Here is a 243,793-nt window from a genome sequence, read left to right as displayed (position 1 = left end):
CATTAGGTTTCAGGTTAGAGGAAAGGAACTATGGCATCACCTGAATTTGAACCTTTCTAGGCTTTTCCTAATTACAAGTGGCTATATTTACATGCCATCACTCAAAGAATGTTAATCTTCATTAGGTCTCAATAGCTAAGACACACATTAATACTTCTGGAGATCTCAGATTTGCTGGGTGCAGAATACATTTCCTATTTGCTGTTTTCTTTTTAGTGGTTTATGGTTTTAATAGGTTTTGACTTTTTGATAGTTTCATTATATTTTTAACTTTTGTATGTTCTTAATTTTTAAGCCATGCTTATTTCAGCTATTGTAAGCTGCCCTGAGGCTCGAACTGGGGGAAAGGTGGGAAATAAATAAATAAAAATGAATTATTGGTGGCAATTTTTTTAAAAAGTGATGATTGAAGGGGAAAACACAACAAAATTCTTCACACAGTTCTCATTTCTGCCACTAGGTAGAAGCAAAGCCTTTTACAAAATGGCTTCACTGACTCGAATATTTGACAGACTCCCTTTACATATTTATGTTAATTGATTCAGATATGGAAATATCACTTGCATTCCTAGGCTGAAATCCTATTTACCTGTGAATAACTCCCACTAAAGTCCACGAGGCTTACTTTTGGGAAGACCTCTGCAGGGTTGCACTGTTAATCTTGCCATTTAATCAATTTGCTAACAAGAGAGTATTAGTGGGGCCTATAAATCAAGTTTCGGTTGTCTGGTTCTGCATCTAAGACATTAAAATAAAATGCTGTATTGATTTTGTTTACATACAGGTGGCAGCTGGAGACAAGTCTACACCATTGTCCTGCTGCGAAAGAAAATAGATAAAGTAATTACTTGGAAGTGAAAAGTATCCTAGGGCGCTCAGTACTGTGTAGCTTTAGTTAACTTGACCTGCTGGCTGGGGATGGTGTTAGCTCTGGTCCAGTAGTTCCCAACCTTTGGTCCTCAAGATGTTTGGACCTCAATTCCCATATTTCCTGACTGTTGGACAAGTTGGCTGGGGCTTCTGGGATCTGAAGCCCAAAACAAATAGAGGACCAAAGGTTTGGAACTACTACATCTGGAAGGCATTACATTTGGAAACTTAGAGCCGAGGTGATGAACTTCAGAGCTTGGGCCCAAATACAGCCTTTTTGGACACCCAATCTGGGCTTTTACAGTATCTAAATGGCCACGTACCCCCTCCACGGTACCATCTTTTGACAGCTTTGCAGGATTTGTAAACCCCCACCCCCCCCCCCCCCCCAATTGTAAAGCATTGAAATGTCTTTCCTCATGCTTAGTTACTGGCAGTGAGAGCTTTGAGTGAATATATGCTGGTGCTTTTGGTCCCACCTGTTTGCCTTTAGTCCCACTTGCGACTGGAATTTCTTAAACCTTGAAGCTGAAATGGGCCCTCAGGCAGAACGAGTTCCTTTCCCTTGTTTTAGAGAGTGTTCTCTGACCATAAGCAGTGGACCACTCAAGCTCAAATTATTCAGCCCTCAGTTTTGCAGACTACACCTAAATACCCTAAAGACATCTGATCCTGGAAGCTGAGCAGCCAAGACGACAAACACATAGGTCCTTGAACAGATCAGACCTGGGCTCTCCTTGGAAGCCAAGATGATCAAGTTAAGGCTACCATACTTTGGACACATAATGAGAAGTCGTGGATTGCTAGAAGAAACTATAATGCTTTATTTGCTATCCCCCCTCAGAAAGCTGGAGATGGCTTGTCCTTTGTTAAGCATACAGTATTTGGGAGTTTTGAAGAACAGCAGAAGAGAAATCCAGTGAGGGTCCTTACATCAACAGCCTAGGTCAGAGCTTGGCAAAGTTCTTTTTTAATTCTTTCTTTCTTTCTTTCTTTCTTTCTTTCTTTCTTTTTTGGACAATAACTTTCAGAATCTCCAGGCTGGTAATACCTTCATGCTATGGACTCTTGAGATTTGTAGTTTGAAGTACTCAGAATTCTCTGCTGGAGACCGGCTCTAAGGCATCCAGCCCTGACAGGAGTGATGGCAATCGCAAGCCTTGGGCCTCCCTTGGGGTTGAAAGACCTGGGAGGAAGGAAGAGAGGAGGGTGGCTCTGCAGAGTTCTGCTTCCTGGGGGAAGGTTCTGGGGCCTGGCCGGATGACCTTATGGTCCCTTGTGGCTCTGGCCCCTATGAGACTATGCTTTTGCTCTGCTTCCTGGCCCTCCAGACCTCACCATGCCCACCGGGCCACAAAAGGACAAGAACAGGTTGGGGGCCAAAATTATGGATTTTGATATGACCAATGGATAAGTCGAGGATAAAACTTAAGGGCATATAACAAAGGATCTAAAAGATGAAGCAAAGGAAAACAATGCTAAAGAACTTACTAAATCCCAGCAGGCATAATTGTCTGTGCTCACACTAAAGGCTGGATAGATGAGAGAGTAAAGGGAGGTCAGTGCTTCCAGGGCAGATTACGCTCTTGCCTTTCACCAGGGAAGAGTTCCTGTTTTTAATAAGAGTTAAGGTACAATACTTACATCGACCCATGGATAAGTCGACTAAGGTTTTTTGGGTCAGTTTTTGACTTAATTTTCTAGACTTATTCATGAGTATATGCAGTAGATTTTAAGATGTGCTATTTTACTTTTTGTTAATCCAGACTCCTGCAGATGAAAAATACAACAGGACTTCAAGCCCCATGGTTTTCAATGGCCATGCACTTGCATAATGGCAATGAGGCTTGCTGACCATGGATGCTTAAAACTGTGGATGGCAAGTCTGCAGTTGGGGAGAGTGGGCTGTAAAATAATCCATCCTTTCCTCCTATTTGCCGTATGGACAGGATGACAAGTAGACAAATTTCTTGAAGAGGAACAGCAAACATGGTGCTGCTCAATGTCATCTTAGTCATACTCAAAATAGAAAACATTTTGGAAATCCTCATGGACAAAAGGTTGAAATGTAGGCCATGTCCAGGAAAAGGAGGACATTTGTTCACCCTGCAAGAGACCTGCGGTGATGGCAGACATGCCAGGCAGCTCAGCAGAATGTCCATGCAGACAGTCACTGTGGCATGGGAGTGGATGGCCAGAAGGGAAGACGGGGGCAGCTATGGGGCAGGATACTCTGGACTGTTCCTGGAGTATCTTGGCCAATGCAGACAGGACCTCAGTTGTGTCTTCATTCAAAGTTCAGTTCTTTCACTCAGTTACCGGCACTGACCAAGGCATTTGCATGAAGATTCTCAGCCAGCTGCAAAAAGGAATGGAAATTCAGATCTGTGATTCCTATACCCAGGCAAGCACTTATGGCACTTCATTTCAGATGCATAAACATCTTTTTCAAAAAATGTCAGCAGTGGGCCTACAATCCAATGGTGATCCTCCAAAGTATATTATTATGTAGAAGTATAATTTTCCCAGGAGGGAAAAAAACAGGGGCAGTGTGGAAATGCCTTAATTAGCTGCTAAGTGGGTAAAATGCTCCGTAGAGCGATGGAATTATAATGCAGATTTCATCTCCTTTGGAACAGTTACTGGTAACTTCCCCTCCCCACTCTTTTTAATGGCATACTCTGCCACAGAGATATGAGGCGATCTGGTTACAGCCTTCTTGTCTGGCATTCTGCCCAGCAAACATTTTCAAAACTGCAAAGCTGTCCTGATCCTTAAGGCCACTGCACTTCCCTTCCCCCAGCCTGTTTGCTATGAAAAGGAGAGGTTCATTGCTTGGTGAACTCCTTCTCCGTTTCCCAGGAGTACAGCCTGAAAAACATTAGAAAGCCACTAAGGAAGCTGAAGGGGGAAAGCCCCAGCAGCACTGCAAAGTTGGTGCCAAAATTAATATTGACTCAGAGTTAATGTGGTGAAGGATCCCCAGGGAAGCAGGAAAGGGACAATGAATACTCCGGCCCTTTCCACTTGCTTGTGCATATGCATGTCCTATTTCCATCTGGATTTTGGCCAACATCTAAAGCACAATTATCCATGAAGTTGTATTTCCTCATCTCTGTCAGTTAAATCGGCTCCTGATCATGATTTTAGTGTTGAACGTGTTCTGGGCAAACTGTTGTATCTCCTATCTGCGGCCTTCCCAGATTGCCAAATACTGGCTGCACAATTAAGTGACTCACTAGCATGTGACATGATGGCTATTAGTTTAGTTAGAATCTTGAAAAGGATTGATAATTCCACAGAAGACTGTTTAATCAATACCTGTTAGTCTTGATAAATACCAGTCCCTAGAGAAGAACAGCTGGAGGAGGGTATGGTCCTCACACTCTGCTTGTGGGCTTCCTGGAGGCATCTGTTTGACCACAGGAGACTGATTTCGATAGGCCTTGATCTGATTCAGCAAGATTTTTCTTAATGCCAAGTTGAACATCCATTTATACAAGTGCTGTATTATTTAGTCCTTTTAAACATTTACAGTTGGACTCCCAATAAAATGATTCTTAATAACATTTACCAGCAAAATATTGTAATAATACAACCCTCCACCTCAAAACTCTTTTTCACACACATAGGCCAGCAGTCCTTATGGGGTGACAAGGGACGTTATCAGACAAGGGAAACTGGAAGTATAATCCAATGGCAATCTGAATGCAATCATGGGGTTTACTGTTATTGCATGATAGACTACCACATGCAATTTTGGGCAATGGGAAGTCAGTCCGAACACAATCATGGGGTTTCATGTTATTGCGTAAGAGGTCATCACACGCAATTTTGAGCAATGGGAAACTATTTTTGGGCAATGGGAAGTCAGTTTGAATTCACGTAAATTTGCAATTCGAATTCACGTAAATTTGCTGAACTAGTGAATTCATGTGAATGCGTTCTGGCCCCACTTTCTTTTCATTCGAAATTAAGAGAAATTCCTCCTGTGTGATAAACTCCAAGATCATGGCTTGAGCGAGATTGTTACAGACTGTGACCTACTGGGAAGCTTTAGTTTTGGCTTGGGTCCAGACTTTCTGAAAAAACATATCTCTCAAGATGAGCCTGCCCAAATTTTAAGCTCCTTATGGGAGGACTTCCTCTTGGTCTCACCACCATCACAGGTATGTTTGGTGAGGACAAAGGGGAGAGCCTTCTCAGCGGCTGCTCTATTTAATCTGGTCCTGCTGAGATCTACATTCCATGGTTTGGAAATCTAGTCATCTAATCCCAGATGTTTAGAAATTAATAGTTGGTAGCCAGTGATAAGGAAATGTCTATTGCAGCTTTACATGTTCCCAAGGCTGAGTAGTGTCAAGGAAAACATTTTCTAGGGATCTCAACACATGGAAAGTCAATTGTAAATATGTATGTTTGGAAAACGAAATTTGATGATTATTTTGTATGTCATTATTTTGTATATTACTTGCTGCAAAAAAAAATTCTAGGGATAACCTTTTAGCCTCTAACACTGTTCTGTCCCTGAGAGAAAACAGGAGAGAATGGAACAGCTTATCATTAAAAAAGGAGGGAGGGTCCAGCCCCTGGTTACAGTGCAGAATTCTTTTTGGAAACAAAAACTCTTGGTTTCCCCCTTTTTCTGCCAGCAAGAGACAACCTTGCTGTTTAGCCAGATCTTTGAGTGTTAATGGTCTGTTGCAGGTCTTTTAATTGGGGTGTGCTCCATTTGTATTTTTAACATGATTACTATATTTTAATGGCCCTTTAAAAACGATTTTGAATTAATATTTTAATACGATTCTTTCTTTCTTTCTTTAAAAAAACCTTTGTATTATTCATTGTTTTAACTATTTTATTTTCACTCAAATTGTAAGCTGCCTGGGATCCCATATTGGGAGAAAGGAGAGACATTTTAGTGGGTGCCCTTTCAGCTCTGCCTCATGCAGCAACATGTCATGTCGCCCTCTGCCCTCATGGGAATTTAGTGAAACTTTTGTATAGGTGAAAGAACTGGGGATTAATAACTCGTCCAAGGAATTTTATTGCTGAGATGGACTGGAACCTGGGTCAAGGGTGGGGAACCTCATTTAGCCTAAGAGCCAATTTTCAGATTCAGGGAGGTTCTTGAGGGACTGTATGCCAGATGCAGACAGAAGGCAGAAAAATGGGTGGGATCGAAATGCCAGAATTTTTAGCTGGAGGATCTAGCAGTCAGCAGTCATCTAAATCTTTTAGATGAGATACCCATTAAAAGGCATAATTGCAGGCTGTTATGTCTTTACGTTAAAATGGGGAAGACAGTGCAAAAGTGGGGGAATAATCGTATTGCAGAGAACCCTGAGAGCCAAATACATCCTCAGGGCAGAGGTTCCAGCTCCTGACCTAGACCTACCATTGGCAGGTTTCATTTTTATTGATTTTATTGTTTGTATGTACAGCGCTATGTAAATCTACAGTGCTATATAAATAAAGTATCATCATCATCATCATCATCATCATCATCATCATCATCATCATCATCATCATCATCATCCCAGATCTGGCTGCTTACACCTGAGTGGCAGATTTTTGCTAGAGTTCTTGGCTTGCTGGAGGCAAGAACTATTTCTGTCTGAAATACATTTGAAGTTCAATTTCTGCTTTCTGTATTGACAGGGATAATTTTGTGCTTATTAAAAAAAACCTCTGGAAGCTTTGTTTTGTTTTCACAATCTACATCTAGCTATAGATACATATAGGTATACCACAAAGGTATATTGAATTTATTCCTCTTTTGGCTCTGCCTTAAACAATCCTAAGAACTGCTGTGTGTGGTTAGTGAGGGTCCTAAGATTTCTATTACAGTTCTCACTAATCTATAGTTCCCAAGATTGCTTTAGGAGAAGAAATGGGTATTAAATCCATTTAAGTCAATACAGTTTGCATACCTTGTGTTGTCTGTTTGTGATATAGCACAGTGCGCCTTACTGTGGGGTGGGGATGAAGAGCAGTGGGGAGATTAGTGAATCCAGTGCATAAGCTACAGTTAGAGGAGTCAGCTTGGGAAACAAACCAGATTAATCCAGAGAGATGATGGAATTAAGTTGCAGAGCTGAAACAGTCACAGCCTGAGAGCAGGGTTCCCCTCTTATAATATCGAGTGTTGATAGCAAAAGGATCTGGAAAGGTCCCAAAGGTGGGTGGGGATGGGTGGGGTGAGAAATAACCTTCAGGAGTACAATAGTGAACCCAGAAACCATCCTGTAGGATGAATGCAGAACTAAAAATGTTTTAACTTGTGATATGTGTTTTATCCTTGGTATGATGTAATCCAGTGATTTCTCTAAAATGTTGACTTCAGGAAGTATTTTCTGCACATATACTTCTGTTGAGGAATTCCTGTACTCTGCCACATAACCTTGATGCACTGCAGGTTCACTTCATGGGAAGTATGTGAGCAAATCTGCTGGGTTTCACTTTTATTCTTATTGTTATTGTTGTCATCCAGCCTCGAGTTGATCTCAACCCATGGCAACACTGTAGATGACACCTATCCAAGACTCCCTGTCTTCCACTGCTTTGCTCTAGTCCTGCAAATTTATACCCATGACCTCCTTAATAGAGTCTATCCATCTAGCATGCGGCCTTCCTCTCTTTCTGTTTCCTTCCACCTTTAATAGCATTATTGTTTTTTTCCAGTGAGTCATTCCTTCTCACGATGTGGCCAAAGTACGACAGCCTCAGTCTAGTCATCTTGGCATCCAGAGAGATTTCTGGTTTGATCTGCTCTAGGACCCATTTGTTTGACTTCTTGGCTGTCCATGGTAATCTCAGCACTCTTCTCCAGCACCACATCTCAAATGAGTTAATTTTCTTTCTATCTGCTTTCTTAACTGTCCAGGTCTCACATCCATACATAGTAATAGAGAATACAATGGCTTGTATGATTCTAACTTTCATGCTCAGTTGTATGTCTTTATATTTTAGGATATTTTCTAGTTCTCTCATAGCTGTCCTCCCCATTCTTAGTCTTCTTATGATTTCTTGATTGCAGTCCCTGCTCTGATTGATATTTGATCCCAGGTACGAGAATTATTTTACTATTTCTATTCCCTCATTGTCTAGGTTGAATTTCTATAAACTCTCTGCGGTCATTATTATTGTTTTCTTTATGTTCAGCAATGAGCTTGACTTTGCACTTTCCTCCTTGATCTTCCTTAATAGTTGTTCCAAGTCTGTGATGTTTTCAGCTAGTAGTATGGTGTTGTCTGTGTATCTTAGATTGTTGATATTCCTAACTCCTAGTTTCATTCCTCCTGCTTTTCATATAATAAAGTATGTTCTCCATACAAGGTGAACAGATAGAGTAAGAGAATGCAGCCTTGGCTGTGCCCTTAACCAGTTGGGAACTAGAGCCCTCTCTCCTTGCCAACTGTCATCTTCTGGCCTGGAGGGAATGAAAAGACAGGCCCAACGCCATCGGGCACGGCCTCGATTAAGAAGCAGAGCCCTCCCTCCAGTCCATCTGCCTTGGTCCAGGTCTCAGAGGGAGAGAAGAAATGCTAAACCTGATCCTGTTCCCCACCACCATTCCCTTCTCCTTTTGTGTCATGTCTTTTTAGATTGTAAGTCTGAGGACAGGGAACTGTCTAATTAAAATAATAATTGTAAGACGCTCTGAGAGCCTTTAGGGCTGAAGGGCGGGGTACAAATACCGTGAACAAACAAACAAACAAACAAACATTCTGTTTCTTCATGTTCTGTCCTGACAGTAGCCTCCTCTCCTGAGTAAAGATTCCACATCAGGACTTTCAGATGTGTTAGCACTCCCATGTCTTTAAGGGTGTTCCATAGTCTTTCATGATCTATGCAGTCAAAGACCTTGCTATAGTCTATAAAGTGCATGCTGATTTTCTTTTGGAATTCCTTGGTGTGCTTCATTAGCCACCATATGCTTGCAATGGGTTTCATAACTTCCCTTTTAACTGACAATGCAACATAAAATATTTCAAATTATTGGCAATGGCAAGGAAAGGCCTAGCTAACTTTCCAAGGCAGTTTATTCATCACTATCTATACATGTGCCTTCAAGTTATCTGAAAACTTATGATGACTCCATGAATTTCATAGGGTTTTCTTTGGCAATGAATACTCAGAGGTGGTTTTCACTGCCTTCCTCCAAGATATAGCCTACAACACCTGGAATTTCTTGGTGGTCTCCCATCCAAATACTAATCAGGGCTGAACCCAGTTAGCTTCCAAAACCAAATAGGATCTGTTGCCTTCAGGGTACCAGTCTTTTAATTTACGATTTAAAGCTGTCAAACCACTGTGATAATCTATGGACTTCATCAGTGATCCACAATGTACTCTGATCAGCCCTTAAAATACACACATACACACTTTGCAAGAGACCTTTGACACGTCTGCACCAAGAAAAATCTAATAGAGTCTTTTCATGTTGTTATGTAACAAGCTATAAACTTCTTTCATTCTTTCCAAAACGAACAGTTCTTCTGGCTCCATTTCAGTTTTATATTAGCTCTTCAAACATGCTCAGTTTCCTTCAAATATTTGTTCAGATGTATCCAGATCTGTATTAAGTTTCAGACTATAGGGTCATCATCAGCAATTTTTTACTTTATGTTGTATCAACAAAGGCAACTTTATCAACAATTTTACACTTTAGTTCTCTTTGCCTCTTGGATTTACAATAAATCTTTCAATGTTCTTTGAAGCTTAGCTACGCTGTTTGGCAGACATCTCTGCTGCCCCTCCCCATGTGCTATTTTTGTCTTGATGCCTTGGAAAATTGAATCTTCTGCTAGCATTCTTGCACACTGGCAGTTGGTAGCATCCATGTGTGTCTGTATCTGCCTTCATGTCACCTGTGGATGTACGGGGACCCCATGCATTTCATAGGGTTTTCTTAGGCAAGGAATACTCACATCCCACAAACACTCTGGGAATGGTGTGTTACAACATTTGACTTGTAATAGCGCAGTGTTAATGTGATGACAACAAATACTATCACCACACCCTTTGCTATTCTAGAGGTAATGGTGCTCAGGTCATTCATAACGTGTCCTTTTTTGTGCATGTGTACTGTTGTGAGCATGCAACAGTACACATGGGAATTACAATTTATGAGTAATTTTAGTGAAAAAAGCATTACTAAGGATTCTGTATGGTGTGAAATAGGAGGAGGTCAATGGGGGGAACCTGACTTACCACATCAGGAGACACCAATCCTAGTGTCCCTGCTACACTGGAAATCTCACTGAGATTAGATAAGACCCCTCAATTCACTCATTATCATCCTAGTACATTACAAGATATCATCCTAGTGCATATAGTATAGAACCATGAGTCCAGCCACTTGCTGCCCCCCCCCACAAGTTTTTTTCCCCTCTCAGGCCCTTTGCTGCCACTGCCTTGCCAGAAAAGCACCTCCTGGCAGAGCCCTGATGTTGACAAACTGCTTGCCTGGTGTCAGAGCAAGGTGCCCAGCCATGTGATCAATGAGGGGGAGTGATTGATTTGACGCCCCAGCAAGCAATGTGTCAACAATAGGGATCTGGAGAGGTACATAGTCACTCTGATTCACTCAGAGATGCTTCACATGTGCATACAGCATATTTTCCTCTTCCCTAGGGTCCCTAGTACACCGGAGCACCCAAGAGCATTGACCAAAGTACATGTGATGCCTTTCTGAGTCAGTTCTCATCACCATTAACAGAAGTAAGGTTGACCTTTTCACATAATCTAGTAGTGAGGCCAGTGCATTGCTCAAGTTAAGAACTGTAATATGTGCCATGAGCAGAAGAAGAAAGTCAACCCTGGCATTAGAATTGACCCCACCAGTTCCTGATGAGACCAACAAATGGCCTAAGAGAATTCTGATTTTTAAACAGTTGATTTTTTGGTATCTTCCCTCTCCCGCAATTTTGGTATTTGAAATTGTAAACTGCCTTGGCCTAAATTCAGTGTCACCCCGGTGTCCGGCCACCAGTATGATGGAACATGCTCCTCTCCCTCCTGCAGCCCAATGTACCAAAGAGGGAGCAAGTTTGGGGTACATAGCGGTGCATGTCTGGTGACAGAAGGAGATCTGTTATTCAAAACACCATTTAGAGTCTGCCCTTGAATGCACTGGCGGAAATGTAGTAAGTACATGAAATCCTCTGAGCTGAAAAGTTTTTTTTAATCAGCATTTGCTAATAACTCTGATACAAGCCCTATTCTTCCTTGAAACCAGTAGGGGATGATATTATACATAACATGACATTGTGCTACAGCCATAATCTACTAAAGAACAGGGGTACAGAAACGTCTGGGTTGTGATCTTTATAATCACTCTGACAATTGGCCTTTTCTGAAGACGCTAGTCTAGTGTAAAGCTACACTGCAATGTCAAGTGTTCTTGTTACCTTTCCAATACTTTTAACAATGGTTATTTAATACCGCTCTTGCCTGCTTATTATTATTACTGGAGAGCTAGCCAGAAGGAAATACAGTAGTGCTCCTTTCCTTTGGTTCTGCTTCCACTGAGGGTGGGGGGCACTCCAGAAGATGTGAATGACAGGTAGTGATGTGTCAGCAGCTGTCACAAGCAAACACCATGTCAATGGGACAGAGGAGCTGATTGACTTGCAGGAGTCATCACCTTGGCAAACCTATGCAGCAAATGTTTTCTAACCATAGGAGCTTCATGTTAACCTCTACTCTGTAGCTGTTCAGAAACTGCAAGCAATCAGAGTTGGAAGAAACAGTCTAACCATTCAAATGCAAAAGAGGACAAGGGTTCCTGTGCCTTTAATCAAAGAATCAGAGAATATCTGACTGTATCCACTCTGCGAATATAATCCAGGTTGACACCACTTTAACTGCCATGGGTCAGTGTTATGGAATTTTAGTAACTCTAGTTTTGTGAGACATTTAGCTTTCACTGTCAGAGATCTCTGATGCCACAACAGCCTACAGTTTCCAGAATTCCATAGTTTTGAGCCATGGGCATTAAAGTGGTGTCAGCCTGGCTTATTTCTACAATGCAGATGCAGCCTTAGAGCTGGAAGGGATCACAAGGGCTGTTCAGGCCAACCTTTGCCATATAGGAATACACAGCTAAAGTACTCCTGAAAGTTTAAAAACTTTCAAAGATGGGAAGTCTACCAATAGTTAGGTATAAAAGGCATCTTCAGCAGATGTAGGTTGTATGTCATACCATGCCATGCCTGTTGACATTCTGTCTTCTGATCAGCTACAGAGGACACTGAAATTCTTGTCTTCCTTTGCATCTATTTGCCCTAATCAGAGACTGCAGTGCTGTATACATTTATTTTACAATAAGACTCACGAAGCTCAGTGGGACTTACTACAAAGTTTTTTAAAAATTCATAGGCATGCTGTGAAATATTGAAATATGAAAGATACAGAGAAAAGACAGTTGTTCAGAGTGGGGAAAAACAGGCAGGAGAAAAGAAAATTGAGTAAACTGACCGACCATTTTCTTTATTTTTCAAATAAATAACCCAGAACTACTACTCAAGAATGCATGTTGACACAATATTCAAACATTTCATTCCAAGCATCAGTTCCTTAGAAGAAACAACGGAAACAATTATGTTGGTTTTAAAATAATGTTTTAAACCAATTAAAAATATTGTTTCTTGAAAACACTACCAACTTCGAGAAACTTTAAAATGTATTTTACTCTCCATAGCAAATGATTCATAGATAGCTATGCCTTTGGCATGATTGTGACCTGAGGTTCTTTCATGACAGGTGTTATATGTTTACATCGTGCTCTCTCCTAAATTTCTTGTCAGAGATAGTTACTCCACATGACCAAGAGGAAAAGCTAGGCAATGTTGCTTAACCGGGAGGAAAGAGGGAGATATTTCATTGGAAAGAATTCCAGGGTTGTCAGGGCTGAGCCCTAGACAGCTGGTAGAGGCAAGCTAAGAGTTATATGAGGGATTTAGAGCTAGGGGACAATCATGGGGTGCCAGAAGCCTCAGAGAGATTGTGTTGCTCAGGCAAGTTCCTAGCTGAAACAATTAAAACAATAACAACAACAACACAACCCTTCCCTATCCTGGGCCCAGGACAGAAGGACCCTGAGAAAATTTCACTTTCAAGGAACATGAAAGCTGAGATCAGGGGTGTGGAACCTGTGGTCCTCCAGATGTTGTTGGACATAAACTGCTATCATCTCCAGCCAGATGAACAATAGTAAAAGATAATGGGTCCTTTACTGCAGCAACATCTGGAGGGCCACATGTTATTCATTCCTGACCTAGGTTGCAGGATCGCTATCCAGAACAGCCCAGTACATACAATTGGAGTTTTCCAGTTCTGACCACAGCAACTCTCGATAAGGTTTAAGGAAATCTAACAAGGAATGCATGGCCCCAATTTTTGTAGGTACTGTGATGGGAAGCAAGGGATCTTCATTTCAGTCTTAATTATGCAAACTGATATGTATTGTGCTTTGCACTGTGATTCTGTTGTTTTGTTGATTGGTCTATGACCATAATAATCAACATGTATATACCACAATGCAATAAAAAGGTAGACTGCCTGCTGATTTTATGCAAGGACATGCCTATTTAAATATTGACTTATATTTGGCATTACAGCTATACCTCACTTAACAAAGCCCCTGACAACGAAGCTTCTTTGTACACCCACATAACCTCAATGAGACATTTTGGCTATGGGACCCAAGTCTAAACATGAAATTCATGTATGTTTTGTCTACACTTTGTACACATAGGCTGAAGGTTGTTTTATACACAATATTTTAAATAATTTTGTGCATGAGACAAAGTTTGTGTACAACCTATACCAAGGAAAACTCATCAGATTTCTATTCATGTTTACTCATACACAAATCTCATTATATTCAGTGGGGCTTCTTCCCATATATACGTGAATAGGTTTATAGCCTAAGAAATGAAAGACAAGAGAAATACTGAATAAATCTTTATTTTTTACATTGGGATTTTTAAGAAATTGAAAAAAAGAATTTGGGGGAGTAGATGCACGTCTCCATTTCTCTCGCTGTTCATATACTTCAGGGAGGATCTGGGAAGATTATGTGAAACTCAGTTAATCTGTACAGCAGAGTCATCATCTCAAATTCTATTTATAGTCCTGTGAGTACTACAAGAACCTGCAGAGGTCACAGCCACATATGATTAATAGTCAGCATTTACTAATCTGTTATAACACAGGAGTACATGACCAGTTTTCCATATTTTCCAGTAAACACCTACAACCTGTTTAAGGCATCTTTTTCTTGGCTCTGTTCGATAACTGGCAACCTGGCTAACTTACTCATCATTAAAGTTACTCATTGTTACAACCACTGAACAGGGGGGCTATTTCTTATGTCACCAGTTACAGGTGTAACATAAACTTAAAAGTAACATCAGCTTTCCCAAACATGTATTTTAAAGCTATGTGTGATATTGGTATTAACCACACAAAACAAAAACCACACTCTAAACTATAATGAAAAAGACTAACAATGTGTAAAAATTGTAGTTCCACACTAAACAATAAAATCAACTGTTTATTTAAAAATATTTTTCAAAGTTGTTTTGATAAATATAGTGCGTATGCCTATGCTTCTTTACTCAGAAGTAAGTCCCACTGTATTCTATGAGGCCTGCTGGTAGATAGGTGTATATACAACTGAGCTCCATCTCATGAACCAACATCTGAAAAATTATGTTTCATATTCATTCAGTGATATTTCAAGAGTGAACATGACTAAAATTGCCAAACATTTTTCTGTTGGCATTTTCTTAAGTGGTTGTGGATTTAAAAGCCACAAAATCTGTACTAAAAATATCGTCTTCTAGTAATATTAAGAGCAGCATGCATGGAAAAACAACCGTTAAATGCTTGGCATGTGTCTTTAAATTAGAGATCTCAATTCTTAAAACAAAATGGTGTATACATGGTATTGAATCAAGCCTGACAATTTAAAATATGGAAAGCTTTAACATAGCTTCAACAGCCTTATAAACAACAAAGCTTCAACAGCCTTATAAAAGCCCTCTGAATGTATTATTTGCTTCCTGCTTACCCAAGAAGTGACAATTGTGAGCATCAGCCCCAAAGATTTATCCCCCCCTTGAATGCGTTCTAGAAATGCATGTACACACACACACACACGCACACACAATATTTATATATATTTATATATTGAAGTGACTAACAAACAGAACTAAAAAATATAACATCAGAAAAACATTTTGACTTCTGCCTTCTTCAGTTGCTAAGATGAAACTGATATACATACATGCATACATAGATGACGCACATGCATAAACCACAAGCAGAACAGAATGATGACAGACACATCTCCAAGAAAGTAGCATCAGATTCTACAGATTCACAGATACATTATGCAAAACTTGGGTGTTATGCAAAACCACAATATTAGGAGCTCACGTTAAATGCATCCCCCAGGTCTGGAAAGATGCCACCAAGGCCAGAAGGATATCGACGTAGTTAATGAGTAGCATCAAGGAATCAACTGGAATAAAAAAAGGCTTTCCTTCAGAAAAGAAGAAAAAAAAAGGAAGACAAACTTTGACAAAATAAATGAAGTCTGGCACTTTAGCGTATGGGGAAAAAAAGACTGAGCAACATATCTTGTTCAACTGAACCAAAGCTCTATCTTGTCCAGTATCCTCTACATTACCATGTCATTCTTTTATCATCCTTGTGGATTTCCTGTAGCCATCTAGTTAACCAGTGAAGGAAACAGGAAGCTGAACTAGATAGCAGGGGCATCACTACGGATGTGCATGGAGTAAAGACCACACTAGGTGACACCTCAAAGGGGAGTGTCACTCCATGCACTGATAGGAAGGAGCTTACTTGAGGCTCTGGATCCTTCCTTTCTCACCCAACCAGTAGTTCCATCACACCCAGAAAGGCTGTGGGGTGGCCACTGGTGGGAAGGGGCTGCCTTCTGGGTGGGGCAGCTCTGCTGGCCAGGTGGGAATATGAGCCTCATCCCTTGCTCACCTGGCCAGCAGCATTACCAGACCCAGAAAAGCCTGTTGAAGAGAAGAGGAGGGGTATTAGATATGATCTGCACCAGGTGTCAAATATACTAGGTATGTCACTGCTAGATAGGCCCTTAGCCCAATCTTGCAGGGCATTCCTTGTATTCAGAAAGCAACCTTTGTAGTTCCAAATATGAATCCCAATTTCAGCTGGCTGTAGTAAAATGTTTGTATACATGTTTTTCTATTCCCTAACTCAAATTACAAAATGGATCCCCAAGTGTTTCTTTGTCTTTCCCACTGGCTAAGATTGGAACAAAGATTGGGACAAAGGTAGGGGAGCAAGATTTCCAGTCATAAAGGGAAATGTTTCCTGTTGTGAAGGAAGATAAACATTCTATGGTCAAACCTGACAATTTAAAATATGGAAAGCTTTAACATAGCTTCAACAGCCTTATAAACAACAAAGCTTCAACAGCCTTATAAAAGCCCTCTGAATGTATTATTTGCTTCCTGCTTACCCAAGAAGTGACAATTGTGAGCATCAGCCCCAAGCTGTTGAGGAGGAATAATTTAAACACAGGTTAGTCAACAAACATCTTTAAATTGCTGTAAAAAAGAAAGAGAAGGAGAAGAAAAAGATGATAAACGTTAGTACTATGTAAATTGTGTTGCATTGAAATAATATTCAATAAGTGCTTTCATCTCTAGAATATTTGTTATACTAATCAAATATATGTCTATCAGTCCTCCATATGCTGTGCTTTTATCAGGCAGTATCCTGCCATGAAAAGATCTCATTCCTTAATCTTATTCAAATTACAAAATGGATGTTCTATCATGTTCTGTATGTTCTATTGCTCAGTTGCCTATTTTTCTGTAATAGAATTACAGTCTGTTGTCCTGCAGCTCCTGTTGCTGTGATCGTCACCAATAAGCATGTCACTTCATGTTTCTAAAAACTGCTTTCCCAGGGCTTAAAACAGCCAGGAGAACAGTATAAAAATTGTAAAATTCAAAAAATTATACCATTATAACAATCTAAATAGTCAATATGCAACTCCCCCCCCCCCCAAAAAAAAAAAAAACATTTCTGGGCATGCAATTTGCCAAAAGGGACAATTTTTTGTAGATGTGTTTGTATGCCATTTCCCCAAATCCAGGCATATAATTTGCATATTAAAGTCTGTCTTCTGTATCCACAGAATCCACATGCATCCACAGATTGAAAATATTTCTCCAAAATAAATAAATAAATAAATAAATCCAAAAAGCAAGCCTTGATTTTGCTATTTTATAGAATAGAGAGAGTTCTACTATGCCATTGTACATAATAGGACTTGAGCACCCACGGAGCCAAAACCCAGTGGATACTGAGGGCTTACTATCAAAATTATTCCAAAACCAAATTATTCTAACTATGTAAACATCCAAATTATTTTAATTATGCAGAACAGAACAATTAATGAGCTAAATGTATATAATTAAAATGCAAATCAGAGTAATTTGCATTCTAATTGTGCACACTCAGCTCATTGTTGCATTTTTTCTTCCACTATGTTTTATTTGCCATAACATTATTTCCCCAGTTATAACTTATATGAGAGGATGAGCAGGGAGTACTGTTTAAAATGCTAGACTTGGAACAAGGAAAGCCAAGTCTTTGCTTCAGGGCTGAAGAAGCTGCCCCTTTCAGCACTGCATCAGGGCTGTGGTAACTACATGTCACTGCCCTTATCTGGCCTTTCTGCTGCTGCAAAAAGAATCTCCTTTTTGTGCCATGGAAAGTGCACCATAGCCGCCAGTGCCGTGGCTTTTCAGTGCTCCTTTAATGCTGTGTCATCTGGATGCAGCGCCAGAGGAGTGCTGTGATGCTGCCCACCATGCGGTGGGGCACACAGCATCATGCCAGCATGGGGGCAGAGTCGGGATGTGCGTCGTGCAGATACCATGCCTCCACTCTGCCCTGATGCCAGCCTTTATTGCCAGTCTGTCAAGGTTGTTAGTCACAGAATTTATCATGTGACCTTGGACCACTACTGCCTTTCAACAACCCTACTAACAGGCTCCTCCTTTGCTAATTGCACTCTGTCACTCTTGTGTCTCATTCCCCTTTCTTTCCTTTTCTACCCCTTGCTTCTCCTTGCACCTTTGAAGTACATCCCAGCCTTGGTACCTGTACCCTGCTACTCATCCTTTTCCCTCCTTACCTGCACTCTTCCTACTACGAACTCCTTTGCCCTACCTCAAAACCTCACACTGCACCTCTCCCTTGCTTTTGACACTCTGTCACTCCCACTGCTCTTTCTCCCTTCCCTCCTACTCTACTATCTCCATGCATCCCTCCACCACATACAGCACTCTTCCTCCTCCCTTGTGCCTGAATGGCAAGAGTACATATCTTTCTGGAAGAACAATTTCACTGAAGGGTGTCTCATATTTTGATCCAAATTTCAGCTCCTACAAGAACTAGAAACTTTTAAAATATATATATTTAAAAATAAAGCCTGGAATCTGGTCCAGATGAAGGTCTATTTGGACATCAGGTGGCATGCCTAGAATCTGAGCAAAACCCAGCCAAACCAGAGGTATTGCAATCATAGTTTTGTGCATGCATGCAAGCAGGCCACAGTTCTCCTGCTGCATTCTGAGGAAGGGAATATAAATCTTACTTGCTTATATGCTGTAGATTTTGAAGAAGAGCGATATGAGTAAACAAGTTCTTATAGGCTTGTTTCTTTATCTAGAGAAAAGGGATTTTATAAATCAGATGTTGCTAGGAATCTCTGGCTACAATCCCATGTACAGACTGAAATCAAACAATTTAACTCTGAACAAAATAGCTGTAACAGTGCCATGTATATGACAGAAATCAGCTGGCCAAACATTTCCTAGAATGTTGTAAACAGTGACAGGAAAGGGTTGATTGCTTTATATTGACCTGTTGTGCAATTTTTAAGGGGACACAAACTCCGTCCTTGAAACTGAAGGCATCAGGAAAACACAGTAAGGTTCTTGGTGTATTTTATATGGATGAAACCATTAAAACCCCCATATTTTGGGTCTTAAAAATTTAAATAATGTGCAGGGACAGCCACTTTGATCAGCACTATAGTATAATGGGATGGGAAGTTTAAGTAAGGGACGTTTTTGCCTCAGTGCTGTTGGAAGTAGAATGGTAGTATTGTGTCTGGGGATAGAAAAGTTAAAGCACCCCCCTCCACATGGTGCAGTGCTGATCACCTATGAGTACATACACATATACTTGCATGTGTATTTAAAAAAAATCCACAATGGTCCTGTGTGCACTTGCCAAATAAAACATCCTCCCCCACATCTTCTTGGTAGGGAGACTGGATGATGTACAAACCTCAACCAGGTTTTGGTGCCCGTTCAGCACTAACTCTGACTGGTTCTGATACGTCTGTTTCCCCTCCTCCCACCAGAACAGCTGTATCCCACACCATCCCCATCACAATTGGACCCAGAGTCAAGCCTTGTCTTGTGTCAGTATTGCTGTTAGTTCAGCCTTCAACTATTCCAAAGCTAACACCTGATTTTCTTAGTCCTTGTATGTATGTGTGAGGGAATTGATTGTGGTGTGATTTCCCCCTTAATAAGAGAAACACTTCATTTAGAGAATTCTGCCTCTGTGAAATTCCTTTGGTCTCTTTTCTCTCAGTATACAAGTGGGAAATGATTCCAAAAGGGCTGCTTGTAGCACAACTCAGTAATTAACTGAGCTAATTAAAATTCCTCTAGAGAGATCCATTGCTACAGTCTGGCCTCAAAGAGAATGACTTGCAGTGATGGCTGCTACACCAGGTGGCACAGCAGGATTTGCGTGTGAATATTCACTTGGTGTTGCAACAGGAGTACCAGATAACATTAAACAAGGCTCTAGGGATTTCCAGTTGAACATCGGGAGGAAGGGTTGCATAATTCCCAACCCATTTCATGCTCTAGAAAATGCCATTGCATATGGCTTACAGCTGGTTCTCATGGGCTTTCCATCTTTTACAACCATACATAGAAATGTGTGTCTGTTATTGTTGTGTGCCTTCAAATCATTTCCAATTTATGGCGACCCCAAGGCGAATCTATAATGGGGTTTTCTTGAAAATATTTGTTCAGAGGTTTGGCATTGCCTTCCCCTGAGGCTGAGAGCATGTGACTTGCCCAAGGTCACTCGGTGGGTTATATCGCCAAGCAGGGAATCAAATCCTGGTCTCCAGAGTCATAGTGCATCACCCAAACCACTATGCCACACTGGCTACCTAGAAATGATTGCTTTAGCAAGGTCCAAGCTTCTAAGATTACCATTGCTTCTTAATTATGGCAACAGTAAATGAAATTTTCTGATGATCCACCCTGTGGGAAGTAAACAAAAAATAGAAATGGAGAATCTCTGGCTTTCAAAATTGTTTAGATTACTACTCCCTATATCCCTTACCATTGGTTATCTTGAGTGGGGCAGTGGGAGTTACAACATCTTGCAGGCAAAAGATTCATCATTCTTGCTGTACAGCTTTGTGACAGTCTGAAAAACCTAGCCTATTTCTAAAAAGAATTGTGATCGGTTGTTCAAAAATAGGTATCATAAAACAAAGATTATCATTGCCTTTTCTGGGATTAGTTGAAATAAGCATTGCTCTTTCCTTTGATTGAGCAATTAAAAGTCTCTTAATCTGGAAAGAAAGGGGATAAACATGCACGATATGGAAAGAATGAAATTTAAGAATGGAACAATGGATGGCATCATTTCAAAAGGGAGTGTGCCTGCTACCTGAGACGAGCAGAGTGGGAAGCATCACGCAGTCAGCATTGGCTCATTCTGAGTTGAATCATCCTCCTTACTCAACATTCACATTACATTGTAAGAATTTATGGAAATTATTGAAAGGGAAAACCAATGTAAGACATTCATTATTCATTGGTCATGAGACATCACAAAGGATAAAACATGGCTTTTATAGTAATCCATCCTAAAAAAGTCTCCATCATCAGGAATCAGCCCAAGTTTATGGTACAGATGACTGTTTGATTTGCAAAGGAGAGGACCACAGTATGAAGGCCAGGATTTACAAAGGAGAGAAATCTGCCTACCTGCAGCCTGGAACATCTTGGGTTCAGTTGGCTGGAGGTGGGGATGAAATGCCCAGGACTTGGAAAAGTTTGTTTTAAAGACTACAACTCCCAAGATCTTCTGAGCCGTGTGTTTATAAATGTGAAGCCAGGTACTTGGATTATGTGTGTGGGGGGGAGGGAGGAAAAAGGTGGCCATCCTTTGAACAAGTGTGTGTGTGTGGGGGGAGTAAAATAGATGTTCACATGCATGTGTACACAGATACAGAGGCAATTACTTTCAAAACTTGGATTAATACAGCAATAAAGCAATAATATAGAACATGATGCTTGTACCTCTGGTAAGCTGTTCAGAGGATAATACTTTAGTCGGCACTTCCTTTGCTCTGAAAGGAGACTTATTAAACTGTACTTGCAAATTAAATTAAATTAAATTAAATTAAACTAAATTAAATTCATTTGTAACACTTTCAATTCATCCGTCCTCCAAGGAGCTCAAGATGGTATATATGGGTTTTTCTTGCCTCCATTTCATTCACACAACAACCTTGTGGGGCAACTGAGGTTAATGGATCAGGTCTACAGCAAGATTTGCTTAATGAGCTTAATAGCTGAGTGTTGGATAACAACTCTGGAGACCAGGGTTTGAAGCCCTGCTCAGCCATGAAAATCCATTGGTTGACCGTGGGCAAGTCACACTCTCTCAGCCTCAAGAGAAAGGCAAACACCCTCTGAACAAATCTAGCCCCAAAACCCGTGATAGGATCACCTTCAAGTTGGAAATGGCTTGAAGGCACACAACAGCAACAGCAAGAGAAATATGAACCCATTTCTCCAAAGACATTCTAATCTATAAATGTTCTCTCCTACTTAACACAATCATTTATGATGAAAGACCCCTGTGGTCAATATTGATAATCTGGTTGTGCAGCTTGAAGCTACTCCAACTGTTACTAAGACTCCGAGGGGAAAATTAATTAGCTCTATAACTAGGCTGAGTTACAAGCCTCCCTGGAATCTTCCCACATTTTATGAAGGTGCTGGGATAAAGGATTACAGAGGCAGAATTCTTCAATCAAATGTATTTTGTTAAAGGGAACACATCAAACACACACACACACACACACACGAGCTAGGAAATAAAGAGGTGAAATCAGGAATAGATCAAGAGGCTTCACTAATGGTGATAACTACCGTCGATGGGGTCGCTCCTCGAAGATGTGGTCTGATGGTGGCGATGTGGGACCCAATTGCTCTGGGACACTCAGAGTGTGACACCAGTGGACCAGAACTAGCACAATTCAGAGTGACACGGAGTCAACCTAAAATCCAAACTAGCTTGGAAAACAAAGGAATTTTGGGATCTTATATAGAGCAAAACTAGCCTCAGGCAAAGACCAGGTCTTCTACATCAAAGGTCTGAATTTGCATAGAAATGGTCTCTCGAGATGGAGCTCTTTGAGGTGGGAACTGGGGTTGTAAATGGGCATTCTCCAGCAGGGATGCCAAACATCCTGAGATTAATTACCTAGCCTTCCTGAGAAATAGTGTGAATCTTCCCTTATCGCAACTTCTAAACTGCCTACGTGGTGTCACTCTAAGGATCATGGCAGGCATCTGTAGGGTACATTCAGGGTCAGAGAGGGACAACATTCACAACATTTTATATAAAAACCAAAGACTTCCAGTACTCGTAACACAACAATAGTTATAATACCATGAGATCAGTACATACTTAAATCATGTAGAAAAATTGCATTTTTCTAAAAAAAAAAAAAAAAAAAAAAAAAGGACACATTTGGTTTGGATAATACAAGAAAAGAAGATTCAGAAATAGCATCATAGAAACTAGCTGCTGAGTGGATCGTGTGATACTTGAGTGAGTACACCTTTACAGTAACAGAGGAAGAAATCTAGTGTGGGTTATTCTGTTCTTCCTGCAGGTAAACATTACCAGATTTTTCTTTTGCCATATCATGACTACTTTCAGGTATATCATGCCAGAATTGATTTTCTGTACTATCTTGTACTTAGGTAGGAATCATGTTTTCTTAGCTCACTCTCTCTCTCTTGCCTGAAACATTTACCATCACAGCTGGAGCACTTTTGAATCTGGCTTCAGGATACTGTGAACTGAACAAAGCGGTGCCCCTCTGGAGTCTTGGAATTTTTTTAATATACCATTCACTTCCAGATGTAAGTGAAGACTTTAGTCATAGAGTTTGAGAGAGAAAGAGAAAGTTAATATTTTCCAGGGGTATTTCAGGCAGCACCCTGGATGCCTGCCATTTTTTCCTGTGTGCAAGGCAGTCATCCACCGAGCTCTAAAAGATAAACAATAGTGCTGTTAAAAAGCACTAAGCAGTTCTTTGTAGTGTAACTTGCACTAATACATGTAACAGAGTACTGCTGCTTCAGATTATTGTTAAACATCTGACCAGGAAATCTCAAGGATGCATGAAGGATACAGCCTGACCAAGCACAGCCATTCAGCAGAATGTACTTTTATGAGTTTAGTTCTCTCAAACATTATTAGTCCATCAAAAAATGAATTCTAGGGGTAGTAAATGCCGTCAGAAATACAGAATGACATGGCAGTCTTAACGTGCTTGGGGGAATCCCAGGTTTGCAGAAGTATATTTAAGAGGGTCAATTTCCTTTCTCCCACACACATAATGTGGACTGAGCATATCCAGTAACCATGGAATTTCGAATCCCAAAAGAAAAAGAGAAAAAAGTATGGTTGGAATGGAGTATCGTACAATAGGATATGGCTGCCTGGAACCCTGAGCCTGCCAATGTTCCTCTGCTGAGGTGAAGATCCACTGCAACATTTTTGTTATAGGCTCCAGTTTTATTGCTTTCAGTTTGTTATTCATAAATACATAAGATTATAAGCCCAGAGAATGACTCTTTGCATTCACATCCACCAGAAGTGGAGGAAACAAGGTAGATGTGGCTTCTTCAGCCCATTTGCCTTTGCTTCAACTAGGCAGAGATCTTATATCAAACAAGTGGAGCATAATGCTCTGTCCACATAAATCCATGTACAGTCATCTTTCCACATTTGCAGCTTTGACTTTTGTAGCTTTATTCACGGATTTGATTAATACATTCTCTAGGGACCTTATCACACTAGCGAAATCCCACTGAGAAATGGGATTTAAAGTAGATTAAAATTAGAAAAAAAACCGCAAATGCGGGAAGTTTTTCACACGACGTTCCTACAATTTCACGTTTGTGAAATAACACAAATATAAAGCGAAGGCAAAAGGGACAAAAACAGCAGCTTTTTACTTTTGGAACTTCCAGAAAGTAAAAAGCTGCTGTTTTTGTCCCCTTTACATTTGCTTTATTTTCATGTTATTTCACTTTTGGAGAAATGCACGTGAAAAGCCTCCCATGTTTGTGGGTTTTTTTCTATGTTCAAAATCCCATTTCTGTTCGGGATTCCTCTAGTGTGATAAGATCCTAGGCCAGAGGCTGATCATAGTTGCAATCTAAGACCTAGATATTCCTAGCAAAAACACTTCTCTAGGCATTTGTTAGTCCTCCAGTGCAATTTTATTGTCAACCTCTGGTGAATATTGACCGTTGAGTTGCAGTAGAGGAGCTAGATATTCCTAGAGAGGTGTTCTCTCAGGTAAAAAAAGAATGTTTTTTTTAATTTACGATTTTTCCACTTTCATGTGAGTCCTGCACCCCTAACCCTGACAAATGTGAAGGGACTACTATATTCCCTCCCCCCAGCAGCTGTCAAGCCCCAGGAAATGCTGCTTACAGGTGAAGGGGACAGAATGGGTGGGGAAGACAATTCAGATGATTCAGCATGGAGGGGGGTAGATACAAACATATGTTTGTGGATGGAGAACAATCAACAACCAACTCTGGCAGGACAACAGTACCAAAAATGACACAAAACACCTTGAATTCAGAGTGGCAGGCCTGAGAGCAATACGCATGCAGACAACTAGCTCCACACAATATTATCTTGTGACTACACCCCTCTAAGGGAATGCAAGAATAGTGGAAAGGCGGGAGGATCCATCTGGAGCACTACAGTACTTGCATTTTTGGAGCAGGCATGGGAAGATGGATCATATTCTCTAGATGGGGAAGGGCATCCTGATTTATTAGGTGCTTGTGTTACCGATAAGCAGAAATAAGAATGAGTTCAAACTGCACACCTGGAACATTACCTGTTTTTCCTGGCTTCTGCAGACACGTCCAGGGAAACAAAGTAGCTGGTTTTTGCGAAGCCTTAAGGGCTGGCATTTCCACCCATATATCATTTCATTCCCCTGGCCAGAAATAAAATAATAATGTAATGCATCATTTACCTGAGCTGGGACTGGCATTGAAGCAGGGCTGTGGAGTCAGTACAGCAAATCTTCAGCTCCGACTCTGACTCCTCCGTTTTTCTACTGTCTGACTTTGATTCTGCCTCTTTCATAAATGGCAAATGTGTATTAATTAGTAATGACAACTGTACTGTAGTAAAATCATAGCACAAGACATCTCATAACCATGTGAATCACCAGGATACATAAAAGGTCTTTATTTGTTCAAAATTTTTGAACAAGAAAACTTTATAAAATTCTGATGAAAGTAAATATGCAACAAACTAGGCATTTAATATTATACATTTTTATTTTCAAGCCACAGTCAGAGGTGGTACATCTCTGATTCCACCCAAAATTGCTTCTGACTCTTAGTTGGACTCCACAACTCTGATTCTGCAGCCTTGCATTTAAATATTACAAAAGGGGGGTGGGGTAAAGCATTTGCATAACATTTCTAAGGGTATAAGTATAGCTTTACATTTAAGAATAATTACTATAATTTAAATAGAAATACTGTATAATATTCAGACACAATGAGAACGACTGTGACCCAATAACCAGTGCTCCTGCTCAGTGTGCTCTTCCAGTGTTAACTATTAACGGGTGATTTCAAGATTTTCTTCCTATGGGTCCTTATCTTGAAACTAGACTTAGACTGACCAGCCCCTCAAATAGATGATGTCTTCATAGGCTGCCCTATGTAAAGTCAGAGACATAGACGACACTGCTTGCACTACATATACATCTACTAAGCATACATGGAACAACTCTGCTTCAACTTCTTTAAAAACCACTGGGCCTGACACAGGAGAAAATAATAGCAGTTATTCATAGAAGCCTATGTTCCAACATTCTCACTTATAAAGAATTTTTAGCACCAGAAAAAATAAAACATTGTACTGTGTGTTTCCTGCACTCTGTAATCCTAAATTGGTATAGTCTTGTATCAGGGAAAAAAACAAAACCCTGGAGATGTATCACTCTCCAGAACAGACCCTGGGGAGGGAAAAACATTTACATGATGGAGGGATTCTTTCAGCAAAACATTTCAACATTTCGGATCCACCAAGGAAAATAGTGTGTGGTAAAACATTGAAAAGTTGACACTGTTCATTCCCTAAGGGGTGGTGGCTAGTGGTAAATCCTTTCCAAGATTTAAGCCAGGCTTTAAAATGAGGTCTCCAAGGTGCTCAGCCTCAGCCCTGAGCTTTAATACATTCAGCACCTGGGAGAGCACCTTCAGAGCCAAGCAACAATTGGAATGGATTCTCCATCCTGAAGCCAATGGAGCCACCAGCCACAGCTGATAAAGTACTTACTGGTTTTACCTTCAAGATTCAGATGAAATACCTTCATAAACTTCTAAATGTCTGTTGCTTCATAATCAGGCTGCTGTAGCTGTTGCTAAAACATTTCATTATGCAAAAAGTGAAGGCCTCCTTCAAATTACCGAAACTGATGAAAGATTAGCAGAAAATGCGCAATTCTCAGAAAGGTCAAGAATAACAGCCTGTTGCATTGCCAATTTAAAATGGTCCTGACTCACAGGTTCTTATTTTTAATTTTAAAAAAATCTAATAAGTAGAACTAAAAAAGGAACAAGCAGGAATAAACTGAATAACAAGTAGTGTTATGCACTGCTGGAAGCTAGAAGGACCAGGGGGTTATGGAGAACATACACTTTTAAAAGCCTATATGTGCTCATATTTAAATGCATAGACATATTCATGTGGTGCGAAATGTGTTGGACATATGTGGAGACACACAGGTTCTTTTAAGAAATTTAAAAAATTTAAAAATATGTCATTACTAGGACAGGAAAAAGACAGGTTGCTTGTCTGTGATTGTGTGGTCATCTCTGAACTCACACATTTGAGTTATTTTGCACCTTCACAGTTTCATGTTCAGAAACCTCTAAAGCTACACTTCCTCCTTGTTGCATCCAGGACTAGTAGTGCCTTCTCACCCAATCTTCATCTCAAGTCTGGGTGTATGAGTTCACAGATGACTACTACAAGATCACTGTTACTGGCAAGCAACTAGTCCTTCTTCACTAGAATGCATGTTCTTTTGTAAACATATTGACTTATTTGTGTGATGGGAAATTTATTTCACATATAAGCGTAGCTACACAGGTTCTCTTCAGAGATTGAAACAGGTGTTGTTTGGGGGCAGGAGAACATACTGTTGGAATGCTGCTTTCCTCCAAACATAGCTAGCTGTGAGTAGCGAAAACTACAGAATTCAGTGCACTGATCCAAATTAATGCTGATCCTTGGCACATGTACTAAGTGCCTCATCTTGTGGGAAGAGGGATCAGTTGCTGCTTGTTCTTGGACAAATTGTCTTTCCATCCCTGCCAGTAAAATGAACACTTACGTAACTTAACAATTTGCTGCCACTCTGCTTAATGGAGGGGTCAGCTCTGGCTGGTATGCCTTCTGCCACTACGTATGTTGATTCAACAGACATCAACCTGATAGGTATTATGCTTTGATGAGAACATAAATACCCTAAAGGCACTACATCCTTTCTGATCTTGGAAGTTAAGCAGGGCCAGCCCTGGTTAGTATTTGGAGGGGAGAACCTCAGTGAATATCAGGTGCTGCAACCTATATTTCAGAGGAAAAAACTGGCAACACCACTTCATATTCCTTGCTTAAGAAAACCTGTAAAATTCATGGGGTCACCATAAATTGACAGGTGACTTGAAGACAGACAGACACACAACACACAACCATGTTTCTCTCTCATATATATATATATATATATATATATATAGAGAGAGAGAGAGAGAGAGAGAGTGAGTATGGGAGAGATGTTCTAGAAGATAATAGTATGAATGTCAGATTTTATTTTATTTTAAAGAGGCTATTTTGAATGGCATTAAAATCTTGATCAACAAGGATCGATTAGAAATTTCCCCTTCTCTCTTGGTGACTCGGTGGAGGCCTAGAAAGTAAAAGCAGAAAGTGCTGGGAAGGAACTGTTTTGTTTCCATTGAAAAAAGGACACCTTAATTACAATGGCAATTCCTGATGGAAAGTAATTTGTCTCCCTTTCCTCTGCTTTTCAGCAATCAGCCTAACTAGTAATTTAAAGAAAGACAGTGTCTGCAAGAGACAATGTGACAAACCTCAGCAGCTCTTCCCAGTTGTTGCTGTCATCAAACTACAGGTGATGGGAACTGTAGTCCAACATCTGGAGGGCCTCTCCTTCTCCATCCCACATTTATGTGGAGAAAAGTAATTGGAATACCTGTCAATTTTTATTCATAAGATGCATAGCATTTGAAATTTTAAAATGCAGGGACAGTAGAAGGCAGCATTAAAAGATGAAGACCACATTACAGATGGATTGATTCGATTCAGATAGCGACTGCCCTGAGTTTGCAGGACCTGAGCAGGTCTGTTGATGACCAGGTCTCTGAGGTTTCTCATTTATAGGGTCACCTACACTGGAGCCGATTTGACAGAAAATAATAAGAAATATATCTTCTGAACATTTGGTTATTTCACTAACACTCTGGTTAAATAAAATATTTATGAATTAATTCTGTATAGATATTTTTTCAGGGATTTAAATATTTTTTATGTGCATGTTTCTGGGAAAACAAAACATTGGCATCATAGTTATGGCAGCTAATAAAGGAGCTTATTCTTCCCCCCCCCCCCCCTCTCTCTCTCTCTCTCTCTCTCTCTCTCTCTCTCTCATTTCCCCCAATGATTACAATTTTCAGCTAAACCTTAAAGTGGTTTTTAATGAAAACAATTACAGCGAGAGTGATTATTCCTTTCATTCTTTAGCTATTTCCTAACCATCCACTGACAATACAGTAAGTGCTGAAATGTAGAAAAATCTCTTGGTAATTCGGTGTACTACAAAGCATCATAATCAGTGGAATAAATATTGTATTTTATGAATGCGGAGAATAAAGGCAGCAAAATGATGATTACATGAAAGTTGGGCTTTTTAAAATCATTCTCATTCTACCAGATATGTTGATATAATAGCATAACATAATATCAAAAACAAATGTATAATAACATGCCAGGTTATTCAGAAAAGAAAAAAGGTGGGATGGAAGTTTTGAACTTAATACTATATTCTTATGGTTCCTTATTAACATTTTAAATCTTCACTCACTTTACAAGATTGTTATTAAATTAAGATAAATATTATCGTGGAGAATATAATACACTTGTTACAGGATGAGCAGAAAAGACAGATTTCAGTCCTAAGAGAAAAGATTTTAAATTTGGAATAAGGATGCATTATGTCCTAATATTTTAAGATTGATGTTATTTTTGTGTAGCTGACATTTCAGTCACCAAATGTGTAAAAACCTACTTACGATTAAGTCCTACTGAACTTTGAATAGACATAGATAGGACTGCACTGTCAACTGGTGAACTAGGCAATTTTCAGGTGTGCAAACATGGTTTGTGGAAGGTATGTGATTCAAAGGGGTAGTTTACGTTTGCTCTCAGTGATAACTATCCCATGCAAGTTATACATCCCACTATCATCTGTTTCTTCAGACAAAAGGTTTCTTAAAACAATACGGTATATTAAAACCTAATACTTTTCATTCATTTCCTAAATGTAGCACACTTAACTAAATTATTCTGTGCCCAAAGTTATTTGTAAAAGTGTCTAATACTATGTCGGAATTGGCAATAGGGTCTATTGAACAGTCACTCAATGAATGTTATAAATGTCTGAGACACCTGGGAAATCAGGTACTGGGGAAGATTTAGCCTTATTTCATCCAAAATGTCATAGAAATAAATACTCTGTTGCTAGTAATCTAAAAGAAAATCGTTACCAAACAATGTGTAAGTGGTAATGGGAAATAATGCAATTATATAGCATCAAACATATTGGGCTTCCTGTATTTATGTTCTGAGAGCCACCATGGTGAGGTGGTCTCAATGTTGGACTAAGACGCCAGGAGACCAGGCTTGAATCTCCCCTCAACTGTGGAAACCACTAGGTTATCTTGGGCAAATCACATACTCTCAGCCTAAAAGGAAACCAATGGCTAATCTCCTCTGAATAAATCTTACCAAGAAAATGTTAGGACTGGATTACCATAAATTGGGAGTTTACTAGAAGGCACATAACAACAAGAAATTTGTACTCTGTTCTGCAATAGTTTTTTGCCTGCCTCATGAATTGGTGACCGATTGATCATGCATTCAAAGTATCAGTGTGCATACGATTTCTTATGTATTTGGCATTTGATGCTCATGCTACAAAAACAGACTCTATCTCATGATTTGTCCCAAATTCGTAATAGCGATTAAAGAGGGATAAAATCCAGAGATATTCAATCAGGCAAAAGTCAGTTCATGCAACCTTCACTTCCCACTCTAGCCTTCTGGCATGAGTCCAGCTGACATGCCATCTAAATCTCATTGGTAAAGGGGAGGGAGGAAATCCCCAGTGCATTTATATAAACTAAACGTATCTGCAGAGTTAGGCAAATTAGCTGCCATTTCTCTGCATGCTAGATCATGGGAATAAAAGAAAGAAGTGTGGGAAATGCAAGCATATTACTAAGTTCTTACTGAAATAAGGAACAGCTTCTGTAAAATATGAGAACGGAGATACTGCCAGTCGAACAGCAGGTGAGAAACTCGACTATAGCCCTGGATCATTCAAACAAGCCCCTTAAAGTGGTACTATTTGAAGGAATGTATTATTAACAGCACAAGGAGAAAGAAGGTGTTTCTATATGAGATACAGAATCTGTCATATTCATTTCCAGTATTTATTTTTCCCCTGGTTGAATTTCCCCAGAAGGAATCCATGCCCAGTCATTTCTTGATTCATAACTTCTTCATGAATTTGCCGCACAGAGATTTTCTGTGAGCAAAGGGCATACGATGACAAAAAAAAAACAAAAAAAAACCCAGTAGTGTTTTCAAGGCCAGGAACATCTGACTCATCATCATGTGAACAACATTTTCCAAAAAATTAAAATCCCCCCCCCCCAATCATCACTAGAGCACAAAAATATAAAATGTGTGCCAGGACCACTTAGTCAATAGGAACAGAAGGATACATCGCTTCAGATAACAAGCAAGCAGAGGAGCTAAATCTTACAGCTTTTCCAGCCAAATGATGAGGTATGGCTTAGATTGTTTACTATCTTGTCTGTCTATCTATCTATGTACCAATATAGCAAACTAAGGCCACAGTCCTAAACCAAGTTATCTAGGTCTATGACATATTGAGCTCAATGCGATTCACTTCTGAGTAGCTATGTATAAGACTGTGCTGTTAAGGAATGATTTTTGGATGTAAAACTAACAAAATATTCATAGAGCCAAATAGAACATGCTGAGGCAAACAAAATAAATGCAACATATTTTATTAACTAGTAAATACTATATGAGAACTAACTGTACTATTTGGGAGCAAAATCAAATCAAGATTTTCTATATTTAATTTTATATTTAATTATATAAAATATAGATTATAGAACACAGTGTCTAGATTCACTTAGGCAATCTAAGAATGAAATCATACATTTGTTTATTCAGATGTAAGCTCCTCTGGGTTCAGCTAAACTCAGGTAAATGTATATATGTACTACTGTAGTCCAGCAGAAAGCAATGAAACTTAAATAAGCTAGGGCTACTTTTGTTCTTTTAGTTTCAATGGGATTTACAGCACAACTCTATTTAACTGAATGGAACTAAATCCTAGATCATGCTGCAGTCATGCTGGCTGGACACCATAATATAAAAAGATAACCTGTTCAGGTTCTTTGGATATAGGATTTCAGCACTAGTCATAACTAATTGGAGCCATCTGTGATATAATCTTGGTTGGTGGCTATTTTTTAGGTTTCTACATATAAATGCAATTTATTTATTGTATATATTTTGATCTCTACAAGGATTGCCAGGTTTTCAAATGGTTTGGAGAACCTCTTGCTTACACTTTGTCACAAGGGGAATGATTCCAAAAGCCAAAGTGTAAACAAACAGCTTCAAACCATCAAACCCCCCCACCACCACCATTTCAACACAGAGGCTCTGTTGACTCTGTGTGTCACTCTCATTTGATTGTGTTCTGGCTTGTTCACTGTGGAGGTACTTAGCAAAGGGGACAATTTAAACTGAGAAACAGAGGTACATAATATGGGGTGGGTGGGATATAGTGTACATCTGATGGGATGCCATTGAGGATTATTTTTTTGTAACAAGCAGTGGAGTAGATTGAGGTTGATTGACTCAGACTCAAATTGTTGCAATAACGCCATCCTCCCTGCGCACAGATACATCACCTCCTTTTCTTGTAATGAAGGATGTAAAAAACGAAGCAAAGGGAAATAATGCCAAAGAACTTGCAAAATTCCAGCAGGCGTAACTATTTGTGCTCATACTAAAGGCTGGATGGATAAGAGAGTAGAAGGGGGTTAGTGCTTCCAGAGTAGATTGAACTCTTGCCTTTCACCATATATATTAAAATACTGTACTTACATTGACCCAAGGATAAGTCGACTCAGTTGTTTGGGGTCAATTTTTCAACATAAATTTCTAGACTTATACATGAGTATATACGTAGTCTAGCATGTTCATTTAAAATCCCTGACTAAAACAGTCAGTTAGTTGATTAACGCTTGCCTGAACAGAAGGATTTTTGCCTGCAAGTAGAAGACTAGCCTATATTTCATTTGGAAGAAGATTCCATAATTTTGGGGAGGCCACTGAGAAAGTCTTCTCACACATCCTCACCAAATGTAGCTCTCAAATTGCTGGGACAAAGAGAAGAGTCTCTCCTGCGTATCCCGGAAGGCTTACATGAGAGCATATAGTCTTTCAGATAACCTGGACTCAAGTGATATTCATTTCTATTTCTTACAGAACAATCAGGCTTCAATACTTTGGACCAGATATGGCCCCAAGTAGAGCATATTCAGAAATTCAAATGGGAGGCAAGTAAGGTATGCATCACTGTGACCAGATCAGACATCTGTGAAAAAGGGTGCAACGGGCATACTAGTTTTCATTAGGCAAATGCATTCCTGGCCACCACTGAAACTGTGGAATTCAGCTTAAGAGTTAAATTGAGGATTATAATCAAACTGTGACTTTGTATCATCAGGGGGAGTATAACTCCAATCAGTGAGGGTTCAGTCTTATTCACTTTTGTCTGACCAGAAGCACTTCTGGATTAAACTTTTTATTAGATTGTCTCATCTAGTCCATTATTGACATCAGACAGTGGTTTAGAAAGAAAACAGCTTCCTCAGATTTTGATGGAAAAGATATACAGGGGTCCAAAACACACTGCAGACCCCTTTAGCTGTCCTGGTCCAATACCAGGGAATTCTATGAACTGTAGTTTAGTGAGACATTTAGCCTTCTCTGTCACAGAGTTCTGGTGTCACAATAAACTACAATTCCCAGGATTCCCTAGCACCGAGCCAGGGCAGTTAAAGTGGTGTCAAGATGGATTATTTCTACAGTGTGTTTTGGACTAGAATTGACATTGCAGGCTTTGAACACACACATTAATTAATGTTTTCAAAACCAAATAACCCCCAGGATCCCTATAGAATGCAAACCAGATTTTGGTATCTAGGTTTCATGGCCTTGGAGCTTTGCCTCTGATGACTAACACACATCCTCTTATATTATAGAAACATTTCCATGTCTGCTAATATTTGTGTATTTGATAAAAACAATAAGAACAGAACATTAGTGGGACAACTGCAGTATTGGCATATACCTGCAGACTTACTCAAGGAAAAACAATGAAGCACAATAGGCTTTTGAATTTATATTTAAAGCACAGAGCAGTATATATTAAAGAAGCTTTTTATGTATTAATTGCATGGGCAGACAAGTTGTGTAAGACAATAGTTGATGGCTGGTGTTCTGCTAAAATGAGGCTGTATTTACATCAGATATTACTATTAGAATTATCATTATTACTATTATTTATGCATCTACATAGCTCAAAGCAGCTAGAAACACATTTGAAATATTACAAATTAAAAATACAGAAGGATTAAAGGTATAAATGTAAGTTTTTAAAAGCAATTAAATAATTCATGGAGTTAATGCATTAAAAATATTAAAATACATTCAAAGACTGTATACCAACCTTAAAAACAAAGCCACATAGAATTAAAAGCCTAACTCTAGTCAGCTGGAAAAAGCCTGACAGCGCCGAAATGTTTTGATCTGCCATCCAAAGGAGAGCAAGGATGCAGCTACTCTGGCCTCTCTCTCTTTCTACTTCCAAAGTCTGGGAGCATCCACCAAGAAGGCTCTCTCCCTTGTACTAAACAAATCAAAGCAAGATAAATTAGATATTCTTAGAGTGCTCCATTCTGTGCTTTATATTCTTTACTGAATCATAATCATCATTCATTTTTTAAAAAATGTTTTAAAACTTGTCTCCCATTAAAGATAAGTGTTTTGCTCTTATACCCATACATCACTTAATTCTCTAGTGGGGGTGATTCATCAGCTTACATCACTCTTATGAATAAGCAGAATTCAAAGTAAAACCAAATTACACACTTGAATTGCTACCTGCTTTCTGGACCCAACTGATATATAAAAGAGAGAGAGGAGTTGGAGGAATTAAGATGACATCTACACAGATTAAAGCAGGGGTGAGCAGAACGTAGACTGGATTTACTGGTATGCAGTAGATAATATGCTGTGGATCATCAAGGATTTCTGATTCTAATTTGTTTACCAATAGCGATGACATTTGCCTCCAGATTAGTTTGCTGAGATGAAGAAACCTTGAGGAGAAAAGACAAGGAATGGATTTCTGTGTGTAACAGGATTACAATTTAATTCCAAAAACAAATACCTGGACTGAAAGGCACCCAAGACCTTCTATTCCTTAATTGTATACTTCTTCCACTTTCTCAGCAACCATTTTACCTTGGTTCCAATTGGGCAATCTTGGAGGTCTGAGAAAAAAGAATAAAGTAGACCACACAAAAAAGAAATGTATTCCTCCTGCCACTTTGACACATGGCCTGTCGGCTCACCAATGATACCAAAAAGTGAGCTAGTAAGGAGAAATGGCTTCAAGAAACAGCTTGGAGTGATGATAATGCTGCAGAAAAGACCCCTCATTGGGCAGAGTGAGGCAATCATGACATGCAGCAGTTCAAAGTGTGTATCTGCTCCTATTTCTAAGCAACTAGTTTGCACTTGACTCCATCAAATGGACTTTTGGTTTCAAGGGTGAAAAATAATTTGCACAGATTTGAAATCTGCTCACTCTTGGCCTAATGTCTCCAAATGTTCTTCATTTCTATTGTGTCATGCTTTGGAGACCAGGGTTGAAAACCAGGCTCAGCCACATAAACCCACTGGGTGACCCTGGGCTAGTCACACTCTCAAGCTCAGAGGATTGCAATGACAAACCTCCTCTGAGGAAATATGCCCAAAAAACCCCCCTGAGATAGATTCACCTTAGGTGTACCAAGTCAGAAATGACTTGAAGGTACACAACAACAATAGCATGCTTAGCATTGAAGACAACTTAAGAAATTCAGTGTTCTCTGCCTAACATAGGGGCTTGCAGCTTCACAAAAGAAGGAGGCAACCTGGATCTCAAGAGAAGTATCTTTTAGTGTTGCTAATAGAATTTAAATTTTATTTCCCAGAGTACCATACTACTAGCAGAAAATACTGCAGACCTGGAACAACTACTACGAAAGATCAAAGAAGAAAGTGCAAAGGCAGGCTTATTGCTCAACAAAAAGAAAACAAAAATAATGACCATGGAAGATCTACACAGATTCAACCTAGACAATGAGGAACTTGCAATAGTAACAGTTCCCGTATCTTAGGTCAAACATTAATGAGAATGGGGACTGCAGTCAAGAAAGAAGAAGAAGACTAGGAATGGGGAGGGTAGCTATGAAAGAATTAGAAAAGATCCTAAAATGTAAAGAAATCCAACTGAGCACAAATGTTAGAATTGTACTAGCCACTGTTTTCCCTATTACCATGTATGGTTGCAAGAAGTGGACAGTGAGGAAAGCAGATAGGAGGAAAATCAATTCATTTGAGATGTGGTGCTGGAGAAGGGTGCTGAAGACACTGTGGACAGCCCAAAAGACAAACAAATGGGTCCTAGAACAGAGCAAGCCTGAAATCTCCCTGGAAGTCAAGATGATAAAGCTGAGGTTGTCATACTTTGGTCACATCATGAGAAGGAATGATTCGCTGGAAAAGGCAATAATGCCTGGAAAGGTGGAGAAATGTAGAAAGAGAGAATGTAGAAAGAGGGAAACAGAAAGCGAGGAAGACTGCATGATAGATGGATGGACTCTATTAAGCACCTTAAGGACCTAAGCAGATCAGTGGAAAATAGGGAGTATTGGAAACGTCTCATCTATGGGGTTGCCATCAGTGGGGATTGATTTGAGGATGGTTAACAACAGCAACAAATTGATACTTGAATAATTTGTGGGATAACAGCAGGAATTGGGGCTAATTCAGATTGCCCTGCTGACAGGTTGCTTAGGAAACTAGGTTAGCTAGCTTTCTCAAAGCTGAATAGGCAAACACACATTACCTTATGCATCATTTTCTTTTCTGTATTAGAGGGGTGGGGGAAGAGAGAAAATTATGTGTCATATGTTTCCGTTGCTCTTTTTGTGAGCGAGCGAAAATGTTTGCAAGAAGGAATCACAAAACACCTGGAGCACTCTATGCCTCAGTGGGCCAGGCACAGGAAAACAGAATAGCTGGGTTTCGCAAAATCCTAAAAGTCAGCACCACTATCCTATCTATACAGTACATCATTTTCATGCTTCACATTCGGAACTGTAAACTGGCATACTGTGTGATTTGCATTGCCTTTTTCTTTGTAAGCAGAAATTGCACCCTGAGCATCATCCATCTCTCTGGGATGGCTGTAAATAAACAAACAAACAAACAAAAAGAAACAAGGAACTGCAAATGAGGGTCTTCAACTTTCTGACCCCAACCACTCTGGATGATTTTAGGAGTGCAGCGGAGCTGAGCCAAATAGTATGTTCGCTAAAACCCACTTTCCTTGACTGGAAAAAGGTTTGACTAGACCAGAGAGATCCAAACTTTTGATAGCTTTGTATACAAAAACCCTATTGGAAGCAGCATGTGTTAGTTACCCAAGAGCCCATTCCTATTGTTTTTCCATAGAGAAACAACTTCTTTTAGATACCTGCTGGTATCTAAAAGAGAAAAATAGGTAAATATAAATTGAGTCTCCCTTATCAGAAATGCTTGGGATCAGACGTGTTTGGGATGTTGGAATATTTTTCATATATAGAATGAGATATCTTGGAGATGATAAAAGATTGCATGTACAGCGCTGTGTAAATTTACAGCGCTTCATAAATAAAGGTTAATAATAATAATAATGATGATGGGACCAAACTCTAAACATGACAAAAAGAAAATAGGTTGGTCTTGGGGGTAGGGTTGCCATAATTCTCTACTATAAACCAGGACAAAATGTAGGACAAAATTTAGACCAAAATGTAGGACTATTGTAGGACAAAATTTAGCCCAAAATGTACGACATTTAAGGTCCTCCATTTTTCTTAAATATCCTACATTTTGGTCTAAATTTTATCCTACAATAGTCCCACATTTTGGTCTAAATTTTATCCTACAATAGTCTTACATTTTGGGCTAAATTTTATCCTACAATAGTCCTACATTTTGGTCTAAATTTTGTCCCGGTTTATAGTAGAGAATTATGGCAACCCTATGCAAGTCACACTCTCTCAGCCTCAGAGGACGGCCAAAGACACACACACAAAAAATACCACCCTCTGAAGAAACATTGCCAAGGAAATAGCAAATAATAGAAAATCATAAGTAAAGGTGTATGTATGATTGTAATTTTTTTAAAAAAGGAAATGAAAATAAATTGGCTTTATGTGTGAGTCACACTCTCTCAGCCCAGTCAGAGGATGGCCAAACATAAGAAAAACAAAAGCCACCCTCTGAAGAAACCTTGCCAAGAGAAAACAGTATATACATAATAAGTCTGAGGAAGGGAAGGCCCCCAGCAGCAGCAGCAGCAGCAGCAACGGCCACAACGGCCTCCCTGAGGCCTGGCTGAGGGAGGAGGGCTGCTCCTCCCGCTCTGGCTCTCTGTGGCGGCCTGCGAGGCTACTCCCACCCGAGGCTTCCCTTGCCAACGAGGCGGGACTAGGCCCGGCCCTCTTTGCGCGCCCAGGAAGGCTCATCATCATCATCATGCCCAGGAAGGCAGGGAGGGAGGAGGAGGAGAAGGGAAGGCAGGGAGGCAGGAGGAGAAGGAGGAGAAGGGGGCCAGTGTGAAGGGGAAGGGAGGCACTGGGGCTGCCCGCCTGAGAGGGCTGCAGGCAGCCTGAGAGAGTGAGGCCAGGCCCTCCTTCTTTTCCTCCTCCTTATTATTCTTTGGACATTATTCCAGCCCTGAGTCGAGCTTGGATGAAAGTTTGGTCCGAATTGCGCGCTGGGTAAGAGCCCTTCCTTCCCTCCTTCCCCCTAATGATTCCCTCCCCATCCCCAAAGCGTCCTCCATTTTGAGGATTAAGATAGAAGGAGCATAGGCACTTGCATGTCTCTATATTCGTGTTTTAGCTTTTATTCTGGCCCTGCTGCGTTGCTTTCTCTCTCTCTCTCTCTTGGACGTCCTCCATTTTGAGGAGGCAGGGCTGAGAAGGAGCCACTTGCTGTATTTATATGAGTGCTTTTAGCTTTTATTTGGTCATTTCTTGCTTTTCTTTCCTGGAACGTCCTCCATTTTGAGCAGGCAAGGCTAAGAAACAGGGCATTTGTATTTATATGAGTGTAGCTTTTATTCGGTTATGTCCTCCATTATGCCAGTGTCCTCCATTTTGAGCAGGGCTTAGAAGCATTGGTCCATAGTTATAGGAGTATTGTGTAGGTTTTAGTCGGCCATGTCCTCCATTTTTTCTTCCAACGTCCTCCATTTCGAGCAGGGCTAAAACCCAGGCATTTAAATTTGCGGCTTTTGTTTGGGCATGTCCTGAATTTTGTCAGTGTCCTCCATTTTGTGCAGGGCTAAAAAGCAGGCATTTACATTTCTAGGAGTGCTTGCAGCCTTTGTTTGGTCGTGTCCTCCATTTTGTCACTGTCCTCCACTTTGAGCAGGGCTTAGAAGCATCAATTCATAATTATAGCAGTATTTTGCAGGTCTGATTTGGTCATGCCCTCCATTTCTCCTGCAACGTCCTCCATTTTGAGAATGGCTTAAGCAGGCATTTACATTTCTAGGAATGTTTTGTCGCTTTTATTCTGTCATGTCCTCCATTTTGCCCCCTGCAACGTCCTCCATTTTGAGCAGGGCTTAAGAGGCAGGCATTGATACTTCTAGGAGTGTTTCTAGGTTTTCTTTGGTCATGCCTCCCTTTTTATGGTGAATGCCCCCCTCATTTTGAGCATGACTATGAACCATGAAAATATATATATATATATATATATATATATATATATATGAGAGTCTTTGGAGCTTTTATTCTGCCTTGTCCTCCATTTCCCCCCTCTCGCAACATCCTCCATTTTGCGGTGCCTTGTCCTCCTCGGCAGTGAGGACACTATGGCCATTCCCAGAATCCCACAGCCTTGAGCCAGAGCTGTTAAAAAAGTGGGATAAAACCATACTATTCCTACAGTGTGGATGGTCTCCCCTTGCAAACAGGATAACCAGACGTCCTCCTTTTTCCAGGACACATCCTTCATTTCAACCTCCTTCTATCTAGGAGGAATTCCACAGTATCCTCCATTACGAACATGACTATGAAGCATGGATTTACATTTATAAGAGTGTTTTTTTAGCTTTTGTTTGGCCATGCCCTACATTTTTCTTCAATGTCTTCCATTTTTTCTCTTTAGGAGCTACCAGAGATTGCTTGGAAACATGTTGCTTCCCAGCCTCCTTTCTTCTGACCCTTTGCACAGCTTGGTTACAACTCCTGTCACTCACTGTCACTTTCCTTCTCCCCAAAGGAAGAGAGATACCTGACCCCTTTGATGGAAAAAGGAGGGATTGGGGATACCTCATCTCTTTCCCCCAGGAATGCCACCTCTTTGGATGCCTTTGTCTGGTTGTTGTTCTTGTGTCTCTGGTGTTTTGTGTCTCTCATGCTTCCCTGCTTTAGATAACCTATATGGTTGCTGCCTTGGTGAGGACAACCAAATAGGCACCAGGTTCTCTCTTTCACAAAGGGAAATCTCAACCCTTTTGAACAGAAGGTTCAAAGATAGGACATGCCCTCAAAAAGGAGGACGTCCGGTCACCCTGTTTACAAAGGGAGACCAGCAGGGCTGTACCCACACTGCAGAAATAATCTGGTTTGACACCACTCTAGCTTAATATGGCCCGATAACAGCGGTAATATTATGGACTTTGGCATCATCCTTCCGATCAGCACAACTCTGCCTGCTTTTCTATCTCCCAGTTAGATAAAATGGGCTTTATTTATTTATAAATGTATATATTTATATAAATGACATAAGTAAATACAATTTATTCTGCTATGTGTTGTTGTTCTTACTCCATGTCACACTGTTCTGAAATTGCGTGACGGGCACAAGGGAGGCGGTGGAGGAAGACCCGGGTGTGTCTACACTGTAGAAGTAATGCAGTTTGACCCCACTTTTAACTGCCATGGCTCCATCCTGCAGAATCCTGGGATTTGTAGTTTGGTGCAGCACCAGCACTCTTGGGCAGAGAAAGCCTTGTAATCCCAAGATTCCATAGGATGGAGCCACGGCACTTAAAGTGGCATCAAACTGCTTTGGCCCCATAAAGACTGCCGAAATAAAGCTACTTTGGGTCACTTGGAGGTATGCTGTTTAAATGATGCATTCATCCTAAGAGTCTGGAAGCCCTGGACTGGATCCTTAGGACTGGATCGTGGCTTTGGCGCAGCTTCCGGACTCTTAGTATGCATGCAACATTTAAACAGCATACCTCCAAAGTGACCTGAAACAGCTTTATTTGGTCCTGTCTGTATGGGGCCTTAATTTCTACAGTGTAGATGCACTCTATGGGGAAGCTGAATTGTTCTGTTAGGAGCAAGATCTTGTGGTGGTTGCATGGGAACGCCGGGGAGTTTTACGTAAATACACAACAAGGCAACCTATGGAGTGTTGGTTTAGTTACTTTGATTTGGCAACTGGTGGAAGTAAATTTGTTCCTTGCATGTGTCAAGCCCAGTCCCCTCCCAGCACTAGTGCTTTGGCAGAAAGTTGTACTTTGCTTTGCTTTCCAGTTGGAGTGTGACCTCAGTGCTGTCCTCATGGAAAGCAAGCATTGCTGTGCTTTAGTGTCTGGTTTCAAAATCTTATTTGTGAGCCCATGGTTGTGTTGCTGTTACGCTCTGTAAACAGTCTTTTGAAATATAGGTGGATGTTATTGATTTCCAAAGAAGTAACTCTCTTGATCTCTGACAGCATAAAAAGGATGAAGGGAGAGGGGGAGGAAAAAAAGAATATAGCAGAACTTTTAAGACTTATTTTATTGCTTTTATTTTTGTGGATATAAGCCCATAAATAAACCCATGTCTTTGGAAGTTCACAGATATAAATTTTATATACAATTGTGGGAGTGGGATGTATTGCTTATCTCTTGTTCCTGAGACCTGTTGTCATAGGCACTGGTTGTAGGTACATATTTGGTGCCAGTGTCAGATCACTTGGAGCTTCCATCCGCCTGCCCCTGTCTACTTTGCAGGGCTATGCATATGCTTCTGTCCCATTGAAGAAAGGGTGGAATGCATGCAACAAAGTTTTGGCCAGCCTTAGTCTGTCTTAAACTTGCCAGATGTATTGACATTATTATAGAGAGGATGCTTAACGCCACTGGGGAGAATTTTTCTTTAACTTTGAGGTGACAGTGGAGGACAACTTTTGTAATGCTTTTTTTGCTGAAGTGCTTAACTGTTTTTAAAGTGCCTTCACAGCACAATCCAGTCGTCTGGCGATCTCCATTAAGATCAGACAGTGGATATAATTTCCATCATAAACATTGTCTGGAGAAAGTTTTCCTAAAACATGGGGTAACCCAGTTTTGTTTTGTGCCTAGCTTTTTCCTTTTTTTGAAAAAAACAAAACATTTCACTGGGTGAGTAGTTGCTTAAAAGTATTTCTGATATGTCTTTGGGAATGAAAGTATGTTCTTACTTCTTTCATCTCGTAGCTGGCATTCCTTTCTCACGTTCACAGGTTTATACTGGTTCAGATAAGGGTGAATTGAGGTTTGGTTAAATAGGATCTAGTAGGTTCTCTTTTTTTAATTTAATGAATACTTTGTCGACACCAATTATATCTTAATCTCAGATATGTCTTTTCCTGCAAGAGAGAGAAGCCTCTGATCTTGATCAGTAAGCAAGCAAAAGAACTGTGGGGTAGGATTCTGAAAGGCACACTTTACTCTCTGTTCTTGCACATTCTTATATGTCACACACAGCATGGGGATCTGTGAACTAAATGAAACAGTGATATGATTTGGTGTAGGATATGAGCAAAGAAACCTTGCTTCTCCAGAGGTTTCTATAATTCCTTCAAAACATCTCGAGAGCCCGAGGTTTCTCAGACCTTGTATAAAACAACTTCATGTTTTGTTTTGTTTTTGGATTGACTGGTACAGGACTCTCTGGATGTGTCCTCTGTTTGCACTTCTAGCAAAGTAGATTGGTTTAAGCCCAGACAGTTGAAATCATTGATGTGTATTTTATAGATATCAACTTCAAGAAAATGTATTTTTTGAAATATGCTCAGTTTATACCAGTGGGTTCACAAATGGTGTGGCGGGAACCTGGGGGGAGTGTAAGAGTTGCTCAAGGGGGACATGAGACTTGGAGGCCCTGGTCTCTCCTCCTCCACTTCCCAAACTTGCTTGAATTAACTAGCTTGAACAACATTGTTTCCTTAGAAAATGTTAAATATGTATAAAGATGTGAATGTAAATTCACACTAAACAAGCAAAATATTTTATTTATATACTACATCAAGTGGGATGGGATGCCACATCCACATGTAGATGTAAAGGGGGGGGGGTGTCCCATGGATAAGAAGTCTGAGTACCACTTGTTTATATGAATGTATATGGTCAGCCAATGTTTGTATTGAATTTACCCTTTTCCTTTCTTACTTGCTTTGTTACTATGCTCTAAAAATCCAACATAGCATTAAAACAACACACATTTCCCCTTATATTTCTTTGTAAAGTTTATAGCAATGGCCATCTGTTCACTTAAAGCGATCAACTCAGTAAAGCAGTTTAAAACATTTTGAGGATATAGTTTTGATTACTTTTTAAAGATAACATCCTTTTAATTAATTCAAAGAACAGAAATAGTTACTTGTGTGAAATTTTATATGCTATGTTATGAAGTTAGAGAGGATAAGAATATGTGTTACATTTACAGAAATGTCACACTGCTTAAATAGAAATTCATTCATTAGTCTTAAGTAGTCACACTGGATCAATGAAAACCTAGTAGGTTAATACTTAGGTAGGTTCCATTGATTCAGTGGTTTACTCTAGTTAGGACAAATTGAGTTAGGCTATGGATTATGATTATGATTATGATGGTTTGTTGTTGTTGTTATTGTTCTGCCTTCAAGTAGTTTGTGACTTAATGGTGACTCTATCATGGTTGTTGTTGTTGATTTTGCAAGATTTGTTCAGAACAAATCTTGCAAAAAAACCAAACCATCAACAACCATGAGTAATCATAATCCATGAGTAATCATAATCCATAGCCTGACAACAACAACAAAAACAACCATGAGTAATCATAATCCATAGCCTAACTCAAACCTCAGGGAGGTTTTGCCTTTGCCTTCCTCTGAGGCTAATTTGATGTGATTTGTCCAAGATCAATCATTGGGTTTCCATGGCTGAGTGGGGATTTGAACCCTGATCTCCAGAGCCATAATTCAACACTCAAACCACAGCACCATGCTATAGTTTATTATACTGAATCTTAAATGTTACATAAATGTTTTACATTTGCTATTGCAGCATTACCAACTAATGGCTGTCCTTAAAATATTTTTACATAGCACCCACTCGCCTATGCACAGACATCTTTATGCTTTACGTCAGTGTTATACTTGCAGCAGATCCACAGGAGAACAGAAAGACAGCAGTTACAGAAGGCACTAGGGAATCATATGGGTGCAAGTTGGACTATAGTTCCCGTTTTCCTAGCCAGCTGGTTGGGAATGATGGGAGCTATAAGTCAGCACATATGGAGGACCCTGGTTTGTTAAGGGCTGTTGTAGTCTTAATATAAAATGGGGGTTGTCTACAAAAAATCTGAACAATTTTATCAGGGATGGGAGAAGCTGGTGTTGGAATTTGTGTATTGCATTTTTGCTGATCTGCTTCTCCTAATTCTGCATTTCGCACATTGTTATCATGTGAGGTTTCCTGCTGTTGCCAGAATTTCTTTGAGCTCTTTCTGTGGAGCTTGTGTTCCTTTTAAAAATCAAGGGGAAATGGACACTTACATAACAGCTTGGTAGAAATAAATGTTGGCTTCATTGAACAAGAGATATAAAATGCAACTTGTTCCATTGAAAGAGGGATCAATTTGCACAAGACATATTCATCAGGTCAAAGTGCCTTTGAAATAGAGACATACTTTCTACTGTTTTTCATGCTTGTGTTTTGTGTATCACCTATCTCTACTAGTCAGCCTCGCCCTTAATCTTTTCTAAGAGGCAAAATGTGGGCCAACTAGGTGGTATGTTGCCTAGGTTGTTGTGTGCCTTCAAGTCGTTTCTGACTTATGGTGACCCTAAAGTAAACCTATAGGGCTGTGGTGGCACACGAAGCAATTTTTCAGTGTACACGGAAGGTGGGGAAGAGCAGGAACAGGTATGCACCTGTTTTTCCTCTTCCCGGCTGTCCTGGGCCATCAACTGTCTCTAGAGAGGCAGATGAAGGCCCAGGAAGGTGGAGGGAGGGGGAGAAGTCCCGTCCCAGGAAGATGGAAATCCTGTTCTGCCCCCGCCCCTGGGTTTAGTTTGGACACTTGGTCCCAAACAGGTTCGCCATCACTGCTATAAGGTTTTTTTTCTTTGTTCAGGGAGGTTTTGTGTTTGCCTTACTCTGAGGTTGAGAGAAACCTACCCAGTGGGTTTCCAGGGCCAGATGGGAATTTTAACACTGCTCTCCAGAGTCATAGTCCAACAGTCAAACTATTACACCATTCTGGCTCACTCTATTTGCTTTCTATTAAAAAAAACCTTTTTGGGAGACCGCAGTTGAAAGCACAGATGCCATGGAAGAGAAAGGGGTGCTGAATCTAATTTCCCAGCCTGCCTGTTCTCTCCTCCAGATATTGTACATACATTACCGCACAGTCTACTTTCGGAAGTAACTTTTAAAGAACAGATAGGACTGTTGGATTTCCATTGTATGCAATTATATAAAAAAAGAAAAAAACTCTTCGGATTTACGTTTCAGTAAATCAGCTTGATGTTGCGTTGCCCTTCTAAAGGGAAGTAAATGGAGAGACCTAAAGCTACTCCTCCCCAGCCAAAGTAGACCCATTGAATCAACTCCTGAATGGTCACTTAGCACTTTGGTAAATCCCATTGCTTCTGGGGCCTGCATCCTGTTGGTAATCCGAATTAGGGTAGACCTATTGAATGAGTGGGTTTTCCATAAGTGTTGGCTCACTATTTAAGAATTGATTGTCTGGATGTATCTAATTGGGACTGGCAATTAGATGGGACAAGCCGTTGGATTTAAGCTAAATGCAACATGAATAGTTTTGTTACTGATGTTGCACTGGCCAGTCTAATGAGGTGTAAATGTGTGGTCATGGCAGCTCATTTTACGTTAGCTTGGACAAGTTACCTTTTAGACAGTAACTCCCCATATCCCCTGGGTGAGGACTCTGGGTTTGGTAGTCCAGAAAGTAATTCCTCCCCTTCCACATAGCTCTACACTTGATCTTAGCAAAAAGGCTAATGAGTGAGGACATAGGCAGCTACGGGTTTATCACATTCCTATTAGGTTATTCGTGTGGCTTTTTGTGAAGCAGCCCATGTGGATTCCCGTCAGTAGGCTGAACTGCATTAAGATACAATAATCTGATTATTAAGGCACAAATCTGTGTTAATGTTGAGTTTTAAGGAGTGGGGGAGAGGTCTTCGTTTTCCACAAAAGACTGCTTGGGACAGCATGTTCTTAAAGCTGTCCTCTGGAGCTTCCCCAAACCAAACAATGAATGGCTTTCGTCTCCCAATGTGCATCTGAAATGAAGGGATTGTTAGTGAAAGTTCACTGTTGGTGCAGGCACAGGTCCAGGCTGATAAATAGGAAAGAAAGGAAATGAGCCTTTACCATCCCTTGTCACATTTTAAGAACTTCAAGAGTAAAGGCAACAGAAGTTGCATGTGTTCTGTCTTTGATGTCTCTTTTCACAAAGTCTGCGTATTGCAACTTCAAAACAATTCCAGACTCCTGCTTAATTTCTCTTTCTGGGCCTCCATGATTTGTGATTCCCCAGTCCAAATCCAGCCTCCTGCCATGTTTTCATGCCTTTCAAATCCTTTATGATCCCTCCAGGCATGCAGTAGAATAGGAATGTTATCGTGATGGGCTACATTCAGTTTAACAGACTAAATTTTTCAGGCTTGGGTTATGTACAGCATAGTCTGTTGTAAAGCTGGATTCCTTGTTCTTCTACAGAGGCCTCATAATGTGTCCTCCCATGTGTCTCGCTATTATTGTGTAGGCTTCAGCTTCAGCTGAAAACATTTATTTGTGTAAGCCTTTGGGGGATAGTCAAAGGTTATGTTTTGTTTTATTGTGTTTTATTACTCATTCCTCATCCTGGAATTATGATTCCAACCCTCATGTAATGCAACAGGACATTTTAGTCCCTCAGATTCATGTTTTATGGCAGAATCAACACAGAACTAGTTCTACTATGTAGGCTTTCTGAGGTATTGTCAGCTGCACAACTGTGAACACTTTCTCCAGATTTCAGTCACTTGGTATGTATATATTTTTTAATTTTGCCTTTGTTTTCAGTTGGATTTACTTACATTTCCTTGTTTTCATAATTGCAGTATAGGACAGCAGTCCTGTGCACTGAGCAAACCGCAACATGTTGAGCTTTGTGGCTGCAGTCTGATGCATGTGTATTTGTGAAGTGTTGTTGACTCACTCAGGGTGCATCTAAACTGTAGAAATAATGCAGTTTGACACCACTTTAAATGATGTAACTCCATCCTACACAATTCTGGGATTTGTAGTTTTGTGAGGCACTAGCACTTTTGATGTCAAACTGCATTAATTCTAACATGTAAATGCACCCTGAGCGAGTTCAACAGAACTTTGGGGCTGAACAGACCACCCCTAAGGGGTGGCCTGCAGCTGCCTTTTTCATCACTGGATCAGGGCCATAGCAACCACATGCCTATGGCCCCAAACTGGCCTTTCCAAGGAACAAAAAGGAGCTGCAAAAAGCAGCTCCTTTTTGCACAGCGGAAAGGTTGACATAGGCACCAGTGCCATGGCTTTACAACACTCCTTTTGGTGTGCATTATCTGGAAGCAGTGCCAAAGGAGTGCCATGGTGCCACCCACCATGTGGTCGAGTGCACAGCATGATGCCCATCTGTCGAGGCCCTTACTTCAGAAATACACATGCATCAGACTTCAGCCACAAAGCTCAACATATTCCAGTTCACTCAGGGCACAGGACTACAGTCCTAGGCAGCAATTATGAAAACAAGGAAATGAAAGTAAACCCAACTGCAATAAAAAGGCAAACAAACAAACAAAAATCTTATACACACAAGTGACTGATATCTGGAGAAAGTGTACCCGCAGTGCACCCTCAGACATATTTATAAATTATTATTCAGAGATGGGATTGAGAGACATACGTGTGTGTTTTCTGCCTATCCTTGAATCTGTCAGTGTATGACCCAATTTAATTTTTTTCCTGTGAAAATATATTTATTTATTTTGCACACCTGGTCTGGGCAGAAATCTTTCCATGACTATACAGTACCTCCTGAAACTGTCCAGCAAACTTTCAGTATTGGGTAGCATCATTTTTAAAATCATTATCAGACCTTTCTTTTCATTTTTTAAAAAAATCTTCATTCTTTTACTTCAGTGCCTGATTAATTCCAGCCATTTATTTCTTCTGGGAGGGAAATCTATTGTTCTACAGTTTTGGAGTATGGCTTAACTGCATTATGGTCCTGCTTCATTGATAGCCTTCTTGTCCTTCTGGTAAACTGTATGAGATTTACTGGTGCTAGGTGTTTGTCTCTTGGATAGCTGGAATTTCGGCATCCTGGATTCTGTCCCTTCCTTCCAACCTCCTGTTCTAAGATTAACTGCCTGTGCACTTGGAGAACAATATTTCAGAGAGGAATGTTCATACAAGGGGAATGATTATCTCTGAAGGATGGCAGGGGATCTGATTGCAGGACAAGGTCCAGTGGAAGGTCCCCTACAGTTACAGTCATGGGAATGCCTGAACAGTAATAAAAAATGCAAAGAAATATTATTAGAGTGTTAGCGTGGACACAGTTTGAAAGAGGGGAAAATGCTTGCTACCCCTCTTGGGCCTCATTATATCAAGAGCTGCAGGAAGACCCGTCCTAAAAGGACTGGTCGGCTATCATCATTTCTATCTGTCTCCATCTCTGTCTAAAGCCTATCCCTATGTTGAATTGAAAGCCAGGACGACTGGAGCCGGGGGCCAGGAGCACTTATCAGTACCTGAAAATATGGAGGGAACACCTGCTTTAAAGCCTTCTCCATAAAGGAAAGGTTGGAACTAGATGGATAACGGGCTGGGGAACTGGCATCCAGTTTTGAGCAGATTCCAAAATGACTGGAGATTAGTATCCATCTGGCGTTCTGCCTTCCCGGAGGGGACACATTGATTATCCCAGCTGGCAGAGGGCCCTATTCATCTAAACAGGCTTTGACTAGACAGGAGGGGCATGGGACTAACTTGAACCTGACTCCCTTTTGGCTCCAGGAATGCCTCCTGCATCGTTGGAAAGCTGTACTTTACCACTGGGGTGCGGGGAATAGTCTTGTCCTCAACTCTGAGCCCATATTCAACCCGTCAACTGTAGATTATTTTCATCTACTGTTTAGATGGGAAAGTTATTAGAGCAGGCAGTAGACAAACAGCCTGGATTAACTAGGCCACTGTTATTAGGGACAGCTCTTCTCTGCTTCACGGCACTTTGCAGATGTAATGGGAAAAGCGAAGAAACATTTCCTAATGTACTTTAAAAAAAAGATACATTTTTTTCTATGCAGATTGGATGCTATTTGTATTCTAGGACCTTCCCTTTTTGGTTCATTTATGTTGCATTCGCTAGAAAACCAGAGCAGAAACTGTTAGCATTGGGCTGTCTCACTTGTTGAAGAAAGTAGTTTTTATTACAATTTTGGTAGGCCATGCTTCCATTATAAGTTGTTGCCTAGTAGAATGTATGGTCATCTACTTTGAACCCCCAACACAGATATGGTGGTTAGAAAGATTCTTCAAAATATTAAGTGTGTGTATTGTGTGCCTTCAAGTTGTTTCTGACTATGGTGATCCTCATGGCTTTGGGACCCTGTCATGGGGTTTTCTTGGCAAGATTCAGAGGAGATTTGCCATTGCCTTCTCCTGAGGCTGAGAGCATGTGACTTGCCCAAGAATATTAAGTGCCAGCATCAAATGCTTGGAGACCAATGGATTTTTCCAGCTTATGTTCCTTACTCAGTGATCTCTTTGTATTTAGATAAATAATGCATGTTTTATATCTCTCAGCCAAGGACCAGGTTGTGTTTGAGGTCAGAAGGATCCATGTGGTTCTGATATTTCAGATGCAGCTGTGATGACAGCAGAATAGTTTGTTTCCAGCTTGCTTTCATATACAAGTCAGTTCAGCCTAGCCTTTCTCCATGCCACAGTATATTACATATATGTTGAGGAAACATTCCAAGAGCCATGGGAATTTTAAATACAATGATGACATTGAATTTGATTATTAAAAAAAGGTGGGAGAAGAGAGGAGGACAGCTGCGTTTCCCATCCTCTTTGTGGTATCTTCTGTCCATATGCATATATTTTGACAAGTTTGATTTTTCTAGTTTAATCAAGGTTCTTATTATAACTTACAGTTTGAATGTATTTGTCCATGCGGTACCAATGCAACTTTTGTGCATAAGAGTTTATTTTAATTTTGTTATGCCTTATGGTTAAGTTATTTTTACTGCTACCAATCTTCAAGTCATAATATATGCATAGTCTTCAATTATTTCCCCCTTTTTGGTCATTCCTCCATAGTTACCAGTCTTCTTGGAAATTTCCCCCCTCTAATAGTAATAGAGCTGGGCACTAATTCATTAAAAGTGGCATTGTTATTCATTGCTCTCTCTCTTTTTTTGGAACAGTGACAAACATGTTAATTTTGATTACTTATTTTGATTACTTATTAACTTATTTTTAAAGTAATAAATAATGTTTACTTACAGCCAGTGTGGTATAGTGGTTTGACATTGGACTAAGACTCTGGAGACCAATGTTCAAATACCTGCTCGGACATGGAAACACACTAGGTGACTTTGGACAAGTCACACCTTCTCAGCCACTGGAGAAGGCTAAGGCAAAGCCAACTACCTGAAAGGCACACAACAACAACAACATTTACTTGTTATTTCTATCTATTACTTGAAGTCATTTTGGCCATATTTTGTATTTTTAATTTAAAAAGCAATGCATTACTAATGGATGAGTAACATAATGTATCCACAGAATGCATAACAACAACAAATTACTTTTTCACAGAGCAATGCTAATACTATCATTAAATGTAATGGTTCCAAACTTTGTGTGTAGGAATCTCTGTAGGGATAAAATTAAGAATGACTGTCTTTGGAAGAGTTGGGCTGGAAAATGACTGATGAGATGTGGAGCTCAATATGCTATTTGTCCCGACAACCCAGCTGTCAAGAGGATTTGGCCTAATCTTTTCAAGTGAGCTTGTGTTTTCACTCAGTGGAGAACAAACAGTGTCATGGTCTTTCTCTCTCGCTATTTCTGTCTCTCTGTATGTGCCTTCAAGTCGCCTGTTGACTTATGGCTACCACATGAATTTCATAGGTTTTCTTAAGCAAGGAATACTCAGGTGCTTTTGCCAGTTAGTGTGGTGATAGGAGAGATGAATTTGGAAGCTATTAGATGCTCTGTGAATGTGTGCGCTTTCAAGTTGCCTGTTGACTTATGGTGACCTCATGAGTTTCATAGGATTTTCTTGGGCTAGGAATACTCAGAGGTAGTTTTGCCAGTTCCTTCCCCTGAAATACAGTATATCTGGCAGCACCTGCCATTTGTTAGTGGCCTTCCATCCAAGTACTAATCAGAGATGACCCTGCTTAGCTTCCAGGATCAGAGGGGGTCTGGTGCCTTTAAGGTATTTAGGTCTTCCACCCAGTAGCTGAAACATACTTCTAAACTTTTGATAACAGTTATTAAACAAATCTAATAATGCAAGCCAAAAACAAATAATTCAAATCCTAAACCACAGTTAATTACAAAAGACAGTATTGTTGTTCTGAGGCCAGCAACATTTTTTAAAACACTTCCTCAGTCTGTTTTTTTTTTTACCACTGCTCTTGGGTTTTTACTTTTCCTCATTGGCTTGAAGACTTCATTCTGAGTTTTTCTGCTGTGCTGCTTTCACTTGCTTTTCTCCTCAGTTGTCCTCCTTCATTCCTAGTCCTCCCATTGCCTTTCTCAACTATCCCCAACAGCCATTTTCCTTCTCTGTCTCCATATTCCATGCCTCTTCCTTCACCAGACCAGGGCAGGTAGATACTACCTCATAGTTTCTAAGGCACATCATTGACCTTAATTCTTTTCTGCTTCATTCCTGCTTCCCCACTTTTAATCCAATGGCTAGTGGTTTTTCTCACTTTCCTCCTTTAGTACATATCTGGTGTGCGTAGGGTGATCAAGGCTTTTACTAAACCACACAAACTGTTCACAAGGCCATGTTTTTCTTTCTAGTTAGTAGGCCTTCCCTCCATAGCTTTCCTCAGTTTTGGCTGATGGTTCATGATGGTCTTCGACTAACATAGGCACAACATTTAGGGAGTGTGTAAGATAAGACGAAACAAGGTTGTCAAAGATCTCCTGAAAACAGAAAGGAAATGGGTAAGTGTGAAAAGAGGCACTATCAAATCTGTCTCACGTAGTAGATGTGATTATGCACAGTGTGAGTGACAGAGTGAGCAGTGCAGTCATGAAGGTACCAGTATTACAGGTTACAAGAAGCCATGGGGAGAGGCGGGAAATATAAATAAAGATTTTATTATATTATTAAGTAGTAGGAATTGAGTTGAAAGATCTAACTGACGAAGAGTGCATAGCAGTTCACTTACATAAAAATATTGTCTTCTACATATGTCATAAGATGTAGCTAACAAAAACAAACACAAAAACAAGAAAAAGTCCCAAGTGAATCTTAATTAGGAGGAACATATCCTCTGCATAACAGTTGGAAAGAAGTCACATATAACCTCTAACTACTAATTCTTTTCTACACTACAGATAACCACCAGACTCACCCCAGTGCGATCTGTCCAGATGACGTGTGGCCACATCTGCAGCAAAACCACTATTTTAAGATGTTAATCCATTTTAAGAGCACCTGCTGTTTATTCTGGAGTTTCCAGGAAACTCCAGAGTGCCTCAGGTTCTCTTGGCTGACTGGACAGCTGGATTAGCTCCAATTCAATCTGATCCAGTTGTCCAGACAGCAAATGTGGCACAGGAAAGGTAGTTTATGCCACTGCCTCACCAGCCATTTCTGCTGAGGTAAGAACTGGGTGCCCATGTGATCAACAAGGAGGGGGTAGAGTGACCTGCTCCTTTTTGACCACATGTTTGGGTGGCCTGTTCTGATCTGAGCAGAAGTGATGGCGCTGGCCAGGCTCTTGCAGGAAGCTGCTTGGCTGGTGAGACAGTGGTGGTACCAGGGACAAGGGGACAGGCCAGTGGTGCTGATGCAGTATCAACCTGGCTGGTCCATGTGCACCAGGATATGACACCATACTGGATTTGGCCCAGTGTGTGTGGTTGCCATCATAGTTGGTCTGAGGCATAATCCTCCAGACTGGCCCTGGATTAATTGTCCAGTGTAGATACACCCTTCAATATTCTTTGCATTTGAATTAATTAAAGAAGCAAAACTTTGTTTTTGTAGCCTAATCTATGCAGGGGTTTCCATTTTGTATGAGTCTGTTTTCCTTTTGTTGATTTGTTGGGAGTCAGACTTGATCACCTAAGAAATCCTTGATCTTATTATCTATTTTTCTTTTCCTAAAAAGTGTGGTGAGTTTGTGTTGGTAATGTGGTGCTGCTGGTGGGTTTTCAAATCCTCGCCCTTCTACCTTTGCCCTGTCTTAAATTGGTCCTCTGAGCTACTGGTAGGAAAAACAGATATATGTACTCAAAAGCTGTTCCTGAGCAAAATTTCAAAAGACATGATACACAAGAAGAAAGAGGGCAAGAAAAAAATAGGGTTTTTGCAGGGTTCTGCAGGATTACTAGCTTGGCTGTTGATAAGCCGTATATAGGACTGTGGTGTATGTGAAATTTAATAATTCAGTAACTACCCAGTGGATAATAACCTAATGCCCTGCCTATTTGTTGCTCTGTCTGCATAATTTCGCACAAATTTATTTTTGGAATTCCAGAATTTACCATGCATTCATGGTCCAGGTTTTTAGCGCTTTAGTGGCCTTGTAAGTTATTTTTTTTTTTAAAAAAAAAACGAGATCTGCCACTAATTGGCTAGAAGGCTTCAGTCTTAGGAAATATTGTCTAGCTGTTGCCTTTGCGTATGCAGTCTCTCTGTGCATTTTTCGGTAAATATATCTCAGCGTTGGCATGCGTCAGTGCTGCACAGTGGTAGCAAAGAGGGGCACAGACATGTGATTCAATGATTCCATTATAAGCCTGTGCTTCCCACTGTTAACGTAGTGGAGCATGCTGCTGTCTACAAAATGTAAGTGATTTGCCTTGGCATGACTCAGCCAGCTTTGGTGGCAGCTATGAAATCCAAGAGCTGACTAGCAGCAGTGCCCTTCTAATTATGCAGTGTCAGCCAAGCATAGGCTTCTACAGATTGTCTGGCTAGGACCTTGCCCAAGGGAGGAGGGGTGAGCACAAATAGACACCCATCTGTTTTACAGCATACATGCTGACTTGGAAACACTAAGGGAGATGAGCCACCCTCTTTGGCCAGCAGTGCCCTACTCTCTGTAGCCAGTACTTCACCTTTTATTTTAGTGACAGCTGGGGCCATATACTTTCTTATAGACTCAGCTATATTGCTACATGTGGTTGGAATTTATATTGTGTCTAGAAAGGAGGAAAATACATCAGGGTTAGAATAGTTGTGCCCAAGCCCTGGTACATGCATGACGACTCTGATCTTTAGTTGGCAGGATAGCCATGCTGTTCAGAAATGGAATGGACTGCAGCTCATAAGCACTTGGAAATGTTATGTATGAAAATTCTGTATTGTTCCTTTTTGAGGTTAATAATGGCTGTGTCAGTTTAAGCTTCACTAGCTGGTAGGGTTGAAATTTGGATGGTTTTTTTAAAAAAATTGGATAGAAATGTCAAAATCAACTTTAATGCTAAGATGTCCATTTGTTATTATTAATTGCCTTCAAGTTGGCTTCAGTTTATGGGTGCCCTATGAATCAGAGACATCTATAAGCCCGTTGCCACCAACAGCCCTGTCCTGCTCTTGCAGACAGGGCCGTGGCTTCCTTGTTTGAGTCAGTCTGCCTGTAATGTACTCTTCCTCTTTTCCTGTTGCCTTTAATTCCTTGTTGTTGTGTGCCTTCAAGTTGTTTCCATCCGTAAGGTGACCTTATCATGACTTTTTTTGGCAAGTTTTGTCTAGAGGTGGTTTGGCATTGCCTTCCTCCAGTGGGTTTCATGGCTGAGTCACTCTACCAAGCATGATTTTCTTTTTCAGTGAGTCCTATTGGCTCATGATACGCTCAATGTACCATAATCTCTTTGGTCATTTTGGCATCTAATGAGACATCAGGCTTGGTTTACTCTAGGGCCCAAACAGTTGTCTTTTCAGCAGTCTGTGGTATCAGCAGAACCCTAAACCAGGACCACATTTTGAAATTGTTCTGTTCCTGTCAGCTTTCACAATTATACATAGGAATTGGACATACTGTACTATGGCATGGATGATTCTGACATTGGTATTTAATGACCTCTCTCAACACTTGGGGATCTTATTTAGTTCCTTCATACCATCCCCACCAAATCCTAGTCTCCTTTTCCTTTCTTGATTATAATTTCCATTTTGATCAGTGACAACCAATGAACCATAAACATTTTTATCCACTTCAGAAGGGATGGGAAAAGTGACCAAGCTAATAGATGAAAGGAAAGAGTCGTTTTAAGGAGACAAGATAAACTGAGAGAGCACTCTGGTCTAGTACAGATAGGGAACCTGCCTGCATGCACAACTCTGTAGTGTGAAAGTGTATGTCATAATAAAACGTTATACCATTATACATTTCTTTAAGGTACCACATGATACTGTTACTAGGTGAAGTGAGGCTGAATCCAAATACATGGGTGGCTTCCTGTGACTCTTTTACATAAGCTGAGATGACTAATGTTATTTCTATATGAAGAAAGTCTGTTTTTTGAACACCAAAATAGTCTTGGTGTAGGCTGGCAGTGGGAAGAGATGAAGGACTTTTTTTAAAACAAGCACTGATACACAACTGCTTCTGTTGCTCTCCTGCTGTTGCTGAACTGAGTCACATCCTCCTGCAGCTTCCCTGAAGGGCTTTCTCTTAATTATTGGGATACCCATTGCACCCTAAAAATAGAACAGGGAACTCTGGCATCAAGGCACAAATGTGCCCTTTCAGAGGCATGCTAGCATGGAAATGCTAACCTTGGTCCTTTTGATCTCAGGAGGCTGCCTTACTCAGGCTGTTCACTGGAAGTGGGAGAAACATGCTCTGTCTTATTTCACTTTTATTCATATAATTTCTACCTCTTGAATCTATATGGATCCGTAAGATAATTAGGGCTGCCCAGAAGGATGGGCTCAAGGTAACTGAAACAATTTGCCCTGATCCCTCAGAAAATGAGCCCCCTTTCTCCACTCCTGTTTGTATTGTTGATTATTTTCTTCCCTTTCTTCCTATAACACTCAGCACCAGAGCCTCCCACAGTTGCATGGGTTCTGTGGGGCCAGCAAAAGCAGCCCCAACTTCACATCTGCCCCAGGCCCAATAAACCTTCTGAGAGACCCTGAAGACAGCTAATGTGAAATAATAAATTAAATTATGTTCACATATAAATTTTAAATTAAATAAAGGGGTGCTTTTGCCCTCTGAAAGGCATAGCAATGCTATGGGGCAGCCAGTTCCTTTCTCCAGTATTCACAAAGAACCTATATGGTGATAAACAGCTGCCAGTAGAAGTTCCCTTCTTGCACACATGGCAAAATAGATATGGGATCTTTACGTGGCTTTCTTACTCTGCAGTAATACCCACATTTTTACCTTATGTAAATTAGCCTTTCATCTCCATCCTGGTTGTGTTTTGGCTTACGGTAGATCCAGTCTTCCTGCAAGAGCCTGCCCAGATGTTGATATTCTCAGGAGAGGCTCTTTTCCAGCTGTATCCACACTGCAGAAATAATCTGGTCTGACCCCACATTAACTGCCATGGCTCAATGCTGTGTAATTCTGGTAATTGTAGTTCATTGTGGCACTAGAGCATTGAGTCATGGTAGTTAAAGTGGGATCAAACAGGATTATTTCTGCAGTGTAGATAGACCGCAAGTTCTACCATGTTCACAGCCATAGCCTGGTGGAGACCAGAGATAGGGGCTTCTCAAGTGGCTGCCTCAGACCCTGGAATTTCTTTCCAAGGGAGATCGGAATGGTCCTTTCCTGCTGTTTTTCCATTGACAGGCAAATGCTTATTTTTCATTATTATTATTATGACAGACATTTAGAACTGAGAGTTTTGAAAGAAAGGGCTTTAATAGGGTGCTGTACTATTTTAATTATAATGTACAGTATTCAATTGCTTTTTAATTAGTTTAATTGTATACCTAAAATTGCATTATTATTCTGAAATGGGTTCTGAAATTATTATTATTATTATTATTATTATTATTATTAATTCTGAAATTATTATTATTATAAACAATTTTGTACTTGTTTTAATTTGAAACCTGTCTGTCCCAGGTTTTTTTTTTGGGGGGGGGGAGGAAGTGTGTATAAATTAAGGTGATGATAATACATTTTGACAAATTGACATTCTGTGTTTCCCCTTGTTTAGACTTTTTTGTTAGGAGCATTTAGCTAGGTGCAAAAAGCAAGCTCTAAAAGCACCGTGTTAGCCAAAGAGGGAAGGAGGAGCTTGTCTTCTTTGTAGGGTGCTGGGCTCATCCAGCATTCATACAGTAAGTGCAGCTTTCATGGAAAGGGGGCTTGTTAACTGAGAAAATGTGAAAGCGATGGGAAAAGGAACCAGTAGGCTGTTTAACTGAAAAGAATAATCCCGGAGAAAGGCTCTGTCTGGGTTTCACAATCAGAGAAGCTTTGTGGCATTGCTTGGAAGCTGTGTACATAAATATTGCAGAGGAGGCGGATGAAAATGAAATGACGAAGAAGGTTCTTTGTGTTTTTCAATTTTGAAGAATAAAGCAAACATACAAGCCTTTGCCTGCATTCATTGTGCTATTTTGTTTGGGGTTTTTTTGCACTCATGTTTGATGAGAGCGCTCCACCTTTTCTTATTTGCACAGGGCTGATTCATATGTGTATATATACACACATTGCTTGTTGCCACATTGCTTGGTGACTCTTAAGCCCAATGCATTTAAAAAGTGTAGGCTGAGGAGACATGAGTGTGATATTCAAGTTCTGTCTGCCTGTGGTATATTTTATTTCTCACTGCTGCCCCATCCTTTCCTGTCTTTTTGTCGTGAGATGGTGTATAAGGCTCAGAGCGCACAGCGACTGTTTTAAATCCAGATCTGTTCTAGTCATGTATGAAGCAGTGGATAGAGTAGTTAATAGAGTAGTTTATTTTTTACTATTTATTTATTTATATTGTTAGTACTATATTGTTTAGCATTTCTATTGTTTGTTCCACACTTTGCTGCTGGAGCAACTCTTGGATCATCTCACATGTCAAGGAAAGCATAGCCTCTAAAACCCCCTTTTTATTTTTGGAGAGGACAAACATTATCAATTTATAAATTTTATTAATTTAACAAATAATAAACAGAAGTGACACACTACAGAAGGGAGAGAAAATTGATGGAAGAAAGGAAAACAAGAAAATGTTAAGCACCCCTGTATATCCCGCATAATATTTTAGGGTCCTCATATTTCATATCTGGAGATAGCATATTTTTGAGAGATTGATGACCATTCGGAAACACTAGGTCAGGTTCCTAGGCAAAAAGGATCCTGTTGTGTCCCTGTTCAAACATCTCCAAACATGCATCCATCTCAAAGATATCCTGACCCAATCACTGTTTTTGTTATACTAAAGTTAAAACCATCAACTAGTCCAGAATCCCATTGTTGATTCCCAGGACAAGTCATTCAGCCTTTGTTACCTGGCCAGATAGCCCATCGCCTAGGACTAGTTTTAAAGTATAAACATGGTTTTAAAACCTAACCTCTACACACACAGCCCAGCCCACATACATGCCCACACTTTGTGTATGTTCTGTGTCACCCCTGGACTTTCCAGTCTGAGCCACTCCAGCTTTCCACGGTCTTCTCATTGGACAAGTAATTATAACACCACTGTAAACCCCTAAAACTCCACTATCCCTTTTCCATATTTCCATTTCGGTTAGCTCTGTATTCTGCGTTTGTTTGAATTGCTATCTTGCGTGAGTGGTTGCACTCTCCATTTTTCTAAATAAAACCTTCGTGATTCACCAAAGACTGGGCGTCCTCCCCAGTCAGTACTGGTATACACTGGTGCAAATGGTCCAACGGTTACCCAAGCCTCTTGCAAAGCTAATTTCCCCAGTATTCGAAGTAACATTGACAGTTGGTGGGGACTGCCCCCATTCCCCCCCCCCAACACACTGCTCCTTGGGTAACAAAAACTCAGGCCAAAATTCTTAACATTATGATGGTATTATATATTTATTTTATTTATACACTGGAGGACCAAAGCACTTGCATTAGTTAACAAATACCACTAAAATAATAAAGCGAAAGTTAGAAGACCATTAAACAAACAATCCTGTTAAAAGAGTAATTGTAAAAAGTTAAAACACATTCAGAGTACAGCAAATAAAATAAAATAAAAATGTTGCACACCCTATTAAAAAGTATTTTCTCCAACCATTTAAAAGCTCAAGGAATCCACAGGTCTGAGTTTGCAAGACCTTAGCAGGGTTGTTAATAACATTGTCTTTTTAATAGTGTGGCCATAAGTCAAAGGACATGTCTACATGGGCCAAATAAAATGACCCTACTGCACTTTCATAGCAAGCAGTGCAGAGGATGTATGGGACGATTTGGACCAAATTTGGGGCTTTCCAGCACCTCAGGGCTTTAATGCAGAGAACAAAAGTGGGAAATTACTCTGGATTTGAGTGGAAAATCAGATATTTATATATGTGTATAGCATTCAATGGCAACAGCAGTGTGGGGCTGGGAGGAGTTTTTGTGGCTGATACAGGCTGAGCCTGGCAAGCCTGGTGAGTATCACCACGTTTGTCTACTTCACCGTATGTTCAGCCATGAGATCAGCGATGAGGGGTGAGATTGGGCAAACCCCCTTCTTCTTCCTTTCCCACACCTGAGTGTTACATTGGTTTTTACTTTGTCTTCTCCCCCATGATCCTTCCCCCAATCAGTGTTGTGCCATCTTTGTTTTCAGTTCAGTGAATGAAGCATGCACATTTATGCTTCCCCCCCTCCAATCCTCCCCCTTATCATTCACTCATTCATTCATTCGTAGTGAGATCTCACACATTATATACATACATTGGAGAACTCGGTGTGAGTGAGTGAGCAAATGATGGGGTGAGTGAGATCTCTGTAGCGAGATGGGAATCAGAAAAATGCAAAGCGAGGCAGATATTTTTCCTTTGTCTGATGTGCCCAAAGATGATAAATAGAAATGGAGGGAGTTCTGTAGTTTAAGGTCAGCTGGCAAGAAGACTCTTTTGCTTTTCCTTACCAGACCAGCTTGTGAGGGTGGTGGGACTGTGAGGAAGCCCTCCCCTGAACATTGTAAGACTTGTTTGGGCTTATATGAGAAGCCAGAGTCTTTCAGATAGTCTGGACATAAGCTGAATGCGGTTCATATGAAGATCAAATTTGGTATGGCTATAGTGCTCTAATGCATCTGAATGTTGTTAGTCTTGCTATCATGACCACTCAGGACTAGAAATAGCTCAAAGAGAAGAGATCCAGCAGCTATCACCTCTTCTTCATAATGGTACATAATGGTAAAGTGGTTTCTGGATGATAGCTGGAAAAAAGGCAAAGCCCAGTGGAGCTGACTCCTCAGGAGGGCTGTTGATGGACCCTGTTTTCCTTTTCTGTTTCTTCCTTAGTCTGTTCTTATTCAATCCCCCTTGCCCCCATTTAATGACAGTTGGAGCGGTTTTCTGTTAGTGACAGTGTTGTTTTCCATTGTGCACATGCTGTGTTCTGTTTATACGCTGGTTTTGTGACCTTCAGACCTTCTCTGTTAAGTAGCTAAAGTTTGTAAGCACAGCACAGAGTTTCTGCGTATGATGGGATGTTGTAACTCTCTATGGCTTCCAACTCCAGAAAGAAAAATATAGAACACAGCTCATAAAATCTACTTCAAAACTAGCAGGCTTGCTGTTATATGTAGGATAAATTCTTCCATCTTTGTTTTTCGAAATTAAATATCTAAGGCCTGTTACAGACTGCCAAAATAAAGCTGCTTTGAGTCTCTTTGGAGGTATGCTATTTAAATGATGCATGTACCCTAAGAATCCGGAAGCTGCACCAAAGCTGCTCTCCAGTGCTTAGGAATGGTGTCTGGCTTTGGCGCGACCTCCGGACTCTTAGGACCCGTGCATCATTTAAATAGCATACCTCCAAAGAGACCCGAAGCAGCTTTATTTTGGCAGTCTGTAACAGGCCTAAGTTTTGATTTTGTATCAGTATTCAAAGACTCGCATTGAAGAATCTGTGAATACAGTTGGTGATCAGCACTAAATCACAGTTGGCTTGTGGAGTTTCATTGTTTTTTATTGCTCAAATTCTGACCTGACAGTATACAGTATATATACTGTATATATACTGTATTTCTTAAGTTCTTCAGGACACATTGTTTCTTGCTCTTCACAGTTTCTTCTCTTTTTCAGATTTGTGATACAGGCACAAAAATCTAGTTGTCCAGTAATAATTGAAACGTGCAAAATTGGGGTAGGAGATTGCTAAAAAAGACCAAAAGCAGGTTTTGCCTCTTCTTCCTGTGTGATGGAGTCTCCTTCTTTGGAGGTTTTGAAACAGAGCCTAGATGGACATCTGTTGGGAGTGCTTTGATTATATCATCCTTCATGGCAGAGGATTGGACTGGATGGTGCTTGTGGTCTTTCCAACTCTATGATTCCTCATACTGATATTGTTCTTTTGTGGATCTACCTTTGCCTCCTCTTAAGCTTTGTCTGCATGTGCCAAGAGGTCCATTTCTCTCCATTCTCTCAGTATCCTGTTTGGACGACGCACAGCCCAAACCCTGGCACTGGTGCAAATAGACTAGGTGATGTCTAGCATATTCAGCACCAGAACTGGACAATAACACTGTTAAAATCAGTTAAAATAATCTACCTCATACTATGGATCTTCCTGGAGGATCTGGAGTCCTCTGTTCCTGTACCCCAGTGACTGTCTCCACAGGCATCCTGGGCTGCCTAGTGAGTCCACCACAGTTGCCAGCCACTTGCTCTGAAGTCAGAGCGTGGTGCCCAGCCATGTGATAGTTGCTGGGCATCTTGTTCTGACCTCAGAAGCAAGTAACTCATGGTGGCATTGGGTGCACTGGGTGGCTGAGTGGGACATCTGTGCAGACAGCTGTCCCAGTGTGAGAAGTGAGGGCCAGGTAACAGGGCCGGGTTGGTGTGGCTATGGGGCAAGGATACAGGCTCTCCCTGGAGTATCCTGGTCTGTGCAGAAAGAGCCTTAGTCCTTCATTTCTTTTTCAGCTCCGTGAAGTTCATTTACTCCATAGCACTCTTTACCTGTAACAGGTTGTGGGATGGCAGCATCAGTGGGGAACTGGCTGCCGTTTTTTCTTTTTCCCTACCGGAATCTCGTAACTCAGCTTGTTCTCATGTGTTGGAATTCTTCTCCTCATCCTTTGAGTCATCACAGTGAGCAGCGGTTCACTAAAAGCGGAGAATCAAGGAGAGAGTAAGATTTCCAGGTAGGCTTAGGTCCTGGCACGTCTCAAAAAGCGCCAAGCTCAGCATTTGCCACAACAATTGCATCCTGAGTTCATATTAGGATTCATGCTTACTCACACAATAGTTTATCTTCTACAAGTGTTGCTAATAAAGATGTAGATCTATCAGCAAAACAGTTTCAGCTCTTCCATTCTACTGCTGGCGGTCGGTCGGTCGGTCGGTCGGTCGGTCCGTCCGTCCGTCCGTCCGTCCGTCCGTCCGTCTGTCTCTCTTTCGCTTTCACACACACATAGTGCTTTCATACCTGTCTGGCTAATGGTTCTATATAAGAGGGAACAAGTATAGACTGGGCATGTGACCCCCCCAAGATTATTTTTGTGCCCCCGATCCCTCTCCAAATCCCCCCTGACCATTATTTTTCTGGGCCAAAAGTGTGTCAGGAGGTGCATACACTTGAAAAGACATTCAGTCTGTGTGGAGTTCATCAGTTACTGGGAAAAGGGATTCCCCTCACACTTAAATGGTTAGAAATGGATAGTTTATTTGTAATGGCACAATTGTTAATACAATAGGGAATAACATCCTGATTTCTGTTGAAAGAGCTTCATTAGAATAAGTCAGCATGTCACCAAAATACACTTTCTTCGTTATACAGTACTGAACTGAACTTTATCATTGTGCACTGCTTATGAAACTAAGCAACACAAAACAACTTACAACACGCTCATCTATTGAATGAACTAACCTTTTTAGAAGCAAACCTGCCATACCAACATACCATACACTGTAATTTACTAAGCATGCCTTTGTGCACACAAGTGATTGGTAGCTGTGGTCCTCCAGATATTTTTGGATTGCAGTTCCTAGCAGCCCTTGCATAGCCAATAGTAAAGTAAAATGAGAACAGCAATCCAACAACATCTTGTTGGCTGCTATTACCCCTGTCAGCTTTGTACACTTACTTGGAAATTAATGTCATTAAAGTTAGTGGAGTTTTCTTCTGAGTAAACATGCAGATGATCTTTTCCCATTTTTTAGAATAAACTGATTAGTGGTTGTTTAATCTAAACTGCCATTGGTCAGCTTGGAAGAATGTGGAAATGTTCCCAAGTTAGAGCCTGTCGATAAAAACTTCTGTTAATGTTGCAGAAATGAGCCCATGTGTTAACTTGGCTGTTTTGCCAACTCTTAAATCAAGTAGATCTAACCCATGCTGCTTAAATACTGATGGCGTAAGAGTGCATTGTTTAGAGAATAATAGATTTATTTCAGAGTAGGGCAGGGCTAGGCACGTCAGTTTGCTGCAGCCAAACAGTGAAAAAATGTTTTGTGGCATTTTGCGTTCACTGTGAAACAAGTTTTGTGAGCAGGATCCAACTGTAGGATTCATTAACTTTTTTGTGTACATGCATATGTGCAGAGAGAAAGAGAAAGAGATTTTGGTTCAAGTGACTAAAGCTGTCTGCAGCTGGTGGCAAGTCTCCCTCCACCCATCTGAAGAGAGGGCAACCAACACATTTCTGAAAACTCTTTCCTGGATTTGAGCACTTAGGGGCTATACAGATGGGCAGCATCCAGCTGCCCCTTTTCACCCCAGATCAGTGCCGCAGTAAAATAACCCTACATTCATGTGAACAGGAATGTATAAGAATATGCAGACTGTTCCTTTGCTTAAAGCAGGGATAGGCAGCTGTGGAGACAACAGGCAGATTAGAATCTTGGCACTAAACAATGGGAGGGAAGCCAGGAAAAGGTTCTGCTCCCAGGAGTGAGCATATAAGAAGTAGGAGCAGGTTTGAAAGGGGGTTGGTGTTTAGTGTGTCCTGAGGGGTGAAGAGCCATTGAGGCTAGGATAAGCTGCTGTGAGGAACAGCTAGAAAGGGTTTAGGTACCCAAGAAAGGGATGAAGAGTGTCCTTAATTATATTGTTGTAGTGTCCTGTGGAGACATAGTTTTTGGTGACTAGTGGAGTTTCAGGTAACCAGAAGTGTTATAAGATACAAAAGTTTAATAAAGGTTCTGTGAGAACTTAGCCTGTAAGGGAACATACAGAAAGCCATAAAGAAACAATTACAAAGATAAGCTAAAGAAACTGTGAAATTGTGTGACTAATAAAGTATTTATACACTGTATCCATTGTGAACACCATCTGCTAAAAGAGATACTGTATTCAGTCTGATTTGTAAATAAATGTATTACTTTGTCTCAACAAGCAGCTGTCTGAAGTGATTTGAAAAACATATTAAAAATACTACCAGCATTGAGAAAAGTGTTTTAGGTTTGAGACACATTAAATAGTGGATGTGTGGCTGTCAAAGAATAGTTGGTACCAAGCTGTGGGAAAAAATTGAGATCCAGAGGGCTGGAATCAAAAGAGAGTTATAGTGCAGGAGATATGCAAGAGAGTCCTGAATTTGAGTTTCTCAGTAGAGAATTGATGGGGTAGTGGCCATCACTGCCACATAATTGGTGGAAGTGGTGGAATAAAAAAGACCCATTGTGCTGCCAACTGAGTGAAGACGTTGGGTGGGTGACTCTCACCTTCACAGCAACTGTGGGACTCCAGATGTTTTTGTTCCACAGCTCCTCTTAGCCACCTTACCCAGTGGAGTGATAAAGAGAAGTGCAGTTTGAAAACATTGGAAAAGCCCACCACTGTAGTTGGCCACTGTGGCAGAGAGTATGCATAGATATCAATTCCACCATTCCAAATCATTGCAGTATATGAGTCTTCCCTCCCTGCCACCAGTGAGGTTATAACAGTAATTCCCAAAGTGGACAGTACGCCCCCTTGGGGGCAATGGAAGGATCCATGAGGGTGGTGAGGCAGAAAGGGGACAGTAGTGGGGAGGTGAGGAAAAAAGGGGGCGGGGGGGGGGGGGGCTTCAGTCAAAGTATTGGTATGCAGGAAAGACAAGGGGAACCAGTGGTGTTTAGGACCATGGTGGGGATGATGAATACATTAAACATCTTTTCAGGGTCCCCAGAAAACAACCACACAGCCTCACTGATTATTTGTGCGGTGGTATCTCCTGCTCTTCCCTTAACAACATCTTTTGCTAGTACAGTGTGCCCATATCATATGCAGGCATGCCCTATAAGCAGCTTTAACCTTACGCAGAAGGTTAAGCCTCTGGAAGTATAATGGTCTGCACAGCGTGCTGCACGTGGGAACCTTCCTCCATTAAAACAAATGGGGTTTGAGCATATGTGTTTTTCCCAATACATGGGGGAGGGCAGAAGGGATCCCCCATGTATGGAAAGGGTTCACTGTAGTGGCAGTTAGGAAACCCACACAAGGCTTGGGCACAGGGTATTTCTTTTGCGATTCAGAGAGGCATCTTTTGGGGACATACTGGAGCAAAGGGTAGGAGCACATGGTGGCGAGGGAGAGGTGGTGGAAAAAATATGATTTCAAATTTGGGATCCTGCTTAAGCTTTGTGAGCTTTGCTGGGACTTGGCTAGCAGGTTTTAGTTGCACTGCTGCTCCTGCTTTCTTTCATCAAACAGGCTGAGAGAAGAGGTAGCAGAAAAAACTTTTTTTGGAGAGTGGACACTTGAAGCTGTGGGGGGAAGCCATGTCTCTGGGGAAGGAGTATCTGTATTTGATTCTTGGAAAGAGTCCATTGTCTTGGAGCGGGTCCTGTAGTTAAAATCTCTCCCTTTCTGGCCCGTAACAGTCTCCATTCCAGAGCATGTGGCCTCTGTAAATGCCCTACACACACACCAGCTGTGCCTTTCTCTGCCCCAGTGAAAGGCTGAGAGTCCCTCCTCTGGAGAGAAGCTTCTCCCTTGCACCTGGTCACCCTGGGAGCAGAAATTGGGTAGCTACCAGAGCAGCAACCCAGAGGCCTCTGTTCACACTGGCATTTGCTTCAAGGCTGGCACGGGTGAGAGGCTTCTCGGTTACTTCTCAGCCAGCTGCTCAGTTACTGCTCCCAGGATGACGTGGCACAAATGGCACAGCAACTGACCAGCCAGTCAAACAGCAACCAAGAAGCCTCTTACCTGTGCCGGCCTTAGCTGCAAGGCTGGCATAAGCAAGAAGCTTCTTTGTCGCTGCTCAGCCAGCTGTTTGGTTGCTGCTCCCAAGGTAACTGGCTGCAAAGGGAGCAGCAACTGAATTTGCAGAAGAAAAGGTAAAGGTTTTCCCTTGACAAGATTATCTAGTTATGTCTGACTGTAGAGGGTGGTGCTGATCTCCGTTACTAAGGCAAGGGATCCAGTATTGTCAAAGACGATTCTGTAGACATGTGGCCAGCATGACTACGTGGAGAACAGTAGACCTAATGCCAACAATATGTGAGTATGTGTGCTAAGGAAAGGAGCCGGTAGTTCCAAAAGGTTTGGGGAAAACTGGGTTATAATAATGCTTTTAACAAGTGCTTAAATACTTAAAACATCTTCTGGCACCCAAAATCTGAGGTAGATTTTATATGTAGTTGACTGGAAGCATTCAGGAGAGAGAAGAGGGAATGGGTAGCATTATCAACATGTCAGTCTACTGTTAGGCTTTTTGTGCGAATATTGTGTTTATGTGAATCATAAGTGTTTGAATCTGAATTTATGTGAATGCAGGAGTGTAGAAAGGTGAAAGAGAATGTATTCTTACTAATTACAAGAATGCAGATATATAGCATGGGCCCCCTTGATTTGTTCTCTGTACCTTAAGAATTTTGATCTGAGAAATTGTAGTTGTGAGCAAGCTGATGCCTGACCGACATCTCACCCTGGTTGTGTGTGTGTTCTGTTGCCTTGAGAACCTGTGTTTTGCTCCATGTGGAGCAACATTGAGGCCTAGCTGTCATGGCTACAGAATGCAGGTTAGACAAGAATCCAACCCAACTAGCACAAACCTCATAGCAAATGAGTACACAGTGGACTAGGAAACCAGCAATATACAGTTATCGTGAATTAGTTATAATCATAAATGGTGCCCCCCCCAAAGGGAACTATGCTTGAGGACCATCATCCAGAGTGTAGATACCCAGCAAATACATTGTATACCTTCAGGATTTTCTGCAATTGGCATGCCTGGAAGGTTTGATACTGAGAGAAGATTTTATCTTGATTTAACTAAAAATCTTTTGACCCCCCCCCCCCCCCATGGGTCATCTAGCTGTTGTTGTTTTTAACTGCCCTTGATTCAACCCCAACTCATGGTGACCCTGTGAATGAGAAATCCTGCACTGATTAGCTTAGGTCTTGCAAATTCATGCCAGTGATCTCCTTGATTATGGTCCAAAACACATTGCAGAAATAGTCCAGTTCGAGACCACTTTAACTGCCCTGGCTCAGTGCTAGGGAATCCTGGGAATTGTAGTTTATTGTAGCACCAGAGCTCTCTCTGATAGAGAAGGCTGAATGTCTCACAAAACTACAGTTTCCAGAATTCCCTAGCATTGAGCCAGGGTAAAGTGGTCTCAAACTGGATTATTTCTGCAAGGTGCTTTGGACCTGAGTCTGTCCATCTTGTGTGTGATCTTCCTCTTTTTCTGCTATCTACTACCTTTCCTAGCATTACTGTCTTTTCTAGTGAGCCATCCCTTCTCATGATATGTCCAAAATATGACAGGCTCAGTTTTGTCATCTTGGCTTCCAGGGAATGTTCAGGCCTGATCTGTTGTAGAACCCATTTGTTTGTCTTTTTGGCCACAGTATCCTCAGCACTCTTCCCTAGCACCACATCTCAAATAAGTTGATTTTATTCCTGTCTGCTTTCTTTACTGTCCAACTGTCATATCTGTACATGGTGATGGGAAATACAATGGCTTGGATGATTCTAATTTTAGTGCTCAATTGTACAGTGCGCCCTTGGCTTACGCAGGGGATCTGTTCTGGACCACCCCCCAATTAGCCAAAAAACGCGTATGCTCGAGCCCCATTCACTTGAATGGGCTCGTGTATGTAGCGACACGGCAGTGGCGTGGTGGTGTGGCGGCGCGCATGCACCGGGGGCGTAGCTGCCCTTTCCATTCCTAGTCTTATTCTGATTTCTTGACCGCAGTCTTTGTTTTAGCTAGTGTCCCTGATTTCTGTATATTTTGTCCATGACTTTGGTCCACCCAGACTGATCTCCCTCCCTCCTTCAGTTTAGCCTTAGTTTATACATTCTGGGTTTTGGCAGCCAGTTGTTCTTGTTGATCCTCATCTGATGTTGTTGGTTCCTGCTGAGACTCTGCTATTCTTGCTTTGGGCTCATCACTGTTCTTGCTTTCATACACGCTTTCATATACACTGCTAGAAATTATTTCCTTCACTTTAGTAAAACTGAAATCACTTTACCAAAAGGCCTTGGGGTTGACTGAAGTCTTATTAGCTGTCTCTTCTTCCTCTTTTTCATCTATATTCTGCTCTTTCTCCAATAATGGGACTCAAGGAATCTTACAAATTATTAAAAGCAGTACGGATTAAAAGCCACACAAACACTTCAGTAATCAATAAGTTACCGTATATACTCATGTGTAAGTCGAAAAATTTATGCCCAAAAATTGACCCCCAAAATCCCAGGTTGATTTATTTACGAGTCAGTATGGTAATGTGATAGCAGCTCTTTCAGATTTTCCCATGCGGTTGGGAGAGAAGTTTTTTTTCTCTTGAGCCAAGCAGAAAGAGTTCTGGGTGATTGGTTGCCATTACACAAACAAACAGAGTCTCTCTTCTGCTGCGCCGCTGTCTGGGGAGTTAAGGCTGAAACGCTGAAGCAAAAAGCCTCAATTAGAATCCTTCTTGCCGCGTGCACACATACACACACCGAAGGAGGCTCCAAATTTTACCCTTAACTTATCCATGGGTCATGGCAAAATCCATAATTTTGTCCCCAAAACCTCCCCTTGACTTATACATGAGGTCGACTTATAGTCGAGTATATATGGTATTTAAAAATTAATTAAACATTCTATAAAATTAAAACAATTAAAACAATTAAAAGACAATATTAAAAAACCAATAGATCAGCACAGCACACCATTAAAATCTCACCATAATGCATTCCTAAAAACCTGCTGGAGTAAGAAAGTTTTTACTGCTGGCAGAAGGAGAGCAAAGATGGAAACATACTAGCCTCCCTAGGGAGGGGGTTCCAAAGTAAGGGGGCAGCCACCGAGAAGGCGGTCTCTCTTGTTTCCAACAAACAAGGCTGAGAAGATACTGGGACAGGAATAAGGCCCTCTCCTGAAGATCTTACAGCTTGAGCAGGCTCATTTTGAGAGATGCAGTCCTTCAAATAACCTGGGCTTACTCTGTATAGGGCTTTATATGTCATAACCTCAGCACTTTGAATTATGCCCTGAGCTAAATGACAGCCAATGGTGCTGTTGCAAGAAGGCAGTTCTATGGTCCCTGTAGGCAACCTCAGTTAACTCTTTGGGCAAACAGAGCAAAGGCAGGCCCACATATAGTGCATAGCACTAATCTAAGTGGGTTCTATTAAAGCAGGTGTTACCATGGCCAGGTCAGACTTCTCCAGAAATAGGTCCAGTTGGCACATTATCTTTAACTGCACAAATACACTACAGACCTCAACATTAGGAAGAACTTCCTGACAGTAAGGGCTGTTCGACAGTGGAACACACTTCCTTGGAGTGTAGTGGAGTCTCATTCCTTGGAGGTCTTTAAGCAGAGGCTGGATGACCATCTGTCGGGTATGTTTTGATTGAGAGTACCTGCATGGCAGGGGGTTGGACTGGATGGCTCTTGTGGTCTCTTCCAACTCTACGATTCTTTGACTCTATGATTCTGTGCTGAATCCGAGAGTACACCAAAACTACAAACCTGTATCTTTGCGGGGACCGTAACCCCATCTAGTACAGACTTAATCCCTATTCTGAGATTTGCCTTTCAACTGACCAAGAGCTCTCAGTCTTGTCTAGATTAAGCTTCGTTTTATTCATCCTCAACCAGTACGTTACAGATGCCAGGCACCATTTTAGCACAGAAGTAGCTTCCTTGGAATTAGATGGAAAAGAATAACAGATCTAGTGATTATTAACATACTGGTGACACATGAGTTCAGCATTCCACACAACATCTCCCACTGGTTTCATTTGTATGTTAATATACATAATGCACTGGTTATATAATGTACATAGCACATCATAGTGCAGTGGTTCCAAACCTTTGGTCCTCCATTTTGTATTTCAGATCACAGAAGCCCCAGCCAACTTGGCCAACATTCAGGAATTATGGAAGTTGAAGTCCAAAACATCTGAAGGTCCAATGGCATATTGGACAAAACAGAACCCCAACGGACTCCATAGGCCAATGGCCAAGAGTCAAATAGGAATCCCCCAGCACCACCTTTTATGAGTGTCTCTCCAGGAAGGACTGGAACCATTGTAGAAAGTGTCTCCAAGGCCCATCCCAATGGGACACCGGGGTTGATGGTACTGAAAGCCACTGAGATGTCCATCAGAACAAACAGGCTCAGTCCCCTTTTCTGACAAAGATCATCCACTAAAAAGACCAAAGCTGTCTCCAATAATTGGGCCCGAAGCCAGACTGATATGGATCTAGATAAGGAGCCTTGGAGTTGAGAGACCAACACACACTCCATTACCTTACAGAAAAACAATTATTAGAGATTGGACAATAGTTGTCCTTATGCACCTGATTTTGGTCACTTGAGACATTTTCCTTCCAAAGTTAAGACCCTTGTATTGTCTTCAAACTTATTTCACCCATACAGCTTGTCTTAGCTTCATTCGCCATGAGCTCTTGAGCAAAGAAGGGAGGGGTAGCCCAACCAGGAGCTCCCAGCACCTGCACACTTCCCTTGTACTCCCCAGTGCCCTCTTCTCTCCAGTTTCTCCAGTGAGACAGAGACATATAAGTAACGCAAGGTAAACTCATTTTTCCTTTCCTTCTCTCTAGATAGAAATGTCCTGTATCCCAAGTACACACACACACACACACAAAGCTACCATTAGATGCAACGGAGAGTAAGGATACTGTTTTCTAAAGTAGGAAGGATTAAATCAAGTTTCTGGATATCATACTTGGAGCATCCTTCTCCAGGCAGTTTTCAAATAAGTATTTGTCTTAGTCTCTTACAGCTCAAAAGGGAGGAAGAAATGTGGCATCTCCTTTAATACTACTAGTAACTGGTTTTTGTTTTGTGTGTTATTTTTTGCTTGAGCTTTTGTGGATATAAACCCATTTTTTCCGATGCAGTACCAAGGGGCAGTGACTCCTCCGAGCACTGGCTTAAGAAGCCGAAATGTTACAAGATGCCAGTTACATTTGAAAACACCTTGGAACAAACAACCTGCTGGGAAAACACTAACCAAATCCCTGACACTCCCTAATTGAAATAGTCACTCGATACTTACAGAGAATTAGGTTTTTTGGTGTAAGGTTTTTTCCCATGTCTAGGGAAAAGGACATCTGATTCTTTTTGGGAACTAGTCTCTACCAGCCTGGCCACAATCTTTCTCTGTTTAGTCAATAGAGAGAATCATGGCTGGCCCCCCTTTTTATGTCCTCCCTCTCCCCATGTCAGTTCCATTTTGTCACAGCAGTCTTCTAAAACAAGCTGAGGAGGATATAATCCGAGTTGGAGGGTTGGAAGGAACTGGAACAGAAAGCCAGGAGAACCTACCATATATACTTGTCTATATGTCAAAAAATTATGTCAAAATATTGACCCCAAAATCCTGGGTCGACTTATATACGGGTCAGTATGGTAATCCTGCTCAGAAAGTTCCTAAAAGAAGTGCTGACTACCACCCCATTCTCCTTACTTTGGCAGCGCTGCCCAGGCAAGAAGACAAGCTGTGTGCGTGTTTGTTCCTGGTTTGCTAGGGAAATTAAAAAGTCCCGCTGGATTTGCAAGGAAAGGAGGTGCATATTTGTGTGTGTGTGTGTTTGTGCCTGGTTTGCTAGGGAGATTTCAAAGCCCTGCTGCATTTGCAAGGAAAAGAGATGCATTTTTCTTTCTCTGTGTGCATGTTTGTTCCTGGTTTGCTAGAGAGATTCTCAAAATCCACTACATTTGGAAGGAGAGAGTGTGTGTGTAGTGACTGGTGCTTTGTTGATTCCCTTGCTTTGTCCTTTACATCCTTTGTTATGTGCCCCTAAATTGCACCCTCGACTTTTTCATGGGTCATATCAAAATTTATCATTTTGGCCCCAAAACCTGACCCTCTACTTATACACAAGGTTGACTTATACACAAGTGTATATATGGTAGTAGTGTACCAAATACTGAGTATTATATGCATGTGTTGAACTCAGTAGTCACCCTTGTTCCATCAAATCTTCTTTTGATATTGTGACGCTATGCAGGAAATCATCTGCCATCCTGTGCTTGAGGTTAGGTAAACCGCTGCAAGTTCCTTCATTTTCTATATCCCTTTTTACTCCTACCCCAATCTTGGTCTTCATTTTACCCCAGTTTGCCTTGGTCTGCCTCTTGTAGCCTTCCAGAAACTAAAACTGTCCATTTCACTCAGTTTCAACCATGACTGACAACAGCTTAGTGTTTTAGGCCACACGGTTCTCACTGTGACTCGATCTTGGGAGTTACTTTTCTTATGGTAATGGAATTACCATTTTCTTATTGTAAAGATAATTTTCTTATGGTAATGTCTGATTTGTGTGTTTTTATTTTGCATGTTTAATTCTTATGTGCTTGGTAGGTATGACATCACATCATGAACTTATTAATTCCTTAATAGAATTCATATAGTTATAATATTAATTCCCTAACAGTAGCTGCTTATTTTTTTGAATCTTTCATTTAGCAGTCCCTGTACCTCAGGAAAAATAGCTCTGTTGGAGTGTGTTATAGGGAAAAATCTAAGATGCATTACTCTCAAGGTTCAGAGATCACTTTTATGTCAATATGTATGCAATTTCATATATGTATGTAAAGAAGAGATTGAGTGGCTACTGCAGTGAAAATGCTTTCTCCTGTTTCCTCTTCACTGATTTAACTTAATGTATATATTCCACCTTTCCCCCAAACCTGAAACTCAAGGAAGCATACAAATAAGAATAAATACAATAGAGTTAAAATATTTAAATATTAAAATATTAAAAATACTGTTAAACTAAAATAATTTACAACATTCAATTAAAAATGTTTCAAAAATTAAATAAACAGAAGGACAGCAAAGAAGGCATTGTAGCCTCCTTAGGAAGGGAGTTCAAAAGCCTATGGGCAGCCACAGATCTTAGACCCCCAACCAACTGTGCCTGTGAAGATGGTGAGTCTGAGGTCTAGTCTGTATTGTAGAAATAATACAGTTTGACACGATTTATCCATGGATTCAACTAAAATTCAGAAAAGCAAACCTTGATTTTGTCATTTTATATAAGGAACACCATTGTATTTAATGGGATTTGACCATCCATGGATTTTGGTATCCATGGGGGGCGGGGGTCCTGGAAACAAACCCCAGTGGATACCAAAGGCCCACTGTAATTATTATTAAGAGGGAAAAAAATAGTAAATACGTACAGCTTTTTGGAGTAATTAAATTGCTTCTCATTCATGATCCTGGTAGTGACATAAAGCATTATTTTTGTATTTAAATGTATTCAACTGAATGGCTTGATATTGAGTGTTGTTGTTTATTGTTAGTTGCCCTCAAGTAGTTTATTGTTAACCGCCCTCAAGCTGCTCATGATTTAGCCAAAGTATGACACCTTCACTTTAATTATCTTGGCTTCCAGGGAAAGCTTGGGCTTGATCTGTTCTAGGTCTCATTTGTTTGTCTTTTTGGCCATCCATGGTATCCTCAGCACTCTACTCCAGCACATTTCAAATGAGTTGATTTTCTTTTTATCTGCTTTCTTCACTGCCCAGCTCTCACATCCGTACATGGTGATGGGGAATACAGTGGCTTGGACTATTCTAACTTTTAATGTTTAGTTGCATATCTTTATTCTTTCATTGCTGCCCTTTCCATTATTGTTATTTCTTGACTGCGGCCTCTGTTCTTATCAATGTTTGATCTAAGGTACAATAAATGTTTAATTATTTTATTTCCACATTGTCTGGTTTGAATTTATGTAGATCCTCTGTGGTCATTATATTTGTTATCTTTATGTTCAGCAACAAGCCTGCCTTTCCAAGTCCATGATATTTTTCACTAGTAGTATACCTTAGATTATTGATGTTCCTTCTTCCTATCTTTACTCCTCCTAAGTCTAAACCTGTGTGTGATATTTTCTGCATAAAAGTTGAACAACTAGGGTGATAATATGGAGACTTGCCTGACCCCTTGCCAATTGGGAACCATTCTGGTTTTCCATATTCTGTTCTAGCAGTTGCCTCTTGTCCTAAGTACAGATTTCTTGTTAGGACTATCAGATGTATTGGCACTCCCATGTCTTTAAGAGCTTTAAGAGTTCCATAGCTTTTTGTGATCTGTGCAGTCAAAGGCTTTGCTATACTCTATAAAGCACATGCTTTTTTTTTGTTTGTTTGTTTGGAATTCCTTGGTGTGCTCCATTAGCCATTGTAGGTTTGCGATGTGGTCCCTAGTGTCTCTGCCTTTCCTGAACCTTGCCTGCACCTCTGGGATTTCTCTCTCCGTGTGTGATTGAAGTATTAAAAAAAAACCCTTATTGAGTGGTATCAAACTCTTCATGTCATAATCATGCTTCCTTTACATACAGTACCATCATGAGTAAACAGTTCATTTTTATATTATGTGGACTCCCTCTGAAATTTTTATTGTTGACATTATATATCTGAATGGATAACAGAGGCAAACAGTGTGGTTTTCCATCAGTGATAACATTCTTGATGGGTTGGGTTCATACAAGAATACACCCACTTAAATAGTCTGGACTTAGTCATGAATCAGTTGAGTCCCATATATTTCAGTGGGTCTGCTCTAAACATCTCTAAATGCATCTTGATGCATCCATGAACAAAAATAGCCATGCTTCTATAGACAGCCACTTTGCTAAAATAAATGGATTTTGAAATACATGCTTTAGTGTGCTTTTTCCTTTCTAAAACGAGATTATTATTTCTGCAGCAAGCATTCAATAAGTGATTATAAGAGCACTTTGCATAATTAGAATGTTTGTCATATCATGAATGTCCTGAAAATAATCTTCTACTTGCCTCTTCTGCTCCCCTTTGTGTTTTACAGGGACTCCAACCGTCATGTTAAGATAAAGCAGAAAGGCGCAGTGCTGAACATGCTAAAGAGGTTAGACAAAATAAGATTCAGAGGTCACAAGAGAGATGAGTTCCTTGATTTAGCAGAGTCTCCCAATGCTTCAGACACTGAATGTGGAGATGAAATCCCTGTGAAAATACCTCGTACGTCAGGCAAAGACAGCGATGAACTGAGAGACTCTGTAAGTATTTGAATTAACCATGTGCATATTATTGTCGTTTTTTCCTTCTCCAGAAACCAGGCAGAACAGTACAATGGGATGGGGCTGGGAGCAAAGTATCAATGACTGAAGGGTTTCCTGATAAAAAGTTCTCCTGGGCGCATCCAACAGGGAGAAAATTGAGCATTTCACCTTCTAGCATTGCTGGATGTTTCATCTTTTTGCTAGATTTTTTCCCTTCCCTTTCTCCCAATGGGAGATGGATTCATACGGCAGCCTCAGGGCTAGCAGTCTTCCCTTTCTTCTCCAGATACACTCAGAACACACTGTCAACTTGCTCTCGCTGACGTTGGAGCACCAGTAGATGAGCAATAGTAACAGAATTTTCTGTCAATCAAGGCTTCTGGGAATGGGTTTGCACCCTGTTAATTTTTTTTGCCCCCCCCCCCCACCCTGCAAAGGCAGGACAGCTAAAAATGTACACACAAACAAACATACATGCCTTGCCTGGTATACAAATGTAACATGGAATAGGAAAAGAAAACGTGTATTTTTAGGGGAACATATACACAAATTTAAAGAACATTTTAAAAATATATGTTATTTTAAAGAAAAAATATGTCTGCTTGGATAAAAAATGAAAATACATGCAAATGTGACTGAACATATTAAGAACATATGCTGTCAAAGAGCAAGAGTAATTATTGGTATAGTATTGGAGGTTCTTGCAAAGGCTTAGTTTATGGGACAGGTTTGCAAGCTGTTCAGAATTTTCTGCAAGCTGTTGTTCAAAATTGTCTGTGAAATATATGAAATACAGGTTGTCCCCAGAATTCCCAATTCCAAAATACTCCAAAATCTGACACTGTTTGAGTTATGTACTTGTAATGTATTTGTGAAGCCGGAGAGATGCGAGGATCTGTGGGTGGCGTGGATCTGTGCCAAGCACTGCACTTGGATTCCCACCATTTCACATATGCTCGGTCTGTCTCCAGCTTCATTATGTATATGCAAATACAGGTATTTTAAAATTGGAAAGAATGCAAAATATGGAACAAGCATTTCAGATAGGGGATACTCACCCTCTATATATTTTCAAAAAGAATTGTTAAAATGCAATTATATTCTGTTCTTAGCATGTAATTAATAGTTTTTTGGTTGATTGCGGTCTAAATTGGCCTACAACTACAAGATTTTTATTTATCATTATTTTCTTTGAAATTCACTTTATTTACCATGGGTTTCAGAAACAGTCTACAAATAGTGAATCAGCACATATCTAAGGTCCAAAACACACTGCAGAAATAATCCAGTTTGAGACTCCTTTAATTCCCAATCTGAGTGCTAGGGAATCCTGGGAATTATAGTTTATTGTGGCATCAGAGCTCTCAGAAAGAGAAGGCTAATTGTCTCAGAAAACTACTTCCCAAAATTCCCTAGCATTGAGGCAGGGCAGTTAAAGCAGTCTCAAAATTTCACTGATCCAATGGGTCTGCTCTAGTTGGGACAAACAATCGAATTTTGGCCTTTGTTTGGTGCTGTGTAGTAATTACTGTTTTTTAAATGTTGGTTTGTGACCTACATCTGTGTAATAACTTTATTTAATCTGGAATATGTTACTGCTGTGCTAAAAATCTGTTGAAAGGACACAGGAAAAAGTGAAGAAAAGACTAATGGAGAGAAACAGAGAAAGGAAGATTGTTTGGCGGGGGGCGGATGGCAGTTTCAGTCTGTTTCATTCTGTCCCGAGACGTCTGTGATCTCATATAGGTTTGCCTTTCCCAGCACTTAGAAATGATGTAACTTTGAAGGGGATATTGAACCTAGGAGTGCTTAATTCATGGCAGAGTTCATTACTGGAATATATCCAGTAAGAATAGATTAAAATGTTCCTGCTTGGCTGTAATGTGCATTTTCTTACCAATAGTCTGTTTCTTACCCAAACAGAGAAAACATGGACAGTCCATGGTCAGATATCATAATATTCCTAATTTTACCAAAAGCAAGTGAAATTCACAAGTATTTGACTTAGAACAGATCAAAGGCACTGAAGGGCACATTCAACTGCTCCATCTATTATATATATGATTTGACCCTCCCAGCTCTTTTTTTGTTGTGAGTTCCCATGTTTTCTCTTGTGTCTGTTTGTGTGTAGCAAGAGGATTAAACCTAGAGCCCCAAAAAGCCCCACCCCTTCCCAAGAATCCTACAGCCAGTATTGCCAATTCCCAGATCCAACAGAGTAGAAGGGTTCTGGCTAAAAGACTCCCCACCTTTTCCATGCTGTTGTTGTGAACAAATTTCTCAGAACGTTTTTTTTTTAGGTAGAAAAGAAAACTTCAGAAGGCTTTTTCTCTTTTTGGATCTTCTGTATCTCACCACTTTTGGACCTGAGACATCTTGGTTCTTGCCATCTTTTGCACTTGAGTTGTTGGCGAAGGCCAGACCTAGGCCTAAAACAGACAAGCCAGAAGGTCTGCTGTCGAGCTGTGTTGGGGGCATGGCGTTTAGACAATGCACATCCCCAAACTGTGTGGAAGCCGTACTGGGGCCGCTGAATGTGTCCCAAACCTGGCTGCAAAAGGATCAGAAAAAAACCACTCCTTTTGCCAGCCAGATTGAAAACCATGGCAGCAGCCTGGATTGGAGCTGGATGAGTGCAGTCGCCGTGGCCTTGGTGAGAATGGCACCGGAGCAGCTGCAGCTTGCTTTATCAGGCCTGTCTGCTTGAAGCCCTAGAAAAACATGTAGTAAAGGTAGAGCATAAAGCATAAATTTAGTAAATTTAAAGTGGATCCATTTTTTTGAGATCGGCCGTAAGTCTGGAAGGGCCAAAGGCTACTAAAGTAAATTGGTGCAAGAAAGTTAGATGCCTCAAAAAAACAACAAGGAAAGTATCAATGATATCTATAGAGGGTGTCACTCTGTTCTGAAACATTGTGGACTTGCCTGCTCCAGCTGCTTAAGTTAAAAATAACCTGCTCTATTCCATGCCATGGCAAGGTAATGGATAGATGAGCTCCTATATTGATTCTACAGCATGACCTTGATGTGTGTGAATTAGGATGCTGGTCAAGACGGCTGAGTCATAAGTATTTCAGTTCACCCACAGTGCACAGTTCGACCACAGAATGTGAGGGATTTAAAACACTTGCTTTCTATGTGCCTGAGCGTCAGATCAACTTACAACACAGGTTTGATAGTCCCTTGTGATTATTTAGTGTTTTCCATGGACTTCACATTTACTGATTTTTTTATTTGTGAGCTTTGGGTGAAATTACTACAATAAATCTGAGTACTTAGGGTGCTTCGTAAGGCCGTCACTGAGCCTTTTCTCAAATAGGGGTCTAGATGATGTCATTTTCAATTTGTTGGTCTCTCAGGCTTTATCATTGCATCTTCCATCTTTTTTCTTGCATATATTTCTATATATCGATAACTATTATGAAGGAAAAGACAGGATACAGTTTCTTTTGATGGGTACTGAGCAGGCTTGATAAAAATGATTTTTTAAAAAAAATATGCAAAATTTGGGTTTTTTAAATTTTCAGTTGGATTTTTAAATTTAAACCAGATTAAAATTATGATTAAATAGAATCTTCCCCACTAATATTTTTAATTGATTTAAATCACAAAAGTTGTGTCCTTTGAAGAAGACATTTAAATCAAAGTAACTCTAGTATTGAAAGAAGACATGTGGTTTGAAGCAACCTCAGAATGTTTTCTTTTCATGAGACACTCCTTAAGATATCTGGATTAACTGTACTAACCTTAAGGCAGGGGTGTAGTACTGCTTTGGAGTGCCTAACCATCAGGGCATATGGCTTTTCATACCCCTAACTCCCCAACCTGAACACCATCTGGATTTACAGTTGGTAGCCAAGAACCCTGTTTTCATTTCCTCCATAAAGGAGGGCAAGTACAAATCCAGATTCATACCCAGCCAGGTGCTACAAGAGTTGGCTGAATTTCAAGCCAGGACTCTGCTGACTTCCAAAACACCAGGCAATAAAAGCAACAAGGGAATTAACATCTTAGCCACAGAGGTGTCTGATTCTACCCCATCCTCCTCCTTCATGTGGCTATTCTAAGGAGGAAGAGCAAACAGGGGACCCTACCTCCATTCCATTGCCCTTGACATTATAGAATCATATAGTTGGAAGAGACCACAAGAACCATCCAGTCCAACCCCCAAATTTTGAACTTTCTTACTTTGCTAGGCACTCCTGGAATGTCAATAATTTTATAGATAATATAGAATTTATTAATGATCGGTTTTTATCATTATATGATTTATTAATGATAGGTTCATTAAGATTATTTGAAAATAGAAGTAAAGGCTTGTTGTATTGTTGTACATTACCTGCAGTTGGAATATATTCTAGGTCAGTGGTCCTCAAACTTTGGTCCTATAGGTGTTTTGGACTGCAATTCCCAGAAGCCCCAGCTACCTTGGCCTACTTTCAAGAATTCTGGGAATTGAAATCCAAAACACCCGGAGGACCAAAGTTTGGGGACCACTGTTCTAGGTCATCATACTCTCTTTTCTGAGCAAAGCTCCTCCACTGAGGTATTTTGCTTTTGGTTGTGGTCAGTCATAAACATACTCCAAAACATTCCCAGTTCTTTGTCCATAGCATTTTAGAAGCGGAACCTGCCACAAAACATTGCCTTGTGGAATGCTTTTGTTGTGAAACAGCCATCCAGGGACACTCCATTTCATTTCCCTCCTTCTCGTTTTCCCATCCTACTCCATTCCATTAGCATTCTGTGTCCACTTAATCCTCACTGGGCTTAATTTGCACCCCATCACTTGTAAGATTTTTCTTAAGGGATTTGGGTTTGTCAATTACCCAGAATTGCTGATATCTTTCTCTTGTGCATGGATAGTGTTCTTTTGGCTGCCAAGGGATTCATATTTGGAATATGAGTTTACTTGCTAGGATATAGAATATTGCTTCTGAGCATGGAAGCTCATGCAGCCATCCTGGATCACAGCCACTGATAACTCTATCCTCTTTGATGGTTTCTAATCCTTTTAAAAAGCTGCCTGAACTGTCATTGATATTTCCTCCAGTTACATGATTGGTGCTGTTCTGTGTCTTCTTCCATATAGTGCTGCAGGTAATCATATATACAGTTATATATAAAGATAATTATGCTCCCTGCCAACTGCCATGGGGCATAGATGCATTGTGCACTGGGTAGTGAGTGAAGGCAAGGATCTGTGTATGGAGAATGCCCCTTCTAGGAGGTTTGGCTGGTTGAAGGACTCTTTAATTTCACATGCCCTCTAGCATATTAATGAAACTGAGTTAATGGCTTTATTGGCTCTGGTTGGTTTTTATTCCTGTGATATTTTCCCATTGTATGCACCATAGGGTTTTTATCATTTTATTTTATTTTATTTTTGCTATCCTACCTTTGCTTTTTCTCTGCTCAGCTCTGAAACCCACTGGGTGACCGTGGGCAAGTCACAGGCTCTCAGCCTCAAGGGAAGTGGCAAACCTCCTCAGAATAAGTCTTACCAAGAAAACCCCATGATAGGTTTGCCTTAGGGTAGTCATAAATTGGAAATGACTTCAAGGCACATAACAACAACGACAACAACAACAACAACAACAACAACAATGCTTTCCTTTTAGTTAAAAGACAGAATATAAATATTTAATAAGTTCATTCCTATCTTAGCATTTGTACATGAATCATCATAAAACAGCATTCCTGTCCCATTTGTAACTCCAGATTATGCTTAAGAAAATATCGAAACTTTGAATTTCCAAGGGGCATTTACAGTTGGTGTTGTTCCCATATTTAAGGGCTGGTGAGCAGTGGTAAGCGAATCACAAAAAATATTATCTGTTCTTTGTAATAATATAAGATTTTATTAAATTGCTCTGACAAGGCTGGTCCTCGTTTGTCCAAGCATCAGTGTGCCTAGAAGAGGCTTGCAGTACAGTCATATCCCATGTACAATATAATCCTCTAACATCCAATAATTGTCCACCCCTGTTATGCATACTTATTGATAATAAATCCCACTGAGTTTAATATATTTTACTGCCAAGTAAGTCTTACTGAACTTATTTATACTTTTTGATGTTTCACCTTTTAGTTATTCCTTTTTGTGTCTACCTTTTAGGCATACCTTTTTATGTTTATCTCCCTACTCAGGTAGACTGACTTAAGGCAACCTACTAATTCAGGTAAACCTGCCTAGGGTTACATTATTAGTGTCCCTTTTCCTCAGGTGCTATTTAGAGTCATTGACTTCATTTATAATTCAAACCCATTTCTGCTTCATCTTTTAAGAGCTCTGCATTGCTGCAAGTAAAATATTACATGAATCCATCAACACTTCTTGGAAAAGGATATGTACAAAGCAAAGTGCATCAACATGCATTCCTGCCTCTGTTTGCCTTACTAATAAAATAATATGGATACATAGGGATACAGTACAAGAATCTAAACAAAAACCAAAATACATCATGGAAATTGACACATCTCACTTAATTGTTCTGGCATTGCTTCTCATAGTAGTTGATACAGGTGGAATCTGAGCAGGATACCTATATTGTGTCCAGTTTCTTGAATCTAGATTCTGCTTCAGTATTCTTTCTAGATGAAGAAAAGCAAGCAATTTTCTCAAAGTGGCCCTTCAACCCTGACTCTAGTGTTTGCTCTTGAAATGATACAATTATGAGACAGTTTTATGCATAATAGAGTATAGTAAAGCAATGAATGGGGGAACATATTTTCAGGCTTGTGAAATCTGCAACCCAGTTTGCCTACTCATTCTTGTATTACGGGTTCATGAAACACTGATATTATTTGCCACACGTGACTGTGCTTTTTAAAAAGCCTCTATTGCTTCCTACCTTAGCACTGGGAGTTTTGATTTACTGTTTAATAGGCAAAGAGAAAACAACACAGTTTCACTGGATCTTACAAATTCATTTTCAAGTACTCAAAAGCGGTGAATGATCTTTGAAACCTTCTAGGGTTGAAATTTTGCCAGTTTGTTCTGAATTTAACTTCACTATATTTAAGTGTCATAAAACTTTCCTGGATAAGTGAAATCACATTGCAAGTAAGATTTGTACTATTTAACAGTAAAACTCCCTTGTCTTTTATTGATTTGTGTAAATATACTGATAAAGGAAAGGTGCAAAAGAAAATGCCAGTAGAGACATTTGATTCTTCTGGATTTTTTTTTCAGGGGATGTGTTGTTATACTGACAGAAACAATTTTTTTCAGCTGATCTAGGCACTAACAAACGAGGACGATAGAAACTTCTGTAGTGATATCAGATGGGGGTCATTTCAATCAGGCCTGAAATCCAACCTCATGACATTGGGTGTAGTATAGTTTAAAAAATAACATTGTTTTGTTTGTTTGTGTTTTGTTTTGGGATATTAGACATGTTTGCTTGCTTATGCTTCATGCCGAATGCATAAATTTCATCCTATTTGTCAGTAGCGGAAATTGTACTTTTTAAGGGATTGCCTTGCTGAATAATTTATGTCTGGGTTATTGTGGTTCTGTATGCATGCAGAATAGTGCAGAATCAACTGCTAAATGAAGGAGATTAGGATTTCTGCCAGTTACATAGCTAAAAGTGTAAGGAATGCATTGTTGCTATCCAGAGACTTGGTTCAGAAGGTTAACACAGAGACTGACCATGAAAGTATACACCAGTGCGACAATTTATTTTATATTTATTGTGTTACACACCTTTCCTAACTTTCTCCTTTCATAGAACTAAAAACAGTAGTCATACATGGTCTTCCATTCAGGCACTGTAAGTTCATGACATTTTTAATTTCAGTAGTTTACTGCATCATATGCCTTCATTCAGTGCCCTCAGACCAAACATCAGGTTTAAGACAGAGCTTGAAACACTAGGTTTGGAATTATGGTAACCATTAGAAATTGGGAATATAATTCATTACCATCAACACTAGTAATTGAAATAGTTTAATCAGTTAAATACTTGTTAGCTCACTGTATAAAGTGTTAGTTTTGAGATATACCATGAAATTTACAGAAAGAGGCATGGGGATCGTAATTCTTAACCATAGGGAAACATTTTCTTATTTATTCCTTCAAGAGTGCTCTCTTTGTCCATTTGAAGTTGCCTTTCACCAACCTAGAATTTCCCCCCACATAGATTAGCAATCCCATTATGGTTGTTGTCTGGGAATGGTGCAATTCCAACATGGTTAGAAAGGGCTGTCTTAAGGCATGAGAATCTTATCTTACAAACTCTTCAAATGAACATGTCACACATCTGCATCTCTCTCTTCTTTCCATCCCTGACAACATGATGTTTCACTTACTCGTCAATTTTTTTTTTTGTTAATAAGGGGCGGTGTATTTCACTGATAAAAAAATTACCAAGTGCAAAAGCAGCAGTAAGTGGATAGCTACAAATTATCTGTCTGTGACTCAGAGATTGATAATTCTTAATAGGAAACATTTTGAGAACTTCTGAGCATATGCAGAACATTTTTCTCCACAAATGAATCATTGTATCCCTTCTGTTTCTACACTCCCAATCAAGATATATGATTGAGCACATGCTTTGTATGCATGAGCCAAGAATACCTAATTCAATCTGTAGCTTCTCTACTTTAAAAGATTACACATCTAACAACCCCCACTATTCTCTTCATCCATTTTTATTTTAAAATTTATTTGTTTAAACCTCAACCTTGTATTGTGAGGTTAATAAAATCAAGCAGTACAGTAATCCCTCCATATTTGCAGCTTTGATATTTGCGGATTTGATTATTCACGGATTTCATTAATATGATAGGAATATCTAGGTCCTCCAATGCAACTCTGTGGTTAACTTTAACTAAAAGTTGCACTGAAAGACCATTTGTAGCTACTCCAGTGCTATTCTATGGTCAGTGTATGTTGGACATTGACCACAGAGTTGCACTGGAGGACTTAGAGATTCCTAGAGAGGTGTTCTCTCAGGTAAAAACAGTGTTTTTGTTATTTGCGGTTTTTCCATATTCACGGGGGTCTTGTTCCCCTAACCCTAGCAAATATGGAAGGACAACTGTATTTTATTTTGTTGTCTGACTCTGTTTTTTGTAAGACATGGCCGGCAGCAAATTTTCAGGAAGGAATCAAAGCAGTCCAGCAAGTGGTATGAATAAATGTTGGTAAAAGAAATCCAAAATCTACTTTGGTCTGGACTGTAGTGGCTACCTCCTAAAAGAGCTGATTCCTATGCCCTGCCCCACTTCTTACCCCAATGATTTAGTCAACCTCACTACTGTTTGTCACGAGAAATCTATGGTAAAGCTCTCTTGCGCAAACAGAAGCTGCTGCATCAGTTGTGGGACCATTGTGGGAATTGCTGCTGGCTTCTGGAGCCATCCCTGAGTGACATGACTGGGGCTCCCAGATCTAGATTGCTAACCAGACTGCTAAAATGTGGGGAGGATTAAAGTACTGAAGGTGAGCCATCTAGTTGAAGGGACAGATGCTTTTTTTCTCTTTTATTTTTTTCTTTCACTTTTTGGTTAGCTTATGTGGGTAAGATTAATAAAGATTAAGGAATAAGTTGGATTCCCCCTCCTCTGTGTGTGTTGGACAGAAGATTAGGAAAACGAGTGGCTGGGGAAAGTGGGCTTAAATCTCCCCTACCCCACACATGGGAATCCCAACACATGCTTAACTTAGGGGAAGAGGATTGAGCTGCATGCTCTTGGCCATTTGGGGCAAATTCACCCCCTCAGAAAACCATGGACCTTTCCTTTCCACACTTCCATCAGAAAAAACAAATAAAACCACCCACATGGTCAGCTACTGAAACTAACAAGCCCTTTGCCAGGGCAATAATAAATCTGTTGAGCTACCGCTTGCTTGCCTGCTGGGATGACACAAGGACAGGTTTTATGGCTCACAATAGAGGACGTTTTGCAATTCCTCCCAGACCCTTGGACATAAGGTTGAAATGTAGGACATGTCTGGGAAAAGGAGGCTCTCGGGTCACCTTGGGGTAGGGGGAGGTACCCATGCTAGCAGATTCTATTGGCCAACTCACTAAAGCACATTTTAAAACTGGTAAAGGGCCCACTCTTATTATGGTGGGCAACTTGGAGAGTGAAGAAAATGTTCCTATTTGTCCACTCATTGTCTGCAACCGAGTTGCAAAACTTTTCAGTTATCTTATGTGGGAATGGCTTTTAAAGATTACGAGGCCAGCCAGAGGTGTGGATGCCTAGCAACTGTACAAACATAATTACTGCTAAACGAGAAGTTGTCAATAGTGCTGTGAGGACTTGTGAAAGAGGCATATAAAAGATATACATAGTACATTCATGCCACATACCTTGGTTCAAAGTGCAAATATTTTCAGTCAACAAAGTGGTAGATATAGTTTTTGTGGTTTTTATTATTATTGGAAAGTGACTTCCTTTATAAAAATCTGGATATTAGCAAAGAATTTGCCAAACTGTCATTGGATGCTATATTAATGTTGCAGGGCTGTATGGTATTACTGGGATAAGGGCCATGACATTGGGTAGCTAAGTATGCATAAGAGTCTAGCATTAGTTATGTTTGGAGGAGGGGAACAACTTGAGTGGTTAGAGAAGGGAAGCTGTCAGTACGGCATATTTTTGTCTCAGTTGTCTTTGCAACACAAAAAAATCTAACAGAAATAGTACACAATGCATTGGGTACTATATTTTATGCTGCTACCTTTCATTATTGATAGACTGGGGCAGGGAAATGCACAATGTAATGCCATGTCATGTGTTGTTTGAATTGCAAGGAAGAGACAAGTGGGAGGGAAACACAGCGAACCACTGATGTATCATCATAATATCTAGTTTGGCCCTCAGGCCAGGATTTAAATGAATCTGCATACTCTGCAGATGTTCAGAAAAATAACAATGCTGCACATTGAGAAAAGATCCCCTTTTAGTTCTCTGAAATGTCCAAAGACTTTCATCTAATAGGAAATAATGACCATTATAGCTCTGATTTACTGAAAAGAAAGCCGTCATATTCCAAGCAAACAAGCTTGGCCAAAACCTGGAAGTTCCTGAAGAGGTGGAAGATAGCTTGAAGGAAGCCTGTGAAAAGATTGAGGAAGGTTCTGCAAAGAAGTCTGCATGCCTTGTTTTGGTAATCGATCTTGACCCATGGCAACCTTGTGGACGAGACATCTCCAAACCCCCGTCTTTCATGATCTATGCAATCAAAGGCTTAGCTATAGTCTATAAAACACATGCTGATTTTCTTTTGAAATTCCTTTGTGTGCTCTATTAGCCATTGTATGTTTGCAATGTGGTCCCTAGTGTCTCTTCTTTTCCTGAACCCTGCTTGGACTTCTGAGATTTCTCTCTCCATGTATGGTTGGTGTTTGTGCAGAATCGAGAAATTTATGCTCAAAAATTGACCCCAAAATCCCAGGTTGAATTATTTACAGGTCGGTATGGTAATGTGATAGCAGCTCTTTCAGATTTCCCCATGCAGTAAGGAGAGCAGTTTCTTTCTCTTTTGAGCCAAGAAGAAAGAGTCCTGGGTGATTAATTGCTTTTAAACAAACAAACAGAGTCCCTCTCCTGCCTGTGCTGCTGCTGTCTGGAGAGTGAAGGATGAAACTAAAGTTGAACAAAAAGTCTCATTTTAAAAGCCTCTTACCACAGGAACACATACATACACTGAAGGAGCCTCCAAGTTTTATCCTTGACTTATCCATGGGTCATGGCAAAATCCATAATTTTGGCCCCAAAACCTGCCCGCAACTTATACATGAGTTAGACTTATGACTCTACCCACCGTTATTGTTTTAATTGTTCATGTAATTTTAACCTTAACCTGTTTAATTCTTTTTAAGGGGCGATATTTTGTATCTATGGTGTATTCTTTTAACATTGTAAACCGCTTTGATTGTTTTTACAAAAAGTGGGGTAGAAATAAAAGTTTTATTTATTATTTATTTATAGTCGAGGATATACAATAGTGCTATGGTCCTATAGTTGCTACAGTCTTTTTTGTCCCCTTTTTTGTGGATGGGGATGTGTATTGATTGTTTCCAGTGTTGGCCATCGTTTTGTTTTCCATATCTGTTGACATATGTTAGTTAGCACTGTAGTTGGCTCTGTCAGTGTGGATTGCAGCAGTTCGATTGGGGTATCATATGTTTTGGTGATTTGTTTTTCGCCATTTCCATTATTGCAGCTTCCACCTAATATTTTAGAATATGGGGTTCATCTTTGTTACCAGAACCGAAATCTGAATTTTGGTGTGTGCATGTTCTCCTTATGGCCCCAAACAGACTCTGCACTGTGGGCAATCATAGTCTGAGGCGAATAGTCATGTTCATACCACCCTATAAACACATTAAACAGAAGTGTTTGGAAGTTGCAAATGAGAAACTTTAACACCTCTAAAGTCAGGAAGATAGGTGATTTAGGCACGATGCTCTGCCAGACAACCACAATAAGGCTAATTTACAACTTTATTCTCACCCCAGACATTGCCAGACCAAGCAATCCTTTACAATGTAGATTTGATTTCTTTTGATGAAGGACAAACACCTTTGCCTTCAGGCTAGTTTTGGCCTATAAAAGATCCCCAAAATCCTTTGTTAGTGGGCTAGTTAGACGGCATGGGGACACTCTGTCACTGTCCGGTCTCAATACGTCTGTTCCCCCCTCTGCTCACTCAAACGACTGTATCGCACACATTTCCCTCACAGTCGGACCCGGAGTGAAGCCTCGTCTTGTGTAAATGTCGCCATTAGCTCAGCCTCCAACTATTCCCAAAACTTACTCCTGATTTCCTTAGTCCTTGTATATATGTGTGAGTGCACGTGGATTGTTGTGTGATTCCCTCCCCCCCCCCCCCTTTAATAAAAGAAACACTTCATTCAGAAAATTCTGCCTCTGCAAAATTCCTTTGGTCTCTTTTCTCTTGGTATACAGGTGGGAAACGGTTCCATAAAAGGTTGCTTATAGCACAACCTAATAATTAATTGAGCTAATTAAAAATTCCCCTAGAGAGATCCGTTGCTACATCTTCATATGGTTTTTCGTTCCACATCTCATTCTTTTTATCATCTCCTTTATATAACTCTTCTGTGTATTCTATCCAACATCTTTTTATTCCTTCTTGATCTTGAATTATGTTATTTTTATTGTCAAAGAGCGTCCCAGTGCTTGGTTTGAAATTTCATTTGATTTCCTGGATCTTGTGGAATAGGTCTCTTGTTCTTCCTGCATGCTTTAAAGTGATGGAAAGAGAACAACGTATTTTGCAGAACAATTTCTATTTTTTACCCACTGGCCTAGTTAAATAGCCTGAAGACAATCTTTCCATATGCACACATTCCTGATGCACGTTCAAATCTGGCATTGGAGGGCTGGAAACCCTCTGAGGCCTGCTTTCAAGTGGCAAGGAGGGCTGCAGGGAGGAAGAGATGGAAAGTAAGCTCTCTCACAGCCACCAGTGAAAAGATGGATTTAGCTCTAAGACATTTACAGTACTTGAATTAATTAGAACTTGGGGGCAGGCTGTGGCAGTTTCTGCAAGGACATGGTAACAAGTTACAAGGACTTAGTAGGGATTGCTGTGGTCTTTTTATTTCTTCTAGGTCCTGCTTCTTTCCTCTCAAAGCAAAATACTTGTGATTTTGTGGCCTAAATAGTATTGTTAGTCCTGACTAGAGTAGAACTGCTCAATCAGCTGGCTTTGATTCACTAGTCAACAATTGATTTAATGACTTCTACTCTATTTGAGACTAACCAACAGGTTTCTGGCTTGTCAATTATAAATAGCCTTCTTGAATTGTAACAAGTGCCCCCTTTCCCCCCCTCTCCCCCCATTCATCTTAAGACCAAGCTATGCATTAAATTCATCATTTGACTTCTTGCTTTTTTCTGTTTATACTGAAATGTGGTCATGATGACTCCCACCCCACCCACCCTGCATCTCCCGGTATGATTTTTCTAATCAAAACCACATATATTGGATACAGTTTGCTCCATAGGGGGAAATATAATAACTGGGGATGTTATCTTGACTTCCAAGCAATGTGTTACCTATAGTCTAGCACATGTAGGAATAGCCTTTGAAAGATGTGGTGCAAAATTTAGTACATTCTACTGTATAATATGAGATGCCACTTCAAAAGCAGTGTCTAATGAAAATCTGCAATCACCATATTTTGATAGTTGTTGCCTCATGTTGTGTTTTTATTATCCCCCTTGTTGATTCATTTCCTTTTTCAGGTGCTTGCACACATCTCTCTTTTTCTTTGTTGCTTTTAATGTAGCCTCTCACTTGCTTAGAAATGTCTTTTTTCCTTTAACAATTCATTGTTATTTATACCCAAATTTATATAATGTGATTTATGTAACAAACAATGCTTTACCTGTTCTGATCTTCATACCATTCCATTATCTTTGCTGTTCTATGCATTAATTTTTCATGGTTGGCAATTGATGGTATTATACCAGTTTCCATTTATGCAAAATAATAATACATGAACAGAAGAGTATAAGTAGTGCCACAAAGATCAGAATGGTCACAGCATGAATTCTTAAAAAGTGCTAGATACTAGGACTTTAAACTTCACAAGACTGTTCCCATCTGCTTTGAACACAGGTGCTCCCTTCTATTGTTTGCCTTGCATGAGGACTGCAGTCCCCTTTCTCTTCTTTGTTGCGCTCTACTGCAAAATATATTTGCATATGCATGAGAAGGGATTAATGCAGGGTTGGCCAGTGTTCGTTAAACTTGTTCTACTTTCGTAATAATTGCTTAAATGGTTACTTTGAAATAATTGGCTTTTATTGACTCGGAATCCCCATTATTTGAAGTGTGTTTCCAGCCAGTGGGAGGGAGTTCAGATGACGATTTTTGCTGCAGAACTCCAAATGCTTTCTCCTGATGACTCTCGGGGATCTGAGCAGGCGCAGTGCTCTGAGACGCCTAGGAATGCTATGCTCCTTTTCGTTACCTCCTATTGATTCATTTCAGTAAGCTAATGCAGAATAGGAGGTTTGTTGACTTGGCCTAGGCTTGGTTTTAGAAAATGCATCTTTGTCTTATGCATTGCATGTGTGTATCTGTGTGTAAATGACCCTCCTTGAGAGAGATTGATTTCTGAGCTACCAGTGTTTCTGTTCTCTCCTCTTTTCCCCTCGATAGGCTGGTCCTGGGACCATCAACATGGCTTCAGGAATCCCGGATTATAACAGAACAGAGTCTGATAGATTAAATGAGATCAAAGGCCATCTGGAAATTGCCTTGCTGGAGAAGCACTTTCTACGTAAGTACAAAGGAATGTTATAATGGCATGGCTGTGATACATTTAGCAATGATTTGGTGCACTGGGCTCTGTGTGTGTGTGTGTGTGTGTGTGCGCGCATGCGCATGCTCAAAATAATGAATTTCTAAAACAGGCTAATCTCATAATAAGGTTTTGTTTTTAAATGAAAAAAAATCAACTCAGCTTGTTTTGTTCTGAGAATGGTGACACAAAAAATTTCCCACTTTGTAGTTGATAATTGCAAAGCTGTTTAGAAATTGGCTGGGAAGAGGGAGAGAAGCTTTTGTATGAATGATATCTTTGTCTAGCCAAAGGATTATGGCAGTAACATAAAAGCTAGTTCATTTTCAATGTGTCAGTTGCTGTGTCATTCACAAGATTTTAACAATTGAATATGAGGTGGAGACATACTTTGGAAACCAGAACTATATTTCTTTTTCACTTGCAATCAAGGGTAAGATTCTATTTAGAATTGTAAGATATTTTGTCTAATATTATAGTGACCTAAGGCCATATTTATTGGCCTAGTTTTATTGATTTTATGTGTGTGCGCGTGCCTACAGTTATATGTAATGAATTTCTGTTCACACAGTAAAATGAATGTTTTGAACATATTTAGATATGCTGTTTTAAATATGTGAGTCATGAAACTAAAATACATACTTTTGAAAAAGCTTGGAAGCTGCTAGAGTCATTGTGATGTTTGAAAATGAGACTCAATAAAGTTTGAAGTTAATTAATATACACATTTAGAATATGTAACCTGTGGAAACTTCAGCATGTACCAACATTAGGTTGGTAACATGGTTTCTTAGGTAAAAGCATTTCTGGACTTTACATTCCCCTCAATTCTAGAGCTTTTGGAAATTATTGGCACTATTATACAGTCTGTTTGAATTTATTAGATGAGTAAGTGAAAGCATTGAAACTGTAGAGAACAACTGAAGATTACTACAGACTTAATTTTGTATAGTTATATCTTGACAGAAGAAAGCTGATATGAGTAGAAATAGCTGTACAGGGAAATGGAAAGTGTAAAGGTCCTTTGGGAGCTTGTTTACATGATTTTGGTATGGTAGACCCATTTACCTTTTATTTTTTTGTCAACATGAAAGATGCAAAGCCAGCATAGTGAGGTATATGTGAGGAAGTCTTCAATTTCTGATGGTAGAGTGCCAGCAACCTTTCTACTCAATAGAGAGGAAGTGCTGAGTGACTAGAAATTGCAATGCTGAGTGACTAGAAATGATATTCCTCTTTTATTTTTCAGTCACCCCAGAGAGTAAAGTGTAGTAAGAATTTAAGTATTTTTCCAGTTACCACAGAGTGTTTTGCCCTATATGCACTGCCTGGGTCACACTAGGACAGTAAAAAGCCAGGGTAGTGGGAGCGTGCAAGGGAATGAAGAGCCTTTGTGCCATCCCAGCCTTCGCATGTGTATCCTGTGCGGTACTGTTTACTGGACTAGTTCAAAAGGAGGAGCTGTGAGGAAAGGGCTGTTATTCAGTTTAATATCCCTTTCCTTTTATTCAGTCTCTACTGTGCCAAGTTTGACTGGGAGCCTTACATGGACATTTTTGCTTTGGGCTCCAATTCTGCAGAGCACATTGGAGAGCTGTGTACCAGTAGCATCACTGTGGGGTGAGGGGGTGTGGGCCACACCGAGTGACACCCCAGAAATCCATGCCCCCTGCAGGTGTTGTTTTGGCTCATAGGGGGCGCTCCCGCCCCCTGCTGGAACTCCCTCAGGGTGTGCCATGCTCCCCTGGTCTGTGCTAGCTCTCCCTGGGTCCGCACCAGCTCTCCCCAGGCCTCCTCAGCTCATGCTGGCACTCCCTGGACTGTGCTGGCTCTCCCCAGGCCCTCCCTGGGCTGCACTGGCTCCTCCCTGGGCCTGTGCTGGTGCTCTCCAGGCCTGTGCGGGCACCGATTGTGGCTGTGGCCCCCACGGACTTCCTTCCAACCCTGAATTCCCAGAAACCCTACTGGAAGTCCTGCCCACACTGGAAGTCCTACCCCCCACAGTGGGTGTCACCCACTGCAGGGATGCTACTGCTGTGTACACATGGCTTTTTCTTTAGAAAGCTAAAATGCTCTCCATCAGCAGCTTATAGAGAGATCTTGTAGTTCTGTGGGAGTTCTGTAGGAGCTCTACTGAAGTTCCATCAGCAGAACTCTTACACTATGCTCATACACTATGCTGAGCCAATGTGTGATGGCAGTACTGGTCTGAATTCAGTACCTCTATTGCTCCTCCTTCTCCAACTAAGCTGCTGATAGAATTCAAAGATATAGCCATGTTAGTCTGTAGAATTAGTATGTAGAAAGATCCTGTAGCAGCTTTGAGAGTAACTAAAGAAAGAAGTTGGCAGAAAGAAAGAAGTTGGTCTGAATGCATCTGAGGAAGTAGACTTAAGTCTATGAAAGCTGATACTGCCAACTTCTTTCTTTAGTTAGTCAACTAATCCAGACAAGTACTGCCATCACATATTAGCTCAGCATAGTGTATGAACATAACGTAAGAGTTCTGCTGATGGAACTTCAGTGGAGCTCCCACAGAACTCACAGTTTGCTGTGAGAGGCCCTCACTCCCACCCCAGACTGGCCATTGTGTGGCTGGTAGAGAGCAGGTGAAGATCAAAGAAGCATTTGACTATGTTTTGTAGCCAGATGCAGACTGATGGTGTCATCCAGCAGATCTCAGCAGAAGATGCCATTGATCTGCATCTGCCCCATAGCCAGTCTCTTCTCCATTTCCATGTACACCTGCCAGAGAATGGCCATTCAGCAGGGCTGTTTCAGGAAAACCATGCCAGCTAAAGGTGAGGAAGGATGGGGCCATCCTGGCCTCTCTAGGGAAGGACTTTGGTCATTGTGGAGGGTGGAAGAGAGTCCACCTAAAGCTTATGTGTGCCATTGTCTGGATGCTGGCTGTTATTGTTTGTTTGATGAGATTTTGGCTGTTTATAAAGCATGGCTGCAGATCTGGTCCAAAGTAGTATTTTGCATAGATTCTTGTCTTCCCATGTACACAATCTCTAGCTGAACTTCTTCACTTGGTGGTTGTTCAAAGCAGTCTTTGTGGGTGATTTGTTCATGCTGCTCCCTTAACAAGTAATAGGACGCTGAGAGCCTGAACAACTGGTACAATACGCTGGCTTGGGGATGGTGTGGGAGCGTAGTGTTTGGATGACGAATGCCCTGATGCCACCCCCAAGCCGGCATCACGCTACCTGTCTGACCAGATGGCAGGCAGTGTTGTGGCACTCTGACAGCATGGCGTTCATACGCTGCACACCGCAGGCGCGCCAAAACGCTGGTGCCATGGTGGGAAAGCTGCCCTTTTTCCACCCCCAAAAGGAGGAGCATTTTGCTGCTCCTTTTTGGGCCAGAAATATGCCAGATCGGGGCTGCGGAATGTGGTTGCTGCAGCCCAAATCAGGCGCTCAAAGGGGCACCACTGAGCTGCCCCTTTAATACTGTCTGTACTGGCCCTGAGTTGAAGTCCTGTTATTATTAGGGTAAGATAATGGTTAAACCCAATTGGGTTGGGTCCAGGTTATTTGCAGGACCTTATATCCCTCTTTGAGCCCACTAGAGTTTTGAGATCATTCAGAGAGGCTGTTGTCTCTGTCCCACCATCCTCTTAGGCTCATTTAGTAGGAACAAGAAAGAACATCTTTTTGGTGGCTGCTACCTGACTTTTGAACTCCCTCCTTAGAGAGGCCAGGATGGCCCCATCCTTGCTCTCCTTTTGGCAGCAGGTAAAAATATTTTTTGTGCTGTCAAGCTTTTTAAACTGGGAAAGGTTGGACTTTTAAATGCTGTACAAGTCATATCAAAGTTTGTATATCGTTTTTAACACATTTTTTATTTTTTTCAGTGTGTAATTGTGTTAACTTTTTAAATTGTTTAGTTATTTTTTAAACTTTTATATTTATACTTTTTGAATGCTTTTGTATTGTTTTTAAATTATACTCTTTTAAAATTTGCTGTTAGCCACCTTCGGTCCCTATATTGGGAGAAAGGCAGGATATAAGTAAACAACAATAGCAACAACTGTAGAATTACAATACTAGTTTAGCCGCATCAGTTGTCACTTCACTGCAAGTAGTTGGCTTGGTCTTGAATTAGAATGCTTCTAATCCAAACACTGAGGAAGGAACATTTTTCCCGGTGACCAGCAGGCCTTGCTGTCTGTGACTAAGTGGGCATGAAAATACTTGATGTGTTCTTTCAAGATTCCCATCTCCAGATGCCAGTTATGATGTGATACTTCAGCACAATTCTTCTCCACCCATTCTGAGCCAGTCAACCCCCCTCCCCGGTGTGTGTGTGTGTGTGTGTGTGTGTGTGTATACAATTGCTGGCCATTCAGTCTGCCTCTGAACTTCAGTTCTAGGTTCATGCTGTGGCAAATGGCTGAGAGATGCTATCAAAGCTATTGTGGGCTTTAACAAATGCATCTTGACAAGGTGAGAGGGTGCCATTATGGTTGTCTTAAATAGCAATCCCAAAATTGGTGGCAGCATGGAGCCTAAATCTGTCTTAAAAGAGGGCAAGAAAACAATTTCACTGCTAGATATTCATTTCTTTTTCTCCCCACCTCACTACAAGTTTACTTGTCTGCCCATACTCATCCTTTTGCCTTCGCTTGTCACTTTTTACTAGCATATGTCATTTGCCATCTGCCTCTTGTTTTTACATCTGGGTTCTGAGATTTGGTACTGGACACCTGTAGCTGTTAAATGTATTACTTCGGTTATGGAGCAAAAAGAGAAAGGAGCCAGAAAGCTGGAGTAATGTAATTAAAATGCTAATAAAACATTAATGCTTCAGATTACAGCAGGGAGACAGGTTTTTCTTGTTTTTGATATATTATACTTATATTTGGGGACATAAAGAGTTCTTCTTGTTAGGAAATGACTGTAGAATGATGTAAAACGACACATATTGGGGGCTGTGTTCTTTAAAATTGATGATAATATACAAGATTTTAATAAAGAAACTTATAAATTGCTCTGGTTAAGGAGTGTTAGGGAGTGCTGGCAAAATGTTTTTAAAATGGGGAAGCTGGTAGTATACACTGTGTGAAAACTGTTTTCTCACTGGTCTTATTTTCCTGACCAAGAAGAAAGAAACAGCATGTTTATAAGACGTGACCTCAATGTACTGCTTTGAAGAATTGTAACTCTTATGTCCCTTTTTTAGAAAACTGGAAACTTTATTGGCATGTAAGAATAATGTTTTATTTGGATATCTAACATATGTTATCTAACATATCTAAAATCTAGTGCAGAGGATGGAAAATGGTTTTTTTATGCAGAAAACTAACTGAAAGAAAAAAGAAAAAAAATAAGATGCATATCCATGATGTGCAACAATAGTTTTCTAAATGTTGTTGGATATATGTTGCCATATATCCAGAAAAGTTAAGAAAAAAAGAAAACAAAAACAAATGTAGTTGGATTGTAAATCCAATCAATGCAAACTAGCACAGCACAGCTAGTGGTGAGGGATTATGGGATTTGTAGTCTGAAAAACAATGGAGGGCCACTGCTTCCCACTCTGGCATAGAGATAACACAAAGGCAGAATTAGGTTTTAGAAACATTACATTGGTCTGCTAAGAGTAAAGAATAAATCAGACTGATAACAAAAAGTTGCAGCATGGAATGCTTTTGCTCAGCATTGATAGTTATTCAGCCAGCTATGTTGTCATCCACTAGAATTTATTCCATCACTCTCTTTGTCCTTCTAACATTCAGACAGCATTTTGTACCTGTTCAGTATGCTCAGTCCTCGTTGGGATGAAATGTTTTGGTCATTACCTATCCACCCTAGAGTCCCCCACCCCATACTTCTGCAAACGTTGGGTTTCTTCCAGGCCTGCTGGTGCCTCCCAGAGTATTATTCTTTAGGATTATCACTCCGAGAATACATTTGCTTTTAGTTTTACTCCTGTAACGTTCAAGTACAAAGGCTGTTACCAGACCTGCTACAAATAGGCTAGATCAGGGGTAGGCAGTCTTTTTGAGCCGGGGGCCGGGTTGCTGTCCCTCAGACAACTGGGGGGCCGAAGCCAAAAAATAAATAATTAAATAATTTTTTTAAAAAATTAAATATATAAATAAACCAGGACAAATGTAGGACAAAATTTTCAAATGGAAGACACTTTTTTAAAAAAAATGGAGGACACGCGAAAAAAATTGCTGATTTTTTAAAAAATGTTAATATAAATGCATGTTTCTGAGGCTTCTATAGACAATTGCCCCCCAAAGGCCCCAGTGGCAATCGGTGGCAGGACCGGGCTGGGGCCGGTCCCAAGGCCTCGCCGGGCCGCATCCGGCCCGCGGGCCGCAGGTTGCCTACCCCTGGGCTAGATACTATACCAGTAGGATTAGTATGGTTCCAGATTTAGATATTTTGTAGAAACAGTTGTAGGAGCCCTGGTGGCACAGTGGTTAAATACCTGCATTGCAGCCACCCACTCAAACAAAACAAACAAACAAACAAACAAAACAAACAAACAAACAAAAAACAATCCCCCCCCCCCCCAAAAAAACATAAGGTTGTGAGTTCAATACCAGCAAAAGGGCTGAAGCTTGACTCAGACTTGCATCCTTCCGAGGTCTCTAAAATTGCCCCAGATTGTTGGGGGCAATTAGCTTACAGTTGTAAACCGCTTAGACACTGCTAGTTCAGTATGAAGTGGTACTGTATATAAATGAAGCTGAGCCATTCATTTTGGAAGATGTGTCAGAATTTTTGCTGATCAAAAACTGTTTTCACTTAGTGTGCATGTTTTAAAGTGCATAACCCAGGCAAGTATAGCAAGGGAGAAGGAGAGGACATGGGAATCTGCCACACTAACCCCTTCATATATTTTGTAGCCCAGAGGATATAGGATAGAGAGTGACAGAACAACACGGCAGCAGAAGCCCTCAATGTCACTCTTAACTCCACACAGCTCATTCTCACATCAGAATGCTCCAGTGTATCTCCTATCTCTAGCCAGAGGAAGAAATGGAAGGCTTTTGCTATTTGTTCCATTCCTGCCAGAATCTGCTTAGCTCCACCCTGATACCAGAGTGTTTGGAATTACAGTAAATTCAGCTTGGCATGGTGTTTAACAGCAAGTTTGTAGAACTGGCTGTAAATGTAGGTCCTTCTTAAGGTTTATTGAGAAGTTGCCATCCACTGCCAGCTAATCCCAATATTGTGTGGAAAAGCTCTAAATCCGCTTTTCATCTAAAATGCACTGATATTTATTTTTTAATATATAGTATGGGTCACTCTTCAGTTTTATGGGGTATATGCCACATCCTGCTAGGTAAGACTCAACTTTGGTCTGTTATCCACTAATCCTTAAAAACAAGCAGAAACAAATTGCAAACGTTAAGAGAGCGATTCCCCGAGTGTGAATAATGACAACTGTCATACAGTGCTGTTAGCCAGTATTTTGAGCAATAAATTGGAATATGGATAGGACATTTGCTCCTCCCTTTTGAATAGTGCTCTGTTAAAGTAAACAATCTGCCACCCAATTCAGAAGAACAATACAATTTGCTCCATGGTGAAAACAGCCCCATGTGGGTTTACGAGTATTGTAGTCATAACAGTCTGCCTTTATATCACACAAAGGAAATAATGCAGGAATAATAAAAAAAATGTCTTTGTATTCAATTTCCTTCCTTAATTTATCTGACTGAAAATAAATCTGGCTTTACTCATCAAAAGATTCCCATCACTTACCCATGTTTAAGTTAATTCATTTTCCACATTTGTCTCTGGGACTACAAGTCTAGATTCTTGGCAGACAACAACTGGTCTTTCCAAACTTTCTTAAACCCTTAAACAGATGGGATTCTTGTTTAATATCTCCAGTGTATAAATTATATCAAACATGGAGAAGTTTCTAAAAATCTCTATGGTCAGTATTGTAAGAGTCCATGAGTAAAGGCATATCGGTAATGTAATCTATGAATGACAGTACAGTTGGCCCTAATTATACACAGATTTTTTATACACGGATTCAAGCATCTGCAGTTTGAAAATGTTAAAAAAAAAGTGTAAATTTCAAATATCAAACCTTGATATACAGGACACCATTTTGCTATGTCATTATATTCAACGCAACTTGAGCATACACAGATTTTGTTATACACGGGGGATCTTGGAACCAAACCTCAGTGTATAAAAAGGGTCTACTGTACTTCCAATGTGTTTGTCAATTAGAAATTTAAAAGTTTATGTCAACTCCAAATGAATTGTATCATAATACTTTATTTGTGATTTAGTAGTCTGGGTTAGAGAGCCAGTGGTTTGAGTGTTGAACTACAACTCTACAGTGAGAAGGAGTTTGAATTTCATGACTCCCGAGGCTTCTTCTGGGACATGCCATGCAAACAAATAAGCTTTTGAAATATTCCAATCTGGTTTTTCTTGGTAACCATGCTTCTTCAGACCTAGGCCATTTATGCTTTATATTTTGGCTGGTATTTCTGTGGCAGCTGAGTCTTGGCTAGCTTGGTAATTTCTACTGTGATGCTCTCCAATGGATGAGTTACCAGTAACAGTTAAGCACCAAGTCATAATGACACAGGCTATACTGACCTACATTACCTTTTTGGCTCTTTAATACTTGGCACCTCACCAGAGAGAGTCTTTTTAAAGAGGCATGGCACTTTCGTTGTTGTTTCATTAACATTTTCACTTGAGGATTAAAGAAAAACTGGTAGCAGTATAGTTTAATGCCATGTGTCATCTTCTACAAACCTAAGGCAAAACACCTCCACCCACACATCCTGACTGAAATAGGAACAGCAAATGCTAAATAAAACTCTTCACCATGCATTGGTAAGCTTCCTGGATTCCTCTGTGGATAAGCTGTAAACCCTTCATTGCTAGTTATTACCTTTAACGCCCTACATAGCCTTGGGCCCAAATACCTAGAGAGGTATGTCCACCTATATTATCCTGCCCAAGTGTTAAGCTCTTCAGAGAAAGCCTTTCTGTGTGTATTATAAATGGGGAAAATATGTTATGAAATTACAAAAGATGCGGCTTTCTCTATGGTGGCACTCCAACGTGGAAGATAAAATTGTTTCCAATTTCATTTTCATTTCAGTGCCAAATTAGAATATACCTGTTTGCCTGGGCATTTTCAATCTTAGATTATTTCGGTTTTCTTTCTTGGCTTGCTGATTATGCCTCTTACCTTATTGTAATTATATTGAGTTTTTTTATAATTTTATCTACACTGCTCTATTACTATTATTATTATTATTATTAGTAGTAGTAGTAGTAGTAGTAGTAGTATCCTGCTCTTTCCCCAGAACTGGGAATCTATGATCTCTTGAGGAAGGATGGCAGTTTATATATATGAAAAAATAAAATTAAAATTAAAATCTAGCTGCTACAGTGGCAACAACCTGTCTATCTATTTAATTACTATGGAGATCAACTAGTATGCCTGCCCACTGCCACACTTTTCCATGAAGGTCTAAAAGCGAAAGCAGAGTTAAATGTTTGATGAATGACACCATCAGCAGAACCAGAGCACACAAAAGTTCAATCAGATATGATTGACTGCTAAAAAATGCAGAGGCTTTTCAACAATGCAAGGCAATGGTGCATGTTTTGTTGGCTGAAGAACCCTATAACTGCCTCTGTTTTATAGCACCTTGATAATTTTATTTACTTAACCATTTAGGGTGAGGGAAGCAGAGGTTTTCCAGGCAACACAGAAGAAATGTAGATTTTTATAATAAGCCAGATTTATTTGCAAGAGCATTAATAAATAAAATGAAGACATTGTGCAAGAAATCTCATAAAGATATTGTGGCTATGTTAGGGATTTAAAGGTTAGTGCATTCAGTCAGTATTGATGGAGGTGGAATAGTGGTAAATAAAGAGTTCGGTGGACTGATCCCACTAATCATTATGATGAACAACTAGCTACACACTGTACTCTGAAATCATTCATACTATCTGTGTCAAACATGTGTGAGAATGCCAGAGATTTACTCCTGGGGCTTCTGTGAGAAAATGAACAGAAAACTGTCACTTCCTAAGTGTGAGTTTTATGGTAGTAAGAGGACATTTGGTGAAAAGGTCCCAGTGTGAATGTATGCTGTGTTTACAAGCCCATTCTCAGTGGATTTTTCCTGAAAGTGGTCAACCACTTCATTCTTTTTTTGGGAAACAAATTAGGTTTGTTCAAATTATTGAGAGAAAAAGTGAAATACAAATTGAGTGTCCCTTATCCGAAATTCTGAAACCTAATATCCACCAAAATCCATAACTTTTTGAGGGCTGACATGACACGGCAGCGGCAAAGGTGGTGGCATTTATTCTTAGGCTTCCCTGTTTCCAGGGAGAGGAGAGGAGTGGGAATTAGAAAGATGGTGTGGATGAGTTCACAGCCAAACTTTGTTATCGTTGGACCACAAGAAGAACAAAGGCAGCCATGTTGGCCATGAAAAAAAGTTAAAAATCCAACTGGGGAATACTTCCCCCCCCCAGCCAAAATCGATGCTGCTCCTACACCAAAGTGAAGTCTAGAGTGAGATGTGGCAGCGGCAGCTGCTTGTGACTGCCTTCAGCCTTGGCTCAGAGGAGAGCCCCACACCAAAATAATAATAATAATAATAATAATAATAATAATAATAATAAAATTAAATTTAAAAAAAACATCTCCCTTCTCCTTTCTCTCCCCTTCCACCTCTGGATTCCAGATCCCTACCTACCTTTCCTACCTAAAGACCTTTGTGGATGGGAACCCAATAATTGCTGCTAAGTCTGATGGTGGCAGGGGCCGCAGGGCTGCTTTTTCCTGTTTCCCTCCCCTCCACTGTATCTGGCCACCCAGTCCCTGGAGGATAAGCAGGTAGTTTTGAGGAGCATCCCATAGCCTTTGCCCCCTTCCAGGAGAGGACAATGACAATGATGCCTCCAGCTCTTCCTGAGAGCAGAATGAGTGAGTATCTAGATAGAGAGGCATCTGTATCCCACAAGCAATGACTCGTGACCTCTGTCACATCCAGAGTGGACAGGTGCACAGGAGCAGATGTGGTACAAGGGAGGGGAAGCAATGGTAGCAGTGGTACTACTGAGTCCCCAGCCACAGTCACTGCCTCCTTATCTGCTGGTATGGCATTTGGCTGCTTCATCTACAGTGGCTGGGTCAGGTGAAGAAGCTTAAGTCATGTCCCCCTACAGTAAGCAGCTTTTTTCCCTTGATGCTTACATCACACACTCTGGGCTCTGGCTCCTGGTTCTGCAGAAATGGGAAGGAGGGCTGCTTGTCATGGATGGACTTGATTTGCAGCTTCAGCTTTTTGCCCCGGTTGAACCTGCCGCCGCAGATGAAGCAGCAAAGCACCATGCTAGTGGATGAGGAACAGAAGGCTGTGGCCAGAGACTTGATAGTACAACTGTCATGACTGCTTCCTGCCTTCTCTGGTGCCACAGCTACTCTTGTGCACTCATCTGCACTAGACATGATGGCACCCATGAGCCTCTCCTTGCGCGAGATGGGCACCCTGTTTCCCAGGCATTCACTCGTTTTGATGAAGCTGGAAATAGCAGTGGTAGCACTTTGCTTGGGGGTGATGGGAGCAGGCTGTTTCCCAGAGGTAAACCTGCATTCACAAATCTGAAAAACTCCAAAAGGTGAAACATTTCTGACCTCAAGCATATCAGAGAGGAGATATTCAGCCTTTTCTTGTAGAAATTTTATGTGTTATGTAGATATTGAACGATCAGAGGGATTCTCTCCAGTGAAAAAGAAACAAAAATAATAGTTCTCATTTTTAATATCAAAATATTAAAAGGAATTTTAGCACTCTGTTGCAGCTTCAGCTTTTTGCTCCAGTTGAACCTGCCGCCATGAATCATGGTTTAGAGTTAAAATATTTAGCCTCCCCTCTTCCATTGTGGCCACCATGAGGAAATTATTTCTTTTAAAAATTAATCACTGTTTAGTGTGTTCGCTGAACCCTAAACTGTGGATTGTTTTAGATATGGTTAATTGAATGAAGCCCACCTTCATAAATTATACTTTCAAGGTAATGTTTCCATTATATGGAAATAATCTTGGCAGCAGTAGCAAGTGGTTGCTTGTTTGCAGATGAAGTCTCTGTCCATGAAGCTGACATGAACCAGTTTGACAGCATGTGACTTAAAGTTTGATCAGTCAGCTCAGCACCAATTATACAACACACTTGATTTAAAACACTATTTTGAAAAGAGGCTGTAAAGAGATTTGCCATAATTAACATGGCCTAAGTCAAGCTATATCAGCCTTGTGTTTACACACAAAAATAGCAGTTAGCCATATAACTCAGCTGATGGCATTAAACTTGCCAGTAAACTCATTAGTTAACTTGGCCTCTGCAAGCAATCACATACTCCATGTTCTGCTTTGGTAACTGTAGATTTAACCTTATGGGCTCAGTTCCAGCAGTTTGTTGAATTATCTTCTGTTCTGCTTGGGAAGAAGGCACATGTTTGCAAAAGTGCTTTAACTGCTGAAGGATGTAACATATGATCATATAGTTTCATTTTTGGGGTTGCTACTACGAAGCACTCTACTCATTCATTGCTTAGTTACTTGTTGTTTGAATAAAATGCAAAAATTACTTGGATTAGTTGTTAACCCCCCCCCCCCCCCGGCTCTGTAATAATGTCTACTTTTCTGCCACTGTAAAGTAGTTTTCTCTCTTCCTTAACTAATGGGGAGAAGCATGTGCAAGTAAGCCAAATAGCCTAGTTCTTGAGACATAACTGAGTCCTGCCAGGTATGGCCAGCTCCTCATTCATTTTCAACACACATCCAGTGAGATGTCTCTGTGCAGCTCACAAACCTTTCCTCCAGCATCTGGCATTGTGAAAAATGTTATCACTGGACCACAGGAAGAACAAAGGCAACGATGTTGGCCATGAAAAAAAGTTAAAAATCCGCACTGGGGAATACTTTTTTTTTTGTCAAAAAGAGTAGAAAAATGTGTGCACATTTTTGAGGTCTTCACTATGTAAGATGTTGCAAAAGTCTGCTGGACTTAATCCTCTCCCCCACTGCCATTCCCTTTTCCTTGTTTGTCGTGTCTTATTTAGATTGTAAGCCTGAGGGCAGTGAACTGTAATATTAACAATTTATAACTTGCTCTGAGAGAGTTTGGGGTTGTCTGCATGGGCCAAATAAAACGTCTTCCCTCCATCCTCTCGGTGGTGAGTCTGGATGACACAGGACTCAATCCCCGTTTCTGGGAAGCTGTTTGGACAATGTCCAGCCAGTTCAGCACTGAACCTGTCATATATCCCCCTTAGAATGATTTTTTAAAAATCTCACTGTTTGCTCTGGATCCTCTTGGAAGATATGGAGCCGTTTGTTATGAGGCCAGGCAGTTGTGCCACCTGAGGTTTCTGCTGCTGCAGTTACTCGCTCACTTTGAGGTCACAATGAGGGCCCCAGCCATGTGATTGAGGCTGGGCACCATGGCAGTGGCTGCACCAAGTGGCACAGCAGGATCCATGTGTGGATGGCTGGCTGGCATCATAACGGAGGACCCGCGGTAACAAGGGGACATTGAGGCAGGTCCAGGGCCAAAATACTCCAGGCTGCTCCCAGACTATTCTAACCCATGCAAACTTGACACTAACGGCTGAAGAGTGGGGTATAAATACACTAAACAAACAAACAAACAGATAAAAGCAAGGCCAGGGGAAAAGAGGGCCGAGGAAGGAGAAAAGATTTTTTAAAAGCCAAGAGACTAATTTAGCTATTCAGTAGCAAGAGTCAGAAGAAGGGGATTTTAAATCACTTCGGTTTATGGCAAATGGAGCAACTAAAGACACAGTGGGAATATGTCTCCTAATATTACCCAATATGGACTTTGGCTTATCTCTGGCAGTAGCCTGCAAATTTGTATTGAACCAGAAATCAAATACATATTGGAGGTTTTTGCAAGCCTCAGGTCTGCCTGGAAGTTGCTTGGAAGAAATGTTTATTTGGTGTCCCTGAACATCACTGATATCTGAAATGTTATGCATAGTGGTAGAATTTGGTTCGCAGCAGTACTTGAATGGTATATGCCTGAATTATCCCATAAGCCAGGTGACAAGGAAGTTGCTAATAGGAATCTCTTGCTGTTGTAAATGTGCTAATCTTTGAGAGCCATGCACAAGGTTCCCCCCCCCCCCCCAGAAACAGAATGTTTCTGACACTTGGGTGTTCACTCTACTTACTAATAATGCAGTGTTTTTAGTACCTTCAAGAGGTAATGAACTATAGTCCATAGATAGACATAGTGCAGTGCTTGTGTTTGGTTATGAAGGGCTTTTTGTCCTTTGTTTTCATTTTATCTTAATGACCTTTAAGAAATAATTGTTTGTACAGTCACTAAGCTTACAAAAGTGCCAGATAGAAATGCAGAATGATTTTGAGTCATCCTAAAGTTTGATGCACTAGATTTAAGGTAATTCGTCTGATGACATGCTTGAATCAAAAGCTTCATTCATTGTTCTGTGGAAGGAGGGAAAAAAGTTCTGTAGAGGTGAGAAGAAATGTCACATAATTTTTTATGTCTATCATGCATTATGACTATACCTGTTTAACAGGTCTTCTTGCTCTGTTCCAGTTACTTGTATGAATGTAATAATCCTAAACCCACATATGTGACCTTTATGGCTGGCAGCATGCCAGTTCTCCTTGCATGTGTCATGACTGCTGAATTGCACGTGTCATGACTGCTGACATTCAGAAGATAGATTGAAGTTAGATTAGTTGTGCCACCTAACTTTACAGATTTGAGACACTGACATATCTCTCTCTTATGCAGACAGAAGGTAAGGAATGTGTCCTTATATCTGTTCTTTGGAAGCAGATGACTCATATCCCTTACTCTTTGTTCTTTCTAAACTAAAACTGTACTTCTTGTCAGCCACTAAATAGTATGTGTGTGTGTGGGGGGGAGGGTATACAGTTGCCTACTCCTTACCTGGCATTTGATACATATCAGGACAACTGTGTCTTACTTAGACAAGTGATGCTTGAAGCAGAAGAGAGAAGGCATTGTCTTACTGATAGTGACCCACAGGCCTTTTGCTTCCTAAAGTGTTGCTGTATGCCCAAGAGAATGGGCTGAAGTTCTGCAGGACTTGCAGGACAGGTTCACATGGCAGTGCTATAAGTGACAGGAGTTGCAGTTGTGAATCATCTTTATCCTCACTTTTGTAACGCTGAAGTATCCCACCAGGTTCCCAACAAGCTAACTAGCCCTGCCGTACCTAAGCTCAGCTCTCACCCAGTTTTTTGTAATTGTTTCCACTTGTTCAAGTCAGTGTTTGGAAATCTTCATTAACTGTGATTAAGATTAGCTCCCATTTAAGACTTGGGAAGTGTTCTAAAGTTAATCTCAAATGGGAATGAAAACTTCTCATTACATGGCCATGCTTGATAAGAAAAGATGTATTTTTGGTTTGTTAATGCTAAACCACTGGAACACAATTCAGGTTTCTCTTTATCTGCTGTGGTTCAAGTTAGCTTCTAGTGGTCATGACTCTAATACGATTGAATGTTAAAATGTTCCACTGAAGAAATATACTTCCTTTGTGAACACAGTAAAATTTCCTTTGTGGTTTGAAGCCTTCAGGTTTGGGTTCTTGCATCTAAATGTGGATTTTGTATGTATATAGTCAAGTATTTCAGTTGCTTACTCTTGTCGGTTGAGATAATTACTGAGAGTGCTTAGAATCATGTAACATGCCATATTGGAGTGGCCGCAATTGGTATAAACTCAGTATGGTTTTTTTTTTTACATCTGAAATATCTGTGCTATAAACAATATTATCAGTAGTAGGAAATTGAAGACAGTTTATCAATTTATTATTATTATACAATGTCATTAGTGTATATGATGATTAGCATCAAGTTAGGGACTATACCTTTAACCTCACGAGACTTCAGTTTTATTGAACTTCTAAATAAGTTACAACTTTTTGACACACACCACAGTACCATTTTTCAGAAGTCATGTTGGTATATATCATGTTGGTAGCACCTGAATTAGATTCATCTAATCTATAAATTATCTTTGATGTGTCATGTATATTCTGCAGTTGCTTTGCTCTCCAAGTAAAATGCAGCCTCTTGACTCTTTGCACTGGCAACTGGGGTCTGGGGCAGAGAATCTAGGAAGTCACCTTATACCAACTCAGGTATTTGTACATCTCACCCTGTCCAGTAATTCTCTACTCTGACTGGCAGCAGCTTGCTAGGGCCTCAGGCATAGGGCTTCTGTGTTTTATGAATTTTTTTCTAGTTAGAGATGTTATGTATTGAACCTGGGACACTAGGCATGGAAAGCATGTGCTCTCTCCCTACCATTAGGTCAGGTTTCTGGGGGTCATCTGTTGCAGCTTGGATGTCATTTCAGTCACACTTTGGCATAATAGGACAAAAAATGGTGCAGAAAATGGGCAGGACCTTATTGATTATTGAGCATGGCTTCACTAAAGGTATATGTAGTGATAGCATCTCACTTGAAAATGCCACCCATACATCTGATCCCACTCTATCACTGATTCATCTTCATCTGATGGGGGAGTCAGACAATATTGCTGTGCATCCATAGGAGTGTAATGATTTAGGCAAAACTACTTGAGCATGCCACAAATCTGAATGTTAAAAGCACCAGTTCACTAGGATCAGTAGTGTGCCTGTGTTGCAATACTGGATCCATAAATTTAGTTGTTTCTTTGTCCCCTGCAGTTTACACTTGCAAGTACACAATCTATTCCTCTCCCCAGTCTGGGTGATAGATTTTGTTTATCAAGGTGGGTAAAAATCCCTGGTTTTTTTCTTTCTAAACAGAGGAGGAGCTCAGGAAGCTGAGAGAAGAAACAAATGCTGAAACCCTGAAACAAGAGCTAGAAAAAGAACGCCTGAGGAGGATAGAACTGGAACAAAAAGTCAATGAAATACTTAAAACAAGGTAAGGAAAATCTATCATTATACAAAACATGGTATGACTGACTCTACAAGAAAGCAGTTTAGGTGGTGATAGTGGGTTAATGCACAATGCATAATAATCATATGTTAGTCTGGTTTTGCTATTTCATGATGTGAAATGAAGAACTGGTGATTACATAATGGTTTTGAAGCAGTGAACTCCCCCCCCCCCCCAATCTTCTTGAATTCTGAGTGGCTCAGGAAGCTGTGGATCTCTAGTAAGAACCTATGTCAAAGTGGGATAATTGTCATACTTGTTGGGTCTGATGTGAATTTGAGTTCAGCAACATCTAAAGAGTCACAGATGCCTCTCTACTAGCAGTTTAGAAAAATAATACATACTAATGGCAATTGGAACCTGCTCGCTAAGTTTTCTGTTGGGGGCAGTTTTAGTTCTTTTTGTGCTACATTCTCAGAAGAATCTGCACACGTGTCCCCTGCAAGGCTGTATTGATTTCAAGCAAAACCTGACACACTGTGCATTAGGTGTAACATGTACTTTAGCCATCATTCTTTTATCAGAATGTCAGATGTCACAGAAATGGTTAATCAGCCAAATTAATCCCAAAAGTTCCTTTATGGTCAGTCCATTAAAGTGTTATGAATCTTCTCCTGAACTACTTGATTTATAACAACAGCATCTCCATTTTAGAAATGCTGAGCCTAAAAAACAACAACATTCGAATCATATTCAAGCAGAGAAGTGACACCATCCAAACTTGTAAAACAAGTTTCTCTGCTTCTCATGACAGAGTGACATCAGCACTTGATTCCCCTCTGTCCATTTTATAGACTGAGGGAAGAAAGTGCATCAGAACATACTGAACAGCATTGTTCAGCAAATGCTGAACATTGCTGACTCCTATTTATGTAATAAGGAGAAAAGATACCCAGTGATTTTTTACAAAGTAGTTCAATTATGAAACTCTTATCTTGCTGCTTTGCACTTTCAACCTTTGGACCAAACCTTTAAGAATGCTTCATTTGTGCTGGTTTTTCAACAACATCAAACTTCAAAATTCTTTAGCCTGCATAGTGCTGTTTCATATATTTGTGTTTGTGACCAGCCTCTTTATTGTGTGTAAACCATTATGTTATCTTTGAAAAGCAGGATATAAATGTATTGTACAAATCAATAAAGGTGAAATTCATTTCTTTTCTTTGTATTTTTCAATCTCCTGTCATATTAAAAAGAAATACTGAGCAGCAGTGTAGCATTAGTTTTACATATGTTTCTGTGAGGATACTCTTCGATTGCTTTGTATTTAGGGTACCATCTGCTTCAAGAAGCACTTTGCCAGTAGAACAAATGTGTAAATGATTTGGAATGGTCTGATTGGCCATTTGTTCGGTGTAAACTGCATTCTGTCACTACTGTAGCTATGAGTTAATTTTATCACATAACAAAACTATAATTACAGCTAGCAATGCTGGATGATGTAGGTGAATTATACGCTTTTTATGAAGTGTCAGTTTTTTTGGTTTGGTTGTATGACATAGGTTGACTGACATGTCATGTACAAGTATTTTATTATTCCCATTTGTTATGTCCCATATTCATGGAAGGTGAAATATTTATCTAAATGTGTACTATGTTAGGGGAGCTACTAGTTCCTCTGCTGATCGATCATGTGACCAAAACGATGCACCACAAATATATGTGGTCTGCCCTCAGACACAGTTAGATGAGATGTTTGCAGTGGTCTTGGGGGAATTTTTATGGGTTGTTACATTCATTTGTTCTGCCTAGACCCTGGTCACTGTGAAGGGATAGGGAAACATTTCAGCCTGTCAAGACAATCACTTTCAGATATCCTTGACTTAGTTGTAGATCTGTGTCAGCTCTGATATTCTGGAGAGCTGCAAATGATGTAATAGCTCAGTTGGTGCCTAGAGTGCAAATGGTAAAAGAACTTGTGGGGAATACAGCCAAACAGGAAAAAGAGACCTTTATATTCTGTGGTGGTGGCTGGGGCAAAGAGACTTTGGCTGGGGCAAAGGGACAAAGACGCCTACAGTGGCATCTGGTGGAGACAATGTCAGCAGTGTGTCTGGGTGGATATGCTTTGAGTTTTAAACTAAATTTTGAAGGAGTTGTCCAAAGTGCTGAACCAGTGAGGTGCACACTAAGGATCAGCACCTGAGGTAGCTGCTTTAAAGTTCAGCCTTAAACCTAATGTGAATTCATTGCCCTATTGATATGGAAGCCACCAAGCACTGCTCCTCTCTTGATGGATAAAGAGCCTTTTGTATAAAGTTGAAGTGAACCAGCTAATAAAGAGCCTTGAAACCATTGTTGTGACCAGTTTGCATTGTATTTTGCAGATACAATTGCTTATATTTATTCCAGCATGAATGCTATGGTTCTACCACAGTTAGAGATTAATGCAGCAGGATCCCATCTGCTCATATCCTTTTGGATACTCTTGTGTTTGTTCAATGGAAGGATGTGGACAAGCTGTTGTGAGGCCCACCACCACTTTCATTTGCTCCTCATGGCGTGAGATGTTTGCCAGGACAGGACCCTACAATATGAGTCTAGGTTATTCCCACCCACCCTTTGCTCACTCACTGCTGTTTCTGCTATATATTGTCTCTGCTCTATGTATAAGGGCATCTCAGGATTCCCCTTTTCTGTTCTTAAAAAATGTTGATGACCATATTTTTGGGGAGAGGAAGTGGAAAAATCCTGGATGGAGACTTCCTGCTCCAGTTGCCATAGACAGAGGGATGGTTACTTCAATGGTTTTATTTTTAAGGTATATTTCAGCTCCTCTTTGTTCCACACTGTTACCTCACCTGGTAGGTCATATTTTGCTAGAGTTCTGCTCTCCAGCTATTTAAATGCTGAAATATCTTTGTAATTGTAAACGGTATCGAAGGGTATGAATAAATAGTGGGGTATCAACTGATCACTGCTTTATTTTGATAGCATTGAGCTGGAGGTGATAAGTGTGGCAGGTTAGGGGATGCAAAGTCGATGTGGTGTAGTGGATTGAGCATTTGACTCTGGAGACCAGGATTTGAATCCCAGTTTGACCATTTAAATCCACTGGGTGAGCTGGGGCAAGTCATACTCTCTCAGTCTCAAAGGAAAGTTGCCGCTGAAAAAACTTGCCAAGAAAACCCAGTGATAGGGTCGCTGTAAGTTGGAAATTATTTGTAGCCACATAACAACAAAAAATTAGCCCTCCAGGGGTGTTAGATGTCTGCACCCCTTATGGCACCTGCTCTGCAAAAAATAAAAATAATAATCATCAATTTTTTGGCATCCAAATGCTCCCCAAAAGTCCTTTGGGGAACATGGAGGCATGTTTTTGGGCCTCCCTAGAGCATTCATGTTTATACAAATGCCCTAGAGGACATTTTAAGAAAAAAAATGTGTGTGTGTGTGTTTGTTTGTTTTGCAAAAAATCATTTTGATTGGACACCCCTGGGGTGTCCAGAGGGGCTCCAGACATGGTAAGCATGCTTCCATAACCTCAAGAGATTTTTTAAAAATTTATTTATTTATTTATTTATTTTGCATTTCTTAGCAGAATATTTTTTTTTCTGAATTTTTCTTTTTGCAAAACATACTTTTTGATCCTTGGCCATACCTAGGGACCACAAGACTAGCCCTAGGGGGCAGCATGTCACCCATGGGCCTGACCTTGCCTACTTCATATTAAAGCAGTGATTCCCAAAGTGGGCAGTATGCCCTCCCCCAGATGGTGGAAACATCTGGGGGGCACTGAAGGGGAAAAAGAGGGTGGTAAGGGGTCTTTCAGTCAAAGTACTGGTGTGCAAGAAAGACAAGGAAGGGTAGAAGTGGCCTTAAGGACCATGATGGGGATGAGGGTAGCATGAAACTTCTTTTTAGGATCCCTTTAAACCACCACACAGCCAAGCTGATTGCTTCGTGTGGTGGTGTCTCCTGCTCTTCACCTCCCCACACAAGATTACTCCCATTGCTACATCTTTCACTAATAGTGGTAGTTAGGAAATTCTCACATGGCTTGGGGGCAGAGCATCACATCTGTGGCTTGGAGTGGTGCCATTTTGGGACAGACTGACTCCTGAAGCAGAATCCCTGGATTACTCCAGCACACCACTCCTGAAACTGGAGGCTGCTGTCTTCTATCTATACTAACAACAGCCTTCTGCTTTGGGAGTTAAGAGGAGGAGGAGTCCCTGAATTCCTCCTGCACCCCACTCCTGAAGCTGGAGGTTCTTGCGTCAATGGCAGACAGTAGCTTTCCTGTCAGACCCATGTGCATGGTTCTGTCATGATGATATGGTGATATGATGATACAATGATATAATGGTGTGATAGCCTGATGAATTATTGTGAGGATGGATATGGGGAATATAAAAGGATATTATATAATATTATATAATATTGTATTTTATCAAGTGGATACTCTAGACATGGGGAAAAACGGAGAGGCAAATGGGTACAGGGTGAAGATTTATAGTTGTATGACCCTACCTTTCTTGCAAGAGGATTTGATTTGAAAAGGAGGGGTACTTCCCTTCCTGTCTTAAGAGTGATTGAATGATAAACACGGGAGGGAAAAAAGGGGACATGAAAGGTTGCTTTGATCGGGATCAAAGGTTGGGCACCAACAGCCAGAAAAGGGGAGGGGGCTTGATAGTTTGAATTCTAATACTATGATAGAGCAAAGAGACTGTCAGTTTCAGCAAATACACTCTACTGAGAACTTCTGCTCTAATGTCTAAAATAAACATCTTTTGTTTTCTATCACAATAAGATGTCTTTCTATCTGAGTTTGCTGGTCTTGACACATTCTCACATCACTGGCTCCCTGATTGTCTTGCTTGCTTCTCTCTCTCTCTTGGATGAGACTGGGCCATACCAGGAGGATGGAGGAACTCAGAAAGTCCTGCCCTGTCTCCTCCTCTTCTCCCAGAGGGGATTTGAAGCTCAGTGGTCAGAGAAAGGAGAGACCTCATTTGCCTCACTTTCTGGCAACACCTTCTCTTCCACAGAGCTGCTTGTGTCTTAAAAGGTATGCTAATGTTACACCCCGTTTCCTCCAAAGGCAGTTGTTTAGGGAGCAACAGTGGCATGGCTAGGTTGGTGGTCATGATGTCACCCCACTTATGGTGTCACCTGATGTGGCCTGCACCCACCCTGCCCCCTTGTGACACCTCTGCTGTAAAACCAGCATAGGCGAGAGGCTTCTCAATCACTGCTAAGCCAGCTACTTGGTTGCTGCTCCCAGGGTGTCCAGGTGGAATAGGAAGCAGTGGCTGAGATTGGTTATTTTGAATGTGCAGTAGAACAGTAGACCTAATATCAAGAAATATGTGTTTGGTGTTGGCCGCTAGGGTTGTCATCCAAGACGAAAGTGGGCAGTAGCCCAAGACAGTGTGGGGGCCACTATATTAGAGTGTAGTATTAGAGCAAAGATAGTATTAGACTTGGAGAGAAACAATGTGGTGTAGAAAGGCAGCTTGGTGCAGTGGTTTGAGTGTTGGCTATGACTCTGGAGACCAGGGTTTGACTCCCCACTTGGCCCAGGGAATCCATTGGGTGATCTTGGACAAATTATGTTGTCCCAGAGGAGAGCAATGGAAAACCTCTCTGAATAAATCTTGCCAAGAAAACCCTGTGATAGGTTTATCTTATGGTTTCCATAATTTGGAAATGACATGCAGACAAACAACACGTTAAAGAGATAAAACTTCTTAGATGTTTAATGGCAGGGCATACCACTCTTGAAGGTAGCAGTCTCATATTACATCTTTCAATCTTAACAGTACTGGTTGCTTTTTTTTTTTTTTAACATGTACGCGCTATGTTTGGGTATTTGAAAGGAGCTGAGAGTAGGAGTAATTTTGAAGTAAGTTTAAGAAAGTGACTCACCATGCAACAAGCATAACCCTGCCTGCAAACTGTGTTAGAACCTTGTAGTGCCCTTTCAAGGTGCCTGAGTAAGTAACAAGTGCATCTCATGTCAGGTTTTCTTTTCATTTTGTGCATCATGGTTACAAATTGCAAAAATAAAGAGGTTTGCAAATTCCTTGGCACAGACTTTTGGGTGCTGCTCTGGGTTGAAGTTGAATGGTAAGTTATGTAAACCTGTACTTTGCTGCTGTGAAAATTATATGCCATTAGCCATTGATGGCCAGCTTCAAATGACTTTTCATGCTATTCTAATTGCAGTGTGACTAATCAGAAATGACCTTAAGCTGTCGTTACCACCATGCTTGATGGAAACAGCATTTTATGAATTAAAGAAAATTAAGACATTACACAGATGCAATGTAATTAATCTCTTTTACAATGCAGGCAACATGCATGGTTTGTAACATTCAGCTATGTTCAGTGTTGTGTTCAAAGGTGTTTTCTTGTCAAAGGTCTTGCTCCTACAGTAGGCCCAAGGCTATATCATTAACAGATGGATCAAACAGTATCTTCCTCTGGTGTGTCCCAAATTAAAGATTACAGACTGCCAAAATAAAGCTGCTTTGGGTCTCTTTGGAGGTATGCTATTTAAATGATGCATGGGTCCTAAGAGTCCGGAGGTCGCGCCAAAGCCACACTCCATTCCTAAGCACTGGAGGGCAGCTTTGGTGCAGCTTCCGGATTCTTAGGATGCATGCATCATTTAAACAGCATACCTCCAAAGAGACCCGAAGCAGCTTTATTTTGGCAGTCTGTAACAGGCCTCAGCTTCCTTATTTGGTTTTAGGGAAGGCAGACCTCATTGACAGTGCTGTGTTCCTCACAGATAGTTACTGCAAGGAATGTTGTTATCAGCATGCTTGGTACTTGACAAAGCTGGAGAGCTTAATGTCACAGATAAAATACACAAAGAGCAGCATACAATTATACCTTAACTGTAGAGGTTGGAACAAACAAACAACCCCCCAAACATCTCAGATTAGGGGCTCTGGTATGGAAAGGCATAGACTGGGGCTGCTTTTCCTTCCCAGCTGCAAGAAATTGGATGGTGTTTCACTCTTGTATTTTGAAAAGCTGTTGAAACCTAGACCCTTTTTCATGCTGAAATACACACTGAGTTAAGACAGCTTCTTGCTGGTTAAAAAACAAACGTGTATATTTATATTGCTCTGTTTTCTTCTAGACAGTGCCAGCTCAACTTTAATCAAACTATAGTAAGTCATTTGCCAGAAGCACTGACCACCTTGCTCTCTATCTCTTGCAATGTCACTTCTGGCCTTTTTGAATGCCTGGGTGGAAAAATGGTGGCAGTGGTGGCTCTTTGGCACTTCCTCTCAAAAGAGCACAGAGAGAGTGGAGCAAGTCGAAGCTTCTTTTATGTACTCTGAGGATGGACTAAGCTCTTATCTTTCATCACTTTACTCAGAGAAGGGGATGGCCCTTTTTTATATATATTAGAGTTAAGGTGCACTACTTACCTTACTGACTTTGATAAGAGTTAGTACTGGCCCTTTTTGACATGTGTGCCTTTTCTGCCCTGCCCACACCTAGTTGCCTCCCTCCACATCACACCACCACCACTATTTACTGTAATTCTCTCCTCATCCATCTACCCTTTAGTGTGAGCACAAACAGTTATGCCTGCTGGAATTTTGTAAATTGTTTGGCATTGTATATTTTTTAAACTTCCATGAAAATATAACTAAGGTGTGTGTGTGTGTGTGTGTGTGTGTGTGTGTGTGTGTGTGTCCATGTGTCAACACTCAGAGATGGTTTTGCCAGTTTCTTCCTCTGAAATATAACCTACAGCATCTGGTATTTGTTGGCATTTTTACATCTAAATACTAATCAGGGCTAACCCAACTTAGCTTCCAAGTGCCTTCAGGGTTGTCCAGTTGTTTGTGGATTTCAATTGCTTCCCGGTGCATTCTGACCTAATAGTTTTTGGCATGATCCAGAATTTCAATGTTTCAAACAGCATTTTTTGCCCAGGATGGTTTATAATGTGTTCTGCTATTGCTGATTTTTTTTTTACTAACCCAGTCTGCAGTGTCTCTCATGTTCCTTAATTCGCGTTTGAACTCTGCGTTTGGTGGTCCCTATGTAGACTTGTTAGCAGCTACATGGTATGCCGTAAACTCCTGCGGCTGTGAGAGGGTCTCTCCTGTCCTTTGCTGAGTGCAGCATTTGCTGGAATTTCTTGGTCGGTTTGTAAACTGTTTGGAGGTTGTGTTTCCTCACTAGTGAAAGCTATCCTAACCCTAGTGTTGAAGAGTGTGTAGCCTGTACATAGAATCATATAATCATGTAATGGTAAGTCGGTGCCATTTTGCCTCACAATGTCCTGGGCAAGGCTGGCATCTAGAAGGTGTTTTGATTTGAGAATTTTTATCCTGGAGTCTACAATAAAACATATCTGACCTGTTCTTCATAGGTGCAAGTGAAAATGCAGGGATTTTTTCTTTCTTCCCTGAAATTGTCCACTGGCCTTACTGAGTAAGGCTTATTTGCAGCTTGACTACAGCAAAACCCTTTACATGGAATTTACTACCATAAGTGAAAATGCAAAACTGCCCATCAGTTTTATCTCTTTCCTGTCTATCCTTTGCCCCATGAGAAGAGAACTCTTTTTCATCTCTCCTTGCTGCCTGTCAGATTTCTTTCCAATGTGAATCCCCTCTCCTCTCTTGAAGCAGAGACGAACGAAAAGAAGAGCAATCAAAACTGGTTGCTGTTCATTCTTGTACTCCCCAGATAGTCAATTCTGAACAATTTTGTATTCACATATCATGCAAGGTTGTCCTTAGTGATTGTTTGGGGAATAAAAGAGGATGACAGAAACATGCCTCAGCTCTATAGACCAGGGGTTTGACAAACAAAATATTTGCTTTACAGCCTTAAGAAGCCTGTGAATTTCCTCGGATTTCTTCCCAGGCTGCCTAAAAGCTATCATTACCTGGGGCTAAATGTTAGTGGGGAAAACAATGCCTCATGCAGTTTTGGCTATATAAAAAAATAGTGCCTAGTGCAATTTTGGCAGTTAAAGTGCAATTAAACTACTTTGTGTACTGTGAAATATCTCCATGCTGAACAATAGTTTTGGGGGAAAGGCAATAGAAATTAACTTTATAGAAATAAAGTTAACAACAATAGCAGCGGCAGTAAACCAAGATTTTTTTTAGCTCATGTGTCATGGAAAATGTCTGTTTTGATGGGGGATACAAAAAAGTACTATCAAGCCTTTCTCTTCTATCATGCTAATTAAAATACATCTTCACTCATATGGAATGTACATGCTGATTTTGTTTTTGTTTGAGGGTTGTACTGTTCTAAATTGCTGTTTCTTTCTTTCTTTCTGGGTTTTCTTTAGACCGGAAGAACCACCTCCTACTCAGCAGCCCCCAAAAGTACCGACACAAGTCAATGGAACAGGTACTTTTGACTCCTTAGTAACTTCATCCAAATCTTCTCCACAAGGAAAGTACGGAAGAAAGCAAATTTAAAAGAATTGGGGGGGGGGGGGGAGAGATGGTGTCTGATAATTAGTGAGATGGAGTAGACAGAAATATTTAATGTAATTTGTGTGTTTTTTTCTGTTAAAAAATCCTGATAAGTAGGAGGTATGCATCCAAATTCCAAGCTGGAAGACAGGGAGCATGGAAGTCTATGACCTTAAAAAAAATTAAAATAAATGGGAAAATGAGGAATTTCAAATTTCAAATTGGATTTTTATTTACATTCATTTTTAAAAAATGGTGTATGCTTGCTTTCTTTTTAAAATTATTTATGTTAATGGTAAATAATGGGGATATAAGCTCTCCTTAGCAAGCATAGCTATTACTTTTTCACCTCATGAAAGTAAACTGGCAGATAAGTTGCTTGACATCTGACCTTACTTCAATCTGTCAATCAAGGACGTGTTATTTTGTTTGTGTGGCCAAGATAGAGGCTTAGCCAGTCTTTGTGGGCCTATATTCTCATAATTAACCTCACACACTATCTTGAGTGCTAGTTAGAAAGTCCCTATATGGAAATATTTTGAAGGCATCTTCTCAACCTGGCATCTACTAGATATGCTGGACTAAAGCTTCCAGATGACAGTGGTTGTAGCAGTGCATTTTATTCCTCTTGCACCAGAATGAGGCATTTTCGCTGCCCAGACTTCTGTTTTGTTGCAAAATTGATATAAAACTAGATCTATAATGTAGGCAGTTTGTGGCATTGTCACCTGAAGAATTTGTACACAGTGCCCCCAAGTTTTAGCCACTTCCCATATGCAGTTTTCTTTTTGTTTTTAAGTCTGGTTAAAAAATGGAAGTGAAATAAGTACTCTTTTTTAGTTGTAAATTTGTGAAGTTTAGTGTTTAGTTTGCTCTAACATTTACAAAATACTTGAAATGTCAGTGGGAAATCTCACTTAATCCTATGATTTATGTCTTAGTCAGTACATCCTGCTAGTAAGGCCTTCCCTCAAAAAGCCAGCAAAAAATATTTTTGCCAGGAAATTGCCTTCTCCATCAGAGATTGCTTGAGGCAAGGCATTACATTTCTATTTAAATGTTCTTGTCAGACTTCCTTATGCCACCCAATCCTGAATATTGGCTGTCCCTACATTTTAAAAAAGGTGTCCAGTCAGTAGATTCTAGATGGAGGAGGAGATGGTGCTCATCAGCTTAGAAGGAATTGTTGGTTAGAATAGGAGTCCATCAACATTGAACAGTTATAGCAGGTTGATAACACTTTAACTAACCTGACTCCATCTCATGGAATCTTGTGATTAGTAGTTTGGGTCTTCTAGAGATTGTTGGTGCTATAGTTTAGGAGAAGTGAAGTGGAACGAACAGTCTAGCAGAGAGCCCTAAGTATCTTATCAAACTATAGATCTAAGGCTCTATAGGTTGGAGCCACGGCAGTTACGGTGGAATCAAAGTACATTGTGTAGTGTTATATATCTTCCTGTAAAATAGGAGGATGAAGACACCCTTATAAGGCCCACATACTACTGCTGAGGTTTACAATCTGCCATTGTGTAAATTGATGGATTAGTTATTACTAGAAACCAAGGTAGTGGGAAAATATTTATGGAAGTATTACATCTGACTCAGGCTACTCCCACTTCAGAAATAATGCAGTTTGACACCACTTTAACTATCATGGTTTATTCTGTGGAATTATGGGATCTAGAGTTTGTTGTGACACCACAGCACTCTGATAGAGAAGGCTAAATATATCACAAAACTACGAACCCCAGAATTCCATAGCATTGAGCTATGCCAGTTAAAATGGTGTCAAACTAAGCCAATTCTGAAGTGTAGATGCAGCCTCAGTGCACATTCGACCCACTGTTTAGAATTTATAACTGTGTGAATTTCTCTCCCATTACATCTGGTTCCTTTTAGCTCCCTCCCATTCCATATGAGCTATAGTTAAAGTATGTTTAAATCCTGTATTATGTTATTTTTGTAGGAACTTCACTTTCCTTCCATCTGGTGCACTCCCCCCCCTCCATTTTTCAAAGCTTTGATCTATCTAGACGCTGCTTTTCTGTAAACATTAGTTACATAAGCATTGAGAAATAACATGTTTCCATCACTTTTGGAGTACAGACATTTTTATTCTCTTCCCTAAAATAAAATTTGAAATAATAATAATAATAATAATAATAATAATAAGAACAACAATAATAACAACAACAGTCCAAAACATTTTGGTATAATGGTGGTGCAATCTTCTTTGGTTTACAGTTTTATGTACAGATTTCCCATGAAGTCTGAACTGATCAGTCACACTTTTCAGTTGAATCACAAATCAAAATCCAAATATGTTGCTTGTAGTGGATGTGCAAGCTGTGACTTGTGCTAACTAGCATGAAATCTGAATTGGCAAATAGTAGCTAAGGCTATAGCTTTGCCCTTGGATGCTGATGCAGCACAGAGATGGAATGAAATTCTGACGCAAAGGCTAAAAGGACAAAAGAAAGCATAGAAGGGAATCTTAAACCATTGTACTTTGAGGTTTTAAAGGCTGTAAGAAATCATGTCTCTGCATAACTCCATTCCTGGATTGGGGGTCCGTATTGCCTCATTAAAAATTACTCATCACATAGTAGAATTGATTTCCTAGTGAAACTCTTATTTTATTCAGATTAGTAGATAAACAAATAATATGTGTTAATGTATTTAGGCATGGGTAGAATGTCTCCCTGTGAGAGATCCTGTGCCCAGGACCACTTTCCCATAAAAATGCTGTTGTCTCTACAGTAAAGAAAACAGTCACCTGAAACATTGGAGACTTACCACGTTCCTCATTTCAGCTGCAGAACAGAAATTGCGAGATGTTGGAAAACTAGGAATGTACAAATAAATAACTGATGGAAGAATATGGGACATATGGTTGCTAGAGAAGCTGTCACACACTTCCAGTCTTTGTAATGGACAAAAAAAAAAAAGGAAAACACATTGATTGGTCCATTTTTATTGATTACAACAACAATACACAAAATCTAAAACCTCAACCCCACCAAACCACTTTCTGGAGGGAAATTCTGGATACTGCTCCTTCACATTCTGGAGAATGAAACATTAACCTCATCCTCAGACACTGATCTTATCCCAGACTGGAATATATTGCAGTGAAGTTCTTTTCATTGACTCCCAAGACCTATTGATTCTTATGCTAACTGTCTTTCTTTCTGATTTCTTGTAATCATCATTACTGTTATTTCTCTCTTTATGTCATGAATGCATCCTGATTAATAATAAAAAATTAATTTTTTTAAAAAAGAATGCTGTTGTGTCTGGGTGTGGTACCCCTGTAACTAAAGTTAAGTTTCTGTGTGAAAAGTTCTGCCTGTACTGTAGAGTTATTGCTTTCACATGCAGTTTTAAACTGACACTTGAAAGTAACGAAAATGTAATGCATTTTTTGTCACTAGATAAACGCAGCCACATGGTGTGTTCAAGAGTTCAGAAGTGGGTGTATGACAAATTTGGGGAATATATTGAAGACTTCAGATTTCAGCCAGAAGAGAACACAGTTGAAACAGAAGAACCACTTAGTGCTAGGAGGTAAATCTTACTGGATGACCTGTTTTATTAATATTATCTAAATTAAATACTCTTATCTAAACTAAATAAAAATATTATTGTTACTTGCTTTTATACAGTATTGATCACAGCGTCTAAGGTATTGTTAAAAGCTTCTGTGTTTCTCCTTAATGCCATCTTCTCTGGATAAAATAATTGAGAAATGTCTGGAATGAGAGGAAACAATACAGTTTTGCAATTATATAGTAGTTCCCACCCTTTGGTTCTCCATTTACTTTGGCCTTTAGCTCCCAGAAGCCTTAGTCGGTTTGACTAACAGTATGAGAGCTAAAGTCCAAAACAAATGGAAGGTTGGGAAATACTGTAGTAGTACAAAGAATAAAAAAGCCAGCTGCAGTTTATTTAATATACATGCTGATCACTCTTCTTTCTGTTTGCACTTTTATTTTTTTGGCAATATGCAGCATCTCAGTTAACTCTGTATAGGGGTGTAGCCTTGAAATTAGTTTTATATCATAACTTTATTTTATATTTGAGCAGAAATGCTGGTATCTATAATAATAGAGTGCCCCTCTGGGAGGTGTGCCACCATTATTTCTCATCTTTAAACTGCTCTTAAGGAACTGAATGTTTTAGTTAGGTGGTAATTTATGCTAGCCCATGTCATATTTTCCATATTATGGTTTTTACTATTACTGGTATTCATCTTTCAAAGAAGCATATTACATTTTCAACCATTTATTTTCCAGGCTTACAGAAAACATGAGAAGATTAAGTAAGTGCCTAACATTATATTCATGTAATACAAATAGCATTTATAGAGTTTATACCATATAGGCATGTGTGACGTTGAAGCTGACGTTGCAACAATAGAATTGGTGCGATTTTGTTATCTCTCACAATCATGCATGCAAAGAGTGTAGAAAGAGTCTACTTGGTAAATTAAAAATAATTTAAATCTCCAATATTATAGAAATGTAACATAAAAAGTATATAATGACAATATGTCAAACAATAACTATCAAACAATACGTGTGTGTGTGTGTGTGTGTGTGTATATATATAAATGAACAATTAATCTGGTGCCTCAAATATGTATTTCTGTACTTACTGCTGTGTATTTTCAATAGCAGTAGAAGCTTGAAGTCATTTTAATGTATTCATTTGAATACATTATCCTAGCTTATAAGTCACCATCAAGCAACACTTTCATGGTTTGAAAGGCATGCATAACCAAGCAACAAACCAAGCAAGAGTAAAACATAGCCATGTGAGAGGAAGAGGGAAGGAGAGATGAAGCAGAAGAAGGTGAAACATTTCACTTGATAAAAGATGGTTTGTAGGTGGGTTTGAGAGTTCTAAACAAGGCATAGCCTCCAGGAAGCTGGCCTTAGGAAAAGAGTCTGAAGATGCAAATTAGCTCTGAAACTACTTGAAAAATATACAGACAACACTGGAAAAAGATGTAGTTGGTACTGTTTCTGTTTTCCTCACTTCTGCTATACTTTGCAAAATAGGGACTGGCAGATCTTCCAGGTGGTGAGATTTCACTTCTTGGACTCAGGCCTATCACTCAAGCTGTGACCTTTGGCTCTTCCTATGGTACAATGTCTGGAGAAACATAAGAACAATGAGTATGTTGTTCACAGCCCTTGGATCTTCCTGACTATGTGTAACATGCAAACCAGGTCTCTGTTTAACCACAAACGTTGCCAACCAGAATTGTTTGCTTTATTCAAAGTATTAAAGTAATGTGTCTTAACCTGTCAAGCCAAGGAAAACATGTAGAAAAAATAAATCTACTCTTTTGTTGTTTAAACAAAAACCTCTAAAAATGTATTGACACTTTGGGGAAACTGATTTTAATTGCAGCTTTTAAAATAAAGTAAATCTTGATGGTGGCATAAGCATCACAAACGCTGGTATAAAATGAAGCCTGTGTAAAACAGCCCTTAATTGGACATTTACATAATAAATTTTCAATGAAGTGACCTTTGAAATGGGATTGTCTGTGAAAATTGATGTTCCTGCTCCTCCTTTTTATGAATAATATCTTGTGGATGTATTTCAGTCTGAGTGTGCATTTACACAGTAGAAATAATGCAGCCTGACACCGCTTTTACAGCCATGGCTCCATCCTATGGAATCCTGAGATTTGTAGTTTCGTGAGGCACCAGCACTTTTTGGCAAATAAGACTAAAGACTTACAAAACTACCAATCCCAGAATTCCATAGGATGGAGTGACATCACTTAAACTGGTGTCAAACCGCATTATTTCTAAAGTGGAGATGCACCCTGCTCAGCAATGACAGAACATGTCTAGGTATAAAACAGAAAATACTGTATAGGCCATCAAATTCTCATACTTTTTAAAAGAGTTTAGAAATCTTACATTTTAGACAAGAACTGCCAAAAACACTCAGCCAGCATGGCTGCAGGGTTCTGGAAGTGCAGCTCAAGAAAATAAAATTTCCAGTCCTTAGCAGGTGAGCTAGAATGGGTCCAGTTATGTTTATTTTCCCCCAGCATAAATACTCTCCAGAAGTTGTTGTTTTACATTAATCTAAAATTGCTTAAGCCCTACACTGAGGCACCTTGCACCATAAGAACAGCAAGCATGCAGACTTTTCCTTAGTTAGTTCCCACTCATTCCATATGTTCTTGGGTGTGGGTTGAACTATTGAGGCTGTGATTCCCAGCCCCATCCATGTCTTGAGATGCATCAGTCTCTTCTCATGTGCCATGTTGAACTGTGTCAATTTCTCCTGTACTAAGGCTAGATCCACCTGAAGATGTGATTTAAAGAAAGTTGACAGCAAATCTTCATCGATTAAAAATTGCAACATGGCGATTTCCATGTATGAAATTGATCAAGGCATCAGATCTTTTTTGGATTAAATATGTATAAAAATATGTTTTCGGATTACAGTCTGACCCCCGTATTTGCAGGATCAGTAACCGTAGTTTCACTTCCCTGTATCTGGAAAAAAGAACCCTCTAGGCCAGGGGTAGGCAACCTTTTTGAGCCGGGGGCCAGGTTGCTGTCCCTCAGACAACTGGGGGGCCAAAGCCCAAAAATAAATAATTAAATTTTTTTTTTTAAAAAAAATTAAATAAATAAATAAACTCGGACAAATGTAGGACAAAATTTTCTAATGGTGGACACTTTTTTAAAAAGTGGAGGACACACAAAAATAATTGCTGATTTTTTAAAAAGTGTTAATATAAATGCATGTTTCTGAGGCTTCTATAGACAATTGCCCCTGCGTGCGAGAGGCCAAAGACCCTGGCAGCAATCAGCGGCAGGACCAGGCTGGGGCCGGTCCCAAGGCCTCGCCGGGCCGCATCTGGCCTGCGGGCCGAAGGTTGCCTACCCCTGCTCTAGGCAGCTAGCTGGACATTGTCCAGTGCAATTCTGTGGTGAATGGAAATAGAGCATTCACCATTATCCACGGTTTTCAATATCCGCAGTATAGGGGTCAGACTGCATTATTGTTGTTGTTGTTACAGTGGACCCTTGTTATACGCTGGGGTTTGATTCCAAGACCCCCTGTGGATAACAAAATCCGTGTATGCTAAAGTCCCATTAAATATAATGACATAGCAAAATGGTGTTCCTTATAAAAAATGGAAAATCAAGGTTTGATATTTGAAATTTATACTTTTTTGAACATTTTCAAACCATGTATGCTTGAATCCATGTATAAAAAAATCCGTGTATAAGAAGGGCCGACTGTATTATGGTAAAAATGGTTCTGATGCATCACTTGTGAACATAGGGATGTTGACATGGGTCTAAAACACACTACAGGAATAATCCAGTTTGAGACCATTTTAACTATCCTGTCTCAATGCTAGAGAAACCTGGGAATTGTCATTTATTGTGACACCAGAGTTCTCTGACAGAGAAAGCTAAATGTTCCACAAAACTACAGTTTCCAGAATTCCCTAGTATTGAGCCAGGGCAGTTAAAGTGGTCTCAAACTGGATTATTTCTGCAGTGTGTTTTGGACCAAATTTCAATGTCATGTCTTGGCCTGGGAGTGGGTGGGTTTTTCCTTTTCAATTTAAATGTTGTGGTATTTTATCCTTGAAATCAGTGATATATACCGTACTTAAATACAGTGTACAGTATTTGTTTTCCTTTCTGCCTAGAGAGAGGTGCCAAACCTGTTACAAATTTTGTGAAGAATCTTTCTGCCTTATCAGACTGGTATTCTGTCTACACTTCTGCTATTGCCTTTATTGTAAGTTGTTTTTCTTCCATCATCTGAAGTAACCACAGTATGATTTTTACACAAATATATTGCGAATCCCTGGCACACTGCGAAAAAAATTACTAGTCCCCCAGATCAGGTTTAAAGATTTAAAATCAGAGAAGCACAGCTTTAAATCTCAAATTAAGATGTGGATCAGCTTCTTGACAGGGGTAGAGCTTGTGTCTGCAGAACTGTATACAGGCTGTCTTGCCACATTCTTGTTCTTTAGATACTAATGGTGTACTGGAAAGTATGGATGATTCCCTAACCAACAAAGAGAAAAGACACCCTTTTCTGGTTTTTAGAAAAGGTTCATGTTTGGGAGAGAGTTTTAAGAATGGCTGTTTCCTATACATTCTCATTTTCTGTTGTTAGGGAGATTTTTTTTCCTTGTGGGAGAACATTAAGACCTGCAATCCAACATGCAATTTAAATCATATGATCCAGGAAAACCTGAATGACATTATTCTTCTCTAGAATTCTTTAGCTAGGTAAATGCTCATATTTCTCTTTCAAGGAGAGAGAAAGTTTCGTTTCTGTTTTAAGCAAAAAGACTGCAAAAATGTTTGCAAGATGTGATGGGAAACAGTAAAACGGTGATTCTGTGGCTTCCTCAGAGTTGAGCTTGTGGCTACTGAGGCTGGAAGAATCAAGAAAGTTTCCTCTCAGTTCAAAATGTGTCTGTGGCACTATAGAAAGAAAGTCCTCTAGTTTCCCTTCTAGTGGAGCTAGTATAATATTAGGAACATGCAGATTCAGACTGCTCTAGATCTCTTAAGTATCAGCTATTGCTAGTCAGAAAATGATATAAGAAGTATCATATCCTGCTTGTGGGGTTTCCAATCTAATTGGCCATTGCTTTCAACAAGAAGGTGATCTAGATGGAGCTGTAGTCTGATTCTTAGGTTCTTATGTACATCTTATTAATTTTAAAACTAAATGTTTGTCTGGGATACAGTCTTGCATGTTTTTGTGGGTGTAAATGTGTATCCCAGAGTATGGAAACAGCAGATTTTTTGAAGACTAGGTGATTCTGGAAGGCATAGTAGAAGAAACTAAGGGCCTGAGCAGACACAACAGAATAGCATGGGCTGAGCCCCCAGGGTTGGTCCCTGGGTTGGTTGCAGGGATGGGCAGGTGTTCACACACCCATCATCACACCAACCCAGGGCTGCTCCTTACCTTTCTGGTGGACAATTCATCTGACTTGATGGTTACTCAGAATTGTCCAAACATCTCTATGCTTTTAAAGCATTGATGCAAATTGCAAGGGTTTAGGATGTAATCAAGAAAACAACCCATGCTGTTCTAGCCTTAGCGTTCACCTGGGTCGGCACAGAGATAGGTACATGTTTACACAACCATCTCCGTGCTGACCTGGGACCTCCACCAGTATGTGCTCCTTATCTTGCCATGCCATCACTGATACTGAAAAGCCCCTCATCACTATGTGTGATGTAGAAATGAGGCGCCTGGCTTCACGCACATGGCCAGGTGCTCCTTTTCTACATCAGGCGTGATGACCATGGGCTTCTCAGTGCCAGCAATGGTGCTGCAAAAGTAAGGAGTGTGGGGGGATCATATAAACAGTTTGGGTTTGCCACAGTTTCCAGGAAACTCTGTGGGAAACCAGGGGGAAAGTTGACCTGCAATAAAAGCTGTTTACCCTAGGATTGGTCTGGATGCACCGGATCCATGACTGGTCTGGCAGGATTGGGCTTGATCCTGGCCCTGAGGTTTTGGACTGCGTCTTCTGAACTAAATGATGCATGGCCAGGGGGAACACAGATCTTTGGCCCATGCAGACAACCCCTGACAGAGTATAATGTGCCCAAGGTCATGCAGTGGGTTTCCATGGCTGAGCATAAGTTCAGACCCTGGTCTCCTGGGAGTCTGGTCCAACATTCAAACTATGACACTATGCTGGAGAAGAGGGTGACTAATTGCTCTCCCAGACATGAAATAATTGTAGTAGTTCTATTGCAGCAGTCCTGGTATAAATACTTAAGGTGCATATATTTTATGTTGAATGCTCAAATACTTTTGCCTAGAAAAAAAACAAGGAAAGAAAAGGGGATGGATCTGTGCAGATGACATTGCAAAAGTTACTAAACACTCAGAAAACAGTTTCTTCACATGGGTGGAGGGGTTGGCATGGAAGAGAACCTCACTAGAAGCCCAAATGACTAAACTGAGGCTGTCGTACTGTGGACATATCTGGAGATGAACCAATTCACTGGAAAAGTTGGTAATGCTTGGTAAAGTGGTAGGCAATATTTCCTATTGCAGAAATTCAACAGGTTAAGTCCTTTCCAAGATGGAAGTGTGTTTATGAGCAAAGTGGAGGGCTGTGTCCGCATACAATGTACTAGCCCTTGAAAATGGCCTTGGCATCTCTGATTGTCATATCAACTGTTGCTTCTGTATATTGCCTGGCTGTTCTACATGGAAAACTAAAATATGCAAGCGCATAACACTTAACTAGGAATAAACATCATGTAAATACACATAGAATTACAGTGAGTGGCGGAATCATATCCATCATTGTTATTGTCCCAGAAGATTCTTAACATGGTATTGCTTGAAAGAATTACTGTTTGATGTGTAATTTTTTGTTTCTTCTTTTATCTGTAGATCTACATGAATGCTGTATGGCATGGCTGGGCCATTCCTATGTTCTTATTTTTAGCAATTTTGAGGTTATCTCTAAATTACCTCATAGCCAGGTAATCATGCTGCTTTCTTCTGTCTTAAGATTTTACTTTGTAGCTTGGTTACTAGTATTTCTTACTTTAAACAGAAGACTATATGGTTTTCTTTTTCTTTTGTTCTAAAAAGCATTTCACTCCACCATCTTCCATAATAGTTCCTTGGAACCCTTACTCTCCAGAAATTAGGGATCTATAAAAAGTGTTTTACTCTCCATTTTATTTTTTAATTTGTATTTTATATTTTTAAACATGTTATGATATATATTATAATTAAATAATTAGGATATGATATATAATATTATTATAAATGCATAATTATTGTGTGTGTGTGTGTGTGTGTGTGTAGACAACCTGGAAACTGGCGATGGTGGTCTGGTACATTCATTTACCAAGTTTTAAAAAAGTTAGCTGCTGTTCTGGCTGCCCATAATTTTTGTTTAATGAAAATATTGTTTATTTTTAGAGGATGGAGAATACAGTGGAGTATTGTGCCTGAAGTTTCTGAGCCCATTGTAAGTCAAAATAATTTTGAAACTTTGAGAATTTTTGTATAAAACTTACAAAGCATTTTAAAATTGTATTTTGCTGATATATTCTTTTCTGATTATTATAATAAACTAGTTTTTATATAATTAGGTAATATTCAAGAGATTTATTTCTCAATTAAGCTTCATTTTATAGTTCTTTTAAAAAATCCAAACAATACCTCATTTTAGAAGGTATAGCTGAAGAGTAATTAAAAAAAAACACCTTTGAATATATTTTGATATTTTCAGCCCAAAATACTGTAAATTAAAAGTTAATGGACTGGTTTGGCATAACTCAAAACTACAGTATGTAAGGCTTATGTGCTTCCCCTCTTCTCCTCTGAAGCAAATTGATCCAGAACCTTTGCTTCCATTTATAAATAATTCAAATATGATTGGCTAAACCAATCCCTATGTTTCTATAAGATTGAAAGATACAGGGGTAAAATTTAACATCTCTTTGGTCAGCCTAAGCAAACTGTGACGCTAAAGGTAAAAATATAAACATATAATTAATTTAAGTAATTATATACATGATATACATTTAAATAATTCTTTTTATGAATTACTTATTCTTCAGTTACATAGTAACTCATTACTCAGTAATTTTATGAATTACATATTATTTATCACTCAATTACAGTGGGTCCTTGGTATCTGCTGGGGACTCCCCTCCCATGGATACCAAAGTCCATGGATGCTCAAGTCCCTTTAAATACAATGGCATATTAAAATGATGTCCCTTATATAAAATAGTAAAATCAAGATGTGATTTTTGGAATTTGTATATATTTTTTAATATTTTCAAACTATTGATGTTTGAATCTGTAGATAAAGACTCTGTGGACAGGAAGGGCTGACTGTATTTATTACTCAACAATAAGTAAATTTTATGAATTATTTTTTACTCATTTATATACAATTAAGAAATTAATTTAAGTAAATATAGTCATTTAATATTTCATTTAATTTATTCATTTATCTTTAAAAATTATTCCATCCTTCCAGGATTCTTAGAGAAGCATACATGGTCCCATATAGTGTAATAGTCCAATCATGTATAATTCTCTCATCACTGCCACAACCCTATGAAGTAGGTTACACAAAGAGTTTGTGACTCACACAAGCAAGGAAGCTGCATGCCTGAATGTAGGTGTAAATCCAAATCTATCTACACTGCAGGCGCTGAGTTCACTTATACTTAATAAAAATATCAGTATAAATGAGATTAATTTAGTCAGGTCTGTTTAACTGGGAATTAATTGTTACTAGGATTTTGCCTCTGGTTCTCAAGAGACTAATTTAAAATTACGCTTTTGGTTGTAAATAAGCAGATAATGTTCATGTATTCAGCATACATTTGAACATATAAGTTAATTATGGCTTATTGTTGCATGAATGATCCTTTGTAGATCTCAGATTCATATGCTCTCTTCTCTCCTCTGGTTCAGCCATGAGGAAATCAGAAGTCCCCCCCCCCTTTTTTTTTTTTTTTTTTTTAACCAGTTGAATATTGCAGTTAGCATTATGTCCAAACCTGGGCAAATTGTGATTAAATATGGTTTATTGAAAGGAGCCATCTTCAGGCCTCAGCTGATGAAACTGGCTTGTTTTGTAAACTAACTTTAAATTAACCATTATCTGAAGGCAGCCAGTTAATAGAAGAAATGGTTTTCTTTGGCTGATCTAAAATGTGGAAGAAATATCTAATCTAAAAGACTCAAATTCTTATGGCAGATATTTGATCTTGTTTCAGGAACCTCCAAAGGAAGACCTAACTGTGTCAGAAAAATTCCAGCTTGTTCTGGATGTGGCACAAAAAGCACAGGTATGCCATCTTTGGCATCTCCAGGTAGAGAATTGCAGGTCTGAAAGAGATTTTTGCAGGAGAATGTTGCTGCCTGGGAGAATATATAATAAAGACAAATGGTGTGATTCATTGAAAAAACAGTTCATGTGTATCATATTGGATGTTTTCCCTCTTTAAAAAAAAAATTATTCACATAGTCAAACCTATGAAGGGACATGGTGGCTCAGCAATTAAGACACTGACTCTGATGACCACAAGGTCGACAGATCAGCAATTCAAGGGCCAAGCACCACATGATGGAGTGTGCTCCCGTCACTAATCCCAGCTTCTGCCAACGTAGCAGTTCAAAAGCATGTAAAAATGCAAGTAGATAAATAGGTACCACTTTGGTGGGAAGATAACAGCGTTCCTTGCACCTTGACATTTAGTCATGCTAGCCATATTACTACAGAGCCTTCTTTGACAACACTGCCTCCCTTGGCTAAGTAACAGAGATGAGCACTGCCCCTACAGTTGGACACGACTAGACAATCACGTCAAAGGGGAAAGTTTTGCCTTTACTTTTTAGTCAAACATATATCAATCTTCACGTTAATCGCAATATCAACAAGAAAAACATTTCTCCAACTATTAAAAACATTCATATTATTTTCTTCTCCTTAACACATGAAATACACCTGCTTCTAATACTTCAACCTATATCTCTCCTTCTCTCATCCTGTCTTTCCATAACTTTCTTCCCATGTCCATTCCTGAATCTCTTATCTACTTCCATTCCTCTATATTGGATGTTTTCTCCATCAGTAGAGAAGTAACATAACATGACATATATTGGTTTAGGATTTCATCTTATTCTATTTTTATTGGATTTATAGCCCACCCTTCCTCTCCAAGTAGCTCAGGACAGTGGATATAGTCCTCCCTTTTCTGTTTTAATTTCATAACTGCCCTAGAATTAAAGATCTGAAAGGACCTTTGGAGATTTTGACTAAAAATAGCGATTGGAAGCGATATCACTTCTGGCACACTTGGACATGTTGGTGCAGGCAGTGGTGGGAGGATGTGGGACGGAAATTGGTCCTCATCCCTCATGCAGTTGCCCACTCTGTTGTCATCCTTTGGTATTTAAGATAACCTCCATATTTTAGTCTCACTCTAAGGTAATGCTGGCACAAGTCTAGAGAACCTGTGGCACAAGTCTAGAGAACCTAATCTGGGTGGGATCTGAAAGACTATATCTCCTTATACAAATATATCAGATTTCTATGATCTACAGGAGAAGATATTCTCTTGTTCCCACCACCATTACTGGCTTGCTTGGTGAGGACATGAGAGAGAGCCTTCTGAGTGGCTGCTCTCACTTTGTGGAATTCCTTCCCTTGGGAGACTAGGCTAAACACTGCTCTCTTTCCTTTTGGCTGGTAGGCAAAGATCTTTTTGTTAAATATCGGCCCTTTCCAGAAGGGCCTTTTAGTATGTACTGTGTACGTACTAGGGTTGCCTGGGGGCGTCTTTTTCAGACGCCCCCAACCCTAGTACATACACAGTATGTACAAAATGGCAGCGCCCATTCTACATGGGCGCCGCCATTAGGATGTCACGACTGCGCCGCCTCCAAACAGGGCGGCACAGCATGATGTCCTGGCACTGCGGAAGGGCGCCTGGGTTTGTGGCGCTGGCACAGCCTTTACACGGCTGTGCCAGTATCACAAAAAAGAAAGGGGCCAAGTGGCCCCTTTCTTCTTTCCCCATCATTGTTGGGGTGTCCTTGGGGCTTTTGCCGCTTCCCGCAGCCTGGAAAAGCGGCGGATCGGGGCCTCAGGGCCTTCTTTTAAATAATTTTATATTGTTTCGTGTGGTGATTTTAATTGTTATTTAAAAAATGTATCGTTCTGATTTTTAGTGACTCTTTCTGGATTCTGCCTTGGATACCACTTTGGAAGAAAGGCAGCATAAAATAGATAAAAAGATAAAATCTGTAACTTTAGGCCCTGGCTGGCTATTTCCTGTGATGGTATGCTGAACCCTGCTGAGCTAAAAAACTGTAGCTACTTTTCTATGCTATGAAACACATGCTGTATCAATTAATTTTCAATAATTTCCAATTTGTACTGCTGGTTTTGTCTCAGTTTGATCACACACTGATCTGTTTTGATGTGGTGGGCCTGATTTAGCCCCAGTCTACAACATAAAGCTAAATGATTGAGATGACTGATTATGGAACTGAAAAATTGTGATGATCCAGAATTATGACTTCATAGAGAAAACAGAAACACAGCAACTACTCATCTTCAATTACATTTGTATATTCCAAACTCTTATTCTTTCTTTCTCTTGATATACAGAACTTGTTTGGCAAAATGTCAGACATACTGGAAAAAATAAAAAAGTAAGTTTCTTTGTGTTTTTTCCCTCTTCTTAACAAAGCATGAATTTAACAATTTTTTTCCTACAATGAACTGCTGTAACAGCTAACATTATATTGTCTTTCTTTCTTTCTTTAACAGCTTGTTTATGTGGGTCCAACCTGAAGTAACGCAAAAGCTGTATATTGTTTTGTGGGCAGCGTTTATTGCATCTTGCTGTATTCCATACAGGATCATAGGGCTTTCACTGGGTAAATTTGTAATGATTTTGTAGTGCACATATTTTTAAATGTTAAAATTCCATTTCTGGCCTTGGGATGGAATCATATTTTTATTATAAACTATTGGATTAACAATCAAAAAAAAAAAAAACAAAAAAAACCCCCACAACTGCTTGATGATAGGTTGTGGTTGAAAATTTATTTGCTTAAATATTTATACCTATTTATTTATTTATTTATTTATATCCCACCTTTCTCCCAGTATAGGGATTCAAGTCAGCCAACAAAATTTAAAACAGTACAAGTTAAAAACAATACAAAGTATTAAAATGTAAATACAATGTTTAAAAATCAAACATTTTTTAAAAGTTAAAAACATTACACATTAAACTTTAAAATATATTAAAAATTATATACAAACTTTGCACAAAGTCTAATCCTTGTCATTTAAGAAAGCCTGGCAGCATAAACGTGTTTTTGTCTGGTGCCGAAAGGAGAGCAGGAATGGTGCCATCCTGGCCTCTCTAGGGAGGGAGTTCCAAAGCCTGGGAGCAGCCACTGAGAAGACCCTCTCTTGTGTTCCCACCAAATGAGGTGGAGATGGTGGTGAGACAGAGAAAAAGGCCTCTCCTGATGATCTCAGTGCTCTAGTGAGCTCATAAAAGGAGATACAAATAACCTTGACCCAAGCCATATAGGACTTTATAGGTCAATACCAGCACTTTGAATTGTCCCCAAAAAAGGACTGGCAGCCCATTGAGCTGTTGTAACAAGGGTGTTGTGTGCTCCTTATAGCCAGCACCAGTTAGCAACCTGGCTGTATCTCTTTGGGCCAGCTGAAGTTTCTGAGTGCATTTCAGAGGCAGCCCCCATATACAGAGCATTAAAGTAATCCATATGGTATGTAACCAAGGCATGTACCATCATGGCCAGATCTGACTTCTCCAGCAATGGGCACAGTTGGTGCACTAGTCTTAACTGTGCAAAAGTGCTCCTGGACACTTGAGCCTCCAAGTTAAGAGCCGAATCCAGGAGTACCCCTCATCTCAGAGGATCTCAGGATGGCGAACAACAATCAGTTTGATTAGCTTAAAACTGTTTAACTGTATTAAAATAAATAAAAATATTAAAAGCATATTAAACTGTTTCACACTTTGAAAGCTTTACAAGCATACAATTTAAAAGCTTAAATTTTAAATTGTTAAAACAATTTGAAATCATAACATATGTGCGGAATTAGATAAAATGAATGAGGACCCAAAGTATTTAATAAAACTCCATGTTACTGACTTGGTCCTAGAATGAAGCCAGTGTTGATGCTAATGGGGGGTCAGAAGAATGGGTTTTCCATAACTGGGGTACAACAGCAGAGAATACCCTCTCCTATATCCTCCACAGTGTACAGTTGGCCCTCCATATCCATGGATTCTGCATCCACGACTTGACATTTTTTAATTAAACCCCCCCCCCCCTTTGATTTTGCTGTTTTATACAAGGAACACCATTATACTATACCACTGTATATATTGGACTTGAGCATCCACAGATTTTGGTATCCACAGGGAGTCCTGGAACAAAAGCCTAGGGTGGGTCCAAGGGTCCATTGTATTACCTCCATTGATGGGATACAGAGGTGGGCCCTATTACCAGACCTCTGTTTTCAAGGAGGTGTATATGGACGGAAGTACTCATTCAAATATCAAGGTCACAAGCTATTTGGGGCCTTATATGTTATCACTGGAAGCTAAATTCAGACTAGAAGCATATAAGCAGCCCATAGAATTTCTTTAAAAGCAGTGATATATGGTATCTATATGGTGTTTTGGTCAAGAGTCTAGCTGATGCATTTTGGACCAATTACGGCTTCTGTGTCATCTCAAGGGCAGCCCACATAGAGTACCAGGGCATGGATTACTGTGGCTCAGTTATCCCTGTCCAGGAAAGGTTATAGCTGGCAGACCAGTCAGAGCTGCACACAAGCATTCTGAGCCACGGAGTCTACCGGGACTCCATATAGGTATAGAAGTACTCCCAAGCTATATGCTTGCTTCCTTGGGGAGTGCAACCCCAGGAAAGGTTGCTTACCTAATTCCTTCACCAGAGAACTACTAAATCACATTTTATTAGGATTCAGCTTCAATTTATTGGCCTTCATCAAGCCTGTTACTGGGTCCATCACCTGCACAGACCAGTCAACTCGATTGACAAGGACAAGTAGAGTTGAATGTAATCAGTTTACTGATGGCACAGAACGCCAAAACTCCTAATAACCTAATTAATAAATAAATAATTGGCATCCTTTTGGAAATGTCATATCATGAATCCCACACTGAGAGAAAAGTGGGATACTTTTTAAATACTTGAAATAAAATAAAATAAATATTGATACAATAATACATTGTTTTCATATGGGGAAATCCTCTGAAAGTAGTTCAGTGATTGAAGGGCCATGAACAACATTCCTGAGTGGTCTTTATACTTATCTGTACATCTGTTGACAGCCTAGACTAGAGTATGAGAAATGATAAAGCAGTAGTATAATGGGGGCAATATGTATTGGAAAAATGGCACTTGAGAGGTGCTTATCCCATCACCTACATTCTACTTTGCCTTGCAACCTCCATCCAAGCATTTCTCTCAGTTAAGGATTGAAATATATTTGCTATATTATGGGAAACAATGGCAGGAGAGAGCAAATGGTGGGAGGAAAACTGTATGTGCTGCAAAATTGCAGCAGTTTTGGCTACTAGGATTCCTGTGTTACAATCATAGAGTTGGAAGAGATTTTAAGGGCCAGCCAGTCCAACCCCCTTCTGCCATGCAGGAATACATGCTCAAAGCACTCCCGACAGATGGTCATCCAGCCTCTGTTTAAAGGCCTCCAAAGAAGGAGTTGACCACACTCTGAGGGAGCATGTTCCACTGTCGAACAGCTCGTACTGTCAGGAAGTTCTTCCTAATGTTGAGGAAGATGTTTCTGCTGATTATTCATTTCCAGCTTTGGTACAGCGATAAACCTGGTTTGAGTGATATGTAACATAGCATGAATATGCATGCCCTCATAAACCGATACTTTGTTTTTGCCTTTCTGCTTATCCAGGACTTTATGCAGGAATCAAATTTTTTCTTATTGATTTTGTCTTCAAACGATGCCCAAGGCTGCGAGCGAAGTACGATACTCCTTATATCATATGGTTAAATTTGCCTACGGATCCTCAGCTCAAAGAGAGGGCTAATGCCACAGTATCAAGACGGGTAAATACTTAATAATTTAAACACTTTTTAAATTATTACAACAGATCAGTATCCATGTGGTTTCAGTGACTAGAGCACATGCAGGGAGGGATAGATATTGAAACTTGTATACACATTTTCGTATGACCCTCACAAGAAGGAGTCACCAGATATCTTGAAGTAATTGTTTTTGTTGTAAATGAAGATCTATCCAACAAAATAATTGTCTTTGCTTGAATTTGGGGTGTGTAGGTGGTTTTTAGAAATTATAAAATATAAAAAGCACTTTTCTTTTGAAATAATTAATAAGAACATTAAACACTGTAATAAATCAAAGCATAAGCCTGCATAGAAAAGGAAAAATAGACATCATGAATACAAATCAGTGTTCTGTTAAGATGCTCAGCAGCCTGAATCAGTACCCCCTGCTTGTGCTGCTGTTCTTGTGGCTTCCACTTCCATAAACCAGTCACTAACCCATGCTCTGCAGCAGGTAAAGAAATCCATGCTATAGAGTGCATAGCAGTTGCATAGATTCCCAGTAATCATAAACTTGCCTAAACAAGCCTAAATCTAATTATTAGTCCAGAGTAGACCAATTGAATAAATGAGGAATTGGTAAATTAATACTTAATATAAGCTCAATTGGTTCAGTTAGTCTGCTGTTGTTGGGAGTATGGATTTATGGAAATCATTGTTCAACAGGCAGTCAACATCAGAAACATCACTGCTAACCTTTAATTCATATGCTGTGGGGAGGGGAGGGGTGAATTTCAGGAACAGGAAACTACTGTGGCCGGATGGCTCTCTTAAGAAGAGTCCATTTTGTTAAGAACTGTAGCATGAGCTAGAAGATGCAAACTCTTGGAATCACTTTCTAAAGTTAAATGAACGCTACCAACCCAAATTTAGTTTTAGTTGTTAACAAGGATGAATGTTAGTGGCCTAAAATCATTGAATACTTCCCAAAGAGACTCAAGCTATATCTTGTAATGGATTTTTCCACGGAAACCTCTAGTTAGTCAATGTTGACTGTCCAAAATTAACAGCAACTCTTATTGGGGTGGAGAGCTTAATTGGAATATCGAAGCCATTCAGTGAAAGTAGTCAGAACAGCAATCCTACTGAATGAAGGTATCAGATTGTCCATTTTAAATATGTTACTGACATGGAAGGGACCATGCAGTTAAATCGTTTAAAATCTCAGGAAGTCTGTAGTTTTACTGTCTTTTCAGAGGTGCCTATTTATTCTTTTTTTCACTTAAAGGCTCCTTTTTATCTGGAGAAACACCAAAATGTGATGTATAAGGTATAGGACTATAGCTTATACCAGTGGTAGCTTGTGGTACCAAAGGAAGACTGATCCATACATGTACAGTGAGCCCACATCATACACGGGTTTCACTTCTGCAGCTTTCAGCATACGCTGAAGCCACAGGAGAATCTAATTAATGGTGTGCATGCTGCATGCATGCTCCCCATTATTTGAGCATACACAATTTTCCCCTTACGGAGAGGGAGGGTCTAGAACAGATCCCCCACGTAAGGGAAGGGAGCACTGTATAATACTTAATTGTGAAGTTGCAGCTGGAGGCTTCTGTGTTGGTAGGGCTGTGAATTGACTCCAGAATTTAGTCTACACTGTTCAGAGACAGTGTTCAGCTCCTTGGAAAATTCCTTTAAAATTCAGACTAAAATCCAAAGCGGATTCTATGCCACACAGACAAGGAAGCTTCCAGCTTCTTTTTTATAATGTTTGAACTGACATCATACAATTTAACAATTGAGCACTATGCACATAAGCATCAGTCCTCCTCTTGTGGTTACGTATTTGTTTAAAGGGAAAAAATGTGAATACTTGAATTATCCAGAATTAATTTTATCCCACACTTTCTCAGCTAATAAAAGGCCTAGCTCATACAGCTATTCCCAGTCCTGGACCTGGCAGTAGGCAGCAGTACTTTGTGGTCTGATGGGGGTTCTGATAAAGTAGCCAGAAATCTGTTGGTTGGATGGTGGACCAGAAGGAGGAACAGCCACAAGGTGTCTCTCCCCATGTCATCTCTATTGGCTTGTTTACTTCCACCTCCATAGCATCTCCGGCCCATTATGATCAAATTGGCAGCACCCCTATCTTTTATGTATACACATTTGGCTGACCAGAAAAACAGAACAAAGAGACTATCATAAACAAACACACAGGTCATTTTTGCCAAAGCTAGTCCAATGGGATAGTTCAATAGGTGCTCCGTTTTCTATCTAGAGAGCGAATGTGCTGTTCTAGAGAAGTTATTAAATATCACAGTTGAAGGCAAATGGGCTAGGCAACAGAAATGGGAATTCCAATAAGGGAAATATAATTTCAATGAATTGAAAAAGTGTGCTCTAACCACTGATACGTTGGGTGGTTTTTTTGTTTTTGTTTTTAAAGACTGCAATCATTGTGTGTACTCTCTTGGTATGTGAGAAAGATCTGGCAACTTCACTCAATTCATGTTTTTATTCTGTATATGATAGTTAAATAGATTTTGCTTTTTTCTTTTGTCACTGTCACATTTGTGTTTGTTTGTTTTTTCTTTTCCTGCTAGCTGTCAGGGCATGAAAAGGTACGGATCTTAGCGTGGAACTATTTCTTTCAATTTGATCATTTGTACTCATAATGATCTGATGTTTTTTTTTCTGTGTATGTGTGTAAGCCTGTGCATTTAGCTTACTGATATGTGTGTGTGTGTGTTTTATATATTAAATGCCTTGAATTTTAAGTCTCTTGGAGACATATAGTAAATGTTCTTTCTGGGAGCTATCCTACTAATTGATTGATCCTGACTTGTGTACAATCCTATTTTGACATCTAGTTGAAGGAATTCTCTAACATGATTTGGAAAAAAAATAATTCAACCTAGGTACTTTTTGGGAAACAAAAGAAGGAGCCTTTGTCTAAAACATAATATTGCAATAGAACAGGGATGGGCAACTTGTGGTCTGCATGTGTCCCAGCCCCCTGTCAGTCTCCCCTTCTCACATTTGCCACAACTACAACAGGAAATCAAACCACCATTTTCCTTTAAAACTTGCTGTGCACCCCTTGTTTACAGGCACAATCACATTTTGGGAAGCCTCCCAGAAGCACAATTCTGCTTAAAAACAAGTGGTATCATCTTATTGTATCTTGTTTTAAAAGAGAATTGTGGTTTGTTTTGCAAGTTTGCTGGGGTTTTTTTTTTTTTTTTTTTTGTTCCTTTAGGATGCAGTCTTTAGGAGTATGTGGGGAGGGAGGTTGTCTTCCCTTGGAATAGATTAATAGTATGTCCAGCTACACCCCTGTCTCATGGCTGTAGGTATCCCAGAATGTATTTACAGTATCCTAATTCTTAGTTAAGGGCTTACCATATATACTCGATTATAAGTCTACCTTATGTATAAGGTGAGGGAAGATTTTGGGGCTAAAATTATGGATTTTGATATGACTCATGGATGAGTTGAGGGTAACACCTAGGGGCTTGTAACAAAGGATCTGAAGGATGAAGCATAGGAAAATGATGTCAAAATAATAATAATAATAATAATAATAATAATAATAATAGATTTATTTATATCCCACCCAATCACAGGGAATCAAGGCGCTTACAGAATTCCAACAGGCATAATTGTTTGTGCTCACATTAATTAAAGGCTATATGAGAGAGTAGACAGGGGTCAGTATTTCCAGGACAGACTATGCTCTTACCTTTTACCAGGGGATGATGCCTTTTTTAAAGTAAAGTTAAAGTGTAGTCAATTTTCGACTAAAATTTCTAGACATATATATGAGTATATACAGTAAATACCCTGACGGCACTAGAGCCTTTCTGTCTTGGAAGCTAGGCTAGGTTAGCCCTGATTAGTATTTCGATGTAAAAATGTCAACAAATACCAGATACTGTAGGGTATATTTCAGAGGTAGAAACTGGCAAAACCATCTCTTGAATGTTCCTTGCCTAAGAAAATCCTGTGACAGTATTGGGGTTGCCATAAGTGGACAGGAGACTTGAAGTCATACACAGACACGGACACACAGGCACACACTTCCTAGTTATGTTTTCATGGAAATTTAAAAATATATATGGCCAGGCATAAAATGTAGTCAAGAATGAAGAATGTATATCAGTAAAGCTTGAAGTAAATAATTATTTTTTCAAATACAGCTCACTGGTAACTGGGAGTTATTGTAGACCAAAGTCCCCTCCCTCTTCAAAAATGCTAAATGGTTGCAAAAATGTCATACAGTTGACATTCCTTAGAGAAAGATTGGGTAATATACAGAATAACCCAGTTAAATAGGGGCCCAAGGATGTTTCATGTTAGTAAAAACTGAGCAGATTTTAGTATTGCCTACTTGAACAAAACACTGCCTGAGAATGCCATGTAAATTTATTTTAATTAAAATAATTTATTCTATTATTAAAATTGACATGATGTTGATGTTATCAAGAACACGCCAAAAGCAGGCTCCTTTTATCCCGCGGCAGTGGTGTAACGAGTGCGCCAGTGGCACACTCGGTACATAAGTGCTGCATGGTGGTGTGTGGATGCCACGCAGCACTTACGTAACAATGGCGGCACCCATGTATACAGGGTGTCACCATTGTTATGCCCTCGTCACACGGGTGTGAGGGTTGTGGGGAGAACGGAAGTGCTACAATAGCATGCAGAGAGAGACAGAAAAAGCCGCTACTCTCCCATTCCATTTTCTCATGTGATAAGGCTCAAAGTACTGTGAGTTCACTTGAACTGCATGGCAATATCCTATGAAATCCTGAAATTTGCATTTTAGGTAACCATATTTAGAATTTTTCACCAAAGAGCTCTAATGCCCCTTGACTACAGAGCACAGCATTCAACAGAATTAAGCCATGGCAGTCAAAGTAGAATCATAGCATCATAATTGTATAGTGAGGAAGAATCCTATGTACAGAGAAACTGGGGGGTTCTTTCCTCTCATGCAAGACCACTAGCCTGTAGTAAGAACTGATATAGTAAGTTGATTAGCTCTAATTTTGAGCCAAATGTGATATTGCTACTAAGCACAGCAATACAGAACTTAGGGTGAGTGAGGCCTGCAGCTGCATTAGGCCTTGATTTTCTAGCTGTAAGCACTCATTCTGAAAAACAAAGGCAGTGTGTTTGTCCAGTGGAGACATAAGATTGTTAAGCTTTGGTCAATGCATGCTTTTAATTGTGTGTTAATAATGATCATTATTTTATTTCTTTACAGCTCCAAACAACAGCTTCACGAAGTTGTGTAGGCTCAAGTGCCCCAACAGGAGTCAGCAGAGATGATGAGACTAGCCGTTTTCATACCACTAAGCGAGGCAACTTCCATGAAGTCTTTAATCTGTCAGAAACTGAGCGTCCTTTGGCAGGTATTGACATGAATGTAAAAGATGATGTTGGCCTTAAACAGAAGCATGTTTTAAAAGAATTGCGCACAGAGCAGTGGCATTCAGAAATGAACTGTACTGTAATTTTATCTGCTGTTGGGTTCTATGGATAGGAGGTCAAATTAATCGTTTATCTGATATCCATAAGATTCTCCAAGTGAACCTGATGCCCATAGCCTGGTTTGCCTTTGTGGTAGCATGAATTTGAGAGGGGAGAAGACGTGCCTAATCCCATGAGACAAGTAACTTAACCCAGGGCTTGAAACAAATACTCACTATTCAGAAGAGCTTTGTATGCACTTCTAAGTTTTTGTGGTTGTATGAAATATAATGTGATTGTACTATTTTGACAGTGTGTGAAAATGGTTGGCGCTGCTGCCTGATTAACAGAGACCGAAAGATGCCTACAGACTACATCCGAAATGGAGTGCTTTACGTTACAGAAAAGTAAGTCTTTGCACAATTTACAGTCTTAAGAATCAGAGGAAAGAAAGAACAGACTGGGAACGCATATATTGCTTTTGTAAATTATAAGAGGAGAAAGCTCAATGTGTATTGCCATGTTGCTGAACATTCCAGATGAGTGAAGACAACAGTTTTCCTTATGTCAGTTTCTTATACCCCCCCCCTCACACACACACACACACACACATACACACACACACATTCTCTCTCATTTTTTGGATAGCTAGGGCTACTTTACAGGGAAAAAATCTGCATACATCTAGATAACTGCAGATTAGTTTAGGGTAGATTTTCTTATGAGAATACTGAACAAATTGTCCGCCTGTTCGAAGAGGACAAATTCACATTAATATGTGGCAAAACCTCCCTGAAATAGTAACCAGGTCAATAGTAATATGAGCATTGGACTTAATGGGTCAGAAAAGAGCCATCAGTGTGCAGGTGTGACAGCTTATCCGTGGATCAGTTCTCAAGAGCAGACAAGTCAAAGTTGGGTACAGGGAGAGGAAATTATGTGTCTGGATTTCTGCAGTTTTGCCGTGACAAGCAATGCTTCAGAACTCAGTGAAACCCTTTGAATCACTAACATAACCTGGTTTTGGCATCTTTGTGTGTATATATTAAGTACAGTTTAGAGTGCTGAAGTTTAGTGGTTTTACAGTGTTTTGATCTGCAAGTATTTTAAAAATACGGAATGCAGTTCTATAAATATTTTGGTGTAATAAAATGGTTTCAGAAAACTTGAAAATTTCCCAATATAATGCCCTCCCCCAAGCATGTGCCTATGTGCTAGCATTTATAATCCAGATGCCTTCACTATGAGGAATATATAATTTTCAAACTTTCTTCTTACAAACAGTAGCATCTTTACATAGATAGTCCAGTTTTACACTTTTCAACTAGTCTTTTACACTAGTCCAGTCTTTTCAAGAAGCACCTCTTTACTGAATTATTATTAAAGAAATTTATATATGACTCCACTGCAATGACACTGAGTATATACACATATTGGAAATGTTCACAGTAGAAGGAGGTGGGAAAAATTATCAGCCTATTTCCTTCCATCACTTGGAATGACCCATGACTGGGCTTCTGGGTGTTCTTTCTCCCCAAGAGGTCCGGCTGCTGGCCAGAGCGATGGGCTCATAGATCAACACTGTCCACCTCTCTCTCCCTTTCTCATTCTTAAAGTGTACCAGAGAAAAGTCTTTCCTTTGCAGAAAAAAACACACTAAACAAGTAGCAGAATTGGATGTGTGAGTGCTTTATAGCTTCTTTAAAAAACTTTAAAACATTGTAGTAGTTTGGGAAGCAGTCTGGTGATGCCTGAGCCTTGGATTTTCATTGTTTGTTTTCTTGATGGAAGGAAACTATACATGTGGAAATCTTTTTTTAAAAAATCAAGTTGGCCTGTTTCTGTCTGCATTGTTTATGAATATGTATATGTTTTTAGGTCAGGGTGTGGCTGTACAAATTTTATAGAGTGTAGTTGTTCAGTTCAGTGTAAAAATGTAAAAGCACTGTTATTTTTAAAACCATTTCTCATATTAACCGAGCTAATATTGTACTGCTTGTAAATAAAACTTTAAGTTAAGGCAAGATTTGAAATAATATTTTTTTCAAATGATCTTTCTTTTTTGTTTGTTTATTTGCAGTTACTTATGTTTCGAAAGTTCCAAGTCTGGTTCATCTAAAAGAAATAAAGTTATAAAACTGGCAGATATAACAGATATTCAGAAGGTATGTCCATGATTTTGGGAGTTTGTTCCCATCCCCCTTTTGGTCTCGCCCCCCCCCCCCCCCCGAGTTGAAGTAAAAGATGAGGTTTGGACAATTTGCGGCCCTTCCAGAAGTCCCAGTATTCCCCATCATCTGCTGTGCTGACTCAGGTTGATGGGAATTGTAGTTCAGCCACAAGTTGCCTACTTTTTCTCTAACATTCCATGTTTATCACTTCCCTTAAAAATTGTGTGTTGTGGTGACCTTAAAATTTCACTCACATGGAAGTGGCAAAGGGTTCAGTTGTATACTCTTTTACTTTAAAGTGATTAATATTCTATTTTATTCAGATAATTTAATGTTCACTTAAATGTGCTTAATGTTTACTTGAAAATGTCCAGAACTTCAAAAAAGAGACACCCCTCTAAACTTCCTGTTGGGAATATATATTTAAAATCCGAGGTTAAGCTATGTAAACTAGACTTGTTAAACTACAAGATGGATGTCATTCATTTTGTTCATTTAAATCAATTACATCTTGTTTTCCCAAAAACTGGAAGAAAAACACATGCACATTTTGTGTGCATGTGTGTGTGCATCTTCAAGTCACCTGCCAACTTAGGGCCACCCCATTGATATTTCATAGGGTTTTCTTAAGCATAGAATACTCAGATGTGGACTTGCCAGTTCCTTCCTCTGAAATATAGCCTACAGCACCTGGGATTCATTGGCGTTCTCACATCCAAGTACTAACCAGGGCTGACCCTGCTTAGCTTTCAAGAGCAGATGGGATCAGTAGATTAAAAATCCAGAGTTTTAAAAGAATCAAAAATTCTTTACTCTAGAGAAGCAAACCAACAAACCCTAGAAGGCTAAAAACATTAGAATAGCAAAAGAACCCAACTAAAGTAAAGGTCTTCCTAAAAAGGATTTTACTTGTATTGTGACAGATTTTTTTCAGTGACGTGCCAGGCAGTATACCAAACTGAGCAGGATTTTTCAAAGCCCTGATAGTCACCACTGAAACACTCACTGGGAACCAATCATGCGTCATCTCAGAACATAGAAGAGGGCCTCTGCTGATGATCATAACACTCTGGCAATCTAAAATTGGAGAACATCAAACCACATAGGACTTTAAATATTATGAATCATATATTTGAATTGACCCAGAAATGAAATGCATTTTGAAGTTTCTCAATATCCTTCTTTTTGGAAGCAGTTCATTGAAGCAGTCTAGTTTTTATGTAACTAAGGCATGTGTCACACCAAATCTATTCTTCCTTCGACAAAATGTATAGCCAGAGTGCCAGCTGAAACAGAAGAAAATTATGTTTGGGCATGGGTATTTCTTGGCCATTCAGGCTTTAGAGCAGGTCTAGAATTTCCAAAATTATGAACCTGTCATTTCAGGGGAAATACAGTGTACTCTTCACATTCTCTAGGGTTAGGGGTGCAGGAGCCCTGTGAAAGTGGGAAAAATGCATATAAAAACCCACTATTTTTTTTCCACCTGAGACTTCTTTAAGAATCTCTAGGTCTTCTAGTGCAACTCAGAGATCAACATCCATTGGAAGTTTACCATAGAATTGTGCTAGAGGACCTAAATATGCCTAGAGAAGTGTTTTCTCTAGTTCTTCCAGCATGCCTCCATGATCAACGTCCTGAAGAATTGTACAGGACGAGCTAGGGATTCCTATAGAGAACATATTAATCAAATCCGCGAATAATCAAATCTGCAAAAGTTGAAGCCGCAATTGTGGAGGGCTGACTGTACTATGACATCCACATTAGTTGACTCATGGATTTCCTGTTTTGCTAATCAGTGGCACCTCTGTCTTGTCAAGGTAAAACTTAATTCAGGTTATAGTCATTATTAGAGTGAAGACTGCAGCAGGTCATGCTAAAACCTTATGTTAAATACACAGTATGGGGGGGATACAGACAGGCGGCTCCATGCTGCCCGTCTTTATCCCTTGTCGGCGCCGCGCCAACCGCACCACACAGCACTGACATGCTCCCTAAAAAGAAGCTGCCTAGAGTGGCTTCTTTTTAGGAGCGTCATAATGGCACTTGTTCGCCTTGATGCTGGCGCTTCCAGCGTGTGGATGCCTGGGCATCATCGTCACACACCCTGTGTGGGTGGGGCCACAGCAAGATGGCGCACAGGTGCCGCTAGTAGGGCTGGGTGCATATGGATGCCCAGCCCTACCAAGCCCTAAAATCAGTCCCAGCACAGCACTTTGCGCTAGTCTGTGATGGGCCTCTTTCAACTCTATGGTGAAATCAACATGGGGTTTTTGTTTTAAATTTATATAATGTTAAAACATGACAAAGGAACAAGGAAAACAACAGAAAAATGATATTTCTGTGCCTTTTGAAAACAATACCATTTTAAAAATCTGTCTAAAGAAAAAGAGCTTTTTCAACTGTTTCCAGGGAGGGGGGTGACACAAAGGTGGTAACAGCGGTGAGAAAGCCTTGTCTATGTTTAAAAATTGATCTTTTTTCAGTGCTATTGACATTAGTTTCAGAACCAACTAGTGGTGGAAAGCACTGAGATATATCAACTCTCCAGACATCGAGCTCTGTGTGAGTGTTTTGTGTTAGGTTTGGAAGCATTTTTATCAAGAACACTAATAATTTTGCAGTGGAAGCATCTCACTAGCATATTTCTAAGCACTAACAATTTAGGCCATTACCAACCCTAGTACACCTCTTCAGGTGTACTTCTGATAGCCATGTTAATAGAATACTGCCTTCTAAATTTCTACATAGTTGAGATCTGATCTTTTTCAACCTGTCTTTGCTTTTGTAAGTACTATTATTTATTTTGTATTTCTTTTTAGTACAAAGTACTCTCTGTTCTCCCAGGATCTGGGATGGGTATTGCCGTATCCACACCATCTACACAAAAAGTAAGCACTCAAATAAAAGCATTTTATCTATATATTGCAAAATGCCAGCACTATCAATTGCACCTGTTTGAAATATTAATGATATGATGGCATCATCAGTTTTTGGAGCACTTGCTTTAACTTGAGCCCATAAGGATTGTTTTACTAAACCATTTATTGAGTTACACAACCATATGTGCTATAATTTGCAACTCAACGGAAATTATCAAGTACTTTCAAAGGGGGAGATGTTTAATTTTGATGATGTCTCCGTGGCATTAGACCAATCAATACCACTAAGTGTGGTTGTTGTTGTTTTTAAAAATTTGAACAAGTCACATTGTTGCCCTTTGTTGGTAATAACAGAAGAGGTGATGATTCAGAGATGAACCTGAAGGCATACATGTAGTAAGAATGGGAAGATGTCCCATTGAACTTATCCCATCAAGATGCAGAAGGGGAGATGTTAAGCAGGGCCAATTCCATCAGCTCTCCTGAGATGCCAGCTCCTTTTGCCTGTTTCCCCTAAACACATTCAGTCCTTTCTGACCTTTATAGGGACTCAGTAACTTCAAAATTGGTGCCTGAATTTGCTTGTTTCCTCTTCCTTCCTCCTCTGCTTTTCTTTCATGCCATTTCTTTTAGACTATAAGTCTGTCAATTGGGATATTCTTTTTCTGTAAGCCACCCTAGGAGTGTGTTCAGCTGAAGAATAGGATAGAAGTATAAGTCAGTGAGTGGTATATAGCTCTGAATATAGGGTTATGATACTGTAGAGATTTCCATTTTAAAATATATATTTTTTTACTAACAATTCTGTTTTTGTCCCCTCACCCAGCCTTTAGTGTTTGGTGCCATGGTACACAGAGATGAAGCTTTTGAGACCATTTTCAACCAGTATGTGAAGATAACCTCTGCAGCATCCACCAGTGAAAGCTAGTATATCATCACTGCTGATTCTCCTGGGGAGACTTTAATTTTACTCACTTGGTAGTGAATAAAAAGTGGAACACTCGTCATCAATTCTGCAATAATTTTCTTGGTTGCATATGTCTTACGTTACATAAGTGTATTTTATATATGCCTTCCATTTTTTGTTTTTTAAAGCTTTTTGTAAAAAACAACAAAAAAGTGAGAAAAAGACAGTGAAAGTGCTATCATCACTATTAGCCTTGCACATAAAGCACTTTTAATGTTTATTTACTGACATTAAAACGCTTAGGAACATACATGGCAATGGCAGCTTGAGGATAGACCAAGGAAGCTGTATTGTCCTATCCTAAAATCCCAGGGTGTGGCGATGCATTATACTCCTCTACTGCTACGGGTCTTACTGTATGACTTCTTTTGATTTCAGTGGCATTTTTAAACACATAACTGGGTGCAGGGTTGCAGCCTGACTTGGTGAAACGTGGATGACAACACACTTTGGAAAGGTCTTTATTTCACTAATTGATATTTAAGTCATACTAACTGAAGGTATAAATGCTAGTAGTTGTGCTTCAAGTAAACCTTCTTACTAACTCCTTGACCTTTCCAATGGCTATGTAGATCTGGAAGATTGTTGTGAAAAGTCATTACTCCTCAGAGCCTGTTCCTTCATTTTCTCCCTTCCTTACTGACATCACAAATGAAGCCACTGCTTTCATTACAAGGTATCTTTATATACACATATATTTCACAAAATTTTATTTTGATAGTGTACTGTACCTTTTTTTTCAAGGATTTTTTCCCCTTGGGATATCACAGTAGCATTGTACTGGATTTTACACTGTCAGGAAAGCCATTTTCTTCCTTTAATATATTGGAAATACTGAGGGTGGTTTTTAGGTTGTATAAATATGTGTGATTCTTTAACATGGGGCTGGAGAACCATGGCGCCCCTGATATTGTGGTACTCAAATTACTATTAGCTCAAACAAGTCTGACCAGTGAAGTAATATGATGGCGGGATGGAGTTCATCAACATCTGAAAGGCCAAATTTTTCCTGACCCTTGTAGTAAAATCACCTAGGATTATCTAATTCACACTGCAGTGTCCATAATTATTTCTTCTTTTGTGTTCCTTTTTTTAAAAAAGTACATGTTGAACCTGCACAAAAATGCCAATTAATTTGCTGTTGCTGGTCATTTTAGCCTGTTCTAGGCCTTGTCTGTGCTTCCTACTGGAACAAACTTTGTATGTGGAAGTATTTAACTATGAAAATGGACTCTCAAGGACATCAGTATGTGCATTTGGGCAAATGTATATACTGAATTGCCAAGGGACTTTAAAAGAGCAACGGTAGGACAGAAGTGACTGGGTTGGCCCTAGCACCAAGCAGCGTAAGGGAACTAACCTAGGTAGAAGGTAGCAGACAGTATAGAGAGGCTGTGAATTGTTTGGGGGAAGAGGGCTGTATGTGGACCTCTCAGCCTGCCTTGAACCTGAAGCTGACCTCAGGTGCAGTAGAAGTAGCCAGCATTCAATTAAGATTCAACTGCCAGTTTGATCTCGCTCTTGTACATGGAATGAGATGGGCGTACCTTTTTCTCAGGCAGCAAAACATCTTGGGTCTGCCTTGAAGATTGGTGAGTTTTGAGCAGAAAAGCAATATGGGATTTCTCCTGCATTTGACTTTTGTTCTCTCTCCACCATATCAGCTGCTTCCCCAATTATGTATTTGTTTTTAAGAGTCTGAATGTGATGGGAACCCCAAAGGTAATGTAGCAAAATGGTGTTTAGGGAATGTTGGGCAGTGTCCCTGATCAGTCTCTTTTCTCCATTGCTTCATCCCAGAACTCGTACCCTTTGCTTTAAAATTGTCTGTAAGGCCTTTGTGAACATGTATTTGCATATGACCCGTATTTAGCCATTAGGGGAACTGTCATAGGAATATGGGCTTCTGTCAGTTTTGGTCTGTGTTGGGACGGAAAACTACTTGGTTTACATGGTTTATGTTTTTAGAAAGCTGCACTAACTAATACATTTGTGGGAGAACTAATCGTGAAAGGATTTTACAAACACATTACTATGAACAAAGAAAATTCATTCTCTTTTCAAAACTGCTGCACACTTGGAGTTTGTTTTTGAGCCAAAATCTGAATCTAAGAAGGGTCAAAAATTTCCCACAGCAAAACAGAAAATCTCTAGTATCAATGTGTAAGAGACTACTTGTTTATATACAATTTTGAAGATGGAGATTATATAAACTTTAGAATGTAATGAAGAAACTTGGAAGTATGTAATAGAAAATGAACGTTTTTTTCCCTGTGTAATAATTTTGTTACGTATCAGTATAGCAGGTAAACAAGTGGCGTAGTTGATGGATAAGTAAGCATTAAATTAGCGCAGTGTTATTTTACTAACCTGAAGCTGACACATGGTACATTGAGTTCATCATTTTTTTAAAAAAAATATCCCTTGGGTGTTCATGAGGTTCTCATTTTTTGAAAAACAGATTATATTTTTTACAAAGTGAGCTGTGTTTCTTATTTTTGTATCATTTTCAAGTGTAATTTTTACCTTCACTCGGATCACGAAAATACCGGTTGTTGTGAAAATCGGGTAACAGCACTTATTACCTCCTCTCCCTACTGGCCGACTGATGTATTGTCCTAAGGAAGTTGTTCCCTGAAGTCCTGCCTGACTGATATGATGACAGTGCCACAACAATTTGTCACATATATTGTCAGAATTAACCACTAATATTAATATGACAGAACATTTGATGCTTTTAAATTTGGCCCCTCTAATTGGATCTCACAGTTAGAGTTTGGTTCAAAATAATCTGCATTTGTAACAAAGCAAACTTTTGAACAAATGTATTGCAAATTACAAAGCAAAATTACATTGCAAAATGTATTGCAAATTACAAAGCAATGGTAGTTCATTGCAATATCAAGTATACATGAACTGGATTTTTAAAAAGAAGAAATGTTTAATAAGACTGGCAGACATGCTCATGTTTTTTGCAAAGCCCAGCTTTACATTATGCACTGTAAAATCAACTATGTTTTATGATATGCCATTCGTTACTATGCCCTAAAAATAATTTGGTGTACTTGAGTATCAAAATGCTTTTCATTTCCTATATCCTGAAGTGTTGAGCATTTGTCAGCCTATTCTGTATTCATATAACCACTCTTGGTCTGAATGCATATCCCTATAAGGGATTGGCAGTATGGCTGTACTGAATTTACATTCAGTAGTGCTATTTAATGTGAAGTGTTATTTTTCAACAGCATTTTTTAAAAAGAAAAATCCATAAATTTGCTATGTTGCTATGTGTTATTCTGATTCAATCTGTTACCTTTTTTGGGTGAATTATTTTGTGTTTAATTGGATAACTGGAAGCATAGTGGCCAAGTGATCAAGTTTGAGAACCTTTGTTATCACAAAGGTGTATGAAAACTGATCGCTTTTTGTGTTCCCCTCTTAATTTGGAAGAAAGAGAATTTCTTTTACCTGTAACTACACTGTTAGTTTTGCAGGGAAAGTACTGACATACAAGTAAATTGTGTAGCAACATCGCACAAAAATGAAGCCAAAACCAGTTCATTAGTTCTACAAACTGAGTGACTAAAGGCTAGAGCATAAGCATTGTGAACCCTTAAAAAAACAAACAGCAACCAAACTTGGTAGTTTATTATGAATGATGTACATTTTTAGCAGATGTTTTATTTCTACTAATCAGTAAATAGAATGGATGTGAGATAATTTTTACGTCTGAAGTTTGAGTCTATATTTTGAACTTGTAAATAATTCATTAGCAGTGTAACTTTTGTTCAAGAAGAGACTTGTACTGTATAAAAAACTGAACTGAACAATTTGCCCTGTACATTTTTTAAGAGAATCTTGTTTGTTTAAAAAAAAGGGGTGGGTGGGGTGGGGGGGGTCTTGGTATAAATTATAATTTTTATTTAAATAAAATAAACTCTAAAAATATTTTATAAATGTTTCTGTTTTTCTTTAAATATGAGCAGCTTGTTTGGTCACAAGCCTTTAAGCCAGTGTTACTCAACATCTGGAGGACAAATGTTTGGGAATCACCGGTTTATACAATGCAGCCACCTTACTGGAAGCTAAAGGTGTGTAAGACTAATCAATTTTTGGATGGGATATTCCATGGCAAGTGGAATAGTAAATATTTCATCCCAACTTGCAAGAGAAATATCACTGTCCACTTATGTGATCAATGTCATACAGTGCTTTTGTGCATACCATTTTGTCTGCTGTTGAGTCTCGACAGCTAAGCTCTATTCTTAGGACAAGGTCAGCTATGTTTTTTCATCATTTCTTAATATTTTCCATACACCCTCGTACAGTAGTGATTTGCATATGAAAAATAATTATAGTACCGATAACACACACACATACAAGATTGATTTATATAATTTGAAATACAAAACATACTGAGTGGAAGTGATAGAATGGTAGAATGCACACTGGTCTGAATCCTTTTGGTTAGTTGTAGAGTGGGTCTTTGGTATCTGCTGGGGTTTTAATCCAGGACTCCCTGTGAATACCAAAATCTGTGGCTCTCAGGTCCCATTATATACAATGGCATAATAAAATGGTGCCCCTCGTATAAAATGGCAAAATCAAGGTTTGCTTTTTGGAAATTTGTGAGAATATTTTCCAACTGGTTGGTTGAATCCATGGATGCAGAATCTGTGGATACGGATAGCTAAAGTAGTAACATTGAACATGAGAGAGCAATGTGATGCAGCAACTAAAAAGTTAATATAGGCCCGGTACAGACGGGCCTATGGGGCGTCCTTGTCACTTGCTGGGGTTGGCTGAGGGCACTCCGCCCACACGTGCCTCAACCCTAGCATGTGACGAGGGCGTCAAAATTGCGGGAGCCTGTACAGATCGGTGCCGCCATTTTGATGTGACTGACGCTTAGCGTCTGCACATCACGGTGCAATATTGACATCGTGAGTGCACTACGGCGTCAATATCGCACTGCAAAAAGAACCCGCTTTTTGCGGGGGTTTTGCTCCGTGAGGAAGCCTCACAGTTTGTCCACTGTGGCTTCCTTGTGGAGCAAAACAAGGCGCCGGCAGACTGCCCTTTTGGGGAAGTCTGTACTGGGCCCATGTGTCATCTTTACCATATATACAGAACTACTCCTGTTTGTATTAATTACTGAACAGTTGGCAATGAAGAGAGTGCACATCTCCCAAAAGTACGAGATCCAGTAGGAATTTGTCCTGCACAAGCCCCACTGGAAGTCATGCTCTAGCATAGCTTTCAGGCACCTTATGCCAGAGAACATCCCTGTGGATTGTACCCCATCAGTATTTTGAGTTTGCTGTTGCTGAAAAAAGCCTCACCTGCACTGTAGTTTTCCTTCTGCAGAGCTGAAATATCAAAGGGTTGATCGTTTAAATCCTTTCATTTCATGCAAAATAAGCTTTTGGCATCCTTTGACAGATGTTGGGCTTTGGGCTGAGTTAGTCAGCAAGGATCCTAGCTCCTGTGCACTTTAGTTAGAGGAAGAAAGCTTTTGACCCAGGGCTTCTCAGCAACTGCTTTTACTATCACCAGCAGAGAGCAGCTGCTTGGCTGCAAATATATGACCTTGCCAAGAGTATCCTGTACACACTTCATTTCTCTAGAGAGAAAGCAGTTGAGCATGGGCACAGAAGCTCTGTGGCCACACACCTTCCAAGGCTTCATTTTAAAATGAGTTACAGAGCACTCAAGAGGCTTGGCAATGTTTTTATCCCCACTGGTGGTATTTGCAGCGTGGAGAGCCACCATGATATGGATGTGCATGAGGTAATGCTTGGCATAGAAGCCACTAGGGACAAACAAAGCATACAGAAGAGTGAAACGGAGAGCAGCACCCTGCCTGCCTTGGATATTACTGAAGGGGTGCAGGGGATATGGGCCACTGCTCTCCAAATGTTTAAACTGTTTTGCAGAAATGGGCTGTGGTGTTCACCTGCTCACCTTTAAAACTCTGGAGCTTAGAGGAAGAGAAGGCATGAGTGGGGCGAGGCTCAGTGGATAGAAAAAGGAGAGGTTTTTATTTCTTTTTTAACTCTTAAATTTTTCTTTAAAAAGATCACATCATACCAAATTTTAATTTTTTCACAACTGTTCACTTTAATCACATGGAACCATGCAGATGTAAATACATTTAGGCTATGCTTATTTATATTGTAATTTAAAGGTATAATTTTGATTTGGCTAGTTGTTTATGTCACAACTATTTCTATTGCATTCAATGATATATGGGAATTACAATATATGAGTAACAGTAGTACAAAAAAATTACTAGGGATTCAGTATGGTGTATGGGAGGTCAATTAATGGGGAACAACTGTCCATCCATCCATCCGTCCTACCTTCTTTCTTTCTTTCTTTCTTTCTTTCTTTTACATCCTGCCTTTCTCTCACTATGGGACTCATGGCTTGCAGTATAAGGCAAAACCAAGTATGCTTTAAACAATAAATAATACAAAGTTTAACAACAATGAAATAAACAACCATATTAAAGACATCAATTTAAAAGAGAAAGGCAGTTGAAACATAATCGTGACAATAAAAAAAATATAGTATAGCCCAATTAAAATACCATTACAATGGATAGTTAACCATCAAGGCCTGGGCAAATAAGAATGTATTTGCCTTCTGGCAGAAAGAGAACAAAGACCAAGCCAACAGAGCCTTCTGTAAGAGGGAATTCTATATCCTTGGAGCAGCCGCCAAGAAGGCTCTCTCTCGTGTCCTCACCAACCATACTTATGGTAGTGGTGGGAGCTAGGGACAGCATTCCCCTTATCTTCAAATGCAGTTGTGAGTTAATAATGGGTTCTTACCATTTTAAACTTCCAATTTTTCCCTGTGTGATAAACTCCATAATGTATGCATGAGTGTGTGTGTGTGTGTGTGTGTGTGTGTGAGAGAGAGAGAGAGAGAGAGAGAGAGAGAGAGCTCATTGGGCCCTTTCTTCAGTATCTAGCCTGTGTCAATGCTTTTGCTACATATGTGTATGTAAGGAGAGATGGCATTCTGGGATGGTAATTGGAGGAAAAGCAAAGAGGATGCAGAGATGGCATCAGGTGGCCTCCCCTGCAAGCGACATTTATTAATATTGTTATTATTATGACAGATTATGCGAATGCTTTGGGCTGGAAGGGAGGGGAAGAGGCTGGCATTCATGGGGGGGGGGAGGCAAGGCTTCAAAGGTGGCATTGGTCTGGAGGGGAAGGGAAGAGGTTCCAAAGAGGAGGAAATGCTGGGCTGGAAGTGAAGGGAAAGCTAGAGGCTGGCATTCACACACACACACACACACACACACACCTGAAGGTTTTTAAATTTGACAAGTTGACAGAATATGCAAACACTGCTGCCAGTTTTTTTAAAGGGGGGGAAGCACCCATTCCATTGGCCAATGATTGTAGGATATGTAACCTTTGACGAAAGCGGAAGTGAATTTGATTGACAACAAAGGGTCCATTTTAAAGCGGTACTGCAAATGTGAACCTCAGAGGGGCAAATTGCATTGATCAAGGTAAAGGGTAGGGGGGACTTCTTTCCAGGGAGATTCAGTACCGGCTCAGCGAATCCAGACCAGATCCACCCAGGGCAGATGAGCGAGTGGGAATGGGGCCAGAGAGAAGCCCAGTTCTCTGATCCTATGTCTAGAGTTGCTGGGACAGGAACAACTCGAGCCCAGTGATTTTGAAGCGTAGCCCCTGGTGTTTTTGCTAACAGGCCATTTCCCAGCCTCTACTGAGACGCACACAAAATGTCCTGAGCTATGGTTTACCGTTTGGGATGGGATGATGAGTCTTGTAAAACAAACAAACAAACAAAAGGAACTTTTTTCAACCTCTGTACAGCCTAATATACTACAGGTAGGATGACACCATAATACTAGCCGAAAACCTCATAGACATAGAACAATTACTAAGGAAAATCAAAGAAAAAAGTGCAAAGAACTTACAGAAATTCAAACCAGACAATGAGAAAATAGAAATAGTAAAAGAATTCTCATATCTGGGATCAAATATTGATAGAAGCAGGGTCTGCAGCCAGGAAATCAGAAGATTAAGAATGGGGAGGGCAGCTATGAAAGAACTAGAAAAGGCCCTAAAATGCAAAGATATACAGCTGAGCACAATTCAGCATAAAAGTTAGAATCATACAAAGTCTTATGGGAGTCTATCATTTAATCATTACTGGTGTGATGTAAGATCCATGGCAGGAGCTATCATGCATTCACAAGCAGCCATTAGAAATTTGAAAATGTTTGTGAAGAGTCCCAATGAGATAAGAATAGTTATATCATTAAAAAAAAAATATCTCTGATTCTCAAATTGACATAATTGCTCTGCACCTTGGAATCAGCTTGACTTGAGCAGAGAAAACAACCCTGGCATTAATTCAAAACTTCTGTCAAGCAGGGAGCGCTGTGAATTATGTAGGTTCAGTTCTCATATCCATCTTGCTCCCTTTGCTTTCTAGTGGTTTCAGATTGCTTCAGGATTTGCATATCTCTGAGAATTGTGTGCATATCATCAAATGAACTGCAGTGTAGTAAGCTGGTGTGTTCATTATACATAGTGCTGCAAAACTGGCCAAGACTGAATAATTAGGGCCATCACCCAATTATAGAAAACAGAGTTGATTAGTCATTTCTAAGAATTATTTATATTTATATCCCCTCCTTCTTTCCAGTTTGTTCAAGGTGATCTTGAACTCTCCTCTTCATTTTATCTTTACAATAACCCTGTGAACTACATCAGGCTGAAAAAGGTATAATGAACTTAACGTTACTAGTTTTGCAGTCCAGTGGGCACTCGAACTTGGATATCTTATCTTGATATAACACACAGAGAGAGAGTGTGTGTGTATGTGCCTTCAAGTTCAATTTATGACAGCCTTGTGGATTTTATAGGATTTTCTTAGGCAGGGAAATAATCCAGTTTAAAACCGCTATAACTGCCCTGGCTCAATGCTAGGGTATTCTGGGAACTGTAGTTTTGTGAGACATTTAGCCTTCTCTGTCAGAGAGTTCTGGTTCCACAATAAACTATGGCCCGTTACAGACCGCTGAGAAGCGGCAGTCTGTCACCGCCGCAGGTTGCAGTGTCTGGGAACTGCAGCAGCCAAACTGTGCGGTTCCCGGATGCTGCAGAGAAGGAGCGCGAAAATCATGCTCCTTCCTGGGCCCTGAAAGAGGTGCCGCAAGGCGCAAGGCGCAAGGCGTGTGCTTGCGGCGCCACTTCCGGGGCGCGATGTCAGGACGCTGCACGTTCGTGACATCAAAATGGCGGCGCCCATCTGTATGGGGTGCCGCCATTTTGATGCACTCATTACGCGCGAGGGGCAAGGTGTGTCAGGAAGCGCCGCCCCTCGCGCGTAATCACACCACCTCATGGGCCCGTCTGTAACGCGCCTATAATTCCCAGGATTCCCAAGCACTGAGCCAGGACAGTTAAAGCGGTTTCAAACTGGATTATTTCTGCAGTGTCTTTTGGACTGTAGCCTAAAGCACCAGGTATTCTTTGGCAGCTGTACTAACTCACAACTAAAAACTTTGCTGCTCTACTTTGATGTGCAAAAGAAACTTAAGACTGCAAGTGTGGGAAATAGCCCTCCCTTGACATTTGCATGACTTTTGTTTTCTTGCAGCATCCTGTAATGTAACATAATCTACAATTGGTCTAAATTTCCCCATATATTTTCAGGGCATGGATCTCTGGGCCCTAGTAAATTGTACACATACACACTCATACATGCACATACACTGCTTTTTGCTGCCTTGACATCAGGAGAAAATGTACTGTTTCATATAGAACACATGAGGGGTGAATTTTAACTAGCCTCCACTCCCTGTGTGAATGCTTTAAAATGGTGGTACTTTTCTTTTGGGATAAAGGCAAGCAAAAAGCCACACACGTTGCCTTGAGGAAAGGTCTTGATGGGCTCTTTCTAGCTTGATTTAGTGATTTTGTCAATAGTGGGTGACTCTCCACACACATACAGTAGGCCAGACTTCAGTGCACATGAATGAAATCTCATCAAAGGTCTGAGCTTAGAAGCTCAGCTCCCCTGAAACTCCTCTTCTCCTGGAACAATGAACTTGTCTCAACTAAAAATAACAAAAGGAATTATTAAAGTTGGCAATAACAATAGGTTGACTAGATTTTTGTTTTATAAGCCCTCTTGCCAGACATGTTAACGTAGATTTGCACTTGCCGAGGAAGGATGAGCTACTTGTGGCTTTTCTAAAATCTAAAACCAGATTGGATTGCTTTATTATATGCCAGTCATTTCATTCTTCACTTACTTCTGGGTGGCAGTTATTCTTGCTGATGTCTCATTGAGAGAGATCAACGCTACCTGGAAAACTGAATGAGCTCCCGCTTCCATTTATTGGAGCGAGCCCGAGAGGCCGCAAGCATTTGTTCTGGTGACTTCTTCCCTAGTAATGAATAAATATCGAAGTGAACTTCGCAGAGAACTCCAGGAATGATTTACCAGCTCACCCTGGGAGCCAGTTAATTGCCTCGCTATTAATGTGAAATATTAGTCCAGTAGCTCTTTTCCGAATAGGGAATCTTGACATCAGCTGGAAGGAAGAACTCTTTTAAAATGAGCAAGCATTGCTTGAAAATAGCTCCTATAAATGGAACTAGTAAATAAGTAGGTCCTGAGGTGCATTTACGAACACTTTTAGCTGTCTGGCATCCTACTGATCCATAACAAGCTGCTGAAAAGTGTAACATGTGAAAATTTCATAGTTGGCAAATATTTTGATCTCTCGGGCCCATTTGTGGTTGTTATGTGCACTCAAACCAACTCCAACACATGGTGACCCTATCACAAGGTTTTCTTGGCAAGATTTCCTCAGAGGAGATTTGCTATTGACCTTCTCTAAGGCTGAAAGTGTGTGACTTGCCCAGTGGGTTTCAATGACTGAAAGGGGATTTGAACCCTGGTTTCCCAGAGTCCTAGTCCAACAATAAAACCACTATGCTATGCTGGTTTTCACTTCAGCTCCATATACATGGCCAAACAAAACTTTGGATTAAGTTATATCATATTTAGCATTCTTACTTGCTGGCTTTGCTCTTTCCTTGGAGCCTGGTTATTTCCCTTTGTTGCAACTGGTAGCAGTAAGTTCAAAATTACAGACCTAAAGGGCTCTTAATCTTTGCAAGAGGGTCTCTTCAATTGTGGTCAATCCTCTGTGACTTCTTAAAAGAATCTGCAGTTTACAAGCATGTTTTAAACAAGGTGGCCATATCTTGGTGGGGCCATTGTTTAATGTACTCTTAATCTGCTTCTGAAGTTAATAGTGCAAAATCGATGAGGACTAGAGTGCTTCTGGGGTAGACATTTAAATAGGGTGTTTCTCAAAAAGTTTTAGAGTGTTACCCAAATAAAGGTTGGGGAGGGGCTGGGGGTCCCCACCAACCATCAGCTTCACTTTAAATGTTGGGGGAATTAGCTTAAGCTTTGCAAGAGTCTGGGTAACTTTAGGAAAGTTAGCACCTGTGTATACCAGTACTCATTGAGGGGCACTCCAGATTTGGGTGAATTGTGAAGGTTTTATTTAGAAATATGCAAAGTGCAATCACACATACAATATCAATTCAGACACAGCATTCAGAGCTAACTGAAATGGAAATAAAGAAATTGGATGGCTGTGTTTGAGGGGTGCAGGTGTGTGTGATAATTACATATCTGAACAGTAGACCACAAAAGGAAGAAGTAGCTCAGACTTGGATCTGAGGGTGATACAGTGAGTGGAAGAATCGCTCTGTGCACACAGAGCACAGAGTGGGGGCTAACTGTTCAAGGAGGCTATCTTTTGGGACTAATATTTATACCTGATAACTAGCCTCTGGGGACATGCTTAATTATCTCTATCAATGATGGCTTTCCCAGGAATTGGCAATGAGATTCCAGACTAGTTGATGGCTTCAAATTTAACAAAAACAGTGACTGAATGAGGACAAATCCAGGGTGGATGGACAGGAGATAGGCAGAAAGAGCTGGCTTACTGCTTCGGTACAATGAGACCTCCATTGTCTCTTGGGGCAAGAGAAAATGCAAAAGGGCCCAGTGTGAGGACACCCACACCCATTTAGCTTTGATTGTAGCAATACCTGGATCATATACATGTTCTCGAGTCTATGTGCCTTTCCCATGGGAACTTGATCTATTGTTCCAAAAGGCATCATGCCATTTTAGGAACATGCTGGCTCCAGACATGAAAATATGGAGACCCCCAAATACAGCATGGGGTATGCAGGCTGTATGAACAGGGGATAAGTAGAAAGGAAGGAAACATGTGCAGTGGTGTGGACATTCTTAATGTGGTTGTGGACCTGGTGGTGGCTATCATCATCAACAGCAGCAGCAACAACAACATTGTGTCGTGCACAGGCACTTGTAACCCTATTCTCATAAAATCACTATAAGTTGCAATCATTTTACTAATGGAAAAAGATAAAGATCCAGAAAATATCAAAGGACACCCCTGAGAGAGGCTGTCATCTGATTCATTGGAGGAAATGTACAGGAGAGTGAGGACAAACTTACAAACCACACCTTTCCCCCTTGCACTTTGTTGTGCATGTTCTTACTTTTCTTGCTCCTTGCGCCTCCCTTCTTCACCTCTCACTTTATCTTGTCTCATCTCATGCCTTCAGTGCCTTGTGCTTTGCTCTGCAGCTATAGTTCTGTTCCTTCTTTGCCTCACCTTGGTCATTCACCATACCCCCCCTTCCATTTTTTTGTACTCTGTTTCCATGTGCTACCTTCCCTTCCCTCCTTGCATCATCTTGTGCTACCATTCTTTCCTCTTTTGCACCTTCCATCAGTTTACGTCTAGCTTTCTTGGTTCTTGCAACCTCCCAGTGCACCTCTCATCATCTTTTATTCCTTTCCCTCTCTTGCTTCACCTCACACTTTTGTGCTGGATTTATCCTGTGCTTCTTGCACATCTCAGTCTCTTTCCCCTCTCATCCCATATATCCCTTTGCTTGTACCATGCACCCAACTGTTATATCTCCTCCTCTTCTTCCCCCTGCTTCTTGCAACTTGTCCATGTGACATGCATCACTTCTTTTCAACACAGCTGCACCTCTGACCATCTCTTCCTCTTTGTCCTTGCTTCAGCCAGGTGCAGACAGTGGGGTTTCTACTGCTGCAACAGAAGACTATTTCCAGTGTATTCTGAGCCACTGCTTCTGCCTATTGACTCACCAGACAACAGTGGGTCCAGGAGCATATCTACATTGATTTCTGTTGCATCATATATCATGTAAAGTGATCTTTAAATCATGGGTTTGGGTGGGGTGGAGGAACAAAATCCACCTACTTGTTTTAATGGCTAGATTTCTTAATGTTATCTATGCTTCTATAATTTAAAGAACAGCAATAGATTCAGAAATCTCCCAGCCAGCCTGCCCATTGGACACATTGCCCAAAGGATTATGGTTTATGTAGTCCAAGAAGTTAACATTTTGAAAATTTACAAAACAGTAAAATAATAGGATGTGGCACCTGCAAATAGAGAGAAAATACAATGCTACAGTGGTTCCTCATAAGCCATGTATTCAGTGACATCCCTGTGAGATATCCTCCAGTGTAATGTCTGTAACTTTAAAATATTTCTTTGAACCTTCTTCTAATACTAGATGCAGAGCAGTTTGGCTGTGATGACAGCAACACTTCCATTTATTTTCAAGTAGAACTAAATATTCAAGAAGCCAGTACACTGTGTACTTTCCTATCCCCACTGACAGCAGTCAGTGATGTGAGGCAGAGTTATGGAAACTCACAATCATATAATGAGCAGGCAAAAGAGCAGTGTGAAAGAGCGGACTGAGTCTGCTTCAACTGCAAATGGGTCGGGACCACACCAACCACGTGACCTGCTCCGAAAGCGGGCTGTGGCATCAGGGCCCAAGCCACAGCACCAGGAGCCGGATTATCCTGGCTTCTTTTTGCTCTGGTCCAAAGGATTGGAGCACGGCTTCGGGTCACTTTGGAGGCATGCATCATTTGAATGCCGCACCTCCAAAACAGCTGGATGCCACTTCATTTGGCCCATCTGTTCTGGACCTATGCTAGCAGATATCTTATTTTATTCCTCCTTGAAGTCAATAATTTTGCTCAAAAATCTGCTCTGAAGTGTTTCCCAGTCCTCCTAAATAGGTTTTAGAGCTCATAAGGGACTGGAATGGGAGAGAGAAACAACCCTCACCCCAGTTTTACTGACAGAAAACATCTGAGTAGTGGAGCAAAACTGTCAGATGCCAGGGAGAAATATAGAACAATAATAGAGTATATGCACAGTCTGATTTCCAAGCCTTACAACTATAGATGAGAAGTTTATAACTAAGGACCCTGTTGCATGAGGTTAAAAGAGTGGCTTACCTTTCCTGAATTCAGCATTAATTCGGGAGACAGTTAATTCCTATCACATCTAAATCGCCACTGAATCACTGCCTGGGTCTGACTTCTAAAAATGGCCATGAAAGTGGCTTAGATGACCATGGCTGCATCTGAGATGGACCTGGGTAGAAATTTGGCGGCAATTTAGGTGTGATGGGGACCGTCTGCTTCCTGAATTAACACCACTTTTTTTAACCCCATGAGATAGGGTCCTAAAACTCTGCTAAGCAAGAGCACATATTCAGAAGAGTGGATATGCCAATGGAGTATGGTTTTTTCTACCCCCCCCCCCCCTATTTTTGGTGTTATCCATAAGTCTTAACAGGCTCCATGACTTAGCTTTTGTTAGCTTTTTAGCTTTTGCAAGTTAGCTTTTGGGGTACAACTCAGTGGTGATGTCATCTGGAGGATTCTGGGAGTTGTAGAGCAAAAAATAGCTTTCCCATGCGTTTGTCTTATGAGTGTCCTATTGTTAAGAAGGACCTGATTTTACAAGATGCTACCACCAACTATATCAGGGCTCCTAAAGCTTCAGTACCCCAACTGGAAGTCACCGAGGCCTACCCAGTCAATTTTAAAACATGTCTTTTTCATTTGTATATTTTAAAGAATGTACTCACACAAGTGTACTTTATTTGGTTTTATGGCATTGTATTTTAACTGTTGGTTTTATGTCTTTTTTAAAAGGGACTTTTAAAAAGCTGCTGAAAAAGTAGGATAGCAGAGACTTAATCAGGACCTTTCCTGCCAAATTGAGGCAGTTGAGGAGTATGCTGTGTACCAATCTCTTATATTTTTGCAAGCGTGCTCACTCTATTTTTCTCTCTTTACAATTTGTGATAGTGGCCTATGCACCTGGAGCAGTCAAGCCATAGGGGGCTTGTGTAAAAATAAATAAACAGTGGTAGCATTGACCAAGTCCTACAGCAGTGAAGGAATTTCACTGATTCCTGTTTGTCTTTTCAAATGTTGTGGTTATGTTTGTTTGGTCCCAGACCTATATATGAGGAAAAGTAAAAAGCAAAGCACCTGTCCTTTCTCTAGCCAAGTGACTCACTTCACCATCTCCCCATCAAACAGTGTCTGATCAGAACGAAAATGAATATTGTGTATCAGAAAGAAGCTGGTGGTGTATGTAAAGGTTTCTGTGGCTTGTGTTGAGATAGGTGTGTTATGAAACAGAACCACTTGATGGCAGTAAATGCACAAGCAAAGAAACCAGCTGGGCAAAACAGATATTCCACCAGGTACAGTAAAACTTGTAATATAATGGGTAATATGAGGAATTTATAGATAGATGTTTTTTTTAAAAAAACACCAAACCAGTACTTTCCATTATCCAGTATGTGTGGGGTTTTTTTAAAAAAACTTCACAACATATCTCAACCTCTCAACATATCTGCTTAAAATACATAAGAAAAGGTGTTAGCTGTTGCTGTTGTTACAAGAGGAGCCAAACTATCAGACAGAAGCAAAAGCCCATTGTTTGCAAGAAAATTGCGCGGGGACAAAGTGTAAATCTGTTTCTTTGAAAATCTCAACAGTTTAATTCGTTTCCTTTCAAATGAACTTGATGCTGTTTAGTGCAATTGATTGCTTCTAATTTGTATGCAGGCAAATAATTGTAGCAGAGAGGTTGCTCTATTTCTTCCAGAACTTTCTGATAAAAGGAAAATAGAACATCTGAAGTTTGGGTGATTTATTAAACAGTAAAGTCATCCTGAAGAATGGACTGGCCCACAGTGCTATGAGAAATTTCTCTGGGGTTGTGTTGACACAATACACTCACTTTTCTAAGCCCTCAAAATGCTTTCATATGCTCTGAGTCTAGTGTGGAAGGCATAGTTCCAGCTGAAATAGTAAACCTTTGTTTGGGATGGAGTACTTCATGTGGTAAGTGTCATATCAGGGAGGAACAAGTAATGGCCACTTATCAAATTACCCCCTAAAGCTGGATGCCTTGTCAATGTGTATACAGCAGCCACCTTTGGGTAGCCGTTAGTGGCTGCAATCACTGCTTTCCTCTCCCTGAAACTCAATGCTGTTTTGTGTACATTCACACAGCAGCCCCGTGCTTTGGGAGTAAGGGGGGAACAAGCGATTGTTGCTGAGACAACTACCTCCCAAATCCAGTTGCTGTGTGAATGTGTACACAGCAGCTGGCTTCTGAAACTTGCTGGTGACCACGATAGTTGCTTCTCCCCGTCTCCTGATGGTTGACACTATTGTGTGCACAGCGACCCAATCTGGGCTGATGGTTCTTGATGGTTTTCCAGGGACTCTGAGCTGCTGGTGCAAGTGTGAGTGGGGGGGGGGGGGGGGGGAAGGAAATCCAGCATCCTCATCTCAGCTTCAGGCATACAGAGACCAGCCAACCTGGCTGGGCAGAGAAGAAAGGTGAAAAAGGCTGAAAAGGGTGTAGAGCTTTGTCTACTAGAAGATAAAATAAAATAAAAGGAAAACCTGCTTGGGAATTGCAAGGGAATTGCAAGGGGAGGAGTAGAGGGAAAGAGAAAAAGAATCATGCCCACTCACACCACACCAGTTCCTAAGAAATGGAACTACAGTGAAAGGAACCTATTGCACAAAGGCAGCAATGGAATAACAGTGGGATTGAGAACACATTGATGGGTATTGCCCATCAGTGACAAGGTCCTCCACAGTAACAAATGGAATGTAAGGCAGCAACAAGATGGCTATGGCATTGTGTGATAAGTACCAGCCAAAGACGCTTTTATCCTGTTAAAATTCCACTTTTCTAGTCTCCTGTGATAAAGTCCAAATATGCAATAAGAGTAGAAGTGTGTTCTGTACAGTTCAGAATCTGAGCATGAAAAGTAATCCAAGAAGGAACCAAAGCCAAGAAGGGAATTACCGAAGGCAATAGTCCAAGGAACAATCTGAAGGTCAGGAAACAAGATGGCATGGGACATAACACGTCATATGCGGGCGCGCTTTATGTGGCTTTCAGCATACGCAGAAAGCCATGTGGGAAGAAGGAGCGGCACATCCCATAAGGATGAATGGTGTGTGTGCCCATGGCGTGTGCGTGCCACCGCGTGCACTAGCTCCATTCATTTAAATGGGGCTCGAGCATAGACGGTATTTGCTTTACACGGGGGAGTCTGGAACACATCCCCCATGTAAAGTAAGGGCGCACTGTATAACCAGCTGTAAAGCAGCACAACAGGCCCAACTAGCTCAGCATTTCCTTTTCAAGCATGCCAAAGAGGGTCTTACTCATTCCCTGCTACTACTTAAATTTCCAGTATTCAGAAAGATGCAGAAGCTCTGATTCTTGCTGTTCAGTCTAGATGGGATGGTCAAGGCTCCGCTTCCAAGGTAAGAGTAATAGTTACTTTTGGCTCTGACTAGATCCTTTTAACTGGGCTCTCCTCTTCTGCTTCCTCAGCAAAGGAGGCCTTTTCCATGTAGGACATGACTTTGGGAAAGATCTAAACTGTGCAGCTACAGCATATCCCAGCATGTCTTCTGTAAATAATCAATACCACTGAGTGACATCTAACACTGTTCAGACTACATCAGCTTTTCTGCAATGCATGCAGAACAGGAAACTCAAATAAGTAAAGAGTCCAGTATTGTCAGGGAATGAATCATTTGGAAAATGTATTTAGCAGTTTTAGACACTCTGAATTCATATGTAAATTCATGGCAAAATAAGTAAATATAAAAATTCAGAAGATATGTGGTGAAAATCAACTGAGAAAGTGAGCTAAGGCTGCCACAAGCTAGAGGTCAGGTCTTGAATTTCTGCAACATGAGGAAGGACCTGATGATTTAGAAAGCATTTTCCAACTGCAGAAGTTTCCCCCACCCATATCTTTCCATACACCCTGTCCCTCACAGTCTCATTTACCCATTAAAATGGACAGGTGCTCCCTCCTAATTCCCCAGACTATTGACTCTGATGCTTATTGCTCCTTCCACTTACTGAGATGAATACTTATTGCGGCCTTTTACATCTTTCACTGCCAATACAGAGAAACTAAGGGAAAAAATGAACAGGTGGTGAACAGTTTAGATGGGGTGGATGAAGTGAGACCTGTAGGCCACATATGGCCAAAGCACCATTTTTGTGCCCCTTCCACCTCCCTGAGTTTGAAAATTACTTTTTCCAAATGCCCCTATCTCCTCTAGGGGACATGGGGGCATTTTGGGTTTTGTCACCCAGACCATCCTAGATGTCCAGAATCCTTATTTAAAATATAGGAAATTAACAGGAACTGGGCCACGTCCTATGGTTATAAAAAGGTCTTCCTGGACTTAAACTGGACCAGAGGGACTCCAAAACATGGCAGAAGTATCCTCACACCCTGTAAAGGTGTTTTGGGGCACTGATTTTTTGTGGGGTGTGTGAGATGAGGTGCTTTTCGGGTTCTTCTGGCTCCTCTCTACAGTTGCCTACCCCTTGTTTAAGCTATTGGTGGGTTGATCTTTGGGGCTCAGATGGCAACTCTGGCAAACAGCCTATCATGCAAAGACTGGATCCCTGCATTCATGCTGCCTTTGTGCCAATCTCACCATTGTGTACATATGTATAATGTTTGCTTCTACAAAACAAACAAAATTCTATCCATCCATCTAAACACACACACACACACACACACACACACACACACACTTAATAGAGACTAGCCTAAATCTTATTGTTAGTCCTAACTAGAGTAAACCAACTGAATCAATGGGATTTACATCTTGATTCATCATTCAACAAATGACTGAATGGGTATATACTAGTGGAGAGTTACCCACAGGATGCTGGCCAATGTGAACATGTGTGTCTCTTTCCACAATACATAGTACATACTAAGTGGATCCGGTTGTTGTGTGTCTAAGTAGTTTCTGACTTATGAAGACCCTAAGGTAAGTAAGGCAGTGTTCTCAACCTGTGGGTCGCAATCCTTTTGGGGGTTGAATGACCCTTTCACAAGAGTCGCTTAAGACCATTGGAAAACACATATTTTTAATTACAGTTATGAAGTAGCAACGAAAATAATTTTATGGTTGGTGGTCACCACAACATGAGGAACTGTATTAAAGGGTTACAGCATTAGGAAGGTTGAGAACCACTGCCCTAAGGCAAGCCTATCATGAGGTTTTCTTGGCAAGATTTGTTCAGAGGGGTTTGCCATTTTTCTTCCTTGGAAATAGAGAAAATGTGACTTGCCCAAGGTCACCCAGTGTGTTTACATGGCTGAGCAAGGATTTTAATCTTGATTTCCAGAGTCACAGTCCAAGACTGAAACCACTATACCATGGTGGCTCTAATGGTATGCATTTAAGGTAATTTGTTTAAAAATAGATTAATAAGTTTGAGCTAATAAAATGTGTCTGTGCCATGCAGATGCCACCAACCTTTCCTAGAGACAAAGCGGAACAAAGGTATTCTTCCAGAGGACCTATAGACTGTGTATAATTTCTTGCTGCAACTTGGTTAAGTAGTAGAAATAGGGGAGAATAACTCATGGGAAAAAAAACTGGAAGAGGGTGGAGGAAGGGAAACACCACTGAGAAAGGAAAACATCAGAAGAGAGGGGAGAAGAGAAAGAGCACCAGGGTGGTAAACTAAGAAGTTCTTCCTTTGTTAAAATGTGTATTCTGCTGACATACAGACACATCCATGCCAGTAAACATCTCAAGCACGCTACAGAAGTGAACAAGAGAGGACACATTCATTGTCTTCTAAACGTCTTGTTTTGTCTGTCAGATCTGATGACTGTTGACTGGACACTTCCAAGCAGTTTTGTTATGCTATTTATTTTTATTTGTCCACCAGAGAACTCTTGAAACATTTTAAATTTGATTTAGGGAAGTTTCTAGGAGCAAACTGAACAGGCTGCAGAGAGCAGTTCAGTTTCATGGTCAATATGCAGACAATAAAAACCAATAAAGGTAAAGTAATTTCATTTTGTGACACTATCCTTGTATGTTTACGTTTCAGAGGGATTTTAAGACTCATATCACTTCTAAAGGGTTTAGGTACTTTTTAAATGGCCAATCCATAAAATTGTTTGTTGTGTGTAAATCTTCTTGATAATGGCAATGTAAAACAGGGCTCACCTAATATTTGACCTGGATGTAACTGGGCTATATAATTGTGAGGCTGCCTCATTGGACCAAGGTTAAAGAACTAGAGGCTGCAATCTGTGGCTTAAGAAAGTTGAAGTTTGAGAGAGAAGCAGACACACTGAGAGAGGACTGTCTGTTCTGGAACAGACAATACGTACACTGTTCTGTATGGGAAAAACATATCTTAATCAAAACATCCTAGTTCTTTAAGCCACTCTTCAAGGAGACATCACTTTGTTTCTTTCTCTTTTCTTCCGGTAGGCTGCCGGAGTTACATTGATTTTTGAAGGATTCAAGATAGACATAGCCAGAAGTAGCAATTTATTTCCTCTCTACCAATTCATTTAATTTTTTATACATCAATACAGGCACACACAGAATGCCTAGGATTATTAATCTTAAATTGTCGTGATTTTCTTCCATAAAGACTGGTATTTGTTAATGTTCACTTTATGATTAGTGTAATACATTACACATAGATTTGTCTTGTGAAGATTGTTCAGAAATGGGGCTTAGTTCTGGATGTGGCCATGAGGCTGCTGACTGGGACTGAACAATGGGAACATTTCTCACTGGGCTTTCATGGCTCCCTTGGTGGCTGGAGCATTTCAGAGCCCAAATGCCTTGAAAGGTAAGTGCTGGAGCTCACTTTGAGGCCCAACACCACTACAGAACTGGGCACCTGTACCCATGCTCAGTGGGCAGCTGGGGCTACCCACTCAGCCTGGGTGGGGAAATGTTTTCCTACAGGTGTCGTTGGAGTACAAGTCCTATAATCCCTGGCCAGTGGTTCAGGGATGACAGGAGGTGTAGTCCAATATGTGGAAGATCCAATATGTGGAAGATCCCAGTTCCTCCCACTTTACTGTACATCCTGCCAGCGCCTGCATGGTCTGAAGTAAAATGGTTGACATACAGAGACAAGACCATTTTTTTGCAATGTTTTTTTTTTGTGAAACACCATCCCAGGAAGATGTTTTCTGGTATCTATTTTGATGTCATTTTAGTACCTAGCACGCCCCCCCCCCCCACACACACACTTTAAAACTGTCCAACAGAATCATAATGTTGCTGTTCTGTAGTTTGTTTTAGTTTCTTTGGAAGAAGCCTTCTTCTTGTAAGCCATCCTGGAAAAGCTTAACATCAAAGGATGGGCTGTACATAAAAGTAAAAAGGTAAAGGTTTCCCCATTGAGAAGGTTGTCAAGTTGTGTCCGACTGTAAGAGGTGGTGTTCATCTTCGTTACTAATCCAAGGGAGCCAGCATTGTGAAAGACATCTCCGTTGTCATGTGGTCAGCATGACTGCACAGAACGCTGTTACCTTCCAACCAAAGTGGTACCTATTCATCTACTTGCACTTTTAAGTGTTTTTGAAACTGCTAGGTTGGCAGAAGCTGGGACCAATGACAGGAGCTCATTCCATCACATAGTTTGTGCCTGAAACTGCTTACCTCCTGACATTGTGATTGTCAGCGTCTTAACTGCTAAGCCACTGCATCCCTAACTGTTAAGCCACATAAACAAATTCTTGCTGCATTTTCTGACACAGACACTGGATGCTTTAACAACAGAAGTATTTACTGTGTTAATTTAGGACTATTTGCTTATGCATTTTATCTTATCTCATCTTTCTTGAGTGCAAGGTGGCATTTGTGGTTCTTCCCCTCTTTTATTTCTCCTCAAGACAATCTCATTAAGCAAGCAAGTTAGCCGGAGAGAGTGACTAGCTTTGGCCACCCAATGAATTTTACAAATGAATAGTGACTTGATCATTGCTTTTCCATGCACTTTAACTACTATACCAGCTCTTACCTACAGTTCTCAGAATTAGTTAAAATACTTGACTTTTCTATCAGAGAATACCTTGTTTCCCCCTGTTTCCTCTCTTCTCCACCATTCCCAAGTAGGTGTTTTTCTTTGGGGTTCCCCCCCCCCCCCCCGTATTTCTTTTCTTTTTCTACTTAAATCGTATTAACTTTGGAACTGTGTGAAAAATAAAAAGTCAAATAAAAACTGAAAACCTGAATGGTAGGAAGACGGGGTTAAGGAGGAATGTGGAAGACAGCATGAGGGATCATTGAAAGCAGAAACAGGTCCAGTTACACTATTGCAGAGATGATATTATTATTATTATTATTATTATTATTATTATTATTATTATTATTAACATTTATTTATAGAGTGCTGTAAAGTTTGCACAGCGCTTTACATAGTAAGGGTCAAATAAAATAAGGAGGGAAAAAAATGAATAAAAACCTGCCAAGTGGTGTATAATCTAAAACAGCAACATTAGATGATTAAAATATCTCCAAATTAATACTAACTAGTAAACAATACAGACAAAGTAAGCAGCAGATCAACAGAGCTGTGTGATAATGAATGTTCCCAAACCAGTATGTTTCCATTTTCTTTAATACAACTGCAGTGTGATCAAGGCTTGTGTGATAATGTCCAGTACCTGAGTGATTTGCAGCATATCAGCAAGAGTTTCTGATTCCCAGCTATTTAATTACAGCAGCAATAAAATGGCCCCTTCCTCCTAAATTATGTGACTGAAATGAAGAAAGGTTGAGATTGTTGTGGGAAACAACTGTGAAAAGCATTCAGTTGAGATCCTCCAAACATATTCCTGAATTTTTCAGTTCTATGTGTATATCTTTGCACTAAAGCCTAGTTAATGAATCTCAATTTTAGTTAAAACAAAAAATTGTTTAACCTCCCTCCTTCCCTTCAACAAGGCATAATATTGCTAACATATCAGCATATAATGAAAAATTCTGCTGAAAGGCCCTCTAAAAAGCCCCTTTAAAAAGTAACTGAAATGTAACTAAAAACATTATTCATGACACCAAAAAGTTCACATCATTGTGTTATTTTTATGTATCTTCATTACCAACAGTAATTCATTGCAGATAATGATGTTAACTCCTAATTCACGACTTCCAAGGTCAGCCTAGAACATACCTTTAACTAGTGGCAGCTGTGATGTCCATGTCCCACAGCAATGGTGAAATTACGTTTTGGACTACAACTCTATAAATCTGACTATGGACAGAATTTTCTCCTTGCAGCACTCGGTATAATTCAAACAGCTTGCATATTTTCAGGATTAGGGAAAAGTGTGTGTGCGTGTGTGTGTGTGTTTCCAATGAGGAGGTGGGAAACCCTTGAATCCCAGGTTTGAGATCAAGTCATGTCCCTCTGTCATCTAGAGTTCTTAAGTGTCCCTAAAATAATTATTAAGGATTCTATCATCTCTGAATACATTTCTGTAAGTGTTCCTTTTGACTGTTTAGGGATGTCTTTGAAAGACCATTAAATAATCCACTAATCATTCTGTGTTTACTACCTTTTTAGAACCACTCTATAATACAGGAACTATAAAACTGTGTTCTGATTTTGTTTTAATTGGGTTGGAGGTTGAATGCTTTTTACAGACATACGCACCACATTTTGTTTTGGATATTTTGCTTCAACTGATAGTGTGAGCCTCTTTTGGTCCCATAAGTGGGAGAATATTATCAGAATATTAAATGATTAAATATTCTACCTACTAGAAGGAAGATTGTATTTCAGCAAAAACAGTGGCAATTTAAAGTCTAACAAATATATGAATGTCTAGCAACTCAGAAACCATTTGGAAGTATTTGAAGAGAAGCATAAAGACAGGTCATAAAAATTTGCAGTCAAGTTGTTCATGATAGCAATACACAGTACAGTCCTATGTGGGGTGCAGAGTGAATAAAGTGTTGTGTGATCAACCACTTCCAAAGCCATGATAACTTGCTTTGGTGAATACAAGAGATCATGGGAGCAGGTGATTTTATTTTTGTTCAGCTAGTTTTCAGTGGCGGTTCAGAATGCACATCCTTAGCAGTAAGTGAATTTAATAGTGTCTACTTTGGGAGTATATATGCGCATATCTTCTATCATTTCACAGAAGAGAATCAGGACACATGTGGCCAAGCAATATGAGAGTGTGGTCAAGATGGCAAAATATATTAATGAGAAAGAACGCACAGGTTAGGAGAGTTTGCAGGGGTTTGCTTTTGCCTGAACCTCCTGGAAAGGGCAAGATTGCTTCCCCCTGCTGAGTTAACTAAGTACAAACTGTTTTTGCACCTTCTGTATTTTGAACTCAGTTTGCAGCAATTGAAGTAAGGTGTAGACAAAGGGGAAAAGGAGGAGGAGAGAGAAATGAGGATATTTTAAAAATGAAAAAGTGGGATGACAGAGGTTTAATAGGGCCTGTCCATGCCAGTTGGAGTGTATGCATGCATAGGATTGCACTGTTAGCTAATGGCAAATCTGTATCATTATTGATAACCATCTCTTTTTTTAGTGTAGTGGAGCAACATTCCTTTAAGCAGCCTTTTAAGGACACTTGCATTTCTGTAATAAACTGAATTCTGCTTCATTGAACAGTAGAAATGTGTCTGGCTCCACAGAAAGTTCTGCACAGTATAACATTTGCCATACACAGAGCATTTTTGCCTCTGCAAGAAATGGAAGAAATTATTCCTTTTGTGGAAAGAGCAGGCCTACATTCTCAAATAGCTGTGAGATGCACACTGCTGCCATTTTAGTTATTCAGTGCAGAGCATTTGGTGTAAGGTGTGCTAATCAAAAGGAACTGGAGAGCTTCTCAATCCTCTGCAGAGTTGAAGATAGAGGCAGCTAAGAGCAGAGTGTGAGGCTGCAGGATGTGTCAGAAATAAAGATTTGCCGGAGCAGTTTGCTGGAAGATGTGAAATCCTATGTACACTGTGAGATTCCTGGACATTTCTGGATAATGATCAACCGCACAGCAAACACTTCTCAAGCCCAGATGCTTGCAAAGCGATAAATGAAATTTGTTCAACAATCCCCTTGCCCACACTGTGGTGTGGAAGCAAACAACACCCATTGCAGTCTGACCTACTCAGTGGCTCTTTCGTCCCTGTCAGATGTGAACATGTTTATGATCACATCTCTACCCAGGTCCGCTTCTTTAAGCAGAAACCAGCAAAATGGCTGTCCCTAAAGACACCCTGGTTTTCACAGAGTACCAAGAACATGTTTTTTTGTGACTCAAAGCTGTCTGAAAGACTGCTGCATTACCTTTGGGAAAAGAATTTCAAAGAGAGAGAACAAAGGGGGGATAGTGCTATGGTTCCACTTTAATTGCCAAGGTGACATCCTATGGAAAACTGGTATTTGCATTGTAGGGAGTAGTATTTAGAACTCTCAACCAGAGAGCTCTAGTGCCTCAAAAAACTACAAATCCCAGGATTCCATAGGAGACAATTATGCCAGTTAAAGTAGAATATAGTGGTATAATTGTGTTGTGTGAAATGGCTCCTGGTGAGAGCTTTTTTTGTTCTACAGTTTCCAGGTTAGCAAATGACCATAGTATCTGGGATTTCTGGGATTAGTAGTCCATAAAAATGACTTTTCAAACTCCAGTTCTGGTTGTTGAGCTGGTTCATAAAGCATAATACTGGCTCCATACTAAGCAAAGGGCAAAAAGGTACTTTTGTTGGGCATCAAGATTCTCTCTTCTGGTGCTCTTGGCAGAAAGTCCCAGGTACTATAGAAGGGCTTGTTTGTTGGTTTCACCAGCATTTTAAAACAAACTGGCTTAATCTACATGTTCTAGGTTGATAAGCAGTTCCACCTTGAATTGCATAGTTTGCTGAATGTTGTGATGGACTCTTGCCTTAGACATTGTACAAAAATGCAATCGTTGTGTATAAAAGTATTCATGTTTAGGAAATAGCATTGAAAAATGAGTGAAATAGGGAAGGATGTGAACAAGATGTCAATGGAAATTAGTGCACTGTCTTTTATTCCCGCACCAGGCATGGGATGTAAACACACAGGGATGGATTTTATCATATAGCCCCATCCCTGGGCAGTACTCAGCCCGTACCCAACCCAGGCTTCTCCTGGACCTTTTAAAGAATGGGAAAATCCTGTTCTTTAAAAGGTCCAGGAGATGCCTGGGTCGGGTATGGGATGACTACTGCCTGAGGATAGAGTTGTGTGATAGAATTCGTCCCTATGCATTTACATCCCGTGACTAGCACAGGAATAAATGTCCGTGCACTAATCTTCTATATCAGGGGACATTATGTACAAAAATGTATGCAAAGGAAAGTGGCATATAAAAATGTGAATTTTCAGGAATGGATTTTTTATTTTTAAAAAATCACAGATTGGTGTGATTATACAGAACAGACATGACTGCATGCATATGAATCTGACATGGACTGGAAAAGACTGAGCCATCCCTCAAAAGCTGTGACTTATTCTTGCTTGTAGTGTCACAGCTAAGGGACACACAGCAGAATTATTCATATTTTCCTGGTGAGCATTACGTGTCCAAACAGGTAAAGTCTCAGACACAGAAACGAGGGGTAACATGTGAGGGAACGGAAAGCTGATCTCATGGTATATGGAAGGACAAAAGCACCCAGCTGGTGATAGCCTGAGAGCCAGCATGATGTAGTGGTTTGAATGTTGAACTATGACTTTAAGAACTAGGGTTCAAATCCCTGGTTGAGCACAAAAAGCCACTGGGTGACATTGGGCAGGTCACACTCTCTCAGCCTCAGAGGAAGTCATATAAGGCTTTATGGGCCAAAACCAGAACTCTGAATTGTGCCCAGAAAGGAACTAACAGCCACAGATGCTATTTCATCAAGGGAGTAATATACTCCCTGTAACCAGTTCCAAGATCAAAATCAGATTTCCTTTGTCTCCTGATAGGTAACTATTCACTGCTCACAGATGCAGTGGGGTTCCTTCCTACCTGAGTAGACTGCATGGAAAGCAGTGGAAGTAAGCATTCTGATCCAATGCAGCTCCTCTTATGTCATTTTGGGCTTGATTTTGACAGCTGGCTTGCCAGGATATGTTCCATTACTTGTTTCTTGTGCAAAATGCATAGGATATAGGAGACATATATTACTAAAGTGAGAAAGGGGATTGAATGTTTTTCATTTGCCTGCCCTTTAAATCTAGGAATTAGCCAAACATCAGGTATAAGCTGATGTTCTCTCTTTTGAGTGGAATCTGAATACAAAGACTGACTTTTTTGTGGCGTTGGGCATAAAGTTTAGATTGAGCTTCATGAAAACATTACGCCTTCCCTGACAAAGAACAGAGTATTATCATCTCTTGATCCATTTGCCACTCAGCACCTCATCCTTTGATAGATATAGAAAGTGGTAGCAGACATCAAGAGAAATAGATCATGATGAAGCTGGCATGACTGACTCAGTTCATATTTGTATCCTAATTGCATATGTAAATCAACCTCTCGCCTCTTCTTGCTGAAGTCAATAGCGAAACTCCCATTGGTTTCAAAGATCAGGAGCCCCATGAAAGAGCGCATTCAGCTTGCAAAACAATAAAGCAGAGGAAATTATGATCTTCCTTTGTTGTGTCTTTCTCCAGCAACCAGATATTTCAGTCAAAGTGACCTTTATTTTCTATCGACTCTAAAAATGAACAATAAAGCAAACATCCATTGCCAGAAACAGGAGCCATCACTTAGCACAAGTGCAAGCTGAATAAAAGAAAAATACAGCTTAAAAAAAAATAGCTGTGCTTTTTCTCATCTTGAACAGGTGGCAATCTGCAGGTCTTCATTTATCCCTCTGTAGAAAAGGCTACCATGAAAGCCAGCAGAGAGGCAGATTGCACTAGTGTGCTCAACAGAGAGTCTCTTCACACAGAGTAGAAATAGAAGCTTTGGTTCAACTGAAGGAAGAGATACTAAATACCTTCTCTTGACTATGTGCATGTCTAGGAAATCATGGGCACATATGGAAAGGTTAGATGGAATTCAGAACCACACAAAATTAGGTTCACCCAAAACAAAATCCCTGCAAGTGTTTAGCTTTCTACACATCATCCAATAGCTCCTCACACGACACATCTACTAAGTGAGTTGTGCCCACGGTACTTTTTTTTAATCACTTGGGAGAAAATATTTCTACTTGGCCTAAGGTGGCCAGTTTTTCCTCAGCAGTCATTTGCACACAAACATTTTCTTTTTTATTCCACTTGCCCAAATTGACAGAGGATGAAATATTAGCTTCCAAAAGTTCTTTCTCTCCTTGCTTTTCCCATGCAATTTCTGGAGTGTTGGTGTTTTGAGGAAGACTATGGGACATGTGAAGACTTATTTTGGCAGAAAGGGGGGAGTGTGGGGGAAAGAAATACTGTGGTTGCATTTACACTGCAGAATTAATGCAATTTGACGCTGCTTTAACTGCCATGGCTCAGTGCTGTGGAATTCTGTAGTTTTGTGAGCTATTAGGCTTTTCTGTTGTAAGGATGTGGTGGCTTAGTGGTTAAGATACCAATTCTGATGATCAGAAGGTTAGCAGTTCAAGGCTTCAGTGCTGCATGATGGGGTGAGCTCCTGTCATTAGTCCCAGTTTCTGCCAACCTAGCAGTTTGAAAGCATGCAAATAGAAGTAGATATATAGGTACCACTTAAGTGGGAACAGCATTCATGCTGGCCACATGACCACCAGAGCAGTCCTTGGACAACGCTGGCTCTTTGGCTTAGAAATGGAGATGAGCACCGGCTCCTACAGTTGGTTACGACTAGACATTCATGTCAAGGGACTACCTTTACCTTTTTAGGCTTTTCCGTTAGAGAGCTCTGGTGTCCACCACAAACTACAAATCCCAGGATTCCATAGCATAGGGCCATGACAGTTAAAGCAGTGTCAAGCTACATTAATTAATTGCCACAGTGATCTTGATAGGTGAGTGGCAATTTGGTTTAAGTCCTGCCTACTTCCAAGCCATCATGTTCTCTATAGCAGTGCTTCTCTGGTTATCTGAGGCATGGCATTCCCGCCCTCCCCAATATACTAGAGATGGGTACCATATTCATGCCACTGGCTACAGCTGTTTCTTTCTTTCTTGGAAACTTTCTGCAGGTCAGCAGCCGATAGTGTATAGACAGGTACTGGTACAGAGACCAACAGTAGCATGCTATTACTTCTCACTGGTAAATATAAGAACTCTGCAGATATTCCACTTTTAATAGTAGCAGCTTGGGAACTTACTATACTGAGACTTCCATGTCCACAGCTACTTTAGCACTTCATAAGTCTGAATTTCCAAGTTCTTCACACTCTGTGGCTTCCAATAAAAGGGAGAAGAAGCATTGATCTCAGCTTCAGATCAATAGGGAGCAAGCTTGCATCTTGTGAAATGATCCAGCTATACAACTGTGATCAGAGTTCAGAAAGGGAGCTTTTCAAAGAGATGCAACTCTAATTACTTCTGACCATAGAGCCCAACATCCAATACTTGTTCTTTTGGATGTATTATGAGATAAAATATAAATCAAATGGGGTAATTGGAAGCTGACTTGTGATAACGTTAAAGTTTGATGGTGCTGCACATCAAGGTGTAATTTCTGGCTGAAGTTTCTTTCTTTTGCGTTTGCTCCCTCTCTCCATTTCCCCTAATTTAGACTTGTGTATGAATTGAATTTCAATGGACTGGATGTGTTATGCATTCCAATCTTCATATCAGCAGAAAGCTGATGAACCTTCCAAACGCTCACAGGTAGCAATAAGAGGCAGCAGTGGGAAGAGGGGGAGAAAACCTATTTGGGCAGATCCAGTGGGAAATGGCAGCATGATATCTTTTGTCAGTCAAAAGATTGTTTCAATACCCCATCGGTCAGAGTAATAACCTTAAACAAATAGATCGCTTGTATTTACTTTGTAATATCTGTGCTTTTACAAGATTGACTACCTGGTGGGACTGTCTGTACAAATTTCACTGTCATCCCAGTGCAGCAGTGGGTAGGGGACACTTTCTCTCTCTGTGCCATTGCAAGGCGCCTTTGGTGACATGCTATGAATTAATCATAGCCCCTAGGGAAGCTGAAGGAAGATAATCATAGGAAAAACCCTGTTGAAGTGACTCAGAGAGTGCCTATAAGCTGTCACAGCACCTGGTCACTTTTGTGCAATGAAGAACACTTAGAGCAAATAGATGAGGATGCTGCCAGAGAGGAGGGAGATGGTTCTCTTGAAACTGCACCGAGTTCTTCAGGATAATCGGAGATAGAACAAATGGGAGACAATTCCGAAATTTGCTTCAGGCATCCATCCCCAGATAGAGAGGTCATGTTTACTGACCCCAGGATTCATCTCTTACCAAACCCCTTCACTATCTCTCCTATTCTGTAATTTTAAAAGGCTCATTTTATACTTTTTGGGGGGCATTAGATGACCCCCTTTCCACCATGGTTTTGGAGGTCTTATATACCTACTTTGCATAAGTCCAGCTTTTCCTTCAACCTCACCAAATTAAAAAAACACACCACACAATTAAATATATTTATCCTCCAACTGTTCTGATTTGGCAAGATAGTTCAGATTATTCCTCGGTTGCCCGATTTTTCAACTGCTTTTAAACTGTCCTAGTTTCTCTGTCCTCCTTCCACTTTCCATCTTTTCCCTCATTCTATCACTGGAAAATGAGTTCAAAGTGCAAAAGAACTTTGCACTTAGTCAATTTAGCAGGGATGAGGGAGCAGAATTGTGCCTCTCCCAATAGGTTCGGGCAAAAGCAAACGGCTGCAGCCTCTCCTAGCTTGTGTTCCCCACACTCATTAATAATTTTCAACATTTTGACCAGACTCTGATGTTGTTTGGCCATATGTGTCCTGGTTTTTATCAGTAAAACATTGCAGGGTATGTTAATAAAGCTAAAGCTGAGCTGTAATGAAGGTAATTTTTAAATTTTAAGATTTAAACATCAAACAGTTGTGCAAGATTTATTAATTTACTTGCTGAAAGTCAGGTCAACATGTATGTACTGTTCACAGATTCAAAGGGACTATTCTAGTTGGGACTAGCATTTAGGCCTAAAAGAGAACAAGTAGAAGTTTCTCTAAATGAACAATTTGCCTGAATTAAGATGACATTAATTGTGAGATAACCAAAGCTTAGGAAAGTTACTTTTGGGGAATATAACTCCCAGGATCCATGATCACTGGGGGATTCTGGGAGTTGCAGTCCAAAAAAAGTAATGATTCCATGCTTTGGGAATATCTTGTCCATGAAGTTGGGATCTCTGTCACATAGTAAAGACCTTTGGACTTGACCAGCCAATAGAGATATAGCTACACGATACACATACATCTCCTGATGAGAGATCTCAGCCAATATTTTAATCTGAAGTTTGCTTTTTAATATGTTTTGTCTCCCTGTTGTTTGCCCACATGTGACTTGGTTTTCATCTGTGATGCAAAAATTGTGATCCAGCAAGTCAAAAGCAGCTTCATATTGCAGGTCACACAAAGCAGAAAACACCTCTAAGGTTTTTCTTCTCTACCTGCTAAAAATAGGGAGAGTGTCAAGCACCTGGCAACTATATATGGCTGCTGTTTGGTTTAATGATTCAACAGTGGTGTGGGGCCTCTTCAAGCGAATGAATCATGCTGCCTCTCACTGATGTCTAAGACTCCTTACACACACTTGTTAGCTGTAGAGTTGTCAGGTGAAATAAGGGACAGTGCTTTGGTAACTTTAATCATAGTTTAGAAGAGGGAGTTTTAGTGTGAGGTTTTCATGACAAGCAACACCAGCAGAAATTCCCTCTTCTGCACCGCAGTTAAAGGTATTTTATCTGGCAACCATAGCTAGGTGGTGGGTGTCACTTAAGCTCATTAGGAATTATTTCTGAATAAAATGCTTAGGGCTTTAATCCGAATTAGCTATCACATCCTGGTGTTTGCTGCCATTTCAGCACTCTGGAAGGGCTTGCTGTTGTTGATATTTGATATAGCTCTTTCCTTTTTCTACAGTCCAATATTCTGGGTGCCTTGGAGGTGCTCTGGAGCAATGCTACTTGAGAGATTCTCCAGGTTTTTGGGGAAATTTTAATGGAAACTCTAAGTTGTTCAGTGGTTTGACAGCTCTATAGAACAAGTTATCTTTAGCATTCTGACCTGGGATTAGCCGGCTAGTTGTGTTATCAGCAATCGGTTATTTTTAGTCTATCAACCTAGGCTATGTCTCAGGTTTGCCAAATGTTGTTATGATATTGGGCCCATTTTTCTATGATTCTTAGTTCTGTCTGTCCTCGTTCTTACTGTGTATAGGATGTTGAAAAGCTATCATCATTTGAAGAACAACTTCCAGATAAAGGCTGAATAGCTAAAGGGAGTCTCAGATCTTTCAGATGTGTTCACATTTTTTCATGGTGACAAGTGCTCCTGAGTGCCAGTAATAAAACACTCAACCAAAAAGCCTCTTAAATACAGGTAACTGAGAAATGAAAGAAAATCAAAGTCTATGTAATGCCTGGAAAAGTGTCACTGTTTGAACTTAAAAGGTCCATTATATGGTATTAACCATGCCACCTGCTGGCATTGTGCTGCCACACTCAGTGTTGCTGGGTGCAGTTTCAGCAAAGACTTCATTGAATTGATGTAGAAATGGGTACAAACAAATAGGGGTTGTTGTGAAATGTAGTCTCAAGACTCCTTGCATCTAACACTGCAGTATTCTCAGTCCTGAAGTATTTCTAATTTATGGAAATATAGCACACCCTCCAGGATGTCTGGAGCATAGCTGTTTTTGGCCTTCGGGAACTGCCATGGGATATTCTAAAGAAGATTTTTGTTATGTGTGAAGTGATTCTGGGTTTCGGGGGAGGGGTATATTTTGACTGGAGAAAGAGACTAGAAAAATAACAAACCAAGAAATGTTAAAAAATGCACCAGCTACAGAAAACAGCAGAGTAAGGTTGTGAGACTAAAAAGTGGAGCTGGCTCATGGAACTTTAAATGGTTATGTAGAAGAGAAAACTTCAGGAGGTGTTATTTTTTCATGCAATTGGTAACAAGCAATAACTGCTAAAATTCCATCTTCCACATAGCTATTAATGGTACAGGAGATGTCTCAAAATTTAATCTGGCAGCTGTATCTGAGCAGAGAAAAGAACTGCAGCTTCTCGCATACATGCTGTGGTTCAAATCCATGTACACACAATCTGACCTTGGAAAGTCACATTCCATAATTAAAGCAATAAGCCTTGCACATAGAGGCTAGAATCCTACTGGTGGCCATAACCACCAGTTATACTTGCACAACCCTCAGTTATACTTGCATATCTATTATATATATATATATATATATATATATATATATATATTGTAATAGTAGGTCCTGAATCTCCTTATGCAATGTCCCTTGTCCCAGTTGGGCATCTCCTAGCACATGTGCACATCTCAGAACCTCAGCTGCAGGAGTGTCCAGGCATGTCCCACCTATCTTCCTTCAGCAACAAGGAAAAAAAGCTGTCTTAGGCTAGGGAAATGGGGTTCTCCTTCTTCTCCAGGTATACAAAATCAGTTAGAAAACCTAGCAGCTGACTCATAGCTATAGGTATGGAGCTGTGTATGGAAGAGCCTAGCTGCTGTGAAATACCCAGGGAGGGAATAGGAAAAAAGGAGCAGCTTCAACCCTCCAGACAGTGTCACATTTACACTGGTGAAGATTTATTCTTTTCCAGTGTGCTTGTGGGATCTCAACCAGAATGCACTAGATTATCTCTGCAACCTATAGGCCCGTTACAAACGGGCCTTTTAGTATGGACTCAGTCCGTACTAAGGTTAGGAAGGTGCGGTGCTTCCGCACCCCCCTAACCCTAGTACGGACTGAGTCCGTACAAAATGGCGGTGCCCCATCTACATGGGGGCCGCCATGACGACGTCACGACCGCGCCGCCTCTATACGGGGCGGCGCGGATGTGATGCCGTCCCTCCGTGCCAGGGCGCTTAGTGCGCCCTTTGCGTGGAGCAGGAAGGAGCTCCGTTTCAGAGCTCCTTTCTGGTTTGCGCCGCTGGGCGCAGCCTTCACATGGCTGCGCCCAGCAACGCAAAGGAGAAAGGGGCCAAGCGGCCCCTTTCTCCTCCTCCCCACCGCCGTGGGGTGTCCTTGAGGCTTGAAGCCCCAAGGACACCCCTTTCCAGGCTGCGGAGAAGCGGCCTTTTGCCGCTTCCCCGCAGCCTGGAAAGCAGTGGATCGGGGCCTCAGCGGCTGCCGTTCTGGCCACTGAGGCCCCGATACCCCAGGGAAAGGGGCGGGTACAGGCCACTGCTTTTCAGAGGTCTGTAATGCACCATAGTCCTTCTGAAATCAATGGAATAATGGCAGCGTTTTGACTTCATCACAAAATTTTACACATGTGATGCAACTTTGCCAGCAGTTATTCATATATGTTTCATCAAGCCAATGATTGGGAAATTTGCTCCCAAATTTGGAAGACATATATGAAAATTCTGAAAATCAGAGTAAAAGAGTAAATGTGCTCCTTTTCAGAACTGCTTAAATTTCCTGTAAATGTTTTTTTTTTAAATTGGCACAAAGGCAGGATTCATTAAGAAGATTCTGAGTTTCACTTTGTCAGCTCAAGAGAAGTATTTTTGTACAAGTGTTAGCATTTTGAGGATTACCTTGACAGAACATTCTCCCTTCAACTTTGCAACTCACCTTATTTAAAGAGGTACTTCTGTGCCCCTTAATTTGACTGGCTGGGCTGCAGTCTGTATTTCTATTCACTGTCTTTGTTCCCTGCTTCTTCCCACTCTTCCTGCTTCTTATAATTCATTTGAAATGTTCTTCACTCCCTTTCGCATCCGTCTGGTGCTCTGCAGCACATCATGGTAAAAGTGTGTGTAAGCTGTCACATAAGAGCCTTCCGTGATCTATCTGTGGGATGAAAAGGGGAAGAAAATATTTCCTGTAAAAGGGCAAAATGGAAAAAAAAAGATGATGTTTCTTCCCCATTTGTCTATGGTATTTTGTTCAATGACTACACAAATCCTTTCCTTGAGAGAATATTGTTCTGTTAAAGTACCATGTGTGAGTAGGTGTCTAAGGGAGATGACCTAAGATGCATAGAGATAAATCAAATAGACTTAGATTGCTGGATTTCTTATAGAAATCTCAAAGGATATGCAGCTGTTGGTGGCTGTGAGAAATCTATGTATTTCAACAAATGGGAAAGAGATGCATTTGCCAGTAACAGCATTCTGCTAGATAGGTTGGTAGAAGTGGAACTGAGGGCGTGGTAGCCTTGATTCCTCTTAGGTTCATGGAAGAACTATACAAGTCAGACTAAACAGTTTACAATGACTGATACTCATAAAGTATGGTTGCTATCTTGCTCATGTATGCATGGCTAATTCCCACTGAAATCAGTGGGAATTACTTGTGTCTAACTGTGGGAATGAATGTAGCCTTTCCACTAACACCTAAACATATAAACTCAGAAACTGATTACTGATTTCCAAATTCAATAGTTAGGCTTTCAGCTGTGATTTTGTTTCTTGCCACTCCAGAAGACAGAACACAGATTACTTGGATCTAGTGACAAGAAATAAGATGGTACTAAACTCTAGGAAGAACTTCCTAATTGTAAGTACTGTTTAACAGTGGAATGGATTGCCTTGAAAAGTGGTAGACTGGAACCTTTAAAATAGAAATTGGATGGCAATCTCTTAGGGCTGCTGTAGCTCTACTGGCAGAAGTTGGCCTCAGTGGCCCTTGAGGTCCTTTCCAACTGTATAATTCTATAAAGATTGGTGCTGATGGTGTAATAATGGGCTTTCTCACTACCTGGGCAACATAGCTTAGGGGAATGTCTCCCCTCCAGGTAAACAAAGGGTTAATTATGTGTTGGGTTAAGATTCCAATGAATGTAACTTCAGGGAAGCATTCAGAGAAGCGTTCCCAGGCACTGTGTGAATATTTATCTGATATGTGATTAGATAGTGGATGTTGATATTTTAATTTTTGCCTGTTTTTTTAACTAATTAGAGAGGTGAGGGCCACTACCTGTATACTAGACCCTTGCCCTTCTTGGCTAACTAAATAGGCCAGAGGAGGACTTGCTGAGAGGGTAAGGGAAGTGATCAATGCTTCCTTACAACAAGACAGGATTTCACCACAACTGAAGGAGTCTGTGGTAAGACCTCTTCTGAGAAAAAAAAAAACTTCCCTGGGTTCTACTATACTAGATAATTATAGGCCAGACTCTAACCTTCCCCTTTTGGGTAAGCTACTAGACAGTGTGGTTGCTTCTCAACTCCCAGAGTTCCTGAATGAGACAGATTATCTATATCCATTAAAGTTTGGTTTCAGACTTGAATAAGGGACAGAGATAATTTTGGTTGCCTTGGTGGATGACCTAGGTAGGGGACTAGACAGAGGGAGTGTGTCCCTGTTGGTTCTGCTGGACTCGCAGTGCTGTTCAATACCATTGATGATGGTATTCTTCTGGGTCACATTTCTTAGACGGGGCTTGGAGGTACAGTTCTACAGCAGCTCCATTCTTTCTTGAAGGTTAGCTCTCAGAGGGTGGTACTGCTTGTCTTCCTGGCCATTGGCATATGGGAGTCTCTCAGAGCTCTATCTTGTCCTCTGTGCTATTTAACATGTACATGAAACCACTGGGACAGGTTGTCTGGAGCTTTGGAGTCAAGTGTCACCAGTGCGCTGTGTCACCAGCTCTATCACTTACAGTTCCAAGAAAACTGTTCTTGTGCTAAACTGGTGTCTTGCAGCTGTAATGGGCTACATGAGGGCCAACAATTGAAGCTTAATCTAGACAAGACAGAGGTGCTTCTGGTTAGTCAAAAGACAGATCTAGGAATGTGGATTCAGCCTATATTAGGTTGGATTACATTCGCCCTAAAAACATCGGTTCTCAGTTTTGGGGTACTCCTAGATTTAGCTCTGAACCTTGAGGACAAAGTTTCAGTAGTAACCAGAGTGCATTCACACAACTAACACATGTGCAGCAAATGTGCAGCAACTGTGCCCGTTTCTGGAGACATTGGGTGTGGACACCTTAGTTATTCTGCTTTGGTTATATTCTGTTTGGATTACTGTAATATGGGGCTGCCTTTGAAAAGTGTTCAGTTGACCCAAAGAGCTGCAGCCAGGTTGTTAAATGGAGCTGGCTAGAGGGAGCACCAATTCCCTTGATGCAGCAGCTCCGTTGGCTGCTGGTCCATTTCCAGGCCCAATTCAAATTCTGGTTTTGACTTGAAAGTCCTATATGGCTTGGATCCAGGTTATTTAAAAGGCCATATGTCCCTTTATGTGCCCATTAGAGTGCTAAGATCATCTGAAGACATGTTAGGTGAAGTGGCCTTATAAACAAAAGATCATTAACAGTGTATTGCTTTCTAAAGGCTTCTATTGCAAGATTCAAAAAAGATAAGTGGGGGATGAAATTCCATATTCCCCCCCTCTCTTGTACTCCTATCTTTAGAAAAACAAACATCTGAAGGATGTCGGAGAATAAGCACAGGAAGAGTTCCCCAGGGAATCGTAACTGCAATGAGGACTTTTTAAAGATATTTATATAATGCCAGACTTTCAGCTATACTGCAACTGTTACAGAGATTGTAAGAAACACATTTTTGGAAATGTTGATGTGAGCTTAATTTCTGCAGAGCCTTGATGGAGGTAAATGCCATGCCTTCATGATTCACCAGTGTCCTCTGGATGGGGCTTTTGTGTTGTAAACTGCTTGCATCTATTTATGGTGTGCAGTAGAGACTGATCTCATAGACACACAAACCAAAAAAGACCATCACAAATACATGAACAAATAACAAAACAATAGTAGTAGTGACATATAATGAAGCACACATGCTATACAGGTAGTAGGAGGACGTTCTGAATGGGTTACATTGTGATGAAGAGGCAATGGGGATCCCTCATAATAATATGATAGGATCTTGCTTCAGTTGAACCCTTCTATTAAAGATGCTACTCAGCCTTCCAGGATCGCCCATCTTTCTCTTTAGCTTCCCTACACAAGTCTGGCCCATTCAGGAGGTTTTTAGTGTATTTGGCAAACATAGGGACTACCATGATTTAAATTTAAATGACAAAGCTACAAGGGTTGGCAAAATGAGGGCATTCCCCTCCCCCCATGAAATTTTGCTTCATTCCCCAAATTTCTAACATTTGAGAGGCTGAAATATTGAAAATCACTCACACCTAGAACTCTTCTATTCACATTACGCTCCTGGCCCTTTTACTGGGATGGCCGGACTGTATTTCTAAATGCTCAACTGGAATGTTAAATTACTGCAATGCAAGAAATCTGGGGACTGAAAGAAAATTTTAGTGGACAGGGGACATAATTCTGATTTGGTGGAGCAACACCCTCATCCTCCCCTCTCCAGCAATGCTTCTGGGGCCCAGGTAGTTGATATTTTCAGTGATAAGTTATCTTAAGGCTCTAGATATGGAATAGATTAGAAATTTAAATCAATAAATACATAAACATTTTTGCTACAGGAAAATCATTTTGTGGCATCCTGTACGTTGGATGAAAAGGGAAACTTGGCATGGAAGGAAGAAGGAAATTGCTTCTGACAGAGCTGACATTTAAGACAGGTTAACTAGCAAAGCTACTGAAGGGTTCTGCTTACTGCTGAGTTATATAAGCTTGCGATTGTTATCAGCCATGCAGCCTGAGTATTCATTCCTTCTGCAAGACTTTCTTTCTTTCTTTCTTTCTTTCTTTCTTTCTTTCTTTCTTTCTTTAAGTCATTTTTAAAACATAAAGCTGAGAACAAGAGATGCAAAATTATTTTGGGTGCAGCTGAAAGAAACACGCACACAAAACCTTCAAAATTGCAGATGTATAACAACTGACAGATCGTACAGGTGGGATAAACTGGAAGTCCTCCGTTTTATACAAATTGAAGCAGAGCCGTTGTAGGTGGATGTGTCAGTGTATCAGGGAAGCCAATTCTAAGCCAGGACAAGGAAATAAAAGAGATCTTACTACCAGTTGAGAAGCTGAGGGAGCAAAGGAAACCGCATTGGGTTTGTTAAGGATAAGACAAGTGGAGAGAAGCTGGTGTTATTTTTCCACAGGAGGATAAAGTCTCTAAATCCCCATATAATCCATAACTGCCTTTTTAAAATATTGAGAATAGTTAGCCTCAGAAGGGATTTTAAAAGCTGTGTACTAAGAACAAGCTGGGGTTGTAGTGCTCTGCCCTGCAAATGCAAGAAAAAGGCAACGTGTCTCTTTTGAAGTCAGTTATGGAATAAGTTGGCCTCAAATATGAAGGGGAAAAAATGCTGTTTTGAAACTTCCCAGTGCAGGGTTCATTTTCAACAGACCATATCAACCCATTTCTTTCATTATACTTAAATTTCTCTGACCCTATACACTCTGAAAATGTAGAGGATATAAAAATGAAGAGGGGCACATCCAACTTATACTCAGAAATAAAATCCTATTGAGTTTAATAGGTTATATTCCCAGGTAAGTTGATATAATAAAGTAAATGTGGTTTTCTGGTTTGAGTGCAGAACTAGGAATCTGGGAAACGAGTGCCTGAATCTTGACTCAGCTCTGGACACCCATTTGGTGACCTTGGGCAAGTCATACCCTCTCAGACTTAGAGGAAAGCGCTGGCAATACCTCCTCTGAACAAATTTGGCCATGAAATCCCTCACCATAAGTTGGAGTTGATCAGAAGTCACATAACAACAACACAAAGCTGGTTTAGGAGAAGACAACCTTTCAATACACTTGCCATAACCCACCAGTCAAACTGGTGCAAATTGGTATGAGAAGTTGTAGTCCAAAACAGTGGTGTGGGGTTGGAAAATGCAACTAAGGTCTTAATGGAAATTGGATCTGCTCTGAGACTGAATAGGATGCAGAGTGAGCCTCACCTGCCTATGCTTAAGGCCCACATAATCAGGCAAATAAAACATGGGCTGCGGAGCTGGGAGGTCTACACATACAGTGGAGTTTCTAAAGCTCCTCATCAAAAGTTCATTATGGTCCCTTTCACACACAGTTATAGCACTGTGATTCCACTTTAACTATCATGGCAAACATCTTAGAAGATCTTGCTGCCTGTTTGTAGGCTAGTGAGGCATTGGGACTCTTTGGCTGGTAGTTCTAAATACCCCTCCCTGATGTTTGGAAAAATAAACTTTACCATCTGTTGTTCAGTGGTTAAAAGATCACACTGCTCTAGTTATGCATGCATGTATATTTTATAGAAATCACTTAATGTATTGTATCCTAAAGGCACTAGATTCCATCTGATCTTGGAAGCTAAACAAATTCAGCTCTGGTTAGTATTTGGATGGGGCGCCACCAACAAATACCAGGTACTGTAGGCTATATTTCAGAGGAAGGAACTGCGCAAATCACCTTTGAGTATTCCTTACCTTAGAAAACCCTGTGAAATTCATGGGATTGCCATAAGTCTACAGGCAACTTGCAGGCACATGTACACACATGTGCCTCAGCCTCGTTCATATCCCAAATATTTCCCTTTTCTTCTCCTCCCCTTTTTCTTTTTTTTTTCTTTTTTTTAAAAAATAATCATACTTTAAAAACTTGTCTTTTAAAAAAGGCGAGCCATCTAAGGCTTGTATTTATGGAAGAACACATGTTTGATTTGGTGGGCAGGCTTTGCTTTTAAAATGGATAATCCACCTACAGCAAAAGCTCTATCAAGTGAAGAAAACAGAATAAGACAGAATTATCCAAAGGAGAGTTCAGCTGAGTGGGAAAAGCAACAATTTTTACAGCAAACATATTGAAAGTAAAGGCAAAGAAAAGAAACCTTAAATGAAAAGAATAGGAAAGCTATAAAAGGCAGTGGAGAGACACTGAAAGAGTACAAAAGAAATTATATATACTTTTCAGAATTTCCCCTTCACTTCTAAAAGCCTATGAAGAAGTGTTTATTTGGATGGTACATTGTGAGCAACATACTAAGTTTTTTCCTGACGTTTTGCCAGTATCTGTGGCTAGCATCTTCAGAGAATGCTAACCTGGAAGAGAGTGGGTGTGTATATATATATATATGTGTGGGTGTATGTGTGTGTGTGTGTGTAGGCACACAAAAGAAGCACAAGCAAAACACTGGTAGACCGGGCAAAACGCATTTGTGAACCCCATTTTTTGGACGATGAATTGAAGCACCTAGACCAGGCTCTACAGGCGAATGGTTATTCCAGCTCAGACACCAGAAGGGCTAGCAGACTCAGAAAAACCTAGAGGAGTGAAGACAAGCAACCACCCAAAGGGAAGGTATTTCTACCATACAACAAAGGAGTCACAGACAGACTAGGCAAAGTGGTGAAGAAGCACAACCTCCAAACGGTTTATAAACTGAAAAAGAAAATCCAGCAAATGCTACGCTCAGCAAAGGACCAGAGAGACCTCACAGCCTCAGGAGTTTACCACATACCATGCAGCTGCAGACAAGTCTACATAGGGACCGCCAAACGCAGTGCCCAAACATGAATTAAAGAACATGAGAGATACTGCAGACTGGGTCAGCCAGAAAAAATCAGCAGTAGCAGAACACATTACAAACCATCCTGGGCACAAAATGCTGTTTGAAAACACTGAAATTCTGGACCATGCCAACAACTATCAGGTCATAATGCACAGGGAAGCCATTGAACTCCATAAACACTTGGACAACTTCAACAGGAAAGAACCTGCAAAGTAATTAAAATTTGGCTACCAGTCCTGAAGAACACCAAAACCAGGACTCAGCAAATGCAAATGAGAAACCACTCAGGGTCAGAGGCTTTCCCAGCAAACAATGATCACCAATTAGCAGACACTAATCCTAATTGCATATCCTCCTACCCTGAGGAGGCCATCAACAACAGAACAATACACAGATTAACATGGGAATCACTCCTCCTCTCCCAGGGTCACACAGTGTATGTATATATATATATATATATATATATATATATATATACCCACTCTCTTCCAGGTCAGCATTCTCTGAAGATGCCAGCCAAAGATGCTGGCAAAACGTCAGGAATAAACTGTTCTAAAACATGGCCAGATAGCCCAAAAACTCACAAAAAACTATAGAAATGTATTAGTTTGTGCAATAACTGTTTGTGCATGTTAGGAAGAGAAAGAAAGAGAGATGCTATGGGCAAGGAAGGAAATATCTATGTGGGAGACAGGCCTCATTTGAAATGTTTATTTTTTAACACTGACCTGACAGTATATGACATTCTTAGCAACTGCGTTTCAACTAGGCTTGCCATATCCCGCCTAGGGGCAGGACTTTCCCGGTTTGGGGCGGGTCCGCACGGTCCTGCCCCAGTTTGGCCCCACCCCCGGGATTCCCCCCCCAGCCAGGCCCTGGAGGCGGCTCCGCAATCGCAGAGCCTTCCAAGGCCTCTCTAGGGCCTGGGAGGCAGCGTCTCCCAAGCCCCAGAGGGGCCTTGGAAGGCTCCGCGATTGCGGAGCCGCCTCTGAGGCCTCTCTGGGGCCTGGGAGGCAGCCTCTCCCAAGCCCCAGAGGGGCCTTGGAAGGCTCCGCGGTCGGAGCTCCGGCCGCGGGGTCCTCCAAGGCCGGGGAGGAGGAGGAGGCTGCTTGCCATCGCGGCGATCACGCAATGACAGGCGGCCCCCACACTCCTTCCCGGCCTGGGAGCAGGCCGAGGCTTCCTCCCAAGCTGGGAAGAAGAAGGAGGACAAGGTTTTAAAATGTAGGACTTTTTTTAAAAAAAAATTTCCTGGCTAGGAAATTAAAAAAAAAAAAGGCCCTACATTTTTAAACCTTGTCCTACATTTGTCCCAGTTTGGAGGTCCTCAGCTATGGCAACCCTAGTTTCAACCAGTTCAAACACATAACTTGAAACCCTGGGAGTCTTTGTTGGCATTTAATGCACAGATCTTATCCCCATAGCATTTGCCTGTCATGTGGCTCAGAGTGTTGCTGGTAAAGAACCCAAGTTTTATTAAAAGACGTTGCTTTTTCGTTAGGCTTAAGGGAAGTGCCATAATTTATAATAGTTGTGGGAAACATCTGTTGTTTCCTCAGGCCAGCCAGATGTGTTGGTACAGGTGTTTAGTGATGTATTTATGCATTTTATGCATTTGCTGAGGAAAATATCAGTGTAAATCGAGTTTCTCATATTAATGGTAACATGGAGCCCTGCCTAAGCCTTGTGGAAATATCCTGACAGCCTAGTTAATTAGTTGAAACCTCCATGTTACCTCTGCAGTATTTAAAGCTGGTACATCATTAAATATCCTAATTAATACTAAGACACACTAGAGCAAGAGAGATGGTTGGGATTGTTACTTACATAGAAAAAAGGCTGAAAAAATTCCTCTTTGAGAGGAATCTGCTTTGTTATTTCTTCACCATATGCACCCACTGTTCTTTTCCTGATGGATGTTGCTATGGAAGTGAAACTAGGGAGGAGGATGAAAGAGCCAATAATGTTTCTGCAGAAGACTGTATCTCTGGGGCTGCAAAGCACCGATTAGAAGTGTTAGTTAAGCAGTCAGTTTTCTGAGCCGTAACAACAAAAGTGGAGCCATGGCTCTAGGTTGATCAGTAGCTTCCCTTCTATTTCTCATTTTGAGATTTGAATATTGTCGAGCTGAAGTTAGTGAAAGTGAGTTTTATGTTTTGGTTTTGATTATTTGTAACAAAATTGCATCTGGATGTGAGCCTGGTTGATTTCAGTGGGACTAATTTCAAAGTAGGTCTGTGACAAGACTGCATCATATAGTCCAGCAACACAAATAGCTCAGCTGGAAGCCACACCAAGGCTGGCTAACACAGCCCAAAGCTGGCTTCAAAAGGAGCGGGGGAAACTGCTCCTTGCTGGTGGTCTATTCTGGATCATGGCAACAGTCAGCCTTGAGACCATGGTGCCTGGTTGCTGTGGCCCTGCACTGATCAGGAGTTGATTGGGGCTAAAGCAGCCTTTGGCTGCTCCAAGCTGCCAGTCTGTTTGACCCCATAGGTGCTACAAGATTGTTTTGCATTATGATTCTATAACTGTGTAGTCTGAAAGGACTGCAGGACCAAGGACTCTGGGTGTTCATAGTAAAGTAAAAAAACACAAAAGAAAAACAAAACTCAAACCCCACCCATATATTAATTGTTTCTGGAAACCCATCCAAAGACAGAACTGGATCAAAACAACAACAACAACAACACCATAAACAAATCCTATGCTTGGTTACAAAAGCCACTAAGGTTGGCTTTTCTGCATGCAATGTGTGGCACTAATCACACCAGTCACTAGTGTATGTGTTACTATGTGTGTGTGTGCATGCCTTCAAGTTACCAGTTGACTTATGGCAAACCCATGAATTTCATAGAGTTTTCTTGGGCAAGAAATATGCAGAAGTGGTTTGCCAATTCCTTCCTCTGAAATATTACCTACAACATCTGGTATATATGTGATTTGTTGTTGTTGTGTGCCTTCAATTCTGACTTATAGCAACCCTAATGAGAACCTAACATGGGGATTTCTTGGCAATATTTGTTCAGAGGAGGTTTTGTCATTGCCTTCAGCTGAGAGCATGTGACTTGTCCAAGGGCACCCAGTGGGTTTCATGGCCGAGCTGGGAATCAAATCCTGGTCTCCAGAGTCATAGTCCAACACTCAAACCACTATGCCACACTGGCTCCCATGTGTGAATACCCCTTCTTAAAAAAGGAGAACAGAGAAGGAACAAATTGTCCTCCAGCTAGCAATCTATATACCAAACAAGCAAGTAATTATAACATTTAAGAGGTGACAAGAGAGCCAAGCCTTCCTGTTTATTTGTTTATGTGTCCGTTGCCCCCAACTTGTTCATGTATTTTGTTGCAGCAACAAACCGATTTGAATAAAACTTCATGCCTTCCTTTCACCCCTGTGGTGCCTACTGTGTAAAGGAATGGATTTGCATGCCAGTCACAGCAGGCATGATGGAAGACCAAATGCTTCTTCAAAGCATGGCCCAGCCAGATGTCATACATTTACTAAAACAACAATTCTACTCACGCTTACTAGAGAGTAACTCCCACTGAACACAGGGGGACTTCCCTCTAAGTAAACATATCTATGGTTATACTGGCCATGTCCAAAAAAACTATAGGAATAATGGTTGTGCAACCTTACAGGCAACTATGTTTTCTTCTCACTCCATCAATCTGTTCATAAGTTTTGCTTACAAGAATGGGTAGTGTTTTTGTTTTTAGCTGTATTGATTTTAGATTCTGACCATTGGAATTTGATAATTAGATGCTTCCAGAGCAGCTGCCAAGAGGCAATAAAATCTGTACTGGCTGCTGGGGTCTGTGACAGCTCCTGGCTTGCCTTCTAGCCTATAATGATTGCAAATTAATATTTTTCTGCATGCAAGGAATAAATAAAATCAGTCCAAAATGGAGACTTTCCTCTGTCTGGCTGGGAACTGGTGTGATTAACTGATTCATTCATTCATTAATTGTGCACTCAAAATGTGGAGTGTAATTGAGTTTTAATTGGACACCTGTCTCCTTTCAAATGAAGCTCTGCTCTTTGATTTAAGGAAATACAATTTAAGAGTCTTGTGGCATTTTAACAACTAATACATGCTTTTGTGAACTTCAGTCCACTTCATCAGATGCATGAAGTGTTATCCAATTATCAGTGCAGTATCCTAGAGTTCTATCATCAGGAGTAACAGAGGGAAGGGGGACACATTGCAAACATTCAGGAGACAAATAAATCTAGAGCAACATTTACCAGGAAACTATACTGTATCAACTAAAGCACAAATATAACCATTGTTATTGTTATGTGGCTTCAACCTTGACCCTGACTTACGGTAAGTAGAGGTTTGCCCATTGCTTTCCTCTAAGGCTGAGAGAGAGTGATTTCCCAAGGTACTTGGTGGGTTTCCATGGCAGAGCAAGGAGATGATCACAGGTCTCCCAGAATCTTACTTAATCCAACATTAAATCCAATACAGCACACTGGCTGTCTAAACCATGCAGACACTTTTAACTATGCAAACCATGCAAATACTTTAAAACTTTTAAACCATAGCAAATTGCAAATGTAGTCCTATTATTAATTCTTCATTGTTACTGTTAATAGCCCAATGCTATTATATTTGCAGCCGCACATACTGTTATTGCTGGCCTGTGCTCCTCAGTCTAGCTAATTTCCAGTGGCTAAAGCAGGGAAATTCTGGTTCATGAAACAAATACAACCCACAAAGAATCCCTACCAAGCCCATAAACCTCTGCTTTATTTTCAGTCACTGATCAGGGTATTTAAAAGGTATTTTACCATTCTGGTTTTTTACCCTGAATGGAACTGATTTATGCTTTGCAGGTTGTATGGGTGTAAATGTTGGATTACAATTCTGGAAACCAGAGTTGAAATCCCCACTGAGCCATGAATCCCATTGGGTGACTTTGAGCAAGTCACACTCTCAGCCTGAGGATGGAAATGGCAAACCCCCTCTGAAGAAATTTATAGAATCATAGAACTGGAAGAGACCACAAGGGCAATGCAGGATTTGCCAAGAAAACCCCATGATAATTTCATTTTAGGATCACCATAAGTTAGAAACTACTTGAAGACACACAGCAACAATCAATATTTTGCAGGGGGAAAACTGTTGCTTGAAACTGAGCTGTGGTTTTCAAGTAAGAAAGGCATTGTATAGAAGTGACCTGTATGCTTCAGGGGAAAATGTCCAAACTGGTAAGAATTTCATCTGGTTCTGCCCATTTTGCATTGACTCTACCTGCTCTGTCCTTGGCCCCATTTGTGTCCTTATGCATATCTGGGACTGTGCACTTCAAGGCTGTCCCCAATTGGAATGTAGCTCTTAGGCAGGGGTAGGCAACCTGCGGCCCGCGGGCTGGATGCGGCCCGGCGAGGCCTTGGGACCGGCCCCAGCCCGGTCCTGCCGCCGTCTCGCGCAAGGGGCATGGTGGGGCAATTGTCTATAGAAGCCTCAGAAACATGCATTTATCTTAACATTTTTTAAAGAATCAGCAAATTTTTTCACGTGTCCTCCATTTTTTATTAAAAAAGTGCCCTCCATTTGAAAATTTTGTCCTACATTTGTCCCAGCTTATTTATTTATTTAATTTTTAAAAAATTGTTTAATTATTTATTTTTTGGCTTCGGCCCCCCAGTTGTCTGAGGGACAGCAACCCGGCCCCCAGCTCAAAAGGGTTGCCTACCCCTGCTCTTAGGCATGTAAGCCATTCTTTCTTCTGCCTTTTTCTCTTCACCACTCCCCTGCTTTTCCTCCTTACTAGTTTTTCACACTGGGGCTAATTTCAGCATTAAAGAGACATTAAAGTGCATTTAAAGCATCCTGCAAATAAAGCAAAAATGGCGAGTAATTGCATGAATGTCACATGCAATTGCCCAAATAAAGTGATATCAGAAATGCATTGCCGCTGAAATTCTAACTAAAAAGATGCGTGTTAATGCTTCTTTGTGACCACTTTAATTGCAGGTTTTGTGCGACATTGTGTGAAATTGTTTTGCGTAATTACACAATTTTTCTGGGATATTCACAGGATAAACTCATGTGGTTCCATTTCACTATCTGTTTTCAGTCACTTTTGATTTTGGCAATGTTTGCAAATTACATAATACAGTAACTTTCAAAAGGTAGCCTTCTAGTCTCTACTCTTAATTTGCTCAGGAGCACTGCACATAAGTGAGTTGGACACACATTTTAAGCCATTAATGAGTGCATGGATTTAAAGGAAGCAGTTAAGTTTTGATGGGTGTCAGTATGAAGGCCGATCATTGTCTCAGGAACATATATGTGACAATGGGCAAACTTTGATAGCAAATCAAGAAAGGATAGTGAATCCTTTGTGGGTATGTTTTGACTAGTCTTCCAAATGCCTGGAAGAAGAAAGTCACAATGTTCAATACTGAATATACTTGCTATGGAGGAAGAAACATAGAGCTCAGTGGCACCAACTGTGAATGAAGATGCTCAGAGCTGTACTGCACAACATGTGTTGTCCTTGGTGTAAATCTGCTTGCTTCTCATTTATCAGTTTTGCCAAGTACAGGTAGAAAAGTCCAGGCTGCCTAAAACAAATGGAAGAGTCCTGACTTGTTTTAGATATCCTCTGTGAAAACGGCTGTATTTATTGGATTTGTGTATCATTTTTAGTTATTCTCTATACCTACACTTCACTTAGTGAACAGTAGTTGTAACACTCATGTTTGTTGAGTATTTCCACAACCAGTAGCTGCACTTTCCTCTCCCTTCTGTGTATGAGTCCTTTATGTGTCAAGAAAACATGTTGTTTCTCTCAGTACAATAGGTCCTGATGATTACTCTCAATTTGTCCTCTTATCCGAGGGCAAAGTGAGAGCGATCATTGCCTTCTCATCTATCGAATCACATTTTTATTTTCAGGACTGAAATAGCTATCATGCTGAAAGTGATTTTTGGAGGGGAAGGGGGCAGAAAGGGTCCCTAAAAGGTGTCCTGTCTTACTGCTGCTTTTAATCATGTTTTATAAACCAAATTGTGTGCTGGGACATTATTAGAAATGTGTTTACTTTGTTCAGCTCTTTAGGATGTTCTCCAACCTGTATTTATTCTCTTCCTTTCTCTCTTAGCATCTACCTGTATTTCTCAAAAACAGTTTAGGACTGGCTGTTCACTCAAACATGATGCTGCAAAATTGTTGTGTATGCATTTCTCCACAAATAATTGTATTTTTTTGTTCCTAACGATCTGCTTCAGATTTGCGTTTCACAAAAATGATTTTACTTGGCATGCTGTTTATGTATTATACAATCTGAAGATTTTTGTGGGCAGCTTCAGGTTTTGTTACCGGGTTTTTAAAATGGGGAAAAAAACAGCCTTCTATAAAGGCCAAAGTGGCACTTGTTGATAAATGGTGTTTGAGTGAAACGATGCATTTCCAAATCTCAACTGGGGAGGGCTAACAAACTTAAAGTTCCAAATTCCATAGTAGTGTAATACTTTTATTAAGTCATTCAAAAAGGCACAAGGACGTGTGCAAGTTTTAAAGTTCTTCAGCTGCCTTTTTCAGGCATCATGTTACAAAAAGCAGGCAGGAGAGAAGAAACAGGGGGACTTGCTTTATGTTGAATTCATGGTAATACAGTGGGGTCTTCCCTTACATGGGGGATCCGTTCCAGACCCCCCCCCCCCCATGTAAGGGAAATACTGTATATGCTTGAGCTCCATTGCCTCTTCCGGCGTGTGGCTTCACTGTAAGATGAAAGCCAGGTATGGCACACCCATGTATGACGCGGCCACACTGTATATCACACTAGGTTTGTAAGGCACCACAGTCCCATCAACCTAGCAAACACAAAGATACTAGATTGGGGACAATCAGTATCACACAGTGATTCAAAAGTGTGATGGTGCTGCTTCTGTCCTTGCCTCTGTCTCCTGCATGCTGGCCTCCATAGCTCCACCTGCCTGCCAGCATACCTTTTGGTCTGTATTTATTTTCATTTATTTTTAGTTCAGTTGTGCAATCATGGCAGTCCATTAAGTAAAAATAAAGAAAGAAAACAAAAGAAATTGAGAAAAATAGTGATAGGAAGGGGGAAGAGGGGCAGGGGAGCATAACCATGCCCATTTGTACCACCTGACTGCCCCACATATCAGAATACATCAGGAGGAGCTTATCACACTTTCTTATTAGTGAAAAAGGAGTGTAATGGGAGGGGGGCATTGACAGGTTTTGTGCATCAGTAAAAAGGAGCACTGAAGCAGTGGTTGGACTACAGATCAGCTACTGGACAAACACAGCATCATGTGATAATATAATAATAATAATAATAATAATAATAATAATAATAATAATAATAATAAAAAATTATTTATTTATAGCCTGCCCAATCCCAAGGAATCCAGGCAGTTTACAGCAATAAAAATACAGAATACAACAAAAATTCAAAATTAGCCCCTTCCAATCTCCATTCCCCCTCACTCCCTCCAGGCTGGAAGATGATAGTTGCCATGGAAGGAGGGCTCTTTCTCTTGAGGTACAGCTACAGATGCTGCTATCCTGCTCTAATTCCACTTTTCAAACCTGCTGTCTGCGTGTCTTGACCTAAAATATGGGAGGACAAGTTTGCTGACACTCAAATGAAGCTCTAGAGCAGGGGCAGGAATTATGTGGTCTTCTGGATGTTGCTGGACCTCAAATTCTTCCCAGCCTTCCTCATCACTGGCTATGTTGTCTAGGGTTGCTGGGACCTGAAGTGCAACAATGTTTGCAGGTCTGTATAATTCTGTCCCATGCTCTAAAAAAATGGTCTGAGAGCTTTAGGTCTCAACCCCAAGGAATGTTGGGAAGAAGAAAGGCAGAAAAGTTTCCTTTTTTATTTTTGAAAAATTAAGAAGTACACAGAAATTGAACTCTACTGGAAGTTTTTGCTTCAAGATTCTGTTTCTGGATAGCATGTATTTATCCTTTGTCATGTTCCATTTGAAATTCCCAGAGTGAAGCATCTTGTGGTTAGAGCAGGTTATTATTTCCAAATGAATAGTCTGAAGTGTTCTGCATGGCAGGCTAAGTTAAGACTACCCGCTTAGCCAATCATGGGAGAGAACCAACTCAGTAGCAAACTGATAATTCCATGCTTACTTAATAATGTGTAGGTCTAAGAATGTCAAGTGGAGTTAGATCAGGGACTGAAGGGCACTGTTCTTACCATACTCCTGCTGCAGTTGAAATTGTTCATTTAAATCACTATGGGAGATGCAATTTGGTGCATTTCAGCTACAATTTGCTGGTCTCTGTTATGATAAGAATTACAGCTGCATGTAATACATTAGGATTTCCTTTTTCAAAAAATCTCCTTTATGTTTCAGTCAGCTTATTTGGGTTCAAATAGTTGTAATAGAGTTCTTACCCATGGTAAGAGTTGACCTCTTCTATTCCTAAACACAAATATTCTGACAGAGCATGGAGAAATCTGTTTGTGAACCTACTTCTGTATGCACATCACCATGATGAATGTGATCCTGACATAAAAATGAATTTCATGCACAACAATAAACATTGTAGCCCTCACCTAGGGCTGGTTGCAGTAATACACTCCATGCACTTTAAAAGAACTTTGTCCCAAATAGGTTCAGCTGATTGGGTAGCTCTTTCAAATGCCACTCCAAAACGTGGAGTGGATTTGATATCTCACTGGCGGTGCCAAGGCTCAGGCTTGTGTGCCCAGATCAGTGTGGCACAGTCATCTTGGACAGTGTTTGCTTGCCTTTCCACTATTTTTCTGTTTTGTTTTGTCTTGCTTTTGCATGGGAATGTAAAGATAGTTCCAAGCTTTCATCCAACAGGTGATAGTTTTGTTTTCTTAGAGATTACCATCCATTTAGTGTAGAGGAGCAGCTGTGCACTAGTCTGCCTTGTTTCAGACAACCTAAATATGAAATTATGTATTCAACATATAGAACTTTAAGTGACTTGCCTTCCATATTCCTGCTACAACTTGGGCCCAGGTTATTTGAAGAACCATATCTCCCTTTATGAGCCCACTAAGGTGCTGAGATTATCCAGGGAGGCCCCTCTCTCTGTCCCACCACCTTCCAGGCTCATTTGGTGGGAACAAGAGAGAGGTCCTTCTCAGTGGCTGCTCCTAATCTTTTGAAATCCCTCCCTATAGAGAGGTCAGGATGGCTCCATCCCTGCTATCCTTTCAGTGGCAGGTAAAGACATTCTTATGCCGTCAGGCCTTTTCAAGCTTCTAAGGGCTGAGATTTAAATGTTGTGTGTTTTAAATTTTAAGGTTTGTATTTTTAACATGTTCTATTTTAATTCATAACTGTTTTAACTTTTGAAACTGTTTAATTGTTTTTTAAAGGTTATATTTATAATTTTTAATTATATATATATATATTTAAAATTATATTATTTTTAAAGTTTGCTGTTAGCTGCTTTGAGTCGCTATGCTGAGAGAAAGGCAGGAAATAATAATAATAATAATAATAATAATAATAATAATAATAATAGCAGCAGCAGCAACAACAACAACACTAATAATAATAATTTCACTGATCTTCCATTGGGGATGCTTTGAGTCTGTGTTCCTGCATAGCAGGAGGTTGGACTGAATGGTCTTTTCCAACTCTATGATTTTATGATTCTAACTGCTGCATTTGGAAGATCAAGACATGGTTCTTTAGCCCCTCCTGAAAGTGGCCATGTGAGCACGTCTGGGTAATAAGCAAAGCCAAAGAGCTAGTGGATAGTCTGACCTTTGCTAAGGCAATCAAATACTTCACTTACCTTACCCACTGAAAGCCAAAAACCATTCGAGAATGAAAAGGGAGCTGAGGTGGGAAGGGACATTATGATAAAAAGCACAATCAAACATTATTTGTTACAGTATTTCCTGATACTGAGCTTTTCTAATAATTTGTCTGCACATTTTGAAAATCTCTCAACAACCACAAGGGCTAGGAACTCAATTTTCATGCATGTGTGTGTTTAATGGAAGCTTTTATGGATGTTAAAAAGCTTACATTCCACACCAAACTGCTTGGGTACCTGGACATTGGCCTGCTGTGATCAGTCTCTCTCTCTGAGCAGTCATTGTCACTGAGCTAGTAAATTACTGTCTAGATGATGCCATTTCAGATTGAAATTTAACACTCACCCTTTCATTCAGATTTTCCTCCATTCCTTTAAAATAGATGTCAGAGACATCTGAATGCAGAAGGGAAGGTTAGGACACAATTCATATGCACATTTCATGTATGGACTACAATGGGCCCTTCACATTTGTTAGGGCTAGAGGTTCAGGACCCCTGTGAAAGTGCAAAAACTGGAGGGAAAAAAATCACTGGATTTTTTAACTTGAGAGAACACCTCGCTGGGAATCTCTGGTGCAACTCTAAGGTCAACATCTGTGGGAAATTGACAATAGAATTGTGCTGCAGGACCTACAAATGCATAGAAAAGTGTTCTCTCTAGGAATCTCTATGTCATCCAGCATGATTCTATGGTCAACTTTCAGAAGAGTTGCACTGGAGGACTAAGGGGCTATGCAGACCCTACTAGGAGGAGCCAGATCAGGGCTGTGGCACCAACACACCATGGCCCCAATGTGGCCTTTGCAGGGAGCAATAGCTGTGATGCTGCAGCTTTATGGCACTCTTCCGGCGCTGCATCGTGTGGACACAGCACCAGTGGATTACCATGACACCGTGTACCATGTGGTGCGGAGCACGGTGTCATGCCAGCCTGGGGCAGAGTTGGGGCATGCATCATATAGACGCTACACCCCAACTCCTTTCCCAGGCTGGCCTTTCTTGCCGGTCTGCACAGCCTCTCAGAGTTCCCTAGAAAGAACATAGTAATGAAATCTGTGAATAATCTAATCTGCAAAAGTCAAAGTGCAGAAGAGAGTATTAGAGCTGATCACAGAGATTATCTGTGTTTCATTTCTGTCGCCTAGGACTTGAAAAATATACAGAGGCTTGAGATATTTTTGGAAGTGGTGGGCAGCCCAGGACATGGCCTGAACAACAGAGCATTTGGAGTTGTGACAGAAACTGACTCTGCTCCTTTGACTAACCTTCTTGTTTCATGACTGTATTATAAACTGATGATGATGATGATGATGATGATGATGATGATGATGATGATGATGATGGTGATGTAAAGCAAGAAAGTCATAAACTAGAGTACAACCTCATGGGAAATCACCCTCATGACTGAGGGTAATTTACCATTTGTCATCCATCTGCAACAGGAAACAATAAGGCAGGTTGAACCTGAAAGAAGGAATGCTTGGATACAGGAATCCTTTAAAGCCTCAATAATGTTTTGTTTGGTTTTGTCTATATTGGACAGATTGGCATTGCAACTCTATTATGCTGCAAAACAAATGACAAACAAACTACAAATTGGATCTAGAAAAGAAACAGAGGGAGACAACACGATAAAATCATTTGTTATCAGCGACTGGATTTTTCATAAAAAGAGAGTGAATGAAGGACAGCAGTTAAAAGAGCACTATGGAAGCAAGCACAAACAGGAAAGAATGAGGACCAGTACATTTAGAGGAGAGAAAGCAATATTCATCTCAAGGACAGAAGATACAATAGGGAAAAGTATGTATAGGGCTGGAAGGAAGGCCTAACTCTAAAGTACATGCACTCTCAAATAGTTCTTCTGAAGGATGGCTGATATCCTCACATCTTGCATTAATAAATGCAGTTGGAAAACTCTGGAGGATTTTTTGCTGTGCTTCAATACCTACACAAGGAAGGATGGTTTGTCATTCACAAGGGTAAGCATGTCAAGAGAGAATGGAAGTTTGACCATGGTTTCCTTCACAAAGATCTACTGGGATTTATTTCCCAGAGCTTGACAGTCCATCAAAGAGGTCAGGATGTGTGTGCCATAGTACTAATGACCTGTCTCTGCACATATTTAAGACTGGACTTGTTCAACCCAAGCCTAGCGGCATATATCAATATGCACATTTCACGAATGGGTGCTTGTTTGCTGCAGCTTTTTTGGGTGGTGGTGATGGTGGAGGAATCAGAACAACCCGACAGATACCAATTGGTTAGGCATTGTAATGAATTGAGCAAAATGTAAAGCTCAGAGTTAAGCAGGAAACTGAGTTAATGAGCCCATTTGTAGATGGCATTCACTGACCTCTCCCAGATATATACTATTTCCAAACAATTTCCATGAATGTGTCAAGAAAGCAATGGAGGAGGAAGTATGAGGGGTTTGCATCTCACCTCCAACATTGCCAGATCTCAGCTGAATCAGGGAAATGTGCGTACCTCCTGCAGCAACCTGTGCATTTTCCTCCTACAAAGAAAAAAGAAACAACAACTCTGGACAAGTCCTGGAAACATTTAGAAAGGAACACAAATCAGTCATGCTCTAGCTGTCTTTCTATGGAACATTGAAAAGGAGTCTGAAGAGTAATAATTAACAAATTATATGTTGCTTTCTCACAAGAACAGTTGCTGTCTGCATTATAGGCTGGAGCTCTTTTGTGAGAATATTGTGGTTTAGTGTTTAGAACATATACATACCGTGGCCTGAATCCTCTTGGTTGATCTTTACTGGAGCAGACTCATTGAATCAATTGTTGCATGTTAAGTCAACATCGTGGTAAACTCCACTGGTTCATTGGGTCCAACTTTTGTTGGGAGAAACAATAGGATTCAGATTAGAATTTTCACCTTGATTTCCAGCTTTCTTTCTGTGTCAGTCTGCTCATGTTCAGAAGGTGCTGAGGGATTAGTGGAATTCAATTATAGCCTGTCACTATTATTTATATTGATTCATACATCATCCACTGTGACAGGCTCATTGTGCAGCCTTAATTTGCCTTAATAGCTTGATTGTTTATTAATAGTTATGAACCCGTTTGATTTTGAGGCTCACACTGTAAATGTCAGCTCTTTTTTCTTTCTGAAAAGCTCAGCATGGCACGAGTGTCAGGAAGGAGAGTTGTGTCAACAAGCCTGGAAATCCTGTCAGCGTTCTTTGGCAGGCCTGCCCTTTATGCTAAGCAACTGCAAATATGACAAGAAACAACTCCTTTCGCTCCCCCATTTAATGAACTGCCATTATCTGTGGACAAATTTTCTGAGCAGAAAACACTGTAATTCAGGTTTTAAGATGAAATTTAACTAGTCAAACATGTATTTGGCTATTGGTTTCCTCACTTGATTTTGTTTACGGTGAACGGATCAAGACGGAGGCTGCATCCACACTGCAGAACTAATCTGGTTTGACAGCACTTTAACTGCCATGGGTCAATGCTTTGGAATTCTGGGAAGTGTAGTTGGTTATGAGACCAGAGATCTCTGACAGAGATCAATTATAATGGTTGCTGTCCCTCTGCAGAATTACTGAAGTTTGATTCCACTTTAACTGTCATTGAGATGGAGAAGATTAACTATCTCAAAAACCAACAAATCTCAGGGTTATCGTGGCATTTCAAGTGGTGTCAAACTGCATTCATTCTGCAATATAGATGCAGCCATAGTTGGCCTCATAGAATCCAGAAAGAAGTACACAGGCAGGTGAAATATATTACTGGATTTCCTATATTTGAAACTGAAATACAGAACGAAGCACAGGTTACAGTTATATATACTGTGGGCTCTTGATATCTACTGAGATTTGGTTCCAAGATCCCCCCTGAATACAAAAATCTGTGGATGCTCAAGTTGTATTAAATACAATGCCATAGATAGTAAAATGGCATCCTTTATGTAAAATGGCAAAAATCAAGTTTTGTTTGTTGCAATTTATATATTTATTTATTTATGGTATTTATATCCCTCCTTTCTCCCAAAGAAATCCCAAAATAGGATTTAAAACCCCCAATATATTTTTAATATTTTCAGACTGTGGATGGTTGAATCCATAGATAACGAATCTGTGGCTACAGAGGACCAACTGTATTGGCTTTATTTGATCCGTTTAACATTTTCTTGTTCAGTAGAAGTGTACAGTGGAAATGTTCGCAAAAATGCCATTGGAAGTGTTGCTGAAAGCCAATCCCAAAATAAATTGTGACCATTTCCTGTTAATTTCAATGAGACTGGAGCATTCATAACCCGAGAATAGAGGACTGGTCCATGACCTTTCCATGAATTCCCTCTTTCAAATTTCTCCACTTTTCCAACCTCCCTTTTGGATGCAGTACTTGCATTTGTTCACTAGATTATGCTGCAACACACAGAATAGTTTTGGAGCTCTTTTACTGCTTAATGTCTTGTGACAAATAATAAAAAAGACGAAGATTAACATTCCAAATGGTGAGCATATCAGAATAGAATAATAAAATGAGAATATTACAGAGAATATAGAGCTGAAAAAATAATATGCTATTTTTGCAAGATTTTCCATCTCTCTCTCTCTTTTTATGACAGGCAGTGCAGACTTTTATAATGAGGGCAGAGTTCACTTCCGATTATTGCCAGGGAAAGTTTCCATGGGAAGCTGTTTTTCTTTTATCCTTACAATCTGCTGCATTAAAACAGTCATACTCCCAAAGGAAAAGCATGTTGTTAGGTTTCTGCTTGGTAGCACATGACCAAGGTACATCTTGGGACTGCAGTGTTTCAGAACAAGTAGCACAAAGCTGTGGAAGAAATGAACATTTTGAATTTATGACATGAAGAAAGTAGCATTTTATGGTAAACACTGTGGGCAGTGGATCAATCTAACTGATTCCTCTGGCTTCACCAGAAGACCATTCACACTTTAAAATTGTAGTGCACTGATTCCATTTTAACTGTCATGGCAATATCCTATGCAATTCTGGGATCTGCAGGTTAGGGAGCATTGAGATTTTTCAGCCATAAAGCTTCTATAGGTTCCTTAGGATGCATCCAAGGCAGTTAAAGTGGAATCATAGTGCTTTCATTGTATAGCATGCAAGGACTGTTTGAAGCCCTTGATCTCCTGTCTCATGTAAGCATATGGTTTGGCAATCAAAACTTCCAGTTCTCTGCTTCAAGTCCCACCAGTCTTGACTATCTCCTATCCCAGAGAGCCAGCATGGTGTACTGGTTTGAGTGTCAGACTATGACTCTGGAGAACAGGATTTGAATCCCAGATTGGCTATGAAACTCACTGGGTGAACCTGGACAAGTCACACTCTCTCAGCCTCAGAGGATGGCAATGGCAAACCTCCTCTGAACAAATCCTGCCAGGAAAATCCGATAATAGTTTCACTTTAGGGTTACCATACGTCTTGAATGACTTGAAAGCACACAGCCACAACAACGTCCATGTTCCAGCCTAAATACTCTAAAACCACCAGCTCCCATCTTATGTCCTAGAAAAGAACTGACTTTTTGGATCATGCCATATAGTCTAGTGTTTTATCTTCAACAGTGAATTAGATAGCTAGGTTCTTACAAGCAAAGGGTGCATATGTACTAGCTATCCTATGTTGTTTGGCTCTCGATATCTGGCATTCAGAGCATAGCATGAGAAGTTTACTTTTTCACACTATAATTCATAGCATCCCCTCACTAGGATTCTGAGTACTGTAGTTCAAAATAGTAACATTTCCAAGCTCTGTTTCAGAGACAGACATGGCGTTTTAATATAACCATCATGCATTACAGCCACCTTCCATGAATTTATCACATCCTTTAAAAAGGGCATATAAGCCCACTGGCCATTAGTACAATTTATAGAAGCAAATTCTTTGTGAACTCAAGCAACTCTTTTTTGTAATGCAAATTCTTTGTGAACATTTTTACAATATTTCATCTGCAGTTGTTTGAATAGTTGGCAATGTTAGAAATGCCTTAGGGAATTCAGAATTCAGGTGTTTAGAAAAGAATCTGCAAGCACAGGAGGATGTGTTTCCCCCCATACCAGGTATAGGAGTGTTTAAATATATCACCCTTGGTATCTGCTGGGGTTTGGTTCCAAGACTCCAAATGCTCAAATCCCATTAAATTATGTACAATGGCATAGTAAAATGGTGCCCCTTATATAAAATGAGAAAATCAAATCTTGCTTTTTGGGATTTATATATATATATATATATATTGCATATTTTCAAATTGTAGATGGTTGAATCTGTGGATAAAGAACTTGCGAATATGGAGGGGTGACTGTATACATGCATGCATATGTACAAACATACATATTTCTAGGAGTGGGAGAGGTGGTCCTCTCTCATGTATCAAAATAACACGACCAGCTGTGGGGACTGTGTGCACCTTGACATATATGGATGGCATTTGCTGACCAGTCTCTGGCAGCAAATTCTTTCGGCCAGTCACTTCTTTTGTGTATATTGTACTACCACTTTATCTGACTGATTTGAGAGCTCTGGTGGCGCAGTCATTAAATGTCAGTACTGCAGGCGCAAGGTTGTGAGTTCGATCCCAGGGGCTTGAGGTTGACTCAGCCTTCCATCCTTTCATAGGTTGGTAAAATGAATACCCAGCTTGTTGGGGGCAATTAGCTTATAGACTGTAAACTGCTTAGAGAGTGCTTAGTTCATTGATAAGCAGTATAGAAATGTATATGCTATTGCTATTGCTATTTGCATTTTAATTGCTATGAATTTGGTGCCATATGCACCCAGAATTGCTGGAGGAAGATATTACAGTTTACAGAAGAATTAAATATTGTAGTTTAATCTCTAGACAGAGAACCAAGTTTAATTTTTTTGTCCTGAAACACAGATATTCACATCTCATCAGTATTGGGATAAAAATCTTTTAACTAGGACAACAAAATGTAGATATCATTCTGTCAACTTCTTTGACAGCATCAATCCATGAGTAGATTAATGTGCTCTTGGGGACTCTTTGCTTCAAGATATGTCCTATAAGAAGAGCATGGTGAATGAATACTTTGTGCATGCAGCTGGAATGTACACACACACACATTTTAAAAAGAGATGGATGCAAATGCAACTAACTATTCCCATGAAAGGTAATTAGGCGTGTTGTTTTTCTCCTTTTTGGAATCCGTTTTTCTAAAGTGAATTCAACAGGACTTTCCACTCCCAGTGATGAGCAGTGACCTCTTTTAATCACCGCTGTCCACCGTCGGGCCTGTCAGGCAATTTAGCTTCAGGTGCATAATAGCAAGTTATTACAGAGATAGAATCACTTTAAGTTTCTAGACAGTGGAAGCATTCCCAGAATCCATTACTGCCTGATTGAATTACTCAGATTTGAGCGTGTGAAGGTTTTGTACAGCAGCATGTAATCCATGAGAGTAACTAATCATATCATATTGATTTAGATGCTGCTAGAATGGGAAATCTAATTGTGAGACGGTGAAAGCTTCTTGGGGAATCTGGACTAATGACTGTGTTTGTAATCCCATTTGCAGGTGAAGGTTCTAAGACACATCCAGGAAAATGAATGTCAGAGGACCCTCATTCCTCCCAGGGCTTGGAAACCCAGCTGGGAATGGTGAGCGCCTGGAGGTGTTGATGTTATTGAAATAATAGCACTGTGGCAGACATTTTTGCAGCTTTATCTTTGCTTTCTGTTGTATTGCTCTTCCAGAAGCAAAGCCAAGCAGGCTGCTGAAGGCAGTGGGACTTAGGGGATAAGTCAAATGGGAATGATGTCTGTGATGGTTTTACCATGATGCAGAGCTTTACAAAGCTACTTTTTTGGACTATAATTCCCAGAATATCCCAGCAAGTGTTGCCTCTGGTTGTGCAGAGTGGGTGTCGTTCTGAGAGTTGTAGTCCAAAATAAATAAAATAAAATAAAAATAAGGTACAAACCCTATGTCTGGCATGAAGGGAGGGTGCCATGTGGTACGCTGCTTCAGGCAGCCAAATGTCACAGGAAGTTTATGGAGAATAGCTTGTCACGTAGCCCCACTAAAGTTTGGTCTATCCATTCTAAGGCAGGAGGTGGTTCTGTGTCATCTTATGCATGCCTTCAGCTTTGAATGAGTAGTTCCATCCTTGATCTCCATGCTCCAGCTAGATGGGAATAAACAATACACTGGTACCTCGGGTTACGAAATTAATTCGTTCCGCAATTCCTTTCGTAAGCCGAAAATTTCGTAACCCGAAACACATTTTCCATTGAAAATAACTAATGCGTTCTATGACCTCAGACTGAACCTGCAAGTCAAAACAAAGGCACAATAGAGGCCTATTAAGCTAAGTACCCTACAATACAAGTTGCCTGAGGCACTAAAGAGCTTAACAATGACTGGCAGGTCCATTCTAAACTTTCTAATGATCTTAACAATGACTGGCAGGTCCATTCTAAACTTTCTAATGATCTTAACAATGACTGGCAGGTCCATTCTAAACTTTCTAAAGGATAAAGAAAAAAAGTTTTTTTCTTATCTTTGATGGTTCTGGCATCTCAGAGTGAGGCAGGAGGAGGAGGAGGAGCTCTCAAATCATCACACCCATGACCAAAGCAACCCCATGGTCACACTCTATGGCCCACATCAAATCAAGGCCAAACATGCAAAACTCACCTCCCACACTCTCAAATCATCACAGCCATGGCCAAACCACCCCAGAACCCAAACCCAAAGGCCAGAAACCCCAAATCTAAAAAAGCAACCCCATGGTCACACTCTCTGGCCCACATCAAATCAAGGCCAAACATGCAAAACTCACATCCCACACTCTCAAATCATCACACCCATGGCCAAACCACCCCAGAACCCAAACTCAAAGGCCAGAAACCCCAAATCTAAAAAAGCAACCCCATGGTCACACTCTCTGGCCCACATCAAATCAAGGCCAAACATGCAAAACTCACATCCCACACCCCACACTCTCAAATCATCACACCCATGACCATACCACCCCAGAACTCAAACCCAAAGGCCAGAAACCCCAAATCTGAACATGCAACCCCATGGTCAGGCCCATTCTAAAGGATAAAGAAAAACAGTGTTTTTCTTATCTTTGCTGGTCTTGGCATCAGAGTGAGGCAGGAGAAGGAGGAGGAGGAGCTCTCAAATCATCATAGCCATGACCAAAGCAACCCCAAATCTAAAAAAGCAACCCCATGGTCACACTCTCTGGCCCACATCAAATCAAGGCCAAACATGCAAAACTCACATCCCACACTCTCAAATCATCACAGCCATGGCCAAACCACCCCAGAACCCAAACCCAAAGGCCAGAAACCCCAAATCTAAAAAAGCAACCCCATGGTCACACTCTCTGGCCCACATCAAATCAAGGCCAAACATGCAAAACTCACATCCCACACTCTCAAATCATCACAGCCATGGCCAAACCACCCCAGAACCCAAACCCAAAGGCCAGAAACCCCAAATCTAAAAAAGCAACCCCATGCTCACACTCTCTGGCCCACATCAAATCAAGGCCAAACATGCAAAACTCACATCCCACACTCTCAAATCATCACAGCCATGGCCAAACCACCCCAGAACCCAAACCCAAAGGCCAGAAACCCCAAATCTGAACATGCAACCCCATGGTCAGGCCCATTCTAAAGGATAAAGAAAAACAGTGTTTTTCTTATCTTTGCTGGTCTTGGCATCAGAGTGAGGCAGGAGAAGGAGGAGGAGGAGCTCTCAAATCATCATAGCCATGACCAAAGCAACCCCAAATCTAAAAAAGCAACCCCATGGTCACACTCTCTGGCCCACATCAAATCAAGGCCAAACATGCAAAACTCACATCCCACACTCTCAAATCATCACAGCCATGGCCAAACCACCCCAGAACCCAAACTCAAAGGCCAGAAACCCCAAATCTAAAAAAGCAACCCCATGGTCACACTCTCTGGCCCACATCAAATCAAGGCCAAACATGCAAAACTCACATCCCACACCCCACACTCTCAAATCATCACACCCATGACCATACCACCCCAAATCTAAAAAAGCAACCCCATGGTCACACTCTCTGGCCCGCATCAAATCAAGGCCAGACTTGCAAAACTCACAGCCCACACCCCACACTCTCAAATCATCACACCCATGACCATACAAAAGTGTTTTTCTTATCTTTGCTGGTCTTGGCATCTGGTCCTGGCATCTCGGAGTGAGGCAGGAGGAGGAGGAGGAGGAGAGGGGCAGCCCAAAAAGCCAAATTTAAACCAATTCAAGCAATTTAACCACTTCAGCCAATTCAAGCAATTTAACCACTTCAGCCAATTTATCCAATTCAAGCAATTTAACCAATTCAGCCAATTTAGCCAATTCAAGCAATTTAACCAATTCAGCCAATTTATCCAATTCAAGCAATTTAACCAATTCAGCCAATTTAGCCAATGCCACCAATTTAACAAAGTTAATCATTTTTTTAAAAAGAATTTGGTGTTTTTTTTAAGGGTCACCTTTTTTTTAAGGGTCACCTTTTGCCTTCTTGGATGACGGTTCTCCCTCTCTAGTGAAGAACTGGTCCAAGGATGTCTGCTTTTGCCGGCCCTTAAGCAGGTTCTTAAAATGGCTAAGGCAGACATTATCAAAATGGGCAATGGCATGGCTGGTGAGCACCTTCTCAGGGTGGTGCTTCTCCACATATGAAGACACATTGTGGAATTGCCGCAAAATGTCTTTAATTTCTGCCGTTGGCAAAGATGCCCCCGCAGCCTCCTCCTCCTGGCCCCTGTCGAAATGGAGCACGTCCTCATCCACGGCCGAGTGTTGCATCGCCGCCAAGGCCTTCAGGTCCTCTGTTGTCAGGTCCTCGTTGTGCTCCTCGATGAGTTCCTCCACGTCCTCGTTGTCCACGTCGAGTCCCAGGGACCTTGCGATGGAGACGATCTCGTGCACCTCTTCCTCTTCACCTGGCTCAGCACCCTCGGACTGTGACCCTTCCAAGGAAGAAGCATCAGGCCACAGCTTCCTCCACGCAGCAATCAGGTTGCGCCTGGTGATCTCCTGCCAGGCCAAGTCCACCATCTTCAAGCACACGACGATATCAAAATGCTGCTTCCAGAATTCTCGAAGGGTCAGCTGTGTGCTCTCCGTCACATCGAAGCAACGCTTGAACATGTGCTTGGTGTAGATCTTCTTGAAGTTGGCGATCACCTGCTGGTCCATGGGTTGCAAGAGGGAGGTCGTGTTGGGTGGCAGAAACTGGACCTTGATGAAGGAGAACTCATCAAGGATGTCCTTCTCCAGGCCATGCCGGTGCGCAGGAGCATTGTCCAAGAGGAGGAGGCACTTCAAGGGCAAATCTTCTTCCTCCAGGTACCGCTTCACTGTCGGGGCGAAGACACTGTTGATCCACTTGACGAAAAGGAGGCGTGTGACCCATGCGCGGCCATTGGAGCGCCACATCACTGGCAACCTGTCCTTCTGGATGTTGTGTGCCTTGAAGGCCCTTGGATTTTCGGAGTGGTACACCAACAGGGGCTTGACCTTACAGTCCCCGCTGGCATTGGCACACAACGCAAGTGTGAAGCGGTCCTTCATAGGCTTGTGGCCTGGCTGTCTCCTCTCCTCCTGGGTGATGTAGGTGCGGCGAGGCATCTTCTTCCAGAAGAGGCCCGTCTCGTCGCAGTTGAAGACTTGCTGCGGGACGTAGCCTTCCTCCTCCACCATGGCCTTGAACTCGACGACGAATGCTTCGGCGGCCTGGTGGTCTGCGCTGGACGCCTCGCCGTGACGGACGACAGAGTGGATCCCGGTCCTCCTCTTGAACTTCTCGAACCAGCCACGTGATGCTTTGAAGTCCGGGGTGGCTGGCTCCTCCTGCGAAGAAGTTCCTTCATCTGCCTCCCTGCTGGCCAGGTCTTCGAAAATGGTGATGGCCTTCTCGCAGATGACCGAGGTGGTCACAGTGTCCCCGACTCGCTCCTTTTCCTTGATCCAGAGGAGAAGCAGGCGCTCCATCTCCTCGTGCTTCGGTGTCCTCTGCTTGGCAATCGTCGTCACGCCTTTCGCTGGAGCCACAACAGCTCTGATGGCCTCCTTCTGCTTGAGGACAGTGCCAATTGTCGAAGGGTTTCGTCCATACTCCTTGGCAATGTCCACCAAGCGCACGCCCCTCTTGTGCTTGGCGATGATGTCCTTCTTGTCCTCCAAGGACAAGGGAGCCCTCTTCTTTTTCTCACCGCTTGGCTTGGGAGCCATAGCTCAAGCCTAAAAAGGACAAAAGGCACAGGCACTGAGCAAAAGCCACAATTGGAAACCACCCCCACCCCCATGGTCACACTCTCTGGCCCAAACTTGCAAAAGTCCCACCCCACACTCTCAAATCATCACAGCCATGGCCAAAGCACACAAGAACACAAGCCCATAGGCCAGAAACCCAAAATCTGAAAATGCCACCCTATGGTGGGACTCTCTGGCCCACATGGGACCATGGCCAAAGTTTCAAAACCCACACTCCACACTTTGAAAACAGAAAAAAAAACCCAGCATGTCAAGCCCATAATCCACACATCTGAACATGCCACCCTAAAAGGAAAAAAAGCCAAAAAAGGCAACCCAGCATGTCAAGCCCATAATCCACACATCTGAACATGCCACCCTAAAAGGAAAAAAAGCCAAAAAAAGGCAAGCCAGCATGTCAAGCCCATAATCCACACATCTGAACATGCCACCCTAAAAGGAAAAAAAGCCAAAAAAGGCAAGCCAGCAAGTCAAGCCCATAATCCACACATCTGAACATGCCACCCTAAAAGGAAAAAAAGGCAAAAAAGGCAAGCCAGCATGTCAAGCCCATAATCCACACATCTGAACATGCCACCCTAAAAGGAAAAAAAGCCAAAAAAGGCAAGCTAGCACCCCAAGCCCATAATCCACACATCTGAACATGCCAGTAGCAAAACCCACAATCCACACTTTGAAAACACAAAAAAAACAAAACAAAAAAAAAAAACCCAGCACCCCACAGCAAAAGCATGGTCACACTGTCTCACCCCACCCCACCCCACAAGAAGAAGGTAAAAATCCATCAACCTACCTGTAGAGAAATTCCTGATGGCCGGTCTTGATCCGAAGATACACCTGGCAAAGGCAGAAAAAGTCCAAAGGCCAGGAAAAGTCCGAACCTCAAGTGGAACCAAAGAGTCAGAGCTCAGAATATCAACTCTTCCTCACACAGTCCACAGGGCCAGACAAAGGAGCAGATCAATGGAAGCCGGCTTTTGTATCTCAAGCCAGGCCACCCCCCCAATTTCGTTAGCCAATACAGTTGATCAGCTTGCTTTCTCAAGCCAATCACTGCTGCTAACGAAATTCAAAATTCGCGCCAAAGCTAACCCCTAACCCAGCCCCCTTAGGTTTCCGTTAGCCCTGGAAATCCCTGGAAAGCCTGTAGCTGCACTTTGCATCATTTGAATTTCGCGCCGAAATGAATTTCGTAACCCGAAAAACATTTCGTAACCCGAAACAGTTTTTTCCAATCCACGTTTTTCGTATCCCGAAAATTTCGTAACCTGGGTATTTCGTATCCCGAGGCACCAGTGTATAGAAAAAGATTTTATCATTCAGTGTAAAGAAGGGCAGCAGGACTATTCATCTCTTATGCTTTGCACTGTTTAGTTCCTCCTCTCAAACAACAGCAATAAAAATCATTTTATAGTGTTCCTTTTGTGTTGGCATCTCCAGCAACTTGACCTTGAGTGAGATCTTGTTTGGAACAAGATCGCTTTTTGATCTTGTTTTGTGTCTATGGCTTTTGCATGATAATTCTTCACACTGTTTTGCATTTAATGAAAATGTATGGTCCATTTATTGCATGGCAATTAGGCTTAATGCCTTTCATCTATTTTCTTTGTAATGTTCCAGTGGGGTAGCCTGCAGGCTATGGAAATATACATCTACAATACCATGACTCATTTAACCAACATGTTGACATGGTGATATTTTCCTAATAAAGCATGATTAAGAGACTTGACTCTGCTGAGATGCAGTGTCCTAGCATAAGGAAAATTGTGAATATCCACTCAGCATGCCAACAATAACATAAAACTCCAATTATATGTTCTGGCCAGGTTTGTGTTGGTGGGCTAGGATGGCAGATAAGTACCCATGTGCTCTTACACTGTAGTAAATTACAGCATTGGGATAGCCCCCAGAGTGCTGCAGCACTGGACATGAGCTAAGCATTGATGCTCTGAGCAGCCTTAAGTAGCTCAAAGGTAGATATGGATGCACTCTTTATGAGCATTATGTGACTAATAAGAGGGATAGTATAATGTGCCCTTCACATTCATTGGGTTGGGGCACAAGACCCCCATGAATGTGGAAAAACCACAAATAAAAAGCCCACTATTTTTTTTAACCTGAGAGAACACCTCTAGGAATCTCTAGGTCCTACAGAAGTTGACCACAGAATCACACTGGAGGACCTACAAATGGCTAGAGAAGTGTTTTCACTACTTTTCTCTTGTAACCTCTAGGTCCTTCAGAGCAACTCTATGGTCAACTTCCAGAAGAGTTGCACTGGAGGACCTAGAGATACCTAGAAATAATATATTCCTAGAGGTAATATATTAATCAAATCCACAAATAATCAAATCCACAAAAGTCAAATCCTCAAATGTGGAAGGTCATCTGTAGAAAGGTAAAGCTTATTAGCATCTCATACACAGTATCAGGGCTAGGCAGAACCTGGAAAAAATGTCCCAGTTTCTCTATCTTCCTTCTTCTTTCCCCTTTGTCCTTGTTGTTGTTGACTTCAAGTTGTTTCCAGCTTACAGCAACCCAAAGGTGAACCTATCACAGGGTTTTATTGGCAGGATTTATTCAGAGTGGGCTTTCCTTTGACCTCCTCTGAGGCTGAGAGTGTGTGATGTGCCCAAGCTCACCCAGTGGGTCCCATGGCTGAACAAGGATGCAAGCCCTGGTCTCCAGACTCATAGTTCAATGCTCAAATCACTACATAAGTCTGTCCTTAGGCTATTTCAAATGCTGCAAACCAAATTAAAAAAACAGAAATAGTTAGCACTCAGTTAACTCAGCAGGAGAGAAAGAATAAAGAGGGGGCAGTCTTGACTTCCCCCATAGGGTCAGGCAAAAGCAACTACTGGAGCTTCCCTTAACTCCTCTGTTCTTTCTCATCTCTGAAATTTTGGAGAGTATGGAACCATAGTTAGGTAACATAGAAGCAGTAAGAGAAATGGATGGTGAGCCTGTGGATGTCAGAGCTGGAAGATACGCTTGTGTCTAGATCCTCCATCTAACCTGTCTTTGTCTCCTTCCTTAATAGGCACCTACTAGAGGTAAAATAAGCCCATTTCTTGCTGTTGTACATACAAATACGGTTTGTAGTGCCTCAAAATTTCCATGACAGTTTGCTTATAACAGCTGAACACCGGAGGGCTAGAGGAAGAAAAGAAGTAAGGAAGGGCCACTTTATGTGACTTTAATGTCTCACTGTATTTATTGTAAGCATCTTGAGAAACCAGTTGGGATGCAAGGCAAAGAATGTAAAAATGAATGGACAGAGTTAAAAAAAAAAGGCTTTTTGTGCTGAAAAGGGCTTTCTTCTGAGCTATGCTCACAAATCAAAATCTAGTTGTTATGCTGTTATTAGCCCATTTGTAAGGTGGAATTGGGTGGATGATGAGCAGCATATGGATCTGTGTGGCAGGACTTGACTCGGAGGGATAATCCCTCACTTAAGCAGCATCACTGTGCAAAGAGATTACACTGAGTCCCATATTTTAGGAAAAAGAAAGATGAATAGCAATTTCTTATAGAAAAAAAAGTCTGTGTTGAAATCCTCATCTTCTTTAATATGTAATTGTTTTGAGGTTTCCTGTATATATATATGGAGGTTTTGTTGTTATTAACTGCAGTCAAGTCAACTTTGACTCATGGCGACCTCATGAATGAGAGACTTCCAAGTCACCCCATCATCCTCAGCCCTGTTCAGGTCTTCAGATTCAGGGCCATGGCTTCCTTGATTGAGTCTGTCTTATTCAATGTAGTGGTTCTCCTTTCTTCCTGCCTTCTACCTTACCAAGCATTATTATCTTTTCCAGTGCATCATGTCTTTCCTCATGATATGGCCAAAATATGACAATCTCAGTTTATATATATACAGAGGTAGTCATGTTGGCCATATAGCAAAATACAATAACATCCAAAATCCACAAAACAATGATACCTTTATTGGACCAACCAAAAAGCACAAAACACATGTTGCAAGCTTGGCTTCTAGGGAGAATTCAGGCTAGATTTGCTCTTGTTATTGTTATTGTTAGCTGCTCTTGAGTCAGACTCAACTCATGGCAACCTTGTGGATAAGACACCTCCAAGACTCCTTGTGCTGCACTGTACTGCTTAGGTCCTGTAAATTCAGATCTGTGACCTCCCTAACCGAGTCTATCCATCTGGTGTGTGGTTTTCCTCTCCTGTTGCTGCCTTTCACTTTTCCCAACATCATTGCCTTTTCTAATGTGTATTTCTTTCTCATGGCGTGTCCAAAGTACGACAGTCTCAGTTTAGTCATCCTGGCTTCCAGGGGGAGTTCAGACTTTATTTGTTCTAGGACCCATTTGTTTGCCTGTCCACAGAATCCTCAGTACCCTTCTCCAGCACAACATCTCAGATGAATTGATTCTCTTTCTGTCTGCCTTCTTCAGTGTCCAGCTATCGCATCTGTACATGGTGATGAAGAATATGATGACTTGGACCATCCTAACTTTAGTATTCAGTGTTATTATGTCTTTGCACTTTAGGATCTTGCCTAGTTCTTTCATAACTGCCCTTCCCAATCGTAGTCATCTTCAGATTTCTTGACTGCAGTCTCCATTCTGATCAGTATTTGATCCCAGTAATGGGAATTGTTTGACTATTTCTTATTTTATCATTATCTAGGATGAATTCATATAGCTTATCATGGTCATTATTTTTGTTTTCTTAATATTCAGCATTAAGCTGAAGTAGCACTTAGCACTTTCTTCTTTGACTTTCTTTACTAATCATTACAGCTTTGTTTTCTGCTAGTAGTATGCTATCATCTGCACATCTTGGGTTGTTAATGCTTCTTCCTCTGATCTCCCTTCCTCCTCCCTCTGTGTCTAAGCCTGATGTGTGTATGATATTTTCTGCATACATATTGAACAGATAGGGTGAGAGAATGCATGCATGACTCCTTTATGAATTGGGAACCATTCTATTTCTCTGTATTCAGTTCTTACTACAGCTTCTAGTCCTCACTACAGGTTATGCATCGAGACAAGAAGGTGGAGTGGTACACCCATTCCTGTAAGAGCAAGCCATAGCTTTTCGTGATGTATGCAGTCAAATCCTTTGCTCTAGGTTTGCTCTAGAACCCATATTTATGTCTTTTGAGCAGTCCACAGTACCGTAGAACTCTTCTCCAGCCCCATATTTCAAATGAATTGATTTTCTTCCTGTCAACGTTCTTCACTATCCAGCTTTCACAACCATACATACATATGGGAAATATGATTACATAGACAATCCTAACTTACTATTCAATGATACATCTTTACACATCAGGATCTTGTCTAGGTCTTTCATAGCTTCCCTTCCAAGTCTTTCTTTAAGTTCTTGACTGCCATCTCAATTCTGATTAATGGCTGAGCCAAGGTATGGAAAACCTTTAACTATATATTTTAATGTCTTCATTGTCTACTTTTAAATTATGTAAATTGCTTGCGCTCATTATTATTGTTTTTTTTAATATTCAACCGTAAAACTGCCTTTACACTTTCTTCCTTGACTTTTCAGTAATTGTCCCAAGTCTTTGCTCTGCTCTCCTAGTAGTATGGTGTCATCTGCATATCTTAAATGATTGATGTTCCTTCCTCTATTTTCATGCTTCATTTCTCCATCCTTTCTTATGTATGATATGTTCAGCATACAAGTTAAACAGAGGTTACTAAAGAGAAAAAATTATTTGTCTTTGTTCACTCTGTGTCTGAATTTTTTGACTTGGCTGAATGTCTATCTCTTGGATATGAAATAAGGAGAATCAGGCAAAAGCATTATTATGAAAGGTATTGTTGTCAACTATGAACCTTTAATTTTTTCTTACCTTGTATCTTCTGTTCAGGCGTAGAATCAGCAGATGAGGACATCTGTTACTGAGAGTTAATAGAGTTCAGGGATTAGAATGCTGTAGAAATGGGAAAAATATAATTTCTCAAAGGTTTTCATCTTCTGAAAACCTGGGTAACTACATACTGAAATTGCTAAATATAAACATCTTCAGATTCTTTATTCTAAGAAATACTAGTGCTAATGTAAATTGCTTATTCTGGAATAAATGCTCCTGTGCGAACATAGTTTTAGACAAAGAATCTTAGTTTACAGTGTATTGTACACAATTTTAAATTTTATTTATGTAAGCTTGGTAGACCAGAATGTGGAAAACCTATTATTTTGGACTACATCTCTCAGAATCCTCCAGCCTGTCTTGTCAGTGCTCTGTCTATCAAACTATGTCACAGTAAAGTCAATCATTCCTTTATAATGTTCTTCTTGTGTTTATCTTCCTGGGGCTCTTGTAGGGGGTTAACACAGCTTCTTTTAGTTTCCCAACAGAAGGCCATATGATTCATATACAGATCTTTAAACTGAACCACATGGCAAGCTCTTTGTGTGTGATAGCTCTCCTATATTAGCTGGTTTCTCATAGACCTTTGAGAGACAATCTTTACAGAGAAAATTCCCTTGTGACCTTTCAGAGTACTCAGTTATCGTGGTATAATTCCACCTCAACTGCCCTGGCAACGTTTTGTAGAAGCCTGGGATTTGCAGCATAGGGAGGGACATTTAGAATTCTTATGCAGATCACTTTGGTGCCTTTGACCAAACTACATTTCCCAGGATCCCATAGGATGGAATCAAGTCAGTTAAAGTAGGATCACAGTGCTATAATTGTGTTGTGTGAAAGGGGCCATGATCTGCTTTGTGAGTGGATGTGTAAAGTGGTTTGTCATGGGGAGAAATTCACTGTTGCATTTAGACAGAGAACTCCTCTACCTTCCACCAAGAACAGTGGAACAGTTTTGTGATAAAAGCATAAGGGAGGCCTAGAGCCTTTAATTGCTATGATGGTGTAGTGGTTTGAGTGTTGGGCCATGACTCTAGAGATCAGAGTTTTATTCCCCACTTGGCCACTGGATGACCTTGGTAGAGTCAAACACTCTCAGCCCCTGAAAACCTGGTGATAGTTTCACCTTAGGGATGGAAATGACACTAAGATAAACAACAACAAAGAGCGTCTAAATGCTGTCAGCTACCTTAAAAAATAAACTTTATTAGTTAGCCAAAGACCATCAGTCTTGGATGTGAGGGTAATGTGGCTACAACATGTCACCCCACTGATCTCCAGGGCCAACAATCTTAGCAACAGCAGGTGATGATCCTGTTTGGGACTAGGATGTAATACCTCAGGTGATGTGTTATTGTTGTTGTGTGCCTTCAAGTCATTTCTGACTTATAGTGACCCTAAGGCTAAGCTATTATGGAGTTTTCTTGGCAAGATTTGTTCGGTGGAGATTTGCCATCTTCTGAGGCTAAGAGAGTGTGACTTGTTGAAGGTCACCCAGTGGCTTTCCAAGGCAGAGCTGGGATAACTCCTTTCAAATTCAGATTAAAACCTGGAGTAAATTCCTTGCTCCACTGACATAGAAGACACCACCTGCCACTGTTTAATTTTAACAACCCCCCTCCCCCCATGTATTACAAGAGTTCATCTCAATTGCAGGTCTAACACAGGTGTGGCCTTTGTTTTGTATTAACTGACCTTCTTTATTAATCTTTATGCTTAGTTGGTGCTTGAAATGACAGCTGCCGACTCACCTACAGTCCCCATCTCTCCTGTCCCCCATCTGCCCCTGGGCTTTTAGCTCAGTCTGGCATGATTTAAAGTAGTTTATGGTCAATTTAAAGTTAGTACATTTTCTTATCGAATTCCACCCTTCTCCGCTTGAGTGCTTCCTGTAGGCCCTCTGGCTAGAGAGGTCTGAACAGTTTATGTTCACCTACATGGTGCGGGTAAAGAGGACAAGGCTGGAACTCCAGTGATCTATAACTAAATTAGGAGCTGTTGAGTCTGCTCTGTTTCTGAGGTTCAGAGGAAGAGGGACAGAAATGGTCAACAAAATTGATTATAACCAAAATGACCTCTCTCCATACCAGAACTTGATCCCCTGCAATGAAACTAAAGGATGACTGACTAAAAACAGAAAGGGAGATGTGCTTATTTACATGGGGCAGCATTACACTATGGAATTTGGGACTGTGGATTGTGATAGTGGTGGATGTCAACTTGTATCTTTTTGTAGGGGGATTAAATAAATTAAAGGAGTATAAGGCTACTGATTGGTACTAATCACACTGATTATATATTTTATCTGCAGTATTAAAGCAGTATACTAGGGAACATGAGAGATTCTGTTGCGCTCGTGATGCACTTCTTGTGGACTTTCTAGAGCACCTGGTTAATAACTATGGGGACAGATTATTAAGATAGATAGGCCTTTGGTCTGAACCAGTGGAGTTCTTCTTATGTTCTGTTTTCATATCACAGACAGTCTGGTAGATTCCACTGGCAAAAGAATTCATTTCCACAACCAGATTACTGTAGTGTTGATACTGAACCTGAAATAGAGTTTCAACTTGTTTAATTACTCTGTATGCTATAAATACAGAAGATAAAGTTTGGTTGGATAGGGAAGAAGTTGGGACCAAACAATTCCTTTTCCCCTGCTTATATTATGCAGTTGGGCTTAGTTAACTATGTTTTTTACATTGCTAAACTGATGCCAAAATGTTGCTTTAAAGATATCTGAAAGTCCCTCACAGTGTGGGAATGGAAATTGGAAGTACTTGTGCTTCAGGTGACCAGAGTTCACACAAATTGTTTCCCATCATAAGACCTATTTGGATATGTACAAGTCGACAGTTCATTCTAGGAGTTTATTGCATGTAATTTTCATGCCGACCTGGACACAGGACGGGATTGGGCTGGAATGGGTTAAAACTGATTTTACCACATGCAAAATTGCTGCTGTGCTGCCGCCCAACCATCACCCATCCTCCAGCAGTGCTCCGGTGGCCAGGTTTGATACTATGGAAACTTTCCATAGTGCCAAAATTGGTTGCAAGAGCTCTGCTGGAGGATAGATGGTGGTCGGGCCGCAGCACAGCAGCAATTTTGAATGTGGTAAAATCAGTTTTAACCCATTCCAGCCCAATTCTGTCCTGGGCCCGGTCAGCATGAAAATTACATGTGATAAACTCCCTGGTCAAGTTGATGGTTTAGGACAATGTGTAGATGTCTATGTGTCTTCAAGTTGCTGTGGACTTACTGCAATCCTGTCTTTTATACTATTTTCTTAGGCAAAGAATACTCAGAGGTAGTTTGCCATTGGTTTCCTCTGATGGCTCAATATAAATACTATGAATTATTGTCATTATTACACATTTGGAAAATGTAGATGTTCACCTTTTGTTCTGAGCAGTTACACATACATTAATATTTCCTGCACAATGGCACCAGGAATGGTCTTGATGGATCATAGCATTGCACTTTGCAAACAAGCTTAGCTGCCAGTCTTTAACATTTTGCAAGTGGCTCTCACCCTTTGAAGGCTAGTTCTCTTGCTAATCAAAAATCCTGGCATGATTAGTTCATAATGTCTAATGGGTGAGAAGACATCTTAGTGGAAGAACCCAGAAACTAGACAGCAAAAAGAATAGTCCCCCCATCAACAGTGGGTGACAAGCCAGATGAAAATCCTTGTGTGCAGGGAGGCTTAAATTCCAGGATCAGATTGGCCCATAATCATGTCTTTTGTCAATACCAGATTGCTGTATACCTGAGCTCTTGTTTGGAACTTAGAAATGAGGCAATTTTAACTGGAGAATTATTTTGTGGAATGACACAATGATTTATAACATCATTACTCTTTTCTACTTTATTTGTAATGAGCCACGTTTACATATTACTTCTAAAATCGGGGTTGGCAACATGCACCAATTTTGGGTCTATCAGACCCTCTGCAGGCTGTAACTTTGCTTCCCAGTGACTGAAAGCCATTGCTGGTACCTTGCTGATGATTTTGACTCTCCCTCCCCCTTGATTTGGGGTGAAGCTCCCTAAACGGTTTGTCTGTTTTAATATTTATGTCCAACCTTATAAAATCTCAAGGTGGTGTACAATAAAATAATTTTAACCAATTTAAGCACTATATAAGAATAGAAAAACAACAACAATGAATAGGCTAAAAGCATATTAAATAAACTGCAAAGTTAGTTGTTGTTGTTGTTGTGTGCCTTCAAGTCATTTCTGACTTATGGTGCCCCTAAAGTGGACCTATTATGTGGTTTGTTTGTGGTTTTTTTTTTTTTTGTAAATTTCTTCAGAGGAGTTTGCCATCACCATCCTCTGAGGCTGAGGGAGTGGAACTTGCCCAAGATCACCCAGTGGGATTCATGGCTCATCAGGGATTCGAACCTTGGTTTCCAGAGTTGTAGTCCAGCACTCAAACCAGTATGCCATACTGGCAAGCCATTAAAATCAACTCAAGTGGCCAGGGGGTGTTGTATGTGGGGAAACCACAGTCTTCTTGGCTGAAAAAAATCCAGGGTCTATGTATATCTGGGGTGGGGTGCCTGGGTGCATCAAGGACTGTATGGGATTCTCTCAAGAGCAACACATTCCCACCCAGCTTCTAAACCATTGTTTTGAGGGGGTCATTAGAGGTAGATTTGGAGCAATTTTTAAAAGTCCAACAGTTAACAAAAAGGGAGCATGTTAAAAACTCGTAACAAGCATTGAACCAAAATGTTCCCAAATGATTACTAACACTAATGCCCCATGCTTTAAAAATAAGATTCAAAGTTCTGTTGTCTTTAGACATTACACTGAATGCCTGGAGGGATGAGCAAGATAACACTTTTATCTCCACTAGAGATGTTTAGCATCTTGTGTGTCAAGATTATGCTCCTCACATAAAACTTGGATATATGAGGCTCCAGCCTTTCCAAATTCAATGTAATGTGTTTGTACATAGAGAGCCAGTATGGTGTAGTGGTGTGAAGGTTGGAATACAACTGGCGACCAGAGTCCACAGGCATACAATCCATATTCCCCATTCACTTATTCAGACTAACATGTAGAAGGGGTAAGGTGTGGGAACTGCATAAATGAATATGTGGAGAAGGAATGGTATTGCAGATGCTTTGTTTGTCATGTCATGTCACATGTACACAAAACAGTCATCCCTTGATCTTTCAGTCATCAGCCAAAGAGCATGTACATATGAGCTATCCTTAGGAATCAGCTGCTGAAATCTGATTATATTGACAGAGCTTTGGAATAGTCTTTTAGTTTATATTCATGAATAGTGGAAGAGGAAAGATCAAGTTTATAGAGGAGAAACCCCTTGCTAGATGCTTTACAGCAGCACTTCTCAATGTGGTGTTCCCTGGACTGGCCTCGGTCTATGAGCCATCAACTGTTAGTTTGTGGAGAGTTTCCAGGAAAGAAAGAAAGACTTGTAGCCAAAGGGCAAAAATATGGAGCCAGGCCCTGGCACATTCAGAAAAAAATTGCCAGTACCAGGCATCAGATACCTTAAGAGGCACTACTTATAGAGTATTAATTACTCTATGATCTTCGTGACACACAAATCACTGGTTCTCAGTTTTAGGTCCTCAAGATGTTTTGGATTTCAGCTCCCAGAATCCCTGACCATTGGCCAAGCTGGGTGGGTTTTCTGGGAACTGAGGTCTAAAATACCTGGCAGACCAAATTCTTAGAACAACTGTTTTAAACCATCTTTTTTTATTGTCCCTGAAACAGATGCCTCTGTGTTATCTTTACTAAAGAAAAGACCTAGGTAATTTTCCCCCTGGTGTTTTCTTTTAGGATCCTTAATATATAAAACATACATATTACTGTCAGTTCCTGTCAGCCTCCTTCATCCACCCTCCTTTTTGCGTCTGAATTTTTTTCTTCACTAGCTTTCCCCCTTCAGTGTGATTTACAGAGGAAATGTGTTGTCTGAACTCCCACGAGGCATAAAAACAATTTCCTTCTTATTGCCCCCCCTTCTGCTGAGGAAAACAATTCCTACAGAATCTGCCTTTTTAAAAAAAGCAGACACCACCATCAAGGATCATGAGTGCAGATGTGAGCTAGTTTTATCAGGGAGATAGGATTTTGTGAGAACAGTGTGCTGAAGGTAGGTCAACTCTCCTGGCTTTTCTAATGCTTACTCCTTATTTCCCCCCCCCCCCCCAGTCCCCTGGAAACATTGATCTCTGTCAAGGAATGGAGAGCATTGGTTGCTAATGGAAGACAAGGGTCAAATTTAAGTAGTTTTATTTAGGGCCATTAAGTTGGCAAATCCTTACAAATTTTGGACTGGATATATAGCAGTGATTATCACAGGGCAGTGGGAAAAGGCTAAAATTTAAGACCAATGAGGATTTAGTGAGGAATTTTTCAGGGGAGAAGATGACGGGAGATTTTAGCTCCTTCCACTTGTTCAGTATGTTCAGTTGTTCAAGCATCCCACTGTCGCAGCTGTTTTTAAAATGGGCCAGTTTCCCTCCTCGTCCCAGTTTCCCCCTTTGTCCCCTGCTTCCTTCGGTTGCTGCAAAACAAGTTCAGACTGTAAAAGTAGTTTGCACTCTTCTGAGTAGAGAGAGAAGAGGAACACAATCTTCCCTTTCCCTGTAGATGCAGGTAAAAAGATACTGTTGCAGCCTCTCTATGGACTTCATCCGATGGGGGAAAAAGACAAGAGCATAGTGCTATGCTCCTGTCAATATTGTGGAATAACACTAAGATTTTCACATGATGACACCATAGTGTGATTATTCTGTGAATAAAGTGGAAAAATTGCACAACTTTTTATTCACAAAATTTTCCGTGAATAAAAGGCAGTGTGATTTTGCTGTGTTATTCATGGGATAAATGCATGATATTGGCAATGTGGTGGGAAAATCTTCAGGTATCCACTCAGGGTCTTGAAATGTATCCCCCATGAATAAGAGGGACCTACTACACTACTATGAAAGCACACAGGCCAAAGTAAAGCCTTGTAGATTCTATTTCTCTATCCCTGTCTATGTATACAGTGGACCCTTGTTATATGCTGGGGTTCCAAGTGTATAACAAAATCCGTGGATGCTCAAGTCCCATTAACTATAATGACATAGCAAAATGGTATCCCTTATAAAAAATGGAAAATCAAGGTTTGATATTTGAAATTTATACTTTTTGGGAACATTTTCAAACCGTGGATGCTTGAATCTGTGTATAAAAAATCCATGTATAAGAAGGGCCGATTGTATTTCCATAAACACATGTTGAATTTCTGAAAAATCTCCCTCAAATGTGAGATCTTTCAGGAGGTTACCTAGTTTACTCATGCAAATAGGACGATAGAGAATGGTTCTTTTTCTCATGGTGAAAAAACAAACACCAAAGAGCAAGGACCGAATTAGATGAGAAACCAACACATCTCTCTCCAAGGCTGCTGCCTGACTGCCTACCTGCTTCTTGCTGAGGAGGACCATCTGGATACTTGCAGAAGCAGGTTTCAGATTATCCCAAGATTGAGACAGTAGCTGGTGAGCATCACCTACTCCCCCTGCCTCAAAGGGACATAAGGGGATGCCTGGGTGGAATGAGCATATTTTGGCAGAAGCATCACTATCACTCCTGCAGGGAAGACCAGTGCTCCTGCAGACTCAATTACCACCAAGAACCTTATTGCACTTGTTTTTTGGAGCGTTAAGGGCACTGGTAGGAGACGCTCGTGTGCGCGCATGTCAGGGCAGAAACGGATTTTACCGCACATCTAAGCGTCCCCCAAAAGGCCCCATTTCATTCCGTTCTGGCAATCCATCCTCCTTCAGTGCTGATGAGCGCCATTTTGCTCGGTCAGAAGACTTCCGACTAGAAGATTTCACGTGCCTCAGCACTGAAGGAGGATGGATTGTCAGAATGGAATGGAACGGGGCCTTTTGGGGGATGCTTAGATGTGCAGTAAAATCTGTTTCTGCCCTGAAACGCGTGCACACGAGCGTCCCACCAGTGCCCTTAATGGTTCAAAAAACAAGTGTGATAAGGTTCCAAGATTCCTGCAGAGAGACCTGTTTCATCATTCTGTTAAGCAACCAATGAGGATTTTGTTTTCAGTGTCGTGTAGTGGTATATGCACTGGACTATGACACTGGGAGAACAGGGTTTGAATCCCTGTTCAGCCATGAAAACCCATTGGGTGACCTTGGGCAAGTCACACTCTCTTAGCTTCAGAGGGTAGAAATGCCAAAGGGAAATCCCATCTTTTGATGAAGGGCAGGGCTCTGAAATTGCCCCTTTAGGTCTTGTGATCTGGGATGCGGTGGGGCAGGAGACGACCCTTAATGTGGGCCTGGGGGATTTGCTCTCACTTTTAACTCCTGGAATGGGGAGGGTTCCCCAGGTTTGCCTTCCAGCTATTGGTTTGCCCTCAGGGCTCAGGTGTTTTTGCTCAGGGGAAGTGTTGATGCCTGGCCTCAGCTGATCCTGCACTAGGTTGTTACCCCCTTCCTTCTCCTTTCCAGGTTCACCAAAGTTTAAATAGGATAAATAAAGTGGGCCTTGTTCAACCCAATTCTCTGTGTCTGGCCTCCTTATTCCATGGCTGGTCCTTAATGAAGCAACACATTTGTGATTTCTACTGCAGGGAGACTGTATTCTGCCTCTGAGGTTATTTCAGGAGCTATTTCTGATTTTAGTAAATACTGAAAAGAGAGATGGTGTTGTGCCTTTTGAAAGGACCAAAAGGCCATCTCATCCAGCTTGCTGCTGCAAGGCAACCTGTCAATGTGACAGCAGCTTCTCTGAGAGCAACCAATGCATTTCAGGCTTTGTATCAGTGTCTTATTTCAAGCAACAGCTTGGTTTTTGAACCTTATTAACTGTGCAGTGATTAAAACTTCAAAACATTATCTTTTATTTAGCATAGTACAAGGGCAGCATATTCTAATGAAGAGCAGTGGATGTTCTGACACATGTAATACATTGTTTTCTCATGAACTTGTTCCTTATTTTGGAATTGTTCAAGTGGTAAGCTTCTGCCATAGTTATGCTGCAGGAAGGTGTGTTCAGAGCAAAGTGGTCCAGAGGAATCAGGCAAGTAAGTCAAGCCAGTTGGAGTAGGCAGAACAGATTAAAAAGGGGGAAGTTTGCATGCAAATTGTCACAGATGAAAGGCCCCTGACATCTGATTTTTTTTAATGCAACCTCATTTAAAAAAAGTAAAATATAAAATATTCTATTTAGACAACTGGTAGAAACATCCATCTTCTACTTACTTTAGATCCAGATACAAGAATGTTCTTAAATGCAGAGCACAGAACAAGTGAATTTGGGTAGAATAAACATACCGTATATACTTGACTATAAGTCGACCTCATGTACAAGTCGAGGGCAGGTTCTGGGACAAACATTGTGGATTTTGTGATCCGTGAATAATTTGAGGTTACTGTCTGTCCCTGCTTCAGTAGCTGTTTAAAGAGCTCTGGCTACGAGGGGAGAGGAGTGTGTAGGGGGACTCAGACGGGGAGGGAGGCAAGCATTCATTCACTCTCTCTGGGGCTGTGCATACTGATGGGAAAGGCCGGGTTAGGGGCGGAGTCGGTGTGTAGCATCCATATGATGCATGCCCCAGCTCCACCCCCAGGGTGGCGTGCATCACCATGGCAGCGCCACAGGAGGGCCGTAAAGCCACGGTGCTGCAGCTATCATGCTCTTTGCAGGGTGCAAAAAGGATCCATTTTTTGCACCCTGCAAAGACCAGATCGGGGGCACAGCATGTAGTCTGAACAGCTCCTAACTCTCTCTCTCTGCCCTTGCCTCAGTAGCTGTTTAAAGATCCTTGGCTATGAAGGGCGGGCGGGCACTTCTTTTAGGAGCTTTTTAAACAGCACTACCATGTTGCCCCATATATAAGCCAACCCACAGGGACGTAGCCAAGGGGGGGGGGTTCTTGGGGTCTGGACCCCCTCTTCCATTAGAAAAATGAATGGTGTGTGCTGCTGCACCCAAGCCCCATTATAATGGTGGCACTTAGTCTGGACCCCCCCTTCCTAAAATCCTAGCTACATCCCTGCAACCCAGGATTTTGGAGTCCATTTTTGGGTGTAAGTTTCTCCACTTACAGTCAAATATATATGGTGTGTTATAGAATCATAGAGTTGGAAGAGACCACAAGGACTATCTAGTCCCCCCCCCCCCTGCCATGTTATTATTTGTTTTATCATTTGTGAATTGATGAACACAGGTAATGTAAACTTGTGATGTCTAACTCTGTGATAAGTCCTACACATTTATATATGGTAGGATGAGAAAGAATCATACCCTCAAACATGTTGCAGCAGAAAACTGGGACACACAAGTTCAAGCAACAGCAACATGTGGTCAGGATGAAAAAAGTAATCAATGAGGAAGAATACACAAGACTAGGGAGGCTTTTGTTTTTGCCTGAGCCTACTGGAAAAGGCAAGCTTCACCCCCTTCCTCTGCTTTTCTCCTATTGATTTAACCAAGACCCAGGAGTTTATCGCACACGCGTTTTTAAACGATCCGAGGTCTGTACAGTAACGGAACGGAACGGATTTTATCGCACAGCCTCGTTACCGAAACATTTACAGTGCGTACCCGTTCCGTTCCGTTCCGTTCGCGTAAAATGTCCCCAACGATTTGTTTCCGTCCTCCCTCTCCAGTAAACGTTATGAGAACGTAAAATCCCCCGTGTGCGATATCCTACGCGTTCCAATTCCATCCCCGTCCAGTCCCTACAGTAACGATGGTCCATCATGACATCTTTCCTATACCTGGTCCCCTTGCAAGATGTTTTAACGACTTTCATCAGTGAAAATTATAGAACATGTAGACATGTTTGTATATGGAAAAAAAAACACCAGGAAACTGTGTTTGATACCAGGTAACGATCTCGGGTAGGTATGTTAGGTTTTGAATAATGTCGACAGGGAATAAGGAGGGAAAGAGAATAACCCAAGCTCCCTTTTGAAACCGCGCACCAATTTTTTCCTGAACTGTGCATGCGCAAAGACAGGGGGTGTTCGGGGCGTCATCGGGATGCGACCCGGGTGTGCGGTGAAATCCATTCACAGCGAGGTCCACAAACGACAACAGGTCGTTCTATTGAAAAGCGGAGTGCGATAGCGATCGTTCTTGTTGCGATCGCATAACGCTGACAACACTTAATGCGATAGCGTTCGTCGTCAGCCCGTTTCCTGATCTGTCTGGCTTGTAGACATGAACGGAACGGGAAAACTGTAAGTGCGATAAGGTCCCCAGTCTGCACTGAAGAAAGAAAGTGTTCGCCCCCTGTTCTCACAGAGAACAATCTGGTTGATGCAGGACCCAGTCTTCTGTTCTGTTGAGCACTTTCTGGATGATGTATAGCCAGTTCAGCACTGAACCTGAGCTATAACACCTTTAACACATATTTTAGAAACTCACAGTTTACTCCAGTGCTATCCAGAAGAACAAGAGCCCTCTCTTGTGATGCCAAGAAGTTGTTCACAACATGTCTTGCCTGGGCACTGCTAGCACAAGTTGCTTGCTCTGAGGTCAGAATGAGGCATCCAGTCATTTGATCGACACTGGATGCCTCATTTTGATCCCAGAGTGAGTGATATGCACCACCAGTGGGAGTGCTGGGTGACACAGTGAGATGCACATCCAAACAGCTGCCTAGCATCGCAATGGAGGGCCCAGGTAACACAGGGACATCAGGGCAACTTTGGGGCTAGAATACTCTGACACCACCCAAGTGGAAACTACTTTTGCACTTGGAATTCAGTTTGAAGTAGTTAAATTAGGCTGTATCAATAGAAGTATAGTGTCTAAATCAAGGAATGTACTGTACTAGTGCCACTCTATTCTGCCTCACCTGAAATACTATGTCCAGTTCTGGGCACCACAATTCAAAAAGGATGTTGACATGCTGGAGCATGTCCAAAGGAGGGGCGATCAAAATGGTGAATGGTCTGGAAACCATGCTCTATGAGGAACGACTCAGGGAGCTGGTTATGTTCAGCCTGGAGAAGAGAAGGTTAAGAGGTGATATGATAGCTCTGTTTAAATATTTGAAGAGGTGTCATATTGAGGATAGGGGCATGCTTGTTTTCCACTGCTCCAGAGAATAGGACTTGAAGCAATGGAGTCAAGACTACAGGAAAAGAGATTCCACCTCAACATTAGGAAGAATGTCCTGACAGTAAGAGCTGTTCAGCAGTGGAACATGTTGCCTCAGAGTGTGGTGGTGTCTCCTCCTTTGGAAGTTTTTAACATAGGCTGGATGGCTGTCTGTTGGGGGTGCTTTGGTTCTATGTTCCTACATGGCGAGGTTAGACTGGATGGTCTTTGAGGTATCTTCCAACACTATGATTCTATTAATTAAGCTGAGCACAAAGTGGGAAGAGGAAAGAGATACTTGAACATTTTAAAAGCTGGTCTGGATGGGCCCTGGGAGAAAATGACTGGACAGAGAACTTCTAGTTAGGTTGGATTCAACTGGGTCTTTCTGATCACAGCTCAGCATTTCTGCCATTTCAACTATGCTGGTTCTTGGAGTAGAAACAAAGGACCTCTGGTTGTTCTAAACTGGAGAAAGTCTGACCACTGGGCTTGAACTCAACAATACTTAAAATATGTAACTCACAGCTCCTTTCTGGAATTGCCGCTATGGCCCTATTTGGGATTCTCTGACTAGATGTTAGCAATCTCTTTTTCTCCTTGGTTTCCTCTGACATTGGTATTTGCTGTTATTTCCGAAGGCCTCATTAGTTGTGATTTGCTGCAGCTTGACAGTTTAACATGACAGGCTTCCAAGGATGGAATGTTAATGATGAGGCTTCTTGGGGGCATTTTGTTCTGATTATGTTCTGCCTATAGAATCCTCCCATTGTTGTGATCCACTTCACGTCCCTTTTGTGCAATGATTAGTACTCATCTGTATTTCTAATGACTGAAACATCGCTTTCAGAGCTTGCCACTCGGTATCTTCTTCACAAGGGTCCCAGCTTGGTTAAAGGAACTCTTCTCTGAATGACATACAGTGCAGTTGTTCATTATATACAGAAAGGGAATCATGCTTGAAAGAGATGTCTTCAGCAAAATAAGAGTTGTAGTTAACCAAGAGTTGCCTCACACTGTGAGTCTTCATCAAGCCTCCAAATAGTCAGACACTGGTTTATGTAGTGTGGTGAAGGCTGGGTCCACCCTGCAGAAATAGTTTGACACCACTTTTAACTGCCAATGCTGTGGAATTCTGGGAATTGTAGTTTTTTGTGGCACCAGAGCAAAACTACAATTATTATTATTATTATTATTATTATTATTATTATTATACTTTATTTCTAGAGTGCTGTAATTATACACAGCGCTGTACAAAGCCGGTAAAATTAAGGAGTATATAAAAGCCTGCCCAAGGCGTACACTCTAAGATAATAACAATTAAATAGAAGGATAGATAAAATTACCATGTAGAAAAGAAAAGACAACTTAAAAACATCAAATGTAAAAGCAGATCACATCACATCACAATAAACTACAATTCCCAGAATTCCACAGCATTGAGTCATGGCAGTTAAAGTGGTGTCAAACTAGATTATTTCTGCAGTGCAAATGCAGCCAAAAAGATTATAACTTGTTGGATGATGATAGTTTTTGGAAGTCTGCAGCTTTCAATTTCAGTTGCTGTGCATTTAATAGGTGTACAGAGACCCACAAGAACCCTGGTCAGAACATTGCAGGGGAAATGGCACTGTGCATACTTGGTTCTATTTGTTTATTAAATTTATATCCCAAATTTCCACCAAGAATGGTGCTCAAGATAGTAAACACTAATAAAATATAGTTTACAGACAAAATCTTAATTAAAGTATACCATTAAAACAAATAAAATGAAATACAATTAAAAACAGAACAATAAAAGAAATGTACAGCACCGAATTAATTAAATTCTTCTTAGTAATAAACCAGGTTAAATGACAAAAACCTGAATAAAAATGCCTTTGGCTGTCTCCAGATGGGTTTTTTAAAAATTCAAAAACCTGGAAGGTTTTGTATTTCTTTTCCAATTTTATTTTGGCGATCCACATTATGTTTACTATATCTCATAGTATTTCCCAGGAGTTCCCTGCATTACCAAGGACTTTTCATTCGCATTCGCTGGTTAGTTTAAATTAACCCAGTATTTTCCCAAGTGAAATTTTTTTGTGCTTGCCTTGTGAGATGATACTATCTATGAGGCAATAAAGATGCCCATCTCCATTAAACACAGCTATTGTTTCAGGACACAGATTCAACAGAGATCAAGTGAGGGAAAGCGAAACATTAGCACTAAAACAAGGTGATCTTCATGCTTAACTAGTGTAATATTGCTAAAGTACGTTTGCACTTTGACTACGGCATAATTCCTGCATAATAATTTTAAAAAGCTCAATGGAAATGGGTGAAAATCAGTTTCTGAAATAGTCTATGAACTTGGTATCCTTCACACTGGACAGTTAGAGCATAATAATAATAATAATAATAATAATAATAATAATTTATATTCCTCCTTTTCTCAACTCCCCATTTTAACTGCCATAGTTCTGTCCAATAGAATCCTACAAGCTGCAGTTTAGGGAGGGATATTTAGAGTTCTCATCCAGAGCACTCCAGAACCTCAAAAAACTACAAACTCCAGGATTTCATAGGATGGAATCATGGCAGTTAAGGTGGAATAATAGTATGTCTCCTGTACCTACAAGGGATACAACACATCTCTAGGAATCTGTAGGTCATCCAGCACAACCAAATGGTCACCTTCTGCAGGAAGCATGCCATAAAACTTTGAAAGGGACAGTCCCAATTAATTCTTTCTCAACTCACTTTTTCATCTGCTTTAAAAATACCCCAGGTTCTCTCTCCTTCCCTCCTTTTCCCCTTTGTCCTAAGTTTGCTTCAAACGGTGCAAACGGTGCAAAGTGCACACATAGTTTGTAATCAATTAACTCAAAAAGAGGAAAATAGAGCAAGTCACATGCTCTCAGCCTCAGGGAAAGGCAATGGCAAACTTCCTCTGAACAACTCTTGCTAAGAAAACCCCATGATAAGGTCGCCCTTGGGTTGCCATAAGTCAGAAACGACTTGAAGGCACACAGTAACAAATGGTGTTGTTTGTGGGAAAAGAGGATTAAGTGGAATCCAGGATTGTGCCCTTCCTCATTCACATGCTGGAGAACACAGTTCCAAGAGGGGGAAACTTGGCTAGTTTAATATCAAGAAGTAAAGGAAGTGTCCCTAATTTAATTAGTATTCCCCTTATTAAATGCTTACAACGGAAGCCTTGGGACTGACATTTGAAATACTACCTTTCTATTTCCTTTTCATAAGGCACATATTTGCCTCTGTGTCCTAATGAAATCCCAGCATCACATAGTCTATTCAGCTGTAGCCAAGAAAGTGCTCTGGTCGGGACGTGCCTTTGACAGCATGCTGTCAAAAGTTTCCCTACAGGCAAAAAACTTCATTTTAAATTTCGTGACAGAAATAGTTCCCAAAAATTTGCATTCTACAAGTGTGCTTTTTGGAGCTGTGTATGTGCGCATGCATATGCATGCACGTGTATGCATATGCATGCACGTGTGTGCATATCTGTGTGTGTCTTCCTATGTGCCTTCAAGTCAGCTGTTGACCTATGGCAACACTGCAGATTTCATAGGCTGGCCTAGATCCATGTGCCATGGCTAACTAGAGCAGACTTATTAAAGCAACAGTTGAATGGTATGTCCAGTTCAAAAATCCACATTGCCCAAAACCAAAAATGCCCAAAATTCTCTTTGTAAGCATTTGAAATACACATTTGTTTGTCAGATGAAGATGGTAAAAAGCACGTAGCGGAAAGGGTTGGAAGTAGAAATGATTTATGTTACAGTCATGGACTCTGCATGTTATTTTGAGATGGTATGCAGGAAGAGTTTGCAGCCTATCAAAACAGCTTCATCAGATCCCACTCCCAAAGAGTGTGAGCTCACTGGGAACAAGAAAGTGTATATTAATCCCATTGTTAACTGCAAACCCCATTAGTTCATTGATTCTATTCTTGTCCTTTGGCATAATAAGGGGGTGCGGTGGATGTGGACCACACCAGGTGACACAGCAGAAGAAGAATGACAACTGTCAGGCCCTCCTCCCACTATGAGGTGAGAAGGGGGACTGTGCCAATCCTGGCTTCGCTGCAGTGGCTGCTCCCTCCTTAAGAGGACGCTGCTGCTGTGGTGGAGAAGGGCAAGCATGTCTCTCCAGGCTTCGCTACAGTAGTGGTTGCCATGGTGGTGATCACCATGGTGGTGAAGGAGAACGGTCCACGTGCCCCTTCCATCCCTCCCTGACTGCTTCACTTGGGGTTTTTGGCCACCACTGCCTCCGGCACCTTCCCTCCATATCTCAGCACTGCACTGGTTGACACCAGGCCTGCCGATGCCACTGTTCTAGCTGGGACTAGAAATTAGATTTAGTCCACGATCCTCTTAAAAACCTGAGTTAGCACTGAATGATGTTAATGTTGTGTCGGGAAGGAAATATTGGTTACCCTGGGAAGAGCTTTGGTGGGTAGGATGGAGCAGGCAATGATCAGCATAGTCTGATACAGCACAACATATTAATCTGTCTTGAGTTATTTGATTGTATTCATATTAATACAATAAAGTTTTATTTAATAAAATTTGAATATGCTTACAACTGGAACAGGACACAAGTAGTCCTCCATATGTTGCTAGACTGCAGCTCCCATCATTCCTCACCAGTGACTTGCTGGGTACAGCTGCTAGATCTGGGAGGACTTCATGATCCCCAGCCTTGAGTATGTTAATTATCCAAAGGCCTTGGTAGTTATTGACTGCAGCACTAAATATTTGAACATTCAATTCCAAAGCACACACACGGACAGAAAAACATGTAGTTTGTTATGTTGCTTTAAAGATTTTCCATGTTCTTTCAATTTCTGAAATATAGGGAATTGACAACTCTTGAGGGTTATGTTCTGAATGGGAGAACTCCCAAACACACACACGTTTTAACATGTTGTTTTAAAGATTTTCCATGTTCTCTCAGGACTTCATCACACTAGGCTTGTAAGGTGCTATAATCTTATTAGTCTAGGAAATGCAAACATACTGGGCTGAGGATAGTCATTATTGCATAGCTCTTCCAAATCGCTATGGTGCTCCTTCTGTTTTAGCCTCTGCCTTTTTCGTTCCTCATTTTTAGCAGAATTGCATGATCATGGCAATCCATTAAGAAACAAACAAACAAACCAGTAAATAAATCAAAAGCAAAGAAATGGAAAAAAAGAGAAGAAAGACAGTCTGTTTGTGAAAGTGAGAGGAAGGGGACCTAAACACATCCATGTGCACTGCATTACTGCCCACATATTGGAATTGTAGCAGGAGGAACTTACCACACATGAATCAAAATGGAAAAGCAGTGTGATTGGGAGGCATTGATGGAATTTGCCCATTAGTGGGAAGTGGTGTTTCAGCAACAGATGGCCTACAGACCAGCTACTGGACAGACAGAGCATCATGTGGTAAAGTATGGCCATAGACACTACGATCCTGCTCTAATTCCAGTTCTGAAGCCTCGTGTGATAAAAGTTCTGTTTCCAAAATTTGGGGAAATGACATCTCTTAAGGGTCATACCCTGAATAGCTATGTTATTTATGCAACAATATTTCTATGTCTATCATATGGTATTCTTTGTTGCATTAGACTCAGGTTCATTAGGGAACTGTGTGGCTGTCAGTGACAGAATGATGGATCTAAGTCATGGCTTATTCTGCTCACTGGAAGTGCTGCAATGATTTTAAGCAGCTGAAGCATTCATGCAATTGAAGCTGTTTCCATGTTGCAAATCCTGAACTGGCAACCAGTACCATAAACACAGACTTGTGTAGAAAAGGGAAGGTCATGTAGGGGTATAGGAGATTGTGTAAACGGGGAACATATGGTGCTGCATCCACTATTTGGTCCTTGCAGTAACAATTATCCACTGATTTCACTGGCAGTTGGTTCTCTTAGCACAATGGTGGCACTACACTGGCATGGATTTTCCACACTGACATATATTCAGGATGAAATAGGCTTGACATCCCCACAGGGAGAGTGGCTTAGGAAGATGAATCTTTGAATTCTGCAAAAGGTTTAAATTCATATACTTCTGACTCAAAGTACATATGAATTGAAAGTTATACCAAACATTCATCAGTGAAAATGTTAATTAATGGAAGACACTGGTTTCTAATGTCTGAGGCTTCTGCCACAGTGCAGAATTAATGCGGTTTGACGCTGCTTTAACTGTCATGGCTCCACCCGATGGAATCCTGGAATCTGTAGTTTGTTGTGGCACCAGAACTCTCTAACACAAAAGGCTAAATATCTCACAAAACTACAAATCCCAGAATGCCATAGTATTGAGCGACGACAGTTAAAGCAGTGTCAAATTGCATTAATTCTGCAGTGCAGATGCAGCCTGAGGTCAATACCTGAGTGCAAAATGAGATATTTTTTAAAACGTATCTTCTTTTTGCTATGACTTTGCCAGTAAGTGGCGCTGTATGCACAGTTTTGTTATCTTGAGATGTCGTGATCTTCATTTGAAAGGGTTTGTTTTTTAAAGGTGAAAATGGTCTTCAACAAAATCGCAAAAATAATGTCCCACTTTCCTGCATATGCCAGAAAAAATTTAAAAATACACATGAATTTGTTTAAGGACACCCCCTCCCATCCCAGTATTAACTTATTTATTGGGACAAACATTGGAAGTGAGCAAGAAGTGCTCCCTTCTCATGCGTACAACTTAACATATAAGAAAAATGACTAAATAGGTTCCTCTCACAGCTGGGTTGCTCACAGTATTACTGCCCTTACCCCTAATATTCTAGCCTGCAAAGAGTGGTGGGACAATACATAGGCAGATTTTATGTTTCATTTTGTTTCCACTCTGTCATGTACAGCTATGTCACTAGTGTGATGTACTGTGATACAAAGAGGTAGGTCTGGATTCAAATGTTGCTCCTGATTGATGGTACAATTTCACTCTCTAAGGACCAGTGTTACATCAAGGTTGATGATGTAGAGACAAGAGAGGGGTGAGAACTCAATCTGCTGGAATCAGAGCTGCAGATGCTGAAACCAGGGAGGCAGTCCAAGCAACATCAGAGTGTGGTCAAGTTGATACAAGTTATTAATGAGGACAAACACACAAGCTAAGAGAGGCTGCAGCAGTTTGCTTTTGCCTGAGCCTACAGGGAAAGGAATGATTCAGCCTCCTCTTCACTGCCGCCTGCTGAGTTAACTAAGTGCAAATCAATTTTGCACTTTTGAGTTCAATTGGCAGCAATTGGAGTAAGCCAGGACAAAGGAGGAAGGTGCGAGGAAGAGAGAGAAACAGGCATTTTAAGAGCATCTGGAAAAAAAAAGGGATGACATAGAATTAATTGGGATTGTCCCTGCCAAATTGGGACAGTTTTTATGATCCTGTTGAGTGAAACTCTTGCCTTACTGGGCTGCTAGCTGCAGTATCATCTTTTGGCCACCATCTGTTCCACAGTGATAATGAAGATCCACTAGTTCTTCAGTTGAAAACCCTGCCATCTTGCAGTCCACTGTTAATGCAGCCAGTCCAATTACAAATGACATATATACTCAGGTTCATTAAGTGGAGCCAAGTGGAAGCATTAGTAGAAATCAATTGAGCTCACATTTGGATTAGGTTTCAAAGATCAGTTCCTGGCATCTCTTCTTAAAAGGTCCTAATTGGCAAGGCAGAAAACACAGGAGGAGGGAAGGGAGGGGAAACCAGTTTTGGAAGCTGCTGTATTTGGAGGAGGCTCAGACTGCCCATCTGTCTGTACCTTTTCTGCACTACAGGTTCCAGAAACCTGCAGCTAGCATGGCTTCAGCTCTCTACTCCAAAAAAGTAACTTTCAAAAGCCTTGGTCTGTATGCCTGAGTAACTTACATTCTGCAGCACTCAGACAGCTAAACCGTGTCATACATATCAACAACACAGATTCACATAAAACAATTTTCTACCCTGGCCTTTCTCAAAGTCAGGTAAAGATGCCTAAGGCACTGTATGTGCCGTACTCTTCAGGAAAGTGAAATAAATATTGTTGCTCAGCTGCAGGAGGGAAATAAATGAAGATAAGGTCAGAGTTTCTGAAAAGTTCTATATAATGCGCTCTTTCTCACTCTCTGTGGGGGTGGAGGAGGTGCAACCGAGGCCTAAGGGTTGGGAAACTGTGAAGTTAAAGTGTTTATATATTATAGTTGAAATATGTGAAAATTCAATGGGACTTAGTACTCCCAGTTAAGTGGTCTCCGGTTAGAGTGCAGACTTAAAGGCAACTTCACTGGCTGCAGTGCTCAAATGCTCTTCATTCATAGTAAGATCAGAGATGATACAGCAGTCTGTTTCGAGCCCAGTTTGAAGTGTTGGCATCTAATCCTTCTAAGCCACACTTATATCTTTTATAGCTATTTATTTATTGTATTGGTGTGGGCCTTCAAGTTGTTTCCACCTTATGTGACCCTAAGGCACCCCCTTGCCTGCTTTTTTTTGGAGCTGAGCATGTGTGACTCAACCAAGATCACCCAGTGGGTTTCATGGCCAAGCGGGGAATTGAACTCTGGTCTCCAGACTCATAGTCCAACACTCAAACCACTATACAATGCTAGTGTATTATTAGTTATACTTACATTCTGCATTTACAAGGTGGTGTCCATGGTTCCTCCCTTCTTTACTCTAAAACAATTTTCTGAGGTTGGTCAGGTGGAGACAGAAAGTGATCAGATCAAGATCAGTTTCATGACTCCCAAGGTCCTTTCCAACATCTTAATCAAAACTCTGTACAGCTCTGTTTATGGCCTCTATACCGTCCCACCTTGTAAATACAATGTAAAACTACAGATCCCAGGATTCCATAGGATGGAGCTACAGCACTTAAAGTGATGTCAAACTGTGTTATTTCTGTAAGTGAAGATGCACCTCAAATCTGAGAGGCTGAAGGAAGGCTAATGGATAAATGCTAAGCACGTTTATTAATAATGGCACTTCCTTCCTTCTTTTTTATAGTTCCCCTCAGAACTAAAAAGTATAGAAGAAAAGAAAATAGCTTGTAATGTACTGAGTTGTTAAACATCATTATCAGAGACTCAAGGTGGCTTACAAAAGGTGAAACACATATAGCTAAGAATTCACAGCATAGAAAAGTTTAAAATGTAATTAAACAACCAAAGAATTAAAACATGCTAAGAAATATACACCACTAAAAAAGAATGCAACAATTACAAAATCCAATACGTGATGAGAAGCCCCATTCCTCCTAAACAATCAAAGGCCTAAAACACTTTTGTAACATTAATGGTAATGATTTACATAGTGAATTATGAGTTACCCAGTCAATTATGATTAAAATGTAGCCTTCCAAGTGCTGATGTTCGGAGGCATTTGAGAACCAGCCTACTGTTTGCACTCCATTACTTGCAAACAATAGTCTCCTAGTTTCTTCAAATGTTCCAGTGTTACCTGTCTTTATGCTTGGAACTATGGAGCACATCCATGGCTGGGTGAGTGGCTGGCATGGAAAGAGAAATCTAAAAATCACTGGAGGGCAAAGACCCTCCCCCCACCTGTATTCTTTTGCTTCGTGTTCTCAGTTAATATAACCTTTGCCAGGCAACGCTAGAACAAATCAAAAGGGCAGTGTCTCAAGTGATCTGTGAACAATTTAACCGATTTTTCATTAACCAACAGCTTATGGAGAAGTTGCTAAATTTTATGGCCCATTAGCAGCTTCTGATACCGAAGATAACTATGAAATTCAGGATCTGGCAATTGTGAATCTTACGCATTTGATAAATCACCTCTTTACAACAGCAGAATATTAGGGAAATACACATGTATTCAATCTTTCTGAATTTAAGCAAGGTATCCAAGTTTAGCAGGGACCTCAAACCTATCTTCCTTAGGCAGAAGGGCATTGTACTTGCTTCCAACCAGTATTTTAAAAATAAATAAATCTCCAAGCAATGAATTTGGAAAGGACTGGGCCAGGAATAAGTGAAATATAAGCAAATATGAATTGTTAATTAAGGAAGGTATCTCTCAGACTGGTTTGGGATGATATAAATAAGCCCAAGTTCCCTGTTTTGTCATTTGCTGACAAGCTTTGTCTGTGGCATCAAAAGGGGAACACAGCACAGATTGCATTTCCATCTACAATCTGTTCAGCTTTATTTCTGCACAGCATTCCTGACAAATCCGTCTTTAAAGACATCTCAGACAATCATCACCAGGCAGCTAAGACTTTGCAGGTGTCTCCTTATTCCGTTGCCAGTTGGAAATGGCTACGTCTTAAAGGATCCAACACTATGGAGTTATGTTGCATTGGGAACTTCTTGGACATGCTTTCTAAGTACATGAAGAGATGACATTGACTCTTTGACTCAAAATCAAATCAAGGGTTTGTGGATTTTCACTTAATTGGCCTACATTGCCTATGTGCTCCTGCCTACAAAAAAGCTCGGCCATCTAGGGTGTTCTAGTGATTGTATTCCTCTAATGACAATCTGTGCATTAGTTGGACAGGATATGGTTCTTCCTGACTCTGCTGCCTAGATAAATTTACCTGAAAGATATACTTGAATCCCATCTTCTTGAGTCAATAGCCGTTTTAGAGCTGACAAAACACATTGTCCAGTGCTTTGAAGGCATTCTACAATGGCTCCTTCCTCAACAGGATCTGTTGTGAGTGACTCCCATGGAGAAGGGGAAGGGAGTATGGGCATTAAAGACATAAATATTCAAAATTATCCAAAAGACCATATCTCTTGATAGGAGCCTGAATTGTTAGTTCTTTGCAGGAGGGCTTTCTCTGAAACCCTCTACCATTACAGGCACATTTGATGTAAATGTGGGCTAGAGCCTTCTTAGTGGCTGCTCCTAAGCTATGAAATTCCTTCCTTGGAAGACTAGGATGGCCTTTTTCTGCTTTCTTGTTCCTAGCAGGCAAAGACCTTTTGTTTATCCAGGACTTTGACTATCTGCTGGCCACTCTATAAGGTCTTTTTATTGGTGTATACCATATCTCCGGAAGCCAGTGGGGTAGTGGTTTAAGTGTTGGACTACAACTCTGGAGACCAGGGTTCTGCTTTGGCCATGAAACACACTGGGTGACCTTGGGTGAGTCACATTCTCTCAGCATCAGAGGATGGCAATGGCCCTTCTGAACAAATCTTGCCAAGAAAACCCCATGAGTTTGAAATGACCGGAAGGCATACCATAACAGAAAACCATATTTTTTTATCATACTTATTATATTTGGCCATCTTTTTAACTGTTTTAAATTGATGGCTGGAATTCTGTTGGTTAGACCAAGTACACTAGATCCATACAATGAATTGTTGAATGTTAAGTCAAAACATAGATATATCCTGTTGATTCAATAGGCATACTTTAGGTAGGCTTTGCAACAGACTTCAGGCCGATGTTTTTAATATAATTGTCTGTTGTTTTTCAAACATTTGTTTTATCCATTTTTAAACTGTATTTTATTTTAACATTGTGATCTTGAGTACCATATTGGGAGGAAGAAAGGATATAAATAAAATGAAATGAAATAAGGGGCATCAATGGAGTGAGCTGGGCAATAGGGATGAAAGAAAAAAGACATCTGATAAGGAAGTGAGATGAAGGGGTAAAGACGTTGGTTAGAGAGGAGATGGCAGTGATGTATCTAGAAGTGCAAAACAGGTGGGAAATGGTTTAAAACTTCTGTACCAGTGTGATATTGTGATTTTAATGTTTGACAAAGATGCTAGGAGTTTGTTGTTGTTAACTGCCATCAAGTCAACTTCATCTTTTAGTGACCCCATGAATGAAAGACCTCCAAGTCCCCCTATCATCAACTGCCCTGCTGAGGTCTTGCAGACTCAGGGCTGTGGCTACCTTGATTGAGTCCATCCATCTGGCATGCCTTCTACCTTCCCAAGCATTATTGTCTTTACTAGTCAGTCATTTTTATTCATGATATGGTCAAAGTACAACAGTCACAATTTAGTCATCTTGGCTACTAGGGAGAGTTTAGGTGTGATTTGCTTTGATACAAGGAGACCAGTGTTCAGATCTTCACTTGGCTGTGGAAACCCACAGGGTAACCTTGGGCAAGTCATACTCTCTCAGCCCTTAGAGGAAGGCAATGGCAAACTTCCTCTGAATACGTTTTGCAGAATAACCCCTGTGGTAAGTTCACTAAGGGCCACTATAAGCTGGAAATAAGTCGTAAAGCACATAATAATAACAATTTGTGTTTGGTGTACGTGATCCATATCTGTTCCTTTTGCTGCTAGTTTGGGAACAAAAAGAGGAGAGTGAATCTTAGCTGTACACTACACATTTAATACAGCATATTGTGCAATCTTGATTGCCAGGCTGCCTTGGTCTGTCCTTCATCATTTAGTACTTGTTGCAGGAGGTTAAGTTGTTCTTTTAAAGGACAACATTCAAAGAGCTGAAGGGTCAACAGCCAGACTTCTTGGAAAAAAATAAAAATTATCCCTCTGCAGTGAAGTAGATGAAAGCCAAAGAAGACCTCTGCAGGATCAGACCAAGGGTCTAACTCATTGGCTGACCTGTTTTCAGTATTGACATCTCTGGCAAACTCACAAGCAAGATGTGAAGGTGACTGTCCAAATGGTGGATTTGTGCATTTTGGAATAGATCACAAGGAAGAGGTCATGGCTTGTTAGTGGATTAAATGCTTTGCTAGCAGAGAGTCACCTATAATCTCTGGTGGCATCTCTACTTAAAAGGACCAGATAGGAAGTGAAAGAAAGAGCCACTGCCTGAGACTCTGAAGAACAGCTACTAATTAGAATAGACAATGCAAGATTAGATGAACAATAGAGTGACTTGACATAA

The 243,793-nt window shown here is 40.5% G+C and overlaps 1 protein-coding gene and 1 long non-coding RNA gene across 8 annotated transcripts; one reads left to right on the top strand and one right to left on the bottom strand.

Moving 5' to 3' along the window:
* Positions 1–13,888: 13,888 nt before the first annotated feature.
* Positions 13,889–26,763, bottom strand: LOC149312362 (uncharacterized). 2 transcript variants are annotated; one of them, XR_016281404.1, is made up of 3 exons: positions 26,641–26,763; positions 25,310–25,415; positions 13,889–13,944 (listed from the first exon to the last, which is right to left on the bottom strand). It is a non-coding gene; the product is annotated as an uncharacterized LOC149312362 (long non-coding RNA). The 2 variants fall into 2 exon arrangements; XR_016281405.1 differs by having other exon boundaries at positions 26,663–26,763.
* Positions 26,764–31,373: 4,610 nt separating this feature from the next.
* Positions 31,374–148,027, top strand: LOC149312361 (GRAM domain-containing protein 4). 6 transcript variants are annotated; one of them, XM_089524463.1, is made up of 20 exons: positions 31,374–31,446; positions 75,915–76,125; positions 91,289–91,409; positions 108,285–108,405; positions 117,707–117,768; positions 121,271–121,403; positions 122,132–122,157; positions 125,539–125,630; positions 128,277–128,368; positions 128,817–128,865; positions 130,637–130,708; positions 133,036–133,079; positions 133,198–133,307; positions 136,378–136,532; positions 139,100–139,117; positions 141,766–141,913; positions 142,285–142,378; positions 144,052–144,136; positions 146,965–147,033; positions 147,851–148,027. In XM_089524463.1, exons 1-20 carry the CDS (start codon positions 31,439–31,441, stop codon positions 147,950–147,952), a joined length of 1,812 nt encoding a protein of 603 aa, XP_089380589.1. In that variant the 5' UTR covers positions 31,374–31,438; the 3' UTR covers positions 147,953–148,027. The 6 variants fall into 6 exon arrangements, with proteins under 6 accessions (XP_089380589.1, XP_089380590.1, XP_089380587.1 ...); XM_089524461.1 differs by lacking the exon at positions 31,374–31,446 and adding an exon at positions 38,425–38,807; XM_089524467.1 differs by lacking the exon at positions 31,374–31,446 and adding an exon at positions 71,436–71,645.
* The last annotated feature ends 95,766 nt before the right edge of the window (positions 148,028–243,793 follow it).

This window comes from Sceloporus occidentalis, unplaced genomic scaffold (assembly GCF_023333645.1).
Source record: "Sceloporus occidentalis isolate IW3139 unplaced genomic scaffold, rSceOcc1.0.p SCAF_5, whole genome shotgun sequence".
Taxonomy (NCBI): domain Eukaryota; kingdom Metazoa; phylum Chordata; class Lepidosauria; order Squamata; family Phrynosomatidae; genus Sceloporus; species Sceloporus occidentalis.
This window is presented reverse-complemented; position numbering and strand designations above follow the sequence as displayed.

Bases quoted from the DNA above. Each gene is read 5' to 3' on its own strand.
- LOC149312361 (XM_089524461.1), top strand. From the start codon at position 38,779: ATGAAAGTTTGGTCCGAATTGCGCGCTGG. The intron at 128,369-128,816 runs GTAATCATGCTG...GTTTATTTTTAG, and splicing joins CTAAATTACCTCATAGCCAG to AGGATGGAGAATACAGTGGA. The intron at 133,308-136,377 runs GTAAATTTGTAA...CTGCTTATCCAG, and splicing joins GATCATAGGGCTTTCACTGG to GACTTTATGCAGGAATCAAA.